A 288,358-nucleotide genomic window follows, 5' to 3' on the forward strand; every position below is an offset into this window, starting at 1 on the left:
TGGATAAAAAAAAAAACATGAACCGTATATATACTGTCTACAAGAGACTCATCTTTGATCAAGGGATACAAATAGGCTGAAAGTGAAAGTTTGAGAAAGACATTCCAACCAAACAGTAACCAAAAAACAGATTAGCTACACTAGTATCAGACAAAATAGATTTTAATGCAAAACTGTTATAAGAGACAGTGAAGAATATTATATATTAATAAAACAGCAATCCTCCAAGAAAAACATCATAAATATTTATGCATCAAAACAGGGTGCCCCAAAATACATGCAGCAAACACTGGCAAAGCTGAAGGGAAAGACAGATGTCTATACAGTAGTAATATGAGACTTCAATAGAACTCTCTCATCTATGGATGGAACATGTAGACAGAGGAGCAAAAAGGAAATGGAGAACTTGAATATGATAAATGAGCTAGACCTAAAAGACATACACAGAACATCACACCACCAAACAACAGGATATACATTCTTCTCTATTGCTCACGGGTCATTCTCCAGGATAGACCACATGTTAGGTCACAAAACAGGACTCAACAAATTTTAAAAGATTGAAATTATACAAAGCACTTTCTATTATCATAATGGAATGAAGATGGAAGTCAATGACAGGAGGGAAACTGGAAAATTCACAAATATGTGGAGGTTAAACAATACACTTAAACAATTAGTGTGTTGATGAAGAAGTTGCAAGAGAAATCAGTAAACATCTTGAGACAAATGAAAACAAGAACACAATATATCAAAAATTATGAGAGGCAGCAAAATCCAGCATCCTTTCTTGAGAAAAACACTTCAAAGATATGAATAGAAGGAAACTTCCTCAACATAATAACGAGCATATATGAAAAATCCATAGCCAACATTGTAATCAATGGTGAACGAATGAAAGCTTTCCCTGTAAGGTCTGGAACAAGACAGGGCTGCCCACTGTCACCACTGTTATTCAATATTGTGCTAGAAGTTCTAGCTAGCACAATTAGGCAAGGAAAAAAAAAAGAAAACTCATCCAAATCAGAAAGGAAGAAGTGAAACTTTCATTATTTGCAGATTACATGATCCTATATTCAGAAAGTCCTGAGAAATCTACAACGAAGCTACTAGAGCTAATAAGCAAGTTCAGCAAAGCAGTGGGATACAAGATCAACATGCAAAAGTCAGTAGTGTTTTTATACATTCATAATGAGAATTCTGAAGAGGAAATAAAGAAAAAAAATCCATTACAAAACATCTAAAGAATCAAGTGTCTAGATATAAATCTAACCAAGGATGTAAAGGACCTGTACTCATAATTCTACAAAGAAATCAGAGAAGACCTAAATATATGGAAAAGCATTCCATGTTGATTGATTGGAAGAGAAAATATCATGAAGATCTCAGTTTTACCCAAATTGATTTACAGAATAAACACAATCCCAATCAAAATTCCAACAGCCTATTTTGCCAAAATAGAAAAGCCAATTATCAAATTTATTTGGAAAGGAAAGAGTCCCCAAATAGCCAAAAACATGTTGAAAAAGAAGAACAAAGTTGGAGGACTCACACTTCTTGACTTTAAAGCATATTTGAAAGCTACAGTGGTCAAAACAGCATGACACTGCTGTAAAGATAGACATAATGACCAATGGAATCAAATTGAGAGTTCAGAAATAGACCCTCACATCTATGGACAATTTATTTTTGACGAGTCCACTCAACTGGGACTGAGCAGTCTCTTCAACAAATGGTGCTGGGAGAACTGGATATTTATATCCGAAAGAATGAAAGACGACCCCTATCTCACACCCTATGCAAAAATTAACTCAAAATAAATCAAAGACCTAAACGTAAGACCTAAGACCATAGAACTCCTAGAAGAAAATATACAGAAGCATCTTCAACATCTTGTGGAAGGTGGTGATTTCTTAGACTTTGCACCCAAAGCCCACGCAACAAAAGTAAAAATAAAGGGGACTTCCTCAAAATTGAATACTTTTGTATAAGCCAAAGTCAGATATAAAGTAGTATACACCATAATCCAATGAATTGTATTGATATGAACCTCTTGAAGAGACTAATCTAGAGTGACAAAAAGTAAATAAGTGGTTTCCTTGGCCTGGGAAGTGGAGGATTGATCTGGAAGGGGCAACTGACTTTCGGTTGTGATGTATATGCTCTATATCATGATTGTGGTGATGGCTACATGGGCATATAAATGTATCAATTCTTATTAAGTGTGTATTTTATTTGAATAGAAATTATACCTCAATAAAGTTGAAATTAAAAAGTAAATGTTCAGTGAGGAAGTAGAGATATCAAGCTCACCCAATTCTTTGATGAATTTTTGGCAGGAGAATATGAGATTGAAGGATAGTTTTTGTTTCATTTTATGTTGAGGAGGCAACTTACTTGAGACCAATTAAAAACCGATGAGGAGCGAGGGAGAGGCTGAAGATAGAGAAAATATCATTTTGTGGTCCACCTTCCTTTCCAGAAACCCAAATCTCATACTTTCCTAATAGATTGGAGCCCCTTGTAATAAGAAGTGTTAAGATTTGAAAATATTTGCAATGTCAACATGTTTATAAAGAAGGGAAGAGTTTTGTGTTTCCTCAGCCTAAAAAATGTCCTTAGCTATAAGAAGGGAAGACAGAGAGAAGCTTTGAGAGTATAGGTGTAGCTGGAACCCAGCAAGAGGATCTCTGCAACCTGCCTCTTGGGCAAAGGACCGTGGTCTAAAGAGGAAAATACATTCCTGTGCCTGATCATGGCCTGGAAGGAACAAAATTATTTACAAGTCCTCAAATGAAGCATAAAAGTATCAAAGAGAGCCATTAGAGCTTAAAGGGATGTAACAGGTGCAACCAGCCTGGTAGAAGACATTGAGGACCAGATGGCTCCCCAGAGCACACAACCCTAGGAAAAGAGGGAAGGATCCTTGAATATAATAATGAGTTTCTGTCATCCTAGGGGTATGAGGGCTCAAATTGAAATTAGGCTGATCAATATAAACCTAAATTTGTTGACTGAGATTTGAACCAACCACTCCAATATATAGAAGACTATGCCCCCGAATTAATCCACTTTATATGTTATTTAAATTTGCTAAAAGTTGCTTCTTTAAGGTGTTATTGAACAGTGTCAACCCCCAAAATTATATCACATAGTTGATTGGGAAAACAGCCTGTAATGGTGACATACAGGTGCACATAATATCTTCTAACTACAGGTAAAAATTAGACAGCAATTAAATGAGAATCATGATGCCTGTGGATGGTACAATTTTCCCCAGGAGAAGCTGCCTGTCAAAATTTAGCTATATATATTGAGGTGACATCAGATACTTTTACAGTGTAACTCATTTTCTTGTCAGTCCAATGTCTGATATTAAACATACAGTAGTGTTTAAATTATAGAGTTGTCATTACACAGAAGTATGTGCTTGCACGTACACACACACAGATCACTCAAAATCAAAGTATCCAAGTGAATACAAATGTTTTATCCTCCACTTCTTAGCTTAGATAGTTCTAGGTTTGTTTTAAAACTGCTAACTTGTGTATCAAGTATAGGTGACTAGAATAAATGTTTGACTTCCTCACCTGGAACTCTTCAGAGGGGCTGCCTGTTGCCATCATTCTCCCTCCTCATATCTGCCTCCATGCTCTCTTGAGTTTTCTTTGTCACTTACAGTCCAGAAATGACTCAAGGTCCACCTTCTTGTAACCATCCATATCTTCCAATAAATAAGTCCATACACTATATTTCCTCATTTCTGATGCCCAGGCCACTTTGTCATACTTTCTCCTCTGTCAACTTGTCAGTCTTCTTCCCAGTAAACTACCAGCACTGGGCATTGTGTTGGTTGGTAAATTTCCTTCAGTAGTTTCATAATTATGTCTCTAATTTTCCCTAACTAATGTTTAATATTCAGTATTAGGATGCAACAGAGTATAATGACAAAACGAACTGGATTTGAAGTACTTATTTTCAAGTCATTTTCTGCCATTTACTAGCTGGGTACATTTTGACCAGTTACTTAGCAGTTCTTAGTTTCCTTATAAATAAATTGTAAAAGATGAATTAGACCAAATGTCTACAAACTGGAGACCCGTATATAGTGAACTAGGCCCACTGGCATGCTTTGTGTGGCCTGTACAGTGTTTACATTTTTTAAAAGATTATAGATGGAGAATACAAGCTCCACTTCCCCAAAGTGCCCACTACTCCTTTATGCCATCCATCCACCAGCTTCATTCATAGGCGTTTGCCTTTAGTGCTGGATTATTTTCTTTTTGTATCTAATGTTCATTAACTCTAATGATTCTTTACATATTTTACATCCTTTTACTCTTTCAATAGGCACCTTCCACTCTACTCCTCCCCCCAAAGTAGCATTTTAGTCAAGCAACTTCTCTCTGCCCAGCACTAAGGTTTTGACAATAAAGTTAAAAAATTGAGGAAGGGAAAGTCTGGAAAAGGTAGGCAGGCTCACACACACAAAGAATGTGCCTCATCCACACCTGATCTTCAACTATAGTGAGTCTCTCCTTCACTCCCAGATCAACAGTCACTCTACATGAGACTGATCATCTCAGGACACCCTCTAGTATTCCAGCAACTTCTGTCCTTTGGAGGCTGAAAACAACAGGGAGCACCACCCAGGTTTCAGTCCTTCAAAGAAAATGACTTTAAAATGTTCATAAAAGCAGCTCAGCAGGCTCCCTGGACATCAAATCTCTCTTAGAAAACATTTTCAATAGGTCCTGAAAAGTTCCCAGGTTAGCAAATGAAGGAAAAGAATCTCAGGGCAGTGTCTGGGAACATTGGCTAGTTGCAAAATATTTGGAGTTAAATGGTTTATGATATTGCACAGAACCTCAATTATGATGAGGCTTCTGGGCCCTAGCAGCTCCTGTCCCTTCCTTCCTTATTATTCTAGCTCAGCCAAGCTGTTATACCAAGTTACTACCCAGTAATAAAAAGGAGGATTCAATTACTTCATTCCATTCAGGAACACTGCACCAAATGACCACCTGTGTGTTCTGGATATTCAAAGTAGGGAAACAGATCCTTCCGTGTCCTCAGGGAGACCTAAAATCCATGGTGGATGCTTGTACTTAGCTTTAAGGTAGTCTCATATCTGATAGTAAAGTCTCCAGTAGCAAGTTTCTAATTTTATGGGAGAGAAATTCCTGATCTCTGAGAACTCCCTACCCACATAGTAAGGCAGAAACAGCATCCAAAGGATATTCAATAGGAAGACGACATGGATTAAGCTCTTGAAGCTAGTATTGACAAACAAAACACAACCACAATTCAGATTGTTCCTAGATTCCTATTCATTGCTACTTAGGATAACTACATTTGGCAGGTGCTAAGAATAATAATAATATTATTAAAAGTAACAATATTATATTGCTATTTATTATTATTATAATTAATGGTTTTTTCCATCTTCAATGCTATGTGCTAAGCACTGAGATAGGCATTTCACATGTAATTATATATATTTTTTCATATTTAATCCACCCTGCAACCCTGCAAGGTAGGTATTAATAGCTTCACTTTGAAGTTACAGAAACTGAATCTCTAACAATAGGGTTATATGTAGTCTGTATACATTTAGCCACATTCTAGCCATGTATATTTCTCTTGAGAGTTGTACTTTGGTTTTCTTTCCCCTGACACATACAGATAAAACCATATTCTTCCTCTATTCTGCAATTCCAATAAAACTCATAATCCTTACTCACCAGAAATCCAAGCACTGCACTCTGAACAGCTTTGGTTATCAGTTCATATTGATAACTTTGTCTTTCAGATTCTCCCCCCTTCAGGGAGTTTACAATGAAATTGTGCCCTTGGTTTTTTTTTATGCACATCTCCCCTGCTTTCTGCAGCACTGAAGCATGAGTCCATGGTGATCTAGGCCAGGAGATGAATCTGAGAGACAAACAACCATGGTGCCCAGTGACTGCCCCTCTGCTCTGAAGGCTAGGGCTTTCTTACTGGGTCAGGCTCATCACTCCAGCTCACTCCTTCCTTGGGAAGAGTCCTCCCTAAGGAGGTTCCTCAGGCTCACATGGTCTATCATTTTGCCAGCTGTGTCCAAAGAATCTTAATCCTACATTATGCTAAAACTGGGACCAATGAATCAGCCAGTCTTAGTGGGTAGAAATCTTAATATAGCCAGGTGCTGCAAGCCAGGGTATAAAGTCCAGAGACAGGAAACCCTGTCAGAATCACAAGCAGGGTCAATCCCAACACATACTGGCTTAACAGAGACAAGAGCAAGACTCAGTTCTGCAATAAGTAGCTGAGGACAAGGTCTAAGCTGGGTAGGAGTCACAGGGGATTCATGACCAACCCAGTGTGGAAGATGATTGTTGAACCAATGAAACTTGAAACCACCAGAGGATAAAATTCCAGTAATTTTCAAAAATTGTATCCATATCATATGAATTATTTTAAAGAAATAGTATTTCCGATGAGTTTGAGAGGCTGGCTGGCATACTGCTTAAGGTGCACAGGCTCTCATGCAAAACAGCCTGGGCTCACATCCCAGATCCACCATTTACCCCATTTGTGGAACCTTGGATAAGTTTCTTCACTTCTCCATGCCTCAGTCTTTTGCCATCTGTATAATGGGGATAACAGTAGTACCTACCTTGGAACACTGTTGTGATGATAAGTGAATGAATACACAGAAATCTTATAAAACAGTGTCTTATTGTTATCATAATATATGAGCACCAAGTGGCTCTTATTGAAGAAGGGGTGAATATGGGCATCCCAGAGCTTGCCCCCACCCTTGGCATACTTTGAAAATCACTGCTCCAGTACAACCTTCCACCCAGTCCAAGAGTCTCCTCTATAGCAGCTGGCCTCTGCTTAACAGGGACCTCATTACTTCAAAAATCTGTTAGCTTCAATTATTTCATACTTTAAAGTCTTCCCTTATATTGACTCAAAATCTCCCAACCAGTGGAGTGGGAGGTGCTACTAATCCAAAAGGCACAGGATATAGCAGAAAGAGCAGTTACCCTTTAGTCAGACAGACCTAGAATCATGGTTCTGCAACTTCTTAGCTGTGTAACCTTGGGGAAATCAGTGAACCTCTTTGAGCCTCTGTTCTCTCATCTGGAAAATGGGAATAATATCATCTAGCAGATAGGGTTGCTGTGAGGATTAAATAAGGTAATATGTATAAAGTGGCTGGCACAAATACAGCACTAGAAAAGTAGCATTGTTTTTATTCTACCTAGTGGACTTGGTGTTGCCCTGAACAGCTATGGAGAGCAAATCAAATCCTTCTTCTGGATGAAGTTGGTCATATAATTAAAGGCAGATGGTATGGAGGACCCAGTATTTGCATCTTACTTTAGACTCATTACATGTGCCTTTCTCCCTGAGTATGCTGTAAGCTCTTTGAGGTCAGAGACCATATTTTATCATCTCTTTAGTTCCATTGCCTAGAATGTTGCAGATGCCTGGGGTGTGTTGGTGAATGAATGAATGAACAAACAGCCATAACCTATTAGTAGGCATTTGGAAGTCTCCTGGCTACAGAGACCTTGCTCTTCAAATGCAGAAGCTTGAAGATTATCTGTACCTTATCCTGGGCTCATTGGCTAACAGAAAACTTGCTGTCCTCCAGCCACAATTGCCAGGCTCCCTTAGCAACTGAGCTACTGTGTCCCCAGCATATGATGGCCTCAAATTTGCAACTTTTCTCACTTCATAGAAGACAGAGCATAGTCCTATTTAGAAAATGTTCTCTGTCAAAAGAGGCAATTGCAAAAATGTAATAGGACTGTTAGTCCAACACTAACTTTGCTAGGCAGGTAGTGTCAGAATTATCATCTCAATTTGTTTCTTTGAGTAAAATGACTGTATCTGTTTTTCACAGAACTGTTTCAGAGCTGATGGTTAGCATATTAGGAATAACTGTACTAAATGCTTTTCTAAATCTTTGGAAGAACAGGAGTCAACTGGGACATATTATTATTATTATTTACTTTTGTTAATATTATTATTTTGCATAACTAAATCGCTCTTCTTTGTGTGAAGTGAAATTAGATTTGGAATGGTAGTTAATGAAGTTTTGACCAGCTAGGCTTAGTAATACAATGCAAATCCATTAATAATAGAATCCATTGTTATAAAGCAGACATTCCATAACACTTCAGAAAATTCCCCCAGAATGCAAGAGGAAGGAGGCAAAGGGGGGAGAGAGCATCCAAGTTCTTAGCATAGCAACAGCAATTTGATGAGAAAAGCCATCCAGTGCCTAGAAGAGACAGGATGTATGATCTGGACATGGAAATGCTCTTCTCCTGCCTCCATCATCAGTAACACATATCCTTATCCCAGGGAGTAGATTTTCCCAGAGCCATTCAAATTCTTCTACCCAGTCCCCCATATGATCTATGACAAAATGTAGGCATATACTAACAGCATAAATAATAACAGTAATAGCTAGCATTTATCAAATGCTTATTATGGGCCAAGCACTTGACGTAAGTTAGCTCATACAATCATCGCATTACCCTTGTGTGTAAGCCCTACTATCCCCAAATTACTGACAGAGAAACTGTGGATGTGAGAGGTTATGCAAAGAGTCCAAGATCAAACAGCTTAGGAGCAGAGCTCAGATTTGAACCCATGCCTGATGGACTAAAGAGACTATTCACTTAAGCACTATGTTATATTGTCTCTCACATCATCTACAGATCAAGCTGGGGCCAGGAACATTTCTTGTCTGTCTTCCTCCAATTCTGTCAGTGATTTTATAAACTCTGATCATGTCCTTTCTGTCTTTGCCTTTAAAAAGATGCTGCCTACTCAGTGTTTAATCCGTCTTCAAAAGGCTGGACCCATTCCTTTGACCATTTCTATTAAGTATATGTGTGCACACATGCTCGTGTGTGTATGGGTGTGTGTGATGGAGAGAGAGAGAGAGAGAGAGAGAGAAAGAGAGAAAGAGAGAAAGGAGAAAGGATTGGTGGTAAAACAAGGCTGTTCAGCTGCTTGGAAGTATAACTTTGCGGCTGAATGCTGCACCACACTTCTCTTTCTGTTAGACAGCTGTCTTCTGTACAGACCCCAAAAGCACCCCCGGGAAGCGGAGGCTGAAATGGCCTGGGAGCACCTGCAGCCTGCTCCACCAGGTGGGAGATTATGATTCAGTGCAGAAGCTGAGGCTCCTTGGAGCCCTCCCAGGTAAGAGCCCTCCCTTCGGAAGAGAGCTTGTTCCACTAAAGGGAGCTGGCTCCTCCTGCAGGCCAGTCTTAGGAATGACCTGCTTTCTGCTGTTTCTGAATGTTCTTCCCATTCGGGATGAAAGAGCCACACAAGGCAGTCATCCTCACCCTCCCACTCTTGCCCCCCTCCATGGGCGGGGGGCAAGTAGTAAAAGAATCATTAAGGAAAGGAGGGCCCAACTCCTTCTGCTCCTGGTCAATTACTCTAAGCCTAAGCAGCAACTCTGTTGGAGGCAAGTTTGATGAACTGTTCATCATACTCCTAAATAATTTGTTACCCTTTGAGAACAAGCAGCCTATAGGAGCTGTGAAGTTTTTGTAAGTTGTCACCTTTTGAGAGATGAAAAATAAAGCAAAAGCCCCCTTTTAGAGAAACCACAGCTGCTTTGCATGCCATTTCCAGCATTTATCTTGTACTGTTACAGGGCTCATATGTTCTCCCCCACTCCTGGTGATTGGACTCCTATTGTTTTCTTTGCTTTTCATTATTCAAACAACTCCCCTTTGTAAGATCCACTGTGCTCAAATTCTCCCAGCATTATCCCCATCTCACCTAACCTCATGGGCTTCCAGTGCATAACAATCCAACAGCTTTTAAATAAGGGTTACAAAAGCAGGAAGTGGGAACACACTTAGTGGGGGACAGGGGAGGTTGTGTCAAATGAGATGCACCCAGAGCATTTCAGAGAGTTTAAGATCTTCTCTTTTTTCTGACTTTGGCTTCCCTGACACAGCTCTACTACTTGCCATTCTGCAAAAATCTTCTTTCTCCTCCACTGGTTTTTAGTGAAACCTCCACAGAGCTCCCTTGGTGCCAGCTAAGATGAAACACATTGTGTATGGCGTCTCTTTCTCTATCCCCAGCCACGCACATATCCCAGATACCATATTTATATCCAAGAAGCAGGTTACAGTGGATGGTGAGGGTGGAAGAACACAAGCTGAGATGAATTCTCTTCTTTGGAATTGACACTGCCTCCTCCTGCAGGCCTTAAAGCTCTGTGTCTGTGACTGCACCCTGGCAACAGTGGCACCCCTCCCTATCTGCCATATTCCAGAAGAGACAGAGCAGAACATTTCTGCACAGCAGCACCCATGCCCCCCACCCACACTGACCTTTCCCTAGTATCTTATTTTCTCTTACCTGGACATATTATAGAAAACACAACAGATTTGGAGCCAGAGTTGATAAGAGATTTTAGGGGAAAAATTAAACAGACACATGCCCTGAATAACTTAGCCTTCAAACTCACCCTTCCTCCACAAAGCATCACACAAAAACATAAAGATAATTGAAATTTTGCCACTTAACAAGCAGAAATCCTCACTCCATCAGGGTGAGCAGCGAGCAGCTAGAGGTATGCCTTCCTTTAAGCAAATAAAATGTAGAAATCCAAAGTTCTAAAATGCTCCCCTTTTAGAGCCAATCCCACTTTTTTATTTCAAAATTGTTTAACATGCTTATATTTGTCAGCAATTCCTCTAGTTTTTAAGACCAGGATTTCTTGAATGAGCAAATTTGGTTGATACAAAAGAATTTTCATAATGCTAAAGATCTAACAACACTTAAAAGTATAGTGAGATAGCCCAGGACATAGAGTGTGGCTTGGGACATGCTATGAGCAGATCTTAAGAGTTCTGATCATTGGAGGTCTACCAGCACCTTAATGGTAAAATTATGCTTCTCCTTCAAGATAAGCAAATAATTTCAAAACAGCACAGAGGAATACACAAGAGATTTGACTAATAAATTTAGCCCCTATGTTTTTGATGAGTATTCTCTAAACTACTGTTACCCTACACTAATAATAAAGGTATTTTTTAGTTTGCTTCCCTAATAGGTGGATTTTTTTATTTGTAAGTTATGTGTGTGCGTGTGTGTATGAAAGAGAGAGAGAGGGAGAGAGAGAGAGAGATTGCTTTTAATCTATGAGAAACAGTACACACAATGGTTAAGAGACAGACTTGGGAAGCAAACTGCCTGGAGTAAAATCTTGGCTCAGCTACTTACCAGCTGTGTGATCTTGGGCAAGTTACTCAAATTCTCTGTGTAGTACCTCAATTGCCTCGCATATAACATGCAGATACTAACAATGCTATTCGACTATTATTATTAACACAAAGATTTTTTTGAGAATCGAATGACAATATATGTAAAGCACTTAGAACAGCATGAAGAAAGAGCTACATAAGTATCATTATGATGATTACATTATAGAATTACAAAAATAGAAATTTTAATGGAGAAGATAAACAGAAAGGAAATTTTAATATTATATTCCCACATGTCAAGTGTCAGCAAACTACAGCCCATGAGCCAAACCCAGTTCAATGTCTGTTTTTGTGCAGCTTATGAGGTAAGGATGATTTTTCCCATTTTAAATGATTGAAAAAAATCACAAGAAAAATAGTATTTTGTGACATGTGAAAATTACATGAAATTCAAATTTCAGATCTATAAATAAAATTTTATTAAACACAGCCATGCTCATCTATTTACATACTGTCTATGGCTGCTTTCTTGCTACAGTAGCAGAGCTGAGTAGTTGCAACAGAAATTGTATGGCCCTTTACAGTAAAGAGGTTGCTAATCTTTGCTCTAGATCACTGTTTCTCAGGGTCAAATCACCACCTGGATCACATGACAGAAATGGAGATTTCCTGGCCCTGACTCAAATGTAATGAATATGTAATTGAGCCTAATGATTTTCATTTTTCTAAAACCCCTTAAGAACTCCAGCTCCATCCAGACCTATGCTTGAAATACCACTTAAATCCTAATGACTCTAGATCAGAATCCCCTCTTAAGTTCCAGATTTATATATATCCCAAAGCCTACTTCATGTTTCCAAATGACTAATTGACACCTTTGACTAAGCATATCTGGAACTGGACTTTTAATTTTCTACCTCACATGATCTGCCAAACTTGTCCACCCCTCAATTTTCCCTGTTTCAGTTAATGATACCACCAGTTACCAAGCCAGAAACCTAAGTATCATTCTTGACTACTCTTCCTGATTCTCCACATTCCATCAGTCAGAAGTTCTGTTGACTCTGCCTCCAAACTATAAGGAATCCAGTTACTTCCAACTGTCTTCATTATCATCACCCTAGTCTGGCTCACTTGGACTACTGCAATAGTTCTGTAACTGTTCTTCCTGCTTCCACCTGTTAAAGTAAAAGATAAAATCATGACTCTCATAGACAAATAAGTGTATGTCAAAAGTTTCAGCCAATACATTCAATAATGAGGTAAGATTTTAAATCTAATCCAAAGATCATTTGAAAAACTAAATGTTTATGGATAATGTTGGGTTAGACACAAATTGGTTTATATCTGACAAGACAATAACTATAACCTTTGGGGTTATCTATCATACTGGGAATGGAAAAAATGCATTTGCCTCTCAACTTGGCGACAATCTACAAGTTGTATAAAGGCCCAGAGAGTAGAAAGTCAAGCACAGCACTTTTCTTTCAGTGAACCTATTTTGTCTAGTTACAAATTTTAGTTAATTATTTTTGACACACTCTTGTCCTTCCCTCTACAGTCTATTATTCCACATAGCAGCCTGAATGATCATTTTAAAACATAAAAAGTTTCACAAAACTTACTACAGCCTACAGAGCCCTGCGTGACTTGGTCCCTTATTCTCTGGCCACAAATCCTACCACTGTCTCAGTGATGCACTATACTTTGGCTACACTGTCCACCCTTCATTTCCTGGAATCCACTAAGCCCATTCTCACCACAGGGTCTTTACATTAATGTCCCCTGTGCTGGGAACCATCTTGTCACAGATCTTCCCTTGTTGTTTTCTTCTTGTCATTCAATACTCAACTTAACAGTCACCTCAGAAGACTTAACGGTCACCTCAGAAGACTTAATTTACCTAATTCTTCACTCTGTTAGTCTTTTGCACCATCCTCTTTTATTTCCTTCACAAAAATTATCAAATTATTATTTGCATTTCTTGTTTATATGTTCATTTCTGTTTCCCCCCACCATTTGAAAGTAAATGACATGAAGAGAGGGACTTTATCCTGGTCACAAGTATGTCCCTAACATCTATCATAGTACTTGGTACATAGTAGGCACTCAATAAATAGTTGTTGAATTCACAGGTCTGAGATACGTTCTGAAGTCTATCCCTGCCTCTGTCATTAACTGGCAATTCTATAGCTTTGGTCAAATCCTTTCCTCTCTCTTGAACCTCAGTTTTAGCATCTATAAACATATGTTGTTGAACTAAATTAGCCTTAAGCTACTTACCAGCTTTACAATACAATCTATGATTTTATAAATGTATGACTATTGTAGCCATCTTCCAAAAGCAGAGGAGAATAGGGTCGCAGGTATTGCCATCGTCATCGACAGCAGCAGCACCTACCACACAATAATCATTTATTCTCACTCACTCTGTTTTAGTTGCCTTGGCTTCTCAAGCAAATACCATGCAATGGGCTGGCTTAAACAATGGGGATATATAACTTACGGTTTTGAGGCTAGGAAAAGTCCAAATCAAGGCATCAACAAGGTGATTTTTTCTTCCCAGTGACTGGCACCTGAACTGGCTATGATTGGTCCTGCCTCTCTCGGCCTCTCCCTTCTCTTTAGGATTCCATTCGTGTTCAGCTTCTTGCTTACTGTGGCTTTCTTTCTCTCTGTCTGAGTTTCATTCTGCTTATAAAGTATTCTGGTAACAGGATTAAGACCCATTCTAATAGAGGTGGGCCACACCTTAACTGAAGTCACCTCACCGAAAAGTACTGCTTACAATGTTTCATGCCCACAGGAATGAATTACATTTAAGAACATGTTTTTCTGCAGTACACAGCTCCAAACCACCACACATTTTCTGCTAGGCTTTATGCTAGATGTTGAGAATACAATTAACTAAAAAAATATATATGCTTCTCTCATGGAGATTATAATCTAATTGGGAAAGCATTCTATATACATGCAAAGCAAAGTAATAATACAAAGCACAAAGTAAGATTGAGAGCTTAGTATGCACCGGACATTATTCTAGGATCTTTCCCATATATTAAGTATAAGTCTCACAACAAACCTATGAAGGAGTAGTCATGCTATTATTAACAACACTAGATAGTAAGTACTAGTATTACTATGTCTATTCACAGATAGGAGGTGCTACTGGAATGCAGAAGAGTTCACAAAGGAAAGAATACAAGCAGCCTTAAAGGAAACAGTAGCTGAGCTGAGCCTAAATGAAGGATAGGATTTAGACAATTGAAGAGGAAAAAAGAGGCCTTTCCAAGAAGAAGGAACTTAAGCCAAAGCATTGAAGGGGAAATGCATATGGCAGTTCCAGGGCACAAAGAGTTGAGTGATTTCACTGGAGCAGAGTTACCTGGGGAAACTTCTGTGAGACGATTGGAAAGGAAGTTGACAATTGAATTGTGGAGGGCCTTGAATCCTTGAATGCCAGGCTATGGAGTGTGACCTTGTTCCTATAGATAGTGGGGATCTATTGAAGGATTTTGAAAATGCAGTGTCCTGTTCAAACTTGAGATCTAAGAAGATTAATGTGTCAATTAAGGCGCTATCACTAAAATCCAGGTGTGAAATAATAAAGGGTTGCATTAGAGTGGTTACAATAGGAGAGAGAGAAATTGGGGTTGTAAAAGAAATTAGAGGAAGAATTAATTGTAATAGGTGACTGATTTGATTTTAGACAAACAGATGGATAGGACAAAAATGACTCCAGTTTTCCATTTTGGGGTATTTTTTTAAAGAAATGGGAAATTCTTGAGAAATGGGAGAAAACAATGGAAGGTTTTAGAAAAATTTTAGTTACATTTAGAAATCACTGAACTATTACCCTGAGAAGACTAACAGTTATATAAATGTCAAGTTAACTCTGACTTAAATTCAGCAGAATAAAGAAAATAGTGACTGCGTTATCAAATGTTCATGAGAGAGTAAACAACCATTTTGTCATTATTATTTAGAAAGGCAGAAAGTCCCCACATAGTGAAGGATTTATATTTTCTGCTTAGTTAAAAATTGTGAAAAGCTATCTGAACTTAAGCAGAGCACATTGATAGATGAGGCCGTTCTATTAATACATTGTATGACCTATCTCCTCCATTTGCTTCTGTAGATAAACTCTCCAGCCTTCACTCTGCTGTCTGCCTTGGGTAGCTGACCTATATAGACCTTATCAGTTGGCTCTCTGCTCTTTGGGTTTTGGGAGGACTTGACCAATAGTGAGCCCACTAGGAGATCACAGGGAAGGATGAAAATAGTCAGTGTGTTTAATCCTCTGACTTCTTCCCTGACAGACTGCTCTGGCATGGCTGTGTCCCTAATCCTAAAATCATTGCTCCTCTCAAGATGGGATCCTCTACAAAGTTCTCTCCTTCCAGGTTCTGGTAATTGCTATCTCTCTGCATTCCATGGGCATGAGAATGGTAGCATCTTCACTTCTGCTATCCTTGGGTTACTACATCATCTCTTGTAGTTTTTCTACACCTACATCTTTGTAAATAATCCCTTCACAATTACATCTTCCATGAATTATGCTAGTTTGACTCTTTATTTCCAATGGGATCTTACTGATACAGTAATTATTCCTTAAGTGGCCCCAGGAAACAGATTTTCAAAATGGGAATCTGAGATTGTCCATATAGAGTTCAAGGACAACCTCCTTGCTGAGAGGAAAAGGGAATAAGTAATCTGTAGCATAAAGTGGTATCATAATCATCCAAATTATCACCTGTTATGGCATGGAATAAAGTACAGATAGAGGGCAATTTCTCAGGAGATCAAATGGCTGTTGCAATTTGTCCTTATGTGAACACAAGTGATTATAAATAGCATGGTATCATGTGGCTTTTCCTAACAGAACTAAATTGAATACCTAAAGGAGGAAAAGAAGTTAAAAGCTATGAACATACATTTTAGGATATTTGTAAAGAACCCTAAGGTCTCCCTGGCAGCTTCAAAGTGGTCTCTCTTCTTCGACAAGCACAGGGCAGTTATGGCTGCAGACAAAATCTAGAGTCTGATTGTAAATGTTGCAGACTTGCAGTGTCAATTAAATGCTTCATCTTGTTAACTCACTTACCTTAAGGGAAGGACACTGATGGAGAAGGACAGGGACCTTAAGACATGAGATAGGGACTTTGGAGCAGATATTCACAAGGCTGAGAACTTAGAACTTCCAAATTCCTCTGATCCTCCACTGCTGGAAGAGGCAGTTCCTTCCCAGATTCTTGAGGGAACTAGTCCTTCTCTACATAAAAGCATTTAAAACCTACACCTAAGGCAGTTTGTCTCACAAATTTATGTCAATTTTTCTTTGGACTCACCCTCACAATCTCTCCTTACCTCCTGGCACATAATCAGTGTTAGATTCCAATACAGCTAATAGGAGTAGTGCTAAGCTACTCTGGAAATAAATATCCTGTACGTGGAAAGAGTTACAAGATCTTGCCAATCTGTATCTCTATGAGCCTGCTGAATATGTCTGAGGTAGGAATTCAAGGATATTGGACCAAGGGGTTGGATTTTGGAGTCAAACTAACCCAGGTTTGAAGAACATATCCACCATTTACACTAACCTGTGTGATTTTTTTTGGAAATGTTTTTTAAAAACCTTTGAGCCGGGAAAACCCTGCCCCAGGTGCCTGCAGCAGCTACTGCCGCTGCTGCCTCTGCAGAAGGCAGACCATCATGCCTCTGAGTCCCTTCCCTCCTCCCCCTTCAGGGCTTCAGTTGGCAATTACCCAAGAACTATATGAAACAGTGTTTTCAGGGTCTCTAGTAACCAGTCACACATCAGACACAAGTTTGGAATTGGAGGAAAAGCTGAGATCGCAGCGAATATTGTAAGTTCCCCGGACCAGGGGTCTGGTGCCCCTCCCCACCCAGACCTCACAGACTGTCTTGCTGCTGGCTCCCTGAAAGGGGGAAAAAAAAAACAAAAAACAGCAATCTGCTGAGGGCAAGAAGAGGGGCTCAACCCAGCCTCAAATGCAGAACTAATTAACAAATTAATTAACTAATTTTGGGAGCTGGGGGTGCTAAAGATGGGCTGGGCTACGAGAAGAGGGGGCACATAAAAGCGGGCACCCATTCCCAGGCTCCAAAAAAGCCATTTTTTCCCTACATTTTGTCCCTTCTGGGTTCTCACTGATTCCTCATCTTTTTGCATTTCAATAGCCCCCTGCAGGGGTGGAATTGAAGCTGTTGGAGAGTAATTATCAGACAATAGACCAAAGTACATCTTTAAATGCTCTATTCTGACACTAACAAAACTTCCAGGCTAGGGAAAGGCTTTTAAAAGGGACTCTTTTTTTTTTTTCTTTTTTCTTTTCCTTGTTTTTCTTTTCTATTTTTTTAATCTAAAAGTAACATGTGGTTATTTTCTATCAGAAAGCCCAGGTTGAGGGAATAGGCTGGGCTTGGGGGTAGACAGAGTACCCACAGCATCTTTAAGTTCTGGATTCATTTCTGAAGAAGGTCTGCACCCCAGTCTTTATTTGGCAACTCAGGTTGACCAAGGAATCTAGCTGGAGATGCCCCAAAGAGGAGAGGGGAGAAAGGAATAGTGCCCCTGAGAGACAACTGGAGTTACTAGGATTGGGAGAGTGGAGGGAGGTACAGCTCAACTGGCAGTCCTTCTTCTGGGAACTCAGCCCCCAGGGGCTGGAATTCAGATCCCTGCTTTAGTCAGCCATGCCCCTGACAGGATCAGAGTCACCAGGAGAACTAAAGTCTCCATACCTCCTTACACTGGTGGGGGAGCTGCGGGCTGGCAAGCGCCACCTGCTGGACAGGAGAGGAAAAGCACTGATTCTAAAGGCCTCATAGGAGGGTCTCATTCTCAGGAAAACTCCATACCCTCTCAGTGAGACCTGGGCCTCAATAGACTGGGAAAATCTGACTGGGGTCAACCATATCTGAGGAGACCGTCTCATAAAAAGGCTACATAGAGGCAGGGCAAGAAACAGAAAAAACAGAGGTGAAAAATTCTGATCAACTAAATAGAACTTAAGTTAGAGGTCTAGAATAAGTTGAACTGAATAACAGAGGCCAGAGAACAAAGCCAACCAACAAGAAAACCCCTGGGTAAAAGATAGAAAACAAGCTCCAAAATAAACTAATCAAGAAAATCTATGCCTAGTCAACTTAAGATAACAAGCCATACCAGGAAACATGAAAATATGGACCAGCCAAAAGAACAAACTAATAGTTCAACTGAGATACAAGAATTGAGGCAACTAATGCTAAATAAATTCAATGAGCTGAAGGAAGACATAGCAAAAGAGATGAAGGATATAAAGAAGATACTGGATGACCATAAAGAAGAATTTGTAAATTTGAAAAAACAAATGGCAGAACTCATGGGAATGAAGGCCACAATGGAGGAGATGAAAAACACAATAGAGGGACACAACAGTAGATTTGAACAGGCAGAAGAAAGGATCACTGAACTGGAAGACAAGACATTTGAATTCATACACACAAAAGAACAGATGGTGAAAAAATGGAAAAATATGAGCAGGGTCTTAGGGAGCTGAGTGACAACATGAAATGCACAAATATATGTGTTATGGGTATCCCAGAAGGAGAAGAGAAAGGAAAAGAGGCAGAAAGAGTAATAGAAGAAGTAGTCACTGAAAATTTCCCAACTCTTATAAAAGACAGAAAATTAGAGGTTCAAGAAGTACAGCATACCCCAAATATAATAGATTCCAATAGATCTACTCCGAGACACTTACTGATCAGATCGTCCAAAGTCAAAGACAAAGAGAGGATTCTGAAAGCAGCAAGAGAAAAGCAATCCATCACATACAAGGGAAGCTCGATAAGCCCATGTACAGATTTCTCCACAGAAACCATGGAGGCAAGAAGACAGTGGCATGATATATTTAAGATACTGAAAGAAAAAAACTGCCAACAAAGAATTCTATATCCAGCAAAACTTTCCTTCAAAAATGAGGGAGAGATTAAAACATTTTCAGACAAACAGACACTGAGAGAGTTTGTGAATAAAAGACCAGCACTACAAGAAATATTAAAGGGAGTGCTACAGGCTGATAGGAAAAGACAGGAGAGAGAGAGTTGGAGAAGAGTACAGAAATGAATATTATCAGGAAAGGTAAAAGGAGAGAGAGGAAAAAATAAGATACAGCATATAAATTCCAAAAGACAAAATGGTAGTAGAAAGTACTGCCCTTACAGTAATAACACTAAATGTAAATGGATTAAATTCCCCAATAAAAAGACACAGACTGGCAGAATGGATTAAAAAACAGGGCCCATCTATATGCTGTCTACAAGAAACTCACTTTAGACACCAGGAAAAAAAAGACTGAAAGTGAAAGGTTGGAAAAAGATACTTCACTCAAACAACAACCAGAAAAAGTGGGAGTAGCTATACTAATATCAGACAAATTAGACTTCAAAAGTAAAACAATTAAAAGAGACAAAGAAGGACACTATATATTAATAAAAGGGTTAATTCATCAAGAAAACATAACAATCATAAATATTTATGCACCAAGCCAAAATGCCCCAGAATTCATGAGGCAAACACTGAGATCACTGAAAGGAGAAGTAGACAGATCTACAGTAATAGTTGGAGACTTCAGTACACTGCTCTCATCAATGGATAGAACATCTAGACAGAGGATCACTAAAGAAATGGAGATGTTGAATTGTATGATAAATGAACTAAACTTGACAGACATTTATAGAACACTACATCCAACAACAGCAAGATACACTTTTTTCTCAAGTGCTCATGGAACATTCTCTAGGATAGACCACATGTTGGGTCACAAAGCAAGTCTCAACAAAGTTAAAAATATTGATATTATACAAAACACTTTCACAGACCATAATGGAATGAAGTTGGAAATAAATAAGACAGAAGGTCATAAACTTCACAAACATATGGAGCCTAAACAACATCCTTTTAGAAAATCAGTGGGTAAAGGAAGAAATTACAAGAGAAATTAGTAAATACCTCGAGGCAAATGACAATGAAAACACAACTTATCAAAACTTATGGGATGTAGCAAAGGCGGTGCTGAGAGGGAAATTCATTGCCCTATATGCCTATATTAAAAGAGAAGAGAGAGCAAAAATTGAAGAGCTAACTGTTCACCTGGAGGAATTAGAGAAAGAAGAGCAAACTAACACCAAAGCAAACAGAAGGGAAGAAATAACAAAGATTAGAGAAAAAATAAATGCAACTGAGAACAAGAAAACAATAGAGAGAATCAACAAAACCAGAAGTTGGTTCTTTGAGAAAATCAATAAAATTGATGGACCACTGGCTAGGCTAACAAAAAAAAAGAGAGTGGATGCAAATAAATGCAATCAGAAATGGGAAAGGAAATATAAAACTTACCCTGCAGAAATTAAGGAGATAATGAGAAGATACTATGAACAACTATATGCTAATAAACTAGACAACTTAGATGAAATGGACAACTTCTTAGAAAAGCATAAACAACCAACATTGACTCAAGAAGAAATAAATGACCTCAACAGACCAATCACAAGTAAAGAGATTGAGTCAGTCATTAAAAAGCTGCCAAAAAGGAAAAGCCCAGGACCAGATGGTTTCACATCTACCAAGCATTCAAGAAAGAATTAGTACCAATCCTGCTCAAACTCTTCAGAAAAATTGAAGAAGAGGGAAAGCTACTTAACTCATTCTATGAAGCCAACATCACCCCAATACCAAAATCAGATAAAGATACTACAAAAAAAAAGAAAATTATAGACCAATTTCTTTAATGAATATAGATGCAAAAATCCTCAACAAAATACTCGCAAATTGAATCCAGCAAGACATTAAAAGAATTATATACCATGACCAGGTGGGATTTATTCCAGGTATGCCAGGCTGGTTCAACACAAGAAAATCAATTAATGTAATACACCACATCAATAAATCAAAGCAGAAGAACCACATGATCATCTTGATCAATGCAGAAAGGGCATTTGACAAAATTCAACATCCTTTCCTGATGAAAACACTTCAAAGGATAGGAATAGAAGGGAACTTTTTCAATATGATAAAGGTGATATATGAAAAACCCACAGCTAACATCATACTCAATGGGGAAAGACTGAAAGCTTTTCCTCTAAGATCAGGAACAAGACAGGGATGCCCACTATCACCATTGTTGTTCAACATTGTGCTGGAAGTTCTAGCTAGAGCAATTAGGCAAGAAAAAGAAATAAAAGGCATCCAAATTGGAGAGGAAGAAGTAAAACTTTCACTATTTGAGGATGACATGATTCTATATGTAGGAAATCCAGAAAAATCTACAGCAAAGCTACTAGAACTAGTCAATGAATACAGCAAAGTGGCAGGCTACAAGATCAATATGCAAAGATCTGTAGTGTTCCTATACACAAGTAATATGCAACAAGAGGAGGAAATTTAAAAAATCCCATTTACAATAGCAACCAAAGAATCAAGTATTTTGGAATAAACTTAACCAAGGACACAAAAGACCTTTACATAGAAAACTATAAGAAACTGCTAAAAGAAATTGAACAAGACCTAAAAAAAAATGGAAGAACATACCATGTTCATGGATTGGAAGACTAAATATATTTAAGATGGCAATTTTACCCAAACTGATTTATAGATTCAATGCAATATCAATTCAAATCCCAACAACTTACTTTATGGAAATAGAAAAACCAATAATCAAATTTATTTGGAAGGGCAAGTTGCCCTGAATAGCCAAAAATATCTTGAGAAAGAGGAACGAAGTGGGAGGTCTCACACTACCCGACTTTGAAGCATATTACAAAGCTACAGTGCTCAAAACAGCATGGTACTGGCATAAGAACAGATATACCAACCAATGGAATCAAATTGAATGTTCAGAAGTAGACCCTTGCATCTACAGGCAACTGATCTTTGATAAGGCAGTCAAGCCAAAGCAACTGGGAAAGAGAAGCCTCTTCAGTAAATGGTGTTGGAGAACTGGATATCCATTTCCAAAAGAATGAAAGAGGATGCCTGTCTCACACCTTATACAAAAATTAACTCAAAATGGATCAAACACCCAAACATTAGCACCATGACTGTAAAACTCTTAGAAGAAAATGTAGGGCAATATCTTAAAAATCTTGTGATAGGAGGTGGTTTCTTAGACCTCACACCCAAGGTACGAGCAACCAAAGAACAAATAGACAAATGGGATCTCCTCAAAATTAAACACTTTTGTACATCAAAGGACTTTGTCAGAAAAGTCAAAAGGCAACCTACACAATGGGAGATGATATTTGGAAACCACATATCAGATAAGGGTTTAATATCCCACATATATAAAGGAATCCTACAACTCAATAACAGAAAGACAAACAATCCAATTAAAAAACGGGCAAAAGACATGGACAGACATTTTTCTGAAGAGGAAATACAAATGGCTCAAAAACATGAAAAAAATGCTCAACTTCACTGGCTATTAAGGAATTGCAAATCAAAACCACAATGAGATATCATCTCACACCTACCAGAATGGCCGTTATCCAAAAAACAGAAAATGACAAGTGCTGGAGAGGATGTGGAGAAAGAGACACACTTATTCATTGTTGGTGGGAATGTAGAATGGTGCAACCACTCTGGAAGACAGTGTGGAGGTTCCTCAGGAAGCTAAATATAGATTTGCTGTATGACCCATCTATTCCATTGCTAGGTATATACTCAGAGGAACTGAAACTTAAGACACAAACGTACATTTGTAAACCGATGTTTATTACAACATTATTCATGATTGCCAAGAGATGACAACAGCCCAAATGTCCATCAATGGATGAGTGGATAAAAAACTGTGGTATATGCACATGATGGAACATTATGCAGCTGTAAGACAGAACAAAGACATGGATCATATAATAACATGGATGAACCTTGAGGATATTATGTTGAGTGAAGTTAGCCAGAAACAAAAGGACAGATTCTGTATGGTCTCACTAATATGAACAGACATTAATGAACAAACTCTGGGAGTTAAAAGCTGACAACACAGGCAACCAGGAGATAGAAAGAGGGTAGAGATCAGGCATTTGATGCTGAAGGACTACAGAATGTTTAGAAGGACTGATTGTATAGATCCAGAAATAGATAGCATAATACTGTGTGATGGTAGCACAGTATTGTAAGTACACTGAACAAAGATATCTGTGAGTAAAGCTGAAAGAGGTGGGATAGGAGAATGTATGACACCAGAGGTTAAGATAGATGATAAAGACTGGGACTGTATAACTTGGCAAAAACTGGAGTGGACAATGACTCTTACTAAATATACAAATATAAAAATGTTTTTGCATGTGGGAGAGCAGATGAATGTCAACCATGTAGAGTGTTGAAAAAGGGATGGTATTTGGGAAAAAAACATAATCAAAGCAAACTAGAGTCTATGGTCAACAGTAACATTGTAATATACCTCCATTAAATGTAACAAAGGCAATATGCCAATGCTAAGTGTATATGAGAGGGGGATATAGGGGAGGAATATGGGATTCTTGGTAGTGGTGTGATTTTCTGTCCTTACTATTATATTGTATTGTATGACATGTTATTTTTCTTTTTATCATCTTTCTCATTGCTAAAAAAAAAAACAATTTTTCTTGTAATAATCAATATGTTCAAGTGCTGATTGTGGTGATAAATGTACAACTTTATGATGATACCATGAACAACTGATTGTACACTGTGGATAAAGGTATGGTATGTGAATATAACTCTATAAAATTGTAGGAAAAATATATATAGGAATTAAATTGTTGGAGAAAACATGGTGAGAGGGATGTACCTATCTACTGTTGATGAGAAGGTAGAATGGTGTAGCCTTTCTGAAGGTCAGTGTGGTGGTTCCACAAAAAGTTAAGTATGTGGGGACCATAAGGTCCTGCAACCTCATTATGGGGTATGTCATTTGAAGATCTGAGAGCAGAGACATGAATGTACATTTGCAAACTGGTGTTCATGGAGGCAGCAATCACGATTTGCAATGGGTGGAGGTGACGTAAGGGTACATAGGCTGAGGAACAGAATGGTGAACTGTGGCGTATGCATACAATTGAATACTGAGCAACTATGAGAAGGAGTGAAGCTGTGAGACACATGAGGTGAATGAATCCTGTACACAGTATTTGAGTGAAGTATGCCAGAAATAAAGGTAAACACTATAATGCCTCACCAATATGGACTAACTACAATGTGTAAACTCAGAATTGAATCTTAGAGCATAGCCTAATGTGGACATGACTATTGTGATGGTCCCTGGATTGTAAGTTCTTACAGCAGTCAACTCTATTCCTGAATTGTAATGCCTATCTCTAAACTTTGAGATGCTGATCCCTTAATGTATAACCTGATTGGTCTCTGGAACAATGCATATCTCTGAGACACCTGAAACTCAGAGCTAGAGCTCAGCAGATATGAATGTCAGTATTAGTGCATACAGCAACTGTTAAAAAAAAAAGCAGAAAAAGAGCCCAGACTTCAATTAGTGATATGAATGAAGCAGATCTGGTTAGGACTAGGGCAAACTGGCCAAAGGGTCAAAACTGTGTTTTAAAACTTCAACTTCCATGTGAGACCAAGGGAAGAGATGTCTATTTGGTGCAGGATCTATATTTTCTAAACAGTATAACTCTACAGTCAGTTTGTTCAAACACCACAATTACATGGAACTTTGAATAGGAAGTGAGATACAGTAGGTTAGTATAGGTTAGAGTGAAATAGTGACACATCCCAAAGTAATTTGGGCAGAGAATAAAAGATATATTTACAGCCCCCCCTCCACCCCGAGGAGCTGGGGGAAGGTGCAGAAGTGTTGGACTTCCTCACCTGGAATGGTGTTGATGTTGTCACAAACATTGGGACTGGCAGTTTGATGTGCTGAGCCCTCTATCGTGGGACTTGCCCTTATGAAGCTCATTACTGCAAAGGAGAGGCTGAACTTGCACATAATTGTGCCTAAAAGTCTCCCCCTGAGTACCTCTTTGTTGCTCAGATGTGGCCCTCTCTCTCTCTAACTGAGCCACCTTGGCAGGTGAACTCACTGCCCTCCCTGCTACGTGGGACCCAACTCCCAGGGGTGTAAATCTCCCTGGCAATGCAGAATATGACTCCTGGTGTTGAATCTGGACCCAGCATCATGGGATTGAGAATATCTTCTTGACCAAAAGGGGGATGCAAAATGAGATAAAATACTTTCTGTGGCTGAGAGATTTCAAATGGAGTTGAGAGGTCACTCTGGTGGACATTCTTATGCACTATATAGATAACACCTCTTAGGGTTTAATGTATTGGAATAGCTAGATGTAAATACCTGAAACTCCCAAACTCCAACCCAGTAGTCTGGACTCCTGAAGATGATTGTATAATAATGTAGATTACAAGGAGTGACAGTGTGATTGTGAAAACCTTGTGGATCACACTCCCTTTATCTAGTGTATGGATGGATGAGTAGAAAAATGGGGACAAAAACTAAATGACAAATAGGGAGGGATGGGGGGATGGTTTGGGTGTTCTTTTTTTACTTTTATTGTTTATTCTTATTCTGATTCTTTCTGATGTAAGGAAAATGTTCAGAAATAGATTGTGGGGATGAATGCACAACTATATGATCATACTGTGAACAGTTGATTGTATACCATGGATGATTGTATGGTATGTGAATATATTTTAATAAGAGTGAATTTAAAAAAAAAAAAACTTTTTAGCCACAGTTTACTCATCTACAACATGGAAAGAATAATAGTAGTATCTACCTCACAGAATTGTTGTGAAGATTAAATGAGATGATATATGCAAAGTGCCTGGCACAGCGCCCAGCATGATGTATATACCCAGTAAATACTATTCTTATTCTTTTTATAGCTCATGGCATCCACAGAGGTAGGAAGTACAGTTTCAAAATTCATTAATTAAGGTCTTGTTTACAATTTTATTGTTAAGTCTAATTGCTTGCTTGAAATAGTCTCCTGACTTCATTAAAGTAATTATTGTCTGTCAGTAAATGATGGGTTTAAATTTCTGTACATATGCTAGAATTTCATGCATCTTGTACTTCACAGCAGGAACCCAGTCTTAGTCAACATTTTCTTGTTCTGACATCTTCACTCAAGGCATAGGGTCTTACTTAAGTGAAGGTATAATTATCCTTCAAAATAAAAGTGTAAACAGGATTGTGTGTCTCAGATTTGTTTTGTTCCCTTACTGTGAACATTGTAGTTATATTACTGCATTGGACTGTCAGCATACAGCAAGTCAGCAAGTTGTGCAAAATAAGGAACTAGAACTCTAGAAAACTGAGGCAGTGTTGGGAGTGAAGAGAAGGACCACAGCAGAAAGGAACTTACCAGCCCTGGCAAATTACACAACAACCTGAGTTCAGGATGAAGTTTGGAGTCCTCAGCCAAGGGCTCCAGCCTTATAAGCCATAAAAGGATCGCAAAAGCTGGAATCAAAGAATATATTAACTATTTTAAGAAATATATATTCAATATCTACTACATGCAAAAATTAATAGCAGGCAGGTACATAAGACATAAAAAATAAAGACAAGATATGAATCCAAATTGAGGCAAACATTGAAATCAAGACATTAGTAGGAAAAAGCAACAGTTGAGGTATCAGACAAGCAATTGGAGCAGGAGACATGGAGCACTGGCAACAAAGTCCTTGATGCTTAAAGCCAACTCCTCCTTCCTAATCAGGGGACTTCTTCTATACTTCCATCCTGGGAAGCCTTCTCTTCCCAAAATGGCCTCCCTCAAGCTCACAAATGAAAGAAGCTTAACAGTTGCAGATGATTGGAAGAAAGAATGAAGTTAATGAGAAAGATAAACAAACCATGGCATGCATACATAATATGTTAAAGAATAAAAAGTTCATATTATAGGTCCTCCTCAGTCCTGCCCATAAACTGAACAGTTTTGTTGCTTGTCCATTTTCATTCTCCATAGTATATTATTCATAGACTGGAATACTCTAAGTATGATAAAATACAGATGGCTTCCTCACCACCAATAAAGGAAGAGAGAAATATGTGCACTGGGTTTATGAAGCTGCAAAGGGAGATTCTGAATACTGTGTCTATAAAACTATGGGTTTGATTCCTTTCAAGACAGGGGAAAACAGGCAGAAATTGTAAGTGGAAGAAACAGCAACAAAAAGAAACAGAAAATGACAAAAAAAAAGGAGGAACTTTAGATTTTCAGATTATGTTGTAACCACCCAGATCATAACTCTCACTATTCCAGAAAGACCTGGGCTGCAGTGGGACAAAGGGTGAGAAAAGATCCAGAGGTAGCCAGATCCTAAAACAAGTCTTCTTAATGTTAAAAGGTACCAGCTAGCTTTCTGAAGACTACAATAAACAAAACTGAAATTGTCAGAGGGGATGGGGCAAGATGACAGCATATGGAGGTGTGGAATTTATTTAGTCCCCTAGAGCAACTAGTAAATAGCCAGGAATAACTAGAAAATAGTCTGGAAAAACTGAAGGGGGGCATCTGTGACTGAACACACATTGTGCACCAGTCTGGAATGGTTGGAATGGCTGAGATCTCAGCATAGAACAGTAAGTAAAGCTCCCCAAACTGCAGAGCTGGGACCCCTCCCCAAACAGCATGACAGGCTGAATTGGAAAACTTCACTGTGGGAAAAAGAAGCAGTCCCTGCCAGGAGAAATGGAATGCAGCTCAACCAAGCTCCAACTGCAGTTTTAATTAACAAATTTGTACTAGTCAGTACATGCAATGAGCACAGATAAGCCAGGAGCAAGCAGGAAAGGAACCTGGAGCTCTCTCCTAGCAGAGAGGCAATGGGGCTGATGGAAAAAATAATACATAAATAAATAAAAACAGAGGCTTTTGGAGTCAGCTGAGATCAGAATACTGGAAAGGGGCTGCATCCCAAGAAAAGGGACATACAGAACCATGTAACAACTATGGATCTTGCCTGTTGAACTGAAGGGCTGGGGACTGGCTCTGAAAAGGGGACTTTTTTTTCTTTATTTTTTCTCTCCTTCTAAGTAGCTTATTAGAGAAAGCCTTGGGCATTTTCAATTGTCAACATTGTGCCAGGCAAGGGTTAAGATAGAGAGTCAAAGGACAAACCTAAAATGTAAGAGATAATTCCCTAAAGGGCTTATCTTCCCTAAGGAAAAAAAGGGGGGGAAAGTCCAGCTCAAGTGGCACCATTCCCTCAGGGAACTCAGCCACAGGGCCTGGGAGGGGGGTGGAACAGAAACAGCTTTAGCTTGGCTTCTGACACCCTCAGTTTCTGGCTGGGACAGGGTCCACAGAGAATTAAATGCACTGCACCTCTTTACACTGGTGAGGAGCTGCAGACTGACAAGTGCCACAGGCTGGGCAGGATAGGAAAAGCACAGAGTCTAGAGGCCTCACAGGAAAGCCTGACAATCTTCTTGGTCTCACCCACAGGGGAACCTGATACTGAATACAGCCTCCTCCTGAGATCTGGGCCTGTCTGGTCTGGGAAAATCTGGGGTAATCAGGAAACCAGATGCCTAAACAGCAAAAATTATGACCCACACTAGGAAAAATGAAGATATGGCCCAGTCAAAGGAACAAACTTATGCTTCAAATAATATACAAGAGTTGAAAGAGTTAATTAAAGATTTTCAAACAAATATGCTAAATCAATACAAAAATCAGAGCAACAAGTTGAGGGAAGATATGGCAAAACAGATGAAGGATATAAAGAAGACACTGGGCAAATATAAAGAAGAACTCAAAAGTTTGAAAAAGCAATTGACTGAATGTATGTGATTGAAAGGCACAATAGAAGAGATGTAAAACACAATGGAGACATACAACAGCAGATTTGAAGAGGCAGAAGAAAACACTCAGGAACTAGAGGACAGGACATCTGAAATCCTACATACAATAGAACAGATAGGGAAAAGAATGGAAAAATATGAGCAGGGTCTCAGGGAATTGAATGACAACACAAAGAGCATAAATATATGTGTCATGGGTGTCCCAGAAGGAAAAGAGAAGGGAAAGAGGGCAGAAACAATAATGGAGGAAATAATCACTGAAAATTTCCCATCTCTTATGAAAGATAAAGCTACAGATCCAAGAAGTGCAACATATCCCAAACATAATAGATCCAAGTAGACCAACTTCAAGACACTTAATAATCAGATTATCAAATGTCAAAGACAAAGAAAGAATTCTGAAAGCAGCAAGACAAAAGCAATCCATCACATACAAAGGAAGCTTAATAAGACTATGTGCAGGTTTCTCAGTACAAACCATAGAGGTGAGAAGGCGGTAGTATGATATTTTTAAGATACTGAAAGAGAAAAACTGCCAACCAAGAATTCTATACCTGGCAAAACTGTCCTTTAAAAATGAGGGAGAGTTTAAAATATTTTCAGACAAACAGACATTAGGAGAGCTTGTGAACAAGATACCTGCTCTATAAGAAATATTAAAGGCAGCACTACAGGCAAATGGGAAAAGACAGAAGTGTGGAAATGAAGATGATCAGTGAGACTGTATGGTCTCACTAACATGGACTAACATTGATGAGCAAAATTTGAGAGATGAGAACACAGGTTATCAGGAGATGGAAAGAGGACAGAGATCAGGCATTTGATGCTGAAGGAGTGCAGAAGGCTCAACAGGATTGATTGTATAGTTCCAGAATTGGAATAGATAGCATAATAGTGTGTGATGATAATGCAATATTGTAAGTACTCTGAACAAAGATGAGCATGAGTACAATTGAAAGAGGAAGCCTAAGGGCATGTATGACACCAGACAGAAAGATAGAAGATAAAGACTGGGATTGTATAACTTAATGAAAACTAAAGTGGTCAATGATGGTGATTAAATGTACAAATATAAGAATGTTTTTAAGTGAAGGAGAGCAAATGAATGTCAACATTGCAAGGAATTGAAAATTTATGGTATAGGGGAAAAAGACAATCGATGCAAACTAGAGTATATAGTTACCAGTAACATTGTAAGATGCTTCCACTAATTGTAACAGAGGCACTATACCAAAGCAAAATGTCTATGGGGGGGATATAAGGGAGTAATATGGGATTCTTGGTGGTAGTGCTGTTGTCTGAGCTTTTCATTGCATTTTATTTTTATTTTTCTTCTATCATTTGTATTTTTATTCTTCATTTTTTTCCTCTTTCTTTTGGGAAGAAATGGAAATGTCCTCTTATAGTTTGTATTGGTGAATGCATAATTATGTGATTATACTGGTAATCACTGATTGTTTACATAGAGTGGATTGTATGGTGTGTGAATAAAACTGTTTAAAAATAAACAGAGGGATACAAGTGCTGGAGAAAATGTGTAGAGAGGGATGTACCTATTCCCTGTTTGTAGGGAGGTAGAATGGGAAAGCCCAGCTGGAGGGCAGTGTGGTGGTTCCACAAGAAGCTAACTATGGGGCTGCCATATGGTCCTGAAACACCATTATTGGGTACATACTTGGAAAGACTGGGAGCAGGGACATGAGTGGACACTGCACACTGTTGTTTATGGCAGCAGGATACATGATTTGCAATGGATGGAGGTGGCCTAAGGGTACATTGGCCAATAAATGGAACAGTGAACTATGGTATGTACATACAAAGGAAAACTCAGTGATGACAAGAGGAAATGAAGTTGTGAGGTATGCAACTAGGTGAATGGACCTTGAGGACAGTATGTTGAGGGAAATAACCCAGAATCAAAAAGACATACATCATAATGCCTCACTAATATGGACTGACTATAATGTGCAAACTCTGAAAATTGAATCTAAGAGCACAGGTTATAAGGGAAGTCTTATGGTAAAGCTTCCTAGATTGTAAGCTCTTATAGCAGTCACATCTACACATGAGTTGCAATGGTTGTCTCTAAATTCTGAGATTCTGAGCTGTTTGTGTATAACCTGGTTGGGCCCTGGAACTTTGAGTAACTGCATGACACCTCAGACACAGAGTCAGAGTTCATCAGATATGAATCTCAGCATTACCCCATACAGCAAATATTAAAGAAGCTGAAAAAGAGATCAGACTTAAATTAGAGATAGGAATGAAACAGACTTGATTAGAACTAAGGTAAACCAGACTAAAGGGAAAAGGATGATATCGACTGTGTTTTAAAACTTTAACTTCTGTGTGAGACCAAAGGAAGAGATGTTAATTTGATGCAAAATCTATATTTTCTGTAGCTTGCTATATAAGTTAACTTGAATGGTCAGTTTATTCAAACACCATAATTACATGGAAACTTTAATAGGGGGTGAGAAGTGGTTGGTTTGTACAAGTTAGTGTGAAATCCTGATACATCCCAGAGTAATTTGGGAAGAGAATAAAAAGTATTTGCAAAGTTCCCTTGAGGGCCTGAGTAAAAATGTGGAAACATTAAACTTCCTCACCTGGGGAATTCCTGATATTCTTTCAAACGTTGGGGACTACCACTGTAGTAGGCCAAGTCCTCAATCTTGGGGCTTGCCCTTATGAAGCTTGTTACTGCAAAGGAGAGGCTAAGCCTGTTTATAATTTTGCCTAACAGTCACCCCCAGAGAACCTCTTTTGTTGCTCAGATGTGGCCTCTCTCTTAGCCCACTCAGAAGGTAAACTCACTGTCCTCCCCCCTACCTGGGACATGACTCCCAGGGGTGTAAATCCCTCTGGCAATGTGGGACATGATCCCACAGCAAGCCTGGACCCAGCCTCACGGGATTGAGAAAGCATTCTTGACCAAAGTGGGAAAAGACATGACTCAACATAAAGTTTCAGTGACAGAGAGACTTCAAACGGAGTTGAGAGGTCATTCTTCAGCTATTTTTATGCATTATATAGACATCTCTTTTTAGTTTTTATTGTATTAGAATAGCTAAAAGGAAATACCTGAAACTATTGAACTGCAATCCATATCTTTGATTCTTGAAGATGATCATTTAACTATATAGCTTATATGGTGTGACTGTGTGATCATGAAAACCTTGTGCCTCAAGCTCCCTTTATCCAGTGTATGGACAGATGAATAGTAAAATGGGGACAAAAAGCAAATGAATAATAGGGGGAAAAGGGAGTATGAGATGCTTTGGATGTTCTTTTTTAATTTTATTTTTATTTTTATTCTTATTTATAGTTTTACTTTTTTGGAGTAATGAAAATGTTCAAAAAGTTGATTGTGGTGATGAATGCACAACTATATGATGATACTATGAACAATTCATTGTATACTTTGGATAATTTTATGGTGTGTGAATATATCTCAATAAAATTGCATTAAAAAGCACTGAAATTCTCAAACCAAATATAAGTTGCTGTTATCAAAATTCCAAACGTGTTCACATTTTTTCTCAAAGGAAAAGTCTTCCTCAAATACACTTAATTAGCTCATCTTTGATATCTAAAATTTGACAAAAATAAATGACATATTTTATATGTAAATGATAGCATATGTTTTGCATTGTGTATGATCTTTTAAATAAATTTGGCATAGCATATACAATTCTGTCACATATCCTTGAATAGTGACAGGTTGACACATGACTTAGGCTGGGTTCTCCCAGAAACAGACCCTGAGACAAGAATGTGAGTGCAAATGGTTTCTTTGAGTGGTGATCCCAGGAAGTACCTGTAGGAAAATAGGGTAGTGTGGCATAGGAGGGAAGGAAGCCAATAACAGTGTGCATTGTAAACCAGGTCACCAGAGTGGGTAACTGGGGTTCAATCCCAGTGGGGACTCTAAGAGGTAATATAGAACACACCTCTGAGTTATTCCAACAGAGAGGTAAGGTTGCTGTGGTATTTATCACCAATTCCCATCAGTCCATGACTGAAGGCTGCTTCACTGGGGGATGGGGGACATGTTTACTCTCCAGCACGAGTCCCATGGGCTCCAGAAACTAGACAAATCACACAGGCAGTGATTCACAGATGCCCACAGTTAGAAACTGTCATCGGTGTAAGCAGAAATGGTGAGTGCCCAGGAATATGAGTGGAGCATATATGTCTGCTGCAACACAGAACTTCCTCCAGCTACCTGAAGGATGAAGAAATAAATTACATGGCATTGCAAGGCAATGTCCAGCCCTAGAATTCTTGGATTGTATGAAGAAAATATGTAAATGATTTATAACTAATATGATATCCAAATATACATGCAAACACTGATGATAGTACTTGGAATTAATGTAAGTTTCAAGAAAGCAAGGATCTTGGGTGACTTGGTCACAGCTGTACCTCTTATTCACCCTTTTCCTGGTACTGTGCCTGGCACAAAGAAAGCTTTCCACTCAATAAATATTTATTGAACAAATGAATAAATATGGAATTATAATCAAAACATTTTTCAAATCATTTCATGTTTACACTTCTCTGGTCAACTCTTCATCTACAACCTTTTGTTTACTTGAACAAAAGTCTCTTTTCTAGCAGAGGTCAGCTAATATTTTACAGAATCACAATTTTCAGTAAGGGAAAGAGTGCCTCTTTAAGCTAACAAATGACTGTTTTACAATAGCATGACACACAGGCTCTTAATTAATTTGCTAATAGCTCTTCCCTGTGTATGGTCATTGACTCAGGTTTGAACCTTCAGTCATAATACAATGTATGCAGATACCTTTGCCACATACAGATACATTTGCATACATATAAATAAACAAGAGACCATGGAAACTGGTTGATTTTATCTGCATCAATTTTCGTTTATGGTACATTCCAAGTTTTGACAATTGGTTTAGCAAAATTTAGCTGCAAGTACTTAAAACATTCTTTAATGCAGAGAAGTACCATAATGCCTTTCCACAAGCTGCAAGAAGAAAGTTCACAAGAAAATTGGGGCAATTTTGCATAGCAACTTGTGTATTTACATATAAACAATCCATTTAATGAAAAATACCAAAAATAACAGATCGAGTAGGTTCAGAAGCTGCAAAACAACACATCCTGCTAAATCCAAAACAATAGTGGTTAAGCAAGTCTGACACTGCTCTAATATTGGAAAAATCCAATGTTTAAAATAAAAATCTACTGGCTTACCTTCTTTGTTCAAACTAGGAGGAACTGTATGCTGATCACATAGGAGGTGGTCCTTATCTCCAAATCTCAGCCATCTTTAGTGAACTCACTTTTCTGAAGTACTACCCTGGTCCTGACCATGAGTCAATTGCCCATCAGTGACCAAGTGCCCACTGTGAGCTGAACTCTGAACTAAGCATTATGGACGAAAGACAAAAAAAAAACAAGGTCCAGTTCATGCCCTTGAAGAGCTAAAACCTGTTTTATTTTTATATAGGACACACATTTTAAAATAATAATAACCCTTATACAAATGCTTACAAAGCAACATCAAGCAGTGCCAATTTGAATGAGGAGAGGAGGAGTGAAAGGGATTCTGATTAAAATCTAAAAACCTATAAAGTGGGTGGATGAGAAAATAATTATTATTGACAAAACTTAAAATAGTTGTACTAGAAAAGAAGTTTCAAACCAGTTGCCTCACATAGAAGCAGCTTGCAGGCTATTTTTTTAAAAAGGTGTACTTTTATACCTACAGGCTCTATCATGCCCTATTCATAACACCACTGGTGGTGTCATGCATTTGCAGTTACTTACTGGCCTGGACAACGATGACACTTGAATTTGCCACTGCTGTATTTTAGATCCCCCACCTTGAAACTTGGAAAAATGGTTAAGACCTTGCTATTCAAATCGTGATCCATGGATAAGCAGCATCACATCACTTGGGAGCTTCTTAGAAATGCAGCTCAGGTATCCCATACCAAGACCCACTGAATCACAATTCAAATGTTAACAAGATCTCTAAGATGATTTGTATGCACACTAATGTTTCAAAACTGCTGGTTTAGAACACATCAAAGACAACCATACTTCAGCCAAGAGTAATTAAAAGTAGGAAATGCATTACCCACCATGTGAAAGTAAAGGCTGAAAATAAAATCAGCATCAAAAAGTTGAGATCAGGTAAACTAAATAAGAAGATAGTGCAACCCTTAAAGTGGTGGTTCTTAAATATTAGTGTTCATCAAAATTACCTGAAGTTATTGCCAAGAGACCTGCCCTACAAGAAATAAAGAAGAGAGTTCTGCAGGCTGAAAGGAAAAGACAGAAGAGAGAGGTTTGGAGGAGAGTTTAGAAATGAAGATCATAAGTAAGGGTAATTCAAAGGGTAAAAAGAGAGACAAAAATGAGATATTATATATAAAAACTAAAGGATGAAATAGTTGAAGCAAGTACTGCCATTACAGTAATAATATTGAATGTTAATGGATTAAGCTCCCCAAATGCCACAGATTGGCAGAATGGATAAAGAAGTATGATCCATCTTTATGCTGTCTACAAGAGACTCACCTTAAACCCCCAAGGACACAATAGCTTGAAAGTAAGAGGTTGGTAAAAGATATTCCACCCAAACAGTAACCAAGAAAGAACTGGGGTAGCTATACTAATATGGGACAAAATAGACTTTAAATGCAAAATTGTTGTAAGAGACAAAGAAGGGCATTATATATTAATAAAAGAGGAAATCAACCAAGAAGAAATAATCATAAATATTTATGCACCTAACAATGGTGCCCTAAAATACAGGAGGCAAACACTCGCAAAACTAAAGAGAGAAACAGATATCTCTAAAATAATATTTGTAGATTTTACTACACCACTCTCATCAATAGATGGAACATTTAGAAAGAAGATAAATGTGGAAACAGAGAACTTAAATAATAAGATAAATGAACTAGACCTAACAGATACATACAGAATATTATACCACCAAACAACAGGATATACATTCCTCTCAATTGCTCATGGGTCATTATCCAGGATAGACCACATGTTGAGTCACAAAACAGGCCTCAACAAATTTAAAAGATTGAAATTATACAAAGCATTTTCTCTGGTCTTAATGGAATGAAGATGGAAATCAATAACAGGCAAAAAATTGGAAAATTCACAAATATAAGGAGGTTAAACAACACATTCTTAATCAATGAGTTAAAGAAGAAATTGCAAGAGGAATTAGTAAATATCAGGAAATGAATGAAAACAAGGATGCAACATATCCAAACATGGGATGCAGTGAAGGTAGTTCTGAGAAGGAAATGTATAAAGCTAAATGTCTACATTTAAAAAGAGAAAGAGCTAAAATTGAAGACCTAACTACACACTTAGAGGAATTAGAAAAAGAACAGCAAATTAATCTAACCCCAAAGCAAACTGAAGGAAAGCAATAATAAAGATTAGAGCAGAAATAAATGAAACTGAGAATGAAAAAACAATAGAATCAAAAAGCCAAAAGTTGGTTGTTAGAGAAGATCAATAAAATTGCAAAAACCTTAGCTAAACTGACAAAGAAAAAAAGGGAGAAAATGGAAATAAATAAAATCAGAAATGAGAGGCAGGGCATTACTATCCTCCCAATAAATATAAAGGATCATAAGAGGACACTATGAACAACTGTATGCCAACAAATTAGATAACTGTGCCAGTTTGGATGTATTATATCCCCCAAAATGCCATGTTCTTTAATGCAATCTTGTGTGGGCAGATGTATTAGTGCTGATTAGGTTGGAGTCTTTTGATTGAGTGTTTACATGGAGATGTGATTCAATCAACTGTGGGCAAGACCTTTGATTGTATAATTTCCATGGAGGTGTTAACACATCCTTTCAGGATGGGTCTGAATTAAATCACTGGAGCCATATAAAAGAGCTGACAAACAGAAGGAATTCAGAGCTGCAGCCAAGATAGACATTTTGGAGATGGCCATTGAAAGCAGGCTTTTGCTAGCCCACAGAACCTAAGAGAATGCCCCCAGATGCCTACAGAGAAACATCCTGGGATAAAGCCATTTTGAAATGCAACCTGGGAGCAAGCAGACACTAGCCACGTGCCTTCTGAGCTAAAAGAGGTTTTCCGGTTACCATTGGCCTTTCTTCAGTATAGGTACCCTACTGTTGATGACTTTGGACATTTTCATGGCCATAAGATGGTAACTTTGTAACCAAATAAACCCCCTTTATAAAAGCCAATCCATTTTTGGTATTTTGCAAAATGGCAGCATTTGCAAAGTGGAACCACAGCTTAAATGAAATAGACAAATTCCTAGAAACACACAATCAAACCACACTGACTCTAGAAGAAATAAAAGACCTCATCAGCCCAGTTACTTGTAAAGAGATTAAAGCAGTCACCAAAAACCTCCCAAAAAGAAAATCCCAGAACCAGATGGCTTTACAGGTGAATTCTACCAATCATTCCAAGAAGAATTAATACCAATCCTGCTCAACCTCTTCCAAAACGTTGAAGAAGAGGGAACACTATCTAACTCATTCTACAAAGCCAACACACTCTAATACCAAAGCCAGATAGAGACACTACAAGAAAAGAAAATTACAGACCATTTTCTCTAATGAATAGAGATGCAAAAATCCTCAATAAAACACTTGCAAATTGAATCCAACTACACAGTAAAAGAAAAATACATCATGATCAAGTGGGTTTTATATCAGGTATGCAAGGGTGGTTCAACACAAGAAAAATCAATGAATGTATTATACAACAAGGGGAAAAAACACACAATCATCTTGATTGATGCAGAAAAGGCATTTGAAAAAATCCTGCATCCTTTCTTGGTAAAAACACTTAGAAAAATAAGAATAGAAGGAAATTTCCTCAACAACATAAAGGGCATATATGAAAAACTCACAGTTAACATCATATTGAAAGGTGAAAGCCTGAAAGCTTTCCCTCTAAGATCAGGAAGAACACAAGGATGCCCACTGTACTCACTGTTATTTAATATTGTGCTAGAAGTCCTAGCTAGAGTGGTCATGCAAGAAAAAGAAATAAAAGGACTCCAAATTGGAAAATAAGAAGTAAAACTTTCCCTATTTGCAGATGATATGATCCTATATATAGAAAGTCCCAAAAAATCTACAAAAAAGCTACTAGAGCTAATAAAAGAGTTCAGCAAAGTGGCAGGATACAAGATCAACACACAAAGTAAGTACTGTTTCTATACACTAGTAATGAGCAATCTGCGGAGGAAGTCAAGAAAAAAAATCCATTTACAATTAGCAACTAAAAGAATCAAATATCTAGGAATAAATTTAACCAAGGATGCAAAGGACCTGTATGCAGAAAACTGCAAAACATCACTAAAAGGAATCGAAAAGACCTATATGACTAGAAGGAAATTCCATGTTCATGGGCTGGAAGACTAAATATTAAGATGTCAATTCTGCACAAGTTGATTTACAGTGTCAACACAATCCCAATCAAAATCCCAGCAGCCTACTCAGCAGAATTGGAAAGGCCACTTATCAAATTTATTTGGATGGGTACAGGGTCCCAAATACCCAAAAATATCTAGAAAAATGGGAGCAAAGTTGGAGAACTCACATTTCCTGACTTTAAAGCATATTGCAAAGCTACAGTGATGAAAATAGCATGGCACTGGCATAAAGATAGATCTATTGACCAATGGAATTGAATTGAGAGTTCAGATATAGACCCTCACATCTATGGGCAATTGATTTTTGACAAGACTGCCAAGTCCACTCAACTTGGACAGAATAACCTCTTTAACAGATGGTGCTGCTAGAAATGGATATCCATATCCAAAAGAATAAAAGAGGACTCCTATCTCACACCTACTACAAAAATTAAATCAAAATGAATAAAAGACCTAAATATAAAGGCCAAGACCACAAAACTCCTAGAAGAAAATATGTGGAAGCATCTTCGAGATCTTGTTGTTGGCAATGGTTTCTTAAACTTTACACTCAAAGCACATCAGTGAAAGAAAAAATAGATAGATAGGATCCCTTCAAAATTAAATACTTTTGTGCTTAAAAGGACTTTGTCAAGAAAGTGAAATGGCAGCCTACAAAATGGGAGAAAATATTTGGAAACCACATATCCTAAAAGTTTTTAATATCCAGAATATATAAAGAAATCCTATAGCCTAACAATAAAAAGACAAACAACCCAATTAAAATTGGGAACAGACATGAATAGACACTTTTCCAAAGAGGAAATACAAATAGCTGAAAAGCACATGAAAAGATGCTCAACATCACTAGCTATTAGGGAAATGCATATCAGAACCACAATGAGATATCATTTCACACCTACTAGAATGGCAAGTATTCAAAAATCAGAAAAATACAAGTATTGGAGAGGATGTGGAGAAATAGGAACACTCATTCCCTGCTGGTGGGAATGTAAAATCTTGCAGCTGCCGTGGAAGACAGGTTTGTGGTTACTCAGGAAGCCAAGCATAGAATTGCATTATGATCTGGCAATCCTACTAGATATATATGCAGAAAAACTAAAGGCAGGAATGCAAACAGACATTTGCATACCAATGTTCGTGGTGGCATTATTCACAATTGCCAAATAATGGAAGCAACCCAAGGGTCCATCAACCAGTTAATGCATAAAGAAGATGTGGTATATACGTATGATGTTATTATTCAACTGTAACAAGGAATGAAGTCCTGAGGCATGTGACAACATGGATAAACCTTGAGGACATTATGTTTAGTGAAATATGCCAGAAAGAAAAGGACATATATTGTATGATCTCACTAACATGATATAGTTATAATAAGCAAACTATAAAGTTAAAATCTAGAATATAGTTGTGAGGAGTTAGAATGAGGGTAGAGAATGGGGAGCTGATGCTTAATTTGTGCAGAATTTGATTATAAATGTTTGGAGATGCATACAGGTGATGGTAGCACATTATTGTGAGTGTAATTAATAGTGCTGAACTATGGGTGTGAATGTGGTTGAAAGAGGAAGTTTAGGGTCATGTATGTTACTAGAGGGAAAGATAGAGGATAAAACATGGGACTATATAACATAGTGAACCTAGTTGTGGACAATGATTGTGGTACAAATATAAGGATGTTCTTTCATGAACTGGAACAAATGTACATCACTATTACAAGGTGTTAACAATAGGAAGTTATATGGGAAAATACATCTAATGAAAACTATGGACTATAGTTAACATAATATTTTAATATTCTTTTATTGGTTGTACCAAAGGTACCACGCCAATGCTAGGTGTCAATAATAGTGTGTAAGGAGCATGGGGTTTTACTTTTTGGAATAATGAAAATGTTCTAAAATTCAATGTGGTCATGAAGACACAAATTTGTGAATATACTATGAGCCATGGATTGTGTACTTTGGGTGGGTTTTATGGTGTGTGAATATATCTCAATAAAACTGCATTAAAAAATTACCCGAAGTGCTTTCACATTCTCAGCACTCCTGCCTTAGAGATTTTGATTAAGGAGATGTGGGGTGAGGCCCAGAAGCATGCCTTTCAAACAAGCATACACAGGTGATGTTAATTGCAGGCGGTCCCCTGACCACATTTTGCCCTAATAGAACTTCATGGAGTCAGGGCATCCCTAGGAATGTGAACACTTCTTTGGTATTTTCTGCCTCAGGACCTCTGAAGATTCCTGAACAAGAGCCCAGGGAAGGAGAACCTTTTCTTCTTCAAACGAAAGGCACCTGGCCGGTGTCAGGGGTCCATTGTTACTCTAAAAGTGGAGCGGATCAAGCAGCCTGGGCAAGGAGCTGTGATGCAGAAGATGGGACATGGTTTCCATAGGTAAAGATGGAGGGATAGGACATTCCAGCCTGGCTCATCCCCCTTCCCCCATGTGCAGTTTTTAGGTGGGCAGACATTTCAAATAACTTTCCACTCCAGACCACTACCCTGACATGACCTCCAAATCTCATCCCCAAACATCATTGTGATGGGAGTTGAATTCACTGCTGAGACCAATCAGATACCTAGCTTGAGTAATTTTATTTTTAGTTTACAATGGACTTCCTTTTTGCAACCTCACTTCAAGTGCAACCTCACTTCAAGTGCAACCTCACTTCAAATGCAACTCTCCCACCACCTCCCGTCCAGCTGCTGCACTCAATACTCCCCAACTTTCCTCTGCACTCAAACACAATTTCTTCTATATCTCCCATTCTACCACAACAGAAGAGATCACTTTTATGGGGTTGGGGCAAATGGATCAGGGAAGGCTGGGATTTAAGGGATGAGTAATATTTCCATAGGAAGAGATGGAGGTAAAGAACTTTCCAGTAAAAGCTAAAGCACAAATACTGTAGAATACTGCTTTTCAAACTTGATTATATACCAGAGTCACTTGCAAAACTGGTTAAACTGCAGATTTGGGGACCCCCATTTTGATTCAGTAGATCAGAGGTGGGGCTTAGAAATATGTATGTTAACCAGCATCTTGGCTGATTCAGATATAGGTGATCAAAGGACCATGCTTTGGGAATCACTAGTTGGATCCACTGCTTCAAGAATATAATCAAAGATATTCAGTCATGCTCCTGCTTCACACAGATGTGACACCATACCTCTGAGTTCTGGTTTAACTGGGAGACATGAAATCTTGCCCTATGATGGGCAAGGGTGAGGGAACATCCCTGTAAAATATTTTTAAAGCAAAGAATGGTAAGTGCTAGGAGAGAGGCCTGAGGTTGGGGTTTCAGAGACTATAGCCATTTATTCCAGACTTCCAATTTCTTTCCTAACATCTAAAAGCAAAATTTCTATTGGTTTCCCACAGGTGCATGTTATTTTTCCCCCTCTGCAACAGTTTTTTAAGTTGCTTTTCCTATCTGAATCTTTACTTTGCTCCAGGCCAGAAAACCTCCTCATCACCACCTTACCTTCCTTTTCAAAATCTCTGATCATGCTTCTCCCCTACTTAAAAAACTTATAATAGTTCTCACATTTCAGTGTGCACTGTCTAGGCAGCTTATTTTAAAAATGCAGATTCTTGGGCTTGACCCCCTCCCCAAACACACACACACACACAGAATTTTTATTCTATAGATTTAATGTAGGGTAATGGAATCTGTATTGTAACAATCTTCCCAAGTAATTCTGATGCAAACCCTGAATAAACCAATGCTCATAAATTCATGCAGTAAATATCCCAGGACCCATTTGAATTGTCTTTTGGGTTCTTTGGAAGACACCACTCAATTCTTAGGACATTCAGTTTCTACAGTGAATGCATATAGGGGATGTTTGGGGTCTGAGACTCTTCCTGAGTTCAGGAAATCCTGCATGCTTGGAGGCTCCAGAGCAGAGTAGCAGTGCAATAAAAACACAAAGTGATTATTTGAGCAACAACATGTGAACACAACCAGAGAGCAGATGGGATTAGAGACTCAGAACTAAGCAGAAGGTGAGGAGCTATAGGAACTAAATCAATGGAGCTCCTAATAGAGTACCTTAGTGGTTTTTTCCCCTTCAAGAACTGTAATAAGAGTGGCATCCTGAAAAATATGTCCAAAGATAAATGACCAAAAGCCTTCCTCAGAAAATGAATGGACAGATCTCAGGAACCAACCATTTAATGGGAATCCAGGCCCAGCATGTGCAATGATGTGCCATTCTCCTGCTGCACTTTTAAGTCAGCAGGAAAGAAAAAGGTTAAAATGATAAAAGAAAAAAAAGGGCAAGCAAGGAGCCAAGTGGTAAATATATTCAGTGCCTAGGGGATTGGTGGTTGGGGGGGGGAGCTTGTGGGGAGAAACAGATGAGGATTTAGAGCTGGATATTTTTTAATTGCATAAAGAAATAATTCCACAGCATTAAGTGCCACATCACACCAGAGACTGAGTGGAGCAGCCAGGCCCAAAAACATATGCCATATGGTTAGTTATTAGTCAAGTGTGCCTGGCACCCCCAGCTCAGAGAAATGTCTACCTTTCAGAAGCTGATAATTTTGCAGACCACCTGGGTTTCTTCAACTGTGGTATCCCATGGGACCTGAGGCTGCATTGTTTCACACAGAAAAGGCTGGTGGATGTGTCAAGCGTATGTGGATTTTTCAAACTACATGTTTCAGTGCAGCCAAAAATGAGGCAGTCATCATGCTTAAGTGGAAGAGCTGTGACTGATTTCAGTCTTTAGGCCAATACAGACATGTTATTAGAAATTTCCATTAATGAAACCTAATTTGGGGGATATTTATGATGCCCCTGCTCATGTCAGTCATTGCAACCATCTTGGATTTCCTAATATTATGTTTCAATAGAGGAAATGTAGAACCTAGTTCTGGACTTACCCTTCTATTCACACTTACCCCCATTATTAAAGTCTTCTGCCCTGTGTGACATTAAGTCAAGCACACAGGACTGCTAATCTAATGATTGAGTCCAGTCTAATGTAGTCTAATGTATTAATGGGCATTTATGGCCTAATGGTCATCCACAGATATGTTAAGTTTGTAGCCTGATGGTTAAGACAAAAACAGAACTGGTTTCTGAAGCCAGCTTTATCACCTATTAGCTCCTTCATCTGTTTTTCTTTGCACCTAGTTCAATCAACATTTTTTGCAGTTTTGTTGAGATATATTCACGTACCATATGTGATCTTTCCATATACAAAATACATTCATCCCATAACAATATCACAGAAACTTAAATCATTTCAGTAACAACAGTTAAGTACAAGATCCCATCAAAATCAGTTACAGGCATGGTCTATCCAAAAGCATAATCCCCCTCTAGCTGTGGATCTGTGAAATTTAGAACAAGTTATGTACTTCTAATATACAAAGGAGGGACAGTCATAGGGTAAACATTCCCATTGACATAAGGAGAAACCAAAAGGAAAACAAGCTTAACAGGACCAAAACAGTTCCTAAAACCCACAGGACAAGCTCCATTAGATTTCAAAATCTGAGAGTCATTAACAGAATGACATTGTATTCTTGGGGCTTGAAAGAGTGGGAGTGTAACCCCTCCTAAGGGCCTTTGCGGCAGCCCTTTTCTCTCCAAATGCTGGGGTGAGTGCTCTAACATATCCACAAATTGGGGAGACCACCTTCTTGGCCCCACCCTCCTCAAACATTGGGGCAGCACCCAGATTCTCTTCCATCTCTGGAGCACACACTCAACCCCTTCAGAACAGTGGGGTGGTGGCCAGGCTCTCCCTAGTCCCCTGAGAATATGCTCCACCCTCTTTGAGGCCTGAGGTGGCAACACCTTTCCTGAACATCTAGGTGGAAGGCCCACCTTCAATCTCCGGGGCAAACTCACCCTTTCCATGCATGTGGGCCACTCTGCTCTCCCAGCCTGAGACCTCTTGACTCCAGACCTCAACCTCCATGGCTCTGTCTTTGAAGAAATTTTTCCTTCAATTTGTTCCTTGTCTGAATCCTCCAGTCCCAACCAGCAGCGGCTCTGTCTGTAAAGAGCTTGCAAAAATTCTGTTGCTTGCACACAGGGGTCAAAGCCATCAGACAATAGGACTTTCCACAGATTCTTTCTGCTTAACTCTTTCTCCAATCTTGGCTTGTACTGAAATGGTGGCTGGGTTCCATGTTTGGTTACATCCTCATGTTGGGCTGTAGCTTCTGGGGTTTCACCCCCTGGAAGCCCAGAGTTTTTCAGGCCATCAATTTCTGGTTTCTTTGAAACCAGGAGTTCATTTCTCATCTTATCTCTGTCCTCTCACATTTTACTATAAGCTGCAAGTAGAAACCAGGCTACTTCTTCTATATTTTGCTTGGAGAGCTCATCAGATAAATATTCCAGGTTGTTGCTTTCAAATTCTTCCTTCCATCCAACACCAGGACTCAATTTTGCCATATTCTCTGCCACTTTAAAACAAGGATTGACTTCCTTCCAGTTTGCAACAACATATTCATCATTTCTGCTCAAGGCCTCATCAGAAGTATCTTGAGAGTCCATATTTTCACAGTCTCTTCAAAGCAGTTTAGGCCTTTCCTATCAAGCTCTTCACAATTCTTCCAGAATCTTCCCCGTATCCATTTAAAAAGCTGTTACAACATGTTTGGTATTTGCAAACTCAGCAGCATCAGCACCCCACTTCTCTGGTACCAAAATCTGTCCCAGTTTGCTAATGCTGCTGGAATGAAAAACACCAGAGATGGATTGGTTTTTATAAGAGGGGGTTTATTTGGTTACACAGTTACAGTCTTAAGGCCATAAAGTGTCCAAGGTAACAAATCAGCAATCGGGTACCTTCACTAGAGGATGGTCAATGCTGTCCAGAAAACCTCTGTTAGCTGGGAAGGCAAGTGGCTGGCATCTGCTCCAATGTTCTGGTTTCAAAATGGCTTTCTCCCAGGATGTTCCTCTCTAGGCTGCAGTTCCTCAAATATGTCACTCTCAGTTGCTCTTGGGGCATTTGTCCTCTCTTAGCTTCTCCGGAGCAAAAGTCTGCTTTCAACGGCCGTCTTCAAACTGTCTCTCATCTGCAGCTACTCTCTCAGCTTCTGTGCATTCTTCAAAGTGTCCCTCTTGGCTGTGGCAAGCTCTCTCCTGTCTGAGCTTATATAGTGCTCCAGTAAACTAATCAAGGCCCATGCAGAATGGGCGGGGCCACACATCCATGGAAATTATCCAATCAGAGTCATTACCCACAGTTGGGTGGAGCACATCTCCATGGAAACACTCAAAGAGTTACAATCTAATCAACACCGATACATCTGCCCACACAAGATTACATCAAAGATAGTGGCATTTTGGGGGACATAATACGTTCAAACCAGCACACCATCCTAATATATAATCCATGGCTCACAGTATCATCAAATAGTTGTGAAATCATTGCCACAATCATTTTAGATCATTTTCATTACTCCAAAATAAAGAAAAAAATTCAAACTGAAAAGAACACCCAAAACATCCCATATCACTTATCCCCCCTAATATGTATATGTGTGTGTATATATATATATATAGTCTTTATTTTATTACTCATCTGCTGATACACTGGATAAAGGGAGTGTCAGGTACAAGGTTTTCACGGTCACATAGCCACAGGATAAAAGGTATATAGTTATATCATCATCAAGAATCAAGGCTACTGGATTATGTTTCAACAGATTCAGGAATTTCTTTCTAGCTATTCTAATACAGTAGAAACTAAAAAGGAATATCTACATAATGCATAAGGGTAACCACCAGAATGACCTCTCCACTCTATTTGTAATCTCTTAGCCACTGAAACTTTGTTTCATTTCTTTTTCCCATTTTGGTCAAGAAGGCTTTCTCAATGCCAAGATGTCAAGGCTAGGCTCATCACTAGGAGTCATGTCTCACATTGCCAGGGAGACTTACACCCCTGGGAGTCATGTCCCATGTGGGGGGAGGGTAGTGAATTTATTTGCATAGTTGGCTGAGAGAGAGAGGCCACATCTGAGCAACAAAAGAGGTTTTCTGGTGTTGACTCAGGCATAGTTATAAGTAGGCTTAGATTTGCCTTTGGAGTGGTAAGCTTCATAAGGGCAGGCCTCTAGATTGAGGGTTTGGCTTATTAAATTAGGAGCCCCTAATGCATGTGAGTATATCAGGATTTCTCCAGGTGGGGAAGTTTATTAGTTCCATATTTTTCCCCAGTCCCTCAAGGGGACTTAGCAAATACTTTATTTTCTGCCCAAAATACTCTGGGATGTATTGGGATATTTCATTAACCTGATCAGAATAACAAGATCTCATTCCCTATTCTAGGTTCCGTGTAATTAGGTTGTTTAAATAAACTGACCATACAAGTTAAATTAAATAGTGTGCTACAGAGAATATAGATATTGTACCAAATAAACATCTCATAAATAACAGTATAACTCAGGTGACCCCTCCTGGGCCTCAGATTCTATCACCCTATCACATAGGACAGCATGTACTTTAAGATCCTGAAGAAAAGGTACAAAATGCGCAAGTAATGTTTAGCAATAATTTCTGAGGGTGAGTCAGGGGAATCAGGATGCTGGCTCCAAGATGTCAAACACCACCCACTCCTGGCTGATGGTGACAACTATGATTCTTGCTTGTCCTCCTTTTCCTCTGAGGCTGACACAGTCAATATGGTCTGGTTCATTCAGGAGGGCTGAGACATCATCTGTGCTGTCATGACATAGCTGCTGGTCACCTACGCAGACTTGGTGGTGACGTCTGTCATGATGCTCTCTTCCAAAGACTTTTGGTCCTCTGTGATCAACAGAGTTATTTTTAATTGCTTAGCAGTCCTCACCCTGTCTTCTCACTTGAGAATAATGCTCACCAACCCTTGAGGGCAGTAATGAAAGGAAATGCTACAGAATACATGGAAGAGTCTGCAGCTGAAACCTGGTGAAGTGATCTACAAGTGCCCAAAGTGCTACTGTATCAAGCCTGAGCATGCTTACCATTGCAGTTTTTGCAAATGATGTATCTGGAAAATGGATCATCACTGTCCATGGGTGAACAGTTGTATGGGAGAAAAGAATCAGAGGTTCTTGTGTTCTTTACTATGTACATAGCTCTGTCTTCAGTCCATGAGCTATTTCTCTGTGGATTTCAGTTTATTTCCTGTGTCTGAAGGCAGTGGACTGAATGCAGGGATGCTTCACCACCAATAACTGTAATCCTGTTGACATTCTTGTGCCTCAATGGTCTCCTGTTTTTTCAGTTTCACTGAAATTATGTTTGGCATGAAAGTCCACTCAATATGCAATGCTGAATAGAGATAGAGAGAAGCCAACATGGAAGTGTAGACTGTGGAGGGAAAGGATGAAGTCTGTCTTTTGAGGGTCCCCCTTCCATCCTCTGGATGAATCCCTTTGTAGGATTCTGATTTAGGTGACAGCAAACATGAACCCAGAAAGAAAGCCCAGAATTTTCTGTTTGAGGCTCCTTTCATCATGCTGGAACTTGCTGACAGACTATTCCAAACCAGCTCAGACCCAAGACCAAAGAACATGACAGGCATCATTAGACATGAGTTTAATTAGGACTTATGAATAGGAGATGGTTCCACAGTGGCAGCCAGCCAGTAAAGATGGAAGCTAGCACCCCACAAAAAGCAGGGGCTGCCGGGGGTAGTTTATAAAGGTGAAGACCAAGACATCCCATAGGGTGTGAGAGTTTCCACAGGGTCTTGTGACATAGGAGTGTGGGATTCATTATCAAAAGTGATCAGAGGAGAGGAGTTTTAATGCTTTGTTTATGATAACATTTGCACATTCTTTCACCCCCTGGGGAGGTCTGATGACCTTTAATGTCTGTCCCAGTCAAGTACATGCAATAACTTACTTTCACTGTGGAGGAGGGGCACCTGGGCCCCGGGTCCCCACACAGACTTTAAATCAATTATTTGGGATCTGAAAGGGTATTGATGGCTCATTTGTGACCAACAGGGCAAACTGAACCTACACAAACCAATTGCTTGCAACAAGCAGAGTTTTATATATTTATAGTTACAGATGGCAGATTTTCCAAACTCATAACTGGATGATGCTTTAATCAGTTTTCACCTAGACAACTAATGAACAGTGTGGCCACATGAAGAAGCCAAAGGTCATTTTCTTCCTGCATAGTTGGATTTTTTGTTAATGATACTTTGCATTTTATAAGAAATTGTTTGGGATTTTACAAGGGTTATTAAAATCTTGTGTACTGAGCTGCATTTTCTATCATGAAGAAAAAAATGTTAATGTCATGAACAAGAATTCTCAGATATGTATTTCAGGGAGTTTCTGTTTACTCATGAGTCATTAGTGCTCCCCCTTTATCACAAAAGGAGTGTTTTCTTAGAAATATATTTCGGTCTTGATTGGCTCTTACACTTACTTTGCACTGAAGTTGCAAAAAAAGATCTGGGCACTGAACACTGTGGTGGGTTCTAGGTTCCAGGTACACTCCCCAGTGCCACCAGAGAGTAGTCCCTTGACCCTATCAGCAAGTCTTGTGTGCAAGCATATGTGTTTTAAATTTGGCGGTGTTGTTTACATGATATAATGTTTAATTCAGCAAACAAGCTATTTTTTAGGAACCGTTGTTTCAGGGAAGAACTGTTCAGGGAGAGGTGCTACGGCATCTTCCTCCAGTGGGGTTGATATGAATGTATTGCAGATTGGAGAACATCTTGATCCAAAGAACAATGATTCCTATATGGTCCTCTGTTGCCCTCCTGTTTTAATTTCCTTTTAAAATTTCAGGTGAAAGAGGACCTTGGCACTGATTTCTTTTTGTTGTTCCAGCCAAATTAGCAGTGTTTAAGAGACTGTGAAATCTCACTGCGGCCCTAGTACCCTGTGGCCCTACTTCACTGCAGCACACCCAGCAGTGAAACACAAGAGGATATCAGGTGTTTGCCTTTAGAGGTCACTGAGATGGTACAGGGACCAAGGACAACAAGCCCTGTAGCAGGGGTGACACTTCACACCTCGATTAAAAGTGACAGTAGGAGACAGGTTATGAAAACACTGAAGCAGAGAGGAATATTCTGAAGGACATCAGCTGGTTTGATTTTTGGATTTCATTTCTGTTTGTTTCTTTATCCATGTCCTAAGTGATAAAATAGGAATAAATCTTGGTGCAGAGCTTAAAATTATTCTAGAAAGTAAACAGCTCCCCTTTTTGGGGATTTGCCTTAAACTTGCCTGGTTTGTAGATTTTTTGCTAGTGCACCAAGAAACAATCTATAACAGACTCTAAATATCTTCATTTAATTTTACCTCCCACACTAAGAAATGTTGATATTTCCCTCCTGGTCATTATGCCTTCCTGTTTATCTGTTAACTTTAAAAAAGAAAAATTAATCTGTATCCTATCCTCATCAGGGCTTGTACCACTGTTGATGCAAAATCACAAAGGGACCTACTTGATACGCAATCAATAGCTAAGTGAACAAAACTGTGTGATGTTTTGAAAAGGAATCAGTCACTACAGAACTGCGTGAGCTATGAGAACATGAACCAGGTCACAGTCAGAGGAACAAACATATACTGTGGGTGACCCAAGAGACAGGTGCCTCCAGACGTTGTTTTGCATATTCATTTGCACATCCATTGTCTGGGCTGAACATGTGTATTGGGCTTCAATGTGAGGGATTTAATATGTATATCCTGTTTATCAATAAAAAGTTATCAAAATGGTTGAATCCTGTGAGACTTGGCAAGTATGTGCAAGTCAAGTATACTTGACTTTTGAGCGCTTCTTTCAATGTAAGTTTTATATGAAATAGAGTAACCAATTAACAGTTCTCAAAGAAAAAAGCCATACGCAAAGAAAATGGAAACATTAAGTATAAAATAAACAATCTGTATTTTAACAAGTCAATGTCTACATGTCAAGTTAGTTGCAGAGAGAGGCTTTCACAAAACTCCTACAGGTCCCATTTCCCAAGTCCTCTTCCACTAAATCTATCCTCCTCCCATATACAACACACACAGGACCAAGGGATGATGGTGGAGAAAATATTAGGAGAGACTGTATAGATTAGTTTGGTGTGATGACATTCATTTTTTGCCCTTGGTTGGCTCTGATGCTTTCTATTCCAGTGTCTTATCTCATCTTTTGATTTTCAAACCAAGCCATGACAGAACACCTTGGCACCCATGCAAACCTCAAAAATCCTAAATTCTAGAGGTTTTATATTCTAGAGAGGTAAACATATTTTTCTCTTTTTCTACCTTTCCTCTTGTTTACAAAGCAGGGAAGGGGGGCAGTGGCTATAACTGAGTCTAAGCCATGGGTGTGTAACATGGATATTTCAACTAAATTAGATGAGGAGGGAAGGAATAAAGGGAAGCCATGATATAAATGGTTGGTCATTAAAAGCCTTTCTGAGTTCAATGATAATCAGGATCCTAGCACAGAATGGGAGTGGGAGCAAAGTTCACTGTTAACTCTTTCTTTAATATTAGACTCCTTTGTGAATAACATTATGATTGGTATTCATAATATATCTCAATACCTTGGCATGATGTCATGGTGGCCTTTTGGGAGATCACACCAGGCTTTTTGCATTCTAACTTATCAGTAGCAGGAATGGTGGGTATTCTAGGAAAAGAAGGAAAGGCCACTGGCACAGGCTTTCTTTTACCTATAAAATTGACCCCAGTGTGTTATGCAACCAAAACAAAAAGTGGTGCCTTGAATCCCATGCATCTCGTCAGGCATACCCTGCTACCTAGCATCAAAAACAAATGCCAAATGAAAACCTCATATTTTTTCAGACTGACCAAGCCAATGTTTTGTCCAACTCAAGAGCATGAAATGTCAGCAGCCAGGTTCATGCTGTACCTCTCACTTGCCACTACATTTCAGACATCATTTAAGGTTTCTATAAGCTCCATGGATGCTCAGGCCCAAGCCATCATGCTGTGAACTGGTGGAGGGCTGTTGGTTAGCCACAATTCCCCCAACACAGCTTTCCCCGTTGGGCTTTCAGCATGTATACATAAACAAAAGCAAGGCCCAATTGCAACTGTACCACCGCTAGTCCCAAACAACTGAAAACTAATGCACAGTTGGCCAGGGTTCAATCTCTAGTTTTGGCAACCCTCTGGGTGCTGCTCCCCCCTGCCAATTTCCATATTCACTGCACTCAGAGGCTCAGAGAAAAGAAGCATGCAAAGACAGCTCTTCTTAGAGGCTTTCTCTCCAGTGTGATCTCTATGGCACATGATTACAGATTAATCCAGGGACTGTTTTCTTGCCAAAGGCTCAAAAAGGGACAATGGTATCCATCAGAAGCCTAGGTGCTATTAATTCTAGGACTTTCCTTCAGCCTGAAGAATACCCTTTCACTAGCTCCTGTTATTAATGCATAGAGCTGATTCAAAGCACACTGCTTCCATGCCAAGATTTCACTTCTAGATTCCTTTATCTTTTCCAACCTGTTCTGTATCTCACTTCAGATGGCCTATTATAGTAGGGGGAAGATGAATGAGTCTGAGAGAAAGAATGATGGGGAAAGAAAAAAGAACCAATGGGAAAAGAAATAAGAACTAGGGGTGTCTTATGACACATAGGGAATTCTTTATAGCCTGCACCAAAATCTGAAATTTCAAACACCATTCATCATTTTGCCTTAATTTCAATTCAACAAAGATGTAGGAGACATCCATTTAAAGTAAGGTGCTGTGCTACACTACATGAGGAGATGTGGTCCCAGTGCTTTGAGAAGATTATGACATAGAAAGGAAATGAGAAATACAGAAAAGTAACTAGGAAAGATAAGAGAATGTAATGGGTATTCCAGTAAAGGCATGAAGGAATAAAAGTTGGTGAGAGCAAAGACTTCTCATGGGAGAGCCCAAGGAGGCTCCCCTAGGATTTCTGAGCATGGCTAAGTGGTGGAGTGCTAAGAAGCATGAGAGGAAGCACAAAAATATTTCTATGCCACTTCTTGTACTCCTTCTCCAAATTGCAATTCTTTAAAACATGTCAGTTGTGGTTTCCAGCCTGGCTTCAAAGTTGAATGAAATAGGCACTCATCTCTATCATATAATTGATAAAACAAAGAACACTTCTTCACCTCAAAGTTCATCTTTGACTAGGAAAATATAAAAATTGAAGTAGTTTAGCCAGAGATTTCATTTCCTGAAGGTTTGTCCCAGATCCCATATGCCTCCTGAATGGGTGAAATAGATAAAATCATAGCCCACAATTCCAGGAAGGTCTTGGCAAAAGCCAAGGGCACCAGGGACCTAGGGTGGAGCTGAGAGGTAGATGTGGAAATGGAAAGGATGGACAGTACCACACAGGTCAGAATGCCAAATAACCTCTGCAGGAAGCTAAACTGATTAAGATGTGGATTCTTGAGTCAGGCAGCCTTTACTTTGACTCTTGACTCTATCACCTTATCTTGGACAAGTTATTTAACCTTTCTGGACATCAATTTTCTCATCTGTGTGGCAGGGATAATGATACCTACTTCATAGGGATGTGGCAGGGCTTAAAAGAGATAATACTTGTATAGTGCTGGAAGATAATGTGCGTACTATAAATATTTCACCATTCTGTTTAGAGCTGGCCCTTACAGTGAAGAGATATGTTAATGAGGAAAAGGTATTCATTGCTGGACATCTAGTTGGGACTCCATGAAGTAGGGGAAACAGGGTATGTGAACTGGAGAAATTCCAGGTGGCCTATCAAAGTACAGATATTTATTTAAAAAAAATAAAAAAACTTCCAGAGAAGAATTCCAGTAGGAGACTGGGCCTATGAGACAGAAAGAGTGGGAGTATTTGCTTGCGTCTAACAGAAGGTCTTGTGGGATTGGTCAAAGCTGACTAGCTGAGGGGCCATCAAAATGGGCCACCTTTCAGTGGGCATTTATCGGAGAGGTGGCATGGGGATGGAACTTTCAGGAATGGGGTTACATAATGAAAAGGAATTAAAAGGAGTCTGGTGTGTCTGCTATGTATGTGTGGTGGGGTGAAGGCTTGAGATTGCAGTGGTTTGGGGTTCTAGTAATCCTTTCATGACTTGCAACTGGGTAGAAAGGGTGGAAGGACTGGGAAGGTTAAAAGGAGTGAGACTCTAGATTTGTTCTTACCAGAAGGCAGTCACTCACTTCCCTACAGTCCTCTTTAATTACCCCTTACTTCTATTTTCTGTTTTGCAATGCTGTCACTTAATGGTCAGGATCGCAGTGTTGATGTCATTTATAGAGGTTTTATACTTCATGCCTTTGAATTCCCAAATAATATGACTTGGGTGGCAGGCTCTGTGTGATGGTTGTCAAAAAAATTCAAAATAGAAAGCTTTACATAGAAATTTCAGGCAAGAGAGAGTCTTTTGAAGCAAACAAAGGAAACTCTGCAAGGAAAAATGTAGAAAACAAGTCGATCTGGAACAGTTAAGAAAAATAGTAAAGCATCTCTGGGGTAGAGCCTGAATGTACAGGCTATGGGGATGATTCCATATCTGATGGATTGCAGCTTCTCTCCGAATGAGCCCCTTACTCACTGTTCTAGTTTGCCAATGCTGCTGGAATGCAGAGCACCAGAAATGGATTGGCTTTTATAAAAGGGGGCTTATTTGGTTACACAGTTACAGTCTTAAGGCCATAAAGTGTCCAAGATAATGCATCAAAAATCTGGTACCTTCACTGTAGGATGGCCAATGGTGTCCAGAAAACCTCTGTTATCTAGGAAGGCACTGAGTTCCTTCTGTTTGTCAGCTCATTTATATGGCTCCACTGATCAAGGCCCACCCTGAATGGGTGGGGCCATGCCTCCATGGAAATTATTTCATCAGAGTTATCACCTACAGTTGGGTGGGGCTCATTTCCATGCAAACAACCTAATCCGAATGTTCCAACTTAATCCCCACTAATATGTCTGCCCCACAAGATTGCGTCATAGAATACAGCTTTTTCTGGGGGACATAATACAGTCAAACCAGCATACTCACCTATCACCTTCCTTTTTCTTTCCCCACTGTACTTTTGTGACTTGGTTAGTCAGTGTTTCTGTGTTAGCTCATGAAGCTTCATGCCTGAAACTTTCCAACTAGATGACTTTTTGTGGAAAGGAAAACCCAAGCAAAAACTGTGTACAGGAACAACTCTGATGGCATCTAAAGAAGAATGAGGTAGAAGGGCAACACTGGATCAGGTGTTCTGGGGGAATAGAGATCCCAATATAAAGAAAGAAGCCAGGACTGGAATTTTGGGAACAAGATATAATTCCTCTGGATGAAATCTGAATTTGCTGGCTCTGGAGAGAATCCTTTGTTCTCAGAAGGAGAGGGTCTAGGGAATCCAGACCGCTCTTGACTTGTAGAAGTATCTTTATTATCGAAGGCAGCAGAGTAGAATACATTTGCTCTGCTTTCTGGCTTATCTTTCTTCTGTGCTTATTACTTTATAATCATATTCTCTCTCATAACTGAAGGCTAAACTCTTCAATATGTACAGAGTTCAAGCTCACAACAATTTCAATTCTATATTGTTCTTTGTCAGTGCATATTACAAAGGTCCCGTGTCTTTTTGCTAAACTATTTTGAAATATTGCTTCACCAAAATGAAATGATAATTGTTTAGTTGTGCAATAGCATGATATTTACTGGTTTTGTAACTCTTATGAGATATTCAAAGGATCACATTTTGAGATGAGGCAAGGAATATTCCATGGCCCCATCACACAGAAAGTAAAGGGAAAAGACAGGCAACAAGACAAAAAGAAGCAGAAAGAACAGAGATACAATGTGATTGGAGGGATGAAAGGGGGAGAGAAGAGAGAAGATTTATTCAGAGAGATAAGCTTTGACAGATCCATGCACCAAGTCTCCTAAGTCAGCAGGGTCAATTTAGAATTGATCCGGGAGACAGAAAGTTTGAATGCCTTCTATACTTGTTTCTGCTCTCCACCAGCATGCTATGTTTTGATGATTGGTCTTTTGGAATAAGGCTAGAAAATACATAACTGTGAAGGCAAAAAACATTGTACATATTAAACAGTGGTTGGTGCAACAAACATTTAGTCTAGCTCACAGAGATCTGCATTTGCTCCGTTTCAACCCAGTGGACTGCGGGATAATGGGAATTGGAGTCTGACTGTCTAGGCTGTGGCAGAATACACCCCCTGGCATTTTTTTCTGAATTTCTATTTATCAAGATCCCTGACTGATGTGAAAATCAATAACAGCAGAGACAGCATCAACATTTTTGTTCTTCCCAAGGAAAATACTCCTTTTTCAGGTAGCTCATCCTCTAGGCTGTGGACTGAACTCAGTTTTTTAAAAGTCTAAGCATTAATTAGTGAGATAAAGAAATATATCTCCCTTTGTTCAGAAGGAGAATTCTATTGAGCCTTTGACAATAACACTACTTAAGGGATAGCCTGAGTTTCTGTTTCTGTGTGGCTTCTAGAGAAGTATGATAAAGAGGACTCTGGCTTTGTGCCATTTTCTTGCTGCTTTGTCTGGACTCCAGTGGGAAGTAGAGTCCTGAAAAGTAAATAAAAGGCATATGAAGGCCAAGATGAAGGCTGTGACTTAAAATCATAAATCAGAATGCTCCATTGGTGAATCTAATTGCCTCAGAAAAGCTTTGTGGGATTTTGTTCCCTTGCTGCTTTCACCTAGCATCAGCTGAAAGATTATGGGCAGCTGAAAAAAAGGCCACTGAGGAATCCAGCCAAGGTGGGTTTCTCATAGGCACGGAAGGCTCTTTAAGGCCACACTACTAGTTTATCAGATATCTGAGGGATGGTGGTTAATTTTGCCCATTCACAAGCAGTTTACTTTAAGAAGTGTGCTTAGTAACAAGGAAGAAGCTCTAAACAGAAGAACCCTCAAGTCCACCTGCACTGGAAATTGAATGCAGTGCTTGGGGAACATGGTAAACCTCCTGACAATGTCCCAAGAGGTGATGATTGCCACCTTCTTGGCTCTGTCCTTTCCCTGAATGGTTGGGCCACCTGAGCAACTCTACTACTATCCTCATGCCCTTAGGCAACCCTCGTGCTTCTCATTGGATCCCAGCAGTCAAGACCTTGGTCTTTTTTTCTTTTTTAGAATTAAAAATAAAACTTCTAATTGAGGTATAATATACATTCAGAATAATGTATAAATCATAATCTTCCAGTGCAGTGAATTTTCACAAACTAATCACATCCACGTAACTGACACCCAGCTCATAACATAAAATATTATCAGCACCGCAAAAGCTCTCCAGACCTATTTCAGACACTACCACACAAGGGTAATGACCATGCCAACTTCTATCATCATAGATTACTATTTTCTGTTTTTTTTTTTGCATTATGTAAATTCAATCATACAGTATGCATTCTTTTATGTCTATTGCCCTTGCTCAATATTAAGTTTTAGAGAGTTATCCATATGGATAAACACAGTTTTTTAATATAATTGTTTTGATGAGAAGTTGTAGGTTTACAGAAAAATCATGGAGAAAATAGAGTTCTCATATACCACTCTTATTAACACCTGGCATTAGTGTGATAACTTTGTTGAATATGTGAAATACTGTAATTGTACTATTAGATACAGTCTTCAGTTTATGTTAGGGTTCACTGTGTTGTAAAGTCCTACATGGTTTTTTTTTTAATTTTTAATCTACTAACATATATATAACCTGAAATTTCCTGTATTATCCACATTCAAATACATAATACAGTGCTATTAATTACATTCACAATGTAATTACTGAAACTTTTTTATCATCCCAAAGAGAAATTCTGTACCAATGAAACATTAACTCCCCATTCCCTACCACCACCCTAGCCCCTGTATTCTAGTTTCTGACTCTATGAATATGCTTATTCTAATTATTTAATATTAGTGAGAACATAAAACATTTGTCCTTTTGTCTGGATAACTTCAACCAACTTGATGTCTTCAAGGTTCATCCATGTTATTACATGTATCAGAACTTCAATCCTTTTCACAGGTGAATAATATCCCATTGTATGTATATACCACTTTTTGTTTATCTGTCATCTGTTTATGGACACTTGGGTTGCTTCCATCTCTTGGCAATTGCTAATAATGCCACTACGAATATTGGTGTGCAAATATATATTCAAATCCCTGCTTTCAATTTTTTGGGAATATATCTAGAAGTGGTATACTCAGGTCAAAGAGTAATACCATACTAAACTTTGTGAGGAACCACCAAACTGTCTTCCACAGCAGCTGCACCATTTTACATTCCCACCAGCAATGAATGAGTGTTCCTATTTCTCCACATCCTCTTCAACACTTTTTATTTTCTGTATTTTTAATAGTAGCCATTCTAGTGGGTGTGAAATGGTATCTTACTGTGGTTTTGATTTGCATTTCCCTAATAGCTAGTGATGTTGAGCTTCTGCTTTTTAGCCATTTGTATTTCCTCTTTGAAAAAGTGTCTATTCAAGTCTTTTGCCCATTTTTTTCATTGAGTAGTTTGCTTTTTTCCTATTGAGTTGTAGAATTTAATTATGTATTCTAAATATTGAACCCATAATGAATATGTTTTCCAAATATTTTCTCCCATTCTGTAGGTTGTCTTTTTACTTTTATGATGAAGCCCTTTGATGCATAAATGTTTTTAATGTTGATGATGTCACATTTATCTATTTTTTGTTCTGTTGCTTGTGCTTTGAGTATAAAGTATAAGAAGCCATTGTCAAACACAAGGTCCTGAAGATGCTTCCCAATGTTTTCTACTAGGAGTTTTATACTTTGGGCTCTTATATTTAGGTTTTTGATCCATTTTGAGTTGATTTTTGTACATGGTGTGAGGTATGGGTCCACATTCATTCTTTTGCATATGGATAGCTAGCTCTCCCAGCACCATTTTTTTAAAATTCAGTTTTATTGAGACATATTCATATACCATACAGTCATCCATGGTGTACAACTATTCACAGTACCATCGTATTAGTTGTGCATTCATCACCCTGATCTATTTTGGAACATTTTCCTTATACCAGAAAGAATCAGAATAAGAATAAAAAATAAAAATAAAAAAGAACACCCAAATCATCCCTCCCATCCCACCCTAGTTTTCATTTAGTTTTTGTCCCCATTTTTCTACTCATCCATCCATACACTAGATAAAGGGAGTGGGATTCACAAGGTTTTCACAATCACACTGTCACCGCCTATCAGCTACATTGTTATACAATCGTCTTCAAGAGTCAAGGCTACTGGTTTGGAGTTTGGTAGTTTCAGGTATTTAATTCTAGCTATTCCAACACATTAAAACCTAAAAAGTGTTATCTATATAGTGCATAAGAATGTCCACCAGAGTGACCTCTGGACTCCATTTGAAATCTCTCAGCCACTGAAGCTTTATTTTGTTTCATTTTGCATCCCCCTTTTGGTCAAGAAGATGTTCTCAATCCCATGATGCCAGGTCCAGATTCATCCCGCGGAGTCATGTCCTGTGTTGCCAGGGAGATTTACACCCCTGGGAGTCAGGTTCCACGTAGTGGAGAGAGTAGTGAGATCACCTGCCAAGGCAGCCTAGTTAGAGAGAGGGACACATCTGAGCAACAAAGAGGCACTCAGGAAGACCCCTAGGCACATTTATAAGCAGGTTTAGCCTCTCCTTTGCAGTAACAAACTTCATAAGGGCAAACCCCAAGACAGAGGGCTCAGCATGTCAAACCGTCAGTCCCCAATGTTTGTCCCAGCACCATTTTTTGAAGAGAATGTTCTTTCCAAGTTGACTGGACTTTGCACTTTTGCCAAAAATCAAGTGGCCATATATGTAATGTTTATTTGTGAACTCTTAATTCAATTCCACGGGCCAATATGCCTGTCCTTGTGCCAGTATCATGCTGCTTGATTACTGCAGCTTTGTAATATATTATTAAATTGGGAAGTGTGAATGCTCCAACTTCTTTCTTCTTTTCAAGATGGCTTTTGCCAGTTGGGGACCCTTAACCTTCTAAATAAATATAATGATCAGCCTTTCCATTTCTACAAAAAAGGTTGTTACAATTTTGTTAGAGATTGTATTGAATCTGACACATTAACAAAGTTAGTCTTCCAATTCATGAATACAGAATATCCTTCTATTTATTTGGGTATTCTTTGATTTATTTTAGCAATGTTTTGCAGCTCTGAGGTACATGTCCTTTACTTCCTCGGTTACATTTATCTGATTTATTTGAATCTTTTAGATGCCATTTTAAATGGAGTTTTATTTTTAATTCATTCTTTAAAGTGTTTGCTACTTGTGTATAGAATCACTACTGAATATTTTTGCAGATTTTATTGAGATGTATTCACTTAACACATATTCCATCCGAAGTATAAAATCAATATCTCACAGTATCATCACCTAGTTGGAAACACTACTGATTTTTGCACAATGATCCTGTACCCTGCTACTTTGCTGAATTTATCTCTAGTAGCTTTGTTGTGGATTTTTAAGGATTTTCAATATATGGGAACCTGTCATCTACAAATAAGGAAAGTTTTACTTCTTCCTTTCCAATTTGTATGCCTCATTTATTTTTCTTGCCTAATTGCTCTGGCTAGAACTTCCAATACAATATTGAATAACAGGAATGACAGTGAGCATCCTTGTCTCCTTCTTGATTCTAGAAGGAAAGATTTCATGCTTTCACCATTGATTACAATGTTAGCTGTGGGTTTCTCATATATATGCCCTCCATTATGTTGAGGAAGTTATGTACCCCAGAAAAGACTACGTTCTTTTAATCCATTCCTGTGGGTGCAGACCTATTTTAGGTGAGAACTTTTTATGCATCTTTTATTGTGAACTTTAAAATATAAACAAAAAAGTGATAACTTTCATAATATGATTCAATAAGTAGAGAACAAATTTCAAAGAAGGCCATGGGTCACAGTTCCAAAACTCCAGCTATTTCCATTATTTTCAAACATACCATACATACAGAAAGGTGTTAACTTTCCATGTACAGCTCAATAAGCAATTATATAAGTAATTTCAAAATCATAATGTGTTACAGTTCCACAGTTTCAGTTCTTTCCTTATTAGGCAATATAGAGTATATACAGAAAGGTGAAGACTTTCAAAGCACAATTCAACAAGTAGCTACAGAGCAAATTTCAAAGGATGCTATGGGTAGAGAACCATGATGCCATTTACCTCCTTCCAGCTATTCCAACACCCCAGCATATATATATATATATATATATATATATATATATGATGGTTAGGTTCATGTGTCAACTTGGCCAGGTGATGGTACCCAGCTCTCTGGTCAAGCAAGCACTGACCTAACCATTGCTGTGAGGATGTTTGTGGCTGGTTAATAAACTGACACACTGGTTTATTAAATCATCAGTCAATTGGCTGCAGCTGTGACTGTTGAAGTCAATGAAGGGCATGTCTTCCACAATGAGAGAATGCAGTTAGCTGGATTTAATCCAATCAGTCACTTGACTTTTAAGCAAGGCAGATGGAGGGCTTTACTTCTTCAGCTGACCAACAAAGCATTTCCTGAGGAGTTCATCAAAGTTGCCAGTTCATTTCCTTAGGAGTTTGTCAAAGTTGCCTGTTTGTTTCCTGAGGAGTTCATTGAACATCTTCATTGGAGTTGCCAGTTTGCTGCCTGCCCTATGGAATTTGGACTCGTGCATACTCACAGTTGCGGGAGACACTTTCATAAATCTTATATTTATACATAACTCTCATTGATTCTGTTTCCCTAGAGAACCCTAACTAATACAACTTGGTACCAGAGTGGTTCCTGAAAAACAGAATCTTAAAATGGGCTTTTACAATTTGTTTTCTACTCTGATTAGATTCAAAGGCACTAATGACTCCATTTCCAATAATTAAGAGGGCACTGACAGTCCATAGCATGAGTTGGCAAGGGAGATATGCAAAATAGCACCTTCTGATTCTCCTAATCATACTCTTGTATGAAGCAAGGATCTGGGTGACAGTGTTTTTGACATCTTCACAGAGCTTTGCAAAATTAAGAGGTATAGTGATGTTGGCTGACTGCTCTTAGATATGTTGGATAAAGTTATAAGAGAAAGGGAAGAGCTAAAGACTTCAAATTTAAAACTTAAATTCAGTATGACTGAAGTAAAGGTTTTTATGTGTGCCCTGAAAGAAAATGTTATTTCCTGTGGCCACAGATGCAGACTCTCATTGTGCAAGTAGCAGATTTACAATGTAAACTAAAATCTCAGCCCCTCAGTGTGTCTGCTGTTAAAGTAAAGGCATTGATTGGAAAAGAATGGGATCCCAAAATTTGGGGATGTCACATGCTCACGGAATTCTCTGGTCTTACCATGTTCCCCATCATCTGGAGGCAGCTGGGTTGATAGAATGGTGGAATGGCCTGTTGAAGACTCAATTATGGCACCAACTAGGTGGCAATACCTTGCAGGGCTGGGGCAGTGTTTTCCAGGAGGCTGTGTATGCTCTGAATCAGCATCCACTCTATGGTGCTGTTTCTCCCATAGCCAGGATTCATGGGTCCAGGAATCAAGGGGTGTAAACAGGAGTGGCACCACTTACTATCACTCCTAGTGATCAGCTAGGTAAATTTTTTCTTCCTGTCCCCGAAAGCTTAAGCTCTGCTGGTCTATAAGTCTTTGTTCCAAAAGGAAGAGTGCTTCCACCAGGAAACACAACAAAAATCCCATTGAACTGGAAGTTAGGACTGCCACCTGGCCACTTTGGGCTTCTTATGCCTCTGAATCAACAGGCAAGGAAGGGGATTACTGTACTGGTTGGGGTGACTGATCCTGACTATCAAGGGGAAATAGCACTGCAACTACACAATGGAAGTAAAGAAGAGTTTTCCTGGAGTACAGGAGGTATCCCCTAGAGCATCTCTTAGTACTACCATGCCCTGTGATTAAAGTCAATGGAAAACTGCAACAACCCAATCCAGGCAGGACTACCAATGGCCAAGAAACTTCAGGAATGAAAGTTTGGTTCACAACACCAGACAAAGAACCATGGCCAGCTGAAGTGCTTGCTGAGGGCAAAGGGAACATGGAATGGGTAGTGGGAGAAGGTAATGATAAACATGGACTATGGCCACATGACCAGTTACAGAAACGAGGACTATGATGGCATGAATATTCCCTCCTTGTTTTGTTATGATGATGTTTGTATTTGTCTGTAAAGCAAATATCTTTGCTTTCTTCTCTGTGTTATCCCCTTATCATATGGCATAAGCTGTATTGTTCATTTTGCTGTATTTAAGCTAAAGGAAATCAATTTTAAGAGTGAATGTCACCCAAGGACTTGCACCCTATTCTGGAGAGACTTAGTTCATTTCCAGTTATATCCTCTGCAGCAGAGTGTTGTTAGGTGAAATATATGTCTGTTATTGTCATCTACTTAGAGATAAAGTATGGTTTTAGGTGATGTGTATAACTGCCAAGTTGACAAGAGGTGGATTGTGATGGTTAGGTTCATGTGTCAACTTGGCCAGGTGATGGTACCCAGCTGTCTGGTCAAGCAAGCACTGGCCTAAACGTTGCTGTGAGGACATTTGTGGCTGGTTAATAAACCAACATGCTGGTTTATTAAATCATCAGTCAGTTGGCTGCAGCTGTGACTGATGATGTCAAGGAAGGGTGTGTCTTCCACAATGAGAGAATGCAGTTAGCTGGAATTAATCCCATCAATCAGTTGAAGGCTTTTAAGTGAGACAGATAGAGGATATTCACTTATTCTTCAGCTGACCAGTGAAGCATTTCCTGAGGAGTTCATCAAAGTTGCCAGTTCATTTTCTGAGGAGTTCATTGAACATTTTTATTGGAGTTGCAAGTTTGCTGCCTGCCCTATGGAATTTGGACTCATGCATACCCATGGTTGTGTGAGACACTTTTATAAATCTTATATTCATAGATATCTCTCATTGATTCTGTTTCCCTAGAGAACCCTAACTAATACAATATATTTACATAAAGTTTCAGTATTAATAGACCTTTGTTAAATCTTATCTGGTTTGCTACTACCCTTTCCTCTCACTTAATCTTTTTCTCCATCTTTGGGGTGTCTAGGCCATGAGCATCCTAACTTGTTCATATTAAAAGGTGTTGTCAACAGTATGGGAAAGGGGGCATCATCTGATTGTTGTTCTTAAAGAGGCTGTTGCCTCTGGGTTTTAGGAATTGTCTGGTATATGAACACTGGAGGATTTAAGTTTCTGAAAGATAACACTTAGGGAATCTTTTATAGAATCACAAATAGGGTCCTAGGTATTAGAGTACTACTTTTGGTGAGGGCATAGAATACTGTGGCCATTTGGGATGTCTAGCTGGAGCTTGCATAAAAGACACTTGCAGGATAGCCTCTTGACTCAATTTGGGATCGCTCAGCCACTGTGACTTCAGCTTGTTACCTTTGTTTTTCTGCCTTTTGGTCAAGTATGCAGTTTCAATCCCTCTCTGCCAGGGCCAGGCTCATTCCTGGGAGTCAGGTCCCACATCACCAGGGAGATTCATTCCCCTGGGAGTCATGCCCCTGGTGGGGGTGGGGGGGGAGGTTAATGAGTTTATTTGCCGAGGGGATTTAGAGAGAGAAAGATCACATTTGAGCAACAAAAGAAGTTCCCTGAAGATGCCACTTAGGCATAATTATGTGAGGGCTCAGCCTCCCATTTACAACCCTTAAGTTTCACAAGAGCAAGCCTCAAGTAGAGGGCTTGATTTTTTAAGTGGTGGGTTCCTAATTATATTTAATACATATTCTATCCCAAAATAAATAGTCGGTTCATTACATTAATTCAGTTAGTTGTACAGTCATTATCACTCTCAACTTTAAACAATTATCATAACATAATACACCCCAGAGCTCTTATCAGCTGCTAATTATTCAACCCTAGTATTAGTGTAGTGTTGTTAAGACATTCCTATTAATTATAGTCTTTAATATGTAATTTGTAGTTTTTCCATATACCATATACCAATCTGTCATACCTTGTAAGTATATCATGTTAACACTTATTTAGGTTTGTGGTGCTACTCTGTGGGTTATATACCTTTAAACAAGCATTTATGAACATGTTCACCTTCAATGTGTCACTGATACTTATAATCACATTAACAAACCATAGTCACACCTAACCATTCCAATGCCAGTAAGTTCACCCTCATTATTATATCTGTACGTACTAGATTATCATTTCCCCTTCACTAGCTTCTGTCAATCTCTAGGTTCCCTGTATTCTACATTATAAGACACTTATTTTACATTTTTCATAGAGTTCACATTGGTGGTAACATAAAATATCTCTCCTCTGTCTGGCTTATGTCACGCAGCATTATGTCTTCAAGGTTCATTCGTGTTGTCATATGTTTCATGACCGTGTTCCTTTTTACTGCCACGTAGTATTCCATTGTGTGTATATACAATATTTTGTCTATCCACTCATCTGTTGAAGGACATTTGGATTGTTTCCATCTCTTGGCAATTGTGAATAATGACACTATAAATATCAGTGCACAAATATTTGTTCGTGTCACTGCTTTCAGATATTCTGGGTATATACCAAGAAGTGAAATTGCTGGATTGAAGGGTAACTTAACATCTAGTTTTCTAAGGAACCACCAGACTGTCCTCCAGAGTGGCTGTACCATTATACACTCCCAACAGCAATGAATAAGATTTCCAACTTCTCACATCCTCTCCATCATTTGTAGTTTCCTGTTTGTTTAATGGCAGCCATTCTAATTGGTGTAAGATGATATCTCATTGTGGTCTTGATTTGCATCTCCCTAATAGCTAGTGATGATGAACATTTCTTCATGTGTTTTTTAGCCATTTGTATTTCCTCTTCAGAGAAATGTCTTTTCATATCCTTTGCCCATTTTATAATTGGGTTGTTTGTACTATTGTCATTGACTTGTAGGATTTTTTATATATGCAAGATATCAGTCTTTTTTCAGATACATGGTTTCCAAATACTTTTTCCCATTGAGTTGGCTGGCTCTTCACCTTTTTGACAAATTCCTTTGAGGTACAGAAGCTTTTAATTGGGAGGAATTCCCTTTTATCTATTTTTTCTTTCATTGCTTGTGCTCTGGGTGTAAGGTTGATGAAGCTACCTCCTAATACTGGGTCTTGAAGATGTTTCCCTACATTATCTTCTAGGAGTTTTATGGTACTGTCTCTTATATTGTGGTCATTGATCCACTTTGAGTTAATTTTTGTGTAGGGTGTGAGGTAGGAGTTCTCTTTCATTCTTTTTGATATGGATATCCAGATCTCCCAGTCCCATTTGTTGAAGAGACTGTTGTGCCCCAGTTCAGTGGGTTTGGGAGCCTTATCAAAGATCAGTCAACTGTAGATCTTGGGGTCTATTTCTCAATTTTCAATTCAGTTCCATTGATCAACATGTCTATCTTTGTTCCAATACCATATTGTTTTGACTACTGTGGCTTTATAGTAAGCTTCAAAGTCAGGAAGTGTAAGTCCTCCTACTTTGTTTTCCTTTTTTGAAAGTTTTTAGCAATTTGAGGCAACTATCCCTTCCAAATAAATTTGATAACTAGCTTTTCCAAGTCTGCAATAGAGGTTGTTGGAATTTTGATAGGAATTGCATTGAATCTGTAGATGAGTTTGGGTAGAATTGACATCTTAATGACATTTAGCCTTCCTATCCATGAATACAGAATATTTTTCTGTCTTTTTAGCTCCCCTTCTATTTCTTTTAGTAAAGTTATGTAATTTTCTATGTATAGGCATTTTACATCCTTGGTTAAGTTTATTCCTAGGCACTTGATTTCTTTAGTTGCTATTGAGAACAGAATATTTTTCTTGAGTGTCTCTACAGTTAAGTCATTTCTAGTATATAGGAATATTACTGTCTTATGTGCATTAATCTTGTATCCCACTACTCAGCTAAATTTGCTTATTAGCTCCAGTAGCTGTGTCATCAATATTTCGGGGTTTTCCAAATATAAGATCATATCATCAGCAAATAATGGCAATTTTACTTCTTCCTTTCCAATTCAGATGTCTTTTTTTTCTTTATCATGCTAGATTACTCTGGCTAGCACTTCTAGCACAATGTTGAACAACAGTGGTGACAGCAGGCCTCCTTGTCTTAGTCCTGATCTTAGAGGGAAGGCTTTTAGTCTCCCACCATTGAATACTATGCTGGCTGTGGGTTTTTCATATATGCTCTTTATCATATTGAGTTAGTTTCCTCCAATTCCTACATTTTGTACTGTTTTTATCAAAAAGGGATGCTGGATTTTGTTAAATGATTTTTCAGCATCTATTGAGATGATAATTTGATTTTTCCCTGTTGATTTTTTAATGTGTTGTATTACATTGATTTTCTTATGTCAAACCATCCTTGAATGTCTGGAATGAACCCCACTTGGTCATGGTGGATGATTTTTAATGTGTCTTTGGATTTGATTTACAAGTATATTGTTGAAAATTTTTGCATCTGTATTCATGAGGGAGACTGGCCTTTAGTTTTCCTATCTTGTAGCATCTTTACCTGGTTTTGGCATTAGAGTGATGCTACCTTCATAAAATGAATTAGGTAGTGTTCCATTTTCTTCAATTTTTTGAAAGAGTTTAAGTAATATTGGTGTCAGTTCTTTTTGGAAAGTTTGGTAGAATTCCCCTGTGAAGCCATCTGGCCCTGGGATTTTATTTGTGAGAAGCTTTTTGATGACTGATTGGATCTCTTTGCTTGTGATTGGTTTGTTGAGGTCTTCTATTTCTTCTCTGGTCAGTCTAGGTAGTTCATATGATTCCAGGAAATTGTCCATTTCCTTGAAGCTATCTAGTTTGTTGGCATACAGTTGTTCATAGTATCCTCATGATTTTTTTAAATTTCTTTGGGATCTGCAGTAAAGTCCCCTCTCTTTTATTATTTTGTTTATTTAAGTCTTCTCTCTTTTTTATTTTGTCAGTCTAGCTAAGGGCTTGTCAATCTTGTTGATCTTCTCAAGGAACCAACTTTTGGTTTTATTTATTCTCTCTATTGCTTTTAGTCTTTTTAAATTCTATTTGGGGTTTGTTGGATATCTATGATTTGCATATTTATGTCTTTTAGAGGGGTTGGGAAGTTTTCCCCAACAATTTCTTTGAATACTCTTCCTAGACCTTTACCTTTCTGTTTCCTTTCTGGAACTCCAATGATTCTTATATTTGCATGCTTCATGTTGTACATTATTTCCCTGAGATCCATTTCAAATTTTTCAATGTTTTTCACCATTCATTCTTTTGTGCTTTCACTTTCCAACACACAATCTACAAATTTGCTTATTCATTCCTCTACTTCTTCAAATCAGATTATATTATGTTTCAAGAATCTTTTTAATTTGATCAACAATATCTTTTATTTCCTATGAGATCCACTATTTTTTTATTTACTCTTGAAAATTCTTCTTTATGCTCTTCTAGGGTCTTCTTGATGTTCTTTATATCCTGGGTGATGATATTGGTGTCTGTGATTACTTCTTTAATTAATTGCTCTGAGTTCTGGGTCTCCTTTTTTGTTGTTGTTGTTTTTAATTTGGGCATTTGGGTTATCCATATCTTCTGGCTTCTTCATATGCTTTATAATTATATGTTGCTTTTTGCCTTCTGGCATTTGCTTATTTTGATAGGGTTCTTTTAGGATATGCTGGGTTATTTAAACAATTATCTATAATTTGACAGAGCTACAGCTTGGTGGAGTGCACTTTCCCTGACCTACCAGCAAATTGATCTCTCAATCCACCTCTTGCCCTCAAGCCAGTTCTCCCAAACTTTGTCTATGCACTTAGTGGGGGCCCAAACCATGTGGAGGTCCAATCAGTGCACCAATTTTCCATTTGCTGTGGGGACTGGCAGCCCTGTGAGTGGGGGGCATGTCCTGTGCAGTTTTGTAGGAAGAAGGCTCTAAGACACAGTATCCCCAGACATTCCCGGGGCTGCAGGTGGAATACCATGGGGCTTCAGAATACATCTAACTGTTCAGCTCAGATTCCCCACAGTCCCTTTCTGCCATGGGCCCACAAGTCCCTAGGATTGGTGTAGGACTCCTGGCACTTCCATGTGGCACTGCTGCCTCTAGGCTGTGCACACAATGGGCTTCTGCGTTAGAGGAGTGTGCACCATCACAAGGCAGCCAAATCCCAAATTCCCTCAAGGAAGCTCTCAGCTACTGCACTGCGAAGGTGTGTCTCCCAGTCAGCTGCAAAGATGACTGCTCCAGGTGTGGAAACTACCCACTTCTGCAATCATCCACCTGCTGCAGTAGTCTGTCCCCAGCACAGGGGCTTTTAGCTGTGGGTGTGTGAAGGGTTATTACCCACACCAGATACTGAGGTGGGTGCCCATGGTGTGGAAAGTATGTCCCACTGTGCTCAACTGTGGCTCCAGCTGCTGGTTTCCTGGCAGATTTCCAGGTCAGGCACTAACCCACCTCTGAACACAGTTTCTCAATTTCTCCCCACCGTGCATGACTGTGCCTCTGGCTGCCATTTCTCCAGCAGATTTCCAGACCAAATACTCACATGCCTCCAAATATAGTCTCTTGATTTCTCGAAGTACACATTTGCTGTGTGTATAGAAGTCCCTTCCCAGCTGGTGGAGCCCTGGAACCACTATTCTGGAGCATTGTCTGTCTTTTATCTAGTGTTTTACATGGAGGAGAATTTTGCTCTGTCTCTCCTAATCTTCTATCTTGGATCCTGTGTTCCCTTTTTTAAAAATTCATTTTTCTTACTTCTCCTCTGTCTGAATCATTTCAATCATCTTGTCATTGGATTGTTTCTTCTGCCAGCTCCAATCTCCTTTGAAACTCTCTAGGTAGTTTTTCATCTCAGTTATCATATTCTTCACCTATAATATTCCATTCTATTCCTGTAGAGAATCTCCAAGAGATTCCCATATTGTTCATTCATTGTTTTCCTCATATCCATTATTTCTTCTCTATATTTTCCTTTATATTCTTGAGCATATTGAAGATCATTTTTTAAAGTTTTTTCCAGTATGTTCAAAATCTAGTCTTCTTTGTTGATGGTTTTTGGATTTTATCTTGTTCCTTTGATGGGCTATAATTTCCTGTTTTCTTTTTTGTCTGTAATATTTTGTTGCACACTGTACATTTAATATTTTAAAGTGCTAATTCTGGGATTTTGTTCCTGAGCTGTGTGTTCCTTAAATTTGTATCCAGCTAGTGATAGGACACAAATTTCCTTGGGTGCCTGGAGTTAAGAAAAACAATAAAACCAATCCACAACTCACTGTGGTGGTTAGGTTCATGTGCCAAACTTGACCAGGTGATGGTACCTAGGTGTCTGGTCAAGTAAGCACTGGCCTTTTACTGTAAGGACATTTGTGGCTGGTTAATAAACCAGAATGCTGGTTTGTCAAATCATCCATCAATTGATTACATCTGTGGCTGATTACATCAATGAAGGGAGTGTCTTCTGCAATGAGAGAATTCAGTCAGCTGGATTTAACCCAATCAGTTGAAGACTTTTAAGGGAGAAGACAGAGAACTTTCATTTCTTCTTCAGCCAGCAAGCCTCTGCTGGGGAGTTCATTGAAGAACTTAATCAGATTTGCCAGCTTGCTGCCTGCTCTGTGGAATTTGGACTCATGCATCCTGCCCTATGGAATTTGGACTCATGCATCCTGCCCTATGGAATTTGGACTTGTGCATCACCACCATTGTGTGAGACACTTTTGTAAAATCTCATATTTATAGATATCTCCTGTTGGTTCTATTTCCCTAGAGAACTCTAATACACTTACTTTCACAGTGTTTACAAATTGGCTCTGCTTTTGGTGTTAGTTCCCTTTGCACTTTCACTCTCCTATCAACAAGATCAGCCTGAGGCAGATACAAAGTTCAGAGTCCATTAAGTCTTAACTGTGACTTCATGGAGACTGCTTCTTGTCCTGGGTTGTCTTGCACATGACCTTAGGAATTCCCTCATTTACAGTAATTCAAATGCTCCCTACACTCCATTTTCAATAGAACATTCCGGGTGTTCTACTGCATTATCAACTTAATGTTGGTAATCATTTTCCCCAGGCCACTTTGTTTCTTAACTTCTGCAAGATGCTTCTGCCTGCAGCACGTGTTCTGTGAGAGTGAGTCTGAGACAATTTTCCTATTTCAGACTTTCAGTATGATGGTAGATTGTCACTGACACATGTGCACCACAGTATGCACAAAAGAGTTACTCTGCTCCCTCTGGAACAGGTCCAGGGACCCAAAATGGGAATACAAGCTGACTCCATCATGTGCCAGGGAGGGGGTGAGGGAGGGGTTAGCAAGGGCACCATGAAATTATCCTACCATATTTTCCATATATGTCTTTATTTTATTGCTTATCTAACCATACACTGGATAAAGCAGGTGACAGCCACAAGGTTTTTACAATCACACAGTCACAAAATAAAAGCTATAGTTATAAAATCATTATCAAAGATCAAGGCTACTGGATTACAGTTCAACAATTTCAGGTATTTCTTTCTGGCTACACTAATACAAGAGAAACTAAAAAGAAATATTTATATAATGATTTAGTTGCAATAATCATTTGTTAAATCCTAACTTCTCTGTTGCAACTCCTTCCTCTCGTTTGATCATTCTCTCAATCTTCAGGGATATCTGGGCAATGAGAATTCTAAATCCTTCATGTTGAAAAGGTGTGTCACCACTGTGTGGTACAGGAATGAAACTGGTTGATATTCTTGGAGAGACTGGTACCTCTGGGTTTCAGGGCCTATCTGGCATAGGAACAATCTGGAGGCTTTAAGTTTCTGAAAAAAAAAAACATAATAAGGAAAACTTTTATGGAGTCTCAGATACAGCCCAGGGAATTATTTTGGGTTTTCAGGAATACTGTTGTTTTGAGCTTGGCATACTGTGGAAATTTGCAAAATCTGGCTGAAGCTTGCATAAGAATAACCTCCAGAATGACCTGTCAACTCTTTTTGAAATCTCTTAGCCACTAAAACCTTATTTTGCTTCATTTCTTTTGTCCCTTTTGGTCAAGAAGGCATTGTCAATCTCACAATGCCAGGGCCAGGCTCATCCTGGGAGTCATGTACCACATTGTCAGGGAGACTTACAGCCCTGGGAGTCATGTCCCATGAAAGGGGGAGGGTAGTGAGTTTATTTACAGAGTATTGGCTAGAGAGAGAGATGCTACATCTGAGTAACAAAATGGTTTCTCTGGGGGTGACTGTTAGGCATAATTATAAGTAGCTTAGCTTTGCAATTATAGAAATGTTTCATAAGTGCAAGCTTAAAGATCAAGGGCTTGGCTTGTTAAGTTGGGAGAAACTCATGCTTGAAAGAATATCAGGAATTACCCAGGTGGGGAAGTTTAATAGTTCTATATTTTTTCTCCAGTCCCCCAAGGAACTTTGCAAATACTTTTTTATTTTCTGCCCAAAATACTCTTGAATGTTTCGGGGTATTACATCAACCCATACAGAATCACAAGATCCCATTCCCTTTTCTAGGTTCCATGTAATTAGGTTGTTTAAATAAACTTACCAGATAGGTTAAATTAGATAGTGTGCTTCAGAAAATTTAATTTTGAACAAAATAAACTTCTCCTCCTTTGGTCTCACACAGATGTTTTAAAATAGAGACAATATAATCTTTTGCCCTGTATTCTGATTTACCTTAGTCCTAACCAGATCAGCTTCATTCATATCTCTAATTGAAGTTTGATCTCTTTTTCAGCTTCTTTAACATTTTCCATATGGGGTAATGCTGCCATTCATAGCTGTAGAACTCTGGCTCTGAATCTCAGGTGTTACACAGATACCCAAAATTTCAGGGAACTACCAGATTTTACACAAAGAGCTCAGCAGCTCAGAATTTAGAAATAACAGTTAAAACTCAGGAATAAAGATGACTGCTATAAGAGCTTAAAATGTAGGCCCTAATTTTCTTACAAGCATTTTCTAAATGAAGCTATTTACAGAAACAAAAACATTTGACAGTTGATTTATACCATAGCAGAAGTTTGGTCCTGTCCCACCTTTGCACATTTACCAGAGTTATGTTAATTACTAGGTAGGGCATAATTTATATACTTGCCTTGCTTCTTTTTCTTTTTTTTTTTAAAAAAAAAAAAAAAAAAGCTTTATTCACACTCCATACAATCCATCCTAAGTATACAATCAATGACTCTTGGCATAACCACATAGTTATGCATTCACCACCACAGTCAATATGAGAACATTCTCATTTCTCCCAAAGAAAAATATCCCATAACCCTTTTATCCCCTATTTTTGACAGTTATCTTTGGTATAGTGTCTTTGTTACCATTAACGAAATAATATTATAATGTTACTGTTAACTATAGACCTTAGTTTACTCTAATTGTATTTTTCCATATAACACCCTATTATTAACACCTAGTGATAATAATGTACATTTGTTCTAGTTCATGTAAGAACTCTCTTATCTTTATATGATTAACCACCATCATTTTCCACTCTGGGTTTTGTTTAGTTATACAGTCCCAGTTTTTATCCTCTAGCTTCCCTTCTGGTGATGTACATGACTCTAGCCATCCTCTTTCAACCACACCCACACTCTGCTTTGTGAATTACACTTACAGTATTGTGCTATTCATTTGTGAACTTTTACAATGAGACTTATTGAACATTCTGTACTCCTTAATCATCGATTGCCCAATCTCTGCCCACTTTCTATCTCCTGATGACCTATGCTCTCGAATTTAATTCTCAGAGTTTGCTTGTTATAGTTAGTTTATGTTAGTGATTTCATATAATATCTGTTCCTTTGTTTCTGGCTAGTTTCACTCAACTTAATGTCCTCAGTGTTCATTCACTTCATTGCATGCCTCATGACTCATTCCCTGTTGCAGCTGCACAGTATTCCATCATATGTATATGCCACAGTTTGCCCTTTCACTCATCAGTCAATGGACCCTTGAACCACCACCATCCATTGGCAATCATGAATAATGCTGTCATAAATATCAGTGCACAAATGTATATTTGTGTTCCTGCTTTAGTTCATTGGAGTATTTACCTAGTAACAGGATTGCAGGATATACAGCAACATTGTATTTAGCCTCCTGCAGAACAGCCACACTGACCTCCAGAGGTGCTACACCATTCTACTTTCCTACAAACATTGAATAGGTATACCTCTCTCTCCACATTCTCCTGGCACTTGCATCTTCTGTTTATTTTTAAACAGTTTTATTCACACACCATGAAATCCATCCTATGTGTACATCAATGGCTCCTGGTCTAATAACATAGACATGAATTCCCTACCACTATCTATATGAAAACATGTCCATTTCTTCTGCAAAGAAAGAAGAAAAGAAAAAAAAAAGAAAAAGGAAAAAAAGCAAAGAAAAAAGGAAAAAGTCCCATAATCCTCCCTTAAAGTCCCCTCTTATTGATATTTAGCTTTGGTATATTGCCTTTGCTACAATTGATGGAAGAATGTTACAAGGTTTTCTAGTTTGCTAATGTTGTCAGAATGAAAAACACCAGAGATGGATTGGCTTTTATAAAAGGGGGTTTATTTGGTTACACAGTCACCATCTTAAGGCCATAAAGTGTCCAAAGTAACACATCAGCAATTGGGTACCTTCACTGGAGGATGGCCAATGGTGTCTGGAAAACCTCTGTTAGCTGGGAAGGCACGTGGCTTGTGTCTGCTTCAAAGTTCTGGTTTCAGAATGGCTTTCTCCCAGGATGTTCCTCTCTAGGCTGCAGTTGCTCAAAAATGTCACTCTCAGTTGAACTTGGGGTATTTGCCCTCTCTCAGGTTCTCCAGGGTAAGAGTCTGCTTTCAATGGCCGTCTTCAAACTGTCTCTCATCTGCAGCTCCTGTGCTTTCTTCAAAGTGTCCCTCTTGGCTGTGTCTCCTCTTCAAAACATCACTCACAGCTGCACTGAGTTCCCTCTGTCCATCAGCTCATTTATATGGCTCCAGTGACTCAACTTAGACCCACCCTGAATGGGCGGAGCAACACCTCCATAGAAATTATCCAATCAGAGTCATCACCCACAGCTGGGTTGGGTGCATTCCAAAGAAACACTCAAAGAATTACAATCTAATCAACACTGATAACATCTGCCCACACAAGATTACATCAAAGATAATGGCATTTGGGGGGACATAATACATTCAGACTGGCACACAAGGTTACCATTAACTAAAACCCTATTTTGCATTAATTGTATTCTTTCCATATTCCACCCCATTTTTAACACCTTGCAATGGTGATATACATTTGTTCTTGTTTATCTAAAAACTTTCTTATATTTGTACAATTAGTCACCAACATTGTCCATTCTAGGTTTCACTAAGTTATGCAGCGTCATTTTTAGTCCTCTAGCTTTCCTCCTGCTGCCACACATGCCCCAGTCTCCCTGTTTCAGCCATATTCACACTCATCTTTGTTCATTATACTTACAATATTGTGCTACCATCACACAGTATTTCCTATCCTTTTCTGAACCTTTACAATCAATCTTGTCAAATATTCTGTACTCCTTCAGCATCAAATGCCCAGTCTCTACACTCTTTCTATTTCATGATCATCTGTGTTCTCAAATTTAACTCTCAGAGTTTGCTCATTATAGTTAGCTCATATTAGTGAGAACATATAGTATTTGTCCTTTTGTTTCTGTCTTATTTTGCTCAACATAAGTTCCTCAAGGTTCATCCATGTTGTTGCATGCATCATGACTTTATTTTGTCTTACAGATGCATAAAATTCCATTGCATGTATTTACCACAGTTTGCTTATCCACGTGTCAGTTGATGGACATTTGGGCTGTTTCCATCTGTTGGCAATCATGAATAATGCTGCTGTAAGCATCAGTGTGCAAATGTCTGTATCCCTGATTACAGTTCTTCTGAGTGTATACTTAGTAATGGGATTGCTTGATCATATGGCAAATCCATACTTAGCTTTCTGAGGAATTGCAAAACTGCCTTCGAGAGTGGCTGCACAATTCTACATTCCCACCAACAGTGAGTAAGTGTACCTATTTCTCCACATCTTCTCCAACATTTGGAGCTTACTGTTTGTTTAATAGCAGCCATTCTAGTAGGTGTGAGATGATATCTCATGGTGGTTTTGATTTGTATTTCCCTAATAGCTAGTGAAGTTTAGAATCTTTTCATAAGTTTTTGAGCCATTTGTGTTTCCTCTCTGGAAAAGTATCTATCCATGTCTTTTGCCCATTTTTTAAATTGGCTGTTTTAATATATATTTATATTAAAAATATATATTATATATATATTATATATATATCTTTATATATTCTGGATATTAAACCTTATCTGACATGTGGCTTTTAAATAGAGTCTCCCATTGAGTAGTCTCCCTATTTACTTTCCTGACAACGTATTCAATTTTGAGGAAATCCCATTTATCTATTTCTTCTTTATTTGCTTGAACTTTGGGTGTAAGGTCTAGGAAACCACACATCCTACCACAAAATTTTTAAGATGTCTCCTCACATTTTCTTCTAAAACTTTTGTGGTCATAGCTCTAATGTTTAGCTCTTTGATCCATTTTGAATTAATTTTTATAAGGTGTGAGATAGGGGTTCACTTTCATTCTTTGGATATGGATATTTATTCTCCAATCACCAATTGTTGAAGAGGCTGTTCTGTTCCAGTTGAGTGGACTTGCTGTCTTATCAAAAATCAATTGTCTGTAGATGAGAGGGTCTATTTCTGCACTCTCAACTCAATTCCATTGGTCAGTGTGCCAGTTTATATATATATTATGTCTCCCAGAAAAAAGCCATATTCTTTAATGCAACCTTGTGGGGGAAGATGTATTAGTGTTGATGAGGTTGGAATCTATTGGTTCAGTGTTTCCATGGAGATGTGACCCACCCAACTGTAGGTGATGACTCTGATTAGATAATTTGCATGGAGGTATGGTCCCACCCATTCAGTCTGGGCCTTGATTAGTTCACTGGAGACCTATAAAAGCTCAGACAGAAGGATCTCACTGCTAGCTGTAGCTGAGAGACACATTTTGAAGAAAGCCATTAGAAGCTGACACTGACATTTTGGAGAATGCCATTTTGAAATGCAACCTGGGAGCAAGAAGATGTCAGCCATGTGCCTTCCCAGCTAACAGAGATTTTCCAGATGCCAGTGTCCTTTCTCCAGTGAAGGTACCCTTTGTTGATGCCTTACCTTGGACACTTTATGGCCTTAAGACTGTAACTTTGTAACCAAACAAACCCCCTTCATAAAAGTCAATCCATTTCTGGTATTTTGCATTCTGGCAGCATTAGCAAACCAGAACAGTCAGTATATCTATCTTTATACCAGTATCATGCTGTTTTTTTAATTAAATTCAGTTTTATTGAGATATATTTACATACCATACAGTCATCTATGGTGTACAGTCAACTATTCACAGTACCATCATATAGTTATGCATTCATCACCCCAACCTATTTTTGAGCATTTTCCTTACACTAGAAAGAATCAGAAAAAGAATAAAAAATAAAAGAAAAGAAGAACACCTAGGAAATGGAAGAAGATGGTGGCATAGAGAGGAATGGAACTTTGTTAGTACCCCAAGAGCAATTAATAAACAACCAGGAACAACTAGTAAATGATCTGGAATAACTGCTGAGGGACAAGCTTGACTGTCCACACATCATGCACCAACCTGGATTGAGAGGAATGCCTGAGATTGCAGCATGGAATCTGTGAGTAGAAACTGAGTAACTGAGCCAGGACCCCCTCCCCCATGGCAGCCCAAATGGCAAAGCCTTACTGTGATAGAGAGCAGCACTCTCTGAACAAGTGAATATACCTCAGTCCAGCTCCAACTGGGGTTTTAATTGGCAAACATGGACTGCTAAACACAAGCTATAAATTCTCAACAAGCAGACAGAGGCTTTTAGTGATGACTCACTTTGAAGAGCCAAGGGACTTCTCTGTCTCAGGAGAGGGAGCCCAGAGGACCAGGTGCTATCTCTGGCTGACAGGTGAAACTGGGGGCCATGGATGGACCCTGAAAGGGGGCTTTCTGTCCTGTTTTCTCTCTCTCAAACTGAGTGGTTCAGTAGAGAAAGCCTCAGCCATTTTCAGCTCACAGCAGTCTGACCCAGACAAGGGTGGAGACAGCAGATTCAGAGAGGCAAAGAACCTATTTATATGCAAATGAAAACTCCCTAGGGGACATGTCTTCCCAAAGAGGAAAGAGATGGTGCCCAGATCTACTACCCAACTTCCATTCAGAACCAGACACCAGAGCCTGGGGGAAAACAGTCACAGGTCACACCTCCTTACACCAGTCAAGAACTACAGGCTGACAGGTGCCACCTGCTGGATAGAAAAGCACAGCAGCTTGAAGCCTCACAGGGTGTGTCAATCCTCTAAAACATACCCCCAGGGGAACTGGATACTGAATATTTCTTCATTCTGGGACCTTAGCCTGTTCTGGTCTGGGAAAACCTGATTGGGGTGACCAAGGAAACCAGCTGCCTAGACAACAGAAAACTACAAACTACACTAAGAAAAAAACAGTTATAGCCTAGCCAAAGGAACAAACTTATACTTCAGCTGAGGTACAGGAATTGAAATCACTAATGTTAAATCAATTCAAAAAGCTTAGGGAAGATATGGCAAAAGAGATGAAGCTTATAATGAAAACACTGGGTGTACATATGGTAGAAAAAACAACTGGCAGAATCTAAGGAAATGAAAGGCACAACACTAGAGATGAAAGATACAATGGAGATGTACAACAGCAGATCTCAAGAGGCAGAAGAAAGCACTTAGGAACTGGAGAACAAAACACCTGAAAGCCTACACACACACACACACAAAAAAAAAAAAAAACAGATAGGGAAAAGAAAGGAGAAATATGAGCAATTTCTCAGGGAATTGGGTGACAACATGAAATGCAGAAGCATACATGGCATGGGTGTCCCAGAAGGAGAAGAGAAGGGAAAAGAGGCAGAAGCAATAATAGAGGAAATGATCAATGAAAATTTCCCATCTCTTATGAAAGACATAAAATTACAGATCCAAGAAGTGCACCATACTCCAAACAGAATATATCTGAATAGGCCTACACCAAGGCACTTAATAATCAGATTATCAAACATCAAAGACAAAGAGAGAATCCTGAAAGCATCAAGAGAAAAGCAATCCATCACATACAAAGAAAGCTTGATATGACTATGTGCATATTTCTCAGCAGCAACCATGGAGGCAAGAAGGAAGTGGTTTGATATATTTAAGATACTGAGAGAGAAAAAATGCCAACTGAGAATCCTATATCTGTCAAAACTGTCCTTCAAATACAAGGGAGAGTTCAAAATATTCTCTGACAAATGGACAATGACAGAGTTTGTGAACAAGATACCTACTCTACAGGAAATACTAAAGGGAGCACTACAGAGAAATAGGAAAAGACAGGAGTGAGAGGATTGGAACACAATTTTGGGTGATGGTAGCACAGCAATGTAAGTACACTGAACAAAGATAACTCTGAATATGGTTGAAAGAGGAAGGTTAGGAGCATATGGGACACCAGAAGGAAAGATAAAGAGGGGGACTGTATAACTCAGTGAAACCTAAAGTGTTTAACAATTGTGATAAAATGTACAAATATGTTTTTTCATGATGGAGAACAAATGAATGTCAACCTTGCAAGGTGTTAAAAATAGGGAGGTATTGGGGGAAAATACAATCAATGTAAACTATAGACTATAACAGAAACATTGTATTATGTTTCTTTTAATGTAACAAAGGCAATATACCACGGCTAAATGCATATAAGAGGGGGACATATTGGAGGGGTATGGGACTCTTGGCATTGGTAATGTTGTTTGATTCTTCATTATACATTAGTTTAATGTTATCTTTCCTTTTGTTGCTTCCTAGCTGTCATGTTTTTTTCTCTTTCTTTTTCTTTTTCTTTTATCTCTATACCTTCTTTGACTCTTCCTCTTCTTTTTGGAAGAAATGGTGATATCCTTATATAGATAGTGGTGAGAGTGGTGAATACATAAATATGTGACTATACAGGGAACCATCAATTGTTTACTTAGGACAGAATGTATGATGTGTGAAGAAAATCATCTTAAAAAATGGGTTGATGAAGAAACTTTAATGGCACTATATTGAGTGAAATAAGTCAGACACATAAGGACAAATATTGCATGGTCTCACTGATATGAACTAATTATAATGTGTAAACTCAGAGACATGAAATCTAAGTTACCAGGAAATAGAATGAGGCTAAAGAATGGGGAGCAGTTGCTTTTTATGAGCAGAATATTCAACTAGGTTGAACTTAAATGTTTGGAAATGAACAGAGGTGATGGTAGCACATTGTGAGAATAACTAACAGTGCTGAATGGTGCATGAATGGGGTGGAAAGGGAAACTCAGAGACATGTATATCATCAGAAGGAAAGTTGGAGGCTAAAAGATGGGAATATATAAAACAGTGAACCTTTTGGTGGGAAATGTCCATGATTAACTGTAAAATATTAGAAATCTCTTTCATGAATGAGAACAAATGTATGACACTATAACTAGAAGTTAATAATAGAACAGTATATAGGGAAAATATACCTATTGCAAACTATATACTACAGTTAGTAATATTTTAATGTTTTTTCATCAGCAGTAACAAATGTACTATACCAATACTATGAGTCAACAATGGAGGGGGGGTGGTTAAGGATATGGGAGGATTTGAGTTTCTTTTTTTGTCTTTATTTCTTTTCTGGAATGGTGAAAATGTTCTAGAAATTGAAAAAAACATTGATTGTGGTGATGGTTGCATGGCTGTATGATGGGGCCAGGGGTAACTGTATACTTTGGATCTTTGGATAATTGTATGGTATGTGAAAAATCACAATAAAAAAAAGAACAACCAAATCATCCCCCCATCCCACCTTATTTTTCATTTAGTTTTTGCCCCCATTTTTTTACTCATTCATCCATACACTGGATAAAGGCAGTGTGATCCACAAGTTTTTCACAATCACACCGTCACCTCTTGTAAGCTACATTGTTATGCAATCATCTACAGTAGTCAAGTCTACTGGGATGGAGTTGATAGTTTCAGGTATTTACTTCTAGCTATTCCAATACATTAAAACTGAAAAGAATGTTACCTATATAGTGCATAAGGATGTCCACCAGAGTGACCTCTCAACTCCATTTGAAATCTCTCAGCCACTGAAGCTTTATTTTGTTTCATTTTGCATCCCCCTTTTGGCCAAGAAGATGTTCTCAATCCCACACTGCTGGGTCCAGATTAATCCCTGGGAGTCATATCCTGTGTTACCAAGGAGATCTGCACCCCTGGATTTCAGGTCCCATGTAGGGGGAAGGGCAGTGAGATCACCAGCCAAGGTGGCTTAGTTAGAGAGAAAGGGACACATCTGAGCAACAGAGGCACTCAGGGGGAGAGACACTTAGACACAATTATAAGCAGGTTTAGCCTCTCCTTTGCAGGAACAAGCTTCATAAGGGTAAGCCCTAAGATAAAGGGCTCAGCATACCAAGCCATCAGTCCTCAACATTTGTGAGAACATCAGCAACAATCCAAGTAAGGAAGTCCAACACTTCTGCATTTTCCCCCAGCTCCTCAGGGGGGACCTACATATATATTTTTATTCTCTGCCTAAATTACTTTCAGATGTGTTGCTATTTCAATCTAACCTATATAAACCTACTATATCTCACATCATATTCAGAGGTCCATGCAATTGTGGTGCTTGAACAAATTGAAAGTAGAAGTTATATTGTTTAGAAAATATAGATCCTACACCAAATGAACATCTCTTCCTTTGGTCTCACATGGAAGTTGAAGTTTTAACACACAGCCAGTTTCAACACTTACCCTTTGGCCCAATTTGCCCTAGTCTTAACCAGATCTGCTTCATTCATATCTCTAATTGAAGTCTGGGCCCTTTTTCAGCTTTTTTTTATTAACAGTTGCTGTATGTGTTAATACTGACATTCATATCTGAAGAGGTCTAGCTCTGAGTTTCAGGTGTCACACAAATACCCAATGTTCCAGAGACCAATCAGGTTATACACAAATGGATCAGCATCTCAGAGTTTGGAGATAGCCATTACAATTCAGGCTAATAGACTTGACTGCTGTAAGCGCTTACAATCTAGGGACCATTACAATAATCATTGCCCTGTTAGCTTGTGCTCTAAGTTTCAATTCTGAGTTTACACATGGTAGTTAGTCCATATTGGTGAGGCATTATAGCATTTGCCTTTGTTTCTGATATACTTCAGTCAAAATGTTGTCTACAGGATCCACTCCCCTTTTTGTTTCTGGCTAACTTCACTCAACATAATGTCCTCAAGGTTCATCTACATCATTATATGTTCCATTTTTTTTTTGTTCTGTCTTACAGCTGCATAATATTCCATCATGTGTATATACCACAGTTTATCCACTTGTCCATTGATGGATATTTTGGCTGCTTCCATCTCTTGGCAATTGTGAATAATGCCACAATAAACATCAGTTTACAAATCTCCATTTGTGTCTTAACTTTCACTTCCTTTGAGTATATACCTAGCAATGGAATAGCTGGGTAATATGGCAAACCTATACTTAGCTTTCTGAGGAACCTCCACCCTGTCTTCCAGAGTGATTGCACCACTCTATATTCCCACCAAAAATAAATAAGTATGCCTCTTTCTCCACATCCACTCCAGCACTTATAATTTTCTGTTTTCTGGAAAACGGCCATTTTGGTAGGTGTGAGATGATATCTCATTGTTGTTTTGATTTGCATTTCCCTAACAGCCAGTGAAATTGAGCATTTTCTCATATGTTTTTGAGCCATTTGTATTTCCTCTTCAGAAAAGTGTCTGTCCATGTCTTTTGCCCATTTTTTATTTGGGTTGTCTTTCTGTTGTTGAGTTGTAGGATCTATTTATATATTTGGGATATTAAACCCTTATCTGATGTGTGGTTTCCAAATATTGTCTCCCATTGTGTAGGCTGCCTTCTTACTTTTCTAACAAAGTCCTTTGACATACAAAAGTGTTTGATTTTGAGGAGATCCCATTTGTCTATTTGTTCTTTGGTTGCTCATGCTTTGGGTGTAAGGTCTGGGAAACCACCTCCTATCACAAGATCTTTAAGATATTGCCTTACACCTTCTTCTAAGAGTCTTATGGTGTTAGAACTAATGTTTAGGTGTTTGATCCATTTTGAGTTAATTTTTAAGGTGTGAGATAGGGGTCCTCTTTCATTCTTTTGGAAATGGATATCCAGTTCTCCAACCACCATTCATTGAAGAGGCTGCTCTGCCCCAGTTGCATTGGCTTGACTGCCTTATCAAAGATCAATTGTAGATGTGAGAGTCTATTTCTGAATACTCAATTCAAATCTATTGGTCAGTGTCTCTGTCTTATGCCAGTACCATGCTGTTTTGAGCACTGTAGCTTTGTAATATGCTTCAAAGTCAGGTAGTGAGAGACCTCTGACTTTGATCCTCTTTCTCAAGATATTTTTGGCTATTCAGGGCACCTTCCCCTTCCAAATAAATTTGGTTATTGGTTTTTCTAGTTCTGCAAAGTAAGTTGTTAGGATTTTAATTGGTATTGCATTGAATCTATAAATCAGTTTAGGTAGAGTTGATATCTTAGTTATATTTAGACTTCCAATCCATGAATACAATATGTTCTTCTATTTTTCTGGCTCTGTTCAATTTCTTTTGGCAGTTTCTTGTAGTTTTCTTTGTAAAAGTCTTTTGTGGCCATCATTAAGTTTAACCCTAAATAATTGATTCATTTAGTTGCTATTGTAAATGGAATTTTTTTAAACTTCTTCCTCTTCTTGCACATTATTTGTGTATAAGAACACTGAAGATTTTTGCATGTTGATCTTGTAGCCTGCCACTTTGCTGTATTCATTGATTAGCTCTAATAGCTTTGCTATAGATTTTCCTGGATTTTCTATATACAGAATCATGTCATGTGCAAACAGTGAAAGTTTTACTTCTTCCTCTCCAATTTGAGTGTCCTTTATTTCTTTTTCTTGCCTAATTGTTCTAGCTAGAACTTCCAGCACAATGCTGAGTAACAATGCTGACAGTGGGCATTGTTGTCTTGTTCCTGATCATAGAGGGAAAGCTTAAAGTCTTTATCCATTAAGTATGATGTTAGCAGTGGGTTTTTCATATATTGTGTTTATCTTACTGAGAAAATTCCCATCTATTCCTATCCTCTGAAGTGCTTTCATCAAGAAAGATGTTGAATTTTTCAAATGCCTTTTCTGCATCAATTGAGATGATGATGTGGTTCTTCTGCTTTGATTTATTTATGTGGTGTATTACATCAGTTGATTTTCTTGTGTTGAACCAGCCTTGCATACCTGGAATAAACCCCATTTGGTCATGGTGTGTAATTCTTTTAATGTGCTATTGGATTTGACTTGCATGTATTTTGTTGAGGATTTTTGCATCCACATTCATTAAAAAGATTGGCCTATAATTTTCTTTCTTTGTAGTATCTTTTTCTGATTTTGGTATTAGGGTGATGTTGGCTTCATAGAATAAGTTGGGTAGCTTTCTCTCCTATTCAATTTTTTAAACATTTTGAGCAGGATTGGTATTAATTCTTTCTTGAATGCTTGGTAGAATTCACATGTGAAACCATCTGGTCCTGGGATTTTCTTTTTTCAGAGCTTTTTGATGACTGACTAAATCTCTTTACTTGTGATTGGTTTGTTGAGGTCATTTATCTCTTCATGGGTCAATGTTTGCTGTTCATGCTTTTCTAGGAAATTGTCCATTTCATGTAAGTTGTCTAGTTTATAAGCATATAGTTGATCATAGTATCTTCTCATTATATCCTTTATTTCTGCAGGGTCAGTAGTTATGTTTCCTTTCCCATTTCTGATTGCAGTCATTTGCATCCACTTTTCTCTTTTTATTTTATTTTATTTTTTTTAGACTAGCTAGGGGTCCATCAATTTTGTTGATTTTCTCAAAGAACCAGCTTCTGGTTTTGTATATTCTCTCCATTGTTTTCCTGTTCTCAGTTTCATTTATTTCTGCTCTAATCTTTGTTATTTCTTTCCATCTGTTTGCTTTGGGGTTAGTTTGCTGTTCTTTCTCTACTTCTTCCAGGTGGACAGTTAATTCCTCAATTTTTGCTCTCTCTTCTCTTTTAATAAAGGTATTTAGGGCAATAAATTTTCCTCTCAGCACTGCCTTTGCTGAATCCCATAAGTTTTGATAAGTTGTGTTTTCACTGTCATTTGCCTTGAGCTATTTACTAATTTCTCTCGTAATTTCTTCCTTTACCCACTGGTTTTCTAAGGGTGTGTTTTTTAGTCTCCATATATTTGTGAATTTTACAATCTTCTGCCTATTATTTATTTCCAACTTCATTCTGTTGTGACCCAAGAAAGTGTTTTTATAATATCAATTTTTTTTTAATTTCTTGAGACTTGCTTTGTGACCCAACATGTGGTCTAGCCTAGAGAATGTTCCATGAGCACTTGAGAAAAATATGTATCCTGCTGCTGTGGGATGTAGTGTTTTATAAATATCTGTCAAGTCTAGTTCATTTATCATATAATTCAATATCTCTGTTTCCTTATTGATCCTCTGTCTAGATGTTCTATCTATTGATGAAAGCAGTGTATTGAAGTCCCAATTATTATTGTGGAATTATCTACTTCTCCTTTCAGTGTGCTCAGTGTTTGCCTTGTGAATTTTGGCACACTCTGGTTTGGTGCATAAATATTTATTGTTGTTATGTTTTCTTGATGAATTGACCCTTTTATTAATATCTAGTGTCCTTCTTTGTCACTTTTCTTTGGTTTACTTTTGAAGTCTATTTTGTCTGATAAGAAAATCTACTCCTGCTTTTCTCTGCTTGCTGTTTGCATGAAATATCTTTTCCCAACCTTTCACTTTCAGCCGATTTTTGTCCTTGTGTCTAAAATTAGACTCTTGTAGACAGCATATAGATGGGTCCTGCTTTATAATCCATTCTGCCCCTCTGTGTCTTTTTATTGGGGAGTTTAATCCATTAACATTTAGTGTTATTACTGTAAGGGCAGTACTTTCTTCTACTGTTTTGTCTTTTGGAATTTATATATCATGTCTTGTTTTTTCCTCTCTCTTTTTACCCTTCCTGATAATCTTCATTTCTACACTCTTCTCCAAAACTCTTTCTCTTGTCTTTTCCTTTCAGCCTGTAGTACTCCCTTTAGTATTTCTTGTAGTGTCATTATCTTATTCACAAACTCTCTCAGTTTGTCTGAAAATATTTTAATCTCTCCCTCATTTTTGAAGGACAGTTTTGCTGGATATAGAATTCTTGTTTGGCAGTTCTTCTCTTTCAGTATCTTAAATATATCATAACACTCTCTTCTCACTTCCATGTTTTCTGTGGTGCAATCTGTAAATAGTCTTATTGAGCTTCCCTTGTATGTGATGGATTGTTTTTCTCTTGCTGCTTTCAGAGTTCTCTCTTTGTTTTTGACATTGGACAATCTGATCAGTAGTTGTCTTGGAGTAAGTCTACAGGGGTCCATTTCCTTTTCTGGTGCACTGTACTTCTTGAATCTGTAATTTTCTGTTTTTCAAAAGTGTTGGGAAATTTTCAGTGATTATTTCTTCTGTTATTCTTTCTGCCCCCTTTCCCTGCTCTTCTCCCTCTGGGACACCCATAACATGTACATTTGCACACTTCATGTTGTCACTTAGCTCCCTAAAACCCTGTTCGTATTTTTCCATTCTTTTCACCATCTGTTCTTTTGTGTGTATGAATTCAAATGTCTGGTCTTCCAACTCACTTATCCTTTCTTCTGCCTGTTGAAATCTACTGTTGTATCCCTCTATTTTCTTTTTCATCTCCACCACTATTCCTTCATCCCCATAAGTTCTGCCATTTGTTTTTTTCAAGTTTATGAAACCTTCTTCATGGTCATCCAGTGTCTTCCTTATATCCTTCATCTCTTTTGCTATATCTTCCCTCAGTTCATTGACTTGATTTTTGAATTGATTTAGATTTGTTTGAACCTCTTTAATTAGCTCTTCCTTCAGTTCATTGAACTGATTTAACATTAGTTGTCTCAACTCCTGTATCTCAGTAGAACTATTTTGTTCCTTTGGCTGTTCCATATTTCCATCTTTCCTAGTATGGCTCATTATCTTGAGCTGTCTAGGCATCTGGCTTTCTTGATTGATGCACAAAAGGCATTTGACAAAATTCAGCATCCTGAATAAGATAATGTGAATAAGATAATGATGCTACAAGAAATACTAAAGGGAGTACTACAAGCTGAAAGGAAAAGACAGGAGAAAGAAGTTTGGAGAAGAGTGTAGTAATGAAGATGATTAGTTTATTCTGGAGCTCATTTTCTCTTATTCTGGAGCTCAGTTTCTCTCTTTTCCCTAGGGTTTTCTTGTTGGTTGGCTTTGTTCTCTAACCTCTGTTGTTTAGTTCAGCTTATTCTAGGCCTCTAACTAAGGTTCTATTTAGTTGATCAGAGTTTTTCACCTTTTGTTTTTCTGTTTCTTGCCCTGCCTCTATGTAGCCTTTTTGTGTGAGTGTCTTCTCATATATGGTCAACCCCTGTCAGGCTTTCCCTGTCTAGAGAGGCCCAGGTCTCAGAAGGAGCATATGGAGTTTCCTTGAGAATGACACTCTCCTGTGAGGCCTCTAGACTCTGTGTTTTTCCTATGCTGTCAGGCAGATGGCACTTGCCAGCCCACAGCTCCCCCACCAGTGTAAGAAGGTGCATGCCTTTAGTTCTCCTGGTGATCCTGACCCTATTGTGGATGTTGCTGACTGAAGCTGGTTTCTGAACTCCAGCCCCTGGAGTCTGAGTTCCCCAGAGGAGGGCTCCCACTGGAGCTGGGTCACACCCCCTTTTCTTAGGAAATTATGGTCTTTAGCAAATTTTCTCTGCCACTAGACTTATTGCTTTTTCTCTCAGAGCTATCTTAGTTCTGCTATTGCCTGGGTCCAAATTGCAAGTCTTTGAGGATTTCTGTAATGAGCTTCTTAGAATAGTTATTGCCAAAAAAAAAGAAAAAGATAAAAAAAAGAGAAAGAAAATGAAAAAAGAAAAAGTAGTGCCCAGTATGGACTATTTACAGTCCTTGCAGTTCTGATGGTCTATTGAAATGCTAAAAGACAAGGAGTTGAGGGCAATTAAGGAACAATCAAGAAAGCAGTGAAACTGGTTTTTCAGAGAAGGGATTTGGATTTGCATATGTGCCTTATTCTGTTAGAGCCCAGCCCTTCTGGTATTATGTTCACCCCAGCTCCAAAAGTCTCTGTTATTATTTTTTATTTATTTATTTTTTATTTTTTGCTGTTTTTGCTAGCCCTATCTCCCCTCTGCTGGGCTGACTGCTCCAAGATTCTCCAGTGTCTGGTGTCAGTTTATCTATGATTGGAGTTTTTGTTCAGCAGTCTGAGTTTGTTAATCTGTGCTGCCACTGCAGTTCTCCCTCCTGGTTCCCAGCACTGACATCCCCTCCTCCCTCAGGATTCTGCCTGCCAGGGAGGGGTGCAGGCACCCTGGCCATGAGTACTTACAGATTTTCCTGATCTCAGCTGTTCCATGCATTTTTGTGTATGAATTATGTCCAAACTCAAATTCCTCTGCAGTGTCTGGTCCACACAGTTCCTGGCTTTCTACCAATTGCCCCAGAGGAGTAGCTAAAACCCACACCTCACCACTCTGCCATCTTGCCCCACCTCAGTATCATGCTGTTTTGACCACTGTAGTTTTGTAATATGCTTTAAAGTCAGGTGGTGTGAAGACCTCCCACTTCATTTTTCTTTCTCAAGATATTTTTACCTATTTGGGGCACCCTTCCTTTCTGAATAAATTTGATTATTGTGTTTTCTATTTCTGCAAAGTAAGTTTTTAGGATTTTGATTGGCATTGCATTGAATCTATAAGTCAGTTTGTGTAGAATTGACAACTTAACTATATTTAGTCTTCCAGTCAATGAACATGGTATGTCCTTCTAGTTATTTAGGTCTTCCTTGATTTCTTTTAGCAATGTTTTGTAGTTTTCTCTGATAGGTCTTTTATGTCCTTGGTTAAGTTTATTCCTAAATATTTGTGCTTTTGGTTGCTATTGCAAATGAAATTTTTTTCTTGATTTCCTTCTCAGATTGCTTCTTCCTAGTGCATACAAACACTACTGATTTTTGCATGCTGTTCTTCTTCCCTGCCACTTTGCTGTACTTGTTTATTAGCTCTAGCAGTTTTACTGTATATTTTGGGGTGTTTTCTACATATAGGATCATGTCATCTGCAAACAGTGAAAGTTTTACTTCTTCCTTTCCAATTTGGGTGCCTTTTCTTTCTTTTTCTTATCTAATTGCTATAGCTAGAACTTCCAGCACAATGTTGAACAATAATGGTGACAGTGGGCATCCTCATCTTGTTCCAGATCTTAGAGGGAAAGCTTTCAGTCTTTCCCCATTGATCATGATGCTAGCTGTGGGCTTTTCATATATTCCCTTTAACATGTTCAGGAAGTTTCCTTCTATTCCTATCCTTCAAAGTATTTTCAACAAGAAAGGATGCTGAATTTTGTCAAATTCCTTTTGTGCATCAATCAAGATGATCATGTGGTTTTTCCCTTTTGATTTATTGATGTGGTGTATTACATTAATTGATTTTCTTATGTTAAACCACCCTTGCATACCCCTAATAAATCCCACTTTGTCATGGTGTATAATTCTTTTAATGTGCTGCTGGATTCAATTTGCAAGATTTTGTTGAGGATTTTCACATCTATATTCATTAAATAAAATGGTCTGTAATTTTCTTTTCTTGTAGTAACTTGGCCTGGCCTGGTATTGCAATGATGTTGGCTTCATAAAATGTGTTAGACAACTTTCCCTCCTCTCCAGTTTTAAGAGTTTGAGCAGGGTGGGTACTAATTTTTGAATGCTTGGTAGAATTCACATGTGAAACCATCTGGCCCTGGGCATTTCTTTCTTCAGATGTTTTTGATGACTCATTAAATCTCTATACTTGTGATTGGTTTGTTAAGGTCTTCTATTTATTCTCAAGTCAATGTTGGTTGTTTATGCTTCTCTAGGAAGTTGTCCATTTTGTCTAAGTTGTCTAGTTTGTTAGCATATAGTTGGCTCATATTCTCTTAATATTTTAAAGCTGGGTTTTCTTGATTTTGCAATTACACAGTTACTGCAACCCCTTAACTATTGTCTGGAATTTTGAGGAAGATGGTCTGTGAGCTTTTCCTATTTGTTCAAAGATGCTCTGGAGAATAGCAACCTGGAGCACCTTATGCCACCATCACAGTCTGACCTCTTTAGAGATTTTAATATATTTTTAGGATGTTCATTCTCATTTCTGTATATTATATATTCATCCAAAATAATACTAATTTACTTATTACCAAAGAGGGGAATATGGGTAGTCTTCTATTTGGAGTTGTCACATGTAGGGTTGATATAATATTCTATGACATGTATTTGGGACAACATATATATATATATATGTTTTAATGGACTTTTAGCTTCATGTCTCTCTGCCAGGCTCAATGTTCTGTCTGATTCCAAATATCACTAGATAGCTATTCACTGCACTAATTAATTATTTTGATTTTAAATACCAAGTGTGGCAGACAGATCCTAGGTTGGCCCTTGTGGTTGAACCTTCTAAAATCTCCTCCCCTTAAATGTGGGTGAAACCTCTGGTTTTCTTCTAAAGAATAGAATATAGTGAAGGTGGTGGGATGTCACTTGTGATTAGGTTACATTATATGGGAATAGTGATGGGATGTCACATTCACATGTGTTTTTGTTTGCATATTTTAAGATTGCCTATGGTGAAGATCACATGGCAAGGAACTGAGGACAGGGTCTAGGAGCTGACAGTGGCCTCTGATCTAAAACCAACAATAAAACAGAACCTCAGTTCTACACCTTCAAGGAGATGAATTCTATCTATAAGCAGTGTACTTGTAAGTGGATTCTTCCCTAGTCAAGTCTTCAGATAAGAACAGAGTCAGCTGACACCTGATTACAGCCTTTGAGACACTGTGCAGAGGATCTACATGAGCCTTGTCTGATATTTTGACCTATAGAAACAGATAAATGTGTATTGTTTTAAGTCACTAAGTTTGTGGTAATTTGTTATACAGTGTATCAGCTGCCTATTACTCTGAAACATGTTACCACGAAATCAGTGACTTAAAACAACACACATTTACAATCTTCCAATTCTGGAGATCAGAAATCCTAAAATCAAAATATCAAAAGGGCTAGGTTCATTCTGGATGATTTAGGGAAGAATCCATTTCCTTGCCTTTCCCAGCTTCTAGAAGCCACCTTCAGTCCTTAGCTCATGTTGCCTTCCTCCATCTTCAAGGCCAGCAGCATAGCATCTTAAAAATCTCTCACTCTGTGACCTCTGTTTCAATTTTCACATCTACTTCTCTGACTCTGACCCTCCTGCCTTCCTCTTATATGGGTTCTTGTGATTACATTGGGCCTTGCTAGATAATCCAGGATAATAAGTCCATCTGAAGACCTTTAACTTAGTCACATTTACAGAGTCCCTTTTTCCATGTAGGGTAACATATTCACAGGTTCTGGGGATTAGGATGTGAATATTTTTGATGTTCTGTTATTTTGCCTACCATACAAAGCAATAGAAAACTAATAGATCAAATATCAGGAATGTCACTTTCTTTTACCAAATGCTGTTCATTCCATTACATCAAGTAACAGGGTTATAATGGTGGCCCAAGCAGCACCAAGTTCCTCCCTAAAACCCCCTTTTTCTCCTGATGTTCAACAAAAAATTATTTAACACCTTTGGTGAGTTCACTCTGGAGGATCATTGATAGAGCAGAAATGTATATAATAGGGGAAAAGTGCCTCTTTCCCCACTTCTGATGGGATGAAGATGACCATTTACATGGGAATACACCAGAAAACTTCTCTCTTTTTAGAGGCCAGTTCTTGCTAGTTGGACAAGACAGAAGGGTGTGTTAACTATTTTACTCTTAATACAGAGGCGGCTAATGAGATGCTGAAAATTATGGCATATACCTATTCTTCTTGAACATCTAAGAAATATCCCAGAATCTTCTCTTCCCTCTCCTCACATCACATTAGTCACAAAGTCCTGTCAATTTTTTTCCTTTATATTAATCTCTGTGTTCTCCTTTGCCAGTGCAATAATAAAACCTCATAAACTCCATTCTGGATTATTGAAACAGCCTGTAAGAAGTCTGCTGAAACCTTGCTTCCCATCTCTTCTGACCCCTCACACATACTATACCATATACCCAGGAGTATCCATAATGGTAACCTGATTGAATTTACACAAACCCCTCTATTACACCACTCAGAAAAATACCTTGCTTCCCAAATGGGTTACATCAGACAGAAACATTCCAGGTCAAATCTTCTAGCAGAAAGTGAACTTAATGGTTGTCACCCTAAATCCACTTCTTATATCTTCCCTCATAACCATGCAGGGATCTTTTCCTTACTCCATCAAGGTAATCACATCTAAATAATATTTCTGCTTATCCTGAGTGAAGTCCATGGCTACATAGTTTAAAGTCCTTGATTCATGAAGCCAAATCTTGACTTTTAGATGTGCAACAATTATTATTCCCTCCTTAGTAGCCTTCTTTTGATACTGGCAGAACTTCACCACCAGTTGGTGTTAGACAAAAAGAAAATAATACCAGATGGAAATCTGGATCTATACAAAGGAATGAAGAATATTGGAAGTGGTAACTATGTGGGTAAATATATGAAATTTTTCTTATTTTCAATATATCTTTAAAAGATAATGGACTAGTCGGGCAAGATGGCAGCATAGAGAGGAGTGGAAGCTAAGTAGTCCCCCGGAACAACTACAAAAAACCAGAAACAACTAGTAAATAATCCAGAATAACTGTGGGGGGACAAACGAGACCATCCACTCATCATACACCAACCTGAATTGGGAGGAATGCCCAAGAACACAGCATAAAATCTATAAGTAAAACCTGCGGAACCAAGTCGTGAGACCCCTCCCCCATAGCCCGAGCTGCAAAGCCTCATGGTGCCAGAGAGAAGCTCTCTCCCAGCAAGCGAATATAGCTCAGCTGAGCTCCAACTGGGGTTTTAAGTAGCGAGCGTGAACTGATCACTACAGGTACGCATCCCCAAAAACAGACAGAGGCTTTGGGTGACGACTGACCTGGGAGAGCCGGACGGTCACCTTGGACTGGGTCTGAAGGGGACTATCTGTTTCTTTTTCGGCTCAGTGGAGAAAGCCCCAGTCATTTTCAGTTTCCAGGGCTGTGAAGCGGAGAAGGGTGGAGACAGCACAAGCAGAGAGCGAGACCATTGAAATGCTAATGACCTCCACCTGAGGGGTCTGTCTTCTCTAGGAGGAAAGGGGTGGGGCCCTTTCCATTCAGAACCAGACCCCAGAGCCTGGGGGAACACGGCCATACCACCTCACACCAGTCAAGAATTATAGGCTGACAGGCGTCACCTGCTGGGCAGAAAAGCACAGTGACCCGAGGCATCAAAGGGTGGAGCAATTTTCTAAAACACACCCACAGGGAAACCAGATACTGAATATTTCTTCCCTCTGGGACCTGAGCCTGTTCTGGTCTGGGAAAACCTGATTTGGATAACCAAGGAAACCATGCCTAGACAACAGAAAATTAAAACCTACACTAAGAAAAACAAAGTTATGGCCCAGTCAAAGGAACAAACGTACACTTCAACTGAGATACAGGAATTTAAACAACTAATGCTAAATCAGTTCAAAAAGTTTAGAGAAGATATTGCAAAAGAGATAGAGGCTGTAAAGGAAGCACTGGGCATGTATACGGCAGAAATCAAAAGTTCAAAAAAACAACTAGAAGAATCTATGGAAATGAAAGGCACAACACAAGAGATGAAAGACACAATGGAAACATACAACAGCAGATCTCAAGAGGCAGAAGAAAACACCCAGGAACTGGAGAACAAAACACCTGAAAGCCTACACGCAAAGGAGCAGATGGAGAAAAGAATGAAAAAATATGAGCAACGTCTCCGGGAACTCAAGGATGAAACAAAGTACAATAATGTACGTATCATTGGTGTCCCAGAAGGAGAAGAGAAGGGAAAGGGGGCAGAAGCAATAATAGAGGAAATAATTCATGAAAATTTCCCATCTCTTATGAAAGACATAAAATTACAGATCCAAGAAGCGCAGCGTACTACAAACAGAAGAGATATGAATAGGCCTACGCCAAGACACTTTATCAGATTATCACATGTCAAAGACAAAGAGAGAATCCTGAAAACAGCAAGAGAAAAGCGATCCATTACATACAAAGGAAGCTTAATAAGACTATGTGCAGATCTCTCAGCAGAAACCATGGAGGCAAGAAGGAAGTGGTGTGATATATTTAAGATACTGAAAGAGAAAAACCGCCAACCAAGAATCCTGTATCCAGCAAAGCTGTCCTTCAAATATGAGGGAGAGCTCAAAATATTTTCTGACAAACAGACAATGAGAGACTTTGTGAACAAGACACCTGTCCTACAGGAAATACTAAAGGGAGCACTACAGGGTGATAGAAGACAAGAGTGCGTGGTTTGGAACACAATTTTGGGAGATGGTAGCACAACAATGTAAGTACACTGAACAAAGGTAACTATGAATACGGTTGAGAGAGGAAGGTGGGGAGCATGTGAGACACCACAAGAAAGGAGGAAAGATAAAGACTGGGACTGTGTAACTTGGTGAAATCTAGAGTATTCAACAATTGTGATAAAATGTACAAATATGTTCTTCTACGAGGGAGAACAAGCAAATGTCAACCTTGCAAGGTCTTAGAAATGGGGAGGCATTGGGGGAGGGATGCAATCAGCATAAACTAGAGACTGTAACTAATAGAATCATTGTCTTATGCTTCCTTTAATGTAACAAAGGTGATATACCAAGGTGAATGCAGATAAGAGGGAGGGATAGGGGAGGCATGTTAGACACTTGACATTGGTGGTATTGTCTGATTCTTTATTCTACTTTGATTTAAGGTTATTTTTCCTTTTGCTGCTTCCTAGCTGTCATTTTTTTTTCCCTCTTTCTTTTGCCTCTCTACCTTCTTTGACTCTCCCTCCTGCCTTGTGGAAGAAATGTAGATGCTGTTATATAGATAGTGGTGAAGGTGGTGAACACATGAATGTATGACCATGCAGAAAACCATCGATTATTTACTTGGGATGGAATGTATGGTGAGTGAACAAAACCATATTAAAAAAAAAAATGGGTTGATGACAAAACCTCGAGGGCAATATACTGAGTGAAATAAGCCAGACACATTAGGACAATTATTACAGGGTCTCACTGACAGGAACTAATTATAATATGTAAACTCATAGACATGAAATATAAGGTACCAAGATATAGGACAAGGCTTAAGAATGGGGAGTGGTTGCTTAATATGAGGAGAATGTTGAATTAGGATGAACTCAAATGTTTGGAAATGAACAGGGGTGTTGGTAGCAAGATGTGAGAATAACTAACAGCGCCGAATGGTGTGTGAATGAGGTGGAAAGGGGAATCTCAGAGTCATATATGTCACCAGAAGGAAAGTTGGAGGTCAAAAGATGTGAATGTATAAAACTGAATCCTATGGTGGGCAATGTCCATGATCAACTACAAATACTAGAACTCACTTCCATGAACCAGAACAAATGTATGACAATACAATTAGAAGTTAATAATAGAGGGGCATATAGGGAAGAACTATATACCTATTACAAACTATATACTACAGTTAGTAGTATTTCAACATTTTTTCATAAACAGTAACAAATGTACTATATCAATACTACGAGTCAACAATTGAGGGGGGTTGGTTAGGGATAGTGGAGGATTAGAGTTTCCTTTTTTTTTCTTTTTTCATCTTTCACTTTATTTCTTGTCTGGAGTAATGAAAAGTTTCTAAAAATTGAACAAAAATTAAGTGCGATGGATGCACAGCTGTATGAGGGTACCCAGGGGCAAGTGATTGTACACTTTGGATCTTTGGATAATTGTATGGTATCTGAACAATCTCAATAAAAATGAAAAAAAAATTAGATACTGTGCTACAGAGAATATAAATTTTGTATCAAATAAACATCTCTTAAACAACAGTTAAAACTGAGGACTGTGACTGCTGTAAGAGCTTACAATCTAAGAAACTTTACAATAAGTCTTACTGAACATTCTGCACTCCTTCATTGATTGAGGACGGCTATTTAAAAAAAAAAAACTAAAAACAATTGTTCGCAAGGATGCGGAGAAAGAGGAACTTTCGTACATTGTTTGTGGGAATATAAAATGGTGCAGCCAGTGTGGAAAACAGTTTGGTGGTTATTTGGTAAGTCAAAGAGAATAATTATATGATCTGGCAATTCCATTTTTAGGTATATATCCAAAAGAATTGAAAGCAGGGACTAGGACAGATATTTGTACACCAACCTTCATGGCAGCATTATTCACAATAGCCAAAAGGTAGTACAACTCAAAGGTCCAATATGGTATATATACCTTTCTGTATATGTATTTCACAATAAGGAAATAACTGAAATTGTGAAACTGTAACCAATAACATTGAAATTTGCTCTCTACCTGTTAAATTGTACTTTGAAAGTTATCACTTTTCTGTATATACGTTATATTTCACAGTTAAAAAAAAAAAAGCAGGGGGCCACTTTGTACTCATTTGCTCAGTCATGTTCCATGGAACCTCAGTGTCTTATGAAATGCCAATAGGTGTTTTTTGTTGTTGTTGTTGGAGGGGGGTAGTAGGGAGAACCAAGATCACAAAAATTTAGGAAACCCTGAATACCTTTCCTTATGCGCAACTTAGAGCTTCACAATGTTCATTAACATATTAAAGGCTCTCAGATTTTCCAAAAAAAAAAAGATAATGGACTAACTTGGCAGGTGAAATCACTGCTCTCCCCCCTACATGGGATCTGACATCCAGTGGTATAAATCTCCCTGGCAACATGGAATATGACTCCTGGAGAGGAATCTAGACCCAGCATCATGGGATTGAGAACATCTTCTTGACCAAAAGGGGGATGTGAAATGAAATAAGCTTCAGTGGCAGAGATTCCAAAAAGAGCTGAGAGGTCACTCTGGTGGGCACTCTTACCCACAATATAGGTAACCCTTTTTAGGTTCTAATGAATTGGAATAGCTAGCAGTAAATATCTGAAACTATCAAACTACAACCCAGAACTCTTGAATCTTGAAGATGATTGTATAAAAATGTAGCTTATGAGGGGTGAAAATGAGATTGGGAAAGCCATATTGACTACACTTCCCTTTGTCCAGTGTATGGATGGATGAGTAGAAAAATGGAGGCAAAAAAGGCACCCAGTGTTCTTTTTTACTTTAATTGTTCTCTTTCACTTTAATTTTTATTCTTATTATTTTTGTGTATGTGGTAATGAAAATGTTCAAAAATTAATTTTGGTGATGAACACACAACTATATAATGGTACTGTGAACAACTGAATGTACACTTTGTATGACTGTGTGGTATGTGAAAATATCTCAATAAAATTGAATTAAAAAAGATAATGGATTACTTAAACAAAAACAGTAAAAATGTAGTGTGACGTTTATAACATATTTACAAGTAAAATATATGACCACAATAGCACAAAGGTTCAGATGGGAGAAATGGAAGTAAACTATGATAACGTTCTTATACTATACATGAAGTGACATAATATAAATTGAAGGTAAGCTGTGATAAGTTAAAGATGTTTATTATAAAACTTAAAGTAATCACAAAAATAAGTTACAGTTAATAAGCCAACAAGGGAAATAAAAATAGAATCATTCAATTAATCTAAAGAATGAAAAAAAGAGAAGAGAACAAAGAACAAATGGAGCAAATAGAAAACAAAACAAAGATGTCAGATTTTAAACCTAACTATATTAATATCCACATAAATGGTCTAAATACCCCAATTAAAATGCAGAGATTGTCAAATTGGAAAAAAAGCAATATCAACCTTGAGAGAAACCCAGTTCAAATATAAAGATATAGATAAATTGAAAGTAAAAGGATGGCAAAATACATATCATACTGTGCCAGTTTTGAATGTATTATGTCCCCAAAATGCCATTATCTTTGACATAATCTTGTATGGGCAGACATATTAGTGTCGATTAGATTGTAATTCTTTGAGTGTTTCCAGGCCTCAGAGAGGGTGGAGCACATTCCGAGGGAATTGGGGACAGCCTGGCTGCCACCCCACTGTTCTGAAGGGGTTGAGCATGTGCCCCAGAGATGGAAGAGAATCCCAGTGCTGCCCTGATGTTTGAGGAGGGTGGGGCCAAGAAGTTGCTCTCCTCAAAGTATGGCTATGTTGAAGCACTCACCCCAGCATTTGGAGAGGAAAGGGCTGCTACAAAGGCCCTTAGGAAGGGTTAGACTCCCACTCTCTCAAGCCCCAAAGATGCAACGTCATTCTCTAAATGACTCTCAGACTTTGAAATCTAATGGAGTTTGTCCATTTTTAGGAAAATGTTTTGGTACCATAAACCCCGTTTTCCTTTCAGTTTCTCCTTATGGCAATGGGAATGTTTATCCTATGACTGTCTCTCCTTTGTATACTGGAAGCAGATAACTTGTTCTAAGTTTCACAGGTCCACAGCCAGAGAGGAATTTTGCTTTTGGAAAGACCATGCCTGTAGGTGATTTTGATGGGATCGTGTACTTACATATTGTTACTGAAATGACGTAAGTTTCTGCGATATTGCAATGGGATGAATGTATTTGTATATGGAAAGATCATGTCATTTTGGGGTCCAGGGGGTGGAATGTGCAAGTTTGAATCTATTATGTCCCCCAAAACACCATTATCTTTGATGGTATCTTGTGTGGGCAGATGTATTAGTGTTGATTAGATTGTAATTCTTTGAGTGTTTCCATGGAGATGCAACCCACCCAACTGTGGGTGATAACTCTGATTGGATAGTTTCCATGGCTGCATGGCCCTGCCCATTCAGCATGGGCCTTGATTAGTTTACTGGAGCACTATATAAGCTCAGAGAGAAGGAGCGAGCTTGCTACAGCCAGGAGGGACACTTTGAAGAAAGCACAGGAGCTGCAGAAGAGAGACAGTTTGAAGACAGCCGTTGAAAGCAGACTCTTGCTCCAGAGAAGCTAAGAGAGGACAAATGCTCCATGAGCAACTGAGAGTGATATTTTGAAGCAGAGCTGTGGCCTAGAGAGGAACATTCTGGGAGAAAGCCATTTTGAAACCAGAACTCTAGAGCAGACACCAGCCACGTGACTTCCCAGCTAACAGAGGTTTTCCGGACACCATTGGCCATCCTCCAGTGAAGGTACCCAATTGTTGATGACTTACCTTGGACACTTTATGGCCTTTTAAGACTGTAATTTTGTAATCAAATAAACCCCCTTTATAAAAGCTGATCCATTTCTGGTGTTTTGCAAAAAGGCAGCATTAGCAGACTGGAACACAAGTTAACACAATAAAAGAAAACTAAGTAGGTATATTAATATCAGAGACATTAGAATTAAAAGTAAAGAATATTATCAGAGATAAAGAAAGGCATTTTACAATGATAAAGGTGTCAATTCATTAAGAGGAACCTAATAATCTTAAAGATTTATGTACCTAATAATAGAGTTTCAAAATACATAAAGTCAAAAGTGATAGGATTGCCAGGAGATATAGACAAATCCACGATTATAGTTGGAGATTTCAACACCTCTGTCTCAAAAATTGATGCAAGTTCACAGAAAAGCACTTAAGATTTCAGCAATATTGCTAACCAAGTTGACCTAATTGATATTTATAGAGAACTCCACCCAACAGCAGAATTCATACTCATTTCAAGTACAAGTGGAACATTTACACAGTCAGACCAAATTCTGGGTCATAAGACAAATCTTAATAAATTTCAAAGGTTTCTATCATAAACATATGTCACCTGCCTGCAATGCAATTAAATTATAAGTCAGTAACATACAGATATCTGGAAAATCCCCAAATATCTGGAAACTAAGTAACTCATTTCTAAATAGCCTCCAGGTCAAATAAGAATTTAAAAGAGAAATTACTAAGTACTTTAAGACAAAATGAAAATGAAAATACAACTTATCAAAGTTTGGGGTTGCCACTAAAGCAATATTTAGAGGAAAACTTATAGCAATAAATATCTCTGCTAGAAAAGAAGATATCAAATCAATGAATTCAGTTTTCCCCCTAAGGAGAGAGGGAGGGGGAGAGGGAGGAGGAGAGGGGGAGAGGGAGAAGAAAGAAAGAGGGGGTGGGAAGAGAAGAGAAGAGAAAAGAGAAGAGAAGAGAAGGGAAGAGAAGAGAAGAGAAGAGTGCTGGTTTGGGTGTAATATGTCCCCCAAAACACCATGTTCTTTTTTTTTAATTCATTTCATTGAGATATATTCACATACCATGCAGTCATACAAAACAAAGTGTACATTCAATTGTTCACAGTACCACCACATACTTGTGCATTCATCACCAAAATCAAGCCCTGAAACCTCCATTACCACACACACAAAAATAACAAGAATAGAAATTAAAGTGAAAAAGAGCAATTAAAGTAAAAAAGAAAACTGGGTGCCTTTTTTTGTTTGTTTGTCTGTTTGTCTTTTTTCTTCCCCCATTTTTCTACTCATCCATCCATAAACTAGACAAAGGGGAGTGAGGTCCATATGGCTTTCCCAATCACATTGTCACCCCTCATAAGCTACATTTTTATACAATCGTCTTCAAGATTCATGGGTTCTGGGTTGTAGTTTCATAGTTTCAGGTATTTACTGTGAGTTACTCCAATTCACTAGAACCTAAAAAGGGTTGTCTATATTGTGTGTAAAAGTGCCCACCAGAGTGACCTCTCGGCTCCTTTTAGAATCTCTCTGCCACTGAAGCTTATTTCATTGCCTTTCACATCCCCCTTTTGGTCAAGATGTCCTCCATCCCACGATGCTGGATCTAGATTCCTCCCCAGGAGTCATATTCCATGTTGCCAGGGAGATTCACTACCCTGGGTGTCTGACCCCATGTAGGGGGGAGGGCAGTGATTTCACCTGCCAAGTTGGCTTTTTAGCTAGAGAGAGAGGGCCACATCTGAGCAACAAAGAGGCATTTGGGAGGAGGCTCTTAGGCACAATTATAGGCAGACTTAGCCTCTCCTTTGCAGCAACAGTCTTCCCAAGGGCAAGTCCTGTGGCAGAGGGCTCAACCCATCAAGCGACCTGTCCCCTATGTCTGTGAGCACATCAGCAACCATCGAGGTGGGGAAGCCCAATACCCCTGCATTCTCCACCAGCTCCTCAAGGGGGCTCTGCATACTTTTTCATTTTTTTAACTAACTTTTTTTTAAATCAACTATATCAAAAAAAATTAAAAATCATAAAGTAAAAAAACATTTCAAACAAACCATAAAAAGGGAGTAAGAAAAAGACAACTAACCTGAGATAACTACTTTACTTCCAACATGTTCCTACTCTACCCCATGAAAATAACCTAATATAGCAACATTTCTGTGAACTTGTTCCTATAATACCCATCAGAAATTAACAGACCATAGTCATTCCTGAGCATTCCCAGAATGGTAAATTTACCCATGATAGCTTATCTGTTCTTATTGGGTTGTCATTCCCCCTTCCTTAATTGATCTCTATCACTAGTTCCCCTACATTCTGCATTATAAACAATTTATTTTACATTTTTCAATGTTCACATTACTGGTAGCATATAATATTTCTCTTTTTGTGCCTGGCTTATTTCACTCAGCATTATGTCTTTGAGGTTCATCCATGTTGTCATATGTTTCATGACATAATTCCTTCTTACTGCCGCGTAGTATTACATTGTGTGTATATACCACATTTTATTTATCTGCTCATCTGTTGAAGGACATTTGGGTTGTTTCCATCTCTTGGCAATTATGAATAATGCTGCTATGAACATTGGCATGCAGATATCTGTTCGTGTCACTGCTTTCAGATCTTCCGGGTATATACCGAGAAGTGCAATCACTGGATTGAAAGGTAACACTATATCTAGTTTTCTTAGGAACTGCCAGACTGACTTCCAGAGTGGCTGAACCATTATATAGTCCCACCAACAATGGATAAGAGTTCCAATTTCTCCACATCCCCTCCAGCATTTGTAGTTTCCTGTTTGTTTAATGGCAGCCATTCTAATTGGTGTGAGATTGTATCTCATTGTGGTCTTCATTTGCATCTCTGTAATAGCTAGTGAAGCTGAACATTTTTCCATGTGTTTCTTGGCCATTTGTATTTCCTCTTCAGAGAACTGTCTTTTCTTATCTTTTGCCCATTTTACAATTGGGCTATCTGTACTACTGTCATTGAGTTGTAGGATTTCTTTATATATGCAAGATATCAGTCTTTTGTCAGATATATGGTTTCCAAAACTTTTTTCCCATTGAGTTGGCTGCCTCTTCACCTTTTTGACAAATTCCTTTGAGGTACAGAAACTTCTAAGCTTGAGGAGTTCCCATTTATCTATTTTTTCTTTTGTTGCTTGTGCTTTGGGTGTAAAATCTAGGAAGTGGCCGCCTAATACAAGGTCTTGAAGATGTTTCCCTACATTATCTTCTAGGAGTTTTATGGTACTGTCTTTTATATTGAAGTCTTTGATCCACTTTGAGTTAATTTTTGTGTAGGGTGTGAGGTAGGGGTCCTGTTTCATTCTTTTGGATATGGATATCCAACTCTCCCAGCCCCATTTGTTGAAAAGACTGTTATCTCCCAGTTCAGTGGCTTTGGGGGCCTTATCAAAGATCAGTGGGCCATAGATCTGGGGGTCTATCTCCAAATTCTTAATTTGATTCCATTGATCAATATGTTTATCTTTGTGCCAGTACCATGCTGTTTTGACAACTGTGGCTTTACAATAAGCTTCAAAGTCAGGGAGCGTAAGTCCTCCCACTTTGTTTTCTCTTTTTTTAGAGTGCTTTAGCAATTCGAGGCATCTTCACTTTCCAAATAAATTTGATTACTAGCTTTTCCAAGTCTGCAAAGTAGGTTGTTGGAATTTTGATTGGCATTACATTGAATCTGTAGATGAGTTTGGGTAGAATTGACATCTTAATGACATTTAGCCTTCCTATCCATGAACATGGACTATTTTTCCATCTTTTAAGTTTCCCTTCTATTTCTTTTATTAGAGTTATGTAGTTTTCTTTGTATAGGTCTTTTACATCCTTAGTTAAATTTATTCCTAGGTACTTGATTTTTTTAGTTACTATTGAAAATGGTATCTTTTTCTTAAATGTCTCCTCAATTTGTTCATTTCTAGCATATAGAAACATTACTGACTTTTGTGCATTAATCTTGCATCCCACTACTTTGCCAAATTTGTTTATTAGCTCTAGAAGCTGTATCATTGATTTCTCAGGGTTTTCCAGATATAAGATCATATCATCTGCAATGACAGTTTTACTTCTTCCTTTCCACTTTGGATGCCTTTTATTTCTTTGTCTTGCCAGATTGCCCTGGCTAGCACTTCCAGCACAATGTTGAATAACAGTGGTGATAGTGGGCATCCATGTCTTGTTCCTGATCTTAGAGGGAAGGCTTTCAGTCTCTCTCCATTGAGTACTATGCTGGCTGTGGGTTTTTCATATATGCTCTATCATATTGAGGAAGTTTCCTTCAATTCCTACCCTTTGAAGTGTTGTTATCAAAAAGGGATTTTGGATTTTGTAAAATGCTTTTTCAGCATCTATTGAGATGATCATTTGATTTTTCTCTTGATTTGTTAATGTGTTGTAATACATTGATTTTCTTATGTGGAACCACCCTTGCATGCCTGGAATGAACCCCACTTGGTCATGGTGTATGATTTTTTTAATGTGTCTTTGGATTTGATTTGCAAGTATTTTGTTGAGAATTGTCCATCTATGTTCATTAGGGAGATAGGCCTGTAGTTTTCCTCTTTTGTAGCATCTTTGCCTGGTTTTGGTATTAGATTGATGTTAGCTACATAAAATGAGTTAAGTAGTGTTCCATTTTCTTTGATGTTTTGAAAGAGTTTCAGTAAGATTGGTGTCAGTTCTTTTTGGAAAGTTTTGTAGAATTCCCCTGTGAAGCCATCTGGCCCTGGGCATTTATTTGTGGGAAGCTTTTTGATGATTGATTGGATCTCTTTGCTTGTGATTGGTTGGGTGAGGTCTTCTATTTCTTCTCTGGTCAGTCTAGGTTGTTCATATGTTTCCAGGAAATTGTCCATTTTCTCTACATTATCCAGTTTGTTGGCCTACAGTTGTTCATAGTATTCTCTTAAATTTTTTTTAATTTCTTCGGGATCTGCAGTAATATCACCTTTCTCATTCATTATTTTGTTTATATGGGTCTTCTCTCTTTTTGATTTTGTCAGTCTAGCTAGGGGCTTGTCAATCTTGTTGATATTTAAAAAGAACCAACTTTTGGTGTTATTTATCCTCTCTATTGTTTTGTTGTTCTCTATGTCATTTACTTCTGCTTCAATCCTTGTTATTTCTTTTCTTCTACTTGGTTTAGAATTGGTTTGCTGTTCATTTTCTAGCCTCTTCAGTTGATCCATTAGTTCTTTGGTTTTGGCTCTTTATTCCTTTTTAATATATGCATTTAGTGCTATTAATTTCCCCCTCAGTACCACTTTTGCTGCATCCCATAGGTTTTGGTGTGTTGTGTTTTCATTTTCATTTGTCTATATATTTAGCAATTTCTCTTGATATTTCTTCTTTAACCCACTGATTGTTCAGGAGTGTGTTGTTTAACCTCCAGGTATTTGTGAATTTTCTAAGTCTGTGATGGTTATTGACTTCTAATTGTATTCCACTGTGATCAGAGAATGTGCTTTGAATAATTTCTATTTTTTTTTAATTTATTGAGCCTTGTTTTATGTCCCAGCATATGATCTATTCCAGAGAAAGTTCTGTGATCACTAGAGAAGAATGTGTATCCTGGTGATTTGGGATGTAATGTTCCATATATGTCTGTTAAATCCAATTAATTTATCAGATTGTTTAGGTTTTCAATTTCCTTATTGGTCTTCTGTCATTGATCTACCTATAGGAGAGAGTGATGTGTTGAAGTCTCCCACAATCATTGTGGAAACATCCATTGCTTCCTTTCGTTTTGCCAGTGTTTCTCTCATGTATTTTGTGGCACCTTGATGGGGTGCATAAACATTTATGATTGTTATTTTTTCTTGTTGAATTGCCCCTTTTATTAGTATGTGGTGGCTTTATTTGTCTCTCATAACATCCTGGAATTTAAAGTCTATTTTATCTGAGATTAATATTGCTACTCCTGCTTTCTTTTGGCTGTAGCTTGCATGAAATACTTTTTTCCATCCTTTCACTTTCAATTTCTTTGTGTCCCTGTGTCTAAGATGAGTCTCTTGCATGCAACATATTGATGGTTCTTTTTTTGATCCATTCTGCCAATCTATATCTTTTAATTGGGGAGTTTAATCCATTTACATTCAATGTTACTACTGTTAAGGCATTTCTTGAATCAGCCATCTTGTCCTTTGGTTTATATTTGTCATGTATAATTTCCCCCTCTCTCTCTTAATGTCCTTTAAGGTACCCATACTGAATCTCTTTAGTACTGAAACTTTCTCCATATCTCTCCTCTCTTTGTTTCTCTGTCGGTATGGCTCCCTTTAGTATCTCAAGTAGGGCAGGTGTCTTGCAAATTCTCTCAGCATTTGTCTGTGAAAAATTTAAGCTCTCCCCCAAATTTGAAGGAGAGTTTTGCTGGATAAAGAATTCTTGGTTGGCAATTTTTCTCTCTCAGAATTTTAAATATGTCATGCCACTGCCTTCTTGCCTCCATGGTGGCTGCTGGGTAGTCACTGATTAGTGTTATGCTGCTTCCTTTGTATGTGGTGAATTGCTTTTCTCTTGCTGCTTCTAGAACTTGCTCCTTCTCTTCTGTATTTGACACTGTGATCAGAATATGTCTCAGAGTGGGTTTATTTGGATTTATTCTATTTGGAGTTTGCTGGGCATTTATGATTTGTGTATTTATGGTGTTTAGAAGATTTGGGACATTTTCCCCAACAATTTCTTTGAATACTCTTCCTAGACCTTTACCCTTCTCTTCCCCTTCTGGAACACCAGTGAGTCATATTTGGGTGTTTTATATTATCTGTCATATCCCTGAGGTCCATTTCAACTTTTTCAATTTTTTCCCCATTCTTTCTTTTGGTCTTTCATTTTCTGTTCTGTCATCCTCCAGGTCACTGATTCGCTGTTCAGCTTCCTCTAGTCTTGTACTATGAGTATCCGTAATATTTTTAATTTGGTCAACAGTTTCTTTTACTTCCATAAGATTGTCTATTTTTTTTTATTTACTCTTGCAATTTCTTCTTTATGCTCTTCTAGGGTCTTCTTCATGTCCTTTATATCCTGTGCCATGCTCTTCTTTATGTCCTTTATATCCTGTGCCATGGTCTTGTTGTTTGTCTTTAGTTCTTTGATTAATTGCTCCAAGTACTCTGTCTCCTCTGATCTTTTAATTTGGGTGCTTGGGCTTGGGTTATCGATATCATCTTGTTTTTTCATATGCTTTAAAATTTTCTGTTTTTTTTTTTTTTTTGGCCTCAGCATTTGCTTAACTTGGTAGGGCTCTTTTAGGATTTGTAGACCAATTAAAACCCTTATCTCTAATTTGTCAGATCTACAGCTTCATGGAGTACACTTTAACTAACCAGCAAGTGGCATCCATGAGCCACCTATTCCCTTCAAGCCAGTTCTCTCCCACTTTTTCTTTGTGGTGAGTGGTGGTGTGAGTCTTGTGGGATCCAATTGTTGCACCAAGCTTGCATGTGTTGTTGGTGTTGCCTGCCCTGTATATGGGGAAAGTGTCTGAGCAGTTAGGGAGGGGGGGGCAGCTTTAATTATCAAATCTCCCTGGTGTTCCTGGAGATTTAAAGCTGTTGCAATAGTCTAATCCTTCAGTTCAGTCTTGCCAAAGTTTGTCTCTGCTGCTGACCCACAAGTCCCTTGTATTGGCATATGGTCCCTGGGACTTGTGGGTGGGTCCCTCTTCCAAGCTGTGCCCTCCTAGGTCCTCTGTTCAGGGATGACTGTGCTATGTCACAGGTGAGCACCATCCCCCCCAGGGTGGTTCTGGTCTGCAGGGCTGTGTAGAGGCATTCCCAGTCTGCTGAAAGGATGGCTGAATGGGACATGTTAATTTCGCCCTTTTCACACAGCTCTGCCTTCCCAACTCTGGGACAAAATTAGCTGAGGGCGCAGGAAAGGCTGATTTTGTGGTGTGTATGTGTGTTTTTGGAAACACTTCCCATCACACTGGGTTGTTTGGGGCAGCTCTGGGCTGTGGAGCTGGCACCGGGCAGGGGCGTTCCCTGTCCACTGGGAAGATGGTTGTAAGGGGACACCTGCCTTTTCTTGGGAAGTTGTGGTGTTTAGTGAATTTTCTCAGCTACTGGACTTATTGCCTTGTGTCCCAGAGCTGTCTTAGCTCTGCTTTTGTCTGGGTCCAAATTGCAAGTCTTTGAGGCTTTCTGTAATGGGCTTCTTAGAGTAATTGTTTTACAGAAAGATAAAAAGATAAAAAAAAAAGGAAGGGCCCTCCTTGCAGATCTCATGGGCTATTGAAGTGCTAAGAGACAAGGAGATTAGGGCCATTAAGGAAAGATCAAGGGAGCAGAGAAACCAACTATTCAGACAAAGAAACTCTCCTTCTGGATTTGCATATGAGCCTGACTCTGCCTGAGCCCTGCCCTTCCCGGTTCTGTGTTCACCAGAACTCCAAAAAGTCTCTGCTTTTATTTTGAGTTTTCCTTACTGTTTTTGCTATCCCTGTCTCCTCTCCATTGGGCTGACTGCTCCTGGATTCTCCAGTGTCTGGTCTCAGTCTATCTATATTTGGAGTTTGGATCAGTAGAATGATTTTCCAATAAGAGCCGCAACTGCAGTTCTCCCTCCTCATTCCCAGCACTGATGGCCCCTCCTCCCATGGGACTGAGCCTGGCAGGGAGGGGCATGGGTCCCCTGTCCATTAAAACTTACAGATTTTGCTGATCTCATCTGTTCCACATGTTCATGAGTGTTGTATGAAGTATGCCCAAAGTCAATTTGCTCTCTGGTGTCCAGTCCATGCAGATCCTGGCTTTCTACCTACTGCCCTGGAGGAGTAACTAAAACCTACACCTCCCCACCATGTTCTTTGATGCAATCTCATGGGGGAGACATATTAGTGTTGATTAGGTTGGAATCCTTTGATGAGTATTTCCATGGAGATGTGACTCAATCAACTGCGGGCAAGACCTTTGGATAATTTCCATGGAGGTGTTACCTCACCCACTCAGGGTGGGTCTTAATTGAATCATTGGAGTCCTATAAAAAAAGTTCACAGACAGAAGAAGGTGATGCAGCTGAGAGAGTCATTTTGGAGATGGCCATTGAAAGTAGACTTTTCTTAGTCCAGAGCTTGCCTGGAAGAAACTAAGAGAACACCACCAGACGTCTAAAGAGAAACATCATGGAAGAAAGCTATCTTAAAACCAGAACCCTGGAGAGATGCCAGCCATGGGCCTGTGCCTTTCCAGCTAACAGAGGTTTTCTGGATGCCATCAGTTTTCTTCAGTGGAGGTACCCTATAGTTGATGCCTTACCTTGGAAACTTTATGGCCTTAAGACTGTAACTTTGTAACAAAATAGACCCCCTTTATAAAAGCCAATAATTTCTGGTATTTTGCATAGTGGCAGAATTAGCAAAGTGGAAAAAGAAGAGAAGAGAAAAGAAGAGAAGAGAAGGTAAGGGAAGAGAAGAGAAGGTAAGAGGGAAAAGGAGGGGAGGGGAGGGGAGACAGAGGGAGGGAAATTGGGCATGAGGAAACTTTTGGGGGTATAAAGTATATTTACTATCTTGATTGTGGTGATGGTTTCACAGGTATAGACATATGTCAAAACTGATCAAATAGTACACTTTAAATATGTGTGGTTTATGTCAATTATGCTTCAATAAAGCAGTTTTAAAAATGCAATCCACATAGAACAAGAAATGTTCTTTTTGCTTCAAGTTGGCAGCTTATTTCTTTAAGTATCTATCCAATTCCTTGAGCCTCTTCCCTGCTCAGGAATGATCCACCGCAAAAGGGGAGAGAGTGAAAATGTAGGTGGCCCTTTGCCAAATGGATATAATAAAACCTGATGCTGCTAATTTCACAGGGTTCTGTGAAGTTCAAAAGAGATAAGGAACAGAGATTATTGCAAAGTTAGAAAGTGTTATAAAAATGCAAGAGCTTATCTCTCTAGTCCCAGGTTTTCCAGTGAAGTGAATAATAGGACTAACTATAGCCAGATTTCATAGTTTCACTTTAATCCTTTGTCTCCTGGCCCTGACTGTCCTCATGTTGTGACTCCCAATGCCAGGGAAGGCGTAAACAGGGTCTCCTGCTGCAACTCTTTCTCCTTTCCTCTTTTCTAAGCTCCTATCAACGTTTCCAACTCCCCTGGGGATGCTACTCTCAACTAAATGACTGTGGGAGCTAAATAAGCAATTCAGTAAAACGGATTTTTTAAAAGCTGTTTACTAATCCATTAGTAATATGATCAGTAAGAGCTTTGCAATATACAATTTAATCCTTTATATATCACTTTGAGATTATAACCAAATAGTTCAATTGCATTGCTAATCTGTAAATCTGATCTCATTAGTATAAGTGTGCTTCACAATTACCAAACACACAATGCATGCTTGTGATTTTATTTCAATTTTGGATTATTAAGCTTGTCTGAATGCCCCTTTGCACATGGTGGCCCAAAAGCTTCTAAAGGAGCCTTCTCCAATTTTGTTTTGTATAGCAGTTGTAAACTTCTAAAAAAAAAACAGGAAATAGGTTCACATAGGTAATTATAAGCCCTTCAACAAGTTATCTTAACCATTTTTTAATGCATCTCATCTGAGATAGTCTACCGCCATCTTTTGGAATAAAGTATAAAATGTTTTGTGATAAGATTGGTCTTCTGCAGTTTTTCTTAGAAATGTATTGTAAGAGATTTTAGTCAGTTGGCAACTTCATTTGCCTTAATGTCCTTGAATCTTGTCTCACCTAAATATTTCTTTGGATGCTGCAGTTACTGCCTCTGTGCATTAGGGTGGATTTTTCTTTCATGCCATTCACTTTCAGCTCATCATTATTGTTCCAAGATATACTGATGCTATACCTGAGCGTCCAGGGAATTTTTTGAGCAATTTACAATGTACTCTGTACTGTTCAGCTCCTTTGCTAAGTAGGCATTCACCAGGCTAGCCATGACTCACTCATCCCTTGTTACTGTGCACAGTACAGTTGTCTTGTGCCCCTTTCTGCTCTTTTCTTTTTTCATACCTTTCCCACTGCCAAAGGTTGTGGCCATGTGTGCCAAATCCTCCTTACCATTGGGCCACAAGCCACCAGCATCCCCAATCCTGAAGAAAAAAGATTTGAGATGGAAAGAAAACCTTCTCTTCTTTCTCCCTTTCTTTTTGTCTTCTCCTAGAGTGGTAGATTTTTATCCTTTCTCTAGGCCTCACAGATGCATGGTATGGCAGTGGAAGTTGTGGAAAATAAAAGGAGAGGGTGGGGAGCCCCACAAGTTGGAAGTAGCTCATCCTGCCATATCCCCCAAAACCACTGGATAGATGAGGTGAGATTTTAAACCTTAGTTTATTTTCTTTCAAAGTTCTCCAATAGCTGGAGATACTCTTTCTCTTTTTCTACAACCTATTCCAAAAGAAAAAAAAAATCCAAAAGAGTATATATATGGTATTTTTGAGTAATGGAATGCTATTTACAGTTTCTGAAGCTAGAAGCAAGAAATCTTCCAGAACTCCCACAAAAATGGCTGACTGATGCCCTTCCTGATTTCTTTTCCCTAACGAGCTCCTTCTAACACTGTTCTTATAGGATGCTCAGGGCCCATAAACACCTTGGTTAGTTTGGAGTTATACTCCGAAGATGCAGCCTTCATTTCCCAACACACAGCTGTCATTGTATTAATTTTCAATTATTAATTTGGGGATAGGGAGTGAATTCCTCATATTTCCCACCTCACCCCTCCCTTCATTCAAACAACTGGCTTCTCTGTGCTTATTATCTCAGGAGAAGCATGCAGCGGAGTAGAAAACAGAACTAACTTGCAAATCATTAAAAGCTGAAGTTTTAGAAGGGGATTCTGCAGTAAAGACAAAAGGTCTTAGCCAGAATGAAAACGGGAAATAGGTTTTCTTCTGATGGGCAGAAGTAAGAATACGTAACGGTGCATCCTAGAGAGCAGAGGGGCTTTCTAACCCAGTTCTTGACCCTGCCTGTGGAGTAACAGCAAAATGCCATAGAGCAAGATTTGTGGGTCTTCAGAATCCAGAACCCTGAAATTCCTGGCTGCAGACCAAGGAGACAAGACCCCCACAGAAGAAAAAAACAATGCAGATCCCAAGTGGAAGATGCAGATGGATGAGAGGAAGCAGACCATGTATACACCTATTAAGATGTTAATCTTCCTCCTCACTCCCCCTCTGTTGCCTAAGCATCTTCTGTACATGAGCCCTTTTATGTTCAGAAAGGTTTTGTGATTTTGAGTAGGAATCTAGCCTGTCAATGCAGCTTCATTGTAAATACTCCCCATTAGGACCTCAAAAAAACTGGGGTATTTGCTTTTTTTTTTCTGGACTAGAAGAAATTTCTGTGGATACTCCTCAGTCCAGTGGAAAAGGAGAGATAAATAGCCACATTTTCCTGAGAAAGTTAGTTTCAAAAAAGGCTACAGGACATGGAAAAATCCATACATGGTGTGCTGGTTTGACATATTTTGTCCCCCCAAAAGCCATATTCTTTAATGCAATCTTGTGGGGGCATATTTATTAGTCTTTTGATTAAGGTGGAAACTTTTGATTGAGTGTTTCCAAGAATAGGTGGAAACTTTTGATTGAGTGTTTCCAAGAATAGTTGGGACCTTTGATTAGATTATTTCCATGGAGTTGTGAAACTGCCCATTCATAGTGGGTCTTGATGAGTTCACTGGAGTATTTAAAAGAGAAGCTAAGAGCCGGCATAGACCCAGATGCATGCTGATCCTGAGATATGCTTGGAGATACGGACAGAAGGAGGTTTGGAGATGCTAAGCTAAGAGATGAAGCCCAGATTATTCCGCAGAGAAACTAAGAGAGACCCAGAGATGTTTTGAAGAAAGCCATTTTGGAACACAAGCTGGGAAAAAATGGACCAGCAGATGCCAGCCACATGCTTTCCCAGCTGACAGAAGTGGTCCAATGCCATCAGCTATTCTTCAGTGAAGGTATCCTCATGTTGATGCCTTAGTTTGGATGCATTTTTGGCCTCAGAACTGTAAATCTGCAGCCTAACAAATGCCATTTATAAAAGTCTATCCATTTCTGCTATTTTGCCTAGCAGCAACTCTAGAAAACCAGAACAAATTTTGGTACCAGAGAAGTGGGGTGCTGCTGAATTTGCAAATACTAAACGTGTTGGAATGGCTTTTTAAATGGATATGGGGAAAATTCTGGAAGAATCATGAGGAGTTTGATAGAAAAGGCCTAGGTTGCTTTGAAGAGACTGTTGGTAGAAATATGGACTCTAAAGATAGTTCTGATGTGGCCTTAAACAGAAATGACGAATGTGTCATTACCAACTGGAAGAAAAGTGATCCTTATTTAAAGTGGCAGAGAATTTGGCAAAATTGAATCCTAGTGTCAGATGGAAGGCAGAATTTAAAAATGAAATGAAATGGGATACTTAGCTGAAGAGCTCTCCAAACTAAATATGGAAAATGCTGCCTGGTCTCCTTGCAGCTTATAGTAAAATGTGAAAGGAAAGAGATAAACTGAGAACTGAATGCTTGGGTACAAAAGAATCCAGAAATTGGTGGTCTGAAAACTCTGGGCTTCCAGAAAGTGAAACCCCAGAGGCTACAGCCCCATGTAAGGATTTAACAAAACCTGGAACCAGCCAGCCTTTTCAGTACAAGCCAGGATTGTAGATGGATATATTCAGAAAGGATTTAGGGAAAGTCCTATTGTCTGATGGTTTTGACCCCTGTAAGCTGCATGCCAAGCAAAAATTTTTTGGTGAGATCTGTATAGACAGAACCACTGCCAGTCTGGCCTGGAGTGGATGGAGAAGGGACAAATTGAGAGAAGGATGACTGCAAAAGCAGAACCATGGAAACTAATGTCTGGAGCCAAGAAACCTCAGGCCAGGAGAGTGGAGCTGCCCATGCATGTGGAAAGGGTGAGTTTGCCCTGGAAGCAGAGGGTGGGCCTTCCACCTTGATGCTCAGGAAGAGTGCTGACACCCCAGTCCTCAGAAAGGGGAGACCCTGGCCACTATCCCACTATTCTGAAGGGGTTAAGCACGTGCCCCAGAGATGGAAAAGTGTCCAGGTGCCAACCCATTGTTTGAGGAGGGTGGGACCAAGAAGAAGTTGGTCTCCCCAGTGCATGTATATGCTGGAGCACTCACCCAAGCATTTGGAGAGTAAGGCCACTGCACGAGCATTTGGAAAATGTGGGAATGTCCTGAGGATAAAATGTCATTCGATAAATGACTCTCAGACTTTGAAATCTAATGAAGTTTGCCCTGCAGGTTTTAGGAACCATTTTGGTCCAGTGAACCCTGCCTTACTCCCAATTTTCTCCCTATGGCAATGGGGTCATTCATCCTATGACTGTCCCTCCTTTGTATACTGGCAACAGGTAACTTGTTCTGATTTTTACGGGTCCACAGCCAGAGGAGAATATTAGGACTTTGTAACTGTCTATATTGTGATGAAATGAATGTATTTTTGCATTTGGAAAGAGCATGTCTTTTGGGGGTCCAGGGGGTGAAATGTGCCTGTTTTGATATATTTTGCCCCCCAAAAAGCTATATTCTTTAATGCAATCTTGTAGGGGTATATTTATTAGTCTTTTGATTAGGGTGGAAACTTTTGATTGTTTCCATGAAGATGTGACTCACCCAACTGTGGGTAATACTTTTGATTAGACTATTTACATGTAGATGTGGAACCCACCCATTCAGGGTGGGTCTTGATTATTTCATTAGAGTATTTAAGACAGAAGCTAAGAGCCAACACAGACCCAGATGCTTGCTGATGCTTAGAGGTTGTTGGAGATGCAGACAGGACATTTGGAGATGCTAAACTAAGAGCTGAAGCCCAGAGTTTTCCCCCAGAGAAGCTAAGAGAGACCCAGAAACATTTTGCAGAACACCATTTTGAAATGCAACCCAGGAGCAAAGGAATAGCAGATGCAAGCCACATGCCTTCCCAGCTGACAGAGGTGTACTGGACACCATTGGCCATTCTTCAGCGAAGTTATTGGTATCCTCATGTTGATGCCTTAGTTTGGACACTTTATGGACTCAGAACTATAAATTTGTGACCTAATAAACCCCATTTAGAAAAGCCAACCCATTTCTGGTGTTTTGCATAATGGCAACTCTAGCAAACCAGAACACCTGGTATTAGACCCCTTTTCATCTTAATAAATCAGTTCATTTTAAATCTCTTATTTGGTGTAAAATATCCATTTTGAATCTTGTTTTTTTAAAACATATACTTTATGTGGTAATTTAGTATTTAAAACCTTTTAAATTTCAAAAGGTGATTAAAAACATTGTATAATGAAAATATTACCTTAATATTAAGGAATGGAATTTTGTGCAGTTCCTACATAAAGCAAAATTGGGGATGGGGACATAGCATATTTGATCCCATGTAAGAATGTGAATTTCTGCACTGACATGAAAAGACCCAGAATTTATGTAAATATACAGTAAACCATGGGATTTCAGTGGAAATTATTTTAATTCTAAAAACTGGTCTCTGACAAAGTCTAGCAGACCAAGAAAATCTGGAAATTCTTCAAATCTACAGAAAAAAAATTGGGTAAAATTTTAAAATATACTATCTGACACATTTTCTAATGACTATTTTATTTTTATATATTCTGGTTATATTTTCTAACATTTTTAATTGACTTCTGGAAGTTTGAATTCACATAGCATTAGGTATTACCCAAAATCCTCTAAGAAATTTAAATTCAACAACAGGATTTATGCAATTAAAATAAAGATACTTTAATACATACAAAGTAAAGTCTTAATTGTGAAACATGAATCAAAACAGGGTTTAGGACAAAACCTCAAGAACATATTGTTCTTGTAAATGTATTGTTCCAGTTAATAAGAGGGAATTATAATATTGTAGGCATCACCTTGATCCCCCATAGGAAAAATAAAGACTATGAATGTTAATGTATTAAAATAATATTAATTGGGAAAATAATTTTATACACTGCTAACTTTGGTTAATAGTACATATCATGACATATGTAGTTGTTAAGCAAATGCTGCAATGTTGTAAAAAGGAGAAGAGCTTATAGTTCAGAAAAGAGAGCAAGAAATTAAGAAGTTTTAAAATGAGAATAGAATTTATTAGAGTTAAAAAGAATTGAATAGGAGTGATGTCATCAACATGGCGATGTAATGGATGACTGAAAACTTCTCTCCAGAGATTCAGTGATAAAAAACAATTCTGAATTGTTTGAAACTCTGGAGGAGGATATAGACTGGAGAAGGACCCTCCAAATTCTGAATTGAAGAAAGAGAAGAAATATCAGGTAGGAATATTTTGTCCCAGACCAGCCAGTCCTCTCCCCTCCCCCTCACTCAGTCTCAGTCTGGGAAAGGCAGAGAATCAGTGGATGGGAACCCTGCCACCAGGGACACAGACTATAAAATCTCTCACAGCAGTGAGACATACCTCCACCATCTGAAGACCCAGGGAACAGGGGAGGTCATCTCAAGGCCCAGGTCAGTAAGGGACAAAGAGACTGAGAAAACATAGACAGAGACTGGGTTTCCAGCCCTGGGTCATAAATCCCTTCCCCCACCCTTGAAGGAAGCAGCAGCTGGCAGCTGTTTCCTTGCTCAGGGGATGGCTGGAGTGCTGGCTCAGCTGAGGTAGTCCTTTGCCACAGGTGGAGCCTAATATCAAGCCAGATATCGTCCAGCAAATTGAGGGCATAGCAATCCCACAGTTTCAGCTCACTTGTGTAGAGACAGCCTGTGCTCAGAGGTAAAGCAGCTTCTGAGGACAATTAAGTTACTGAATGGCTCCATCTTCCAAACAGTGGAAGGAATTCTGGAAGGTGCAAGGGAATTAAAACTCTTAAAACTATGCTCCAGACCCTTTCTTAGGACCACAGGATCTGGTCTACATGCTCTACACAGAAACCCAGCCCTGTTTTGGCTGAGAAATACAGATGACCCAACCATTAAAGCAGGGTTCTAAAACAAACCCAGGTCTCCTTGTCTGGTGAAAAACAGAGCACCACTGGAAGCCAGCAGATTTATTTTACCATATGCAGGGAACTTGTTGGAGTGCCCAGTGCCTACCTCCCATCTCTGTGGCAGGCCACAGTGGAAACCTGATTTGGGGGGGGGAGACTGTGGGGTCGAGCCAATCTGACAAATGGCCAGTGAGAGAAACAAAGAACAGATGGAAATCAAAGACAACCAACAAGAAAACCCTAGGCAAAAGAGAGAAAACAACCTGCAGAATAAAATAATCAAGAAAATTAGATGCCTAGAGAGCAAAAAATCATGAGCCACACCAGGAAACACAATATGGCCAGTCAAAGGAACAATCTAATACCTCAACTGAGATTCAGGAGTTGAAACAACTAATTAAAGATGCTCAAATAAACATGCTAAATTAGTTCAAAAATCAAATCAATGAATTGAGGGATGATATGGCAAAAGAGATGAAGGATATAAAGAAGACATTAGGCAAACATAAGGAAGAACTTGAAAGTTTGTAAAAACAAATGGCAGAAATTTTGGGAATGAAAGGCACAATAGAAGAGATGAAAAACAAAGTGTAGATATACAACAGCAGACTCGAAAAGGCAGAAGAAAGGATTAATGAACTAGAGGACAGGACATCTGAAATCCAACACAAGAAAGGACAAATAGGGAAAAAAAATGGAAAAATACGAGCAGGATCTCAGGGAACTGAATGACAACATGAAGCACACAAACATACAAGTTATAGGTGTCCCAGAAGGAGAAGATAAGGGAAAAGGGGCAGAGGGAATAATAGAGGAAATAAGAAATGAAAATTTCCCAACTCTTATGAAAGACATAAAAATACAGGTCCAAGAAGTGCAGCATACCCCAAACAGAGTCGATCCAAATAGACCTACACCAAGGCACTTACTAATAAGATTGTCAACTGTCAAAGGCAAAGAGAATTCTGAAAGCAGCAAGAGAAAAGTGATCCATCATATACAAAGGAAGCTTGATAAGACTAAGTGCAGCTCTCTCAGCAAAAACCATGGCAGCAAGAAGACAGTAGTATGATATATTCAAGATACTGAAAGAGAAAAATTGCCAACCAAGAATCCTATATCCAGAAAAACTGTCCTTCAAAAATGAGGGAGTTTAAAATATTTACAAATAAACAGACACTGAGAGCTTATGAACAGGAGACTGCTTCTAAAAGAAACACTTAAAGGAGTACTACAACAGATAGGAAAAGACAGGAGAAAAGTGTAGAAGTGAAGATTAGCAGTAAGGGTAACTAAAAGGGTACAGGTATCAGGAGATAGAAAGAGGGCAGAGATCTGGCATTTGATGATGAAGGAGTATAGAATATTCAACAGGATTGATTGTATAGATCCAGAAATGGATAGCACACTACTATGTGATGGTAGCACAATATTGCAAGTACACTGAACAAAGATGACTGTGAGTATGGTTGAAAGAGGAAGGGTAGTGGCCTCTATGGCACCAGAAGGAAAGCTACAAGATAAAGCCTGGGACTGTATAACTTAGTGAAACCTAGAGTGGTGAATGATCATGCTTAAATGTACAAATATAAGAATGTTTTTACATGAGGGAGAACAAATGAATGTCAACTCTGCAAGGTGTTGAAAATGGTATGGTATTGGGGACAAATACAATCAATGCAAATGAGACTCTATAGGTAATGATAACATTATAATATGCTTCCATTAATTTTAACAAAGGCAATATACCAAAGCTAAATAGCTATAAGAGGGAGATATAAGGGAGGGATGTGGGATTCTTGGCGGTGTTGTTGATGTCTGAAATGTTTATTGTATGTTATTTGCTTATTTTTTCTTTTAATTTTTTATCCATATTTTTTTCTTTTTCTATTTTCTTTTTTCTCCTCTTCCTCTTTCGTTGCGGAAGAAATGGAAATATCCACATATAGATTGAGGTGGTGAATGCATAACTATATGATTATACAGGGAACCATTGATTGTTTACTCAAGAGGGAATATATGGTGTGTGAATAAAACTGTTTAAAAATAAACAGAGGGATACAAGTTCTGGAGAAAATGTGGAGACAGGGATGTACCTATTCACTCTTGGTGGAGAAATAGAGTGGTGTAGCCCATCTGGAAGGCAGTGCGATGGTTCCACAGGAAGCTAAGTATGGGGTTGCCATATGGTCCTGCAACCCCATTATTGGGTATATACTTGGAAAGACTGAGAGCAGAGACATAAATGGACGTTTGCACAGTGGGGTTTATGGTGGCAGTATTCAATGGATGGAGGTGGTCTACAGGTACATCAACTGATGAATGGAATAGTGAACTGTAGTGTATACATATGATGGAATATTGAGTGGCTAAAAGAAGGAATGAAGTTGTGAGGTATGCAACTAGGTGAATGGACATTGAGGACAGTATGTTCAGTGAGATAAACCAGAATCAAAAAGATGAACATTATAATGCCTCACTAATATGGACTAACTCTAATGTGCAAACACTGAGAATTGAATCTGAGAGCATAGGTTATCAGGGGAATGCTTATTGTAGGGGTTCCTAGATTGTAAGCTATTACAGCAATTGCATCTATCCCTGAGTTGTACTGGTTGTTTCTAAATTCTGAGATGCTGAGCTCTTTGTGTATAATTTGGTCGGCCCCTGGAACTTCGGATATATGTATGACACCTGAGACTCAGAGCGAGAGTTCAGCAGCCATGAATGTCAGCATTACCCCATACAACAAATGTTAGACAGGCTGAAAAAATAGATCAGACTTCAATTACAGATATGAACAAAATGGAGTTGTATAGGACTAAGGTAAACCAGACTGAAGGGTAAAGGATGATATTGACAGTGTTTTAAAACTTCAACTTCTGTGTGAGACTAAAAGAAGAGATGTTTATTCAGCACAAAATCTTTATTTTCTGTGGCACACTATACAGTTTAACTTATATGGTCAGTTTGTTCAAACACCATAATTACATGGAACTTTGAATATGGAGGGGGAGCTGGTTGGTTTGTACAGGTTAGTGTGTAGCCCTGATGCATCCTAAAGTAATTTGGGCAGAGAATAAAAATCTATTTGCAAAGTCCCCTTGAGGGAATGGGGGAAAATGTGGAAATAATAAACCTCCCTCCCCACCTGGGGAATTACTGATATTCTCACAAGCATTGGGGACTACCAATTTAGAAGTCCAAGCCCTCGATCTTGGAGCTTGCCTTTATGAAGTTTGTTACTGCAAAGGAGAGGCTAAGCTTATTTATATTGGTGCCTAAGAGTCACTCCCAGAGAACCTCTTTTGTTGCTAAGATGTGGCATCTTTCTCTAAACCCACTGGGCAGATAAACTCACTGCCCTCCCCGCTATGTGGGACATGACTCCCAGGGGTGTAAGTCTCCCTGGCAATGTGGGACTTGACTACAAGGGATGAGCTGGGTCCCAGCATCATGGGATTGAGAAAGTCTTCTTGACCAAAAGGTGGCTGAGAAATGAAACAGAAGAAGCTTTCACTGGCTGAGATATTTCAAATGTATTTGAGAAGTCATTCTGAAGTTTTTTCTCATGTGTTATATAGATATCCCTTTGTAGTTTTTACTGTATTGGAATAGCTAGAAGGAAACACTTCAAAATGTTGAACTGCAACCCAGTAGCCTTGATTCTTGAAGACGACTGCATAACTATGTAATTTACACTGTGTGACCACGTGATTGTGAAAACCTTGTGGCTCACGCTCCCTTTATCCAGTGTATGGACAGAAGAATAGAAAAATGGGGGCAAAAATTAAATTAATAATGGGGTGCATGGGGGGATGGGATGTTTGGGTGTTCTTTTTTACTTTAATTTTTATTCCTATTTTTATTTTGGGGGTAATGAAAATGTTCAAACATTGTGGTGATGAATGAACAATTATATGATGATATTGTCAAAAATTGATTGTACACTTTGGATGATTGTATGGTATGTGAATATATCTCAATAAAAAATTGAAAAAAGAAAATTAATTTAAAAATTAATTTAAAAAAATAAAAAATTAAAAATAATTGAATATGTGAAAAATAGTGTTCTAATATTACTAGAAATTAAATAGGAGTCAGAATTATTTTATTCAGACAGAAATCATATACATGAATCTTGTACCATTGTATATGAATCAAAACCTTGAAGACTTAGCTTGTGAGGTTTTCTATAATCTCCAGGTAGACAGGTAAGTGGACCTTTTCCTCTCCTTTAATTCCCATCTCCATCAGGAAAAGAATAGTAGTAGAGTGCCTCAACTTTCTAAAAACTGAGAACTATTAACTGCTAAAAGTCAAGGCCTTCAAATTCAAAGCAAACAAATAATTGAATGAAACTATGCATCAGATAAGTACTTACTTAACCACGCAAAATGAGGAGTCATGAGTGATTTTAGAATAATGAAATCTGGCTGCACATTCTTAGTGGGATATAGCAAAGAACAAAAGGAATTGCACAGAAAATCTTGAACTTTGTTCAATAGCTTTCTTTTTGTTTTAATATTTTATTGTTATTTGGATTTCTTTTTGTTTTACCATATTAAGCAAATAAGTAATTACATTTATTTTGTTAGGACTCAAAAATATGAAACAAGTCTTTTTCATTGAAATGGCCCAAGAGCAATGATACCCCCTCAGTATCCCCTGGTTCTCAGACTCTGGTCTCTGATACTATTTTTCCACTAAGAGGAACTAGGTCTTCTTGGACAAATGGTAGATTCCATCCCTGGAGCAGGAAGGTACAAAGTAAGCCTGGAACATATGTGCAGAAAGCAACAAAGCTTTCAATTATTAAAGGGTCATGTGAAAAAGACATAGGAATCAATTCAAAAGGGGCTCACTCTGGCCCTTCATAATTTTTTAAGTTGATGACAATTTGAGCATCAAAAAGAGAATAATGACTATAGTAGACTGAAATACATTAAATCTATGAAAAGCCATGCATCCCTAATGATACCCAAAGAGAAAAGATAACAAGTGATTCTAAAAGAAGGTGAAAGAATAGAATTTATTTCTATGGTGTCTTGCTTCTCATCCATGAGGCATCATTGATTAAATTATTGCATCAATGGAGAATAAAGAATCTAAAATGTAAAATACATCAGTTGGAGGCATTTTATGACTCCAGGAGAGTATCAGAATAGCCCACAAACTATGGCCTCAAATCAGACAAAACCAAATGAAATATCTAGAATTCAATTAGGTATAAATGTAAGCATCTCTAACATTTCTGTGTTTAAGAATATGAATGAATGCAAAAGATATTAACAAATCTCAATATCCCATAAATTTCCACATTCCTTATAGTGAGGAGAAATACATTGATATATCTTATGTTTTTATAAATAGGATGGAAATTGCAGACTTACTATATAATGCATATAGCTTTAATCCAGGGAAGAGGGCAAAGCCATGGATCACTTACCCCTTGAAGTTATGGAATCTCTCACAGAACAACTATAAATGGGGTTCAGGATGTCCTTTCAGGGTTGTGAATGAAAATCCAGTCAGCCTCCTAACCTAAATTTCTCATGGTAAATATCCTCAGTTATTCAGTTTTTCAGTATGATTACTTTTCCTAAGGTGGGACTGTTTCAAATTAGGTATAGAGATTTTTAAGAGAAATAACTTATTGTATTAATATTTTGTGTAAAGTTAGTATATATGTCATATTTTATATATTTGTCATACCTGAGAGACTTTACCCTGTCAGTTGACAGCCTTGTGAAACTAATTTGAAATGTATAATTAATTTAGAATTATGATTTCAAAGTGAAATTTTATTAAGCTATTTTAAGTATTGAAATATCTAAGACCCCTTAGGCTTGCCATTTTTATAAATGTATTCAATTTTTAAGAAAATTTTAGTGCCCAGGTAGATTTGTTTCTTAGATTGGACAATTAACATACTTAACAGCTGCGAGGTGATGCAGCTGTTAGCACTGCTTCCTATTCAGACCTTCAGCCCACAGCAGAGGCCCCTCTATTCTGTTCTTGAGCCCCACCTGCCCCATCTATACAATGGAGCCTCAGTATGAGAAAGCCAGTCTGTACATCAGCAACTTGCCTCTTCCACCCTGTTCACTGTATCCTTGGGGGAGTTCCTTTGCCTCTAAGTACCTCCCCTCTGTCCTAGTCTAAACATCCCATATAAGACACACATGAGTAAAGGGGGAAATGACAGAATAATCAAAAATGTCAAATTGATGCTGGAATTTTCCAATATAGCAGTTTCTCAGTGTGTGTATGCTACCATCTTTGTGCTGCTTATAATTCAGGGAAGCTGCTACAAATGTGATACAGGACACGAGTGGGAATTGAAAGCCCACTGCAACCCACCTGTAAATTGATGCTGTTGACTGTTACCAGGCAGTGGGATACTCCCATGTCTTAGTTGTAGTGTTCCACCATTTCTATGGATGGCCCAAGACTTTCCTCTGCAGTAAGAACAATGCTATCGCCATTGTTTTAAAAAAGTGCTCCAGGAATACATTCTTCCCTGAGGAATTCCTCTTAACCTGAAGTCAAATCAAGGTTTTTATTTTATGGAACAAAATTTCTAACAAGTACTTAAAGCTGTAAAATCAAATTTCAATCATGTATTCTTTACCACACTCAAAGCTCTAGCAAAGTAGAATCAAAAGCAAGATTGGGGACATTAAGCAAGGACTAGGTACATTCTGCCATGAAACAGGCCTTATGTGGCCTGAGGCTCTTCAAATTATGATGAAGCTGCAAGTCACAGGACTGTAGAATTCAACATACATGAAATTGTCTCCCAACTAGTAGTCCAGTGGTTTCCATCCAACAGTTGGAAGATACATTTCAGTCTTACAGTCAAAGGCTAATGTCTACATTTCCTTTCAGAATGCATACAGACCAACACTGGACTCCACCCCAAGATATCCACGCCAGCTAGGTGACTAGGTCTAGCAAAGGAATTCCGGAGAAAGAACCACCTCAAAACCCAGATATGCCAAGTCCTATAAAGTTCCCTAGACACCCACTGCCACCACCAGACCCACAGTTATGTGGACTCTAGACCTCCCAAACAGACACACTAATCTCATTGCATAGGGGAGCAGCCCACCTGTGAACTAAAGTGTCAAGGACTCAAATCATAGCACCAATCAAAAACAGGGTAAGCCTAAGTCCTCTGCAAAATGCAGGTACAACATAAGATCATAAATCCTCGAAGGGAACCTGTGGCAGCTTTAGCCTAGAGAGGAAAAGGGGGTCATTCTTGGCATCCACTACTCACAGAGTGAAAACCACAACAATGTCTGAAACACATGCACAGATAACCTCAGGACAGGTTATACGAACTAGGAAGCAACTGAGCTGATACCTACAGGAGGCTTAATCACTCTCACTTTGCTTATCATTGTAGTTTGCCATCATCCATCGGGAAGGTCCTCCTTTCCTGCCTCCTGCCATGTTTATCTCCCTGTAGTTTCTCTTTCAGTGATAGTGAACAAGTACAATCCTTGGCAACACATATTCATAACCAAGTTAATGTATAGACAAAAGGGTGTGGACTCCAAAGTCCACAGAGGATAGAATATGAGAGGGAATTCACTCTTCCATTAAAAGATGATGCAACATGCCAGGAATTAGAAAAGGAAAAATGTAAACCAAATGATATATCTCTAATGTTTAACTAGACAAACACAATGATCCCTTTTCAAATGAATATTATCAACACCCTCTTTTGAATAGCCTTTTGGAAATTTGCTAATTTAGGACTACTTCTTGTCCCCTGCTGCATGCCACAAGGTCTTATCATCGCTATCTGAGGATCACAAGCCTCCTCCTCCCCTGCTTCCACAAGACAATTCTTGCAAAGGGGTTTTAGGTTATATTCATGTACCAAAGATGGCTTGCAATTTTGACATAAGGACTTAGGTATGGTGAGCCCCAGCCCCTGGATAATGATTATTTCTCTACTTCCTTATAAGAATGCACTTCTTATATATGGCAAAGACTTAATTAAAAATTCTGAATGTGTGTTCTTTTTTCCTGCAACTTAAAGAAAATGAAAAAAAGCTACATTTGATGCACACTGGAGTTTGGAACTGAGATTCATTGCTGCTGCAGGTGAATAGGAGCAGAATTTCTAAAGATGGAAACAAAGGGCCATTCCTAGTGGCAGCTTCTATGGGAACCAGGCTATCAAATCTAAAGAAAACAAGGTGAGAGGGAAAGCCAAGACAGGAGTCCAAGGGTGCCTGACAACACAGGCACGCATAGAGTAAGGGATGGTGCAGGCAGTGAGAAGGTAGGAATGGCCTGAAAGGCTTAATTACCTATACCAATGAATGCAGTACATTTTTAAATGATTTCTGCAGACCTGGGCAGGGAAGTTTTGAGATTTGGGGCTTTGGAGACCTTAACATTTATTTAGTGGGGTTAGGTAAAACAGATCTGCTATTAACAGTCATTTATTAATCTACTTCTGCCAGCCGAAAAAATAATTAGTAGCATGTTCCCACTTTCCTTAATTCTTGCTGTCCATTTTTTGTTGCAAATTTCTGAACCAAACAATTTTTGGGGAGTCATATTAAAGGGTTTAAAGTTTAGTTAATAAATATTTTGTTTGCCATTATCAGCATTATGCCATACATGATTAGGTATCAGGATTTCAGCCGACTGTAACTGTAAATTGAGTTTGTTTTTTTGGTGGTTGTTTTCACTTGAGGATGCTGTCTATTTTGAAAGGAGCAGAAGCAATTTACATGTCACCCGTTATGTGAAGTCATGCATAGAAACCTGAATAAACTGGAACTATATTCCTGGTTTATTCCAGGAATGTTGTAGGGCCCATATAGATTGCCACTGCCTCTTAATTGGCCGCCTGACCTAGATGGGGCAAAATGCACTGTGGGCTTAAGGGTACTGGCTCGAGAGCAGGCACTTCATCTCTAGATTAGCCTGATGGAAAAAACCTAAATGTTCTGCTACCTCTCTGGTTGGGAGGCAGGTTTCCATGACTTCCCCTCTGAATGGTACCTCTCCCAGCAGACAGGTCCTGGAGTTGATGGTGACATTGCCATATACTCAGCACCTCCTTAAGTCTGCCGTCTTGCCCCATATAATAACAGTGGTCCTTCATGTGGGGTGGATATGGAATCTCTCAGGTATGGGAATGAAGGGCAGGCTTGCCATGAAACAGGTATAGATGTGGGAAAGAAGGCCATGGGTATGCATGGGGGAAGCAGGTGGCAGCCACATAGGAAGATTCCTTTCCAAAGGCAAATTCGTTCAGCATAAGCCATTTAATCTAGGCACTGAGAGTAATTCTCACCTGTCTCCTTCACAGTGGCACTTGAGTATTCCCAGCAGCGAGAAGGGCAGAGAAAAAATTGCTGCCTAGTCCTTATTCTCACTCCCCTTCTTTAGAGACGACATTGTCTGAAGCTCCCTACCCATTTTGTTCACGGCCTGCAAATGATCTCAAGTTCCTGGGGGAAATGAAAATCAGGAAAAGTTAAGGAGTTCTGCACAGAGGCCAGGATATGGGGCATTAATCCTAGGTGGTTAAATGAACTGCTAAAACAAATCAGGCATGTGGGCTTTTTATTCGCTCAGCTCAAGACAGACTACTTGGGGACAGGAATTGTATGCTTATGCAACACAAAACAAAACAAGGCCATATGCTAGAGACTGTACGGCACATACTCTTAAAAATTTTCATATAATGTATGCAGTTCCCAACTGAATTAAAGAGGAGACAATTCTAGAGTGGGAAGGCAGGGGGATTTGAACCATTTTTGCAATGTTCTAAACTGGAGGGCGATTTTGCATTCTGAGGGACATTTGGAATGTCTGGAGACATTTTTCACTGTTAAACTGGTGTGGAAGGGGAAACCACTGACATTCGGTGGACAGAGGCCACGGATGCTGCCAACCATCCTAAAACGCACAGAAAAGCCCCCCACACACAAAAAATTATTCAGTCCAAAATGTCATTAATGCCAAGGATGAGAAAACATGCACTGGTTCAGAAGTTCTCAAATTTTAGCATGCATCAGAATCACCTGGAGAGCTTGTTAAACCACAGATTGCCACCCCCAGAACATCTGATTCAGCAGGTCAGGGATAGGGCCTGAGAATTTGCATTTCTAACAAGTTCCCAGGTGATGCTGATGCTGCTGATTTAGGGATCACCTTTTGAGATCCCCTGCCCTAGTTCTTCCCAATTCTAATTGTCTTTTAAAATATCCACCTGCTTGAAAATGTGTTTAGACCACCCTAGTCCAGGGTACATAAGTGATACTAGTGCTCACAAAGGGAGGAAGCAAGAGGCTCTGCTTTAAGCAAACAGACTTAATTAAAGTTTGGGAAAGTATCCTGGGAGGCAGAAGTGGGGATGGGTCAATAAAATTGATCCAAATAAATTCTTTGCACATACAAAATAAAACTCACATGCACAAAAAGAAATTTGATCAATAAATTAGTAAATTTAGAGTGAGGACAGAGTAATTAACAGGCCCATTTAGAGTGCAGAATACATTAAATACAGAATGAGTGACTCCACTGGGACCACTGAAGCAGGAAACACCAATGCATTTGAGAGGCCTGGAAGATTAGAAACTTATTTCAACAAGGAGAAAAGAGGCGAGAGAAGGGAGAGCCCAGAATGATGAAGAAGCCAAGGAGGGTTATGTATCAGGGCCCTGGTATCCTGAGATTTTGAAATCCTATGAAAAGTTCAACAAAACCATAGCTGTGCTCTTTGATATCTCCTAGGCACAGGAAATGCCATCTGTTACAAGAGCTAGCCAAGCCACACCTGGTCCTGAGCAGTTAATATGTCAAGTCTCTTTTCATGGGAGGAGGCAAAAGTTTAACCCCAAGTCAATTGGAGCAGAGGAAGGTATCATTGATGCAGAACAACTTCAGAATGATCTTGGGCATTCTGGCAGTATATAAGATACCTTACCAAGGAAACTGAGGCCAAAGCAAACTCCACTGCCTGTTCAAGCCAAAGCTGAGAACCATAAAGCACATGGTTCATGGAAGCAAAGCTCTGAGGCAGTTTACTAACAAGGACAAAGAAAAGGCAGTTCTACTTAATACACACACCCAAATGCTAACCATATTCTTCCTGTGCCAGTTTGAAACTGTTATGGACCCCAGAAGAGCCATGATCATTTAACCCGATCTTGTTGGGTGGAACATTTTGATTGAGTGTATCCATGGAGATGTGACACACCAAACTGTGGGTGAGAATTCTGATTGAATTATTTCCATGGAGGTGTGGATCCCACCCATTCAGGGTGGGTCTCGGCTGGTTCACTGGAGTACTTAAGATAGGTCAAGAGTCAATACAGATGCTGACGCTTGGAAATGCTTGGAGCTGTGGACAGAAGATGTTTGGAGATGCTAAGCTAAGAGATGAGGCCCAGAGTTTGCCCCGGAGAAGTTAAGAGAGGACTCCCAGATGCTCAGAGAGAAACACCCTTGGAGAAAGAAGCAAGGACACACAGGAGCTGAGAGACAGGAGCAAAGACAGATACCCAGAGACATTTTGGCGAAAGCCATTTTGAAACAACCCAAGGGCATAAGGACCAGCAGACACCAGCCATGTGCCTTCCCAGCTAACAGAGGTGTTCTGAACGCCATTGGCCTTCCTTCAGTGGAGCTATCCTCTTGTTGATGCCTTAGTTTGGACACTTTTATGGCCTTGGAACTGTAAATTTGTGACCTAATAAATCCCTTTTATAAAAGCCAATCCATTTCTGGTACTTTGCATTACAGCAGCTCTAGCAAACAGGAACACTCCCCAAGATATGGGGAAGGAAGGAAACCAACTGCATGCTAAAGGGGCAGGATAAACTAATGGAAGAGCCATAAATGCATAAATTACTACTAAGATGAGGCAGGATATGCCTAACCTTTAAGTTAGATATATGGTAGCCTCTTGATAAATGTCAAATCCTTTGCTTTAAAGTTCATTTTGGAGCCTGGTCCTCTACTTCACACCCAAGTGAGTCCTTTAGGGCATCTGTTGGCAACAGAAAGCTAGATTGATCAGTTGTGAATATGAATCATTGTGACAATTCCTTTATAGCTGGTGGAAAACCAGACCTGGGCCAAGAACTGTGTATCAACAGTAACCAGACATCTTTAGCCTCTCTGCCTCATTATCATACCCCCTGAGACCTCTATGGAATTTTAATAATAGCTTATCATCAAACGGAGCTCAGTCAACCTCCATGAATTTCACTCCAGATTAGTGAAGGGCTGGGAAGTGGGTTTTTCTTTCCATGGAGCCCTGGCTCCCTAAAAGCATTAAGAAGAACCTTTCAAAGACTGGAGGATTTAACACTGGTACCAGGGAAGGAGCCCAGTAGTCTGATTCCAAAGATCCTGGACAAGTGTCTCCGAGCCTCATTTTCTCACATCATTCTTGGGGCCCAGGCCTTAATGGAGTGGCTGGGAAGTAGCTATATGTAAAGCTGCTTCCTCTCTTTCTTAATTTGCCTCTGCTGTTTTCATCAGGCCTTCCTCAGCTGGACGGCAAGGTTCGCAGAGCCAACCCAGCAGCTGATTCCCTCAGGCAATGTTTTAGTTCTAGCGCCTCCTGAGGTTTTGGACATAAAAGTGCCTCCCAGAGTGAGGTGACTGCCACACATTTGGCTGACACCTGCCTGTGAAGAGAAACCACTTTCATAGTACAGCCCTGAAACAGTCAATTCAGTGATGCCTTTAGCAGTCTGTCTTCCCAGTCAGGCACAGATCCTGCTTCAGAGCCCGGGGATGAATTCTTAGTGAGCCCTTGCAACCTGCTGGTCAAGCCTTCATTATCATCACAGGTGGTTTATATGGTTCTCAAAATATAAGGTCAGTTAAAAGGCATGAAGCTGGAAAATCCCAGACTCCAAGAGGTGAAAGGAAGCTTACAGGTCATATAGTCAAAACTTTAGGCTGCAAGATCCCAGAGAGGCATCCTGCCTTTGAACACCACTACTGGAAGGAAGCTCAGTCCCCCATGAGTCAGCCTCTTATAACCAATGCCTCATCTGCTTCCCTATATTCCCTGTGAAGCTACATGGAATAGGTCTGCTCTCCCTGCCACCTTATGTTATTTCCATGTGTGCACTGTCTTTGCAGCTATACTGAATGGTCTGTGAGGACATGGACCATGTCTCCTGCTCCCCATAGTGCTGGTGGTCAGCTGTGCTGGTCCTGGCTATGCTCCAAGTCTCTTCACTGTAGTTACTGTCCCCTCCCAACCCCTACCCCAACCCTCATCAAGCTTCCACACCTGTTTAAACCATGGCTACTTTTGAGGGGTAAATGCTAGGTAAAATGCCTAGAATTTCGAAGAGTATTAGATTTTATTGTTTCTCTAATTATTAAATGTTTATGTCTTGTCTCCTCATGTAGATTACAGGCTCCACAAAGGCAGGGACTATGAAAGTGATACTTCTGAATTTATCATAAGGCCTAGGACAGAGATGGGCAAACAGTAAGAGCTTAATTAAATAAGTGTTTGATATAGAAAGATTTTGAGAGGAAGGCTTTCAGGGACTCAGGTAGACAATTTAACCTGAGATTCCTGCATTATTGAAACACTGTTTGAGCACCTACCATGTGAAAAGTACCAGTCCATCTTAGTGGATTGCAACCCCCTTGGCAAAAGAGGCTAAAATCCTCTCTTCTTGCAAACTCTGGACATACATTCTGTTCTTCACAATGCTGTTATTCACACACAGAATTCCACCTGGTCACATCCTGGTGGTGCCTTGTCAATGTGGGCCATAACAGGAGTGTCTCCAGCAATAGGAATGGGTTTACCTGAACCATCCACAATCTTGTACATGGGGCATTCAAAATCAACAGTCACTATTTGTGAAAATGACATGTGAGGTTAGAGGCACAGCTTGGGAAAAATCTCCACCTTCGACAGCAAACCTTGTGAAGTGCTCATGAAGAATTGGCCAGGTTCTTTAGGGCCTTCTTAAAGCAAGTAAGGAGATGAGCCAAGTTTGCAAAAGAGCTAGTGTATATGGTTGGCATGATGTGTAACAATCTTTGATGAGACTTCATCAAATGCTAAGAATATCTGTGTGTGCAGAACATGGCTCCAGAGAACACTGAATGGGTAGGGCAGGCACCATCTGTGTGCTATGAATATGCCTCAAGACCTTTTGAACATCCTCTGCCTTAACTGGTCTCCCAATTCCTGCAAACTCATTACTAGCTCCTTTTCAGTCTTCAGGCCTCAGCCTAAATGGTGCCTCTGCTTATATTCCTTCACCACCAATTTTCCTTACCTCAGCTTTCTTCATAGCACTTCTCATGATTTGTAATTTTTAAAATATAATTGTTCACTCATATTTTGTATTTATTTCCACACATAGAATATAAGCTCTAGTGAAAACAGGGACCTTGTCTGTTCCACTCACCACTGTCTTCCACAGGACCTAGCACAATAGGTACTCAAAAATCACTTTTGGGATAAATGATTATGAGACTGTGTGACAGTAGAAAATGCAGGGAATTTCAATTCAGGTGAGCTGGGATCAAGTTTCAGTTTAGTTATTTACTAGCTGCATGACATCGGATGAATTACATAACTTCTCTGAGCATTAGTTTCCTCATTTTTTATATGGAATAAATAATATCGCCTATCTCACATAGATAATAATGTATGATAAATTACTCATTAACTGTAGCGTCCTGTACAATATGAATTATTTATGTGAGTAGCACAAAACAGTAGCACTGCTTTCTCTTCGGAAGGGCCACCACAGGTACCCAAAAATTCCACCATTAGTCACAAACTTGGATTAACGCAGTTATGTAAGAGACATAATACACTGCAAACTATTGTGAACATGTAGCATGGCCATTTGACTTTTTCATTATCTGGCAGAGAGCAGAGTCCTAAGACCCTAAGAGGAAGGGCCCAGGATAGGCAGTTTCAAGAAGAGGGGTGATAGGAGAATTCTGAAATGCTTAGAAGACATCTTAACTGTGTAGGCCAGGGAAGGGAACAATTACAGCAGGGAACCTGGTGAAGCCAGGGCACTGAATTTCTAGGCAGAGGGAAGACACTGAAAGGGAGATGGAAATGCCAGCTACAAACATTCTCTCCTTGGCCTTTCTGTATCTCTGGGACACTTAACTCTACAGAAACCATGTGCATGCATTGGAAAGAGGGGAGGAAAGCCAAAGAGCAGGAAATGAACACAAAGAGAGCTGTACTTAATCATAATAACCATTAGTATTGACTTTGGTGTCATCTTAAAGGAGCTATTTGTTATAAGAACCAATAGTCAAAACCCCAAGCCAGTCAGGCTTTGTCTCATGAGCTCTAAAACTAATGGTATTTTGCTGTTCATCTGTTTTAATTTTCCAATTTCAAATGCAATTTGAAATCAATTCAAAAATTGATTTCTTTCTTCTAAACAAAGAGACTTAAAAGGAGACAGGAAGGAAGAAGGAAGGACAGGCAAATCAAGCTTTTCTGTGAGTCACATAATAATACCCCAAAAGCAGGAACCCAAGGCAGTAATTATTCCCCTAACTGAAAAGTGAAAGGAAAACGAGTGAGAATTATGACCAAATGAACAATGTATAAAGCCTCTTCAGAGCTGAGGCCAAAAAATCACTTACCTGCAGCTTCGACAACTATGTATAAAAGCTGGAAGAAATGTTAAGATCAATTGGCTCCTGGTTTTTAAATTACCACCACGTTCTAATCAGCAACCCATGACATGCTGCATTTCCAGCTGGCACACTGGCTAAGAGAGATTAGAGTTGTTTGCTCTCTTGTAGGCAGCTTCAAACAAACTGGAAACAGTTGAGTGACCTTGCAGTTAAGGCAGCCTGGAAAAGTTCAACAGATTATTTTCCCATCAGGCCTGGTGAGCATGTCTGCCCCTTGGTATTGTCACCACAATCCAAGGTCTTGCACTCTACCTTACAAGACTGGTTCTGACAATTTCTTCAGCTTCTGGGGACTGATTCACAATAGGCAAACTCACAATAAACAGGCTGATATCCTAGACTGCCAAGTCATTAATATATGATGGTGGGATGGACCTATCAAACAAACAGAAGACTTGGGCCCACTATCCAGGTCTCTTGGAAAGAAACTGAACTTATGAAACAACTCTAAAAAAGAGGAAATAAAGCTGAATTTGTAACCATATAAATCTAGGTTCAAGACCTCATATACCTCAATTCTTTGGGCCTTGGTTTTCTGATCGGTATAAGAGAATAATATTTAACAATTAGCATTGCTTTTTTTCTATTTGAAAACACTTTGTGGTGTTACAAATTCAAGTGGTTATCTTGGTAAATCAGAAGGCAGTTTGGTGCACGTAGAATCTGAGAGAGGGAAACTAGAGAGTTCTCTTGGCATGTTAAGTCCTGCTCTGGTGGAACCCAAAATATCCAAACAGTATACATAGATACTGCCTTTCTAAGGACTCAAAGCCACCACACATTATTCTCTCTCCCTTGGACCAAGCTGGAGACATGGAGAAATCCCAACGCTTACTTACGTTTTACAAATTCCTTATTAGACACTCTGAGGCTTAGGTTTTGTGTCAACTTGGCCAGGTGATGGTGCCCAGGTGTCTGGTCAAGCAAGCAATGGCCTAACCATTACTGCAAGGACATTTGTGGCTGGTTAATAAACCAGAAGGCTGGTTTATCAAATCATCAGTCAATTGACTGCATCTGTAGCTGATTACATCAGTGAAGGGCATGTCTTTCACAATGAGAGAATATAATCAGCTGGATTTATTTCAATCACTTGAACACTTTTTAGGGAGAAGAGAGAGAACCTTAACTTCTTCTTCTTCGGCTAGCCAGCATCTCCTGAGGAGTTCATCAAACACCTTCATTGGAGTTGCCAGTTCGCTGCCTGCCCTATGGAATTTGGACTTGTGCATCCTGCCCTATGGAATTTGGACTTGTGCTTCCTGCCATATGGAATTTGGACTCATGCATCCCCACAAATGCATGAGACACTTCTATAAAATCTTATATTTACAGATGTCTCTTGTTGGTTCTGTTTCCTTAGAGAGCCCTAATTAATACAGACACCAAAAGCTTCTATCATCCTGAAGCACATGTTGAAATTAATGAAACTGCAGGGTATCACCCATGAATTCCTCTGAGAGGGACGCTTTCCTGAGGACACTTCCCTGCCCAGCATTTAAACAAACACATCTCTGCCTTAGCATCTACGCTTTCACATCTTAAGGGTGCTAACCTTAGGCAAGTTATTCAACATTTCTGTACTTCAATTTCCTCCTCTATAAAATGCGAACATGAATATCTACTTCATAAGGTTGATGTAAAGATTAAGTAGTATGATACAAAAAAATACCTAGCAAGCCATGAATAAATTTTAGTTTTCATCATTACTATCAGGAGGTTCTAAAGTAAGACATTGATTTGCACCTAAATCCTTGTGTTTGATCTCAGTTGGTTAGAGTTGATCAGGGTAGAGAGATTAGCACTCACAAATCTCCAACACGGCCTAGAAAATTTATGGAATAAACACAAAGAGTGGCTTCGGGGGACTAAAGCATTATGTTGAGAGATGAAAGTTTTTGGTAGGCCTTTCTAATCTTGGTGTTTGGAGCCTCATGTAGCCTTAAATGTGGCTTTATCTGGTATCCTCAGGTTTGGGTCTGGGGCCATAGTTAACAAGAAAAGAGCTTTATTTTGGATATCTGGGACCTTACAGGTATTTGGTGTTGCACAGAGATCAAAGTACACTCAGAGTCAGAAGCACTTTGGGGTCCTTAGACTACAAAAGCAGCAGAATTTTCATGAGCTTCAGAATTTCATGGGAAGAGGGCAAGGTGCTTACTAGAGCTAGGGATGGCTCACATCAAAATTAGCAGGCCATTGGGGCTGGTGTAAGCATTAGTGGATCTCTAGTATATGAGGTTAGTTCATAGACTTCTGCATGTTCTGTTTTAGATACATTCCCTTTTGTTATATTTCTTAGCTAGAACTGCAGTCCAGTACTTTAAACCACTATAGCAGCAAAATTCTATGTGAGTTAAATAGTAAAAATACAAAAGTGGGGATTTTAAATTGTAGTGTTAAGTGTTGTTAGGTGGCATAATATCAGCTGCTCCAAATCTTTCTCCCTGGATATTGTCTGAAACAGCATGCAGACCCATGGGGGAAGCCATAGAGAGACAAACTTGGGGTCCATTCGAAAGGTCAGTAGCCTCCCTGGAGTCTCTTATCCCCCCTCCACCCAAATAACCTAGTGAGGGGGGTTTTTTGGTCTTGTAATTGACGAGTAGTATGTAGTCCTTTTCTGATATGTTTACCAAGGATTTGTGGGTTTCCCCTAATTCCATAGGTAGTGAGTGATGGCCACTTACTCCAACACTGCTTCCTCATTGTTCTCCTCCTACTTACCCCACCTCTCTTCCCAGCCTCTGCTTTCTACTTATATTTCTACTGCCCCCAGTCTCTTAATATTTCCCAGCTATTTTGCTCTGTTTACTTTGCTCTTTTTCAGCTCATGCTCGGTAGACTCATTCACTCTCAGCTTCAGCTCTCACCTCCAAGCAGATGATGTGGTAGCAAATGTTTAACAGTAGTTGGAAGAGGTGGGATGGGGGGATGACTCTGATGCACACCATCTACTCTCCCTAACCAGTACTATCTGGATCCCCGCATCACCGTGGCTACATGTGACCTCCTCTTGAATGCTCTGTCACTTCAAACTCAGCACCTCCAATGCCAAACATCGCTCCACAATATTTCTCTTCCAAATTGCCTTCACTCTGTCAGCGGCATCCATTAGAGGAGAATCAGCATTTCCCAGGTTTTAGGTTTCTCTTCCCTAAGGAAGCTCCAACTAGAATAGGATCCCTGACCTCTCTAGAACCCCTCACTTCCATTTCCTCTGGGCAAGACTTATTTAATTTGTGAGACTGAAGAAGAAACTGCTCAACTCAGTTCCTTTGATGCCAGGAATCGGCCAACTATGGTGACTGAATCCAGTCCACCACCTGTTTTTTGTAGTAGTTTTACTAGAACACTGCCACACTTGTTCCTTTATATGCTGTTACATACTGTTTATGGCTGCTTTCACGTCACAGTGACAGAGTCAAGTAGTTGTGATAGGGACAAACTATATGGCAGAATATCCTAAAATATTTACTATATGGTCTTTTTACAGAAAAAGTTGGTTGGGCCCTGTTCTGCACCTTTCTCTTTCAAATGTGCCTGCCCTGAGAGAGTGTTTTAGGCTGCTCTCAGCCACATGGAAACCTTACAGGATGGGCTAGGCTTCTTGGAGGGAATACTGCATTTGTGCAGGTAAGCTAACAATGGTGTCGAAAAATCTGCATAATTCATAGGGTACTAATACTAACATTTTAATCTTTTATTTATTGTGCCTTATTTCTCAATTGATTCTGAGCTCAGGAAAGGAACAATGGGGCATTGATTATTGTCCCCCTAAAACCTAATAGTACTGCCTATTTTCTGATTTTCCATCCTAGAAATTGTGCCATCCTCTTAAATTCATCCATTTTATCCTGGACTGTCTGCCTTTAAAATGTATCACAGATCCTGTAATTATTCAGGCTCTTGTCCCCTCACATATCTGGACTACTTCAGTTTTCAACTCTTCCATTCCTCCCCCCACACCCCCACACCCCACCCCACCCCCACCACACACACAAGATATACTTTGGTAGATACAGCAGGAAAGGCTGTGGTCACAGGGCTTGGGAGGTTCTAATTCTAGCTACATGGAGACTTGAAAACCACTATGCTAGCCAGGTACAGCTACTCATTTCTCCATTTTCACCCTCTTCTCAATTCCATTCCTTGCAATGTTTGTCCTTGCTGCCTGAAATGCCTTCCCCCTCCTTCGTCTCTGGCCATCCAACACTAGTAGTACAAATCCACCTCCTAAAATACCATTGTAGTTACAATCGATACTATGCAATCTAACCCTTCATTGCACTCTAATCCTTTCATGATGCTTAAGAATTAGGACATTAAATGTCACTGTAAACGTGAAAATATCATCTAATTCATAGTAGGTACTCAAAAACTATATGACAAGTTAAATTACAGAGTTGGCACTCTAGAAAAGGGTTAGTAAATTGTACAAACATGCCTCAGCAACTAGGCCATTATCGGTCATTAGTAAAACAGAATTGGCAATATAATTTGGTGGTTTGTAAGCCATGGGATCCAGTGTTAGACAGCTGGATTCAAATCTTAGCTCCATTGTTTGCTGTGTGATCTTAGACAAGTCACTTAACCTCTCTGGGCTTCTGTTTGTATAATGGGCATATCTACCTCATAGGGTTGTTGAGAGGATTTAATGAATTTATATAAAGCATCTAGTACAATGCTGACATACTGTTGGATGCTAATATTACTATAAATTACTTTACCAGATTAACTGAGGCAGGGACTTGCAGGAATAGCACATAGAGCATGCATAGTCTGATAGAAGGAATCACTAAGAAAGGGTCAAAGCACAGGGAGAGGCATGGCCTAGGTGAGGTGTCTTAGAGGGACCCTAGGGGCTATGAAAGGCCATACTAAGAAAGAGGACTCCTAAATTTGGTGCACTTGACATAAACTTCTCCAGCTTTACAGGTTTGCCTACAGCTAGTTCTCACAGTGACTGGAGTATCCCATCCTGGACCAAGTTGTTCAAAGAAAGAGAAAAGATAACACTGAACTTTTGAAAAATTTCCATTTGGTTTATTATGTAATTAACTTCCTCATGCACTGAGGGAAAAGCACTGAGGGGACCTCGGAAGTCAATTAAAGCCCAAATGGCTGCATTGTGGCAAATAATAGGTATACAGGGAAAAGCCTTCCCTTTTTAAGGCTACCTCCCACCAATCTACTAATTTGACTGAGGAGAGGCAGAGAGGATGATGATGAAGCCAGGAAATGCAAACCTGAAAGAGGGTTGGCAGGTCTGGGACATGAAAGGAAATAAGGCGAAGCTTGGGCGGTCCCATGGTGAGTGTTAAATGGGAAACCGACAAGCACAAAGCACCGTATTTGGCCCTCTGCTGGACTGGGATCTCCCACCTTCCACAGAAGCCCAAGGTCAATTTGTAATGCTTTATGCTGTGAGTAATACACAGCTACTTTAGACCCCTGGGCTGGCCTCCCTCTGTGTCTCAGAATGTTCCTGAGAGGCCCAAACCATTGTTACTCAAGAGAGAGTCATTCTAATGTTAAGATGCATCAAACATAGCACAGAAGATCAAGCTCAAAGAATGAACAGGTTGGGTTTGTAATAATTCATTATTTTAGTCCCTTTCTATATTATTTGAAATTATATTTTAGATATACATTGTTCTTCCCCACCAAACAGAAAGTGCCTTGAGTTGTTGAACCATTCCTTATTCATTCTCCATTTCCCACTAATGCTTAGCCCAGTGCCTGCACGAAGTAAGTGTTCAATACATGTTTATTGAATTGAAATATGTTTTCATCTGGAAAATGTCTAAGGATGGGAAAGGAACAGAATTAGGGAAATAGTTTCTGGTCATCTGCAGCAACATTCCTTCTCTTTACAGATTCTGTATCTAATTTTCAACTTAAGTATAAGAGCCAGGGCATACCAAGAACCACATAGTAAGATGTGTGACAAGTTATACAGGATATACTGCATTGGGATCTAGACTTTCTTGTGTTTCGTCATGATCAAAAACGGCTTGATTTCCCGAAAAATGCCAGTTAGGGCAAAAAAGAAAAACAGAAGATATATAAAGTTAATTTTAAAGGCTTTTAAAATAAATTCGAGATTCAGCTGTAGGGTCCAGTAACTTGAGGCAGTGTTATATAGCAGAAAGAGCACAGACATTGAAGAGTATGACCCTGACCAAGTTACTTACCCTCTGTGAGACTCCATTTCCAATTTGTAAAATGGCAGAATGTTCATAGAACCTACTTCATAGGGTTTTTGAGGACTAATCAAGTTAACAATTATAATACACTTACAAAATATCTGTCAATAGTAAGCACTAAGTAAATTTTAGCAACTATTTCTATAAAGATTAAGTTAAATTAAATGAGATAAAGCATGTATAGCAAGAGTTACAGCTTGTGTCCAATTTGGACTCAGACACATCTGGGTATGTATTTGTCAGGGTTCCCTAGAGAATCAGAATAAACAGGATATATATATATATATATATATATATATATATACACACACACACACACATACACACAGAGAGAGAGATTTTTATAGGAATTGGCTAATGCAACTATGGGGGGATTGGCAAGTATGAATTCTTTAGGGTAGGTCACAGGTTCAAAAAGCAATGGTGATGTTGAATTCCCCAGGAGAAGCCTCAAGTGGGGGACTCTGATGAAGTTGACAATAAATTATCCAAGAGAAGCCGGCTGACTGAAGTAGAGATAGAAAATCTTCCTGGCTTCTGAAATTATCAATTCTCCCTTTAAGCCATAGTAGGCAGTATTTACAACATGGGAATTGGCAAAAGTTACAAATCAAGGCAAGATTTACTGTTTTGTTGATTGTCTAGACTTAAGAAAGTGATGGAGAAAGTGTTAATAATGCACCTTAAACTTAAGTATGTCTTGTAGCCATTACATTGTGACTAACACACAAAAAATGGAGGATATGTTCATCCACTTTTGAAAACTATTACCAAAGTCAACAAAGGACTTACATCATTGATGAATGAGTGAAGTTTCAACATGCATCTTTCTTAGGTCACTTTTGTCTTACTCAGTAAAATAAATGAAAATAACCAAAATTTATGTGAGAACTACATTCATTCATCAATCACAATGATAGGTTGGTTAGGGATACAAGAGGTAAACAAAAGTCCACAGAAGTGTTCTGTGAGAATGAACTAGCCATAAAGGATTTATAATAAAGAGTAATACATATTATTTTTCAAATTATAAATACAATTATACATACACATCACCCATTTTTGGGGGAAAAAGTTTGTTAAATTTTTATCAGTATACCACAGGATCCCTGTCTCTTTGATCTGGGGAAGACTACACACACATATGCACACATGCAGGTGCATGCACACACATAGGCACACTTATGTATGCACACATACATGCATGCACCTATCCATACACACATGTGTGTAATTACATACATAAGCAGCTCCTAAAGTCCTAGTTCATTGCGTAGGTTTTTCCAAATGACAAGGTTTGCTGGGCAATGGCTCCAACTGGAAAACAAAGATAAGAAAGGAGGAACCGTGTGAGGCAGAAGCTTAGGAAGGAGCACAGATACCTATGGAAAAATCAAAGGAATAAGGACCAAACCTCACAAATGCTAAGCAGTTCTAGCCAGTCTCAGCTCTAGCTATCTCTCTGCTTCCCCCACCCAGACAAATTGCAAGCATGCACATTTACTGTCATTCATCCTTGTCTTACAAGCTAGAGTAAACACAATCAATTTGCAGGTGCTTCTGCTGGCAGCAGATTACTATATTAAATTGGGGGAAGCATTTTTTTTTTAGATATATGTTGCAAGAACATGGAAAGAAGGTAAATACAAGAGTGAATAATGTAGTCTACTTATTTATATTTTGACATTACTACTCCCTGTCAGCTTCACCATAGCTAATGGAGAGAGGAGTCCATTATAAGAGTGGCGTAGGGGACCTACCATCAGCATGGCTGGAACTTGGATTCAGAGGGGCACTCATCAATTCCCAGAAAGCATTGCAGAACCACAAAATTGTAGTACTTCCTGATGTTCCTGCTCTAATTACTACTAAAAGTTAGCAACCATCACCCATCCCTGACATAGCCTTGATTTCGTAGTATGCATATTAAGTCTACAAGAAATATTTTCATTTTTATCCTCATTGACTATTGAAAAGGAATTTTATAGTTTAAATTTTGAATTTCAGCAATTGTATGTGTGTTGTAATGGAGAATGGAAACAAAAAATGGTCAAGACAATGAAGTCATAAAATGTCAGAGCTCAAGGCAATAGAGTAGTGGAGTCAGCACAAATTGGTTAGCAAGAGCCAATTGTATGGGTTAATACTGACATTCATAGCTGCCGAACTCTCGCTCTGAGTCTCAGGTATTATACTGATATTCGAAGTTCCAGGGACTGACCAGGTTATACACAAAGAGCTCAGCATCTCAGAATTTAAGATAACCATTACAACTCAGGAATAGATATGACTTCTGTAAGAGCTTACAATCTAGGAAACTTTATAATAAGCCTTCCCCAGATAATCTATGCTCTAAGATTCAATTCTCAGAGTTTGCACATTATAGTTAATCCATATTAGTGAGGAATTATAATGTTTGTCTTTTTGTTTCTGGCTTATTTTACTCAAAATGCTGTCTTCAATGGCCATTCACATAGTTACATGTCTCACAACTTCATTCCTTCTTGTAGCCACTCAATATTCTATTGTATGTATCCACCACAGTTCACCATTCCATTCAGTTCATCAGTCTATGTATCCTTAGGCCACAGTATTACCACTTACAGAAACTGTCTAAAAAAGCTGAAAAAGAGTTCATACTTCAATTAGAGATATGAATGAAGCAGATCTGGTAAGGACTAAGGCAAATCAGACTAAAGGGTAAAGGACAATATTGATGGTGTTTTAAAACTTCAACTTCTGTGTGAGACCAAAGGAAGGGATGTTTATTTGTTGCAAAATCTATATTTTCTGTAGCACACTGTATAATTTAACTTGTATGGTCAGTTTATTCAAACACCATAATTACATGCAACTATGAATAGGGAGTGAGATCTGGTTGGTTTGTACAAGTTAGTGTGAAGCCCTGATACATTCCAAAGTAATTTGGGCAAAGAATAAAAATGTAGTTTCAAAGCCCCCTTGAGGGACTGGGGAAAAATGTGGAAATATTAAACTTCCCCACCTGGGGAATTACTGATAGTCTCACAAGCATTGGGGACTACCAATTTAGAAGGTCGAGCCCTTGATCTTGGGGTTTGCCCTTATGAAGATTGTTACTACAAAGGAGAGGCTAAGCCTACTTATAATTGTGCCTAAGAGTCACCCCCAAGGAACCTCTTTTGTTGCTCAGATGTGGTCTCTCTCTCTAAGCCTACTCGACAGATAAGCTCACTGCCCTCCCCACTGCATGGGACATGACTCCTAGGGGTGTAAATCTCCCTGGCAATGTGGGACATGACTCCTGGGGGTGAGCCTGGACCTGGCATCATGGGATTGAGAAAATCTTCTTGACCGAAATGGGGAAAAGAGATGAAACAAAATAAAGTTCCAGTGGCTAAGAGATTTCAAATGGAATTGAGAGGTCATTCTGGAGGTACCTCCTGCATTATATAGTTATCCATTTTTAATTTTTAGTTTTTTGGAATATCTAGAAGGACATACCTGAAACTGTTGAGCTGCAATCCAGTATCCTTGATTCTTGAAGATGACCGCATAACTATATAGCTTATACAGTGTGCCATGTGATTGTGAAAACCTTGTGGCTCACACTGCCTTTGTCCAGTGTATGGACAGATGAGTAGAAAAATGGGTACAAAAATTAAATGAATATGGGGGGATGGTGGGTTTGGATGTTTTGGGTGTTCTTTTTTACTTGTAATTTTATTCTTGTTTTAATTTTTTTTGAATTAGGAAAATATTCAAAAATTGATTGTGGTGATAAATGCACAACTATATGATGGTACTGTGAACAACTGATTGTACACTATGGATGATTGTATGGTATGTAAATATATCTCAATAAAACTGAAAAAAGAGCCAATTGTGGACATCTCTTCCAATTACCACTTTTAGTAAGGAAATGTTGATAGGTTGAAATAGGCCTAGATGTGTGCATTTATGCCATGGAAATTGGCATACACTTCACAGAGCTGGTTTTCCAGAGATATGACTCAAGAGGACCTTAGTCATCATTAAACATAACCCCCTGGAGAATACTAAAAAGGGAAAATGGGATTGGAACACTGGAAGAAAAACCAAAAAGTGAGTTTATAAGGGAAAGAAATGTTGGACAAATCCTTCCCTTTTACCACCCCTTCAATACTTGACACTTTTTCCCCTATCTTGGCCTTGCACTGTAGTGTGTCTGCAAGAGAGAGACGGGAGAGCAGTGGCCATAAATACTCCCCCAAATGGAGGGTGTTCATAGAGCTAGGCCCACCCAGCAGTGAAAAAAAAATTTGCCTGCCTTTAGTTTCAGTCCCCAGAGGGACCAAAAGGCAAAGTTCCAGACTTGTTCCAGATCTTATAGGGAAAACTTTCAGTCTTTCACCACTGAGTATGATGCTAGCTGTGGACTTTTCATATAATCCCTTTAACATGTTGAGGAAGGTTCCCTCTATTCCTCTCTTTCAAAGCATTTTTATCAAAAAAGTATTCTGGATTTTGTCAAATGCCTTTTCTGTGTCCAATTGAGATGATCATGTGTTTTTTTCCCCTTCAATTTGTAATGAGGTGTATTACATTAATTGATTTTCTTCTGTTGAACCACTGTTGCATACCTGGGATAAAATCCACTTGATCATGGTGTGTAATTCTTTATTTAATGTAGTTTTACTGAGATACATTCACACACCATACAATCCATTCAAGGTATACAATCAGTGGTTCCCAGTATCATCACATATTTGTGCATTCATCACCATGATCATCCCCAGAACTTTTGCATTACTCCAGAAAAAGAAATAAAAAGAAACATGAAAACCCCAAACATCCAATACCCCTTACCACCCCCTCCATTGACCTCTAGTGTTGTGCTCTAGTAAATTTTAAGATTACAATAGTGGTAGGTTAACTAAGATAGTGTAGAGATAGATATATAGATCTGAGATATGTCAGAGATATACCTATATGTGATACATATCATATTTAGACATCCCTAACCCTAACCCCAACACTATGTCATAAACAGACATATATATTGATGTCATATGTAGACAGAGATATATCTATATGTCAGAGATAGATATATAGATCAGTGGAACAGAACAAAACATCTAGAAGTAGATCCATATAAACATGGGCAACTGACTTTTTTTTTTTGCTATATAGTTTTACAATTCTTATCAAAGATCAGGGCTACTGAATTACAGTTCAACAAATTCAGGTATTTCCCTCTGGCTATTCTAAAACACTAGACACTAAAAAGAAATGAAATATCTATATAATGAGTCAGTAGTTACAGTCATTTTTTTAAATCCAAATTTCTCTGTTATACCTCCTCCCTCTCATTTGATCATTCTCTCAATCTTAGGGCTATCTAGGCAATGACCATTTTACCTTCTTCATGCTGGAAAGGGACGTTGACCTTATGGCTTCAGAAGTGGACAGACAATTGATCTTTGATAAGACAGTCAAGTTAACTCAACTGAGACACAGCATATCAACAAATGGTGCTTGGAGAACTGAATAGCCATATCCAAAAGTATGAAAGAGGACTCCTATCTCACACCTTATACAAAAATTAACTTAAAGCAGATCAAAGACCTAAACATTAGGGTTATGACCATAAAACTTTCAGAAGATAATGTAGAGAAATATCTTAAAGATCTTGTGATAGGAGTTGGTTTCCTAGACCTTACATCCAATGTGTGAGCAATGAAAGAAGAAATAGATAAATGGAATCTCCTCAAAATTGAATACTTTTGTGCATAAAGGGACTTTGTCAGGAAAGTAAAAAGGCAGCCTACTTGATGGGAGACAATATTTGGAAACCACATATCAGATGAGCATTTAATATTCAAAATATTTAAAGAGATCCTACAACTTGACAACAAAAAGACAAACAACCCAATTAAAAATGGGCAAAAGACATGGACAGACACTATTCTGAAGAGAAAATACAGATGGCTCAAAAAACATATGAAAAGATGCCCAACTTCACTAGCTATTAGGGAAATGCAAATCAAAACCACAATGAGATATCATGTCACACCTACTAGAATGGCCATTATCAAAAAGAAAAAAAAAACAAAAACAGAAAACTACCAGTGCTGGAGAGGATGTGGAGAAATAATTACACTCATTCACTGTTGATGGGAATGTAGAATGGTGCAATTGCTCTAGAAGGCAGTTTGGTAGTTCCTCAGGAAGCTAAGTATAGAATTGCCATGTGATCCAAAAATCCCATTACTAGGTACATACTCAGAGGAACTAAAAGTGGGGACACAAACAGACAGTTGCACACTGATGTTTATAGTGGCATTATTCACCAATTGCCAGGAGATGGAACTAGCCCAAATGTCCATCAATGGATGAGTGGGTAAACAAACTGTGGTATATATATACAATGGAATATTACACAGCTGTAAGATAGAATAAAGTCATGGAATATATAATAATGTGGATGAACCTTGAGCACATTATGCTGAATGATATAAGCCAGAAACAAAAAGGCAAACACTGTATGGTTTGATTCTTTTACTATACTGCTGAATTCAATTTGCAAGTATTTTATTGAGGACTTTTACTTCTATAGTCATAAGAGAAATTGATCTGTAATTTTCTTTTCTTGTAGTATTTTATCTGGCTTTGGTATTAGGGTGAGAGGGCTTACTAGAATGAGATAGGTAGTGTTGCCTCATCTTCAATTTTATGGAAGAGTTTGAGCAGGATTGGTATGAATTCTTGGAATGATTGGTAGAGTTCCCCTGTGAAGCCATCTGGTCCTGGGCTTTTCTTTGTTGGTAAGTTTTTGATGACTGATTACATCTCTTTACTTGTAATTGTTCTGTTATCATCTTCTATTTCTCCTGGAGTCAATGCAGGTTGTTCCTGTTTTTCTAGGAATCTGTTTATTTCATCTAAGTTGTCTGATTTGTTGGCATACAGTTGTTCATAGTATCCTCTGATGATCCTTTTTATTTCTGTGGGGTCAGTGTAAAGCCCCCCTCTCTCATTTCTGATTTTATTTGCATTTCCTCTCTTTTTTTCTTTGTCAATCTAGCTAAGGGTTTGTTAATTTTATTGATCTTTTTAAAGAACCAACTTTTATTTTTTTTTAATTCTATTGATTTTTATTCTCAAATTCATTCATTTCTACTCTAACCTTTGTTATTTTTTTCCTTCTGCTTGCTTTGGGATTAATTAGCTGCTCTTTTTCTAGTTCCTTGAGGTGCAGAGTTAAGTCTTTGATTTTAGCTCTTTCTTCCTTTGTAATGTAGGCATTTAGGGCTATAAATTTCTCTTTCAGCACTGCCTTCACTGCATCCCATAAGTTTTGATATGTTGTGTTATCATTTTCATTTGTCTTCAGATATTTACTGATCTCTCTTGCAATTTCTTCTTTGACCCATTGATTGTTTAAAAGTATGTTGTTTAACTTCCATATTATTTGTCAAATTTCTAGTTCTCCACCTGTTATTGATTTCCAGCTTCATTCTGTTATAATCAGAAAAAGTACTTTGAAGGTTTCAATCTTTTTAAATTTATTGAGATTTGTTTTGTGACCCAATATGTGGCCTATACTGGAGAAAGATCCATGAGCACTTCAGAGGAATATATATCCTTTCATTTGGGCATGTAATGTTCTGTATGTATCTGTTAGGTATAGCTCATTTATCCTTTTGTTCACGTTTTCTTTCCTTACTGGTCCTCTGTATAGATGTTCTATCTATTGATGAAAGCAGTGTATTGAAGTCTCCAGCTATTACTGTAGAGACATCTATTTCTCCCTTCAGTTTTGCCTTTATTTGCCTCATGTATTTTCGGGCACCATTACAAGATGCATAAATATTTATGAATTTCATTTCTTCTTAGTGGATTGCCCATTTTATTAATGTATAGTGTCCTTCTTTGTCTTCAATGACAGTTTTACATTTAAATTCTGTTTTGTCTGATATTAGTACAGCTACCCCAACTCTTTTTTGGTTTTGTTTGGGTGGAATATCTTTTCCCACATTTTGCTTTAAATCTATTTCTGTCCTTGAGTCTAAGGTGACTCTCTTATAGACAGCATACATGAATCATATTTTTTTATCCATTCTTCCAATCTGTTCTTTTGATAGGAGATTTTAATCCATTAACGTTCAATGTTATTACTGTAATGGCAGTACTTACTTCAACCATTTTATTCTTTGGATTTTATGTCTTATCTTCTATTTAACTCTTTTTATTTTTTTGTTACCCTTACTGATTATCTTCATTTCTACACTCTCTTCCAAGTCTCTCCTATCTTTTCCTTTCAGCCTGCAGAATTCCCTTTAGTATTTCTTGTATGGCCAGTCTGTGTTTTGGCGAGCTCTCTCAGCTTCTGTTTATCTGTGAATACTTTATACTCTCCCTACTTTTTGAAGGATGGTTTTTCTGGATAAATCATTTTTGGTTGGCAATTTTTTGCTTTCCTTTCCTTAAATATATCATGCCAGTGCCTTCTTGCCTATATGGTTTCTGATGACAAAGCAGCACTTAGTCTTATTGCATTTCCCTTGCACGTGATGAATCACTTTTCTCTTGCTGCTCTAGAATTCTCTCTTTATCTTTAGCATTGGATATTCTGATTAATACGTGTCTCAGAGTAGATCTATTAGGATTTATTCTTTTTGGCATGTTTGCGTTTCTTGGGCATGTATATTTATGTCTTTAGTAAGAGCTGGGAAATTTTTGGCATTATTTCTTCAAATATTCTTTCTGTAACTTTTCCATTCTCTTCTCCTTCTGGGGCACCTATGACATGTATGTTTGTGCAACTCATGCTATCATACAATTCTGAGACCTGCTCAATTTTTTTCCATTGTTGTTTCTACCTGTTCTTCTGACAGCAAGATTTTGATTGTCCTATCTTCTACTTCTTTGATTCTTACTTCTGCTTGCTCATATCTGATGCTTATGCTCTAGTGTATTTTAATCTTTTTCACTGTGCCTTTCTTTCTTTTAAGTTCTGTTATGTTTCTTTTCATACTTCCTAATTCTTCTTTAGGCTCACCTAGTGTCCTCTTAATATCCTTTATGTCTTTACCCATATTTTCATTCATCTCCTTGAATTGATTTAGATTTGTTTAAGCATCTTTGATTAGTTGTTCCAAATCATGTATCTTGTCTGAAGTTTTATTTGTTCCTGTTACTGGGCCATATCTTCCCATTTCTTAGTATGGCTTATAATTTTTTGCCAATGTCTACTCATCTGATTATCTTAATGAATTTTCTCTGAAGTTCAGTTACTCTCTCTTGCCTAGGGTTTTATTGTTGATTGGCTTTGTTTTAAGGCTCTTTTTGACACCTGGTTCAACTTATTCTAGACATTTAGAATTGTCCATGCTTAACTGATCAGATATTTTCAGTTCTTCTTCATCTAATTCTTGCCTTGGGTATGCAGTGCAATTTTTAAGATTGCACTATTTTTGTAATTATTTCACCCCCAGGGGAGAGCTTACTTTCCTCTGTTCCTTCTCCAGGAATCTTGATCTTTTCTGTTAGTTTTGTTTTGACTTTAAAGTTTTTTTTACTCCCTTTTCATTGCCTCCAACTGCTTTTGCCTGGAGGGCAAATTCCAGGAGGAGAGTCAGCCCAGAAAAGACACCCAAATCAGTATTTCCCAGCCAAAACAGGGATGAGGACACATGCAAGGGGCACAGAGCCCTGGGGAGAGGGTCAGGAAAGCCAACAAAGCTTTTTTGCTGGCTCCCCAAAGCTGTGCTTTCTTGGCCTGCCCAACATATGGTGCTCTTCTGCAAACTTTTCTTCACAGCCATAAGGAAATAAGGAGGCCTTGAGTATTTGAACCTCTGTGACCTCTGACCTCAATATGCGTGGAGTTGAAACAATTGCTGAAGCAGCCCCTGTCTGGGGCAGGCTAAAATGGCAGCTCAAAGCCAGGACACAATGATCTAAATTCACTGATCAAAAGCTGTGATCAGTACTTGGTTGTGCCCCCACCTGTTTTGGGGGAAGAGGAATTCCATGTCCCTCTCCATCCCATATGCAGCAGCTAGCCAGGGACTGGACCCCAAGGTAGCCTGCCTCAAGAGTGGGGTATGGGCACCAGCAGCCACAGAGGAGCAAGCTACTCACAGGTATACATTGCAGTTTTTCAGTCTTTTCTTCCTGCTCTTCCCTGGATGCTGTACAGTGCTCCCCTGGCCTCCAGAGCCCCAGAACAGATGTTCCAGACAATTTCTGCCTGTTCCTAGCTGTTTTGGAGGAGGAGTGAGTAATGGAGCTCCCTACTCTGCCATCTTCCCCAGAAGTCCATTCTTTCTTTCAACATGTGCCTGCTATGGTTCAAGCACTTCTCTACAGAAGTGAAGAAAGCAAAGTTCCCTGCCTTCATAGAGGTTATATTATAATGAATGATAACTCCTCACAGGGAGAAAACTGCACATATTGGGGCAAATACTTTAATAAATGCTTAAAGCAGGAGGCAATAAAGCCCATCTAATAAAGACCACCAGGAACACCCCTGTAATCTGACAAAGTTTGGTTTACTAACTTGCTGCTGCAAGGAAGACTGCACACCAGAGGAACCATGGGGCAACTCATAAAACAAAGGAAGTGACAGGGATATTTTGATTTGGGGAAAGAGTCGAGTATAGGTAAGTTTAAATAAAGTAGTATTTTGATGGTGTCAAAGCAAAGGGGGCTGCATGTAAAGGGGTCAACATCAGGCCTGGGCTGACAAACAGACTGAGGGTCCTGCTTCCTTGGAAACTACAAAATTAAGATAAATGTAGAATGTTTGAAAACCCCTTATCTGAATCTCTGCACCTGGGTTGGAAATCAAGACTGCTTCCAGGTAAAAGTGAGATGTTCCATTTTTACTAATATTATTTCACACAGCAAAGTTTCTAACAGTCTAAGAGTTTAGGGAACAAAATTTCTCAGCACTGTGTGTTTTTGTTAATTAACAAAAAGAACCTGAGTTTTTCAGGTTCACAAAAGTGATTCCCATCCCTAAAGACCTGAAGGTTAACTGGCGACAAGGCCACAGAAGAATGCAGTGGTTGCAATGTCAGTATTGGTGGGAAAGAATTCAGAAATAATTAGGGTTCCTAATGCAATATGGGAGGGAGGGGTGATGAGTTGAGATGGAAAGGGCAGAGTGAAAGAGTAAGATGGAGCAAGCCTGTGGAGGGGGTGGTAATTATGTGACTCTGCCAAACATACTGGTAAAGTCTATTGAGCTCATGCATGGTGAGGGGAGAGTGCAAGATACAGAGGTTATGTTTAATTCCAAGTAAATATAGTGTGTGACAGGGACAGCATGCCCTGTAAGGTGCCCAGGAAGTATATGAGGCTCCACTGGAAGTTAAAAAATATTTGGGATGTGTTTGATTTCCACTGGCCATGAAGTAATTTTACAGCTTAGATCACAAAGTTAGGGAAACTTCAAACTGATTTAGGACCTGGGGCAAATCAAAGAAGTATTACTTCAAATGATAAGGAATAAATTTAGAGAACAAATTCCCTCAAAAAGCAGACTCCTAGATTCAAGCTCCACTTCTATTAGTCACCAAGTGCCAAATGCAAAAATAGGTAAGGAGAAGTCACCAGGGCCAAGACATAGCAGTTCAGACAAGCAAGAAGTTAAGAATTTAAGAAATGCAAGATGGTTAACAGAGCACTTTTTCCATGTACTTCTTCCTCAGGAAGGAGGTGGGTCCATGGGGTTCCATGGCCTAATCCTACAGGTGAAGGTAGGATAATCAGTTGCATCTGGTCAATAGAAAGCAAGTGTCTACAGTTGTGTTGTGCTGGGAATATGGAGAGCAAGCTATGGCTGCAGGCAGGCTGAGCTACTTATATCCAGTGAGACAAAGATGAATATAATTCTGTTTAAAAGAACATCTTAATGTCTTGGTATCCTAAAAATATGCAACCTAAATATGACTGTCTGAACCATTAAAAGTCATCAAGTGAATCTAGAGTTATATCTTGAGCAAGGAATCACAAATGCACTGGAGCTAGACTTCAACTTAGCAAAACACATCTAGCCTTCAGCAAAATTGTATTTGTCTCCCAGAGTAACTTTAAAATTATTAAACTAACTTTCCAACATTTAAAAATTGGGAGCCAGCAGGTTTAAAAAAAGTCAGATTCCCTGCTTCTCTTAAAGAATCAGAGGATCTATCAAGATTTAGCCCACATTTCCATGTGGCAAAATGTGTCTAGGGTAGAGTAGGGGCTGCCTTCTTTTGGGTAGGAAGTGTACCCCATTTCCCTGCAGTCCCTACCACTCCCGAATGTCTCAAATCCAGTCTACTTCACTTATATTAGCTGAAATACTCCTGGAGAAGTTGAAATTCCTGCCTGAAGTCATGTTTTTTGTTCAAAGTGCTTCACTGAAAAAATAATGAATACACTCCATCTGTTCATTCATGCACTCAAACTGTGGTTTGAGGAACTATATTATTGTGTCCTGTGAGCTGTTTTTTCTGGGTTGTGCAAAGGGACATGCTTTCTCTTGTCCCTGGTTCCCTTTCTTTGTTCACTGTACCATCAGTTTGGTGTCCTCTGTTTGGTTACCAGCATTTGTGAAAAAGGACAGTGTGACCTTTGGGGCAGGAAGATCCTTAAATTGAAAAAAGCCATTAGCAAATCAATCCTAAAGTGATTTATTTACAAGCAGTAGATAGCAAGGAGGCAGTGCATATTTATCATTTGGACAAGGCCTTAATAAAGATAAATTCAGTGTATGAGTTCCTCCAAGGAAGTGGCTTTAACTTCCGACATATGCCAAAATGCACTTCACAGCTAATTAGGTGGTATTCACATATGCTTTGCAAAGTGGGTATGGTTAGACAGTTGGATAGGAATGATAGGTTTGTCCACGTTTAGATGTGCTATTGATATTCTGAAAAATCATAGGGCTTTGAGATCAAGGAATAATGTCAAGAGTTTAATTCAAGGAGATTCCCAAAGCCAATAATTAATGCACGCTCATTACAAAGTCTATATCAAGACTTTGTTTAGCTGCAACATGGAGGGCAAATAAACAGAATGCTAGTCTAATATCCATGTGATGAATAAAATCATGATTGCTGAATTTCATTTATATTGTCTTCTTTCTACATTTGTAGAATCTCTGTATTCACAGAAATGGCAGTAATGAACTGACTCCATTATCCAAAGGATCTCAGAAACTGGTACTTTGGGCTCTCTGACTTGGGAATCAGCATCTGGACTAGGGTGAGGCAAGCAAGGTATAACATTTAAGGAGGCACTCACTCTCAGGTTTGTGCAAGTGCAAGGTCAGCACCGGAGAGTGAGTGCCTCCTTAAAGTTTGCTGCCTAGGTGCCTGGCTTGTCTCACCCTAGTTCCAGACCTTTTGGAAATATTTTCATTCTTAAATTGTGATAGTATGAGGTCTCACTGAGGGAATAGGAAGGCTAAAAAATAAGGAAGGCTTACAAAATCAAATCCAAATATGTGCAATAACAACTTGTGAGAACACACTGTGCAGATGATACAGTAAACTCTGGTATAGTAAACAACAAGAGGAGTCAGTTTAAAATAGTGGCCTGCCTGAATATCTTTTTTGCCATTTCAAATCCTAGCAATGGAACTAAAAGCTAACAAAGTACTGCGAAGGAGAGAGCCTATCAGGTAAAAGGTAGAGAATGCCAACTCTGGAGTTCTATGATTTGTGATTGGTGCATTAGTTGATTGTATCTACTCCCAGTGGAGCTGATAGAGACACTCATTTCCTCAACTTGGCTAGGAGTCCCTTAAATCTTGATAAAATGATTCATTTGTTTGTGAAAACTTCTTCCATACAGAATGCAAATGGGAAACCTCAGACCGATTGCATTTACAATAAAATCCAAGTGGAAAACTGTTCCAGTTAGGGGTTTCATCATACAGGCTGGAGGAATGAGGTAGGAGACCTCAGGTCACCTAATTTTGCCCTCAGTTACTCAGGCTAGATTACAAAGCATCTGTTTAAAATCCTAGCCTACCTCTTCCCCTCTTCCTTCTTCCACTCCAATCCACAAGGGCCAGAACATGACTACCTATGCCATGACTGAGACAAGAACAGGCCAAAATAGTGCCAAGTTGAGAACAGTCATTCTCATCCAGCTTTGTTTGGAACCCAACTTGAAGCTTTCCAAATGGAAGATCATTGAGTGCTTCCAGGTGGAAAAAAACCAACCACCTCTTCAACAAAATTGATCAAACTGGCTCATGAAGCTTTGTAAGCACAAAACAACTCTTCTTAAACAGAGAGGGTCTCTGGAAATGAATTCCAAACATAGGGATTAGCATTTCCTTTGAAATGGTCACAGCACGTGGAGGAGAAAAGTTATTGATAAAAGGTGGTTTTCATTTGCTGAATTCCACTTAGCTCAGCTCTCTGGCAGGTTCTCTCTTAGCATGGCTTGACTATATGGGAATGGAGTTTGTAACAGACCATTTCCAAACAAGAAATTGCATTAAGCGTGGTCCAAAACCTGGCATATTTGTATCGCCTTTCAAAAGTGTATACTCAACATTCTGAATTAGTTGAAGCTGCTCAACAATTAATGAAGTATTGAGCACCTTTAAGTGTACAGGCTCTATTCTTAGTGCTGGAAGGAGGCAGGGTGAGAGACAGGGGACAAAGAGATCCAGAATATGCTATAAGAAAGTTAACTGTCTAGTAAGGAGGTTAAAATATGCACATAAATAGCTAGTATGAACTAGGAAAAGCTACATCCCACAATAGAAGAACAGAAAATGAGCTATAACATGGGTACTCAAAGTGTCTTCTGTACAACAGTGAAGGGTGTCACCTGGGTGCTTGTTAGAAATGCAGAATCTAAGGCTCGATCTCTGACTACAGACTCTGTAGTTAAATAAAATTTCCAAGTGATTCTTACACACATTACCATTTGAGAAGCCCTGGACTGCAGTATTTCTGAGCAAGGAGAAATTACTTCCAGCTGAGGAGCACAGGAAAGGCCTGAAAGAAGGAAGCATGTGAGCCAGCTTGTGACATAAACTTCTAGTTGGCCAGCAAAATGTGTTGTCCCCTTCCTCCATTCACGTGGCTAGACTACATTTCCTTGCCTCCCTCTCAGTTATGTGTGAGTGTGTGAGTGTGTGACTAATTTATTTCCAAAGGAATGTGAGTGGAAGTGGCATGTGTGACTTCTAGACCTAGGCCTTAAGATGGTGGACATGCTTCATCCACTCTTTTCTCTTCCTCCAGCTGGATCCTGGATAAGGAATCAGCCTCAACTATTTAGATGAGGAGTACACCCTAAGGGATGGTAGAGCAATAACTTTTTGACCTGACAACTCAAAAGGAGCCTGAGTTCCTGAACGGCCATGGGGAGCACAGCTACTGGCCATTCTGAAACACTCACTGAAACACAGAACTGTTACATTAGAGAAAAATGAACTTCTGAATTTAAGCCACTCTAATCCACAATCTCTTTTCCACATGAACCCAACAAGTGTAGATGCACAAAATGCAGATGGAGATGGTGAGAAAGGTATTGCTGGTTGAGGGAGCAGCATAAGTAGACAGAGAGGTATGTGAAAATATGCATGGCACGTTCAAGTTTGTCCTACTGGAACATATGGCACATGAAGCTGTAATAGCAAGTAGAATTGGAAAGGTAGGTTAAAAAATCAGATTATGGGGTCATCTTGATTGCAGTCCAATGGGAACAGGGAGCCACTGAAGATCTAACAGAGGAATGACAATTTATTCTGGGAAAAGTGCGTGTGTGATGGGTTGAAGTGGGTAGAAAGAGAGGTAGGAAGTTCAGTTAGGCTTTCGCAATAGTCCCAGTGAACGAATTGTAGTAAGAACCTCAATCAGGGTAATTGTAGTAGAAATGTAGTGAAGAAATTGTCCATATTCTCAATTTATGTATTCCAAAAAATACCGATAAGGAGATTTGAAGCCTCAGAGGCAGATTTGAACTCTGAGAAAGAATTAATGATAGAATATGAAGTGTAAAGTAGAATTAGCTGCCCCCAAATTCCACAGAAATACAGTAAACCACACAGATCTTGAAGTATGAACTTTGGGCAAGGAATACTGTTTATGAAAAAAATTATGAATAAGGGAAAAGCTTCATAACCATAAAAATCTAGCTATTATGTGGCAATGTATCCAAATATATTTCTCTTTATTATCCGCATTTATAGAAGTTAAACCAAAGCTGAATTTTTGTAAATGAAGTCTAGTCTTCCAAATGATCTCTCACTTCTGAGTTGTTTTCTCTTTAACTAATTGTCCACAGTAAACGTCTAACACCTGAACTTAATTTCTTGTCCTAGTCTCTATTATACAGCTAAAGGCATGGGAAATATTTAAATATATTGTTCACTAAAGTGAAGTTGTCTTTATATTTTAAAAACTACTTTTGTAATTTTGCATTTCAGAAAATGTAGATATTTGTACATGAGTTATGCTTTAAAGCAATGCTCTGCCATACTAAAAAGTAGATGATTGTGTGATAAATATACTCCAAGCTGGTGACTGGTTAGAATTCCAGGATTATAATGGTATCCAACTTAAGCACTCCTAAAGGTATGAGCACACAAATATTGTACTTGAAAATCATAGGCTTCAAGAGCGTAGAGTGCACTAACAAAGTTGATTGAAATCAATTACCTTCCTGAAAATTGGAAAGTGTTCAGAGTACAATTAGAAAGAGTCTAATCCATATTCATTAATACAATACAAAGTGGGTCCCCAAACAACAGAGATATCTGCTGTGATTAACAAAGTTAAAAAATGAAGACAACCTCGTGTAAGAAATAGGTGTGGGAAAGGCTTACAGAACATAGGAGACAGTAATGTGCTTAAATTATATTAGAATGAAGCTGCATTCTAACTCCTGATGAAATGTGTTTTAGAAGTAACAGGAGCCAAAATGAGGGGCTTCAATTCAAGTGTTACCCAACACAGAAAGGAAGTGAAGAAGCCTTGTTTGCTCCTGTCTGTGAGCTATTCAAGAATTTGATAATATTCCATAAGGCAGTAGAGGGCCTAAACATAGGCAGAGGAGGAAGGCTTTTGCCTATGAGGAGGCATAGGGCACTTCACAGAATTCCCTAGCCAGAAAGCTCTCCTCTGATGGACTGCCATCATTCCAGACAGTTTCAAATAAGGAACTGGCTTCTAATCAAAGACCTACCATGTACTTGCTGAGGGTTCATGAAGGAATCAACTTCTCTATAAAATGGTGATGATGATCTTTGTCCTGCTGACTGCACAAAGTTGTTCATGAATCAAATGTGACCAGGTGTGTGAAAGTTGATCATTGCTTCACAGTGTAAGGAATTTTTACTGTTCTACTACTTCGATAATAATAATAGCTTACCACACACCAAGTACTGTGCTAAGATCTTAATAGTCATTAATTATTTACTCCTCACAACTCTCCTATGGAAGTGGGTTCTATTAATATCCCAATTTTACAAGTGAGGAAATTGAGCCTCAGAGAGTTTAACATGTCCAAACATGCTTGTAAATGATAGAGCCAAAATGTGAGGACAAGCAGATTGATTCCAGAACCGATGGTCTAAACCACTGCACTCTACTTCCAGCATTGACATCTGACATTTGCATAGCATTTACCTCCTCTCTGCTGTTGGTCCTCCTATGAGCTCCTTCTGCACTTTATAGCTTACAGCACACTTTCATATGCTTTCTTATTAAATCAACACCACGATCCTGTGAAGTAGGGAAATTATTCCCCATTTCATGGAGGTGAAACCAGATTCAGGGGAAGTGACTTGACCAAGGCCTGGAAGCTAGTAAGTGTTATGTGTTCTTGCCAACATGCTAAAGTTGCTGTACCAATTTGGTTTCCTGGCTACATGGAAATCAGGAAATGCTCCCTTGACCAGCTGACATGAGTATTCTATTCCCTGAAAATGTCTTTTAAGATTTTATCTGATTAAGTTCCTTGAAATTTAGGAATAGCAAGGCTCCTGAGGCATCAGGGCACAAGGTGTCCACAGCTAAAGATTAGGGCCCAGGACAAGCTCTGGTGAGGTGCCATGACGGGGAGGCTCTGAGCAGCCAAATGCATTCACCAATGACAATCCTAGAAGCAAGTTGAAAACCTAAACCATTTTTGATAGACCACATCTCATAAGCCCTTCAATGGTAAATCCCAGGCAAGAATGATTCATTAGTATACCAAGCACAGCTTATATAAGGATTCATCTGTGAAAATTTTAAATGAAAAGAGTAATTTGTTTGAATTCAGAATTCAGCATCAGTCAATGAATGAAGGTCAAGATTGGGTGACCTCTTTGCAGCAAATTTCAAGTCATGTGCCCTGAATTTCAGCCATCGATGCATTTCCCACCCACCACTCCCCTCAAAGGCAAATGAAGTATGTAGAGAAGGCTAAGAAATAAGAGAATCTTGTTTGGACATGCCTTCATACCTTTCTGGCTCCATGCTCCCCAGATGCCCAGCGGCTTCATGCTGCCTCCCATTGCTGTGTACCATCTGGTATTGCTGTCCCTGCAATATCTCATGTCCCTCACCCACAATTACCAATTTAAGTGATCCCTTTACTTAGGATATTACATGGGATTCCAAGTTTCTCTGAGAAATTAATTATTACTAATTTGTTAATGCTAAATATTAGTTTTTTATTTAGCCCCATACCTATCCCACCCTAAATAACAAAAGGCAACATGGTACAGTAGATAAAAGCTGGCCTGAAAATCCATTAGATTGAAAGTCAGGACAACAGGGACCTATCAAGGTTTCTACTGTTGGGCTGTGTGATTTCTTCTCTCTGGGCATCAGTTTCATAATAGTGACTTAGAACCTGTTACCCATTTGTGCATTATCACTACTTCCCTGCATACCTCTGCAATCTATCCCCATTTATACCAAAGTGAAGAGGACTTATTTTGGGATTTCCATATATTTTTCTACAAATAGGACTGGCTTTACTTATGTTTATACACAGCTCACTTCTCTCCAGCAGAGGCCCTCTCCTTTCCTTAATTGAATCTGACTCCGTAGTTTGAAGAAGGAATGGAGAGAATGCCTACAGTATTCTGAATATTTTAACGTAAGGTCAAACTTGTAGAGTTGTAAATACCAAGGAAAGTGTTGGGGACTTGATTTTCTAGGACAGTAGGAATCATGGAAGCTTTCTGAGCAAAAGAGTGACATGAATAAGGCTCACTAAATACTTAAATGATCACTCATGTATTAACACTAGTGCTAACAGCCTTACATATGTTGCTTCATTTAATTTTTGCAACTACCCCATGAACTAGGTATTTCATCTACATTTTACAGATGAGGAAATTGAGGCGCAGAATGATTACAGAACTTGTTTAGGGTCACAAAACTATTGAGTGATAAGTCTGGTATAAAATCCAGGTCTGTCTGATGTCAAAGCCTGTACTCTTTACCACTGTGCTAAGCAAAGAAAGGCCATTTACTTGCTGAGATTCATACTCAGGGTATATCAGGAAGGAATCAAAATGCCCCAATCCCATCCTACCCCACTTCTGCCTCCAACCCAAGCCCTAACTAATGGCAGATGCCAAAATTTTCCTGTGGCAATTCATCCCTTTAACTGAGTGAGGTCTCTTTCTAACAGTGGCTCTTGGGGCTGCCATCAGTCATTTTTCCTTTATAATGGAGCAGTTCTCCATGCTCTCATGGAGAAGGATTTGACAGAGGAGGGACAGAAGAATGTTTGTGCACCCTGGGAATCAAGGATGGGATGAAAAGGGAAGGGATAGACCATCAAAGAGATGAAATGAAATTAGTACAGTGAAGTGGAGGGAGCACCAAAGACAAATTTTGCTGATTTCATAATTTTTCCAAGGCTTTGTTTTTACATTATAGAAAGAGAAGTACCTGTCATGACAGAAAAATATAAACATAAATAAAACAATATAAGCAACACTCTCATATAGGAATAAAATATGCATGAGTGTTCCTCAGCATCCCAATCCATGCAGAATCATTCATTTGAAGATTCCATTTTAATACTAACAAACATTGGTTCAATTGGCCAAGAATATGAACTCAAAATTGTTGCTTCAGCTATTGGCGTCTTGAGTGTCCCTAATGTTGTTTCTTCCCCCTTACTTTATTCCTGACTCACACATACCAACTTCAGTGCCTTCTGAACACATTAGGGCCCACTAGAGCTTGTCCCTGGTTTTGTGTCTTTCTTGAGGGAGGCAGTGACAGCTCCTGTTCCTAAGTAAAAGTGGCATCCAGGGGGATAAAAAGGTCCTAATGCTGCCTCACCTCTCCAGTGCCTCTCCAGTGCAGCCAGACTCTTACAACATATGAGATGGCTCTTAAAGACCTCAGCTGAGTACAGATCCCCATAAAGTAGGGAAATGAACATAATAATAGTGTGTTTATGTGTTCCGGTTTGCTAGTGTTGCCATTATACAAAACACCAAAAATGGATTGGCTTTTATAAAGGGGGGTTTATTCAGTTATAAACTTAGAGTCCTAGGGCCATAAAAGTGTCCAAACTAAGGCATCAACAAGATGATACCTTCACTGAAGAACAGCCGATGGCATCCAGAACACCTCTGCCAACTAGGAAGGCACATGGCTGGCTTCTACTGGTCCTGGGTTGTGTGTCCCTCCTCTCTCAGTTCCTGTGTGTCCTTAGCTTAGCATCTCCAAACATCCTTCTGTCCGCAACTCCAAGCATCTCTAAGCTTCAGCCAGTGTCAGCAAGCATCTGGGCCTGTATGACTCTTTTTAAAGGACTCCAGTAAACTAATCAAGACCCACCATGAATGGGCAGGGCCAAATGGAAACATTTAATCAAGAGGTCACACCCTTATCAAAGAGACTAATCAATCTGCCCCCACAAGATTGCATCAAAGAAATTGGCTTTTTCTGGGGGACACAATATATACAAACTGGCACACTGTGAGAGAAGGGGGCGTGGAGGGAGGAAGGGAGAGAGACAGAAGCAGCATGCAAGATTCATGTCTCACTGATCACAGAGAGAGATAAGAATTTGATTCAGAGAAGACTATGGCTGCAATTCCTTGCCTCAGTGGCCGGGCCTTATACAGTCTCTGGACCCCAGCAGAGTTATGTAAAATTTCCCTCTTACTGTTTTAAGTTCTAAAACATTTTTGACCTCTTATTATTTCCCAGTCAAACACTGGGAAAGCCATTGTGACCTTAGAGATGAAGAAAACACAATCCCCAACAAATTCACCTTGGCGCCCCTACTCCACCTCATATGTATTATATTGAACTCATCACTTCCTCCCTAGTCAAAAGGGAAGCTCTGTAAAGACAGGAAGTATCCTCTTATCTACAGTGCCTATTACAAAGGCTGACCCAATGTAGAAGCTCAATACAGGCAGCAAGCAAACAGTATTGCAAATAAAGTGAATCCTTCTTTCTCACTGACTCCGGAGACTGATGCATTTTCCTAAGGGATCTTCAGTGATCAATAGCTGCAAACACTTTAATTTTGACTCCTCTCAATTGTGATCTATGATATGTTAACAATACATAAAAGCACTGAGGAAACATCTTCAATTTTAAGGAAACTTTTGTACTCTAAAAAAATAACCACTTCAGTAATGTAGCTAATCCTTTAGATGAGTTTGACATACCTGAGCTTCCCAAAGCAGGGCCACGTGTAGCAACAATTTCTTCTCAACCCCTCTTCTATAAAACAACCTCCTTAATTTAAATATACCCAAGAACATAAATGTTCCCTCCCAGTGATTTTTGAGTGAACCCACAGCTGCTGCCTATTGTTAGGCATTAACGCAAAGTAATCAGGCTTTCTTTGTATCAACTGAAAAACGAGGCAATCACACATCCACACCTAACTGCCTCACACCTGTGTTTGCAAAGGTGGCACTAGCACTGAGCATTTTGTTGCTAAATCTGGAAAATTGTCTACTTCAGGCAACATGACTTTTCAATGTTTCTGGAAGCTTCAAAGCTCTCTACCAGCTACATAAGATTTGTAATGCACATATCTGTTCCTTCCTCCCGATATTGTTTCAACTCAGCTTTCTCTGGTACAGGACTCCCACATCATGGCTATATGCAGAGATCCTATGCATAAATTTAGTGGTCAGTCTGAAAATTAGCAGACAGGACTTTCCTAACAGCAGAGAGAACTTAAGAAAGAAACTGACACTCAACTTACAATGGCAACAATCTATCGTATGTTTAATATATGTCAGGCACTGTTTTAACCATTTACCATGTATTATCTCATTTTTTTATAGGTAAGGGAACCAAGGTACAGACATGTTAAGTAATCTGCCCAAGGTTGCAAAGTAGTAGATGTGAAATAATGAACTCCATGTATTTTTTTTATTTATTCATCAACTTACTATTTTAACACAATTAAAAATACTTATGCTAAACAAATCATTGTAATTTGCTGATTTTTATCTCAACAGATGCCTTGGCTATAGTGCTGTGCCCAAATTCCTTAGGCATGGCCTATCATCAAGAATCATTCCAAATGTCTGCTCAGACTCTTCTCCCAACTCTGTCTCTGCCTATCAAGATCCTATGCATCTTCAAAGTCTATGTCAAATACTCTGTTCTCTGAACCTTTCCTAGTAACCTAGCTAGATGTACTCTCTTCTTTCTCATATATTTCCTCCTTGGGAAACTGTTGTGCTCTGGCTTTTAGTAGATACTGGGGTTATTATTTTCTCCTCAACTTCTACTCAACTATAAGTTTCTTAGAGACAAAAGTTGAGTCATACCCATCTTTGAATCTTCCACAGGGCCTAGTACATTACCTTGCAAATAATGGATACCTAATAAATGTTTATTGGATTGAATTTTCAGTTGAGAACTACGTGTACATTTTGCTATGAAACAAATTTCATAGCAGATGGTGAGAAAAATGTGAAAAAAATGTAAAGTGAAAGGGATTATTGTAAGAGCATAAGAAATAAAGCAGAAGGGAATATGTAGGTGTACCAAAAGTGCAAGTGGCCAAGGAGGCTAGGAAGCAAATGAACAGTGTGGCATGGGAATGTGCCAGGATGAATGCCACAAGATCATAAAGGCTACAGAGTTAAGGGAACAATGGTAATCCAGTATGATAGTCAACATGATAAAACCATTTAGATTGGTAAATGGCAGATGTCATGTAATTGTCATAAAATCGTGGTAAATTGACCTGAGAAACTATTGCAAATCAAAAGCAGATACAGCATGACAGTAGTTTGGATGTTCAATCAATTTATTTGCTTGCTTAAGCATAAGCTGCCAATACAACCAATATGCAATAACCAGGTCAAGGGCAAGAACACATTTAAAGGTGGAAGATACCAGAGTCTCTGAAGTCCATCAGCCCAAAAGGTGACACAAGGCATGTGGGTACCTTTATCAAGAGGTCTTGGGAGCCAGTCCAATGTGGTATCAGCAAAGTGTCCAAAGCTGTCTGTGGGAGGTGCTGGTTGTGGTACACCAAGAATGGCAGCAAGCCTCACATCACAGCAAGAGAATTGGAGTCAGAAGTCCGAGTGATTGGGTCTCAGTCCGCCTCTACCTGACACTCACTAAAATGTCATCTGCACCGGGTTTTTATGCTTCAGAGTTCTGGTCATTAATGTCCTTATCAAGGGATTGTCTCTCTGGTAGACATCAACCAAGTCTATATCATATCCTCACACAAATGTCTGGTTATCATTTGTTACAAAAACATGTTTTTTTTCAATTTGTTTACATTCTAATTGTGGTCAACATGTTTACAATGTTTTGGGAATTCAAGGTCATTAATATCATTTCAATACACAACAGTAGTACTTAAGATCAAGAAAAGTCAACTAATGGAAAGAGATGAGTTAACATTTCAAAAGCACTCAGAAATATTAAGTACCTGATTAAGTATAATAATTGGTCAGCTAGATTACTGTCATATTATTTCAAAAGAAATTGGGGGAGAGAGGCGGGGCAAGATGGCAGACTGGTGAGCTGTATGTTTTAGTTACTCCTCCAGGAAAGTAGGTAGAAAGCCAGGAACTGCGTGGACTGGACACCACAGAGCAATCTGACTTTGGGCATACTTCATACAACACTCATGAAAACGTGGAACTGCTGAGATCAGCGAAATCTGTAAGTTTTTGTGGCCAGGGGACCCGCGCCCCTCCCTGCCAGGCTCAGTCCCAGGGGAGGAGGGGCTGTCAGCTCCGGGAAGGAGAAGGGAGAACTGAAGTGGCAGCTCTTATCGGAAACTCATTCTACTGATCCAAACTCCAACCATAGATAGACTGAGACCAGACACCAGAGAATCTGAGAGCAGCCAGCCCAGCAGAGAGGAGACAGGCATAGAAAAAAAACAACATGAAAAACTCCAAAATGAAAGCGGAGGATTTTTGGACTTCTGGTGAACATAGAAAGGGGAAGGGCCCTGAGGCGCATATGCAAATCCCGAAGAAAAGCTGATCTCTCTGCCCTGTGGACCTTTCCTTAATGGCCCTGGTTGCTTTGTCTCTTAGCATTTCAATAACCCATTAGATCTCTGAGGAGGGCCCGTTTTTTTATTTGATTTTGTTTTTGTTTTTGTTTTTTTAATCCTTTTTTCTTTTTCTAAAACAATTACTCTAAGAAGCCCAATACAGAAAGCTTCAAAGACTTACTATTTGGGCAGGTCAAGTCAAGAACAGAACAAGGAGAGCTCTGAGACAAAACGCAATAATCCAGTGGCTGAGAAAATTCACTAAACACCACAACTTCCCAAGAAAAGGGGGGTGTCCGCTCACAGCCATCATCCTGGTGGACAGGAAACACTCCTGCCCATCGCCAGCCCCATAGCCCAGAACTGCCCCAGACAACCCAGTGTGACGGAAGTGCTTCAAATAACAGGCACACACCACAAAACTGGGCGTGGACATTAGCCTTCCCTGCAACCTCAGCTGATTGTCCCAGAGTTGGGAAGGTAGAGCAGTGTGAATTAACAAAGCCCCATTCAGCCATCATTTCAGCAGACTGGGAGCCTCCCTACACAGCCCAGCAGCCCAGAACTGCCCTGGGGGGACGGCACTCACCTGTGACATAACACAGTCATCCCTCAACAGAGGACCCGGGGTGCACGGCCTGGAAGAGGGGCCCACTTGCAAGTCTCAGGAGCCATACGCCAATACCAAGGACTTGTGGGTCAGCGGCAGAGACAAACTGTGGCAGGACTGAACTGAAGGATTAGACTATTGCAGCAGCTTTAAAACTCTAGGATCACCAGGGAGATTGATTGTTAGAGCCACCCCCCCCTCCCTGACTGCCCAGAAACACGCCCCATATACAGGGCAGGCAACACCAACTACACACGCAAGCTTGGTACACCAATTGGACCCCACAAGACTCACTCCCCCACTCACCAAAAAGGCTAAGCAGGGGAGAACTGACTTGTGGAGAACAGGTGGCTCGTGGACGCCACCTGCTGGTTAGTTAGAGAAAGTGTACTCCACGAAGCTGTAGATCTGATAAATTAGAGATAAGGACTTCAATTGGTCTACAAATCCTAAAAGAACCCTATCAAGTTCAGCAAATGCCACGAGGCCAAAAACAACAGAAAATTATAAAGCATATGAAAAAACCAGACGATATGGATAACCCAAGCCCAAGCACCCAAATCAAAATACCAGAAGAGACACAGCACCTAGAGCAGCTACTCAAAGAACTCAAGATGAACAATGAGACCATAGTACGGGAGATAAAGGAAATCAAGAAGACCCTAGAAGAGCATAAAGAAGACATTGCAAGACTAAATAAAAAAATTGATGATCTTATGGAAATTAAAGAAACTGTTGACCAAATTAAAAAGATTCTGGACACTCATAGTACAAGACTAGAGGAAGTTGAACAACGAATCAGTGACCTGGAAGATGACAGAATGGAAAATGAAAGCATAAAAGAAAGAATGGGGAAAAAATTGAAAAAATCGAAATGGACCTCAGGGATATGATAGATAATATGAAATGTCCGAATATAAGACTCATTGGTGTCCCAGAAGGGGAAGAAAAGGGTAAAGGTCTAGGAAGAGTATTCAAAGAAATCGTTGGGGAAAACTTCCCAAATCTTCCAAACAACATAAATACACAAATCATAAATGCTCAGCGAACTCCAAATAGAATAAATCCAAATAAACCCACTCCGAGACATATACTGATCACACTATCAAACACAGAAGAGAAGGAGCAAGTTCTGAAAGCAGCAAGAGAAAAGCAATTCACCACATACAAAGGAAACAGCATAAGACTAAGTAGTGACTACTCAGCAGCCACCATGGAGACAAGAAGGCAGTGGCACGATATATTTAAAATTCTGAGTGAGAAAAATTTCCAGCCAAGAATACTTTATCCAGCAAAGCTCTCCTTCAAATTTGAGGGAGAGCTTAAATTTTTCACAGACAAACAAATGCTGAGAGAATTTGCTAACAAGAGACCTGCCCTACGGGAGATACTAAAGGGAGCCCTACAGACAGAGAAACAAAGAAAGGACAGAGAGACTTGGAGAAAGGTTCAGTACTAAAGAGATTCGGTATGGGTACAATAAAGGATATTAATAGACAGAGGGGAAAAATATGACAAACATAAACCAAAGGATAAGATGGCAGATTCAAGAAATGCCTTCACGGTTATAACGTTGAATGTAAATGGATTAAACTCACCAATTAAAAGATATAGATTCGCAGAATGGATCAAAAAAAATGAACCATCAATATGTTGCATACAAGAGACTCATCTTAGACACAGGGACACAAAGAAACTGAAAGTGAAAGGATGGAAAAAAATATTTCATGCAAGCTACAGCCAAAAGAAAGCAGGTGTAGCAATATTAATCTCAGATAAAATAGACTTCAAATGCAGGGATGTTTTGAGAGACAAAGAAGGCCACTACGTACTAATAAAAGGGGCAATTCAGCAAGAAGAAATAACAATCGTAAATGTCTATGCACCCAACCAAGGTGCCACAAAATACATGAGAGAAACACTGGCAAAACTAAAGGAAGCAATTGATGTTTCCACAATAATTGTGGGAGACTTCAACACATCACTCTCTCCTATAGATAGATCAACCAGACAGAAGACCAATAAGGAAATTGAAAACCTAAACAATCTGATAAATGAATTAGATTTAACAGACATATACAGGACATTACATCCCAAATCACCAGGATACACATACTTTTCTAGTGCTCATGGAACTTTCTCCAGAATAGATCATATGCTGGGACATAAAACAAGCCTCAATAAATTTAAAAAGATTGAAATTATTCAAAGCACATTCTCTGACCACAATGGAATACAATTAGAAGTCAATAACCATCAGAGACTTAGAAAATTCACAAATACCTGGAGGTTAAGCAACACACTCCTAAACAATCAGTGGGTTAAAGAAGAAATAGCAAGAGAAATTGCTAAATATATAGAGACGAATGAAAATGAGAACACAACATACCAAAACCTATGGGATGCAGCAAAAGCAGTGCTAAGGGGGAAATTTATAGCACTAAACGCATATATTAAAAAGGAAGAAAGAGCCAAAATCAAAGAACTAATGGATCAACTGAAGAAGCTAGAAAATGAACAGCAAACCAATCCTAAACCAAATACAAGAAAAGAAATAACGAGGATTAAAGCAGAAATACATGACATAGAGAACAAAAAAACAATAGAGAGGATAAATATCACCAAAAGTTGGTTCTTTGAGAAGATCAACAAGATTGACAAGCCCCTAGCTAGACTGACAAAATCAAAAAGAGAGAAGACCCATATAAACAAAATAATGAATGAAAAAGGTGACATAACTGCATATCCTGAAGAAATTAAAAAAATTATAAGAGGATACTATGAACAACTGTATGGCAACAAACTGGATAATGTAGAGGAAATGGACAATTTCCTGGAAACATATGAACAACCTAGACTGACCAGAGAAGAAATAGAAGACCTCAACCAACCAATCAGAAGCAAAGAGATCCAATCAGTCATCAAAAATCTTCCCACAAATAAATGCCCAGGGCCAGATGGCTTCACAGGGGAATTCTACCAAACTTTCCAGAAAGAACTGACACCAATCTTACTCAAACTCTTTCAAAACATTGAAGAAAATGGAACACTACCTAACTCATTTTATGAAGCTAACATCAATCTAATACCAAAACCAGGCAAAGATGTTACAAAAAAGGAAAACTACCGGCCAATCTCCCTAATGAATATAGATGCAAAAATCCTCAACAAAATACTTGCAAATCGAATCCAAAGACACATTAAAAAAATCATACACCATGACCAAGTGGGGTTTATTCCAGGCATGCAAGGATGGTTCAACATAAGAAAATCAATCAATGTATTACAACACATTAACAAGTCAAAAGGGAAAAATCAATTGATCATCTCAATAGATGCTGAAAAAGCATTTGACAAAATCCAACATCCCTTTTTGATAAAAACACTTCAAAAGGTAGGAATTGAAGGAAACTTCCTCAACATGATAAAGAGCATATATGAAAAACCCACAGCCAGCATAGTACTCAATGGTGAGAGACTGAAAGCCTTCCCTCTAAGATCAGGAACAAGACAAGGATGCCCGCTATCACCACTGTTATTCAACATTGTGCTGGAAGTGCTAGCCAGGGCAATCCGGCAAGACAAAGAAATAAAAGGCATCCAAATTGGAAAAGAAGATGTAAAACTGTCATTGTTTGCAGATGATATGATCTTATATCTAGAAAACCCTGAGAAATCGACGATACAGCTACTAGAGCTAATAAACAAATTTAGCAAAGTAGCGGGATACAAGGTTAATGCACATAAGTCAGTAATGTTTCTATATGCTAGAAATGAACAAACTGAAGAGACACTCAAGAAAAAGATACCATTTTCAATAGCAACGAAAAAAATCAAGTACCTAGGAATAAACTTAACCAAAGATGCAAAAGACCTATACAAAGAAAACTACATAACTCTACTAAAAGAAATAGAAGGGGACCTTAAAAGATGGAAAAATATTCCATGTTCATGGATAGGAAGACTAAATGTCATTAAGATGTCAATTCTACCCAAACTCATCTACAGATTCAATGCAATCCCAATCAAAATTCCAACAACCTATTTTGCAGACTTGGAAAAGCTAGTTATCAAATTTATTTGGAAAGGGAAGATGCCTCGAATTGCTAAAGACACTCTAAAAAAGAAAAACGAAGTGGGAGGACTTACACTCCCTGACTTTGAAGCTTATTATAAAGCCACAGTTGCCAAAACAGCATGGTACTGGCACAAAGATAGACATATAGATCAATGGAATCGAATTGAGAATTCGGAGATAGACCCTCAGATCTATGGCCGACTGATCTTTGATAAGGCCCCCAAAGTCACTGAACTGAGTCATAATGGTCTTTTCAACAAATGGGGCTGGGAGAGTTGGATATCCATATCCAAAAGAATGAAAGAGGACCCCTACCTCACCCCCTACACAAAAATTAACTCAAAATGGACCAAAGATCTCAATATAAAAGAAAGTACCATAAAACTCCTAGAAGATAATGTAGGAAAACATCTTCAAGACCTTGTATTAGGCGGCCACTTCCTAGACTTTACACCCAAAGCACAAGCAACAAAAGAGAAAATAGATAAATGGGAACTCCTCAAGCTTAGAAGTTTCTGCACCTCAAAGGAATTTCTCAAAAAGGTAAAGAGGCAGCCAACTCAATGGGAAAAAATATTTGGAAACCATGTATCTGACAAAAGACTGATATCTTGCATATATAAAGAAATCCTACAACTCAATGACAATAGTACAGTCGGCCCAATTATAAAATGGGCAAAAGATATGAAAAGACAGTTCTCTGAAGAGGAAATACAAATGGCCAAGAAACACATGAAAAAATGTTCAGCTTCACTAGCTATTAGAGAGATGCAAATTAAGACCACAATGAGATACCATATAACACCGATTAGAATGGCTGCCATTAAACAAACAGGAAACTACAAATGCTGGAGGGGATGTGGAGAAATTGGAACTCTTATTCACTGTTGGTGGGACTGTATAATGGTTCAGCCACTCTGGAAGTCAGTCTGGCAGTTCCTTAGAAAACTAGATATAGAGTTACCATTCGATCCAGCGATTGCACTTCTCGGTATATACCCGGAAGATCGGAAAGCAGTGACACGAACAGATATCTGCACGCCAGTGTTCATAGCAGCATTATTCACAATTGCCAAAAGATGGAAACAACCCAAATGTCCTTCAACAGATGAGTGGATAAATAAAATGTGGTATATACACACGATGGAATACTACACGGCAGTAAGAAGGAACGATCTCGTGAAACATATGACAACATGGATGAACCTTGAAGACATAATGCTGAGCGAAATAAGCCAGGCACAAAAAGAGAAATATTATATGCTACCACTAATGTGAACTTTGAAAAATGTAAAACAAATGGTTTATAATGTGGAATGTAGGGGAACTAACAATAGAGAGCAATTAAGGAAGGGGGAACAATAATCCAAGAAGAACAGATAAGCTATTTAACGTTCTGGGGATGCCCAGGAATGACTATGGTCTGTTAATTTCTGATGGATATAGTAGGAGCAAGTTCACAGAAATGTTGCTATATTAGGTAACTTTCTTGGGGTAAAGTAGGAACATGTTGGAAGTTAAGCAGTTATCTTAGGTTAGTTGTCTTTTTCTTACTCCCTTGTTATGGTCTCTTTGAAATGTTCTTTTATTGTATGTTTGTTTTCTTTTTAACTTTTTTTTCATACAGTTGATTTAAAAAAGAAGGGAAAGTTAAAAAAAAAAAAAAAAAGAAAAACAAGAAAAAAAAAAAGATGTAGTGCTCCCTTGAGGAGCCTGTGGAGAATGCAGGGATATTCGCCTACTCCACCTCCATGGTTGCTAACATGACCACAGACATAGGGGACTGGTGGTTTGATGGGTTGAGCCCTCTACCACAGGTTTTACCCTTGGGAAGACGGTTGCTGCAAAGGAGAGGCTAGGCCTCCCTATGGTTGTGCCTAAGAGCCTCCTCCCGAATGCCTCTTTGTTGCTCAGATGTGGCCCTGTCTCTCTAGCTAAGCCAACTTGAAAGGTGAAATCACTGCCCTCCCCCCTACGTGGGATCAGACACCCAGGGGAGTGAATCTCCCTGGCAACGTGGAATATGACTCCCGGGGAGGAATGTAGACCTGGCATCGTGGGACGGAGAACATCTTCTTGACCAAAAGGGGGATGTGAAAGGAAATGAAATAAGCTTCAGTGGCAGAGAGAATCCAAAAGGAGCCGAGAGGTCACTCTGGTGGGCACTCTTACGCACACTTTAGACAACCCTTTTTAGGTTCTAAAGAATTGGGGTAGCTGGTGGTGGATACCTGAAACTATCAAACTGCAGCCCAGAACCCATGAATCTCGAAGACAGTTGTGTAAAAATGTAGCTTATGAGGGGTGACAAGGGGATTGGGAAAGCCATGGGGACCACACTCCGCTTTGTCTAGTTTATGGATGGATGAGTAGAAAAATAGGGGAAGGAAACAAACAGACAAAGGTACCCAGTGTTCTTTTTTACTTCAATTGCTCTTTTTCACTCTAATTATTATTCTTGTTATTCTTGTGTGTGTGCTAATGAAGGTGTCAGGGATTGATTTAGGTAATGAATGTACAACTATGTAATGGTACTGTGAACAATCAAAAGTACGATTTGTTTTGTATGACTGCGTGGTATATGAATATATCTCAATAAAATGAAGATTAAAAAAAAAAAAAAAAAAAAAAAGACATAATGCTGAGCAAAATAAGCCAGGCACAAAAAGAGAGATATTGTATGTTACCACTAATGTGAATTCTGTGAAAAATGTACAATGTTTTATACTGTAGAATGTAGGGGACCTAGAGATACCAATTAGTGGAGGGGGAATGATAATCTAATAAGAACAGATAAACTATGGAGGGTAATCTCAATGTTATGCGAATGCTCAGGAATGATTATGGTTTGTAAACTTTCTTGGATATAGTAAGATCATGTTGGAAGCAATAGAGTTATTTTAGGTTTTTTTTTCTCTTATTCCTTTGTTTTCTTAGGGGTTGTTAATTTTCTTGGGGTATGGTAGGAACATGTTGGAAGCAATGTAGTTATTTTAGATTATTTGTTTTTCTTACTCTTCTGTTTGGACATGGTTTATTAATTTTCTTGGGGTATGGTAGGAACATATTGGAAGCAAAGTAGTTATTTTAGGTTATTTGTTTTCCTTAATCCATTGCTTTGTTTGAAATGTTGTGGGGTTTTTTTGGTTGTTGTTTGCCTGTTTGTTTTTAATTTTTTGATAAACAAAGTTAAAAAATTGAAAAAAAAATCAGTAGAAAAATGGGAGTAAAAACTGGATGACAAATAGGGTGGGATGGGGGATGGTTTGGGTGTTCTCTTTTCACTTTTATTTTTTATTCTTATTCTGATTCTTTCTGATGTAGGGAAAATGTTCAGAAGTGGATTGTGGTGATGAACGCATAACTATGTGATCATGCTGTGAACAGTTGATTGTATACCATGGATGACTGTATGGTTTGTGAATATATTTCAATAAAACTGAAATAAAAAAAAAATAGAAATTGGGGAGAAGGGTACAGTTTTGGAAGACTTATCATTATTGACTTTCTTCCAAGGTAGGGGAGGAATAGCTTCATTTTGTTATAAACTATTAATTTTTCTGATTGATCAAATTTTCACATCCCCATTAATCGTTCAGTACTCTTTAGGGTGACCCCTCACTGAGTAAGCAAGAGACTAGAAAATCTGAGCTATATCTATATTTTTAAAAAAATGTTTAGAGACCTCAAAATCCTGTATTAAGGGAGCATGTACCACTCAGTAGGGAAGGTCCACATTTCTTATGAGGCTTGTAAAGAGATCTGATTCAGCGGTCTAGACCCTGCACTGTTTACTATACCTGGGTTCAGCCCAAACTCTCAATCAATAGTGCCTATATGCCAGCTTATGGACCAGTACTAGTCTGTGATAGATTTTTCTCCTGCCATATGATGGAGTTTTCCCCTGCCAGGGATGAAATGAAAGCCAAGATAGGGATGACAAAGCTCAAGTTTAATCACATTTTTGTTGTTGCTGTTTTTTAGGCTTGTTTATTTTTTAATTCTTATTTATATTTTTTATTTACAAAGACTAACTTAGTCATACAATTTAACGTAGTCAACTAAAAGGTTTATACTTTAATATTATGGCCTTCCTGCTTGTTTATTGTTAAAATGCCTTTTCTTTTATGAAATAATAGTAGTAGTAGCTGGTAGCTGTGTGTGTATATTCTTGGCAAAATGAAATGCTGGCAACTCATTATTAGTTACCCTGAGTATATCAATATTTTTCTTCCTACACACACACGCACACACCCACACACACACATATAATTTTTTCTTTTTTTAACTGGCCTGGGGACCTCTGTTTGGAAACATGTTGGTAACCTTCGTTGAGCATATGCAAGTATTAGAGAAAATCTATCCCAATTAAAAGCCAAACTTAGCAGTTATATCCTGCAGCTGGTGGGTAGCCATTTTCTTCAAATACGAAGGATTGTAAATTCTATTTAGTTAAGTTACACAATGATAGGAATTTCCTGCATGAGCCTTCCTTAGGAAAATCTATGAATTAATATTGTTAAAGGAAGAAGCCTATTTGGATACATAATTTATAATTATTACATGTAATGCACAGGGCATATAAAGAGTGATTCTGAACATTCTAGAGAGAGATGCATTCACATATTTACCCTTGAATCAGGTACTCCCATATTGCAGTATATTTGTACTTCTGTATTTTTTTCCCTTGGAACTCAGACTCACAGACACTTCAGTGCAGTCTCTCGCCATCCTTTTTCAGCTTCCTCGTACAGATGACATTTGCTCAGCTAGAGAATAGACACTTTCTAGCCGAGTTGCTCATCACACTGATACCCCAAGGCCTGGCTGATTGGCTGTCAGAGGACTCCAGCTGTTTAGCTGCTGTGATGTGTCTTTCATAGGAAAAGACATTTCCTGGAACATCAACAGCTTGTTAAGGACTGGGGAGTGCAGGGGAGAAAACTTGAAATTTTGGAGAAACTGAGTGGTTTGAACTTAGAGGAAGCATGAAGAGAAACAGAGAAAGGGATGATTAGGAGACTTTTCCCCCATCTGTGTTTGAAAAGTTCATTTTCACAGCTAACCTCACAATTTGTGATGAGCAACCCTCCACAGCTTAGAAGGTCAAGTGTTGGTAGAAGAAAAGTCTGACTATTACCCACCCTAGGGGTGCACAGAGCATATGAGAATGTAAAACTCATCAAAGAAGCTGTGAAACTCTTCATGAAATTGTCAGCAATTTCACTTCAATCTGATTTTCCTTGTGCCTTGATTTTATCTTCTGAAAATCAAGGGTAAAGAATATTTTCAGGCATGCTTGTAAGTCCCAGAAAGCAAAAAGCTGACCAAAGATACCTGAATTCTAAAGACCCCTTTGGGAAGCCAAGTTGGTAGCCAGAGCATGCAGCTGGGAAGAACACAGTGCTAACAAGGCTATGCTTGCCAATTTGAAGCCCATGTGGGCCAATTAGCTCTGCTTTCTTCCGCAGCTATCGACTGACCCCTGAACTCTGGCCAGTCATCTCACAGATCTATGCCATTGGTCACCAAGGTCACCAAGAAAGAGTGTATGGTTGACTCAGTGAAAACTAACTAAAGGGGACATAGCTCCAAGTGTCACCTCTATGTATGAGGAGCAGCACAGCCACTCTTCAGGGCACCAAGAACTGTTTAATGACCTGGTAGTGTCACTCTGCCACTTGTGCTTTCCACTCTCACAGCTCTTTTCACTCTGAATTGTCATTGTCTGCTTGCCTGTTTGTTTCTCCCACCAAACTGTAGGCTCTTTGAGAGAAGGTATTGTGTCTTACTCAACTCTTTACCCTTGTCACCTCACACAGTGTTGGCACATAGTAGGCATTCAATAAATCTTTGATGAATGAATGAAGGAACATGAAATGCCCAATCTGACAACAACCCAGTGGGTCACAAATTACACAATAAAATTATGGAAAAATATCCCCAAAGGAAATGAATATAGTTCACTCCAAAACTTTTAACAGATAAATGACTTTGCAAAACTGTTTCTTATGTGCCAAGGGACAGATATGGATAGTAACAAATTAAATAGTCTGCCAAGGTAACACCAGCCACTAAAAGTTGTTAATCATTGGCCTAATCCTGGCACATTCAGTTGCATATGCAAAAAAAACCAAAGCTTTTCAAATAAAAACTAAAAGCATCTTCATTCACAATGGGGAATCACTGCTTTGACATGGAGGATCCTAGATAAGATGTTGCTATTCTGATACACCCTATATAGCAAACATACTGAGAAAGGAAGATAGGCACTTCAAGTTTTGATTCCAGTAACAAGTGAGACTTTCTCACCTGACCTCCCTCATGTCTCTTCTCTACCTGAAATATATTAACCTTGACCCATGACTGCCCTATGCTTGTCAGGATTACTCTTCTAATCCTTTAACACTTAACTCGGATGTCACTACCTCCAGAGAGCCTTTCCTGACCATAATCTCCAATGTGGGTTTAATGCCCCTGTTCTATACTTCCATAGTAGATAGTGCTTTCTTATTTTATTGGAACCATTTCATTTTATTATAATTTTCCCTTTACCTGTTTATCTCCTCTGATAGATTGTGATTTTATTGAGAAAAAATATTGTATTTCAGTAGGTCTGGGTTTGAATGATTCTTATTATCAAGAAATTCTGGGAAATGCTGCTCTAATTCATTGTGCTAACTTTCCTGATAAATATTTAAGAAATACGTAACACCACTGTTATCCAACCCAATCAGAAACATTGTTTTTATTCCAAAATTGACACTTTTGATCCCAAATATCAGCTTAGGAAGAGCTAAGGAGTATAAATACTAGTGGGGTAGGAACTGTATCATGCCCATTTTGTGGGGAGAAAAACTGAAGCTCAGAGAGTTGAAGTGATTTTCCCAGCAACTTACTTTAACAGCCAGAGACAGGATTCAAACCCAAGTCTTGTTTTTTCCTCCAAAATTTTATTTTGAAAAAATTTTAAATACATAAAAGTTGAAAAAGATTGAAACCATATACCCACCACCTAAATACTACCATTAACATTTTCCTATACTTGCTTTATCACATAACCACCCATTTATCCCTCTATTCATCCACCAATCCCCTTAATTTTGATGTATTTGAAAGTAATTGTCTTCATCAATATACATTAAACTATATGCTATATAACATGCATATCATCAACTAGTGTTCAATATTTGTTTAAAGGGTTATATTTCCTTTTTATGTAAAATTTGCATATAATGAAATGCAGAAATCTTATATGCACATTTGTTGAGTTTTGATAAATTCATATGCCTGTGCTACCCAGACACCTATAAATATTTAAACCATTACCATTCCTGCAGAAACTTCCCAGTAAATCCCCACCTCCATTCCAAAAGCAACCACTGTCCTGAAATTCCTCATAGTTTAGTATTTCAGGTTCTAGAGTGTCCTATAAATGCAATCAGTCCTTTATGTAAGGATCCATTCATGTGGTTGCATGAATCAATATCTTTTTCCTTTTTACTGTTGAGGTGTATTCACCTTATGGATACAACATTTTTTGTCCATTCTCCTATTGATGGACATAGTTTCCACAATTTGGCTATTGTGAGTTATGAACATCTTGTACAGTCTTTCTGTGAACATATGTTTACAGTTTTCTTGGACAAAAACCTAGGAGTAGAATTGCTGGTTCATATGGTAGGTTTGTGTTTACTTTTATAAGAAATTGCCTGACCCATTTTCTGAAGTGGTTGTACTATCTTACACTCTCATATGCACTGTAGAAATAAATGAAGACTATCCAAATGAGAACAAGCAAAAGTTATTCATTCAGAGTTTCCTCTAGCAAATGATGGTGTGTGCCAAACCATCACTTGTGTTTGCCATGGGCTCAAAGGCAGAGAGGGGAGTGCGAAAGCTTTATAGTGGAAAGAAGGGAAGACTTCAGGTATGCCCTAATTGAAGGCTTTTTGCATGGGGAAGCTGGATGCCAGCCATTTAGAATCAGTACACCCTGTGTAATTGGTTAAGGAAGCATACTGGCTTTCTCTGGTTGTCCCTAAGTTGGAAGCAGGACAAAATTAAGGAAGGTGCCTGTTATTAACCAAGTCCTAGCTGTTCTGGGCTGATTGCTGCAGAAGATTTGGTTTGGTTTCCTAGACTGCTTGCTGCAGAGGTTGTGCTTTGGCTTCCCAGGCTGATTGCTGCAGAGGTTATGGGATAATGTTCTCTTTTAATATATGGTTTGGCCATTGTCCATTTTCATATTCAGTCACTCAGCAATGTATGATAGTTCCAGATCTTCCACATCCTGTCTAACACTTGGTTTTCTTGGTCTTTTAAATTTTAGTCATAGTGGTAGGTGTGTGGAAGTAACTTATTGTCAAACTCAGGTATTTTTAATTTCCACAACATATGTTTCTCAGCCCCACCTCACTACAGATGTATGTAGGTATATAAAAAGTAACCAGATACCCACAATAGAAGGCACAATAGGAGAAGTACAATATAAAGTGCCAAAACATCACAGAGGAAGGAAAGAGAACTTCTAGCTATGTTCAGGAGGCTTTCATGATCATTTATTCATTCATACAAAAATATTTATTAAACACCTATTAGGTGCCAGGGATGTAGCAGTAAACAAAACTATAAAGCCCCTGTCATCATGGAACCTAAACGCTAGTAGGCAGAGGGGATGCAACAAATTAAAAAAAAAAAAAAAAAACAAGTAAAATGCACAATGGATCAGATGGTGATATTGCCAAGAGTAAAATACTACAGGAGAAGAAGGGGAATTGGGAATGCTGGGAGGACATAGTTATTTTATATAGGGCAATCAAGGCATTTGAGATAGGCCTTAAAGAATGATTAGAATTCACACTGATGAAGATAAATGGAGGAACTTGAGGTATGGTGGGGATGGAGACACAGAAAGCATTGAGCAGTGGGAAAGGACAAAGATTGAGCTGAGTGTTGTAGGAGCCTCAGGTCCATCTTGGAGCACTGTGGGAGACAAAGCCAGAAGGACTGGGGAGGGAAGTTTTTGGGGTTTGTACCTATTTTCAGCAGGCAATGGAGAGCTATAAAATGCGTTTGAGCAAGAATTGACCCAAGCACAGTCACATTTTAGGAAAATTGAATTTGTGACACTCCACTCAATTCAATAAACATTTTCCAGTATCTATTATGTGCTACATAGAAAGGATTATAATAAGGAGAGACTAAAGGCTCTGGTGGAAGGTACAGAAACCGAGTTACCTGCTGCCATTGTCCAGGCTTAGTCAAGGCAATGAACATCTAACTGAGGCTGTGGATGGAAGTGGTAATTGAAAAATGAGAAATTTATTTAATAGGCAGAATTGAGAGCCTTTGTGATGGGATGTGGTGGTGGGAAGGGTGTCAATCTCTCTTCTGCTTAAGCTAGTGTATAGCTACTCTCCAGTAGCAATAAAAATTGAATATTGGCAGCAATTTCCATATAGAATGGAAGCTTCCTTTTGTAGAATTGGGTCTTTTCCCACTGTCTGTGCTAGAGTGATAGTGCCTATTTGAAACTCTGTGACTGTATGCAGCATCATAGGACTCTCATCCACTTAGGCTATGGCTTCAAAGTATATGAAAAATGCTCACTAGATTGGGTCAAACTTTCATATGGTGGCTAGTTCCAAGGAATGCCAAAAGTCATCCCTATCACCACTAAAAATTCTTCTTCCTTTGGTTTGTCAAATGCCTGAAAATTTCAGCATTGGATAAGAGAATTTAACAAGTGAAAACTGTCTCAAGAGTGATAGGGTATAACTGAGGTGGATAAAAAGTATCTTTTTTGTAAACTCATGAGATAAGTCAAACACTCCACCTTGTGGGCTTTTCTGGAGTCATGTGAATTAGACCAAGACATTCTTGCTTGAGAGAAGCAAGAGATTGGTATGGACTCATGTTTCTGATGCCTTAATTACTACTCTTTCATTGAGCAGAATGGTTCCCTTAGTGAATAGGACTCACAAAGTAGTTAAGTGAGGATGGGTGGCCAGGTCATTAGGAAGGTCAGCAACAGTAAACAGGCCCAGATAGAGTCCCAACTGATGGGTATATGGGTGCCTAAGTCAATTGTTCAAGAGTATGAATGAATGGGAGAATGGGCTACCAGAAGGCAATCTTAGCAAGATACCAACTTCAAAGATTTTCCTGTGATCAAATTGCTGGGGTGTAGCCAATCCAAAATGTTAGGAATAGCTGGCCTAGCTAATTACATTTCATTTGCAATAAAACAAACCTCTGAAACTAAAACTATCTCAATATCACAACTGAGGTTCCCAGCCTGGAACACCTCATCATTCTCTGCATGCATCTCAAATGTTTCCTCCTTCAGGGCCCTCAACTCTCTCAAAATGCAGTATTGATTGGGTCAACACAGACAGCCCCCAAGCTTGGCATCTGCTGCACACATGTCAGTATACTCAGTGAATGTCTGCTACTTGGTTAAAGACACTACTGCCTTTCAGAGCATTGGGTTGGGGAGGAGTGACTCGCAACTCACCAAGCATCAAAATAATGAACGGGGGAACTGAAGCAAAGTGAAGCCAGTGATCAGCAGCAGCATGAGCTACAAAGAAGCCTTAAACCAACTTCCATGCCTCTCACTTCAACTAAAGGACTGCTGAGGAAAAGGGAGTTGTGACACACAGAACAAAAGGCAGTGCCTGGGAAGAGTAAGCACTGGATCAATGTATGTTGAAAGGAAAAGTGAGAAAAGTAGCATGAGGCCAGATAGAGATGCCCAATAACAAGAAATATATATTTGCTTTCTGGAGAAAAAAATCCTGCCCCATCCCATTTTGTAGCATCTGTTTTTTGTTTTTGTTTTTTGTTTTTTTTGTCTTCTAAATGCATGAAACCATCTCTCTTTGTGCCTTTTTAAATACTCAGGAAAACATCCCTCTCCATGGGATCTGTGTGGGTGTACCTTCAAGACTATAGCATAACTATTTGTAATCCAAAGAATGAGCTTGGTTCACATGAGAGACACACTAATTTGGACCCTACACATATAGAATTGATGATAACTTAACCGCTGAATGTTGTAAACAAGGTAACCAGGAGGATGCTTTATCTATTCAAGAAAACACACAGCTAACCACTTACAGAATGTGCAAAAGTGATTCTTAAGTTTTTCAAGCAGCACTCCTGAGGACCCATATCCCAGGGAGTACAATATTAAATTGTTTCATTAATTCTCACTGGTCTCTGCACAACATCTCAATCAGTTATCCCAAACCATTGATGATATATACTTCAATATAAGAATTATGGAGAGTGATTTGGCTACACATGTACAGCTAATGCAAGTGGTTCCTGGAAAACTTGGGATCTGATCTAAGAGATTGAAAGTCCCAAGAGAACCTCTCAAACTGTGGAGGATTCTCTGCATTCAACCAAGTATATTCTCATGAGTTTACAAAAAAAAAAAGATCCTTTTTATCCACCTCAGTTATACCCTATCACCCTTCAGACAGTTTTCACTTGTTAAAAGCAAAAAAATTGCTTTTGTGTCTCTAGAGAGGTGAAACAATGACCCAAGTAGCTTCTGAAATAAAAGTGAGCACTCTAAATTGTTTATTTTCCCACTTATGGTTGTGCTAGTTTGGATGTATTCTGTCCCCCAAAAGCCATGTTCTTTAATGCAATCTTGTGGGGGCAGATGGATTAGTGTTGATTAGGTTGGACTCCTTTGAGTGTTTCCATGGAGATATGACTCAATCAACTGTGAGTGAAATAGCTGACTGGATTATTTCCATCAAATTATGGACCCTGCCCATTCAGGGTGGGTCTTGATTGAATCACTGGAGCCCTATAAAAGAGCTCACAAGCAGAAGGACTCCAGAGAGCAGCTGAGAGTGACATTTTGGAGAGCAGCTGAAAGTGACATTTTGGAGAGCAGCTGAGAGTGACATTTTGAAGAGGAGCAGAGAGAGACATTTTGGAGACGGCCACTGAAAGCAGACTTCTGCTGAAACTTTGGAGATGCTAGCCCAGAGTTTTGGAGATGCTAGCCCAGAGTTTGATATGGAGAAGCTAAGAGAGGACAAACACCCCAAGGGCAACATTTTAAAGAATGCACAGAATCTGAGAGATGAGCTGGAACACAACCTGGGTTCAGCAGATGCCAGCACGTGCCTTCCCAGCTGACAGAGGTTTTCCAGACGTCAATGGCCTTTCTCCAGTGAAGGTATACTCATGTTGATGCCTTAATTTGGACATTTTCATGGACTTCAGACTGTAACTTTCTAACCAAATAAACCCCCTTTTTAAAAGCCAATCCATTTCTGGTATTTTGCATAATGGCAGCATTAACAAACCAGAATGGGTAAGGAAGCCTTTCATAAGAACTTTCTTAGAAGTCTTTAAACATGTTCCTAAAGAAAGAGAGAGAGAGAGAGAGAGAGAGAGAGAGAGAGAGAGAGAGAGAGAATGAGCTTGAAGACTGGGCCTGAGAACTGGGAGCCAAGACCCAGGATGAAGTGAAGGCTAGAAATTCTCTGGAATTTCCCTGCTTGCCAAAGTATACCTAGCTAGAGATTAGCAGAACCAGTATTCTCTTCTATAAAGGTAATCCAACTCATCAGATCTCAAATGAGTTTGGTAATGCTGAATTATTCAGGAAAAAAGAATAGAATCCCGCTCTAAACAACCAACAATATCTTCAGCTCCCAAAATAAACTGTAAGATGAGCAGTCCCAGCAATCCTAGTACAATAAGACAAGTAAAAATAAAATAATAAACCCTAAAGAAATATTTTCTCCTTAACATAAAGTATGAAGAGAAGAACTGGTAAAATGGGAAGGCCCAATGTGAACTGTAAGGGAGAAAGAACAAGCTAGAAGGACAATCTCTGCATTTGCATTTCCTTTCTAAACCAGTCTGCTTTTAGTGCCTCGGAAAGGAGAGACAACATACATAGCAGGGAAAATACTTTAGTTTTTGATAAAGAAGCAACATAATGTAAGAGGCAAAGTTGTATACTGGGAGTCAGGAGACCTAGCCTCTACTCCAGCTCTGCTCCTCCCCCTCTGTTTAATCTTGAGCATGTCAATAAACCTCTCATGACTCCAGTTATCTTGTGTGTAAAATGAGAGCCTTGGTGAAATTGTGTGCACAATACAACTGTGTAAAATTATCTCAAAAATTCCTAAATAGTGTATAATATTTCAAAGGATTTAATATTCTATGATTCAATGAATCCATCTACCCAAGACATAATCTCCAGACCAAAAAAGACTCAGCTAAAGAGAGTGTATACATGTGTGTGCAAGCAGAGAAGAGGGAGGAGGAGGAAGGCAAAGGAAATAAACAATTCATTATGACTACACAAGAAAACCTTCAAGAAGAAAATAGATGGCTTAAAAATAAATTGAGAATATAGTGGAGTGAGAAGCTTCAGGACTATATCCCCTCACAGAAGCTTTGAACAACCAGCAAGAACTGGCAGAATCATCCTTTCCAAAGTTCCAGAAAATAGATAAAGAATTGTAGTAAGAGGGGAAGCATCAAATCAAAACAAAGGCAACTTAAAAATGGTAGGATATCATGGTGCCCTGGATGACCACTCCCCCATCCCTTTACCAGCTCTGTGTGGAGCCGGCCCACACTCCCAGAGTGTATTCCTGGTCCCAGTTCCAGAGGGAGCAGAGTAACTCTTATGCACATACTGGGATCATGTATGTTTGGCCCATTCTCTCTGGTGGCAGCCTGAGGGACTGATTCAGAACATTTGTCACAGGTTCACTGCACCAGAACTTGCCCTACATGTAGAAGGCAAATCAAAGAGCTCTCCTATGGAATGCTGTGGAAGAGCAGTCAAGTCATGGCTGCCTGGGACCATGAGCAAACTGCTTCCTAGGAAAGAGGTGACTTTCACATCTATGTAATTGGGGATATTCCTAGGCCATAGACACATGCCCAAGACAACAGGCATTTGCAGGAGGAATCAGGGAGGCCCTTATGCTTTGGCCTCAAGCTTTTCATAAACTCACTGTGTGGATAAATTCTGAAGGAGAAGACACGCATAGGTCAATGTGCAAATACTGGAAAAGGTGTTTTCTTATTTCCCTTTTTGTTTTTGTTGGCTACAGGCATTTGAGGAAAGCTCTGTCATAACACTAGCTGGATACAAGCTTAAGGAACAGATGTCCCAGAATCTAAATTCCAGTGATAATACCTAAAAATATCAAAACGTCCAGATTTCAAAAAAAGTTACAAAACACACAAAGAAATAGGATGTGATGACCAAGGCAAAGGAGAAGATTAAAGCATGAGAAACCATCAATGAGGAGGACCAGATTTGGGACATAACAGACAAAAACTTTTTAAAAATGGTCCTAAATATGTGATAGAGCTAGAGGAAAATATGGAAAAAGAAGTAAAGGAAATCAGAAAAATGATAGATGAACACTAAAAGAATATCAATAGAGAGATGGAAGTTATGAAGGGAAACCAAACAGAGTTGAAGACCACAGTAACAGAAATTAAAAATTCCTTAGAAAGGTACAATAGCAGATTGGAGCTGGCAGAAGAAAAAGTTAGTAAACTTGAAGATAAGACAATTGAAATCATACAGTCTGAGGAGCAGAAAGAATAAAGAATGAAAAAAAAAGTGAACAGAACCTGAGGAACCTCTGGGACGACCATCAAGCATACCAATATATGCATTGTAGAAGTTCCAGAAGTAGAAGAAAGAGATAAAGGGGTACAAAAAATATTTAAAGAAATAATGGCATGAATATACACATCCAAGGTTTTCCACAAACTACAAACCGGCTAAACCAAATAGGCCCATACCATGGCATATTATAAAGAAACTTTTGAATGCCAAAGATAGAGTATTCTGAAAGCAACAAGAGCAAAGCAAAGTGTTATATACAAGAGAGCCAAATTCTTATTGGAAATCATGGATGCAGGAAGACAGTGGCATGACATATTCAAAGTGCTGAAAACAAAAATTTCCCTCCCAGGAATTCTATATCTGGTAAAACTATGTTTCAAAAATCAGGGAGAGATTAAGACATTCCCAGATAAACAAAAGCTGAGGGTGTTATTTACCACTAGACTGGACCTACAAGAGAGGCTAAGAGAGTTTTGGAGATTGAATTATTGAATCTATATTGTCTATATCCAATAGATAATACACCAAAACCATATGAAGAAATAAAGATCTCCAGTAAAAGTAATGGCACAGGTAAATATAAATGCAAGTACTATTGTATTTTTGGTTTGTAACTCCACTTTTTACTTCCTACAGGACCTAAAAGGCAAATGTAATGATAAATCAGTGGTTTTGGACTCATAATGTATAAACATGTAATTTGTGATAAGAAATAAAGGTGGGGACATAGGAACATAGTTTGTGAATACTATTGAAGTTAAGTGGGTATCAAAGCAAACAAAATTGTTATAGATCCAGGATGTTAAGTTTAAGTCCATGGTAACTACAAAGAATATATCAGAATATATGCAAGCTCAAAGAAACAGGAATTAGAGTGCAAGTTGCCAGGGTTGAGGAGCAAGGTGAATGGGGAGTTAATGCCTAATTGGTGTAGGGTTCCTGTCTGGGGAGATGAGATAGTTTTAGTAATGGAAAGTGGTGAGGGTACAATAACATTGTGAATGTGATTAACCCTACTGAATGATATGCTTGGGCGTGGTTGAGATGGGACAGCTTATGTTGTATGTATGTTCCCACATTAAAAAAAAAACACAACTGAAAAGACAATTACAATTAAATGTGATCCTGGAAAGGATCTATCAAGGGAGGATAAAAGGCCCAAAAGAACATTATTAGGGCATATGAAAAAAATTGGAATATAAGCTGTAAGATTTATATCAATGTTAAATTTCTTGAACTTGATTACTACACTTAAGGAGGTTACATAAGTGAATATCCTTGTTCTTAGGAAATGTACACAGCAGTATTAAGTGTTCAAGGAGCGTGATGCATACAGCCTACTCTTGCGTATTCAGAAAAAGGATTGATAGAAAGATAAATACATACATACATACATAAATACATGCATACGTGCATACATGATTGATAGATGGATAGATAGGATAATATGGCAAATAAGGCAAAATGTTAAATTTGGTGGATCTGGATATCTGGAAGGGTGGGGGTATATTGGAGTTCTCTCTAGGGGGTTTGCATTATTTTTTTAACTGCTCTGTAAGTTTGAAATTATTTCAAAAATATACTTAAAAATAAATTGATGTCTAGTTACATCAATTTACTCTAAATAAGCTTTCAACTGAGATGGGTCACAGGCTGAAAAGTCTGTCATGAAAGTTCAGTCAGACTTTCAACCACAAATCCTGCCTCAAAATCATGCATAGGAAATTCTCTTATGAATCTTTAAATATGCATCAGTTGATACATGAAAATGGGAGAGAGATGAGCTACATTGTGGGGAATAAACCAACAGAACTCTATTTCTATACCATATAAATGCTTTGTAATTATGTTCACAGTGTCATAGGCAGCCTATTTTGTTATTGGCAAGATGAGTATTATTTTATAAGATTAAGAACTAATCCAGACTCAGAACAGGGGCTGGAAAACACTTTCTGCCAAGGGTCAGATAGTAAATATTTTAGGGTTTACAGGTCACATACCACCTCACTTGCATATTCTTTTTTGTTATTGTTCATTTGTTTGTTTTGCTTTGTTTTTGCTTTTGACAATCCTTTAAAACACGAAAGGCATTCTTAGCTTATGAGTACAAAATCAGGCTGTAGACTGGATTTGACCTGCTGGCAGTAATTTGCCAGCCTCTGCTCCAGAAGAATTCTAAACAACCAAACAGGAGTGGTAGTGATAGCTCAAATCTACCAGGTCTCTAAGTGGCCAGTTAACAAGAGTTTGTAAATCAATCAAGCTATGTTCCAAATAAGCTGTGGAGGAATATGTAAACAAGGCAGTACACTGAAATCTTTGGAGAAGAGCCACAGACTTTCTTCAAAATATTACTATTGATTTTATAGCCAGGATTTGAACCCAGACAGACTGGCTCCAGAGCTAGTGATCTCATCTACTGTGCATGTTCTAGAATAGCACCTCATGCGAAGCTTTGTAGAAGTATATCACATTTTAGAAAAACAGGAAGCTCCTTACATTTTCTGTAAATCAACCCCATTTTTCTCACTGATTTACATGAAAATTTCAGATAGACTTTTAATAATGTACTTGTTCTTAGCAAACTAGTCTTAAGTTTTCATGCTTCCTCCCCTTTCCCCCAAGTACTTAATGATGTAAAAATAAACACTTAAAAGAAAAGACAGTCCAATATTTTCAGGTCTCCTTTAGGAATCTCTATATAAGCTGAAAAGTCTTTTCAAAATGTGAATGATTCCTCAATAGAACCAAATAGTAATTCCAGAAATAAACCCAAACAGTTATAGGAATTTAGTATATGCTAAAGATGGTATGTAAAGCCATGGGGAAGAGATAATTGATCATTTGAACGGTATAGAGATGTAGAAAAAAGAGTAATTCATACCTGACCCAAAATAAATTCCAGATGGATCAGAGGTTTTAACATGAAAAACAAAATCATAAAAATTACTGGAAGAAAGAGTGAGATCATTTTTTTCTTATTAATCTTTGTGTGGTGATAAGTCTTTTGTAAGTATGACACAAAAACACAAAATCCAAAAAAGAAAAGACAGATACAGTTGACTCCGTAAAAGTAAAAATTTCTTCATGGCAAAAACTGCCATGAAGTTAAAAAAAAAAATGACAAATTCAGGGAAATTTGCAATTTATATCACAGAAAAGGGACTAACTTTCTTAATGTAAAAGTTATTCTATAAATTGATATAAAAAGACCAACAGCCAAATAGAAAATGCTCAAAAGGTAATTAACATAGTTTCAGTTATTTCCTTATTGTGAAATATAATATATATACAAAAAGGTATAGCTTTCAAATTAAAATTTAACAAGTAGCTGTAGAACACATTTCAAAGGATGCTATGGGTTACAGTTCCACCATTTCAATTCTTTCCTTCTAACTAACTGAAACTATGGCTCATAATGGCTATAAAATTTCCTATATATCTACTTGCTAAATCATACTTTGAGGGATATAACCTTTTTGTATATATTTCATAATAAGGAAATAACTGAAACTTTGGAATTGTAACCTATAATATTCTTTGAAATTTGCTCTCTATTTGTTAAATTGCACTTGGAAAGCTGTCATTTTTATGGATATATGTAATATACTACAATAAAAAATATGGTAAAAAATATAATTAAAACAGAATATTTACAGTAAGTGAAATAAATCAAACATAAAATAGTTGCTCAACTTCACCCATAATAAGATAATTGAAAATTAAAATCTCATTGAGATATTATTTTCCACCTGTCAGACTGGTGATGATTTTAAAAAAGGGTTGACAACACACTGTGTTGGTGAGGGTGTGGGGACATTGTTGGAGGAATGTAAATTGGCACAAATTGTATGATAAGCAATTTGGCCATATCTATCAAAATTTAAAGTGCACTTACCTTTTGACCTAGCAATTCCATTTCTAGCAATTTATTCCACAGATATCCTCATGCATAATAAATGAAAATTGTATAAAGATATTGATTGGAGTATTTTAGTAATAGCAACAGATTAGTAATAACTTAAATGTTTACCAATAGGAAATTTGTTTATAAATTATGGTAAATCCAACATTGGACATCTATAAGTTACTGGCATAAAATGCTCTCCAAAACATATACATAACTGAAAAAGGCAAGGAGCATAACAGTGTTTATAGTATATGGTATGCTATAATTTTCCTAAAAAAATGGGGGAAAACAATATATATGTATGTGTTGTATGTGAAAGACAACAGAGCATAATAGTTAACCTTCTTGGATTTGAATATTGGATTTGAATCTTAGCTCTATCAGTTTATAACTGTGTGGTCTCTTGTGTCTCAGTCTCCTCATCTGTAAAATGAGGGTAATAATAATACCAATATCATCAGGTTGATTTAAGGATTAAATTAGTTAATGTTTGTAGATCTTAGAACAGTGCCTAACACATTGTAAGTACTATTTAACTGTGTTAAATAAATAAATATGCAGAAAATATACCTGAGAGGACATATAAGAAGCTGCATCTGGCTAAAGAACAAGAATTAAAGAAGACCTACTCTTATGCTTTTTGAATATTGTACCAATGCTTAAATGATACCTATTTTTTTAATTTAATAATTTTTAAGTATAAATGTTTTATGTTCTCCAGCATGTCACACCTACCTGGCCCCATCTCTTCTGCTCCCATCCTCTGCTCTGCCCATCTTTCCACTTTCCATGCTTTCCACTATTGCTTCTTATTAATTTTAGTATTCCTTTCCTCTCCATCACCTCAATCCATTCATTTGTCTCAACCTTTCTATACTCACTCCTGACTTGACTACCTTCTTTCTACTGCTGACTTCCCAGTTCAACTTTCCACCAAAGACCATTACTGCAACTTCAAAGTTCAGCTCTAGATGTACTATTGCTTCAAATTCAGCATGTCATCTCCCTCTCACCTGAACCCCCCTATTTTTATATTCTGAGCTAGAAATTGGACTTGTATCTTTGACTCTTCCCTCTACTTCATCCCCTAGATCTTCCGAATCCATCAATTTATCATTTCACATGTCTCTTCCCCACCTTTTGCTATTGCTAGATCAGCTCTTCTCAAAATTTAATGTGCATAATTTGCATACATATCACACGGAGAGCTTGTTAAAATGCAGATGCTGATTCAGTAGATAGATAGCCACCTCACAAGATGGCCCCAAAGGTCTCCACTTACTGGCATTCATATCCTGTGTAGTCTTCTCCCACATGGCATCAGGGTTGGTCTACATGACCAAGAAAATATGGCAGAAGTGATAGTATATCACTTCCTAGATCATTTTAAAGAAGACCATGTGATTTTTCTCCTGGTTCTTTTCTTTTTCCTTCTCATTCTCTTGGATCACTCACTCTGGGAGAAGCCAGCCACCATTCCATGTTGAGAAGTCACTCAGGCAGCATATGGAGAGGCCAACTCAGTGACAAATTGAGGCCTCCTGCCAACAGCCACATGAGTGAGTTTGGAAGTGAACCCTCCATCCCTAGTCAAGCCTTCAGATGACTGAAGCCCTGCCCAACATCTTGACTGCAACCTTATGAGAGATGCTGGGCCAGAACCATTCATCTAAGCTAATCCTAGTTCCCTTACCACAGAAATTGTGAGATAATAAATGTTTGTTGTTTCAAACTTCTTAGTTTTGAGGTAATTTGTTATCATTAGATAACTTACATAGTAGATCTAGGGTAGGGCCTGAAAAACTGCATTTCTAATAAGCTCCCGGGTGATACTGATGTTGACACTGCTGGCCCTTGCTTGAGTTGCAGGCCCTAAACCATTGCAACAGCCTCCTGCCCAGTCCCTACCTCTATTATCTCTTTAGCCTAATCCCATTACATCCCTGACTCCCAATATACAATGGTTCCCTATTGCCTACTGTGTAAAATCAAAGTCCTCTGCCCGCCTCTCAGGATCATTTGGAAGTGGGACATATTTATGCTTTACAGTCATATTTCCCACTGCTCTCCACCAGACACTTTCTGCTCCCATCAACCTGATTTCCTCACTGTCCTCTGCAGACATCACATTTATATCTGCCCCTGGGTTTTCTAATAACACTATTTCCCTTTATTGCCCTGTTCTTCTCTTATTATCACCAATATACATATAATCTCTATGTCTTCCACCCTCCTCTGCTATCCAAACTCATCATTGGAGGCCTACTTCAGGTGCTGTTTCCCCCCCACAAAACCTTTCCCACTTCATTTTTATTCAATAATATTATGAACCACAATCTCATCTTCCATGCTGGATTTTCAGCAACTTGTGGTCTAGAATAGTATCTCAGAAGTCTTAGTTGCCCCCTCGGTACCTGGCACAGGGCTGGATACATAACAAGTAAGTAGATGTCCATTGACTGAATCTGTTTGTCACATTTAAAGTGGCTGCATGCCTAGTTTCCATGCCAAAATTTCCTCCTGAGTTCTACAGCAACAGAGAGAATTCCCCCTAAAATCACCCCCTCATCCCTGCCTCCTTCCTCTATATCAAGTTACTGTTTCATTTATTCTTTCAAAATCACTGGCAAGTAAGAAGGTAACATATTGCATGGACAGCTTTTATTATGGGCAGCAATGAAAGGGGAAATAATGTCAAAGTTAATTCAAAAGCCATTACATTTTGGATGTGAAATCCTTTCTTTGATCTGGAGTCAGATGTGATGTGAACTCATTAAGGTTTTCCTGAACAGTGTTGAAATCATCCACAAGAAGACACTGAGAAGGGCGCCAAGGGAGACAGCCTTGAGAACATTGGCTGATGAGGGAAGACTATCTAAGAAAGATAAATACCTCATAGAAATCCAAATTGAAGGTAATGAACAAAATAAGTGATGCAGAGGTGGAGGGAGAGAGGGAGGGTGGGAGAAAAAACATGACCCTGAGATCTTGCATATTGCACACATCAGAACATAAAGACCATTTTACAAAAGAATAACAGCCACTATTTGTTGAGATTTTACTCTGTCAGACATGTGCTCAGAACTTTGTGCACATCAATTCATATTAGTCTATACAACAATCTTTATGAGATGGATATTATTGGTAGTCCCATTTCTCTGATGAGGAAGCTGAGGCTGAGAAAGCCACACAGCTGGAAGTTCTTTGATCTGGGATTTGAACCCAGTATTGCCTGAAGCCAAAGCCCATATTTGAATCTCTAAACTCTGGGTCTAGCCGTCATCCTCATTTTGGTCAAACTCGCATGGAAAGACATAAGACAGATTTGAGGGAATTTGGAAAGCAGTAAAAGTAAGTGTTCAGTGCTCATCCAGGCACAGATATGTCATAACCTCCTGCCCCATGACTACCCTGTGGCTATCCAGGGTAGCTCATAAGGCTTTGGAGAAACCTCAGCCTTATTCTTCCAACAACGTATACTCATTTTATATTTTATGGCCTTAATTCCACAAACTATAGAGCGGCAATGAATGTAATGAAATAATCAAATCCTGTTGCCAGGTGAATAGGTTACCCCTCCTAGGTAATAAAAAGCATTAACTTCATTAAAACAGAAAAGCCCTAAAAAGAAAGCCTCATGACAGGAATTTGGGCATGTTGGCAGGGCCTTAGGACAGCAGGTTTGGAGCCAAAAGACCTTTTCATGCCCTTCCTATCATGCCTATTCTTCCTTCTGAGTCTGATGTGTGTCTTACACCCATTATTGCTTGCACTTTCCTTATTTAACAACAAATTGTAGAACAAAATGTGTCTTCTTTAAAAAATTCTAATGAAGTCTCAAGTCCCAATTAAAAGAAATGTCTCTCCATCCATCTGTGTATCCCTGCCAAGCATTTATGTTTTGAAGATGGAAGTTTCATTATCTGAAATTTGCAAGCAATTACCAGGTCTAGTAACTCCCAAGATGTGAGCATTTTTTCCAACAGTCTAAGTGAAAAGTGGTTTTGAGTAAGTGTGTGTGTGTGTGTGTGTGTGTGTTAGAGAGGGAGTTCACTGAAAAAAGAAAGGCTTGATAAAGGCAGGAGGGGGAAGGGACAGTGGGACCCATGTCAGACCATTTATTTGTCTTATTTGACACTGCAAGCTCCAGAAGTGTTAATGAGCAGCCCTTCACTCCCAGGGGAAGCTTTTGGATTTACAGCTTTAAACAACCACTCATCCTCATTTTGGCACAAAGTCAAACCAAAATTTTTCATAGTTTATAATGCTTGTTAATGAAGAACATCAAAAATTAATGCTCATTAGGGTGCTTATTAATATGCAGGGTTCTCACCAGTTTGACTTAATTAAGTGAAGCACTACTTTGCCATAATATTGTGGCCTAGCAGACAGAGGAGGCTGCTCAGGTCTGAAAGGTCTTCCTTTGGGACAGCATTAGCATTGTTGAAGGGCACACTTCAGCATCTTCCTGATGCTTCCAGGCAAGCTAGTAAACAAGGAGCTTTCACAGAGCAAGTGGCTGGGGCCCCACTAGGATGTCTGATTCCACACCCTGATGAACACTGATTCTGTGTTCATACAGAAATTTGGTGAAATGAATTGAATTGAATTGGGGTCAATGGTACAATCAATCAGATCTTGACCAAGTACAATGCCAATAAAGAACAAAGGAAGCTTCAGAGCTTAAGCTGAAGACAAAATAGATTGGGGAAGGAATAAGAGGAGACAAAAAAGAGGCAGCAAAAACCCAAACAAACAAACAAAGGTAGGGAGCAAGAGAGAACACAAGAGACAGAAATACCCAGAGGCTGTCATATTACAAAGGTGAGAACACATGGTTGGAACATTATTTATGTGAGGATTTTTAAATTTTTTCCTTTTGTCAATTTGAGGCTCTTGAGACTGTTCTTAAAATGTTCAGGGGCATTTCAAATAATCAATTCCAGTGGGCCACTGTAAATAAAAAGTAATACTTGTATTCTAGAAGTTGTGGCTAGTGATTTATAGAGAATCTTGAATTTGAAACCAAGTTAGAGAACAAGGGAAAAAACAAGAGTGAGATAGGGGAATTTGAATCCCAGCTTGCTACTTGGGAGATGAGTGACCTTGGAAAAGCCACTTTATCTTGGAAAGCCTCAATTTCCTCACCTGAAGATATAAGCCTGAACCATATGAAATTGCCATTTCATTTTTGTAAGTCAAAATGCTGAAATATCAGCAATTTCATATGGTTCAATCTAATAAAAGAATTAAACAGGATAATACATTTGAAAACAATTTTAAGCTATAAAATGTCAAAGATTATTTATGATCAACCATAACTGTTGCTACTTCAAAGAAAACATGCATATGTGAAAAGTAATGTAGTATCCTTATTATATCATGCTCCACTAATTAGAGCAGCTAAATCAAATCAAACCTCTTTCCCAGACTTTGCCAGAGGCCTTTCTGACTCAGAATTCAGGGTTAACATAGCTGCAGCTCAGGTCGATGATTGTAAACCAATATTATTGACACTGTTGGAGATTATTTTAAAATGTCCTGTCCTGATGAGGTAGCTATTTAACAGAAAGTGATAAAAATAATCTCCAAGTGGCTCATTACACACACACTCCCTTCAGTCATCCTCTTATCACTCCCTAAATTGACCCAAAGCCTTTTTGGAAAGAAACGGTAAAGAGCTGTACAAGGAGAAGTGGCCATAATGACACCACTCCAAAACATCAGTTATAGCAGGTAAGAATAGGCAGGACAGAGAAGTAGAGGAAATTTAGTACAGATTATGCAGGTTCTAGAAATCAAATAAGGCAATGGGTTTGGGCTGGGTAGGCAAGCTAGAGTCAGAGCAAAGGGAAACAGGGAAGGTAAGGGCAAGTAGTGGGTCAGAAGCCTGATAAACAACAATAACCACGAGGGCACAAATGCTTAAAGACAAAAAAGGACAGAAATCCGGAGGCCTGTAAAAGACAGAAATGTGGAGGAAAGTACATTATCAAATGTCCAGAAACTAAAAGATTTAATAGGACAAACAAAATAAAAATGCCAGTTTGGGGGAGGATCAAATTTAATGGGGCGAAATAGTGCCACCTCCCTCATCTCAGGAAATTGTATGCTTTCTGTAAAAGCAGGGATCAATTGTAGCATTGCCAGACTGGGGCTTACAGGTAGAAAAAGGGTTAAAGAAAAAGAGGGCTTACAGATAGAAAGAGGGTTAAACAAAAGACCATTTCTGAGGAAAGGAGGGAGAATCAGGTATTGGTGGGAAAGAGGGCTCTGTAGGTAGAGAAAGAAAAGCAACTAGGACCAAAGGAATTATACAGAAAGCACACACTTACACACCTTCCTCTGCCAAGCAAGCTGTGAAGAATCAGAATCTCTCTGAGGAGCACAATATTATATTATATTAGAATAATTTACTTTACCATTCAACCTAGATAAGAGACAAATGGCATATTGTACTGGGCACACATCTCTAATAAAGATAATGCCACCTCCTTTGATAGATGCATTGTATTGTGTCCATCCAGCAGGCAATCTGGACATTCTCTTCTTGCCTTCCTAAGTGTGGGCTACATTTTCAAACAAACTGACTATAGTAATGTCTTTCCACCCTTTTTAGCATTTTTCTGCTCTGAAAATAGTCCCTCTTTCAGCTCTTTGTTGAGAGACACATTAGTCTGGATTTACATTTGTTGGATTTCATTGTTTCTTCACTCATTGTTGCACTCCAAATTGTAGCATTCTCCAAACTTGGGATTTTTCTCACTGCATCGTCTTCCTGCTCATTAATGTAAGTAATAAAGAGCCTGGTTTCCAATGCAGTTCCCATTCAGAACCATATTAATAATTCATTTCCAGCTTGACAAAGTCCTTTCGGCAGCTGCTTCATTTGAGTCTTTGCTCCTCACAGTACCGATAGGTCAATTGACTTATGCTGAAATTGAACTAGAGGGCCTGAGGAGGGCATTTGCATTCCCCACATGTGACTATGGAGGGGATCAGTGGTGTAGGAGAAAACGCACCGAGTTCACTTCTAAGCCTCTGTCTTAGTTTGCTAATGCTGCAGAATGCAAAACACCAGAGATGGATAGGCTTTTATAAAATGGGGGTTTATTTCACTACACAGTTACAGTCTTAAGGCCACAAAACATCCAAGGTAACACATCAGCAATCGGGTACCTTCACCGGAGGATGGCCAATGGCATCCGGAAAACCTCTGCTAGCTAGGAAGGCAGCTGGCGTCTGCTCCAAAACTCTGGCCTCAAAACGGCTTTCTCCCAGGATGTTCCTCTCCAGCAAGCTTGCTCCTCTTCAAAACATCACTCCCAGCTGCACTCATCTTTCTTCCCCCCAAGTCAGCTCATTTATATAGCTCCACCGATCAAGGCCCACCCCGAATGGGTGGGGCCACGCCTCCATGGGAACATCTCATTAAAATTATCTCCCACAGCTGGGTGGGGCACACTCCAAGCAAATCCAACCAGCACCAAAACTTCTGCCCCACACAAGACCACAAAGATAATGGCATTTGGGGGACACAATACACTCAAACCGGCACATTCCACCCCCTGGAACCCAAAATGACATTATCTTTCCAAATACAAAATACATTCATTTCATCACAATATCACAAAAACTTAAACCATTTCAGTAACAAAAGTTAAGTACAAAATCCCATCAAAATCAATTTAGGCGTGGTCAGTCCCAAGGCACAATTCCCCTCTAGCTGTGGATCTGTGAACCTAGAACAAGTTATGTGCTTCCAATATACAAAGGAGAGACATTCATAGGATGAACATTTCCATTGCCATAAGGAGAAACAGTAAGGAAAACAGGGTTAACAGGAGCAAAACAGTTCCTAAAACCCACAGGACAAAGTCCATTAGATTTCAAAGTCCGAGAGTCATTTACAGAACAATGTTGCATTCTTGGGGCTTGAGAGAGCGGGAGCCTAACCCTTCCTAAGGGCCTTTTCGGCAGCCCTTTCCTCTCCAAACGCTTAGGTGAGTGCTCCAATATATCCACACATTTGGGAGACCACCTTCTCGGCCCCACCCTCCTCAAACATCGGGGCAGCTCCCGGATTCCCTTCCATCTCCGGGGCACACGCTCAACCCCTTCAGAACAACGTGGTGGCAGCCAGGCTCTCCCCAATTCCCTGGGAATGTGCTCCACCCTCTTTGGGGCTTGGGGTGGCAGGACATTTCCTGAGCAACGAGGCGGAAAGCCCGCCCTTGACCTCCAGGGCAAACTCACCCTTTCCCTGCGTGTGGGCTGCTCCGCTCTCTCAGCCCTAGACCTCCTGACTCCAGACCTCAACCTCCATGGCTCTGTCTTTGAAGAGATTTTTCCTTTAATTTTTTCCTTGTCTGTCTCCTCCAGTCCAGACCGGCAATGGCTCCGTCTATAAAGATCTCGCAAAAATTCTGTTGGCTTTGCATGAAGCATGCAGGGGTCAAAGCCATCAGACAATAGGAGTTTCCACAAATCCTTTCTGCTTAACTCCTTATCCAATCTTGGCTTGTCCTCAGGTTGGGCTGTAGCTTCTGGGATTCTACCCACTGGAAGCCCGTAATTTTCCAAGCCATCAACTTCTGGTTTCTTTGAACCCAAGAGTTCAGTTCTAAGTTTCTCTCTCTCTGCTCGCATTTTACTATAAGCTGCAAGGAGAAGCCAGCATACGTCCTCCACACGTAGTCTGGAGATCTCCTCAGCTAAGTATTCCAAGTTGTTGCTTCCAGATTCTTCCTTCCATCTGACACCAGAACTCAATTTTGCCAAATTCTCTGCCACTTTAAAACAAGGATCGCCTTTCTTCCAGTTTACAACACATTCATCATTTCTGTTCAAGTCCTCATCAGAAGTATCTTTAGAGTCCATATTTCCACAAACAGTCTCTTTAAAGCAGTTTTGGCCTTTTCTATCAAGCTCCTCACAACTCTTCCAGAAACTCCCCCTTATCCATTTAAAAAGCCATTCTAACATGTTTGGTATTTGCAAACTCAGCAGCAAAAGCACCCCACTTCTCTGGTACCAAAATCTGTCTTAGTTTGCTAATGCTGCAGAATGCAAAACACCAGAGATGGATAGGCTTTTATAAAATGGGGGTTTATTTCACTACACAGTTACAGTCTTAAGGCCACAAAACATCCAAGGTAACACATCAGCAATCAGGTACCTTCACCGGAGGATGGCCAATGGCATCCGGAAAACCTCTGCTAGCTAGGAAGGCAGCTGGCGTCTGCTCCAAAACTCTGGCCTCAAAACGGCTTTCTCCCAGGACGTTCCTCTCCAGCAAGCTTGCTCCTCTTCAAAACATCACTCCCAGCTGCACTCATCTTTCTTCCCCCCAAGTCAGCTCATTTATATAGCTCCACCGATCAAGGCCCACCCCGAATGGGTGGGGCCATGCCTCCATGGGAACATCTCATCAAAATTATCTCGCACAGCTGGGTGGGGCACACTCTAAGCAAATCCAACCAGCACCAAAACTTCTGCCCCACACAAGACCACAAAGATAATGGCATTTGGGGGACACAATACACTCAAACCGGCACAGCCTCCCTCGGAGACTTAGCCTCTTACTCCTGTGTTCTTTCCAAATCTTTTCTTTTTAGCATTAATTATGAGGACAACAAGCTCAGCACCTAAATGTAGGAGCTGAATTCCAAGTTCTGCACAGGGAACAAAATGTTTGCTAGTCAAGATATCTTTTCTTTCTCTAGGAATAGAGTACATAATGGCCAAGTGAGATAAGCTCATATTGCTTGGAGCATGCAGTAGCTTATCTAAAGTCCAGGGCATAGTAGGTGCTTGGATTTCTGCTGACTGACTGACTTAGTTATTGTATCTGGCTAGGGAAATTGTTCTGGAGGCAAGTACTGGTGGAGTAATACACATTGAAATCATCATCACCCCCCTTTTTATCATCTCTGGAGTATCCAGTGAGACATATAACTCTAATACAGAAAATTGAAGATTTGAAGATCCACAGACAAGGTTATGAGTAAAAGAGCCAGCTATAGATTGAATTCCATGGGTTATATGATACCAGATGAAAACATTCTGGAGAGCAGTCTCCCTTTGCCATCTGGTGCCATTGGAGGAGGCAGTCAGTCACTTAGAAAGTGTGGTGTGAGGAAGAAGCAGGATGGGGAAAAGCTATCCAGAGTTTTGAGCAGAGAGTAGTGCCCAGTACCTAACTATCCATATGGAGGTGAGGCAAGGGAAAGTAATCCTGTCAGAGCAGCCTCCGCAGAGCTGTCCTTGGGAAGCAAGGTACACTGACTCTGAATACAGAATCAGAAAACTGTTTTAACATTTTTGCCCATTGCTTGCCAGTCAACCCAAACCATTCTTTGTTCCTTGGGTGAACAGGAGTCCACCTGGTTTCATTTTCAGTCTGTACCATCTCTAGGTATAATAAATAAAATATAAAACAAGAGGTGAGCCTTAAAATGCTAACAGAGAGGAGAATCTTAAGATAGTGGCATAGAGAGGAGTGGAAGCTTGTTAGTTCCCCTGAAACAACTAACAAAAAACCAAGAACAACCAGCAAATAATCTGTAATAACTGCGGGGGGACAAACATGACTGTTCACTCATCATACACCAACCTGAATTGGGAGGAATGCCCAAGATCACAGCATAAAATCTGTAAATAAAAACTGCGGATTCAAGCTGGGAGCCCCCTCCCCCCACAGCCCGAGCTGCAAAGCCTCCTGGTGCTAGAGAGAAGCTCTCACCCAGCAAGTGAATATAGCTCAGCTGAGCTCCAACTGGGGATTTAATTAGTGAGTGTGAACTGCTCACTATGAGCTACGAATCCCCAGCAAGCAGACAGAGGCTTTGGGTGACAACTGACCATGGAGAGCTGGAGGGTCACCATGGACTAGCCCTGAAGGGGACTTTCTGTCCCTTTTTCAGCTCAGTGGAGAAAGCCTCAGCCATTTTCAGTTCCCAGTGCTCTGACCCAGACAAGTGTGGAGATAGCACAGGCAGGGAGAGACCATTGAAATGCTAATGACTGCTCCTTAGGGGGTCTATCTTCTCTAAGAGGAAAGGGGTGGGCCCAGCTCTACTATGTGCTTTCCATTCAGAACCAGACAACAGAGATGGGGAAAACAGGAAACAGCCATGGGCCACACCTCCTCACACCAGTCTGGAATTACAGGCTGACAGGTGCCACCTGCTGGGCAGAAAAGCACAGTGACCCGAGGCATCACAGGGTGTACCAATTTTCTAAGACACACCCTTAGGGAAACTGGATACTGAATATTTCTTCCTTCTGGGACCTGAGCCCATTCTGGTCTGGGAAAACCTGATTTGGGTAACCGAGGAAACCATGCCTAGACAACAGAGAACTACAACCTACACTAAGAAAAAGGAAGTTATGGCCCAGTCAGGAGAACAAACTTACACTTCAACTGAGATACAGGAATTAAAACAACTAATAATAAGTCAATTCAAAAAGTTAAGGGAAGATATGGTGAAAGAGCTGAACCATATAATGAAAACACTGGGCATACATAAGGTAGAAATTGAAAGTTCAAAAAACCAACTGGCAGAATCTATGGAAATGAAGGGTACAACAGAAGAGATGAGAGACACAATGGAAACATACAACAGCAGATCTCAAGAGGCAGAAGAAAACACTCAGGAACTGGAGAACAAGACACCTGAAAGCCTACACACAAAAGAACAGATGGAGAAAAGAATGGAAAAATGTGAGCAACATCTCTGGGAACTTAAGGACAAAATGAAAAGCAAGAATGAACATGTCATTGGTGTCCCAGAAGGAGAAGAGAAGGGAAAAGGGGCAGAAGCAATAAAGGAGAAATAATCAATGAAAATTTCCCATCTCTTATGAAAGACATAAAATTACAGATCCAAGAAGTGCAGCATACCCCAAACAGAAAAGATTTGAATAGGCCTATGCCAAGACCCTTAAATATCAGATTATCAAACATCAAAGATAAAGAGAGGATCCTGAAAGCAGCAAGAGAAAAGTGATCCATCACATCCAAAGGAAGCTTGATAAGACTATAGGTGGATTTCTCAATAGAAACCATGGAGGCAAGAAGGAAGTGGGGTGATATATTTGAGATACTGAAAGAGAAATCCACCAACCAAGAGTCCCATATCTGGCAAAACTATCCTTCAAATATGAGGGAGAGCTTAAAATATTCTCAGACAAACAGACAATGACAGAGTTTGTGAACAAGATACCTGCTCTACAGGAATCACTAAAGGAAGCACTGCAGACGGAGAGGAAAAGAGAGGAGTGAGAGGTTTGGAAAGCAATTTTGGGAGATGGTAGCACCGCAATGTAAGTACACTGAACAAAGATGACTGTGAGTATGGTTGAAAGAGGAAGGCTGGGACCATCTGGGACACCAGAACAAAAGATGAAGGATAGAGACTGGGATTGTGTAACTCAGGGAAACCTAGGGTTCTCAACGATTGTAATAAAAGGTGCAAATATGTTTTTTTCATGAGGTAGAACAAATGAATGTCAACATTGCAAGGTGTTAAAAATGGGGTGGGATTGGGGGGAAAATACAATCAATGCAAACTAGAGACTATAATTAACAGAAACATTGTATTATGCTCCCTTTAATATAACAAAGGCAATATACCAAAGCTAAATGCATATGGGGCATGGGGAATAGGGGAAGGGTATGGGACTCCTGGCATTGGTGATGTTGTCTGACTCTTTATTCTACTTTGGGTTGATGCTGTCTTTCCTTTTGTTGCTTTCTAGCTGTCGTGTTTTTTTTTTCTCTCTCTCTCTCTTTTTTTCTTTTTCTCTTGTCTCTCTACCTTATTTGACTCTTCCTCCTTCTTTGTGGAAGAAATGGGGATGTCCTTATGTAGATAGTGGAGATGGTGCTGAATACATAAATACGTGACTATACAGGGAACCAATGATTGTTTACTTAGGACAGAATGTATGGTGTGTGAACAAAACCATCTTTAAAGAAATGGGTTGATGAAGAAATCTTGAGGGCACTATATTGAGTGAAATAAGACAGACACATAAAGGCAAATATTGCAATGTCTCACTGATATGAACTAATTATAATAAGTAAACTCATAGACATGAAATATAAGTTACCAGGATATAAAATGAGGCTAAAGAATGGGGAGTGGTTGCTTATTATGAGCAGAATGTTCAACTAGGGTGAACTTAAGTGTTTGGAAATGGACAGGGGTGATGGTAGCATGTTGTGAGAATGACTAACAGTGCTGAAAAGTGTGTGAATGTGGTGGAAAGGGTAAGCTCGGAGTCACGTATGTCACCAGAAGGAAAGTTGGAGGTTAAAAGATGGGAATGTATAAAACAATGAATCTTGTGGTGGACAATGTCTGTGATTAACTATACAAATATTAGAAATCTCTCTAATGAACTAGAACAAATGTATGACACTATAATTAGAAGTTAATAATAGAGAGGCATATAGGGAAAATATATATATACCTATTGCAAACTATATACTATGGTTAGTAGTATTTTAACATTCTTTCATCTACGGTAACAAATGTACTATACCAAAACTATGAATCAGTAATGGAGGGGGGTGTGGTTAGGGGTATGGGAGGATCTGAGTTTCCTTTTTTTGTCTTTATTTCTTTTCTGGAGTAATGAAAATTTTCTAAAAATTGAAAAAAAAGTTGTGTTGATGGTTGCACAGCTGTATGATGGTACCATGGGCAATTGATTGTACACTTTTGATCTTTGGATAGTTGTATGGTATGTGAACAATCTCAGTAAAAATATGTATATATATAAATAATGCTAATAACTAGAATCAAATTCATACAAACTAGAACAGGTGAAAGCACTATTCCTTGAATGAAGCATGTTTAGGGAGAATACATAGTGAGAAGGGGTTCTAGCCCTTTAACAAGACCTTAGTTCTGACACTCTGGTTACCCCAACAGTCTCTTCAGGACCTCTTATGCCCCTTACCCTCAAAACATTCAGAGTTCTGCTCTCTGCTGGGTAGAAGGGATGGTAGTACGAATGGGTAAACAAATTTTTCCCAAAATTACTTACCTTCCCCAAAATAAATGTAGTGCCCCATGCAATGAGAGCAGCCTAGTATAACAGTTAAGAGAGCAGACTCTGGAGCCAGACTTCCTGGGTTTACAATCCTAAGTCTGCTATTCACTAGCTATGTGTTCTTGAGCCACTCCCTAAGTCTCTGTTTCCTAATCTGTGAAATGGGGATACTAATAAAAGTACCTACCTCATAAGGTTGTTACAAGGAATAAGTATGTTAATATCTTATAAGGCCCTCAGAATAGTACTTAACATATAGTGTTAATTTATTAAATAAACACTACATTAGTTGTTACATAATTTTTTTATTAAATAAACATTTTAATCACTTTAGAAAGTTCCTAAAGGGTGATCTTTAATGATGCAGTTTCATGCACTGCAAGAAAAGGATATTTTCATATCCTTCATACACATTACATGGATAACCATCTAGTCTAATGAGGTCCTAAGACCCTTATAAATCTGCTCATTCAGGTTGGATTGACTATCCATGACTCTCCAACCGTCAATGATTCTTTTGTTATCTGGTGAACATATCTGAGACACAAGCTAAAAAGGAAAAACTGTAATTTCCATGCTGCTTCTTCCCCAGACCTTTGCCTCCTGCTACCATTGCAAAGTGCTTTCAGTTTAAACACAAATCAGATTCACTACCATTAACAGCGCTGCAGACAACAGCTGAGGCTCATTGCTTGGTAACCTTCACCCTCCCACTCCTTCCTGCTGAATCAACTCATGTTCCAGACCAACTAGCTAAGGATGGGTTGGTTGGTCAACAGCAAGTGTCAGTCTCTCACAGTCTGTAGGGCTGTGGGGGTGTAGGATGTAAATGAACTTGAAGTTAGTCCTTGTTCTTGGAAAGTGGCCAGACCAACAGGAAACAGAACCCAACACTATGTGAAAAGATTTCACCTCATATATAATAAGGCTCCCAGTGGGCAGCCTAACACCAAATGGGTAGCTGTAGGAAAGCTATTGCTTCATTGTAACCTTAGCAAAGACCTAAGAATGATGAAATTGATGGGATTTTAATTGTCCTGGTTTGATACTAAGTCAAAAACTCTTAGAAGAAGCAGGAACCTGGTGAAGGGCACTGAGAGCCACGACTTTCAGAGTATTTTGCTCCCTCTCCTGGAAAAGACAGATGACTGGTAGAAATAGGCACAGAATTGGATCATCCATGTTTTTAAGACCCTCACCTGGCAAGCAATTTGGGTGCAGATGTTAGAATCAGGGCTAGCCTGAAGCAAAACTGAACCTGAAACATCCTTTTCATCTTTACTTTCTCTTTGTACCCCGTCTCTCCTATTCCCAGTATCCTCGTATTGACCCCTGACTTTCTAGAGCCCTGTCCTCCAAATTTTGTCACCTCAAAGAAACCTGACTTCCCATCACTGACCCATATGTTGGCAATGTATTCTCCCACCTCCCCTAACCTAGCCCACACCCTATTCCCTGCCTCCCAAAATATTAGCAACTTGATGAACAAAACTGCTAAGATATCAAAGGTCAAAAATAAATTAGTGTGTTATCCTTATTTGGTATGACAGAGACTGTTAGCATTTCTCTAGAATCTGTTCTCCAATTCTTTTGCTTGTAACATGACTAAACTACATTCCCAGCCTCCCTTGCAATTATATGTGGCCATGTGCTTGAGTTCTGACCAATGGCATGTGAGAATAAGTGATATGTGCCAATTCCAGGTCAAAGCTTTTAAGGAAAAGGTTTACCCTCCATGTTGTCTCTTCTTTTCCACCACTTGGAGGCAGATTCCAATGAGGCCCTAAGGAATGGAGGGGACACACGATGGAAAAAGTCTGAATCTCTGGATGACTATGTGGAGGAAAACCACCTTGCTGACCTGAAAAACAACACATGGTTCTATGTGGGCAAGAAATAGACTATCGTGTTGAGACATTACAAATTTGAGCTTACTCATTACAACAACCTAGCCTAGCCTAGCCTACCCTAAATAAGACACCTGGAATATATGCATTTTTACAGAAGTCTCCTATAGACACACTTCCCTATCTCAAAGGGCTAAATCTCTAATAGCAGGAAATTTCAGATATCACTGATAGAAATTTTTGCGACATCCCTCACATTTACTTCAAAGTCAAATCATAAATGGGTTCAGCCACAGAGTAAGATAGGAGAATAAACTGGCTCAGGAAAAGACCCATTAATTAGGATAGGTGCTGAGGGAACCTGACTAGAATTCAGAGGCTGGCCTCAGCCAGGACAATTGGGATGTCCAGAGCAGCTTCCATAGCTTCAAGTAATGGTCAAAGGGAGGGGATCCATTCTTACAAGAAATCCTATAAAGTTTCCAACCCAGAAGTCAAAGATACTATCAGTCATCATCCTGCAGTGTTAGTCGTCATCCTGATGTGTCCATATTTTGCCAGCCAATAAGGTATGAAATGAGTGAGCTAGGACAGACTCTAGGGAAAGAACATTGACAGGATATGGGCAAGGTTCAGTATGGGAACTTAGCCCTAGAGGCAGACAAGGCAAAACTATGGGACAAGCTATAGAGTGGGAGATCAAAGCAAAATTCACCAAGAAAGAGGAGTGGGAAACACTGCAATTCAGGGATGGGATGAAAGCATAAATCTCTCTCTTTGATCAGTGTTTCAAGCCCCACTAAAGAGGTTTGAGGTTGCTGGTATATTCCCTGCCATTTTAAAAAATGATTTAGAAATGGAATGGAGGTTGTCCTGTCTGGCAAGTGGGGCCCATCAACAGAATAGCAAGGAGCTAGGAAAGACAAAGGCAAGAGAAATTTGAGAGGAACTGACAATTTAAAGATCCAGGTTTCAGCTAATTTCAGTGCTGGCCAACAAATCTTCAAATTAGTGAGAAAGGCATGGCTAATGTCAAATCATAGGTGAACAATTAAAAATGCATAGCATCATCTTCATTAAATCTGTATCATTAAAGACCAGGACTATTACCACATTTAAGCATGCATGACCAATACCTCTCTTACCAGTTAGTGAACAAATCCTCTTTGTCCTTGGCAAGATTCCACATTAGCCAGACTCAAAGAATTATCCAGCTAATGATGGCCATAACCAGAGTTGGGACTTCATCCATAGAAATTGCTAAAAAAAAATAGGCTTTCAGTCTCATTTTGCAATAATGATCATTTCTGACATCAGATTGTTTGCTGTTTGTTTATTATCTATTTCCCTCTGAGCACTTTTACAGCAGCTAAAGTACTCCCTCTGATGGTCTCTAGGTTTCACTCACAACTAACAGAGCATTATTCCGTTGGATTTTTTCTCACAATGCTCCTAACAACCCGAAAGCCAGAGCCCTGACAGCACTTAGTTCAAGCATTGATTTAGGTCTTTGGCCCTTTTTTGCAAAGGAAAAAAACCAACAACAAAACAGAAACTGATTTGATCTTTCTTGGAAGTTAGAATATACACATACATAAAAATATACCATGTACATATAACACGTGCATAATTTAGTGGTTTTGCTCTCCCTGAGTCTAGAAGACTTTGCATACAGACTATTTTGCAAAATTCAAATCAATAAAAGATGTTGTCTTGCTGACCTGGGATGGGATAATATCAGTGATGCTTTACAGAGGAGGGAGAATTGCCATATTCGATCATTGCAACAAGGAAGCTGACTGCACAGTGTGATGTGGACAGCCAAATTCAAGCCCCTCCATAGAAAACCATAGAATTCCAACCATTCATATCAAAGAGGTCGTGAGAGCCAGAGAAAGAACCTCAGGCATTTCCCCTCGAGGAGCCAGGTTTGTAAGGCCCTTCATCCTGTAACTCTGTGACCCTCCTTGCCAACCTTCTTTCCTGTATTCCCTGCATTCTTTTCTACCTTACCCCTGAGCTTGCTGTTATTGTCATATCTCTAAGATGGGCCTCGTAACTTTCCTTTGCTTCGTGCCACAACTGTACTTTGCCCCAGCACAGAAACTCAGTAACAACTATAATGACCCCTTCTGAACGTCACAGCAATGCTATCCAATTTAGAACAAATATTCAAACACCAGTTTACAAAATAATGCTGGGCTAAGATAAAATTTCACTGTTTTCTTGCAAAACTAGAAAAATAAGGTCAATGTAATGACAGTTTGTCATAAAGCTAAATGTAGTCAATTAAAAGGATTCTCCTTTATTCCAAGATTATACCCTTCCTGTTTTTTTGGCATTAAAGTGCCCTTTCTTTTATGAAACTATGAAGATATTATGTGGTAGCTGAGGTTGGGCTTGGTTTCTTATTTCTTTACTTTGCAAAAATAAAAATAAACTACCTGGGAGAGGAAATGGATAAAGAAATTAGTTTGTCAAATTAGCTCCTTTAAACATACCAGTAATGAGATTAGAAGGGGATGGAAAGTAGGATGGATCTGTTTCAGTGGGAGGAGAAAACTGAGAGGTCCAAGAAGAGCAGACTCAGCTTAAGCATCACAGTGAGAACTGGCTCTAGAAGGCAGAAAGGAGAAAAAGGGTAGCAGCAAAAGAGAACCTGGGGTATACTGAAGGTAAACTCTTTATGATTTTATGCTGAAGCACAGCTCCTGCCATTTGCCTAATTATGAAATGCACATTGGGATATATTGCCCTGACATCATTGGAAATAAGACTCAAATTTTATTCTGATAACAATTAAATTCCCAATTACCTGGAAGGCAAACACAGTTATGCAAATTATAGATGCAGGCTGCCTAATATTAGAACTCAAATGATTATCACTTCAGAATTAGGCATTTTACATACCCTTCCCTCTTTTTAAAAGCTGCAGTGAAATTTAGTTTAACTGGACTCTGCAAGTTACAGGACAAAACTCCATTACTTTTCTGAATATAAAATGTTATTTTAGCTTATCTGAAATTTGATCTCCTCCCAAGACTATCCCCTTAATCTTTTTCTCTCTCTACTTCTTCATAAATATATTATCTAATTCAGTTACTATATTATTTATCATCTACTATTATTTATTAATTCACTAACACTATCATATAATTCAGCAATGGAATTTTTGCTGTAATGCTTTTCAGTGCATTTGCATACTGAATAAAACTATATTGATTCTTAAGGATTTTTATACTCTGGAAATGCTTGCTGGAGACAAATTTGCAAACAAATTTTTATTTAGTTTCTGAAGACATTATTTTGACATGATTTCACCTGTTGCTGACATATCAAACCAAGTTCTGCAACAAATGCCTTCTTAATGGGTTTTGTGCTATTTGTTTTAGTTGAAACTATTTATTATAATTTAACAGTGTTTCCTTCCTAAGAAAGTCCAAAATCAATAAAAAATGGTGACATATGTCTGTATTTATTTGGAAATACAAATGCAACCAAAGGGCTCTATCAGAATACAATTAATGTAGTACAAAATGCTATGGTTTGGGGGCATCTGATTGTCTATCTTGTAATATGAATTTTGAAATAGCTTGGGATTCCTGCTTCTCAACTTTCATGTTAGGATAGAATTTCACATTAATGATAAATCACCCTGGATGTATGGTTTTCTATTTCAATTTGCTGCAATGTAGCTTCATCAGTTCGCAAGGCGGGGAGTGGGACCACATGTAGAAAGAGGAAAACTACAAGCCGGTAATAAAATATTAGGACAAAGAAATGAACATATTTGAAATGTTATTACTGAGAGAGGTGATGAAACTGACATATCTATCTTTTCTTCCAACTATCATAGTGCAAATTTTGGCAATGAAATCCCAGACCTCAAGGTTTGGGCTTAGAGATTCAACATCGAGTTCTCATCACAACTCCCTGGCCTTTTTAGATAAATTCTTCTCCATATTGACAGTTGGGAAATATGATTAAGAATTCCAAAGAGAAAAAAAACACTCTGTTCTGGACCTGACTGCCAACCCTTTCACAAACACATTTTCAGGTTCTACTTGTCCCTTGACCCAGGTTCAGTCCCTTGGTTCTTTTCTGCAGACCAGGTACAAATGAAATTCTATCATAGAATTACAAAATGTCATGGTTAGAAGGGTCTTAAAAGTCATCCAGTTCAGTGGCTCCCAAATGCTAGTACAGGTACTGTGCCAAACCCTCTTGAAATTTTTCAGATCTGTGTAAAATAAGGGCAATGTGATAGAAAGCTAAATTTATTAAAGGAATTTGCTTCATTCTGAGATTATGCCCTTTCTACTTTTGGGTTATAAAATAATGGTTTTCGAAAAGATAAGGTTTTTTTTTCCTTAATGTCCTTGTTAGAGGGTGAACCTTCATTTCTTGCCTCATATCTCCAGGAGGTGAGAGCTCCAATAGAATAATACTCCTAGCTTTTCTCCCCACTCTTCATGTACTCCTCACAATAGGAGGAGGAGTGACTTATTTGACTTAATATGTCTTAAATACAGAACTGAGCATCTTTGACTTGGCCCCTTCTGGATGTCTCACTTTATGGAGCCATCTTGTCCACAGCATGTTCACATACTAGAACTAAACAGGAATGGGGCCAGCCCCTACAGATAAGTCCTATTTAGTTCTCCAGCTGTGTCAATGACTGGGTGGGTAAATTGTTCAGGAGTAAGGTATTAGCACACCCACTTGGCTGCAGATCTAAAGCTACAATTCCCATGTCAGCTTCTTCCGTGCTAAAGGTGATATTTTATCTTCCAGCTAATTCCTGTATCTATAGCTCAATTAAGTGCTAATACCCAACACTTATGGAACACTTATCATTGCACTTAGGATTGGTATTATTACACCCATTTTACAAATGAGGAAACTGAGGCACAGAAAGTTTAAAGAATTTGCTCATGTTCACTCAGCTAGTAAGTGGCAATATTTGGACCCAGACAACATTTAGACCCAGGCAGCCTGACTCCAAATTCCAATGGGTTTCAAACTCAGGAAAAGAAGAAAGGTGTTATCCCTTGGCTCCCTAAGACCTTATCAGTCCTCACTTGTTAAAAAAAAAAAAAAGCTGTAAACCTATGTCAATTATTTCCATTTTTTTTCAATATTCACTAGTCATTGAGGTTCAGTACTCTACCAACTACTGACGTGGTCCAAGCATTTATGCACTTCAGGAATCTCCTCTATCCTCTTCTTGTCTAATGTTTACCCTATATATATGCACCTGAAGACCCATAATAACAGGAAACACTACCAAGGCAGTACATTATTGTTAAGACAGCTCCAATTGATAGAAAATTCTTCCTTATATATGACTGAAATCTGCTCCTAGATTTTCCATAAGTGGCCACACAGAACAAATTTAATCCCTCTTCAACAAAGCATCCCTCCCTAATTATTCTTTCACTCATAATTAAACATCCTGTGTTCTTTATGTCATGGTTTGAAGTCCTTTCATCACATGAGTAATTCTCTGGTGAAAGTATTCCAGACTGACTATATTCTTTTAAAGGCTGGTTTCCAAAAAGGAATCTAATACTCCAAGTGAAGTTTTGCCAGTACTGATTAGAGCAAGCCCCATTATTTGGGATCCTATACTTGTATAAATTTCCCCCTCTGCTGGTTTGAAGCTGTGTGTACCCCAGAAAAACATGTTCTTAAATTTAATCCATTCCTGTGGGTATGAACCCATTGTAAATAAGACCTTTTGATGGGGTTACTTCAGTTAAGGCGTGTTTCGCCTCAAGCAGGATGGGTCTTAATCCTATTACTGGAATTCTTTATAAGAGAATGAAATTCAGACAGAGAGAAAGCCATGGGAAGCAAGAAGCTGAAGGTCAACAGAACCCAGAAGAGAAAGGAGGGATCAGGAGATGCCAACATGTGCCTTGCCATGTGACAGGAACCAAGGATTGCCAGTGGCCAGCCCCAGAATGCCACAGTCTTTGAAGAGAAAGCATCATCTTGATGATACTTTGATTTGGACATTTTCCCAGTCTCAAAACCATGAGCAAATAAATTCCCATTGTTTAACCTGACATATTTCACAGTATTTGCTTAAGCAGCCTAGGAAACTAACACAGCCCCCAAGACTACATCAGAGATTTTGTCGGTACCTGGATCATCTTAAAACATGTGGCCAAGACCGCAGGAGACTCCTTTTCTTGAAATCAAGTGACCATCCAGTTCAAGTGTGATAAGAAGGTCAGAAATGTTACCTACACCCACATATATGTCTCATACCACCTGGTCCTAAGCCCCTGACCCAGGTCTACCATCAGTCCCTCAATTTTTCCACAGTTACTAATATTTGATGCTGGCCCCATCTATTCATTGGTCCTACTATGTCCTTTAGATTCCTTGAGAAGAGATCTTGTTGAATGCCAGGGGAGCTTGACAAACTGTCAGAAGAATTTTCCTTATTCATTTTACCTGTTGTGTGCCTTTGGCTGTATCTATAAAATGCCAAAACATCCAGCTTATTCCCTCAATAAATCAGGCAATTCAGTGAGCAAAGATTAGTCAAATTAGTTATCAGCATGTAGAAAAACATAGTATTACAATTATAAAATGTAAGTAAGTTGCAAAATGGTTGAGGTAAATTTATGCATTGCAGATACTTGAGGAGTTGGGAAGTATTTAAGATTATTAGTGATTGTTCCTGAATGTTTAAGTTTGATGTCATGAAAAGCAAACATATCCATCTTCCCACAAAATTTCTCTTACTGCCACAGTTGAAGATAGAAACTTGGGATACAGGGAATACTGATATGACCCAATCTGTCAAGTCTTAAATTCTTATAAAAACTTGAGAGAAGGCTTAGGTGACATCATCAACATGGCAACATAAACAGCTACTGAAAACTCCTCTCTAGAGATTCAACAAAAAAAGGACAGCTCTGAATTCTTTGAAACTCTGGAGGAGGATATAGACTGGAGAAGGACTCTGAAGATGCCAAATGGAAGAGAGAAGAGATATCAGGTAGGAATCTTCCATCCCAGACCAGCTGATCCTCTCCCCTCCCTTTCACTTGTTCTCCATGTTGGAAAGGCATGGAATCAGCAGTTGGGACCCCTCCTAAAAGAGACACAGATTTTAAAATCTCTCACAGCCATGAGACATACCCCAAGTTTGAAGACCAGGGTGACAGGGAAGGACATTTCAAGGCCCAGGTCACTGAGAGGCAAAGAGAATGAGAAAATGTGGACAGAGACTATGTTTCCAGCCCTGGATCTGAAAATCCTTCCCCTATCCTTGAGGGAAACAGCAACCAGCAGCCATTTCCTTGCCTTGGGGACATCTGGAGTACTGGGTCAGCTGAGGGAGCACTCTGCCACGGGTGAAGCTCCACGTTGAGCCAGAAATTGGCTGGTAATGTGAGGGCATATGAATCCTTCAGTTTCAGCTCACCTGTGTAGATGTAGCCTGTGCACAGATGCAAAGCACACTTAGAATGATTAAGTTACCAAACAGCACACTCTGCTGGACAGTCCAGAAAGTGGAAGAGAATAGGAACACTTTTAAAAAGTTGCTCCAGAACATTTATTAGGAACACAAGGGCTAGTCTACTCACCCTGCACAGAAACCCAGCCCTGTTTTGCCTGAAAAATACAGACAACCCAACTGTTAAAGCAGGGCTCCAAAACAAACCCAGGTCTTGCTGAACAGCTGAAAATAGAGCAACACTAGAAGCCAGAAGGTCTTTATTACCACACACTGTGAATTGCTGGGGTGCCCAGTGCCTACCTCCCATCCCTGTGGCAGGCCACAGTGGCTGCCTGATTTTGGGGGAAAACTGGGAGGCAGAGCCAATCTTACAACTGACAATTGTCAATCTGACAATATGACAAGAGAAAGGCAATCAATCACTTACAAGGGAAGCTCAGTAAGACTAAGTGCCTATTTCTTGGTAGAAACCATGGAAGCAAGAAGGCAGTGTTATGATATATTTAAGATACTGAAAGAGAAAAACTGCCAACTGAGAATCATATATTCGGCAAAAATGAGGGAATGTTTAAACTATTTACAGATAAACAGACACCGAGAGAGTTCTTGAACAGGAGACCTCCTCTACAAGAAATACTAAAGGGAGTGCTACAGAAAGATAGGAAGACAGGAGGGAGAGGTTTGGAGAAGAGTGTAGAAATGAAGATACCAGGAGATAGAAAGAGGGTGAAGATTGGGCATCTGATACTGAAGGAGAACCAAATGTTCAACAGGATTGATTGTATATATCCAGAAATGGATAGCACAATACTGGGCGATGGTGGCACAATGTTGTAAGTACACTGAACAAAGATGACTGTGAATATTGAATATGGTTGAAAGAGGAAGGTTAGGGGAATGAAGGACACCAGAAGGAAAGATAGAAGGTAAAGACTGGGATGATATAACTTAGTGAAACCTAGAGTGGTCAATGATTGTGATTAAATGTACAAATATAAGAATGTATTTACATGAGGGAGAACAATTGAATATCAAATTTGCAAGGTATTGAATATGGGATGGTATTGGGGAAAAATACAATCAATGCAAACTAGAGTCTATAGTCAACAGTAACATGAAATATGCTACCATTAATTGCAACAAAGGCAACATACTAAAGCTAAATGTCTATAAGAGGGGGATATAAGAGAGGGGTATGGGATTCTTGGCATTGGTGTTGTTGTCTGTCCTTTTATTGTATTTTATTTTATTCTAATTTTATTTTAATTTTATTTTTCTTTTGTTTTTTTAGTCATTTTTTCTCTCTTTCTCTTTCTTATTTTTTTTCTTTTTTCACCTCTTCCTCTTTCTTTTTGGAAGAAATGGAAATGTTCTCACATAGATATTAGTGGTCAGTGCATAACTATGTGATTATACAGGGAACCACTGATTGTTTACTTAGGAAGGAATGTATGATGTGTGAATAAAGCTGTCTAAAAAATAAACAGAGGGATACAAGTGCTGGAGAAAATGTAAAGAGAGGGATGTACCTAATCACCATTGGTGGGGAAGTAGAAGGGTGCAGCCCATCTGGAGGGTACTGTGGTGGTTCCACAGAAAGCTAAGCTTGGGGTTGCCTTACGGTCCTGCAACCCTGTTATTGGGTATATACTTGGGAGAACTGAAAAGAGGGACACATATGCATTCACAATTTGCAGTGAATGGAGGTGGCCTAAGGGTACATTGACTGATGAACAGAATGGCAAACTGTGGTGTGTACATATAATGGAATATTGAGCTGCTACAACCATGAATGAAGTTGTGAGATATGCAACTAGGTAAATGGACATTGAGGATGGTATGTTCAGTGAAATAAACCATAAATGAAAAGACAAACCTTATAATGCCTTGCTTATATGGACTAACTATAATATGCAACCTGAGAAATGAATCTAAGAGCACAGGTTATTAGGGGAAGACTTATTGTAAAGGTTCCTAGATTGCAAGCTCTTACAGCAGTTACATCTATTCTCAAGTTGTAATGGTTATTTCTAAATTCTGAGATGCTGAGCAGTTTGTGTATAATCTGGTCAGTCTCTGGAACTTTGTGTATCTGTGTGACACCTAAGACTCAGAGCCAGAGTCTGGCAGCTATGGATGTCAGTATTACCTCATACAACAAATGTTAAAGAGTTTGAAAAAGAGGTCAGACTTCAATTAGAGATATAAATGAAATGGACATGGTTAGGACTAAGGTAAATCAGACTAAAGGGTAAAGGATGATTTTAATGGTGTTTTAAAAGTTCAACTTCTGTGTGAGACCAAAGGGACAGATGTTTATTAGGTGTAAAATCTATATTTTTTTGTAGCACACTATAATATTTAACTTGTATGGTCAGTATATTCAAATACCATAACTACATGGAATTTTGAATAGGGAGCGAAATCTAGTTGGTTTGTACAGGTTAGTGTTAAGCCCCAATATATATCCCACAGTAATCTGTGCAGAGAATAGAAATGCATTTGCAAAGCCCCCTTGAGGGACTGGGGAAAAATGTGGAAATGTTAAACTTCCCCACCTGGGGAATTTCTGATAGTCTCACAAGCATTGGGGACTACCAGTTTAGAAGGCTGAGCTGTCAATCTTGGGGTTTGCCCTTATGAAGCTTGTTACTGCAAAGGAGAGGCTAATCCTACTTACAATTGTGCCTAGGAGTCACCCCGAGAGAACCTCTTTTGTTGCTTAGATGTGGCCTCTCTAAGCCAACTCTGCAAGTAAACTCACTGCCCTCTCCCATATGTGGGACATGACTCCCAAAGATGTAAATCTCCCTGGCCATGTGGGCCATGACTCTGAGGGATGAGCCTGGACCTGGCATCAGGGATTGAGAAAGTCTTCTTGGACCAAAAGGAGGAAGATAAATGAAACATAATAAAGTTTAAGTGGCTGAGAGATTTCAAATAGAGTCAAAGGTCATTCTGAAGGTTATTCTTATGCATTATATAGATATCCCTTTAGTTTTTAGAGTATTGGAATAACTAGAAGGAAATACCTGAAACTTTTGAACTGCAACACAGTAGGCTTGATTCTCGAAGACAATTGTATCACTATATAGCTTACACTGTGTGACCGCATGATTGTGAAAACCTTTTGGCTTTCACTCCCCTTATTCAGTGTATGGACAGATGAGTAGAAAAATGAGGACAAAAAGTAAATGAATAATAGGGAGGGATTGGGAGTATGGGATGTTTTGGTGTTCTATTTTACTTTAACTTTTATTATTATTCTTTTTTGTGTGTGGTAATGAAAATCTTCAAATATTGATTGTGGTGATGAATGTACAACCATATAATTGTACTGTGAATAATTGATTGTACACTGTGGATGACTGTATGGTTTGTGAATGTATCTCAACAAAATTGAATTTAAAAAAAGCTTGAGAAAAAGTCAAAATAATTCAGAGAAAGAACATGAAATGTCACAAGTCACAAACTAGTTATATTATTATGTGCCTGTGAGACACCTTGGAATAGAAAAACCCAGATTCATCCAAGAATCTCAAAGCATTTTCTGATTATTAACCCATAAATTCACACTATACTATAAACAAATAGGATAGTGTAAGTTATTATTTAAAATATTGCAACCCCTAGATTATGTAGCTTGTCTAAGGGATTCAGAAATTAAGACATATGAAAGTAATTCTCAGTTCTGCCATTTGTCAATTTTTAAAGAATATATAGCCTTTGTTGTCTCAAAAATAAATCCATAGCTATTTAAAGGTAAGTGTTTTTTCATAACTAGTTTAAAAATGAAACCATAAATCACATGACAAAGTCAATAGGATTTTCTAGTACCAATAATTGAGATATAGAAATCTGAGCTTTAACTGCAATGATCCTTTGTTTTAAATAGATTCATTTTATGTGACTTCTAGTTTAAATAATGGAAAAAGTCAATTATTTAATTTACTTTTTGAAGCATCTCAGAACATAAGGAATTTTCATACTTAGAGTACCTAGTGTTAAAACTCAGCATGTAGTGGTAGCATTACACCTATACTTTCTAGATACTACTTAGATCCATAGAAGGAATGAAGGCATATGCTCAGGAAGTCAACCAAGCTTAGGAGAAATCCTTTTCCTGAAGAAGAGTGAGAAGAAGTGGACCTATATCTGAAGACAGACTCCAAACAAACGATCCTTCAAAAGAATCAACCCCATGCCCAATAATCATGGCATCAATGCCATCCAACAAAAATGTCTTCTTGACAGCCTACTTCTCTCAGTATTTGTAACACATTCCTTTGGGGCTGGGGGAGCATATGGGAACACATTTCTGGTGTTCAAATATAAGGCAACAGCAAAATAGGATTTGTCTGTCAGCCAACATTGTTTTAACAGATTTTCTCAAGCAAAGGATACTTATAGAAGGTTGAGATTAAAGACATTCTCTCTCCCAGTGTTTTTCACTGAGAGTCCCATTCCTGAAGAGATTGTTTAGTTTAAAGTCACAGAAAAACAGTCAGTTGAAAAAATTGGGGGAGGAGAGAATAAAAATGACAGCAAGAGAAATATGCTTGACTAAACTGTGTATATATATATATAAAGGATAATTATTTTACTCCCTCAATTTCCTTGTAATATTCATGGCTGAACACGCTATGAAAATTGAATCTTTGATTCTGTTCCAAAGTAACTGCCAGTTATTATGTCCAGCAGCTATTCATCATGTTTACCAATCATGTGTATCAATCAATAGGCCCTTTTGATTTCAGTACAGTTTATGTACGGATCAAGGTTTCGAATTACCAAAAGGTTTTCCTTTTTCCTTCCTGGGAATCACCTACAGGCAGGGCTGAACCTCAGTGAGGTCAGTTGTCTCCCAATAAGAGCCTAAAGAAGAAAACTTTGGCCTGAGGCCCTTTCTACTTTGCCCTGCCTCTACCCATTTTTTCCCTCTGCTGCCTTTTGTTCCCTGTACTTGAGCTTATGCTTCTCCCAGGTTGTTTAGGGACCCCACTTTCCCTCCTAACCTAATCACCTCAACAACCCTTTCTCTTTAGCATTCCATTCCTTCAGGGTCTTGCAGTCTCATTTTCAAGATGAAGACAAAAATATCCTGCAATAAAATCGCCTACTATTGGGGATTTGGTACATTGGTTAAGAGGTCCAGCTCTACAGTCAGACCAAAATGGCTTAAAATCTTCCATGTAGTAGCTGAAAGATTTGTGGGCAAGCTACTTAACCACTCTGAGCATGAGTTTCCCCATTTCTTTACAGGGATAATAATATTTACATAACATGTTTGTTGGGAGGAATAAATATAAAAAGGTAAGAAACTACCTAATTCCCAGAGTTTGGGCTTGAGTATCTGAGTAGATTGTGTGGAGGGGAAGGTTGAGTTGAGCTTTGAAGATATGTGATTTGTGGTGCCTGTGAGTCTTCAAGATGGAGCTGCCTCTGTGTCAGTTGAAACTACTGGTTTGAAGCTCAGAAAGAGAGAGGTCAAAGCTGGAGCTATAGATGCAAACATTGTCAGCATATGCTGAAATGGATGGGATTGCCCAGGGGAAAGGTATTAAGTGAGAAAAATAGAGATGCATGATCAGGACACTGAAGAACAGCAACAATTAAAGGATATGCAGAGGAAAAGGAGCCAGAAAAGGATACTGAGGAATGGCCATGGAGAATGAGCAGCAGTAAGTGTGAGGTGTCAGAAACCAAGGGAAGGGAGAATTTTGAAAATGGGGTAGTCAACTGTGTCTAATAACACAGAGGTGTCAGCTGAGATGAGAAACAAAATTAGTTTATTGAATTTGACAGCTAGGAATGGGATACTTTTGTTTTTCTAGTGGAGTGGTAGGGGGAGAAGTATAACTCTTAGACATGCATTTTGAAAGACTGTACAATATTTCAATGCATAGACATGGTTACTCAGTAGACGCCTGGAGTATATTTCCATTAGAAGTGATTGGCAGGTGCTAAGCAGACATTCCAGGCAATAAGAACCCCACAGTCTGAATGGCTATCACCACAGAAAACAGTTAGGAAGGGAGCTTTGTTTAAACAGATTAAGCAACAGATAATGACTTTGGGAATGTTGCTTCTTACAGTGAAAAAGGAGAAGCTGATTTGTGTACCGTGTGGTTAATAATGAATTAAAACTTTAAGTCTCTTGCTACACACACTGATTATAATACAGTATGGGATTAAATGATCGTGTTTGTTTTAACCTAGATTTTACCCCACCCAAAATTGTGACGTCCATTATGTAAGCAATGGGCTGCTAATTTGGCATAGAGCAAGTAAAAAGTACTTTTTCCTTAATTCAATTTAATGTATCAAATAAACAACACTGTGGGCAACACAGCTGAATCTTATAGTCTGGAGCTCTTTTCTGTAAAGTTTGTTGAGTGAACTCATACATGAACCTAGGCTAAAGCTTGATGAAATGAAAAAATAAAAACATTTTTTGAGGAATAGTTGAAAGAATTGGAGATGTTTAGCCTGGAGATGAGCAGACTCAGACGAACATGAGCACATCCTCAAACATATGACAAGTGAAAAAAGAAGTACAAAGTTCTTCGTGACCCCAAAGCCATTCTAGGACCTATGGGTGGAATCTACATAGAGATAAATTTATACTCAATAAAAAGAGATTCCCATTAGTGACAGCTGTTGAAGATAGATAGGCTGCCTCAAGGGTTAGTAAGTTCCAAACCACTGGAAGTATTTGAACCAAAGTTAAATGGCCATTTGTCCAGGTGCAATATGGGCAATACAGCTGTATTAGTTAGGATTAGATTCAGTTGTATGTAATAGAAAGAAAGACAAAACAGAAAACAAAACTACAATGGCTTAATTAATATAAAGTTTTATTTCTGTTTCACATGAAAGAGATTTGGAAGGAGCTAGTCCAAAACTGCAGAATGGTTCCACAATGCTATCACACACGTAGTCTTCTGTCTTTCTGCTGCATCAACCTACATGTGTCTTCCACCCTCAAGGATACCTTATGGTTCCTTGGAGTTCCAACCATTATATCCTTACTATAGGCCTAAAGAAGAAGGAAAGGCAGGACAACAAAAAGCCTCTCCTCTTAGATGCATCCATGCCCTTTTAAAAGCATTCCTGGAAGTCCCACATGATACCTTTACTTATATGTCATTGCCTAAAATTTCATCTCAAGGCCACAGCTAGATCCAAGGAAGGCAGTGAAATAGAATGTTCTATTCAGGGTAGAAATATGTCCTTCTGAAAATCAGCATTCTGTGACTAAGTAGAAAGGGAAGAGATGTTGGGATGACATAATGGCCATCTGATGATCTTGAACCAATGAAGTTTCTTGAACCAATGGAAGATTCTTTCCAACCCATAGATTTGTGTGAGCTCAGAACAGAATTATATGTCAGGAGAGCTGCTGTCTACATACTCTTGATCTGGAGATAAGGCTGTCTTTGTATGTACCACCATCATCCATGAACAAGTTCTTTGCATTAAATTCCCTCTGTTTCTAACTCTTAGAATGGTTTTCATTTTTCTGGTTGGATCAGGATTAATTTAATGACTGAAAGTATTAATCTTGTTGGTGAAAACTTTTTCTCTTTAGAGAATCCCTGAGGGAATAAAATATGAAATAGGGAGGATTTAGCAAGAATAACTGAATAAGGAGAAATATGGAACCTGAAGGAGTTTCCTCAGTAGAGAAGGAAAGCCATGAGTCCTTCCAATGCAGCCATGAGAATAATTATTCATTCAAATATCAAGTATTTATTGAGCATCTACTATGTTCCAGGCATTGTTAGGTGCTAGAGATACAGTGGTGAACAAGACAGATCTAGTTTCTGCCCTCATGGAGCTGTCAGTGCATAGAAAAATGAGAAATTAAAAAAAAAAAGCATAAGAAAATTAAGAAATTAGAATTGAGGTTGGTGATGTCAACAAAATTCAATGAGCTGATAATTTGGCATTTTGCCTTGATCCATGAAAGAAATTGGAAGTATGGGAGTGATTCAGAAATGTCCAAGGAAATTTGACCTTGAAACTATTCCTCCCTCCTAGTGCCTTCCTTTGTGATTCCTTAAAGGTAGTGTTCTTCTTTGCTCACAATATTCCAGTCCTGCTTTTTATAATCCTTCCCTCATCTTTTATTGGATTATGCAGCACTGTGTCAACCCATAGTAAATATTGCTGCATTTGCAAGTATAATAACAAATGCCATGCCTTTCCATATTGCCCAACAAGAGGCTGTTGTTGTTTTAAATTTGTACTTACATGCTGCAATATTTGCATTTTGCATTTAATCACTGTCACAATTTAGTGATGGACCATGGAGCTGGGGACAACAATTGTTATTATGTATTTCGACCTGAAATAGTACCCACAGATGGGATGTTGCCTGGACCCATACAGCTTTCAGTGATTCATAATGCAATGATCTTTATGTGTCTGTTGACCTTCCCGACAGATCAGTAATCATTGTTTTGTACCTAACTTGCTTGAAATCTAAACCACTTCACCCAAGCAAAGGGAAGCAAGCACTTTATTTAAAAGAAGTCTTCAGTTGAGATGGTTTTGACAACCTCCTCCCAAGAGCTTTTACAGAGAATCCTGATTCCTTCTGTTTATGCCCCTTGTTTATCTTTCTCAGGAATAATATACAATTTGGACTTGACTATATATGTTGCTTATTATATTCTCTTGTCCTTTCTCAAGAATTCGTCTTTCTCCAGGTGAGTTGTAAGCAATTTAAAGAAAGGACTGGGTCTTTTAATTCATTTTCGATCAATGACATCATATCACTTCTTCCTTTTTTTCCTCTGTTTCCCTTTTGGTAGGACTTAGAATTTGCCCAATTCCCTGACCTCAGCCCTCCTACTCCTAGATTAAGTTGCTTAACCTCTCAGAACCTGTTTTCCTATGCATAGAATGGATTTAATACCCCACTCTCAGTGTTGAGATTAGAATGAAAAGAGATATCCTTTTAAGCAACAGCACATAGCACAGAACCAAGCACATAGAAAGGGCTCAAAGTTAGTCTACTTCTTCTCATCCCTACCTACATACCACCAAAAAACTTACTTATTCTTAGACCCTTTCCCTCAGAGTTCTAACCTCTGTTAACTATTCTAGTGAGTTACTGCATTACTCCTATAACATAATGTATTTGTAGTTTAAATGGAGTTCCCTTTAGAGGAATATCTTAGATGTCAACTGAACTGCCACCTGAGTAGGCTAAGTCGATCCCTTCCTAGTGTCTTCTATCATTGTTCCCGGTTGCATTCATATTCATCATAGCACTTAGCACAATTTGAAGTGAATTACTTCTGTGTTCCCTTATTTGTTTATTGACTGTCTCCCTCAATAGGCTGTACACTATAAAAAGGGCAGAGGCTATGTCTGCTTTAATCAACAGGATCCAGCAGAGTGCCTAGCACAGAGCAGACCAGAAATAAATGTTAGATGAATGGACAGATGAATGGATGGATGGATGGACAGATTTAATAAGTGAAAAAAAATTGAATACTTGGAACATTATGGTGGATATTTCAGGCTTACTGGATGGATGGTAGAGTAATGTTTGAGGGAAAACAGGTTATTTGAAATCTCGAAGTATATGGAGATAGACTTTGTCAAAGACTAAGGGTTAAGTGAAGTGTGGACTGAATGGTGCAGATCAATTTGTATTGATGGCAAGCAAGATACATGTTGAGAATTTGCAATGGGGATATTGTGTATAAAGGCACAGGGATTCCTAAACTATAATGCTTATCATCAAATAGTTTTCATACAAAAACACCAGAAGAAGCCTGATATATACTGCATTCTCCTCTTTTCTTTGTCTCCCCTTCCCAGAGTCTAGCATTAAAGCTCAGCTGCTCAGATCCCCATATTCTAGCAAGAGTCCTTAGCTTCTGGAGTGAAAATATACCACCACTGACCTGTCATGGCTTAGAAATCAGAAAACAAGTTAGGTTTTTGAGCTGTCAGGTTGAAAAGGATTCGCAAGCCCCTTCCCACCTACTCTATGCTATGAAGATGGATTTCCAGAGGTTTGAGATAGATTTGTACTGTGGTTTCAAGGTTTACAAAATGCCACCATCTGAGGAGTTTGAATTATTCCTCCCCTGTATTTCATTTGTAATGTACCTTTGCCAGCATAAATAGTATTAAAAGGGAATTTGAACCGTAATAAGGCATTTAACACTTATGAGAAGCTATTTCCCTTGCACTGCAGTTGCTCTGCTGAAGAGAAATAATCGGTAGCAAACCAGATTAATTCTTTGTCTTCCAAAATTTAATGTCATTTGGTTTGTAGTTAGCAACAAGTGCCCCAAGTGATTAATTACTAAAAGACACCAAATTTAAGGTTTTCAAACACTTTGGTCTGCTTCTCTCCCATACTTTCCTACTCCCTCCTCACTGTGAGAAAGGAATAATTCACTCAAGAACCCCAAAATTGGCGCACCCATCAAGTATAAGGGAAAACTCATATGATTCAAAACAACTGGGTGAGTTCATTCACAATTAAGAGAATAGATGAATTACATAATATTTTCAAATAAAGTAAGGAGGCAGGAGAGTGTAGTGGTTAAGAGCACAGACTCTGGAGTCAGGAAGAGCCACTTTTAATCCCAGCTCTACAGCTATGTGACATCTGGCAAGTCACTTAGCATCTCTGAGCCTGTTTTTGCAAGTGTTAATGAGAACAGCACCAATACCTACTTAATAGGGCTCTTGTAAAGACATAAAAACCTAACCTATGAAAGTACATATCATATTCTGGCATATTCTAAGGGCTTCATAAATGTTAGCTAAGATACTACTAACCTAGCCAAGTGCTTCTAAGTGGGAATTACTTAGGAACATGCCTTTGAGTGGTTGTTCTCAGACTACTCGCTTTGCTTTAACATCCTCCTTTATTTAGCAGACGGGCTTCTAATTGATGTACTGTGCTGGTTTGAATCTATTATGTCCCCCACAAAAGCCATGTTCTTTAATGCAATCTTGTGGGGGCAGACTTATTAGTCTTTTGATTAGGGTGGGAACTTTTGATTTAATGTTTCCATGGAGATGTGGCCCACCCAACCATGGGTGAGATCTTTTGATTAAATTATTTCAATGGAGATGTGAACCCACCCTTTCTGGGTGGGTCTTGATTAGTTTACTGGAGTCCTTAAGAGAGCTCAGGGGCTGACACAGACCTAGACACTTGGAGATGCAGACAGAAAGACATATGGAGATGCTAAGTTAAGAGATGAAGCCCAGAGTCTGACCCAGAGAAGCTAAAAGTGGATCCCCAGACACTTAGAGAGAAATGCCCTGGGAGAACAACCAAGGATGCACAGGAGCTGAAGAAGCTAAGAGAGACAGAAGCCCAGAGACATTTTGTAGAAAGCCATTTTGAAACTAGAACCTGGGAGCAAAGGACCAGTGGATGCCAGCCACGTGCCTTCCCAGCTGACAGAGGTGTTCCAGACACCATTGGCCTTTCTTCAGTGAAGGTATCCTATTGTTGATGCCTTATTTTGGACACTGTTACAGCCTTAGAACTGTAAATTTATAACCCAGTAAGTAACCTTTATAAAAGCCAATCCATTTCTAGCATTTTGCACAATGGTGGTGTTCTGGTTTGCTAATACTGCCATTTTGCAAAATACCAGAAATGGATTGGCTTTTATAAAAGGGGCTTGTTTGGTTACAAAGCTACAGTCTTAAGGCCATAAAGCGTCCAAGGTAAGGCATCAACAACAGGTACCTTCACTGGAAAAAGACCCCTGGAGTCCGGAAAACCTCTGTTAGCTTGGAATGCACGTGGCTGGTGTCTGCTTGCTCCCAGCTTGCATTTCAGAATGGCATTCTCCAAATGTTGCCCTTGGGGCATTTTTTCCTCTCTTAGCTGCAGCTCTTCCAAAATGTCACTCTCAGTTGCTCTCTAAAATGTCACTCGTAGCTGCTCTGGGTCTGGGCCTGTGTGGCTCTTTTTAAAGAATTCCAGTGATCCAATAAAGACCCACTCTGAATGGGTGGGGCAACACCTCCATGGAAATTATCCAATCAAAGGTCTTGCCCACAGTTGATTGAGTCACATCTCCATAGAAATGCTCAGTCAAAGGATTCCAACGTAATCAACACTAATACATCTGCCCCCACAAAATTGCATCAAAGATAATAGTGTTTTGGGGGACATAATACATCCAAACTGGCACAGTCAGCTTCAACAAACTGGAACATATACTAGTACTTACCTATGAATGAGTATTTCTCAAGTTATCTTTGTAACATGGTTCTTCATTTGCTTTCTTTATAAATAGTATTAAGGAAAACTTCCCTTACCCAAATATCTTTGTAAAACCACAAATACCAATTAACAACGCTTTACCATATTTTGATTTTTTAAGTACTTCTGGGCATAGTTGTTTGCTCAAATGCAAATAAGAATTGTCCTGAAAGGAGTCCACAGGCTGCAGGTAAAAACTTGATACTCAGCCAAGACTTAATTCAGTGTCAATAAAGTAATACCCCTATGCCTAGGTAGATTTGTACATTTTCTTGACATGATAAATAAGCAGGCTGTGATTTCTATCGAATCTATCTTGGCTTTAGTCAGTCCTTCTCTAATCAATAACTCTGGATGTGCACTGAAATATGAAGTCAATATATTCAGTGTTATAGTCACTTTAAACTCCTTCATCAAAAATACCTAGCATTTTTTCTATTATTGCCAGAAATTTAAAATACCAGGCTTTTTCTTTTTCTTTGAACTACCACTTTAAAGGGAACTACCACTTCTGGGTCCTGAAAAAACTGTTACTTGGATCTGGTTAGATCCACATATATTTTCTGACACAATCAATGCAATAGCTACAATTACATTGGAACTGCACCATAAAGCATAATTTGGTATGAGAGAGTATTAGTGAAAATTGTGGTGTTTAAAAGTTATTGCTGAGATATTTGGAGTTTTTATCAGGATTTCTAAAAAGTTGAAGGCTTCTGGGTAATGTACGAATCACAGAAATGGAACCCACTATCTTCTGGTCAAGGTCATGGGCCTTCCACTACTTCCCTTAATAAAATTCATTTTCACTATATATACAGATTCAACAGAGCCAATCTCACTAAAGTGTTTAAGTATTGGCTATGGAATAAGTTTGTGCAACTGCCTCAGAATTTAAAAATTGCTGGGAGATTCCAACCTGTCCATTGCCTTTCTGTGAACCCAACAATTGTGGTCTGCCTTCTCTTTTGTTCCTTTTAGGCTTGTTTCTGTCTAGTAGCTGCTCCCAGAACCCTTTACTAGGAGCTGTGGAATATTGTGGAAATCAATTCTTACCATCACTCCACCCCCAGCCATCACCACCACAAACTATGCGTGACCAGTATCTGCCTCTATTCGAAACTTATTCAACTCAGAAGAGCTTGTCATTCATTCTGAGTGAAGTGTTTATTCAAGTGTAGCCAGCTGTATTTTAAACTGGTAATCAAACTCCTGGCTCTGGCCTTCTTATACTGGAGTCCATGGATAAAATTCAGAAGGTCTGTGAAATTCAATGGGAAAAATATTAGATCTTTATTTTCACTTACCTCTAACCATAATTTAGAATTTCCTTCAACTATGAATGTACAAATCATACTAATATTAGAAGTATCAGTGATTTTACTACCAACAAAAATCACAGATATTTTCCTATCACATTACAGGTGTTATAGTTATCTCAAAATATCACTTATGCTCACTGCTACTTCAAAATTATGATAATTATTAGACCAATCAGTATAAAAATAAAGATCTTATTATTTAATAAAGGGGTTAGCAAACTGCCACCCTGCCTGCTTTTGTAAATAAAGTTTTATGGAAATAGAACTATGATAATTCATTTACACATTGTCTGTTGCTGCTTTTGTGCTACAAGGACAGAGTCAGTTTGATGCCACAGACACTTATATGGCCTGCAAAGCTGAAAATTTTTGTTATCTGGCTCTTTACAGAAAGTTTGCTAACCAATGATTTAATATGTTAATAAGGAGGCATATACCATTATTATTATCATATAACAACATTTTTGAAAATGATTTTAATGGCATTTCAAAATAATTGGTTTCCCTTGTTAGTCTATGGATTTCTTTTTATACATTTAAAAATATTATTCTGAGAAGCATTCCATAAGCATTACCAGACTGGAAAAGAGGTCCATTGACAAAAGAAGTTTAGGAACTCCTGTCTGTCTTTAGCATCTGCATCTCAAATTCTATTAGAGTGCATGTAGACTGAGTTTGTGTGCACCTTTTTGCCCTTAGTTAGCAAATAGAGTTACCTGCTTAATTATGGACTTTCTTCTGCTCTTCATTTGATTTAACTGCCTGGTTATCCTAACCTTGTTTTATTGTGTGTGATTTTATTAAATAACTCATTCATTCAACAATGATGTATTGAGCGACTGCAGTGCACCAGGCACTGGGGATATAGCATTAAACAAAACAGATCAGAATCCCTACCCTCACAGGGCTTACAAAAAGCTGGGGGAAATACATAATAAAATAAATTAAGTAAAGCAATTGTTTGCTGTCAGATCCACATCTAGGTGAATGGATCTTGAGGACAGCATTTTCAGTGAAGTATGCCAGAAATAAAAAGACAAACATTATAATGCTGCACTAATATGGGCTAACTATAATGCATAAACTCTGAGAATTGAATCTTAAGAGTATAGCTTATCAGGGCAATGCTTATTGTAATGGTCCCTAGATTGTAAGCTCTTACAACAGTCACATCTATTCCTGAGTTGTAATGGCTATCTCCAAATTCCAAGATGCTGAGCTCTTTGTGTATAACCTGGTTGGTCTCTGGAACTTTAGGTATCTGTGTGACACCTGAAACTCAAAGCTAGAGCTCAGCAGCTATGAATGCCAGTATTACCTCATAGAGCAAATGTTCAAAAAGCTGAAAAAGAGTTCAAAATTCAATTAGAGATATGAAGGAACTGGATCTGGTAAGACCTAAAGCAAATCAGACCAAAGGGTAAATGACAATACTGACTGTGTTTTAAAATTTCAACTTCTGTGCAAGACCAAGGGAAGGGATGTTTATATGGTGTGGGGTCTATACTTTATGCAGCACACTAAATAATTTAACTTATACAGTCAGTTTATTCAAACACTATAATTACATGGAACTTTGACTAGGAAGTGAGATCTGGTAGGTTTGTACAGATTAGTGTGAAATCCTGATATATCCCAAAGTAATTTGGGTAGAGAATATAAATATATTTGCAGGGCTCCCCTGAGGAACTGGGGGAAAATGTGGAAATGTTGGACTTCCCCCACCTGGGTTATTACTGATATTCTCACAAACATTGAGGACTAACAATTTAGTAGCCTAAGCCCTCAATCTTGGGGCTTCCCTTGCCCTTATGAAGCTTGTTACTGCAAAGGAAAGGATAAGCCTACTCATAATTGTGCCTAAGAGTCTCCCCCAGAGAACGTTTTTGTTGCTCACATGTGGCCCCTCTCTCTCTCTCTAAGCCCACTCGGCAAGTGAATTCACTGCCCTCCCCCCTACATGGGACCAGACTCCCAGGGGTATAAATATCCCTGGCAACCTGAGATATGACTCCCAGGAATGAACCTGGACCCAGCATCACAGGATTGAGAAAATCTTCTTGACCCAAAGGCGGAAGCGAAATGAAACAAATGGAGTCTAGAGGTCACTCTGGAGGGCATTCTTATGTGCTATATAGATAATCCTTTTTTAGTTTTTAGTGTATTGGAATAGCTAGAAGGAAATACCTGAAACTGTAGAACTGCAACCCAGTAGCCTTGATTCTTGAAGACGATTGCATAACTATGTAGCTTACATGGTGTGACCATGTGATTGTGAAAACCTTGTGGCTCTCACTCCCTATATCCAGTGTATGGACAGATGAGTAGAAAAATGGGAACAAAAACTAAATGGAAAAATGGAGTGGGATGGGGGGATGGAATGCTTTGGGTATTCTTCTTTAGTTTTATTTTTATTCTTATTCTTATCTTCATTCTTTCTGGAGTAAGGAAAATGTTCAAAAATTGATTGTGGTGATGAATGTACAACCATGTGATGGTATTGTGAACAGTTTATTGTGCACCATGGAATGGATGATTGTATGGTATGTGAATATATCTCAATAAAACTGATTTTTAAAAAAAAAAACAATAGTATGTATGATGATGATATGTGCTATGGATGAAAATAAAGCAGAGAAGGTGGATACACTTTTAAATAGGTGTCAGGGAAAGTCACACTGAGAAGACAGCATTTGAGCAAAAACCTGAAGAAGTTGAGAGAGTAAGCCAGGCTGGGAACTGTGGAAAAGCATACTAGGTAGAGGAAACAGATGGTATGAAGACCCTGAGGAAAGAGTGTGCCTGGCTTCTTCTATCAAGGAGGCCATTGTCACTGAGGTAGAATAAGTCAGATAGTGAGTAGTAGAAGATGAGATCATAGAGTAATGAGGCCAGGAGTTCTCAATCCTATCTGGGCCTTAGAATCACATGGAGAACTTTTAAAAACTGTAGATGCTTGAGAGACACTACATATTACCCAGCCCTGGAGATTTGGCTTCAATTTTTTTGAGGAGGGGGCCCAGACAATGGTATTTTTATAAGTTCCTCAGGTGATTCACATGTGTAAGAGTTAAAAACCACTGGGGTAGGGCCTCCTAGGTCATTGTACAGATTTTAGCTTTTGTTTAAAGTGAGATAAAGAGCCATTGGAGGGTTTTGATAAAAAAAAATGACATTGTCTACTTAGGTTTTAACAAGATCACTCAGGCTGCTCTCAGAAGGCTAAGGATGGAATAAGGAAGCTCAGTTAACAAGCTATTGCAATAATCCAGGCATGCCAAGGAGGTGGTATTAGAGGTGATAAAAAGGGTTTAGTTTCTAAATATGTTTTGAAGACTGAACTATTAAGATTGTTTTAATGTGGAAGCTGTTGGAGTGAGAAAAAAAAGAAAAGTCAAGGATGATGACAAGATTTTTAGTCTAAGCAACTGGAGAAGTGAGTGACCATTAATTGCAATAGAGAAGACAATGGGAGATGCAGGTCTTAAGGAAAATATCAGTAATTTGGTTTTGGACACATTAAGTCTCATATTCCTATTAGACATGCAAATTGAGATACAAGTAGGTAGTTGGGTAGATAAGTCTGGTGTTTGGTAGAGAGTTATGGACTGCCAATTTAAATTTCATCCAAATAGGATGAAATACTTAGATAGTGATTGTGGATAGCAATGGGAAGCAGTCTATGGTCTCTGACGTTAACAAGTTGGGGAGATGATGAAGAACCAGCAAAAGGAAACTGAAGCAGACAAGGAGATAGGAAGAAAACCAGGCATGATGTCCTGAAGCTAAGAGAATGATCGTCTGTTTGACATAGTCTCAAAAGTCAAGTAACATGAGAACTGAGAATTGATCTTTGAATTTAATAATGCAGGGGTTATCTGTGACCTTGACAAGAGAAGTTTCAGTGAAGTGTGGGTAAAAGTTTGACTGGAGTGTGTTCAAGAAAGAATGGGAGAAGAGAAATGGAGACAGCAAGTAAAGACAATTCTTTCAAGAGTTTTGCTGTAAAGAGGGTGTATCAGTCAGGGTGTTCCAGAAAAACAGAACCAGTAGGATGTGTGTGTGTGTGTGTGTGTGTGTGTGTGTAGAGAGAGAGAGAGAAAGAGAGATATTTTAAGGAATTGACTCAAACGATTGTGGGAACTGGCAAGTCTGAAATCAGTAGGGCAGGACAGCAGGATGGAAACTCAGACAAGAGTTGATACTGCACTCTTGAGGCAGAATTTCTTCTTCTCCCAGAAACTTCGGTTTTTGTTCTTAAGACCTTCAACTGATTGGATGAGACCTACCCACATGATCAAGGTTAATCTCCTTTACTTGTAGTCAATTGACTGTAGATGTTAATCACCTCTACAAAATACCTACACAACAACACCTAGACTAGTGTTTGACCAAACAATTGGATACCGTATCCCAGCCAAGTTGGCATATAAAATTAGCCATCACAGAGGGAAAGAGAAATTGATTCTTTTTAATAATGGAAATGATTGCAGCATGATTGAGGGCTGATAATAATCCAGTGAAGAGGGAAAAGGAGGGAAATTGTTGATGAAAAAGAGAGGAAAGAATTACAGGAGCAATTAAATTTATTTCAGGAGAAAAGAAGAGCCAACCTATCTTGGTTCAAAACTGGCTCCACCCTCTCTGAGTTCTGAGACTTTGGGCAAATTACTTTATTTGTGTGTCAGTTTCCACATCTGAAAATAGAAATATAAAAGTACTAACCTCATATGTTGTTTTGAGTATTGAATTAGATATTATGTAAAGCACTTATTGGTATATAGTAGATGCTCAAAAATATTAGCTAATAGTAGTAGCAATTACATCCTTCTTTTTTTCTCCCTTGCCTTTGGTGGAGATGTCTTAGTTTCCTAGGACTGCTATAACAAAGTACCACAAACTTAAAGCAACAAAAATTTATTGTCTCAGTTCTGAAGGCTGGAAGTCCAAATATAAGGTGTCACAAGGCCGTGCTCCCTCTGAAACCTATAGGAATCAATCCGTCCTTGCCTCTTCTAGTTTCTGGTGTTTGCTGGAAATCCTTGGCATTCCTTGCCTTGTAGATGCATCACTCCAATCTCTGCCTCAATCTCCACATGACCTTCCCTCTGTGTCTCTCTCTTGAAATGGTATTCTCCTCTTCTTGTAATTATACCATTTGTGGTAGGTTGAATTTTGTACCCTAAAAACACATGTTCTTAATCTCAATCCACATTCCTGTGAGTGCAAACCCATTTGTAAATAGAACTTTTCGAAGATGTTATTTTTAGTTAAGGTATGGCCAACTGAATCTGAGTGGATCTTAATCTATATTACTGCAGATCTTATAAAGAGAACCCAGAAGTCACAGAAGACAAAAAGGAGACGACATCACCATGTGACAGGGGGCAGAGATACAAACCAAGGAACCCCAAGGATTGCCAGCAGACAGCACCAGAACATACAGACTCCAGGAGAAATCAAGTTTGCCCAGTATCTTGATTTTGGACTTCCAGCCTCTGAAACTGTGAGCCAATAAATTCCTGTTGTTAAACCAACCCATCCTATACTTGTCATAGGAGTCCAGCAAACTAAGACACCATTCATATTGAATTAAGGCCCACCCTAATCCAGTTTGGCCTCATCACATTCATAGGACTGGGGTTAGCACTTGAACATATCTTTTTGGGGGGCACAATTCAAACCACAAAAGGAGGATAAGAGGAATCTACATAACTAATTTGTAGTCACTCTTTAGATAACAACTGAGATATAACTTTCTCTAGGAAGCCTTTATTTCATGCTCTCCTATGATTGTGCCCATTATGGCACTGATCTTCTAGCTAATTATCAGTCTTCCCCATTCCTTGAGGATAGGTACTATGTCAATCTCATACCCTAGTGCATAGAACAAAATTTAACACATAGAATGTACACAATAAATGTTTGTTTATTTATTATTATAGCTGTGTTATTCCCAGTAGCCAATTTGGTAGGATTTGTCCTTTTTCAATCGGGAAGTTTAGTGTTGTATAGGTATAACATCATTTACAAAATAAAATGAAATGAGATGAGGGCAAACCTTATATGTGATCTGATTAGAAAGCTATTTACATAGTGGGATTTGATGGAAAATTAGAAAGTCCCTATACAAAAATATCTCCTTCAGCAGACCATCTATATCAAGACTATGGGTTGCCACTGGTTCATAGATTATAGGATGATAGGAAAAGGAAAGCAACAATTCGTTGAGTGTCCACTATGTGCCAGGCATATCATATATACTATATCCTTTAATTCTCACTATGACTCTATAGTGTGCATTTAACTACCCATATATAAAGATGAGGAAACAAGCTCATGGAGGTTGAATAATTTGCCCAAGGATATGATTCACAGAGAATTAGAAAAGAGACAGGTTTTAAACACAGGTCTGCCTGGCTCCACATTTGTGTGCTTTCTATTATTCCACATTGACACCCAGGAGACAGATCCTAGACAATTAAGTATGGCTAGGAGCAAAATATAAAAGATAACCTGAGCGTTAGCTGTGTTCATGAAGGTCATGGTCAAAATTGGTTTTAGGGGTGTTCCGGTTTGCTAATGCTACTGTTATGCAAAACATCAGAAATGGATAGGCTTTTATAAAGGGGGTTCATTTGGCTACAAAGTTACAGTCTTATGGCCATACAAATGTCCAAAGGCATCAGTAGTAGGGTACCTTCACTGATGAACACCAACGGTGTCTGGAAAACTTCTGTTAGCTGGGAAGGCAGGTGATTGGCATATGCTTGCTCCCAGGTTACATTTCAAAATGGCATTCTCCAAAACATCTCCCTAAGCTGCAGCACCTTCTTCTGTCTGTGAACTCTTTTATAGGACTCCAGTGATTCAATTAAGACCCATCCTGAATGGATGGGGTAATACCTCCATGGAAATTATCCAGTCAGAGGTCTCACCCACAGTTGATTGAGTCACATCTCCATGGAAACACTCAATCAAAGGATTCCAACCTAATCAACACTGATAGGTCTGCTCCCACAAGATTGCATTAAAGAATATGGTGTTTTAGGGGACATAATACATCCAAACCAGCACAAGGGGTGAACAGTCTATTTAGGTACTGTCGTAGGCAGAATAATACCACTCTGCAGGTATCCAGGCCCTAATTCCATGAAGCTGTGAATATGTTACCTTACATGGAAAAAGGGACTTTGCAGATATGATTAAGATTAAGGACCTTGAGATGGGGAGCTTATCCTGAATTATTTGGGAGAACTCAACGTAATCATGTGGATTTTATATTAGTTTACTGTGACTGTTGTAATAAACTACCACAAATTTCATGGCTTAAAACAACAGGAATTTATTGTCTTGCAGTTCTGAAAGCCAGAAATCTGAAATTAGATGCTGGCAGGGCCACATTCCCTCTGGAGACTCTGGAGGATAACTCTCTTTTTTTGCCTCATCCACCTTCTGGTAGCTGTCAGCATTTCAGGACTTGTGGCCACATCATTCCAATCTCTGTCTCTGTTGTTACATTGTCTTCTATTCTTCTACCTGTTTCAAAATTCCCTCTGCCTTTCTCTTATAAGGACATTTGTCATTGGATTTATGGCGCACCCAGATAATTTAGGATGATCTTCTTATCTCCAGATCCTTAACTTAATTCCATCTGCAAAGACCCTTTTTCCAAATAAGGTAACATTTACAGCTTCTTGGAATTAGAGGATGGACATATCTTTTGGGCAGCTACTACAGGTCCTTGAAAGCAGAGAACATTTTTCAGCTTTGGTCAGAGGGAGATGTGACTGTGGACGAATGGTCATAAAGACGAAATATTGCTGGATTTGAAGATAAAGGAAGGTGTCACAAGCCAAAGAATGCAGGCAAACTCCAGAAGCTGGTAAAGGCAAGGAAATGGATGCTCCCCCTAGAGTTTCCAGAAAGTAACACAGCCCTTCTGGCACCTTGGTTTTAGCCCATTGAGACCAATTTCAGGCTTCTGACCTCCAGAACTGCAATGTAATAAATTTGTGTTGTTTTATACCACTATTTTATGTTAATTTTCATGTCAGTGATAGAAAATGAACACTGGTTCTGAGGAAAGTTAGAACAGATGTTTGGGTCAGAGTAAGTGTGCAAGTCAGAGGCAAGAGGGCAGGTTGTAGATTAGATTAAAAGGATGCAAATGCCAGAGGGCAAAAAAAGCAGGGCAGATGGCAGGAACTAGAAAAGCCACAGTAGGGGGAAGGACAGGATAAAGAAAGTTTAAGAAATGAAATGCATTACTAATATCTAAAAGCACCTTGATAATGCAGCATCAGGCCAGGGGACTGACCCTAAGAAGGATAGCCAAGGCCCTGCAGGGGGTAAAATATTTGGAAGCATGCTGTCTTGTTAGAACACGTATGAGCAGGAAAGAGTATCATCATCTGGCAGGCAGAGCCCAATAAAGTTGCCCACAATTTTCACGTTAGTCACTCATTTGAGTTAAGGCACATAAAGTCCCTCTTAATGTGCAAGTATCATACTGGTATAACCTGTTTAACACAGCAGAGAGATCTTGTTAAAAAGATGTCATGGCCAGTCGCATAACAGGGTCTGAGGAAAGGCTCTAGGACTGATAAGTAAGTGTACATAAGAACAACTAGGAAATGTCTACAGTATGGAACATTGACCAGGGATGACTGCTGAGCTTGGCACATAATATGAACACAACAAATGATTGTTGAATGGATGAATGAATGGATGAATACACTGAGGACTCTGGATCCCTATTGGGCATGATGACTGAAAGAAAGAAGGCACAAAAATGGCAGTGGGCCTCCAAAGGCAATCTTGGCTTATGTAGCCATTGTCTTAAAGTCTGGTCATGGCCAATACTTTACCATGATGGAACTGATGTGTCTTTTTATATAATTTAATTCTTATCTTAGATAAATTTTATTGTTTTTATTTCATAATTTCAAAAGTAATATATCTCAAAGGAAACAAAGAAGAAGCATGCCTGTAATTCACCACCTCAATATAACTATTATGTAGTATTTATTATTTTACTAGTCCTCTATGTATTTGTCTATAACTCTGTCTATATCTGTCTGTCTCTTTCTAGATTGATAGATAGAATTTATAAAATGTATGGCACATGCCATACTATTTTGTAAACTGTTTTTATTTTCTTTAGCCACAGTGCAGATTGTGATTGTTTTTCCAGGTCAACAAATATTCTATTAAAACATGACTTTATATGACCACATAATGTCTCAACCTATGCTTATACATAATTCATTTAACTAATCTTCTACTGTTTTGTTCTTATAATTTCACCATTAAAAACAGTGGTGCAATGAATATATTTAAGGCCACTGTTTTCCAAGCATCTGTTATTATTTCTTTAGGGTAACTTCCTAGAAGGGGAATTGTATATTTTGAGGATTTAGGTACATATTGTCATGTTACCCCATAAAGAGATTTACCAGTTTACATTCCACCCTCAGTAAAGGAAGATCCAGTTTCCTCAAACATATGTCAATACAAGTTATCATCAATCTTTAAAATTTGCTAATGTGAGGGATGGATTTTGGTTGTATTTGATTTATAATGAAGGTAAATTTTCTTCAAGTATTTATTGACTATTTTTATTTCTTTCTTTGTGAATTACCTATTTATGTCCTTTGTCCATTTTCCTATTTGGGTTTTTATCTTTTTTTAATTAACTTGTAAGAACTGTTTAAGTATACAGATTACACTTAAGATATGTTGCAAACACACATTTGTTGTTTCCTTTAATTTTTATTACAGATTTTTTAACATATGAAAGATTTAATTTCTGGTTTTGTAGCATTCAATCAATCTTTTCCTTTTCCAATTTGTGTCTTTGCTGTAATGCCTAGAAGGATGTTGCCTATTACAAGAGCATGTGCATAAATATATTAAAAATAAATATGTATACTTTATTTTAGTTATTTTATATTGTTTCATTTCCACTTTTTAATTTTTATACCATCTAGCAAGTTTTTATTGCATGGTTTGAATTGAGGGTGTAGATTTAGTTCATTCTTATTAGACAGCCATTTAGGAAATGGCAGATTTCCACTGGAAAGTCACCCAAGGAAATCCAACAAAATATTAAAAACAAAAAAAAACCCTCCATTTTCCATACTACACCTTAGGTTTTAGTGAATAATGGATTCTGATCTGCAAACACAACCCAGCATGCCAGCATTTGCAGATGTATCCATGAGCCAACCAAATAGCAAAGCCCCTTTGCAAGCAAAAGGTCAATTTCCCATTGTATAGTCTCCAGTTACAGCCTCATATTCATATTCAAATCACCCAAACACACAGAAAACAGACATATTTACTCTTCATATGATTTATGGGTGAATTTATGCCCTGAAACAAAGTCAACACTCAAATCTCTTCTCAACAAGCTGAAGCACATTCCACACTGTTCCCTGGATGAAAGACCATATAGTAAACCTGGTGAGAGCTAAAAGAAAAGAGTGGTTTTCACGTTAGAAGAAAATGTTCAATGCAGACAGCATCTTTTGGACATCAATACTCATAATTCTGAGTTATGTTTCCTATAAGATTATACCAAGGCAAATGCTCAGGGAAATAGCAGCTGGAACCATTTGAGGGTTACTAATTACAGGGTATCACAGGTACAATTGGTAATCCTCCTTGACAGATGTGACCCATTATATTAAGCATTGTTGGCATTCCCAGATGCAGGCTGGGAGGAGGGTGGTCTTTGAGTAGCACAGCTTTCCAACAAGCTTCACCATTACAAGTAGCTCTGTACATATGTAGGAGAAACAACTGCAAACTTGTATAATGGGAGGATTTTTTAAAGGGTCAATTGACTTTAAAATATCTCACCCACTCCATGAGGTATAGATATGCAAATAAATTCTCAAACAGCACTATTAGTTTATTAATAAACTCTGCCTATTTTGTACAATAACACTTATTCCAACATTTGGGTCAAAAATATTTTTCTGGGTCTGATCCACAATGTTCCAATTAAAATATTTTAGAAATTAAATTTTTCCAATGTTTTTCTTCCAACTCATACTGAGCTAAGCAACATTTTTACAATACAGAAATGAATGCTCAGTTCAAGGCATTTTAGAAAGAAGAAAAATGTCAAAACAATCATCATCTCTTTGTAGACAAAGCAAATAGCTGATTAAATGACGTTTAGACTTTCAACCGTTGCTTAGATGGCCTAAAGGTATGGCCAAAATGTTCTTTAGCCACATATACAGAGTACTAGTGAACCCTCCACACAAGAAATGAAAAGACTCCAAAAAGGCTCACACACACCTTTAATTATTACTATTTTTCAAATTCTCCTTTAAAGATAAAGAAAACAAAAGGATAATGTACGTTTATGGATCTGTAGACACATAAGAAATATAATTAAAGTACTAAATCTCTCCAAAGAAATGTATTTGCATTATTAAATACAGCATTTAACTGGAAAGGAATCCCCTTGGAGAGATCAGGTTGATATGTGAGGGATCAGTTTTGAAGTCCTGTTGCTGATTTTTTTTTTTCAGGTATGGTATTTTGGTTAGCCCTACTCTGATTTCTCCTCACAACTGTCAGTCATAATGAATTACAGACTGTAATACCTGAATCCCAATCTCTAGCTACATTAATAGCCCCTGATTTTTGTTCTTTCATATACAATTGAAGTCATCCTTTCCTATCACATTTCCAGCACCCTCTGCCAAAGTTGCATTTAACATTTCCTACGCGAGATCTTTTTTCTTTTCTTTTTTTTTTTTTTTTGCACTGGATTTCATAATACAGAAAGTTAGTGCATTTATTTTTTTCTAAACTTTTTTATTAGTTGCATAAAGCTGTCAACAGCTTATGCTAGTCTTGAAAATAGACTGATTTAAGAGAAATGGATGGAGAGTGGGGAGAGGAGATAAGCAAATGGAAAAATAAAAATAAATACAGGGGTGGGGGTGGTAGTTTTTCCCTACAAGATGTTAATCTAAAATGCTTTTTGAAAAAGCATAGTTTATCCTTTAACACATTATGGGCTCTAATAAGGATACCACAAACCCAAAAGGGTCAGAATTTAAGCTTTGAAAATTGGGTATGCTGTTTACAGATGTGGGTACTAACCACATTTGTCTGTATGAATCTTGGACAAACCTTTTTGGCTTGTGTCATGAAATACCTATTGGGAGGCCATATATTTGAATGTGCTGTCTTCCCTCCAGGTAGGATGGAAGACCCTATCAATCTCTTGTGTTATGACCAGATGCAAGTCATAAAACAGCAGTTATTGCAGACTTTACCAAGTTGAGAGGTGGGACACTTGTGAGGAGGATAAATTCATAATAGCCTTAAAGAGCAAACTATCCCTTAAGGTCCTGGGTTTCCATAGAAAGGCTGCTACAGTGATCTGCAGCCTTATTTTTTTAACCAACCTTTCTAACCATTAGGAAACACTCCTACATTCACCAACTCAGCTAGAGAACAAGAATTTATTGCATTCAGCACCTCGTGTACTGGAGGGATGTGTGATAGAAGGACTTGGTTGTTTCCTTGGTGTCAACCTCCCAGGTTTGAGACATGTGGGGATCTTCAAGCATTCAGATGTCCATTGACTCAATGTAGGTTTTTATTCATGGCTTTTAACTTTTCTAAAATCTATATGCTCAGCCTGCACCACAACTTATGATGTAATAAGTCGTTCCTTTGTCCTAAAGTTGCCTCTTGCCAATGTCAAAAAAGGGATACTTAGTTATAATGTAAATGGTATGTCTTTAATACTCCCTGTTCTACCACCCTAAGGGCCCAATTCTACCCTAGGCCTGCAGTCTCTAGCTCTACATCTTAATACCACACCACTCCAAGCCACTGAATGAAAATATGTAAAATCCAGAACTCCTTTTGCTTCTTATAGTTCATTCTGCCTGATTTCCCTGCATCAAGAACTAGTTCTTGACCATCCCCTGAATTAATGAATTAACCAATTAAGCTTATAGTTCTCTATTCATATATGATCACTCATTTGACAAACTTTGACTGAGCCCCTCACCTTGTGTGCCAGGCCACATGTTGGGTGCTGGGGATACAGTGATAAATAAGACATGGGCCCAGTCCTCCAGTGGACCTTCTGGTGGGAGAAATGATCAATGAAGTGGAGTCTCACAAGACCCCGAGGGCGCTGTGTCCCTAGCTGAGCAGCTCACTAGAAGCAAATGTTCATGGCTGGAATGAATTCCACATGGCGTGACATTTAAGACTGAATAACCCTGACTTTGAGAAATATATCACTTAAAACAAAAAATAAAATTGTTACAAAATATGAAGGGCGCTGCCTCTATTTGGCTTCAGTGAATTCAGTTTTACATCTAAAGGAAGTTTTTCATGAAACCCCTGACAAACCCATGACAAATAGCCTAGACTGAAGTAACCAAACTTTGAATTAACCAGAAGAGCAGTGCCTCTCAGCATTTTTGTTTACTGGGAACACTTTTTGTAATGCATTTGTCTGTTTTTATTGAAAGATCATTAAACACAATAAAATGCACAGGTCTTAAGTGTTCAGTCCAATCAGTTTTAACAAATATATATATATATACCCCAGTAACCACCACTCAAAATAAGATATAGAGCATTCTCATCACCCAGGAAAGTCCATATTGCCTCTTTCCAATCATCGCCACCACTACCACCACCACCCCCACATACACACACATTCAGATAATTGCTGTTGTAGATTCTTCTATCACTATGGATTAGTTTTACCTGTTCTTGAACTTCATATATAGAGAATCATACAAAATCTTCTCTTTTGTATCTAGGCTGACACACCTGTGAGCACTAGGATTTGGGGCAGCATACGTGAAGGGATTAAAATTCCAAAAAACACTAAACAAGTGAGCAATAAATACAATACAATCTCCACTAAAGTGTTTCAGTAACTCACTGTATTTATAAAAATATCCACAGTTATGCATTCTTTGGCTGCTCTTCAGTCCTAAGGCACTTAAACTGTTTTCTCTAAAATAAAAATTCTCATACATTCCAGGACACACAGGATCAATCCTTAATGCTGGCCTGACATGCTATGCCTATTACGTCTTTTTCAAACAGGTTTATCTGGCTCTGCTTCATGCAGTCCATATTACTCTCAAAATATGATCCCTCAATTGTGACATAAATGCAATTTATATAATGATCAAAATTTCACCATGCAACTGGGAAGATTAAAGGACACCACTGTACCATGGCACTCTGGGTGAGAATCACAGGGGAGAGACATCCATGCCCAATGAAAAAAGTGCAATTTGTCTCCCTATAATGAGTTTGGATCATTCTCATTTCCTTACTGAGTCACTGAATTAAACTGCCCATCATAGCTGGTTGCACCAGTTGAACTTGTCATGTCCCATTCTGCCCAGATGCTGCTGTTGTATTCCTCTCCATAATCATAACACAGAATGCCACATTCTGTGTGCATCAGCAAAAAAACAGAGCAGAAAAGACAGTTCAATCATGGAGTTAACTGGGTAAGGGAAAAAAGAGGATTTCTTATATCCATGACTCAAGCATTATAAATTTCCTTCTCTCAGCACTGGAAATTAGTTATGATGATATGATATGTACAAATGTGCAGTGCTATTATGTGTATGTGCTTAAATATGTACACACCATAGCTAGACACCAGAAACTGGTCCATGATCACAAGGAAGGAGAATAATTCCCAGATATGTGACTGCTTTCTTCATTTATATTTTTGTCCTCTTGGCTTATTTGTCAACAAAAGCCTTCTTCATTAATTCTGCCACTCTTTTATGAATTACTGATTAATTAATCTATATGTGGGGAAATTGATTTACTGACAGGCAAACACATTTTCAAATATCCTTTGGAAACCCAAACACACTTCCATTTCTTCTGTGGATGCAGTCCTCTGGAAAAGAAATGTCAACTTAACCCCAGTTTAGCAACTTGCTCTTTGCTGCTCCTTGCTAAATATTTGCCAGGTCTTTAACCACAATGTGCACACAGGAAAGATGGAGACATCCAAAGCTAGCCTGATTAAGAAACATCTCACAGAGTTTGGAAAAGTAAAACAAAGAATGGTCTTTGCATTGAAAATTACAAAAGACTACTTTTCAAGGCAGGGTTGTCCAGATTCTTGAATTTTAGTGATGATCCTAGAATTAATATAGTTTTTAATATATATTTTATGGAGTAGCAATTTCCCACAGATATGAGTTACTAAATTCGAATGTGAAAGAAAGAACTTCATGATAAACTCAGTTCCTCCTCAGTCCCACCTTGGGTCTAGGGAAGCAAGAACATCAACCCCTAAAATACTACACTTGCCTACTAGAGGACATTTAGCCCATTTAGCTTGAACTGGAAGCTAAGACAGAGCTAGTTCTAAGGGTATGCCTCCCCTGTCCCACTATAACAACTGACAGGAGCTTCAAGCCATGCTATGTCTTCCTAAGAGATCCAGGCTCACAGAATCCAATTTCTTAGGGGTCCAGCTCTGATACCAAGATTCTTGGTAACCCTCTCCTACCTACTACCCCAACAGTGAGCCCTTAGAAGAAGGGTGGAGGATAGCAGGTGGCTGGTGGCTGAATTCAGGGATTGTCAAAAGTCAAGCAAATTTCCTCTTGCCCATGCAGCCTAGCTGACATTTTTCTGAATTTGATCTCAAAGGAGAACGTAGCTGCATGTACAAAATGAAAGAAATCAGGGGAAAGACAGGAGAGAAGAATCCCGGGTACCATTTACCCTTGATAAAACTACAGTGACACACAATCCACCTGCCACAATTAAGGTGATAAATGCCTGTTTATTTGAGACTTGTTTGAAAGTCAATTATGTAGATTATTTGGAGAATACTGACAGATGGCTTTCTTCCCCAGAAGAGACAATCAAGCTGAACTTTGATATGGGCATAGAAAGCACTATCATTTCTCAAACGCAGAGGCCTCCCTAACAGGACCACGGAAGGTCCAGATGAAATTGCACTATTGGCCCCATTTGATGAACCCTGCCCTTGGGTCTTTTAACTCCGCCTCCTCCTACCATCAATGGAAATGTTGCTTCTTTCGTCTAGTAGTCAAATATTGATCCTCCCAACCTGTCCTCAAGGTTTTGATTAACACAGAAATTTGCCACGTAAGCAGCTTTTTGTTTGTTTTCTGCTAATTCGTTTTTTATTATTCATTTGCAGCAGTAAATCTTGCTTTTATTGTACAACCACTGAACAGAGAAAAATGGATTGATTTGAGTAAATAAATAATTCAGGTTGCAATGTGTGGTGGTGGGTGGGAGAGAGGAAGGATTATGGAGAGTTTAAGCTTGATGCAACATTGCCCTTCAACTTTCTAAGTCTTCCTGTGATCCCCATCCCAGGTTACAATGATTTTGATTAGACTGTGAGAGGAGTTGGTGGGGTGGCTTTGTGGCACTGTAGAGGCGATTTAAAGCAATGAAGATGTAGAAAATGATTGCTTAAAAGGTGCTACTTTTTATTATATGAAATTATTTTACTCCTGAGGTGTATACATTTATTCCTGAAGGCAAAAACCAGTCTTCTCCCCTGGCATTTATTAGAGACACCAAATACACAGGAAGATATTGAGGAAATCAACCTAGCAGAACAAAGCCAAAAATATCTAGATGTAAAATTGAACGAATTACAGCAAAAAGCAGCCTAACTTTTCTATTAAAAGCATAAATTTCAGGATGGAGAAAAAAGGGGGAAATAGTGGGAGAAGAAAGAAGAGAAAAAGGAGAATGAAGAGGATGTTTGTTTTGACCTTCTATCATCTGCTCATTCATTCCCATTTTCCCTCAAATAGTCAGTATGCTCAGGTCTCCTTAAACAAAACATAAAAGCACAAGATGGATCAAAAGATGGATAGGTGTCACTGCATGAAAATTTAAAACTTCTGTACTACAAAATAAATCATAAACACATTAAAAACAACCCACAAACTGGAGGAAGATATTTGCAAGGCATAAACTAGCAAAAGATAAAGGTTCAGAATATATAATGAATTCCTACTAATCTATAAAGAAAACATACAATAGGAAAATGAGCAAAACACTTGAACAAGCATTTCACAGAAAAGGAAATACAAATGTCCAATATGCATATTAAAATGTGTTCAAACTCAATAGTTATCAAGCTAATACAAATTAAAACAGCAAGGTACCATTTCTACTACCGGCAAAATGCAAAGTCTGACAATAAAAAACTTTGTCAAAAAAATGGAGTAAAGAGAAATGTCATACACCGCTGATAGGAATAAACTTTGGGACCTTATGTGGGAAAGCAATTTGACAATATCTAGTGAATTTGAAGATGTACATTCCCTAATGCCCAGTAGTTCCACTTCTAATTATTTATATCTTAGAAAAACTGTTACACACATGAAGTGGCATGTTCAAGGATGTTTGCTGCAGAATTATAATAGGAAACAATCTGGATAGTCATCAAAAGAGAACTGAATAAATTGTGTAAAGTCACACAATCTAATGCAAGGCAGTATGTATCAACATGGATAAATATCATAATCATAATGTTATGTGAAAAAATCACATTGAAGAATGGAGTGTACACAAGAAGTAATTTAAATAAAGTTAAAAGACAACGATACTGTATATTATCTATCTATGAATATATAGGTGTGTAAAAAATACTGTAACATGCATGGAAAACATACACACCAATTGCAAGATAAACATTACCTCTAAGACAGAGGGAAGGACACTGTAATCAGGGAGCAGTACTAAGGAGGTTACAACTCGTATCTTTAAGCCCTTTATTTCTTACCAAAAAATTGATACAAATTAACTAAGGCAAGATGTTAGCACTTCTAAACTTTATGGTCATGGGTGTTCATTACATTGTTCTTTATATTTCTTCATTTGAAATATTTCATAATCTAAAAATAAAAACAAAATAAAAATATTCTGTTATGCTCTACCCCATCAAAATGTCCACACCAATGCACTTCTCTTAGAAACAAATTCTAACTAAAGTGTTTACGCATTTGGCAAATATTTATCAAGTGCCCACAATATACCTGTCAATTGCATTTTAAAACAAATGATGCCTGAATACAGATAAATGAATTTCTAATATTGGATTTTAGGAACCAGCAGGAGGAGCCTTCATGTTATCTCTCAAGTACAAACCCAGCTCTGGGCTGAAGAGAGAAATGAGAGAGTAAAAGGAAAGAAAAAACAAGGTGAGGAGGGTAGTTGGTGAAAGAAAAATGAACATTTGGGAGCACTTAGTTCTTACAAAGTTGTTCCTCATTATTAGAAGAACCATTTTCTCTACACAAGTTATCCCTCTTCCTTTACTTTATAGATATATCCAAAAGCTTCAATAGTTTAGCGGTTGTAACCTAGATGTTTGCCTTTGGTTAGCCCCTGTCCCATACTAACTGTCCCATACCAACCTCATAGCAGGATTCAGAACTACACAGTATTGAAAGAAGAGAGAGTATATAAAGCAGTAGCGGGAAGTATAGATTTTATTGAAGATTTTGTGGTGAGGAGGAGGAGAAGGTTTACATTGAAGGGAAAACAACTAATCAAAATCCTCAATAGTCATTTCTCCCCCAAAGTTCCTCTTCAAAGACCATCTGCCAGTTTTCTGGTTTCTTGTCTTCCTTGTTCCTTTCCTCTTACAATCGTCTCCCCACTTCTTTAAGCGGATCAATTCAGCTCCCTTCTACCTCTCAATCTTGGACAGCAGCTAAATTAATAAGCTCCTGGCTATTTTATCAAAACTTTCAACAAAAGTGGGTCATGCGTGAGACTGGAAAGGCATTAGCAAGCATTATCCTAAAGACACCCTAATGAGGTACTCTAAGATACCTGAAATGCCCTGATAAAATTAACAGATTGACTAGAAGTCAACTGTATCAGCTAGCTTTTGCTGATAAAAAAAAAATTAAAAATTTTAAAATTTTAAAAACCACCTTCAAATTCAGTGGTTTTAAAGAACAATTATTTATTCTTGTTCAATAGTCTGTAGACTGGCAAGGGTTTGGCTGATCTAGGTTGGGTTCAGCCAAGCAGCTCTGCTTCAAGCTGCCTGACCAGCTGGCCTTGGCTCCTCGCTAAAGGACAGGCTTAGGTCTGCTTGTGTGCATTTATTCTGGGACTCAGGCTGAAGGTACAACTATTCTCATGGTGATGGCACAGTCTCAAGAAAACAAGCTCAACTACACAAGCATATTTCACCTCTCTGCTTGTATCACTTCTGCTAACATCCCAAATTGGTCAAAGCAAGTCACACAGTTGAATTCAAAGTCAAAGGGATGGAAAAGTGTACTCATCCCATGGAGTTGGGGGAAAGAAATAGGTATTTTTGAAAGGTAATCTAAACTACTACATCAATCGAAGTATCTCTCAGTTCTGCACTGGAGACTTGTCTTTTGTCTGTTACCTTCTTGGTAAATGTTTCCACTAAACCTCCCTACTAAACTTCAAAAAGTCTTAAAAGGTTTTCTTTAGGGGATATCAAATCACAGTGAAGGAAATAAACATTCTTCTTTAACCTATAAAGTAGAAGGGATAGAATATGCAGACAAATGGTGTCATATTGATGGGTTAGGAAATCCACAAATTATCCACTGGATCCTCCAGCCAACCCAAATAACCCAAGGAAAGAACTGAGGAAGGTGAGGGTGGCACTTTTTTATCAAGAGGAAAATGTCAACAGATAAGTATTTTAGTTCCTCGTTTTATTCACTCATTCATTCAACATTTATTGAGTACCTACCATGGGTTAGGCACTGTGCCAGGGGCTAAGGGAACATTAGTGAGTAAAACAGCAAAGGTAATTACAATTGTGCAGTGCTATAAAAGAAAGGAATATAGCGCTGTGATAGAGAATAATGGTTGGGAGGGGAGAAGACCACTTAGAATGGTTAGGGGAGGCTTCCATGGAACAGGTGGCTTTTAAGCTGAGATCTAAAGAATGACGAAGAGACAGCCAGCCATGTGACAAGCTGAAGAAATCACAAAATCAAAAATCATAGATTATAGTTTATTACCTGTAATATTGATGGGAAAAATAAAGGACAAAAAGGCCTTATATGATAGCTGTCATTGTAACTGCTTTAGAAAAAGTTGCCATAAGAAAGAAAGCTATAGGACAGAAAATGGGAAGCAAAGGGGTAGAGCAGGAATACACTAGCATTTTGTCCTGTCAGTACTCTCAACATCATGCCCTCCACCAAAAGATGCCAAAGTGTATTGCACCTAGCAATAAGAGATTGACATCTAGGCCTAGCTCGGCCACTAAGGAGCTGGTGACCCTGGGCAAGTCATGTTCCCTCACTGAGCCTCAATTTTCTTATCAGCAAAGTAAGGAGATGGACTAAACCAGATTTTTTCCCAACATGTATCCATTAAGTATCTTGTCTGTTGGATCTTAATAAATTTTCTGTAAAAAATGAGTATAACACTGGACAGAGGTTAAGCAAGTTTCTTTACTGCAATGCTTCTCAGAGCCCTAAAATATACTCATATAGATTGGGAACCTCCCTGAAGGAAACAAACTGCTGTGTGTTTCCAAAACTTAATGATCAAAGAACTTCTTTTCACTGATGATCTTCCAAAGATATCATTTCCAGGAGCACACTTTGACACTATGGGCAAGACTGCACTAGAGGCTCTCTAAGTTCCATTCCAGCTTCAAAAGTTTCTGTGATGAGCACAAGCACCTCAGAGGGAGACACTGTTGATACCAGAGTTTCTATTAAAAGATATCATCCATGTATGTAGTCAACTAATCAAAAAGAATTAAAATAATATAAAACCTTAACTCACTTCATACAAAAACGGACCCTTTAGTAAATACTATAATAGCAAGATTCTAGAGAATACTATATATGTGGAATATAAGCTATAATTGAAAAAGAAAAATGATTATTGACCAGATAATGAAGGCAAGAATACTGTGGTGGTGTGGAGACCTGTATCCCAGAAAAATATGTTCTTAAATTTAAACCATTCCTGTGGGTGCAAATCCATTGCAAATAGGACTTTTTGATGAGGTTATTTCAGTTAAGGTGTGTTTCACCTTAAGCAGGGTGAGTCTTTATCCTATTACTGGAGCCCTTTATAAACAGAATGAAATTCAGAAAGAGAGAGAGAAAGCCACAGGAAGCAAGAAGCTGAAGGTCAAAGGAACCTAGAAGAGAAAATAGAGGCCAGGAGAGGCAGCCATGTGCAGAGGAGCCAGGGACCGAGGAACACTGGCAACCAGCCCCAGAATGCCAGAATTCAGGAATAAAGCATTGCCTTGATGCCTTGATTTGGACTTTTCCTAACCTTTAAACCATGAGCCAATAAACTCCTGTTGTTTAAGCCACCACTTTACATGGTACTTGCTTTAGCAATGAGGAAACTAAAACAAATACTTTTCTGCTGAAGTTTGAAAGGGATGATAACAAAAAAACGCATTATGCTAAAAAACCATAAGGATAATATACTTTATTTAAAACACTTCTTTGTTCATGTATTCTGAAATCATGCCAGGATTTTTAGAATTAAAAAGGAAAAAAAATAATCCATGATTAAATGTGATTAAGTGAGACACATGGAACTAGCAAGCCCTTTGTCCTCTTTAGGAGACCATCACTACATCAGACATTTCAGGATTATTTATTAACTTTTCTCATTCTATGCCATTTGGCCAGAAAAATTGTTAACAATTCCTTTAACCCACTTATAATTTACCATGTCAATGAGTATGTCAGCTTTGTCATTTTGTAGGTAATTTCCCAGGTAATGGACATATATTCATTTTAGCTTTCTATGCTTCTGTCATTCTTAACAAATAAAATCAGGGTACTTGTGATGGTGAGGTTCATGTGTCAACTTGGCCAGGTGATGGTACCCAGGTGTCCGGTCAAGCAAGCACTGGCCTAACCATTACTGAGAGTATATTTGTGGCTGGTTAATAAACCAGAAGGTTGGTTTATTAAATCATTGGTCAGTTGGCTGCAGCTATGACTGATTATATCAACAAAGGGTGTGTCTTCCTCAATGACAGAATTCCATCAGCTGGATTTAACCCAATCAGTTGAAGACTTTTAAGGGAGAAGACAGAGAACTTTCATTTCTTCTTCATCCAGCCAGCCTCTCCTGGGGAATTCATCAAAGACCATCATTGGAGTTGCCAACTCGCTGCCTGCCCTATGGCATTTGTACTTGTACTGCCTGCCCTACAGAATCTAGACTTGTGCATCCTCACAGTTGCATGAGACACTTTTATAAAATCTCATATTTACAGGTATCTCCTGCTGGTTCTGTTTCCCTAGAGAATGCTAACTAATAAAGTATTGAAGTAATTCAGGTGCACCCAGATACCTGAGAACATTCATTTTGTCCCCAGGCTGAGTGACCATGAGCAAGTCCTTACCCTAAGTGGGCCTCAATTTCCTCATCAGTAAAACAAGTAGTTTGGACTAGATGCTTGCTAAATTTCCTAGCTCTAAAATTCTGATTCTGTTTTGCATTATAATTCCAATAACTAGAAAATTATGCACTTTAAAGAAACCTTCCCACCTACACATATTCTATTTTACTAAATATATTTTTAATTCTTAGACTATCAAATTTTAGGAACATAAAAAGAGAAGTAATTAGCACCCTAAAGCATTTCAGATTAATTAAAACAATTTTAAGTGGAGACTAAGAAATAAAATAAACAGAAGATAGGGTGATGAAAACTTAATTGCTCATAATTTTAAGTGGACTGATGTGAATATCAGCTTCTCTGGCTTCTCATGTGCACTTCAATTTTTCCAATATATTAGTGCCTTGCTAACAATATTTTAATTAATTGGCAGTACTTATGAAGCATCCATTGTATGCCCATTCATGTGCTCACTGCTATAGAGGATTAAAAGAGACTACTAACTTTGAAAAGCTTCATTTGGGGCTGGGGAAACAAAACTTAACCCCAGGAAACAGGGAATAATAGCAGACAATATATAAACAGATGTTAAATTGTGGTATAAGCCAGCAGTTCTCAACTTTTATCCCTTCTACAACACATAAAATGAATGATGCTCCCCATACTTGGAATACAGTTTGTACTCAATAATATTAATTGAATGAATGTATGAATGACTCTTCACAAGCTTAAGGTATTCGTATAAGAGTATGCAGGATCCTGATACTCTACCCCTTCTCTCCCACCCAAGAAATCACATCCATCAGAATGCATTAGATTGAAAAAGCATCTATTATAGGACTAATCCATTTGAATATAAATGTATATGTACATATACAGAGAGAAAGAGAGAGAGCCTTTCCAAAATAAATGTGTCATCATCATCATCATCAACAACATCATCATCATCATCACCAAATTATAAAACATTTCACATTTGGTGTTGCAACACCAGGGTTGAGAATTATTGGCAGAGACTGAAGGGCATAGAAACTCAGTGAAAATAGAGATTACTATCACCTGAAGTAGTTCCAAGAGCCTTCATGCAGGAGGAGGAGGAAAGACTTGGAAAATAGGTAGGAAAACTGTGACTGGGCCACAAGGAGTGAAGGGGGAGAGAATAAGCATGAAGTGAGCAAGAAGTAGTGAGGATGTAGATCTGAAGAGGAGATTCTTTGCTAGAGAGCAAAAGGAGATAGATTTGGATAGGTAAGGCAGGGCCAGTTTATGGCAGGCCATAAAAACCAAGCCGAGTATTCAGTTGGTCCAAATGGCAGCAGGGAACCATTATAGAGACTCAAGCAAAGTTTGGCGAAAAAGGGATTTGTGAATGCTATGTGTATGTATCAGTGAATGTAAGAGGCAAGGTGAAAAAAACAAGCAGGGCAACATTTATCTTTTTTATAGATCTTTTCTAAAAAGATGGCAACTGAAGCTTGGCATTTTAACACCATTTTATGAGGCTTCATACATTTTAATTAAGGTTAAACTGGTTTATACCCTGAGGTGTTATACTCAGATGGCACAATCAAATAAAATAGAGGAGGACACATGTACACAAGTTTGCATGCATCAATACTGTGCTCCTGTTATGAATGCCAGGTTCCATCCACACCTCAGTCTTCTTAGCTTCAAACAATAAGGTAGTATTAACAACACACTCCATTTTGGGGGTTTTATTGTCTATTATTTGATCTAAAACAACTTGAACAGTATGAAAAAGTGCTGCCCTAAGAGGAACTGGGAGATCAGTCACTTAGCCACTTTGCTGGCCCCCTTATTCGGTTTTTAACTGTAGGCAGTATTTATTTTTTTTTTCATCCTAAAATCAAGTTTCTTAAAAGCTTGCTATGTATCTTAATGCAGTTGCCTACGTTTCTTCTCTGGGAAGGAAGAAAACAGGATTTTTCTTACACAGTAATAGCGAAAATGTTGCTCAGCTAGAAATGTGTATGTGTTTGTGGGGGTGGGGTAAATGTATTGGGGGGATGGTAAGGGAATAAAATGCTTTGTTTTTCTAACACCATGACTTCAACCTTAACTGCACACAGACCTCACAGATTCTGTAGTGGTAGGTGATAGAGGCACTCACCCACAAATGCATGAGAGGAATTAGAAGCATCAAAAAATAAAAGAAGCCTTCTAATTTATAAAGCATTTCACACTTCATACCTTTTATCACATTTGATCTTCATCTAATCATGCATGGTAGAAAGGGCAGGAATTGTTATCTCCTTTATCTGACAAAGAAAAAGCTGAGAGGAAGAATGGTTGAGTGTCTTGCCTAAGATTTTAAAGAAATATTTACATTTAAAGTTTTATTGAGATATAATTCAAATACTGTGAGGGTTAAAATTATGTACCCCAGAAAGCATGGTCTTAATCCATTCCTGAGGATCCAGTTTACCCATTGTAATAGCACTTTCTGATGAGGTTACTTCAGTGAATATATGGCCCAACTGAATCAGGATGGGTTTTCATTCCATCACTGGAAGCCTTATACTGAAGGCTACAGAGAGAGACACCATGGGTAGCAGCCAGAAGCTGGAAATCAGCAACCTGGAAGATAATGGAAAAGATGTTGTCATGTGCATTGTCATATGAAAGAAAAGACAAAGGTCAAGGATCTCTAGCAGCAAGCCCCAGAATGCCACAGTCTTCTGAGAAAAAGCATCACCTCAATGATGCCTTGATTTTGGAGTTTCCTAGCCCCAAAACATTAAGCCGTTAAAGTCCTATTGTTTAAGTCAACCCACTGTATGGTATTTGTCTTAGCAGCTAAGAAACAAAAACACATACAATAAAATTCACCATTTTAAAGTGTACAATTCAGTGGTTTTTAATGCATTCACAAAGTTGTGCAAGCATTACCATCATCTGATTTCAAAATATTTTCATCGCCATGCAAAGAAACCCCATACCCATTAGCAGTCACCTCCCATCTTATTCTTCTTCTCAGACCCTGGAAAACACTAACCTACTTTGTGTCTCTGCAGATTTTCATATCCTGGGCATTCTATATAAATGAAATCATGCAATATGTCGCCCTTTGTGACTGACTTCTTTCACACAACATGTTTCAAGGCTCATCCCTTTTTCATTATGTAACATGCTTTTCTATGGCCAAATAATATTTCACTGTATATGTATACCACATTGTGTTTATCCATTGATAGACTGATGGATATATGGGTTGTTCCCAGCTCTGTGGCTGTTATGAATAATGCAGCTATGAACATTTGTGTAAACATTTGTGTAAAAGTTATTGTGCTGAAATATATTTTCATTTCTCTTTGGAATTGCTGGATCATATGGTAATTTTATATTTGACATTGGAAAGAACTGCCAAACTATCTTCCATAGTGGCCATGCCATTTCACATTCCCCATCAGGGAATGTTTCAGAATTCCAATTATACCACATTCTTGTCAACACTTATTATCTGTCTTTTTCATTATAGCCATCCTTGTGAACATGAAGTGGTTTATTGTTGTGGTTTTTATTTGTATTTCCATAATAGTTAATGATGTTGAGCATCTTTTAGTGTGCAAATTTGCCATTTGTATATCTTCTTTAGAGAAATGTCTATTCAAATTATTTGCCTATTTTAAATCTTATTATATACAGTTTTATTATTGACTGGTGAAAGTTCTTTATATACTCTGGATAGAAGACCCTTATCATATATATGCTTTACAAATATCTCCTATTGTGTGGGTTGTCTTTGCACTTTGTTTACAATGATCATTGAAACACAAAATTTTTAATTTTGATGAAGTTCAATTTATCTATTTTTCCTTTGCCTGTATTTCTGTTGTCATATCTAAGAAACCACTGCCTAATCCAAGGTCATGAAGATTTATTATTACTTTTCTTCTAAGAGTTTTATAGATCTCTGTTATATGATCTTGAGTTTGTATATTGTTTTACAAGTGGATATACCATTGTCCCAGCACTATTGGTTGAAAAGACTTTTCCTTCCCCATTGAATTATCTTGTTAACCTTGTCAAAAATCAATGGAATGAGACTTCTGGGAAGATGGTGGAACAGGAGAGTCAGAGCTAAGTTCTCCTCCATGAAAGGGACTAGAGAAGGGGCAAAGAGTGCACAGAACAGTGGTCCCAGGGTGTGATTGGATGGAGAGGGAACTTTACAATGCATAATAGGGACTTGGATGGAGAGGCAGAGAGACTGAAAGGACAGGGTGAATGTGTTCAACCTGGACTGCTGCCTGGGACTAGTGGCTGGAGCTGGATGCCAAGCATGGGAGGGAGCAGCTTTCCAAAACCTGTGCAACCATTTCAGCAGTTGGTTAGGGAGATGACCTTTCATAGCCACACAACCAGGAGCTCCCATGAGGGAACTTGGGATTCAGCAGACTTGTGGTGACTGCATTTACTATTCCTCCATGTAAGCCCGGGGTGTGCATGGGCAAGAGGTGGGGAGAGATGAGGGCCATGCTGGGACAGGCCAGGAGCCCTTCCCCAACCCCAGAAGCTCACAGGCATCCAGCAGACAGGGTCCAGGGCAAATTTCAGGTATGGAGTGAGATTGCAGCCCCACAGTTCAAGAGTGTCCACACAGAGGCTCAGGAATTACCAGACTCACTGTGCCCTTAAGTAGGCTCCCTGCCAAGCTGCACAGACCCCACACTCCAACCCCTGGGCTCACAGTCCCTAATGAGCATGGAGAACTGGTGCACTGATTGGATTGCTACCTGGTTTAGACCAGGCTCAACACATGGGTGAAGTGGAAGGAAAACTGGCTTGAGTGTAAGAGCTGGATCAAGAGCACCATCTTCTGGGAAGACTGGGAAATTGCACTCCAGCCAGCTGTAGCTCTGCAAAATTATAGATAATTTTTCAAATAATCCTGCATACCTCAAAATAGCCTTATCAACATAAGCAAATGCCCTGAAACCAACCGAAAATCACAAAACATATGAGGACCGTATAGATATTGTATTAGTTAGTGTTCTCTAGGTACACAGAATCAGCAAGAGATATCTGAAAATATAAGATTTTACAAAAATGCCTCACACAACTGTGGGGATTCACGAGTCCAAATTTCATAGGGCAGGCAGCAAGCTGGCAACTCTGAGGAAGGTGTTCAGTGAACTCCTCAGGAAACACTTTGTTGGCTAGCCAAAGAAGAAGTGAAGGTCCTCTATCTCTCTCCCTTAAAAGTCTTCAACTGATTGGATAAAATCCAGCTGGTTGAATTCTCTCATTGCAGAAGACATGGCCTTCGTTGATGCAATCAGTCACAATGCAGTCATTGGACTGATGATTTAATAAACCAGGTTTCTGGTTTATTAAACTGCCACAAATGTCCTTGTATTAACAGGCCAGTGCTTGCTTGACCAGACATCTGGACACCATCACCTAGCAAAACTTGACAAATGAAGCTAACCATCACAGTCCACCCCTTAGCTTGGCAGTTACACACATCACCACAACCCATACTTTATCTCTAAGTAGAGAACAATAACAGACATATATTTCACCTAACAATACTCAGCTGTCCTGCATACAACCAGAAATGCACTAAATCTCTCCAGAATAGGGTTCAAGTCATTAGGAGACATTGACACTTAAGCTTAATTTCCTTTAACTTAAATACTGAACAATATAACTTATGTTATATGATAAGGGGATAAGATAGTGAAGGAAACAAAGATACTTGCTTTATGGACTGTGCTGGCTTGGATGTATTATGTCCCCCAAAATGCCATTATCTTTGATGCAGTCTTGTGTAGGCAGGAAGCGTATTGGTGTTGATTGGGTTGGAGACTTTTGATTGGATGTTTCCGTGGAGATATGATCACTCAACTGAGGGCAAGATCTTTCATTGTATACTTTCCATGGAGGTGTGGCCCCACCCATTCAGCATGGGCCTTGATTAGTTCACTGGAGCACTATATAAACTCAGACACAAGGAGTGAGCTTGCTACAGCCAAGAGGGTTACTTTGAAGAATGCACAGAAGCTGAGCGAGTAGCTGAAGATGAGAGACAGTTTGAAGATGGCTGTTGAAAGCAGACTCTTGTTCCAGAGAAGCTAAGAGAGGACAAACACCCCAAGAGCAACTAAGAGTGACATTTTTGAGGAACTGCAGCCTAGAGAGGAACATCCTGGGAGAAAGCCATTTTGAAACCAGAATTTTAGAGCAGATGCCAGCCACGTGCCTTTCCAGCTAACCAAGGTTTTCCGGACACCATTGGCCATCCTCCAGTGAAGGTATCCAATTGCTGATGACTTACCTTGGACACTTTATGGCCTTAAGACTGTAACTTTGTAACCAAATAAACCCCCTTTATAAAAGCCAATCTATTTCTGGTGTTTTGCATTCTGGCAGCATTAGCAAATTAGAACATGGACAAATACAAATACACTCATAACAAAACAAGGAGGAAATATTCATGCCACCATAGTCCTCATTTCTGTAACTGGTCACATAGCCATAGTTCAAATTTATTGCTACCTTCTTCCACTGCCCATTCCTTGTTCCCTTTACCCTCAGCAAGCACTTCAGCTGGCCGTGGTTCTTTGCCTGGTGGGGTGACCCAAACCTTCATTCCTGAAGTTTCTTAGACATTGGTAGTCCTGCCTGGATTGGGTTGTTGCAGTTTTCCATTGATTTTAATCACCAGGCAAGGTAGTAATAAGAGACACCCTAGGGGTATTCAAGGAAAACTCTTCTTTACCTCCATTGTGTAATTGCAGTGCTATTTCCACTCGATAGTCAGAATCAATCACTCCAGCCAGTACAATAGTCCCCTTCCTTGCCTGTTGATTCAGAGGCATGAGAAGCACAAAGTGGCCAGGTGGCAGTCTTAACTTCCAGTTCAATGGAAATATTGTTGTGTCTCCTGGTGGCAGCACTCCTTCTTTTGGAACTAAGATTTGTAGAGCAGCAGAGCTTAAGCTTGCAGGGACAGGAAGCAAAAATTTTCCTAGTGGATCACTAGGAATGATAGTAAGTGGTGCCACTCCTGTTTCCACCCCTTGATTCCTGGGGCCATGAATCCTGGCTATGGGAGAAACAGCCTCATAGAGTTGATGTTGATTCAGAGCATACACAGCCTCCTGGAGAACATTGCCCAAGCCCTCCAAGGTATTACCACCTATTGGCACTGTAATTGCATCTTCAACAGGTCATTCCACCTTTATATCAACCGAGCTGCCTCTGGATGATGGGGAACATGGTAAGACCAGAGAATTCCATGAGCATGTTCCCATTCCCTCACTTCATTTGCTGTGAAGTGGGTTCCTTGGTCAGAAGCAATGCTGTGTGGAATACCATGACAGGGGATACAGCATTTCATAAGTCCATGGATGGTAGTTTTGGCAGAAGCATTGTGTGCAGGGAAGGCAAACTCATATCCAGAGTATGTGTCTGTTCCAGTGAGAAAAAAATCACTGCCCCTTCCATGATGGAAGTGGTCCAATGTAACCAACCTGCCACCAAGTAGCAGGCTGATCACCTCGGGGAATGGTGCCATATCAGGGACTGAGTGTGGGTCTCTTCTGCTGGCAGATTGGGCAATCAGCAGTGGCTGTGGCCAGGTCAGCCTTGCTGAGTGGGAGTCCATGTTGTTGAGCCCATGCATAACCTCCATCCCTACCACCATGACCACTTTGTTCATGAGCCCACTGGACAATGACAGGAGTGGGTGGGGAAAGAGAGTAACTGGAATCCACTGAATGGGTCATCTTAATCCACTTGGTTATTAAAATCTTCCTCTGCTGAAGTCACCCTCTGGTGAGCATTCACACAGGACAAAAATATCTTCAGGTTTTTTGCCCACTCCTATCCACATACCTCTTCCCCAGACTTCTTTGTCACCAATTTTCCAATCATGTTCCTTCCAAATCCCTGACCATCCAACCAAGCCATGAGCAATATCCCATGAATCATTATACAAATGCATGTCTGGCCATTTCTCCTTCCAAGCAAAATAAACAACCAGGTGCACTGCTTGAAGTTCTGCCCACTGGGAGGATTTCCCCTCACCACTCTCTTTCAGGGACATCCCAGAAAGGAGCTGCAGGACTGAAGCTGTCCACTTTCAGGTGGTGCCTGCATATTGTGCAGAACCATCTCTAAACCTGGCCCTATGGGGATGCATGAGTCTCAATTCCATAGGGCAGGCAGCAAACTGGCAATGCCAATGAAGGTGTTTGATGAACTCCTTAGGCAGCGAACTGGCAACTCCAATGAAGGTGTTTGATGAACTCCTCAGGAAATGCTTCACTGACTAGCCAAAGAAGTGAAGGTCCTCTATCTCTCTCCCTTAATAGTCTTCAACTGATTGGACTAAATCCAGCTGATTGAATTATCTCATTGCAGAAGACATGGCCTTCATTGACGTAATCAGTCACAGCTGTAGTCAATTGACTGATGATTTAATAAGTCAGCCTTCTGGCTTATTAACCAGCCAAAAATGTCCTTGCAGTAATAGTTAGGCCAGTGCTTGCTTGATCAGATACCTGGACACCATCACCTGGCCAAGTTGACAAATGAACCTAACCATCACAGATATGGACAAGCCAAATGACCAAATTTGAAAGCTAGAGGAGACACAGAATCTGGAGCAATTAATCAAAGAAGTACATACAAAAACTCCAAACAACTTAAATGGTTTGACTAAAGGCAGAAAGTACATCAAGAAGACTCTAGAAGAGCATAAAGAAGAATTAGAAAGATTAAATCAAAATAGCAGATCTTATGGGAATAAAGGGTACTGTAGATCAAATTAAAAATATACTAGAGACACACAACAGCAGATTTGAAGAGGGAGAAGAATAAGTGAATTCAGGGACAGAGAAATTGAATGTGAATTCACAAAAGAACTAATGGTGAAAAAAATTGAAAAATTTAAAATGGATCTCAGGGAAATGAATGACAACATGAAGCATGCAAATGTAAGAATCATTAGTGTCTCAGAAGGAGAAGAGAAAAGGGCTAAGAAGAGTATTTGAGAACACTGGTGGTGTCCAAACCCTTCTAAATGACATAAATATGTAAATCAAAGAAGCCCAATGAACTCCACATAAAATAAATCCAAATAGACCCACCCCAAGACATATACTAATCAGATTATTAAATCTTGAAGAGAAGGAGAAAGTCCTGAAAGCAGCAAGAGAGAAGCAATTCACCACATACAAGGGAAACCACGTAAGACTAAGTACTGACTACTCAGTGGATACCATGGAGGTGAGAAGGCAATAGTATTTAAGATACTGAAAGAGAAAAATTGTCAGCCAAGTATTCTTTATCCAGCAAAGTTCTCCTTCAAAATGTAAGGTGAGTTTAAAACCTTCACAGGAAAACAAATGCTGAGAGAATTTGTTAACAGGAGATCTGTCCTGCAAGAAATATTAATGGGAGCTCAACTGGCTGAGAAAAAAGAAAGGAGAGAGCGGTCTAGAGAAGGTCACAGAACTGAAGAATATTAGTAAGGGTAACATAAAGTAAAAAAGGGGGAGAGGAAACAGATCTGACAATTAAAAACCAAAGGATAAGAGAGCTGGTTCAAGAACTGCCTTCGTGGTAATAACTTTGAATGTTAATGCATAAAACTCCCCAATTAAAAGATAAAGATAGGTAGAATGGATAAAAAATATGACCCATTGATATGCTGTTTACAAGAGACACACCTTAGACCCTGTGACACAAAGAAACAGAAAGTAAAAGGAATGAAAGAAATATTTCATGCAAGCTGCAACCAAAAGAAAGCAGATGTAGTTACACTAACATCAGATAAAATAGAATTTAAGTGCAAAGATGCCATAAGAGACAAGGAAGGACACTGTATATTAATTAAAGGGACTATTCACCAAGAAGAAATAACAATCATAAATGTTTATGCACCCAATCAAGGAGCTCCAAAGAACATGAGAAAAGCATTGGCTACACTGAAGGGAGCAATAGGCATTTCTACAATAATAGTGGGAGACTTCAATACACCACTCTCTTCTATAGGTAGAACAACTAGACAATGGACTAATAAGGAAACTGAGAACCTAAACAATGTGATAAGTGAATTAGATTTAACAGACATATATAGATTCTTGTATCCCAGAGTACCAGGATATACATTCATGGAAAGTTCTCCAGGATAGATCATATGCTGGGGCACAAAACAAGTCTTAAGAAATTTTAAAAGATTGAAATTATTCAAACACATTCTCTGACCATAAAGAAATGCAACTAGAAATCAATAACCACCAAGGAACCCAAGCTATCACAAATATATGGATGTTAAACAACACACTCCTAAACAACTGGTAGGTCAAAGAAGAAATTGCAAGAGAAATAGTTAAATATCTAGAGACAAATGAAAATGAGAACACAACATATCAAAACCCATGTGATGCAGTGAAGGCAGAGTTGAGAGGGAAATTTACAGCTCTAAATGCATACATCAAAAAGAAAGAAAGAGCTAAAACCAAAGACCTAACTAAACAACTGAAGAGGCTAGAGAGCAATCAGCAAACTAACCCTAAAGCAAGCAGAAGACAAGAAGTAACAAAGATTAAAGCAGAAATAAATGAGCTAGAGAACAACAACAAAAAAATAGCAATAGAGAGAATAAATAAAACCAAAAGTTGTTTCTTTGAGAAGATAAAAATTAAAGAGAATATGAATCATTGAATGTTTATCTTGGACAGAACATATGCTATATAAAATTAGGAACACCCCTACTTAGTAAGTCAAACCCTCAAACTTGAGCCTGGCTCATATGAAACTTATGGCTGTAAAGGGGAGGCTAAACCCAGCTATAATTATGTCAAGAAGTCATCTTCAGAGAACCTCTTTTGTTGCTCAGATGTGGTCTTTCTCTCTCTAAACCCAACTCTGCAAATAAATTAATCACCCTCCCCTTGATGTGGGACACAACTCCCAGGTGAGTGAGTCTCCCTGGCAATGTGAGACATGGATACCAGGAATGAGACTGACCCTGGCATTGAAGGACTGAGAATGCCTTTTTGACCAAAAGGGGGAAATATAAGGCCACACAATAAGGTTTCAGTGGCTAAGAGATTTCAAATAGAGTCAAGAAGCTGTCCTGGAGGTTACTCCTATGAAAGCTTCAGCTAAATATGCCAAATGACCACATTATGACAAGCCCAAATCAATAGTAATCCCCAAATCCCTAAAGAATACCTTTGTCCTTATCTGAGACTCTATAAAAGTTTCACTCACTAAGTTTACTTTTCAGAAACTTAAATCCTCCAGAGTGTTCCTATGCCAGATAAGTCCCAAACCCAGAGGCAACAGCCACTTCAAGAACATCAACCAGATGCATCACTCTTTCCCATAATGTCAACACCCCTTTTCAACATGAAAAAGTTAGGGTAGTCACTGCCTAGACATCTCTGAAGATTGGGAAAGTGATTAAACTGGAGAAGGGAGAGCAACAGATAAAATAGAATTTAACAACGGATTATGAATACTGAATCATTATATAATTTTTCCTAGTTGCAAGGGTACTAGAATAAATAGAGATAAATAACTGAAATGCTGGAGCTATAACCCATAAAACTCTGAAATTTGCTCTATAGCTATCCATTAAATTGTACTTTGAAAGTTAACATCTGTTCTGGTTTGCTAATGCTGACATCATGCAAAATACCGGAAATGGATTGGCTTTTATAAAGGGGATTTATTTGGTTACACAGTTATAGTCTTAAGGCCATAAAAGTGTCCAGGCTAAGGTGTCAACGTGAGTATACCTACACTGAAGGAAGGCCAATGTCATCCAGAAAACCTCTGTTAGCTGGGAGGGCACAGGCATGTGGCTGGCATCTGCTCCAGAGTTCTGGTTTCAAAATGGTGTTTTTCAAAGTGTCAGCTTCAGCTTTCAATGGCTGTCTCCAAAATGTGTCTCTAAGCTGCAGCTAACTTCAGGGGTCTGCAACTCCAAGCATGACTAAGCATCAGTGTAAGCAAGCATCTGGGCCTGTGTGGCTCTCTTTTAAAGTAATCCAGTGATTAAATCAAGACCCACATTGAATGGGTGAGGCCACACCTCCATGGCAATAATCTAATCAACATATTACCCACAGTTGGGTGGGTCATATCTCCATGAAAACAACCTAATCCAAAGATTCCAACCTAATCAACACTAATACATCTGCCCCACAAGACTGCATCAAAGAACCTGGCTTTTTGGGGGACATAATACATCTAAACCAGCACACCACCTTTATGTATATATGTTATATATCACAATAAGGAAATAACTAAAATTGTGGAACTGTAACTCATAACATTCTTTGAAATTTGCTCTATACCTACTTATCACTTTTATGATAAAAAAGTTATCATTTTTATGTATATGTGTTATATTCCATAATTAAAAATGAAAAATCAATTGAACATAAATGTGTGGATTTACTTTTGGACTCTCAATTATATCCCATTGATCTATATATCTACCCTTATACCAGTATCACACTGCCTTGATTACTGTAGTTTTGTAATAAGTTTTGTAATCAGGGAATGTGAGTTTTCCAACTTTTGTTCTTTTTCAAGACCATTTTGACTATTGTGGGTACCCTGCATTTCCACACAAATTTCAGGATCAGCTTATCAAATTCTGCAAAAAACACAGTTGAAATTTTGATAGTGATTGCACTGAATCTGTAGATCTAGACAAAAAGTCCAGCAGGTCCTTTAGCTGATAAGGGAGCTAAATAAACTGAAAAGGAGAAGATATACTCCTCAAAGATTTTGACCCAGTATAGAGCATTACTTCAGATTTTGGGTTTAGAGAGCCAAATTTTAAGAGAAACAGGAAAGCATCTGTGCCAGTTTGGATATATTGTGTCCCCCAGAAAAAAGCCATATTCTTTAATGCAATCTTGTGGGGGCAGGTGTATTAGTCTTGATTAACACGGAAGCATTTGATTAAATTATTTCCATGGAGTTGTGGACCTCACTCATTCAGAGTGGGTCTTAATTCAATCACTGGAGCCCTATAAAAGAGCCCACAAACAGGAGTTCTGAGCAGCTGAGAGGGATATTTTGGAGAGAAGCTAAGAGCTGACATCAATGCTGACACTGGAGATGCTTGGAGATGTTTAGAGATGCTAGCCCAGAGTTTGCTCTGGAGAAACTAAGAGACACAAGCCCAGAGACAGTTTGGAGAAAGCCATTTTGAAACCAGAACCCCAGAGCAAAGGATCAGCAGACACCTGCCATGTGCCTTCCCAGATAACAGAGGTTTTCTGGATGCCATTGGCTGTTCTTCAGTGAAGGTATCCTCTTGTTGATGCCTTAATTTGGACATTTTCATGGCCTTCAGACTGTTAATTTGCAACCTAATAAATCCCCTTTATAAAAGCCAATACATTTCTGGTATTTTGCATAATGGCAGCAGTAGCAAACCAGAAAAGCACCAAAAGGAGAATGGCCCTAGGCCTTCAAAGGAAACATCTACTGAAACAGGGTTCAGGTGTTGATTCTGATCCTGGGGAAAATGAGAAGTGTACGAGAGTATCAGACAGTGTAACCAAATACTTGGATCAGAGGATTGAATTACTTGGGTAAGAGGACTGATTCCAAGATTGACAAAACTCTTTAGAAGTATTTGGGCAGTGCAGGAAGTCACTATTAAATACCTTGACTCTCAGAATTGGCTCAGCTCTGAGACAGTCTTGACCTAACCATAGGTTCCACTAGGGAGAGAGAGAAACAGAGAAAACTGGATAATAATCTTTACATCTTTCAAAAGAACATGTTTAAGAAAATAATTTCTCCTGGGCTCCATGGCTTCAAATAAATAAATAATGTTTCCATGTATCCCAATATACCTCTTTATTTATCATGTACATTTTCTTTTCTGCGTCTGTCCCTTGAGTACTCCCACCCTCAATTCTCAACCTGCACACCATACCACTCCACTCCAACACATTCACATACCCAACAGCTGTCAGATTAGGAAGAAAAGTGTTTGAGCCTTTCTGATGCATTCCAGAAACAGAGGGCCAGGAGGCCTTCTAGGTTGCTATTTGTTCTGGGTTCTCACATTAAGGGAACTCTTACTACTTAACAGTATCCTGTATTGACAGGGTAGTCGAATTCCTTTCAGTGTTTGAGAAAGACCTCTGGAGTTGAAGAATCCATTTACAAGAATATTGTGAAAAGATGAAGAACATCAGCAGATCCAGAATAGCACCAGCAACATCTTCAACAGAGACCAATGTGAATCTCCACTGCCAAACACACCGTACAGAGGTGCAGAGAGACTGAAATAAAACATCTCCTGAGGTGCAAAGTGCTTGAAGGAATTTTCTAAAGTCACCTTGTTAGTTACGAAACATCGCAGAAACAAAGTGAAAAAATTCCATGTAAGAAAATCAAATACCTATAAGGTGAATTTCATTTAATGAAGCAAATTCATAAACAAGTAAACCAAAATCTGGAAAACAAAAGTCTACTTTCTGCATTTAACTCTTTAAGAGGTTTCCACATCATTTTGGATGAAACTTATGGACATTTGCTCCTAACACTTTTGCTCTTAAGTTTCACTGTCCCATTTGGTCTCTGTCAATGATTTATGATCTAACAACAAATACTTAAAGGGCTAAGGAAGCTCTGTATTGAAAAGATCCTGACAGTGAATCCTTTGGAAAACCAAATCATTGTTTTCTCATGGAAATAATCCCTTTCTAATTTATCTGTTATCTCAAGTTGGATTAGCATAGCAGAGTTTCATTTCTTTTGAGATATTCCTCTTTTATCTCTATATTCTTTGTTTTCCTCTCTCTTTCTTTTACTAGAAAGGTTGTATGTTTGCAAAAAAATCATACATGAAATACAAATTGATGAAAGAACATTTTTATAATTATACTTTTAACAGTAGTCCATAGATTACTTGAGTTCACTGTTTAAAAATTTATATTCTACTAACATAATCAACCTAAAATTTCTGCTTTTTAACCATATTCAAATATATACTACAGTGCTTTAAATTACATTCATAACATTGTGCTACCATCACCACCATTTGTTAGCAAAGCATCTTCATCATCCCAAATAAAGATTTTGTACAATTTAAGCAATAACTCTCCATACCCTATCTCACCTCAACCCCTGGTAACCTATATTCTAGATTCTAACTATAAAATTCCTTATTCTAATTATTTCACATCAGTAAGATCATACAATATTTGGCATTTTGTGCCTAGCTTACATCACTTAACATGTTGTCTTCAAGGTTCATCAACACTGACACATGTTTCAAAATGTAATTCCTTTTATGACTGAATTATATTCCACTGTATGCATATACCACATTTTCTGTATTCATTCATCAGTTGATGGACACTTGGATTGCTTCTATCTTTTGTCAATTGTGAATAATGGTGTATGGACATTGGAGTGCAAGCACCTGTTTGAGCCCTGGCTTTCAATTCTTTTGGATATATGGATACATACCTAGAAGTGGGATTGCCAGGTTATATGGCAATTATATATATGTATATATATATATATAACTTTCCAAGAAACTGCCAAACTGTCTTCCAAAATGGCTGTGCAAATTTACATTTCCACCAAAAATGAATGTGTTCCTCTTTCTCCACATCTTCTCCAACACTTGTAATTTTCTGTTTTTTCAATAGTAGCCTTTTTACTTGGTGTGAAATGGTATCTGTTTATGCATTAAATTTACATTTCCCTAATAGCTAATAATATTGAGCAACTTTTCATGTGCTTTTGGGCCATTGTGTATCTTCTCTGGATAAATGTCTATACAAGTCTTTTGTCCATTTTAAAATTGGGTAATCTGTCCATTTATTTTTAAGTCATAGGATTTCTTTACATATTATAGATATTAAACCCTATTGGATATGTGGTATCCAAATATTTTCTCCCATTGTATGTCACCATCTTACTTTCATGAAAAATTCCTTCAGTGCACAAAAGATTTTAATTTTGATGGGGTCATTTATTTATTTTTTCTTTTGTTTCTTGTGCTTTGGGGGTAAAATCTAAGAAAACATTGCTTAACACAAGGTCCTGAAGATGCTTTCCTATGGTTTCTTCTAGGAATTTTATACTTCTAGTTCTTTTCCTTAGGTCTCCATTCATTTTGAGTTTATTTTTTAATACATTTTTATTGTGAAATATAACATACATACAGAACAGTGATAACTTTCAGAGTATGGTTTAAAAAGTAGTTAGACAGTGTTGAATGGTGTGTGAATGTGGTGGAAACAGGAAGCTTAGAGTCACGTATGTCACCAGAAGGAAAGTTGGAGGTTAGAAGATGGGAATGTATAAAACAGTGAATTTTGTGGTGGACAATGTCTGTGATTAACTGTACAAAAATTAGAAATCTCTTCCATGAACTAGAACAAATATACGACAGTATAACTAGAAGCTAATAATAGAGGGGTATATAGGGAAAAATATACCTATTGCAAACTATATACTAAGTTAACAGTATTTTGACATTCTTTCATCAACAGTAACAAATGTACTATACCAATACTATGAGTCAATAATGGAAGGGGGGTGGCTAGGGGTAGGGGAGAAACTGGGTTTTCTTCTTTGTCTTAATTTCTTTTCTTGAGCAATAAAAATGTTCTAAAAATTGGAAAAAATTAATTGTGGTGATGGATGCACAGTTGTATGATGGCACTGTGGGCAATTGATTGTGCACTTTGGGTCTTTGGAAAATTGTATGCTCTGTGAACAGTCTCAATAAATTTTTAAAAATGCAAAAAATGTAGCTAGAGATCAAATTTCAAAGACTTTTATGGGTTACAGTTCCACAATTTCAGTTATTTTCTCATTGTGATATATAACATATATACAGAAAGGTTATAACTTTCAAACTACAATTTAATGGGTAGCTACAGAGCAAATTTCAAAGAGTGTTATGGGTTATAGTTCCAGCATTTCAGTTGTTTCCTTCTAGCTATTCTATTAGCCTAACATCTAAAAATATTTATGTAAAGATTCAGTATTCATAATCCTTGGTTAAATCCTATCTTGTCTGTAGCTACCCCTTCCTTTCATTTAATCAGTTTCTTGACCTTTGAACCTGTCTAGTCAGTGATGCTATTGGTTGTTCTTGAAGAGACTGTTGCCTCTGGGTTTTGGGACTTATCTGGCATAGGAACACTCTGGAGGATTTAAGTTTCTGAAAAAAAACTTGGTGAGTGAAACTTTTATAGTTTCTCAGATAGGAACCAGGGTATTCTTTAGGGATTTGGGGAACTACTGTTGATTTGGGCTTGTCATACTGTAGCCATTTGGTATATCTAGCTGAAGTTTGCATAGGAGTAACCTCCAGGACAGCCTCTCAACTCTACTTGAAATCTCTTAGCCACCTGTTCCAGTTTGTTAATGCTGCCAGAATGCAAAACACCATAAATGGATTGGCTTTTATAAAGGGAGTTTATTTGGTTACAAAGTTACAGTCTTAAGTCCATAAAGTGTCCAAGGTAAGTCACCAACAATCAGGTACTTTCACTGGAGGATGGCCAGTGGTGTCTGGAAAACATCTGTTAGCTGGAAAGACACATGGCTGGCATCTGCTCCAAAGTTCTGGTTTCAAAATGGCTTTCTTCCAGGATGTTCCTCTCTAGGATGCAATCCCTCAAAAACGTCACTCTTAGTTGCTCTTGGGGTGTTTGTCCTCTCTTAGCTTCTCCAGAGCAAGAGTCTGCTTTCAAAGGCCACCTCCAAAATGTCTTTGTAAACTTCAGCTTCTCTCTCAGCTTCCATGCATTCTTCAAAGTATCCCTCTTGGCTGTAGCAAGTTGGGTCCTTCTCTCTGGGCTTATATAGTGCTCTAGCAAACTAATCAAGGCCCATGATGAATGCGCAGGGCCACACCACCATGGAAATTATCCAATCAGAGTTATCTCTTACAGTTGGGTGAGTTGCATCTCCATGGAAACATTCAATCAAAGAATTACAGTCTAATCAACACTACTACATCTACCCACACAAGATTGCATCAAAGATATTGTCATTTGGGGGACATGATACATTCAAACTGGCACACCACTGTAACCTTATTTTATTTCCTTCCTTTTCCCATTTTGGTTAAGAAGGCATTCTCAATCTCTTGATGCCTGAGCCAGGCTTATTCCTGGGAATCAGGTCCCACATCGCCAGGGAGACTAACTTCCCTGGGAGTCATGTCTCACATAGAGGGGAGGGTAAAGAATTTATTTGCAGAGTTGGGCTTAGAGAAAGAAAGGCCACATCTGAGCAACAAAAGAGACTCTCTGGAAGTGAATCTTAGGTATAATTGTAGGTAGGCATAGCCTCTCCTTTACAGCCATAAGTTTCAAGGAGGAAGTCTCAAGATTGAGGGCTTCACTTATTAAGTAGTGGCTTCCTAATTACAAATCGCCTACATTCTGTCAAGATAAAAAAAGTCTCACATTGTCTTCACTTAGTTGTCCAATTATTGCCACTCTCAATTTTAAACAATTATCATAATCCAAAACACCCCAAAGCTCTTATCACTCCCTAGTTATCCCTAGTGCTATGGTGGTACTTGTAGGGTATTCCTATTAAATATAGTCCATAGTATTCAATAGGTAGTTCTTCCCATATAACAGTCTGTTGTTAGCTCTTTATACCAGTGTCATACCTTAGGATAAGATCATACAAGCACTTCATAGTGCTAATCTGTGGGAAACATGCCTTTAAAACAAACCTTTTCAATAATATTTCCCTTAAATATGTCACTGATAATTATAATCCCATTAATGAACTTTCATCACCCCCTTTCAATTCCCATACCTTTAAGTTTAACCTGGTTAACAGATCTGTACATATTAGGTAATCATTTGCCCTTCTCTAGCTTCTATCTCCAGGTCCCCTATATTCTACATTTTGAGACACTGATTTTACATTATTCAGGGAGTTCATATTAATGGCAACGTACAATATCTCACCTTTTGTGTCTGACATATTTCTCTCAGAATTATGTCCTCAGGGTTCATCCATGTTGTCACATGTTTCCAGACCTCATTTCTTCTCAGTGCTGTATAGTATTCCATCATATGTATATACCACATCTTATTTATCCACTTGTCTGTTGAAAGACACTTGCATTTTTTCCATATTTTGGCAATTGTGAATAATGCCACTATGAACATAGGTGTGTAAATGTCTGCTCATGTCACTGCTTTCAGATCTTTTGGGTATATACCAAGTAGTGGAATGGCTGGGTCATAGGATAATTTGATATTTAATTTTCTAAGTAACCACAAACTGTCTTCCCCAGTGGCTGTATCATTTTATATTCCTACCAGCAGTGGATTAGTGTCCCAATTTCTCCACATCCTCTCCAGCATTTGTAGTTTCCTGTTTATTTGATGACACTCATTCTTAGAATGTTGTGAGATGATATCTCATTGTGGATTTGATTTGCATTTCCCTAGTTGCTAGTGAAGATGAACATTTTTAATGTGTTTTTTAGCCATTTGTAGTTCCTCTTCAGAAAAATGTATTTTCATATCTTTTGCTCATTTTATAACTGGGCTGTTTTTACTATTGAGTTATAGGATTTCTTTATATATGCAGGATATCTGTCTCTTTTCAGACATACAATTTCCAAATAGTTTCTCCCATTGAGTTGGCTGCCTCTTCCCCTTTCTGACAAAGTCTTTTGAAGGACAGAAGTTTTGATGTTGAGGAGTTCCCATTTATCTATTTTTTCTTCTATTGCTTGTGTTCTGATGTAAGGTCTAAGAGGCTACCTCTTCTTATTAGGTTTTGAAGATGTTTTCCTATATTATCTTCTAGGAGTTTTATGGTATTGGCTGTTATATTTAGGTCTTTAAACCACTTTGAGTTAATTTTTGTTTAGGGTGTGGGTAGGGGTCCTCTTTCATTTTTTTTTGGATATGGATATCCAGTTCTCTCAGTCCCATTTGTTGAAGAGACTATTCTATCCCAATTCAGTGGATTTGGGGGCCTTGTTAAAAATCAGTTGACCATAGATCTGAGGGTCTATTTCTGAACAATTGATTCAATTCCATTGATCAATATTTCTATCTTTGTGCCAATACCATGCTGTTTTGACCACTGTGGCTTAATAGTAGGCTTCAAAATCAGGAAGTGTAAATCTTCCCACTTTGTTCTTCTTTATTAGAATGCTTTTGGCAATTCAAGTTGTCTTTCCTTTCCAAATAAATTTAATAACTAGCTTACCCAAGTCTGCAAAGTAGGTTGTTGAAATTTTGATTGGAATTGTGCTGAGTCTGTAGATCAGTAAATGATATTTAGCCTTTCTATCCATGAACATGGAATACTTTTCAAACTATTTAAGTCCTCTGTGATTTATTTTGGCAAAGTTTTGTAATTTTCTGTGTAGTGGTGTTTTATATCTTTGGTTAAGTTTATTCATAGATACTTGATTCTATTAGTTGCTATTTTGAGTGGAATTTTTTTGATTGCCTCTTCAGTTTGTTCATTAATAGTGTATAGGAATGTTACTGGCTTTTGCACATTAATCTTATATCCCACCTGTGCTGGTTTGAATCTATTATATACCCTGAAAAAAGCCATGTTCTTTTAGTCCAGGCTTGTGAGTGTAGACTTATTGTGGGTCAGTACATTTTGATTTGGTTGTTTCCATGGAGATGTGACCCAGCCAGTTGTGGGTGGGACCTTTTGATTTGACTATTTCCATAGTGCCCATTCAGGGTGGGTCTTGACTGGTTTACTGGTATCCTGTACGAGAGGATAAAAGGCAGAAATATTTTGAAGGGAGCTCTGAGAGACACTTACAGAGAAAACACCCAGAGACATTTTGGAGGCAGCCATTGAAACCAGCATTTGGAGATGCTAAGCTAAGAGATGAAGCCCAGAGTTTGCCCTGGAGAAGCTAAGTGAGAATGTGCAGGCACCTAAGGAGAAGCCACTGGAATCAGAGCTTAAAACAATGCAACCTGGTAGCAAATGAACAGCAGACACCAGTCATGTGCCCTCCCAGCTGACAGAGGTATTGTGGATGCCATTGTCCTTTCTTCAGTGAAGCTTCAACAAACTGGAACACTTTGCCGAATGTCTTTATTAGCTCAAGTAGCTTTGTCATTGATGACTCAGGATTTTCCAAATATAGGATCATATCATCTGCAAATAATGACAGTTTTACATCTTCCTTTCCTATTTGGATGCCTTTTATTTCTTTTTGTTGCCTAAGTGCTCTGCCTAGGACTTCTAGGAAAATGTTGAATCATACTGGTGACAGTGGGCATCCTTTTCTTGTTCCTGATCATAGGGGGAAAGCTTTCAGTCTCTAACTGTTGAGTACTTTGCTGGCTCTTGGTTTTTCATATATGCCATTTATCATATTGAGGAAGTTTCCTTCAATTTCTACCTTTTGAAGTGTTTTTATCAAAAAAAGGGTGCTGAATTTCACGAATGCTTTTTCACCATCTATTGAGATAATCATTTGATTTTCCCCTTTCAATTTATTTATGTGTTGTATTACATTGATTGATTTTCTTATGTTGAACCAAATTTTCATGTCTGGAATGAACCCCACTTAGTCATGGTGTACAATTCTTTTCACATGATTTTGGATTCAATTTGCAAGTATTTTGTTGAGTATTTTTGCATCTATATTCATTAGGGAGATTGGCCTGTAGTTTTCCTTTCTTTTAGTATCTTTATCTGGTTTTGGTATTCAACTGATGCTAGCTTCATAAAATGAGTTAGGTAGTGTGCCTTTTTCTTCAATTTTTTGAGAGAGTTTGAGCAGGAATGATCAGTGTTGTTTTTTTTTTTTTTTTTTTTTTTTTTTGGAATATTTTGTAAAATTCCCCCGTGAGGCCATCTGACCCTGGGCTTTTTTCTGTAGGAAGATTTTTGACTGATTTTGTCTCTTTACATGTGATTGGTTTGTTTAGGTCATATTTCTTCTTGGGTCAGCCCATGTTGTTCATGTGTTTCCAGGAAATTTTCTATTTCCTCTAAGTTGTCTAGCTTGTTGGCATCCAGTTGTTCATGGTATCTTTGTATGATTTTTTTAAATTTCTTCAGGATCCATATTAATGACCCCCTTCTCATTTCTGATATTGTTTACTTGGATCTTCTCTCTTTTTTACTTTGCCAGAGTAATTAAGCATTTGTTGATCCTGTTGATCTTCTCAAAGAGTGAAATTTTGGTTTAATTTATGCTCTCTAATGATTTTTCATCACCATCTCATTTATTTCTGCTTTAATCTTTATTTCTTTTTCTCTACTTGCTTTACGGTTAGTTTGTTGTTAATTCTCTAGCTTCTTTAGTTGTTCAGTTAGGTCTTTGGTTTTAGCTCTCTCTTCCTGTTTAATATATGCATTTAGAGCTATAAATTTCCCCCTCAGAACCACATTCACTGCATCCCATAAGTTTTAATATTTTATGTTCTTATTTTGGTTCATCTCTAGATATTTACCCATTTCTCTTGCAATTTCTTCTTTGACCCACTGGTTGTTTAGGAGTGCATTTTTAACGTCCATATATTAGAGAAAGTTCTGGTTCTTTGGTGGTTATTGATTTCCAGCTGCATACCATTATGGTCAGAGAACATGCATTGAATAATTTCAATTTTTTAAAACTTATTGGGACTTGTTTTGGGCCCCAGCATATGATATATCCTGGAGGATGTTCCATGAGCACTAGAGAAGAATATATATCCTGATAATTTCAGATGCAAATATATATATATATACATATATATGTAAAGTCTAATTCATTTATCACATTGTTTAGTTTCTCAATTTCTTTATTGAGCCTCTGTCTAGTTGTTCTACCTTTAGAGAGAGAGGTTTCTTGATGTTTCCCACTATTATTGTAATAACATCTATAGCTCCCTTCAGTTTTGCCAGTGCTTGTCTCATGTAATTTGGGGCTCTTTTACTGGGTGCATAAACATTTATGATCATTATTTCTTCTTGGTGAACTGTCCCTTTAATTAATATATGGTGTCCTTCTTTGTCTCTTATGACATGTTTGTGTTTCAAGTCTATTTTGTCTGATATTAGTATAGCTAACCCTGATTTCTTTTGGTAGCAGCTTGAATGGAATATTTTTTTTTTTGGTTCTTTCATTTTCAATCTCTTTGTGTCGCTGGATCTATGATGAGTCTCTTGTAAATAGCATATAAATGGATCATACATTTTAATCCATTCTGCAAGTGTGTGTCTTTTAATTAGAGAGTTTAATCCATTCACATTCAACATTATTACTGTAAAGGCAGTTCCTGAACCAACCACCTTATCTTTTGGTTTGTGTTTGTCAGATCTATTTTTCCTCTTTTTTTTTTTTTCCTTTAAATTACCTTTACTAATACTCTTCCTTTCTGCAACCTTCTCCAAACCTGTCTCTGCTTTCTTTTTTTCTCAGATGGCAGAAATCCCTTTAATATTTCTTGCAGGCCAAGTCTCTTGTTAATAAATTCTCTCAGCATTTTGTTGTCTGTGAAAATTTTAAACTCTCCCTCACTTTTGAAGGAGATATTTGCTGTATAAAGAATTCTCAGTTGGCAACTTTTCTCTGTCAGAATCTTAAATATTTCATACCACTGCCTTCTCATGTCCATGGTTCCTGTTGAGTAGTTGGTACTTAGTCTTATGTGGTTTCATTTGTATGTGGTGAATTGCTTCTCTCTTGCTGCTTTTAGGACCTTCTCCTTCTCTTCAGCATTTTTTTAATCACAAGAGCAAGCCTAAGGTCGAGGGCTTGATTTATTAAGTAGTGATTTCTAACTTCACTTAATATATATTCTATCCCAGGATAAACAGCCAGTTTCTTACATTATCTTCATTTAGTTGTACAATCATCATCACTCTCAACTTTAAACAATCTTCATAACATAATACATACCAGAACTCTTATCAGCTGCTAATTATTCATCCCTAAAATTAGTGTAGATTTGGTAAGATATTCCTATTAAATATAGTTTTTAATACATAATAGGTATTTTTTCCATACCACTCTGTTGTTAACACTCTGCACCAGTGTCATACCTTATAAGTATACCATGCTAAAAATTATTTAGGTTTGTGGAGCTACTCTGTGGCTTACATGCCTTTAAACAGCTGTTTACAAACATGTTTACTTCAATGCATCACTGATACTTATAATCCCATTAATGAACCTGAGTCACACCTGACCATTCCCATACACCTTCACTGTCATATCTGTACATATTAGATTATCATTCTCCCTTCACTAGCTTCTGACTATCTCTGGATCCCCTATATTCTACATTATAACACACTGATTTACATTTTTCACAGTTCACATTAGTGATAACATACAATCTCTCTCCTATTTTGTCTGGCTAATTTCACTCAGCATTATGTCTTCATGTTTCATCCATGTTGTCATGTCAAGACCTCATTCCTTCTTACTGCTGTGAAGTATTCCATCATGTGTATGTATCACATTTTTTTATCCATTCATCTGTTGAAGGACATTTGGATTGTTTCCATCTCTTAGCAATTGTGAGAAATGCCACTTTGAACATCAGTTTGCAAATATCTGTTCATGTCACTGCTTTCAGATCTTCTGGGTATATATTGAGAAGTGAAATTGCTAAATCATAGGGTAACTCGATATCTAATTTTCTGAGGAACTGACAAACTGTCTTCCAGAGTGACTGTACCATTATACAGTCCCACCAGAAATGAATAAGTGTTCCATTTCTCCACATCCTCTCCAGCATTTATAGCTTCCTGTTTCTTTAATGGCAGCCATTCTTTTTGTTGTGAGATGATACCTCATTGTGGTCTTGATTTGCATCTCCATAATAGCTTGTGAAGATGAACATTTTTTCATGTGTTTTTTTAGCCATTTGTATTTCCTCTTCAGAGGAATGTCTTTTCATATCTTTTGCCCATTTTATAATTGAGCTGTTTGTTCTATTGTTATTGAGTTGTACAATTTCTTTATATGTGCAATATATCATTCTCTTATCGGATACATGATTTCCAAATATTTTCTCCCTTTGCTGAATTTGTTTATTAGCTCAAATAGCTGAGTTATGAATTTCTCAGGGTTTTCCAAATATAAGATCATATCATCTGCAAATAAGAACAGTTTTACTTTCTCCTTGCCAATTTGGATGCCTTTTATTTCTTTGTTTTGCTGGATTGCTCTGGCTAGAAGTTCTTGCAAAATGGTGAATAATAGTGGTGACAGCAGTCATCCTTGTCTCATTCCTGATCTTAGAAGGAAGGCTTTCAGTCTCTCACCATTGAGAACTATGCTGGCTGTGGGTTTTTCATATATGGCCTTTATCATATTGAGAAAGTTTCCTTCAATTCCTACCTTTTGAAGTGTTTTTATCAAAAAAGAATGCTGAATTTTTTCAAATGCATTTTCAGCATCTCTTGAGATGATCACTTGATTTTTCCCTTTTGATTTGCTAAAGTGTTGTATTACATTGACTGATTTTCTTATGTTGCCTCTTCACCATTTGACAATCTGATTAGTACACGTCTCAGAGTGGGTCTATTTGGATTTATTCTATTTGGTGTTTGTAGTCTTTGATTTGCATATTTATGTCTTATATGGGTTGGGAAATTTTCCCCAACTATTTCCTTAAATACTCTTCCTAGGCCTTTACTCTGCTCTTCTCTTCTGGGACACTTATATTTGTACACTTCATGCTGTCCATCATTTCATTGAGATCCATTTCAAGTTTTTCAAGTTTTTTCACCATTTGCTTTTCTGCCTTCACATTCAATTCCTCTGCTCTCTAGTTCACTTATTCTTTCTTCTGCCTCTTCAAATCTGCTGTTGTGGGTCTCTAGTATATTTTTAATTTGATCTACAGTAGCCTTTATTTCCATAACATCTGTTATTTTTCTATTTATTCTTTCAAATTCTTTGTTATACTCTTCTAGAATATTCTTTATGTCCTTTATGTCTTTATCCAACCCATTGAATTTGTTTTTGAGATTTGTATATATTTCTTTGATTAATTGCTCTATGTTCTGTGTCTCCTCTGGGTTTTTAATTCAGTTGTTTGACTTGTCCATATCTTCTTGGATCTTCATATGCTTTGTGATTTTCTGTTGACTTTGTGGCATTTTCTTATACTGATAAGGTTATTTTGGGAAATTCAGGACTATTTGGGCATTTATATAAAGTTTTGCAGAACCATAAGTTACTAAAGTGCACTTTCCCTGTCTTCACAGTAGATGGCACTCTTGATCCACCTCTTCCCCTCAAGCTTGCTTTTCCCTGATGGCAGCTGTGCTCTGGGTGGGGTCCAAACCAGGTGGAAATCCAATTAGTGCAGAAGTTCTTCATGTGCACTGGGGACTGCCAGCCCTGTGGGTGGGCAGTGAGGACTGTGCAGTTTGGTGGATAATCTGTTTAAGGGCATACTGGGTCTGGTGATTCCCAGGTCTCTGAGTTGACCACTCTTGGTTGTGTGGCTGTGACTCTAACCTTTCCCAGCTACCCCAGCCAGCTCAAAAGTGCCCTTTTAGTCAGCCCTCAAGGTCCCTGCTTGCCATGCACCTGTGAGTCTCTGGGGTGGGAGAGGGGCTTCTGGAGCTTCCATGCAGCACCCTCACTTATCCTCACCTCTTCCACATGCACACAATGGGCTTCCATGTAGGAAGCATAAGTGCACCAAGCTTTCTGTGTGCCATCAACACAGGTCCACTGGTTCCCATGTTCTCTTGTGGGAACTCCCAGCCAGAGGGCTGAGAATGGTTATCTCCCCAGCTAATTGCTGAGATGGATGTGCAAGCGTGGAGAACTCCTCCCTCCTCTACTCAGCTGTCCAGCTCACAGCTGCCAGCACTGGTGGCAGTCCCAGTTGAATAAACTCACTCCATCTTTTTAGATGTAATTTCTCTGCTCTTTCAACCATGTCCTCACTATATATTGTAGAGGTCCTTCTCTGGTCACTTGTACTGTGGAACCACTGTCCTGGTCATTTTCTGCCTTTTCTCTAGTTATTCCATGAGGGAGAAATTTGCTCTACCTCTCCTATTCTGTTATCTTCCCAGAAGTCCCTCCTATTCATTTTTTTTGGAAGAGTTTGAGCAGGATTGGCTTTAATTCTTCTTGGAATTTTTGTTTTAAATGCACTTTTGAAGCCATCTGTTCCTATGTTTTTCTTCATTAGGAAGTTTTTGTTAACTGATTCAAGCTCTTTACTAGTTATTGGTTTGTTGAGATCTTCTATTTCTTCTTGAGTCAGAGTTGGTTGCTTTTGTGTCTCTAAGAATTTGGCCATTTCATCTAGGTTGTCTATTTGTTGGTGTATAGTTTTTCCTAGTATCCTCTTATAGTCTGTTTAATTCCCTGCGGTCAGTAGTAATGTCCCCCTTTGCATTTCTAATTTTAGTTACTTGTTTCTTGTCTTTTTCTCTTTGCCAACTATAATTTTGTCAATTTTATTTATCTTTCCATCAAACCAACACTTGGTTTTGTTGATCCTCTCTATTTTTTTTTATTATTATTCCCTTCTGCTCACTTTGGGTTTAGTTTTCCTTTCTTTTCCTAGATCCTTCAGTATTGAAGTTAACATTCTGATGTGAGATTTTTCTTCTTTTGTAATGTAGTCATTTTGAGCTGCAAATTTCCCTCACAGCACTGTCTTTCCTGCATCCCATAAGATTTGGTATGTTGTGTTTTCATTTTCATTTACCTCAAGTTATTTCCTAATTTCCCTTGTGATTTTTTTCTTTGACCCTTTTGTTTTTTAATTTCCAGGTTTGTGAATTTTCCATTCCTCCATCTGTTACTTATTTCTAGCTTCATTCCATTGTGATTGCAGAAGAAATATTGTATGATTTCAATATTTTTTAATATATTGAGACTTATTATGGCCTACCATGTGGTCTATCCTGGAGAACTATGACAATAGAGAAGAATGTATACTCTGCTGCTGTTGAGTGTGGTGTTCTATATATGTCTATTAGGTACAGTTGGATTAGTCTCTAGTCCTCTATTTCCTTATTCATTTTCTATCTAGATATCCTATCCATTGTTGAAAGTGGTATACTAAAGTTCCTTATTATTAATGTAGAACTGTCTATTTCTCCCTTCAAACTTGTCAATATTTGCATCATATATTTTGGGGCTTTGCCTTTTGGTGCATATATATTTATAATTGTTATCTTCTTGTTGAATTGACCCTTTTATCAGTTTAATGATTTTCTTTGTCCCTTGTAACAGTTTTTGACTTAAAGTCTATTTTATCTGATATTATTATAGCTACCCCAGCTCTCATTTTGTTACTACTTGCATGGTATATTCTTTCCAACCTTTCAACTTACTTATATCTTTGAATTTAAGGTAAGTCTCTTGTAAACAGCATATACTTTGGTCATGCTTTTTTTAATCCATTCTGCCAATCTCTACCTATTGACTGGAAAGCTTATTCCATCTACATTAAAGTAACTGCTGATACTGCAAGACTTTCTCCTCTCATTTTGCTATTTAGTCATTATACATTTTATAATCTTTTGACCCTCAATTCTTCTGTTAATGCCTACTTTGCTATTTATTTGATTTTTTGTATTTTACCTTATTGAGTACATTCTCATTTTTTTCTGGATATATTTTTCATCTATTTTCTTTCTGGTTACCATGGGGTTAAAATTTAATATCATATATATGTATATATATGTGTGTGTATATATATATATGTGTGTATGTGTGTGTATATATATGTATATATATATAGCTTTCTCTTAGGATATTAAGTATTTCATCCCACTGCCTTCTTACATTCATGGCTCCTGATTAGAAATCAGCACTAAATAATTAGGACATTGTATATAACATGTTTCTTTTCTCTTGTAACTTTCAAAATTCTCTCCTTGTTCTTTGCATTTGAAGGCTCAACCACTATGTGTCTGGGAGTATTTCATTTCATTTTGATCCTATTTGATGTTCATTGGGCTTCTTGGACATGCATATTCATGTCTTTTGCTAAGTTTGAGAAGTTTTCTGTCATTATTCCTTTGAATACTCCTTCTGCTCCTTATCCTCTTTCTTCTTCTTCTGGGACTCCCATTATGCATATATTGGTATGCTTGTTGTATCCCATAGGTCTCTGAGGTTATTTTCACTTTTTCTAATTTTTTTCTTATTGCTCCTCAGCCTTACTCATTTCAATTTTCTTGTCTTTGAATTCACTGATGCTTTCTTCTGTCAGCTCCAATCTGTTGCTGAAACCCTCCTGGGAATTTTTCATTTCATTTATTATGGACTTCAACTCCAGTAGAGCTTTTTCATTCCTTTTTAAAATTTCTATCTTTTTATTGATATTCCATTTTGTTCATTCATTGTTTTCCTGATATCCTTTAGTTCTTTCTCTGTATTTTTCTTCATCTCCTTGGGCATATTGAAAATCATTTTTTAAAAGCCTTTTTACCAGTTTGGTCTTATATTTTGATATTTTCTGCTCTTTTATCCCCTCCCTTTAGATGGGCCATCATTTACTGTTTCTTTGTCTAGTATCTTTTGTTGCATAATGTGCATTTTAATATATTAAAATGTTAACTCTAGGATTTAGTCCCTGCACTGTGTGTTCTTTGAGCAAGATGACATATATTTTCCTGAGTGCTACAAGCTAACAAAACCAAACAAACCAATGCAGAAGTTACCATTCACAATCTTTGGAAATTGGCTTTTCTTTGGCTTGTGCTTTCCTTCAGAGTTCACGTCCTCCTTCAAAAAGCTCAGACCAAGGTGAATGCAAAGTGCAGTATCTTCCCTGTCTTTTCTGAGCTGGTCTCTTGTCCTGGGCTTTTGCTTTCTAGTGGCCTTTGGATTTCCTTTGTTTGCAGGAATTTGAGTGTCCCTTCTACTCCCTAGGAAACAAATCTTCTCCCTCTCCCAGGTGTTCTACTGCAGGAGGTAAAGCAGGTAAGCCTTTGTCCCAGGCCACCTTACTTAATTGTTTCTTACACTGCTTTAACTGTCCTAAGCTGCTTTTGCCTGGAAGGCAAATTCTGGAAGAGAAGGGTGAGCCAGAAAGGAGTTTCCTATATCAGTCTTTCCCAGACAAGAGAAGGCTAGGGACCCACAAAAGTAGAGCAAACCAGGTCCATAGTACCTTGGGGAGTTGGTGAGGGAGGAGCTAGCAAGTGTGCCAGGAGCGTCTCCTATGGATCTTTGAAGCTGCATTTTCTTGATTTGGCATTTGCCCCATAAATCAGCACTTTAACTGTTTTCCATAGTTTTGAGGAAGGGTACTGTCTTTAAGACTATCTGATACTTTGGCCCATGGTTGGTTGAAACAATGGCAGCCCTCAGAGCCAGTCCCTAGCGATCTGAAGTAGCTGATTAAAAGCAACTATTGAACTGCACACCCAGATCTTAGGGAACTATGTATTCATATTCCACCATGGCACCAGCAAGCTGCACCAGAAGCTGGAGTTGGGGACCTCAGTGCTGCCTGCTGTGAGGCTGGGGTACAGGTGAGGGAAGCCACTGCATGGAGAGAGAAATTCACCAGTATTTACTGAAATTTACCAGCCTCTTCCTCCCACTCTTCCCTTGTTTCTGTACAGTTTCCTACTGCCTCTAGAGTTTCAAAATGGTTGATTCAGACCGTTCCTGCCTGCTTAATAGTTGTTCTGGTGGATGGACTGATTCTTGGAGCTTCCTACTCTGCCATCTTCTCACAATCTTCTATCAGCATAGTAGGGTTTCTTAAAGAAAGACCCATCTGAGTGAGTGTAATAACTAACACAATATCATGGGTCCCTGAAGGCAGTGTCTCCTTCTTTGGCACCCTACCCAAACATAGTCTAATTTGGTAGAAATCCACACATTGAACTTTTCCTTCCCCATCCCAACATCAAGAACTTTCTGTTCCTATGTCCCTGTTACTCATAACCCTACTCTCTGTTATAGTAAACAGGAAATAATTGACTCTATAATGAGAATAAACTAAACTTAATGATGTATCAGTATATTATTATGCAACATAACATTTTCACCCAGTTTAAATTTATATTCCCTTAGCAAAGGCCATACTGAGTGATACCAATGAGAGAGATCTCAGGCTGGCAAATGAGTGAGAACACTTAAGATTGAGGGGGACTTTTGATGCCCCTTACATCACCCATCAGTTCCACCTAATAAGTACAGCCAGTCCTGCTCACAGTCTGTGTGTTTCCCCAAATTCATCCATCCATTACTGCCTTTATGATTCTTTCCATACTAATGAATTTCCAGCAATATGATTTTCCATGTATAATGTATAAACTGTATATTATTAACAATATTTTCATTAAATTAATTTTTATTTAAATATCTACTTCAGCCCCATTCTGTGCCGTAATTTCTGTAACAGCATGTGTCTTAGAGCTAGAAATATTGTTATAACATATATTAAAATAAATCCATAACTATTGCAATAAAAATGACCTAAAATAATTTAATACACTACTGGTGGCATGTATACCACATTTTTGGGAAATACTAAACTTGTCCAACTCCTTCATTTTAAAGATCAAGTGTTTCATCAAAGGTAAATCTGCTAATACCCCAAAACTACAATTACATTGTTCTCCATGCCCAACATCAGCATGACACTATATAACCAGGCCTTGATATTCAGCAGCAAAATATCAGCAATGACCGACCAGGTTTTGCTGAAGGCTCTGGAGTCCCCAACCTCTGAGAGTTAGTCAAGTAGGCCCAGTGTTAAACCCAAGACCCAAAATATACAATAAAGTTTACATTTAAAATCAAGGATTTGAGGAATGTCACACATGGAAGCCAATTATGTGGGCTGAAAAGAAGACACAATTTCCTATTGTCTAATTGACTTGCAGCGCCTTCAAGGTAATAAATTTGTCCCACTGAATTACTAATGAGAAACAAATAGTTGACTTGCAGCATTGAACAGAAAATAGTTCATTACTAGGTAGCACTGTTCTTTCCAAATGATGAGTCTGGCACTAAGGTAGTTTAGGGACAATGCATAGGGACAATGCAACTGAAAATTGTATTTTTCTTCATCACTATATTTCCCATACCATACACCTCTTTAAAACAAAATATTAAATTCATTTTTAATAGAAAGAAATGTTACCTTTTGCTTGGAGTTTAATTTTGCATTAATTTTCATGGTCATAGTCTTTATAGGTTTCTCCAATATATTAATACTCAAACACACTTGTGACCAGGAGAAGGAGTTCTCTAGACCAGTACTATTTTTTACCCAATATTTACTTCAAATCAAGTTACTCATTTACTTTTCACACCTCCTAAGCCATAATATCCATGAAATCATAGGGGTGATGCATGAGTTGTAATGTTTTTCACCTATATATCAAAACACATGACTATGAAAAATTAAAAAAAAATTGGTCTCTTTCTTCCAAGATACGTACCACATACAAATATCATATTCATGCTTTGGGTAACACTGTACATACCCTATTTTTTGAAACACCCCCTTAAATAATGTGTATTAAACAAAGTGGGTACTTGATAAAATAAGGGAAGAAAAAATATGTAATCTACAAAATCAAAATTTCAGAACTTTCTTTTGGGGAAGAAATTTGGGACCTACTTATTTTGTTAGTTTTATTAAGAAATGCACTACTGCCACCCCACCTCACTCCAGCAAGTCCTGTTTTCTGCCTATTAAAGCCATGCCTATTCTTATTAAAGCCTTCCATGATTCCCCCAATCAGTTTTGACATCAATTTCCTCTGAAATACCATAGCATTGTATATTCCTCTTAAGGCTCTTATCATATCTGACATCAGCTGTACTTATGTCTGCATTGGACCTTTTCCTCTCATCAGGACAGTATATACCCTGAGGTGCTAGCACAGTAATTTGAACCCAATAGGTGTTCAATAAATATTCCTTGAGTTGAAAATAATGGTACAAACTGGGATACTTTGCCAAGTCTTGATAATTTCATGAAACTTCAATTATTGAGAATCTTGAAGGGCTATTATCTGAGCACCAAGACTCAGGGTTCAGACATAGATAATGATGAAGAAGGTGTAGAAAATTTGGGTGAATATATTGAAACCCGTGGTCTTGCGTTGGATGGTGAAAGTTTCATTTCAGCTTCTAAGTGGAATTGGATGGTTTATTGCAATGCTCTTTCCTTAAGTCTTCCTACTGTACTAACATACCTTGTTTGATGGTTCAGTAGGTATCAATTAGATTTTTTTTACATGGGCTACATGTCTTGATCACATCTGTGCTGTGTTCATTACACTCATTCCACAGCCATCAATAAGTCAGTTTTTAAAGAGATTCAATGCTTTAGAGGATATTATGGAAAGCCCTTTTACTGAGAAACTCAGCATTATTTCATTGTTCCTGATTATGTACAGCTCTTCCATAGAAAATAAGATATATTTTCTGAAGACTTGTCCCTCTTGGCCTTCCTCAGCCTTAAACCCTTAATGTAAGGGCCATAAGTAGAAAAAAAAGAACATATATCAGGAAAAATCAAGCCCAGGTATAATCTCTAAGTATTTTTAAATACAAATAACACAACCGAGAAAGGAATTTCATGTCCCTTTTCTTACCTAGGCTAAAGGCTGGAGGTATCATATGTAGTCAGTCCATTCATTGTAAAAGCATATACATCAAACTCATGTTAGTAGGCAATGCAAAAATGATAATTATTCTACTCCAAAGAAAGTGGAAAAGGAGTTCTGGAATTGGTACCTGCAACAAGGATGCAGAAGACCTGTTTTAGTTTGCTAAAGCTGACAAAATGCAGTATACCAGAAATGAGTTGGCTTTTACAATGAGGATTTATTTGCTTCCAAGTTTACAGTTCTGAGGCAGTGAAAAATTTGAAAATCAAGGCATCAAAAGGACCATACCTTCTTTCCAAAGACTGGCTACCTGTGATTCCCAACTCCTCTGTCATGTGGCCAGACACATGGCAATGTCTGCTGGTCTATCCCTTCACTCCTGGGTTTCATTGCTCCCAGTTTGTGGATTCAGTGGCTTCCCCTCTGAACTTCTGTGTGTGTCCTTGTCTTTCAGAATCTCTGGGCTTTTTCTGTGAGCTTCTCTGTGCTTCTCTATGTGTTTTATCCTCTTATAATGGACTCCAGTGAGAGGACTAAGGCCCACCTGGGGCATGCATCAACTGAAATAACCTAATCAAAATGTCCAACCCATAATAGGTCTACACCTACAGGAATGAATTAAAAGAACATGATCTTTTCTGGGGTTCATACAGCTTCAATCCATCACAATCCATCCTCTGGACCCCCAAAAGACATGTTCTTTCCATATGCAAAATGCATTCACTCCATCACAATATCCCAAAAGCCTTAAATCATGTCAGTAACAATATTAAGTACAAAATTTCATCAAAATCAGTTGAAGGTGTTGTCTGTCCTGGGGCACAATTCTCTTCCAGAATGCTATATCCACTGCCCTTCCCACTAATAGAATCATTAATGGGTTATTTTTTTCCCACTGACTTATTATTATATCAGGTAAAGGTTTTAAGGCATCTCATAATTAAAGATATGAAAGAAAGAGATGGTGACAGATAATTAGATAAATAGACCATAAACCACTAAACAAGAATGATGGAGCTGAAGTCTTATAATAAAGAAAGAGGGGATAAAGATATTTGTAGAAGAAAATATAGACTAATGGTAGGTACAGCAGTTGTGCAAAAAAAGAGCCCTGAGCTTCCTGGCAGCTGATGGCAGAGGGGAATAGGGTGAATTATGAAACACTCATTATTTAATAATGAAGAATGTAGCCCATATCCCCCACTAAGATCTAGGCCTTAGTGCCTTTCTCCTCATCTGGGAACCCAGAGTGCCTAGGTGTTCTGACATATTTGGCCTTTCAATTCCTACTCCTATACATATTCTAAAATAAATTACTCAAAGCTTAGGCCATGCTTAATGCAGCATTGAACTTTCAAAATTACCTAGGCCAAAATACCCAATTTCAAAAGTAAATCTGATGTATTTTGAAGATAAAAAGTATAGCTGGGGGTTCAATAGTTTAAATGAATCTAGCAGTAGTATAATAAATTTTGGGAATTTCTTCAGGCTTTGAAATTACTGCCAAACAAATTATTCTGTAATTAAAGACCATAAAAATACACTAATAGCTCATGTTTCATTCAGCTGGAGCTCACTTTTCCATAAACTTTATCGATGTAAAATAAAAGAAAAAACAGAATATAAAAAAAACTAAATAAAACAACAAACAAAAACAAGTTTCCAAGAAGCAAAACTGGATGTTACAGTATTTATGCACTAATCTGATTTAATTTACTCAAAGGGTAATTTCTCAAGCTGATATTAAGACACCATTTTTAATATAGACATACTTCTACAATCATGGTGTAAAGATTTCTCAGCTCACAGCTACAAAGTACCAACAATTCAAAAGGGTTGATAAGCAGCTTAGGATATGCCCATTGCCTTAGTTTCCCAGACTGCTATTACAAATACCACACAATGGGTTGGTTTAAACAACAGGAATTTATTGACTCATGGTTTCAGAGGCTGGAAGGCTTGCTTCCTCCCAGGGTTTGTAGCATTCTGGCTGACTGGCAATCCTTGGGATTCCTTGACTTTCTTGTCATATGATGATGTCTTCTTTCTCTTTGGGTTCCTGCTGACTTCAAGCTTCCAGATCCTCCCCATGGCTTTCTCTCATTATGTCTGAATTTCTTCTGCTTATAAAGGACTCCTGTAGTCCAGATTAAGACCCAACTTCATTCTACTGGGCCATAACATAGCTTAAAATAACATCTTCAGAAGATCCTATTTACAATGGAGTCACACCCACAGGAATACAGATGAAGACCAAGAACATATCTAAATTGGGGTACATAACTCTGTCCATCACATCCACTGAGAGCAGCAAGAAATTCACACCTGGGGACAGAGGAGAACAGGAAGGAGGAGATGAACTCTAAAATACTTTTGAAAATCAAAGGACATCATCAAGAAAGTGAAATGAGAGCCTACAGAATGGGAGAAAATAATTGTTAACTATGTATCTGATAAGGATTCAATATCCAGAATATATAAAGAACTGCTACAACACATGAAAACATGCTCAACATCGTTGGTCATCAGGAAAATGCAAGTAAAAATCACAGTGAGATACCACTTCACACCCACTAGGAAGGCAATTATTTAAACAAAAAACAGAAAGTAACAAATCTTGGTAAGGATGCAGGGAAGTAGGAACTTTGTACTTGGTTGATGAAATTGTAAAATGAGGTAGTCACTGTGGAAATCTATTTGGTGGTTCCTCAGAAAGTTGAATATAGAATTCATATGGCCCAATTCCATTTCTAGGTATTTACCCAAAAGAATTGAAAGAAGGGACTCAATTTTTGTACACCAATGTTCATAGTAGCATTATTCACAATATCCAAAAAGTGGAAGCAACTCAAGTGTCCATAAACTAATGAATACATAAAATGTGATATATACATACAATGGAATGTTATTTCAGCCATAAAAAGTAATGAAGTTCTGATACATGTTACAACATGGATGAGCCTTGAAAGCATCATGTTCAATGAAATAAGCCAGACACAAAGAGACAAGTATGGATGATCTCGTTGACATGAAATACCTAGATTAGACAAAGTTTTAGAGACATAAAGTAGACTACAGGTTGGGGGATGCTTCTTACATAATGGGTGCAATTTCTCTTTGCAGTGATGAAAAAGTTTGGATAATGGGTATTGGTGATGATAGCATAATATTGTGAATTCAATTAAAGCCATTGAATTATACACTTGAAAGTGGTCAAAATGGTAAATTTTCAGTTGTATATATGTTACTACAATAATTTTTTTAAAAAAGCCAAGGGACTGAGAGGCAGGAGTGTGGTCAGTACCTGGCTCAAGTGCATCCTCAGAAGCAGCACGTGCATGGGGAAGGTGACCATGCCAAAGTCAGCGCAGTTGTGCTTCCACAAGACATTGTTGCCCTGGAGACCGATTGTCATAGGAGGGATGGATAAGCATTATTGGCAGGAAAGCAAGCCCTTTGTGGCAGGCTGTGGGGTCCTGGGAGCCCCTATCAGTGCAGGGGACTGAGAGACTAATCTCTCTAGACATCTGTCCCCACTTGAACATCAGTCTATGACATGTGAAGCTCTGCATGCATCCACATTTTCCATCTCAGGCAAGCATGAGAGGAGTCTGATGCTGGGTCCCAGCCCATGCTGTTGAACCTTGGTGTGTGAAATCCATTCTCTGAGCCTCATTTGCTCCTGCATAACATGAGCATCAGGCCAGGAGCACCTCTCAGTGCTGTTGGGACCCTCAAGTTCTGCAGTGAATGGGAAAGAAGCTCCTGGACCCTGAGCTGCCTGTGTCTGCCTAGGTGCAGGATAACTTTGCTCTTTCCACAGAAGATTAGCAAGACCTACCTGTGCAATAAGCCCAGGCAGGTGGTGGCAATTTACCCAGGGGCTGTATCTGACTTAGCTGCATGGTGCCTGGTGCACAATGGGTACCATGTGAGTAACTGCAGGGTATGCTATGCAAGCTGGCCTCTCTTTCCCCATTGTTTTCCTTCCGCCATCTCATGAGAGCCCCCTCCATTACCTGTGATTTCCCACTTCCTAGTTTTCTTACCTCAAAGAACCACCCACTCCTTCCCTTTTCTTCTGTATGACAGCTCCCTGAAATTGTGTTTCCCGGCATGCCCAGAATGAGACACTCTTCAATGAACTGTTCCCCTCAGTCCTAAAGTGGTACTGTGTCTTTAATTCTTAACCAAAACTGTCCTTGCTGGGGGCATGATTGGGACAGAGGCTGCCAGCTGCTTTTGGCTGAGATGGGCTGAAACTGTCCCTCAGATCCTAGATCCTATAATCTGAATTGTCTATTCAACAGCCACAAACTGTTCTGGACCATGATCCACCTCCATTTTTTTGGAGAAGAGCCACCCCACAGCAAACTGTTCCCCACCACCCTGAGAGTTACTGTGTCTCTATCAGCCCCACTTCCTCACCTGCTGGGAGTGGGATAGAAACAGAGGCTTCCAGCTGCTTTCTGTCCTGGGTGGGTTGAAAGTTTAGCTCTGTTTGGAGGTGGAATTCAGCACTCTGAATTTGCTTATCAAAAGCAGCAATCAGTTCCCTGCCTTGTCAATCCCATTCTTCAGAGAGAGGGCTTCTATTTCTATCAAGGGAATGGATTCCAATGCAACCTGCCATGCCAGTGGGGTACAGGCACCAGCATCCACAACATGGAGAGATCTACTCACAGATATTCACCAAAGTTTATCAGTCTCTTCCTTCTGCTCTTCCCTGGATGGTGTATGGTGTTCTTCTAGTCTCCAGAGCCCCCTAAATGTTTGTGTCAGCTAGTTCCTGTGTATTTACTAGATGCCCTAAAGGACAAACTGAATCTTAGAGCTCTTTACTCTGCCATCATGAAGCTCTTTTTCCCTTATTTAGTTTTTTTAATGCAATTTTATTTAGATATATTCACACACCATATAATCCATCCAAAGTATACAATCAATACCTCACAGTATCATCATATAGTTGTGTAGACATCACCAAAATCAATTTTAGAACATATTCATTACTCCAAAAAATAAAAAAGGAATACCCAAAACATCCCATATCACTTATCCCCCCAATTATTTATATTTTTGTCTTTATTTTATTACTCATTTGGATAAAGGTAGTGTAAGTCACAAGGTAATCAAAATCACATGGTCACACAATAAAAGCTATATAGTTATACAATCATTATCAAGAATCAAGTCTACTGGATTACAATTTAACAGATTCATGTATTTCCCTCTAGCTATTCTAGTATGCAAACAACTAAAAAGGAATATTCTGTATAATGCATAATAATCTCCAGAATGAACTGTCACTCTTTTTGAAATCTCAAAGTCACTGAAACTTTATTTTGTTACATTTCTTTTACCCCTTTTGATCAAGAAGGAATTCTCAATTCCATGATGCCAGGGCCAGGCTCATCCCTGGAAGATATGTTCCATGTTACCAGGGAGACCTACACCCTTGGAAGTCATGTCTGATGACTGGGGGAGGGTAGTGAGTTTATTTGCAGAGTTGGTTGAGAGAAGCCACATTTGAGCAACAAAAGAGGTTCTCTGGGGGTGACTCTTAGGCATAATTATAGGTAGACTTAGCTTCCCCTTTGTTGGAATAAGTTTCATAAGGGCAAGCCAAAAGATCAGGGGCTTGTCTTATTAAATTGGGAATCCCTAATGCTTGCAAGAATATCAGGAATTCCCCAGGTGGGGAAGATTAATAGTTCCATATTTTTCCCCAGTCACTCAAAGGGACTTCACAAATTTTTTTTATTTTCTACCCAAAATACTCTGGAATATATCAGAGTATTACATTAACCTGTACAGAATAACAAGATCTCATTCCCTGTTCTAGGTTCCATGTAATTAGTTGTGTAAATAAACTGACCATTCAGGTTAATTTAGAGAGTGTGCTACAGAGAATATAAATTTTGTACCAAATAAATATCTCTTAAATAACGGTTAAAACTCAGGAATAAATGTGACTGCTATATGAGCTTACAATCTAGGAACCATTACAATAAGCCTTATTCAACATTCTGTACTCCTGCATCATTGATTACATGATCTCTACCCTTGTTCTATCCCCTGATAACCTATGCTCTCAAATTCAATTATCAGCATTTGCTCATTATAGGTAGTTTATATTAGTGAAGCCTTACAATGTTTGTCCTTTTGTTTCTGCTTATTTCACTCAAAATAATGTCCTAAAGTTTCATTCACTTAGTCATGTGCCTCACAACTTCATTCCTTCTTGCAGCTGCTCAACATTCCATGGTATGTATACACCACAGTTTGCCCTTCTGTTCAACCATCAATGTACCCTTAAGCCACCTCCATCCATTGCAAATTGTAAATACTGCCACCATAAACACCAGTGTGCAAATGCTTATTCATGTCCCTGCATTCAGTTTTCCAAGTATATAACAAATAATGGGGTAGAAGGATCATATGGCAACACTATACTTAGCCTCCTGAGGAAAAACCACCCTGCCCTCCAGAGAAGCTGCACCATTCTACTTCCCTACCAGCAGTGAAAAGGTATATCTCTCCCCACATCTTCTCCAGCACTTGTATTTTTCTGTTTATTTTTAAGCAGTTTTGTTCACACACCATACAATTCATCCTAAGTGAATAATCAATAGCTCCTGGTATAATCATATGGTTATGCATTCACTACCACAATCTATATAACAGCATTTCCATTTCTTCTGCAAAGAAGGGAGAGGAAAAAATAAAAGAATAAAGATTTTTTTTAAAAAGGAGAAAAATAAACAACAAGAAGAATCTCATAATCTTCCCTTGTATCCCCCTTTATTGATATTTAACTGTGGTATACTGCCTTTGTTACAATTAATGGAAGAATATTACAAGGTTACTGTTAAGTGTAAAACCTAGTTTGCATTGATTGTATTTTTTCCCATATACCATCTAATTTCAACACTTCTCAATGTTGACATTCACTTGCTCTCCCTCATGTAAAAATGTTCTTCTATTTCTACATTTAATCACTATCATTGTACAATCTAGGTTTTCCTAAGTTATACAGTCCCAGTTTTTATCTATCTTTCCATCTGGTGTCATACATTCCCCTAGCCTTCCTCTTTCAACCATATTCACACTCAGCTTTGTTCATTACACTTACAATATTGTGCTACCATCAGATACTATTGTGCTATCAATTTCTGGATCCTTACAATCAATTCTGTGGAACATTCTGTACTCCTTCAGCATCAGGTATCCAATATCTATTCTCCTTCTACCTTCTGTTAACCTGTATTCTTAACTTTAACTCTCAGAGTTTGCTTATTATTATTAGCTCATATTAGTGAGACCATACAGTATTTGTCCTTTTGTTTCTGACTAATTTCACTCAACATAATGTCTTCAAGGATTATCCAGGTTGTTGGATGCATGATGACTTTATTCTCTCTTACAGCTGCATATTTCATTGTATGTGTATACCACAGTTTGCTTATTCACTCCTCAATTGATGGACATCTGGGCTATTTCTATCCCTTGGCAATCATGAATAATGCCACAATAAACATTGATGTACAAATGTCCATTCATGTCCTAGCCTCCAGTTCCTCCAAATATATACCTAGTAATGGGATTGCTGGATCATAGGGCAATTCTATACTTAGCTTCCCGAGGAACTGCCTAACTGCCTTCCAGAGCAGTTGCACCATTCTACACTCCCACCAACAGTCAATAAGTGCACCTCTTTCTCCACATCCTCTCCAACATTGTAGTTTCTGTTTTTTTTTTTTTATAATGGCCATTCTGGTAAGTGTGACATGATATCTCATTATGGTTTTGATTTGCATTTCCCTAATAGCCAGTGAAGTTGAGCATCTTTTCATGTTTCTGAACCATTTGCATTTCCTCTTTGGAAAGTGTTTGTACATGACTTTGGCCCATTTTTGAATTGGGTTGTTTGCCTTTTTTGTTGTCAATTACAGGATCTCTTTATATATATTCTGGATATTATACCCTTATCTGATATGCAGTTTCCAAATATTGTCTCTGATGTGTAGCCCACCTTGTTACTTTGCTGAAAAAGTCCTTTGATGCACAAAAGTATTCAATTTTGAAGAGATACCATTCATTTATTTCTTTTTTATTGCTCACACATTGGGTGAAAGCACTAGGAAGCCACCGTCTCCTATCATGAGATCTTTAACCTATTTCCCTACATTTTCTTCTAATAGTTTTATGGTCTCAGCTCTACTGTTTAGGTCTTTGATCCATTTTGAGTTAATTTTTGTATAAAGTGTGAGATAGGGGTCCTCTTTCCTTCTTTTGGGTATGACTATCCAGTTCTCCAAACACCATTTATTGAAGAGGATGCTCTGTTCCAAAGATCAATTGTCCATAGATGAGAGTTTCTATTTCTGAACACTCAATTCAATTCCATTGGTCAGTATATCTATCTTTATGCCAGTATCATGCTGTTTTGACCACTGTAGCTTTATAATGTACCTAAAGTCAGGTGGTGTGAGACCACCCACTTCATTTTTCTTTCTCAAGATGTTTTTAGCTATTCAGGACACCCTGCCCTTCCAAATAAATTTGACTATAGTTTTTTTGTATTGGCTGCAACATAAGATTTTCAAATTTTAGTTGGTATTGCATTGAATCTATAAATCAATTTGGTCAGAATTGACATCTTAAATATATTAGCCTTCCAATCCATGAACACAATATGTCCTTCCATATATTTAGGTCTTCCTTGATGTTTTATACCAATTTTTTTGTAGTTTTTCTGTGTGTAGGTCTTTAATGCCCTTGGTTAATTTTTTTTTTACTACAGGGTATCTATTTTTATTCCATTTTATTGAGATATATTCACATACCCTACAGTCATCCACAGTGTATAATCAGTTGTTCACAGTACCAACATATACTTGTGCATTCATCACCAGTCAATTTTGAACATTTTCATTACTCCAAAAAATTAAAATAAGAATAAAAATACAAGTAAAACAGAACACCAGAAATATTCCACCCTCCATTCCCCCATTATTCATTCAATTTTTGTTCCCATTTTTATACTCATCTGTCCATACACTAGGTAAAAGGAGTTTGAGCCACAAGGTTTTCACAATCATAGTCACACCATGTAACTATATAGCTGTAAAGTCATCTTCAAGAATCAAGGCTACTAGGCTGCAGTTCAGCAGTTTCAGGTATTTCCTTCTAGCTATTCCAATACACTAATAATTACAAAGGGATATTTATATAACACATAAGAATAACCTCCAGAATGACCTCTCGACTCAGTGTATCATTTTTCCTTTTTTTTTTTTTCTTATGTCCCCACTGTGTCCCTTTGAGTCTCCTCCTCCATCCTCAGATCCCATCCAGGCTCATCCTTAGCATTTAATTGTCATTGCCAGTTCAGACTGTCTTTTTCTTTTTTTTTCTTTTTCAATTGTGGAAACATATATATGGCCTAAATCTTCCCTTTCCACCCCCTCCCTAGCATTCCATTACTGGGATTAATCACATTTAGAATGTTGTAATGCTATCTCCTTCCCACCATCCATTACTAGAAATTTCCCTTCACCCCAAACAGCAACCCTACACTCATTTCTTAACTCCCCATTGCCTCTTCCCCCACTTCTCATAACCCATACTCTACTTTTCATCTCTATGGTCATATTCTCTGATAATTTCTTTGTGTTTACTGTGGGGCTTAAATTTAACCTCTTAAATCCATAACAATCTTGTTTTTCTTTGATACCAACTTAACTTCAATAGGACACATAAACTATGTTCCTATACTCCTCCATTCCCCCACCTTTATATAGTTCTTGTCAAAAATTACATATTTTACATTGAGTCCAAAACCACTGATTTGTCGTTAGAG

General features: G+C 38.6%; 1 long non-coding RNA gene and 1 pseudogene across 1 annotated transcript; one reads left to right on the forward strand and one right to left on the reverse strand.

The window, feature by feature from the left end:
- The first annotated feature begins 8,492 nt into the window (after positions 1-8,492).
- On the forward strand, positions 8,493-47,954 carry LOC119522416 (annotated as a pseudogene).
- Positions 47,955-71,112: 23,158 nt separating this feature from the next.
- LOC119522591 lies at positions 71,113-131,581 on the reverse strand. Its single transcript, XR_005214480.1, has 3 exons — positions 131,562-131,581; positions 125,239-125,395; positions 71,113-71,309 (listed from the first exon to the last, which is right to left on the reverse strand). It is a non-coding gene; the product is annotated as an uncharacterized LOC119522591 (long non-coding RNA).
- Positions 131,582-288,358: the final 156,777 nt, after the last annotated feature.

The sequence above is a fragment of the Choloepus didactylus genome, chromosome X (assembly GCF_015220235.1).
Source record: "Choloepus didactylus isolate mChoDid1 chromosome X, mChoDid1.pri, whole genome shotgun sequence".
NCBI lineage: Eukaryota > Metazoa > Chordata > Mammalia > Pilosa > Megalonychidae > Choloepus > Choloepus didactylus.